Source organism: Atractosteus spatula, chromosome 8 (genome assembly GCF_055471065.1).
Source record: "Atractosteus spatula isolate fAtrSpa1 chromosome 8, fAtrSpa1.hap1, whole genome shotgun sequence".
Lineage (NCBI taxonomy): Eukaryota > Metazoa > Chordata > Actinopteri > Semionotiformes > Lepisosteidae > Atractosteus > Atractosteus spatula.
Window position 1 is genome coordinate 31,116,960 of NC_142713.1, and position 266,154 is coordinate 31,383,113.

Sequence of the window (266,154 nt, forward strand, 5' to 3'; positions counted from 1 at the left end):
GAAATAAAAATTTCAAAAGTACATAGGAAAAATATCAAGTTTCACCTCACTGTCCCAATACCTAAGCTTTTCACTGTATATTCTTTATGTACTGGTATGCTTTATTCATGCAATTTATCTCCAGAACATGTGTGAGTGTGTGTAAGGAATGATTACAAAAGGAAAGAGACCTAGCTTTTCTAAATACATTTTGACTTTGGGATCTAGTTTTTTATATAAGTGATCCTCTACTTTAGTTCTAATAATTGTTTGCATAAACGTACACACATTTAAATTCAGACCTATATTTACTTATGTATAATATTGTCATCAATATTGTTCATCAGGAGTCATCCTATGTATGTTCTCATGATAAACCAGATACAGAAACATTAAATGGGCAAGAAACCTGATGAAAGTTGAATTTTGACTGCTGGTGCACACTGCCACTGAATTAAATGTCAATGTCAATGAGCATTTTTTACAACAACCTTTGTTGGTTTTTTTCCCTGCTGCTGTTATAAAGACTTTTCAGAGCCTTGGCAGCAGATTCAAAAATGAAAGCATTACATTTGTGAAAGGGCAATGAAAATATAGGTTCACGCATTCTGCAGAAAAAAAAATTGGATCCATTAAACATTTATCATAGGAGCAGTGAGGACTGTTTTAAATCTTTTGCTTCAAGGACTTTTAAAATTTAACCCTTTCCTGAGAAGTGTGTTGCATACTCAGAGTAAATATTTGAGAATCACTCAGCTGAAGCTCTAGAAAACTCATATTTTGGGCACTACATGTAATCTCAGTACTTGACGGATTATTGATGTGATATACTGTAGATTAGTGATGTGCTACTCCATGTCACATCACTATCAAATATTATATTTAGTCTCCTTCTGCTGACATTAAGGATTAATGGTGCACTAAGGTGTTGTAAAAGGGTTAATAGTATCTGTGACATCAGAAGGTGTCCGTGAAAAAAACTAAAAGCAATGGGTTGTAAGTTTTAATTAAGATGGTAACCACTCACCAGATGGCTGAGCATGGCCAGTGTAATCATGGGAGTTACAACATGACAAACAGCAAGTTGTGTTGTTTGTGCTGTTTTGCTTATACTTCCTTACACAAAGGACTGTGAGTATCTCAGACAAATTATCCACCATGTTGTTAAAGTGGATACCCTGAGATCCTTCTAGAAGTACGATCAGTAGACAAGATACTCAGTACAATCAGCTGCTGTCAAACAAAGGCATGAGATGGGCTGAATGTCCTCTTCTAACCTTTCTTGTATTCTTATGTTCAGTGATGTACTTCTGTTTATTTGGATAAATGTGTGGGAAGTATGGGGCTTTTTGGCAATTAGGGACACAGCAGAAGTTTCTGAATGCAAAACACAGATGTACAAAACAGCAGTGCCAAACAAAATCACCAGGAAGGACATTATTAATTAATCAATACTGCCACTGATTCCCCTGATAAAAAACAAACACTTTTATACAGTATATATCTCTGTGCCATAAAGTCTGTTCAAGACTGAATATCCTCCCAAAGACGAGTGAAGCAGTGACGTGTGGACTGGAGGGAGCAGAGTCTTTCTTACATGCAGTATGGGTTCTATATGACAAACACCCTTAGTGTCACATCTAAAGATAAGATACCTACTAACGAGAAAAGAAAAACACATCAGGGGTTTTATTAAACTGCACAAAAAAGGCATGGTAATTGTGCTCCATTGGCTGTCACAGTCTGTCCAATCTGATCAAAAACCCTCAGCGCCATGTCATCTGTTGGGTGTTGAAACAGTGCTTTCCCCTCTGACTTGAGTACCAATGTAGAATATAAATTTAGTACTCTGATTTTTTACAGTGGTTGGACAAAATAACGGAAACACTTGAAAAACATGACTCCTATTTTAACGAAACTAAATCACAATTAAAAAGGATTCTACACAAGTCTCGCCCACCCATCCATTTTCTAACTGTTTCTTCCAACTCAGGGTTGCAGGGGAGCTGGAGCCTATCCTGGCAAGCAACGGGCACAAGGCAGGGTACACCTAGGGCGGGACACCAGTCCATCACAGGGCAGACAGGCAGATGCTCATGAAATAAGGCCAATTTACCCAGAAGCCAATTAACCTACCAGTATGTTTTTAGACTGTAGGAGGAAAGCACAGCACCTGGAGTAACAACATGCAAACTCCACACAGATAGCACCCCAGGACTAGAATTGAACTCATGGCCCCAGTTTCTTTCTTGCTGAAGGCAAATGGTAGTCTAACTCCTTATAAAAAATATAAATAAATATTCATATATTGCTTGGTGTTTCCATTATTTTGTCCACCCCCCTGTATATGCACACATATTATACGTATATGCTATATACCCTAAAAACACACTTTTTAAAATTACTGTACACTGATTGCTTCTTTACTATATACCTAAATGTAATTGTCATTCCCAGGTCTCAGAAAATTGATCTCCCAATGTTTTCATTCAGAGTGCTTTTGCATTTTGTCTTCAGTGATGTTCCCCATACAGCAGAGAGAATTTTAAAACTGCAGGGATGACCTCTTCTTCACCCTGTTATATTGCTCTCTGTTTGCCAGTTTATTTTCTGCCTGTACACATGCTCGAACAGCTACTCTTGATTTCTCAACTTGAGACATGACTTGCAACAAAGCCTTCAAAATACCCCTCAGTGCCATTGTGTGGGTATTGTCTTGCTGTCACCCACTTGTGTCACCAGTTGTGTGAAAGCTCATAAGGGAAAACACATTTTGTATGATTGTTCTTCGATTGCTTTGGTTGTGAATGGGTTTTAAAGAGTGAGGTCGCCGTGTCTCAGAAAATAAGAGAAGGTTATAAGATATTTAAAGATTACCATGAAACATCTTCTATAGAATGGCTTTAGTAATTGGTTCTCTACATCTATAGTTTCCTCTTGTCTGAAACCATACTAAGCCTAAAACACTGACTGTTCATAGTGTCATGAACTGTCGATGATGGGGTTTTGAAGAACTCAGTTATTGTCACGGTTCTCTTATTTTATCTGAGGTTAATTTATTTATTTGTGTCCCTGTGCGATACAAATTCCAAACAATATAATTGTCTCATTCAAGTCCCGTGTCGTCTTTTGCCTAATGTTCTGAACACATCGGAAGAGCGTCCAAACCACAACACCTGTGTTATATTACCTTTCTTTCTTCAGCTCTTCAGAACCGACAGTGAGATATTTTCACCGAGGGTACATTATTACAACCATCCGCTTTTACGTGGAATTTATATTGCTTTTGCCTGCATTATACTGTGCTGAGAAAATATGAATCACCAATATAATTATTGGAATTACAATTTCTTACTATGATAGGCTTGTTTATTCAAAAGTGGTCTTTTCTTAAATTACTTAAAGGACTTATGTTTACAAATTCAATGTTTTTCAGATGCTATGGTGTATTAGGTAGAAAAAGTATTATGAATCAGTGTATGTGAAATAAGTAAGCCACTTGTTTGTTTAACAATTAAGAGGATATTTACTGACACATACTTGTGTCTCTTTACATCCAAATTTCATTTTTTTCTAGGTGTATAATATAATTACTCTAAATTGTTCATACTTTTCTCCTGGAGTGAACTTCAGTATATACACTTTTCTTTCATGACATTATTACTTACAGTACTGTATATACTGTATCTACTTATACATCAATATTATAGTTCAAATGACTGTTGTCATTGACTTAGTTTCTTTGAGCACCCGAATATCGTCGATGACAAAACACTTTGGCATGAATGCTTATTCAAGTCGAACGACTGTTATGTTTTGAATATAAATTAATGATGAATTCAGATGAATTCAGATTTCTACAAAACACTGTAAAACGAACTACAGACACCTTTTAAAATTTAAATTAAACTCTCTTTGAATAGCAAATTCAGTTTGGAAATGAATGAATTTCACTTGGTCTTTTTCACAAGCAAAACCTGCATTGCTAAATAGTAGTTAAGAGAAGGTGTTCTCTTGAACAAATAAAAGCACGAGCTTCACAAAATGTCTCGAGGCGGTTCAGCATCAGATGGCTTCCTAGGTTCTTGAAATATTTAGTTTAAAAAATTGAGTTCTGAAATATTTAGTGTAGTCATACAGAAGCAAGGTTTCAACATACAAGAAATTTCTACTTTCTTCTAATAGAGTAAGGTTTACTCTTGTTTTAGGAATTGGGCAGGAGGGGAGTGCAAAATATACTTATGCAGAACATAAGGACTGAAAATTGAAAAAATACTAAAGCCAAAGGAACAGTTTTACTAACCTGCCTCCCTACCTGATACAAGAAAAGAATTATACCATAGACATGGGTAGTATAGAGGGTAGAACTCCCTTCTGTTCTTTCATGAAAAAGAGTTTGTGAACACTAACTGATCCTTGAAGGAGACCCCTTCTTTGAACTGAAAAGCATTGTTTCACATTATAGTTGAAATAAGTAAACATGTCGATGACCAGATTTAAAAAAAAAAAATCTATCCCTGTGCTAAACCTACTGATTCAGAATTTTCATTTTATAGTGCAATGTTTGACTCTGATGAATGAAACCTTGAAATGGCTTTATTTAATTTCACATTTTCAGAATTTTAAGTCCTCCATTATCTGCCATCTGCTAAAACTAAAATTAATTAAATCCTATCAATCTGTGGCCTTCAGCCACTGAATAGGTGTAGTAGTCCTGTTATGAACTTCGCTTGTTTCTTATTACATCTAACTAGTTACCTGCACAGTTCCAGGGACCTGCAAATTAATCTTGAATATTCACACCCAGTTCATTGTATCACACGCCGTAGTACGTTTCTCAATTTGTTGAGAACCTTATTCACCATGCTCCTGACTTTGTTCCGGGCTTAATTTCTTATTGTTTGCACCGATGCAGTCTGCTTAGAAATGACCAGTTTATGGGTTGTTTTGGTGAAAACAGTTGTGCGCTGGTCACTTAAAAGACTTCACGATTTGTTTTGCTACAGCAAACCGGTCATGCCGTATGTCGCAGCAGACTAAAGCGGAGTCAAGTTTTTTTTTAGGGTTTTTTAATCCACACCCAATGGCACTCCAGGAAAATTGTGTAATACCATCGTGACCCCTGTCAAATCGGGAATTTTCCTCCTTCTTTATTATTTGTGTAGCATTCTAATATACACTTGGGCTGTTCTAGAAACCATTCTAGTATTATTGTTCCATTCTGTAACTGTAGTGGACCTCATAAAGCCTCGTGACCTCTAACACCTGCAGGTTTTGTTGACTAGGAGATTTTTTCAGTTGATTTAGATAGATGAGGTTTTAGACTAAGATGTGCCTATAAAACGTCTGTTAAAGATATAACATGACAAAGGGGCACTTTTAGAGTGAGCACTATCAGGGTAGTACGGTACCCATAATAATAAATTATATTATTAATATGTTTACTCGGAATGCTTTGCAGTTTCACAGTAATGGCTAAAAACCATCATAATTAATTACTGAACTATGAATGATTGCGATTGGCTAATAGCTATTTTTAATTAATGCAATCTATTAATAGCAACAGATTAATACAGCTATTAGTCTATTGTATGATTTACAATTCAGCTGTTTCAAAATACAGCTGTTATTGCCTCCTTATCCCCAAGGTCTTGGCACATTTAATAGAAATTGCACAAGAACTCAAAATGACTGTATTAATCCTTTTATTAATTAATAGCATATACCTCTTAGAATGACGTTGAACTGAAAATAGGTGGCATATCTACTATTTCTGTATGCACAAACAGGAAAACATTTGTTAAGTCTTATTAAGAACACATTTTGTAATTTTTATTGTCCCCTTTTTGTTCTTCCTGAAGCAAATCAAAATAATGTATGTGCCCCCATACCCTGCATACAGCTACAGCTTTATTTCCATTCTTCTTCCATTCTCAGATTTCTACCATTCTCTACACAAATCAGAGATCAGAGGAACGAATAGAAACCCCGAAGGTTTACGCAAAATAATTAATAAGATATTAGGTTAGCGTTTCAATACCATCATTGGCCACTAGAAGGCATTCATTTGAGCCATGTTTCTTTAAAAGTGTCAGGAAAATATGCACTGTAGAGTATTTTAAACCTCCCAACGTTGTATATTTGTGTGTGTGTGTATACACTTCCCTTCTTTCTCTATAGCAGATCAACTAACTGTAAAACATTTATTTTCTTTATCATGTGTCATGAATCGAACCAATACAAAACAGCAAGTAGTAATATTTCTTTTCATACAAAGGACTCGTTTGAGAAATATAACAGCTTTCTGAAATAACAAAATCTTCAAGTTTACACGTTTGGCAGTGGAAAATAGCAGTGCATTTGGACATATCTTCCATGCTAGCAATAATATATGCAAAAGCTGATGGGATAGCATCTTGAAAGCCTGGTGAATTCTTAAACTTCCTTAATCACTACTCTGCAGTGCAGTAAATTGTTCTCTCCACAAGCCTGTTACAATATTTGAAGCTGATACCATTGCATAGCGTTTTGTGGTAACGTTACCAATTGATGAGCAATACAGAAATCTCACTCAAATTCGCTGCTCATGACTCAATGTAGTTTCCCTCAAAATCTGCTGACTGTTCCTGGTGGAAAAGAGTGTTCCTTTATAATGACAGTAGGGGAGGCTGGGGGAAATATCCAGATACGTGTCTGAATTTCTGGGGATTTTTGAAAAGGCATTTTACATGTAATTTACGTGTAATGTCAAATCAGGACAGCTATTTGAAAGGGGGGTTGATTTATTTTTAACAGTATGTATTTTGCCTGCTCAACTAAACATGAAAAATCTGGATTGGGTAAGGAATGTGCATTTATTATTTCATTACTATTTTCTTGTTAGGATGGGGTTCCGAGTCGTTTTGACTCAGTAAAGTGCTGAAAATCTGTTAAACCTCAGTAAAGGATTAATTGATTGATGCTAGCAAGACCATAGCTACAATATTCTTTTGGAGGATGGGCAAACTGGCACTTTTTCATTTGTAACTTTTTTTCATAACATTTGTATCATTTCTGTGCTCTCTGAACTGGCTTCATCACTCTGCTCTCCTCCCCAGTGAGAGCTGGTGTGTGGTGAGCATTTTGGCGCAATATGGCTGCCGTCGCATCATCCAGGTGGGGCTGCACATTGGTGGTGGAGGAGGGGAGTCCCCATTACCTGTAAAGCGCTTTGAGTGGAGTGTCCAGAAAAGCACTATATAAGTGTAAGCAATTGTTAATTATTATTATTTGTGTTGGATCAATATAGCTCCTGTTTCTAACTGAATGATTGGTAAGTAGAGCCGGCAGATGTTCCTAAGAAAACAGAAGCTACCATACGCAGGGCTGCAAAAATGGGTGCAAAACAAACCAGTACAGACAGATTGCTGATCTCAGCAGTGTTGGATGGATGTTATGTATTAAGGCTGGCGGCTGAAACCGCTTGTGGAGCTCAGCAGGAAGACAACAAGGACTCACACATCTCCTCCCATGACCCCGGTGTCGTCGGCCTCCTGTTGCTCACCAGGCATGGTGTATAATATACAGCAGCCTGACAGGGATTCGTTTGAACTGTGATCATCCAGCCCATCATTGACACAGAAAGATTGCATTAAGACTTGCTTAGGGCTGAAACCATTTTATATCTTTCACCTTGAGAAAGCAATTTGTGGTCCTGTGGGTCCTTAAACATTCTGTTATTTCCTCTCAGCCATGTTTCACAACAATATTGTAATTAACAACCTGATTTCTTGACGGGACTATGCTCCTGATTGGCAGGTTACATGTCTGTCTGCTATTAAATGCTTGCTACAAAGGTGAAAGTGCACAAATTTGCTTTTCTGCAGCCTGGTCTTCACTGACACATGCAGCCAGAGGAAATTAACATGATGTCTTTTCTAGGCATTCATATCCAGAAGAGCAAATGGTTTCCATCATTTTAGGAACTGTCTCTCTGTATGCTCACCTGCAGATTGTCACTGTTCGTGGCTGTCATGACATGAAATCCATGCATCTCCTTGTCAGGGTTTTGCTCACATTTTTTCATATATATATATTGATGGGGCGGAAATACTAGGTGATAAGTTGAAGTATTTTTAGATTTCTGTCAATTTATTTTATCCGGTGTGAGGTGAAAACAAAGCATAGGCAATAAATTGCATTGCAGAGCACACACGTCCCAAGCCCGTCATTTTAAAAAGCAATAGAAAACAATGTTCTTGTTTATTTGTTTTATCGGCCTTACTGGAAATTTTTGTCTTAATGACAAGTGAAAATAAATACTTTTAACTCCTTTGTTCGAGATAAAATCTAATATATAAATAAAATTATGCGTTTGAATTCAAGAGCGTTTATCTCAAAACAAAGTGTTAACTAATCCAGTGTTAGATTGACATGTTACAATGTCAGTTAACTGATCAGAAATTGCCACACTTCCTCAAAGCCTACAATGCATAGCAAGTACGACTTTTCTAACATTTTTTAATATGAGATGAACTCTGTGGCTTCTGGGAAGGGAAATATTGTGTGACAGGAGCATAGCAATTAAGTTTTAGCAAATGAAGCCTATTCTTGCTGACAGAGTGCAGGACAACTTCACATTTCACCCAACACCATATGTAAGACTCTGAAGTGTTACTGTTCATAATATAAAAGGTTCAGGAAGAAACTTCAAAACCTGATGTTGCCTGACTCAGCTTGAGTTTTCAACAGTATAAGTGAACCAGTATACATCACAAGAACAGGCCTGTTGCGAGTGCAGGAGTTAATGTTTCTTCAAGCGCAACAAGATGGAATGGGCACTAACCCTATGCTTCCCCCTTTTGTTTTTTCTTTCCTTTCCACAGCAAAGGTTTCCAAGCAGATGCAAATATGTATGGAGACATGGTAAGGAGTGCTACTCTGTCTCCAGCGTTATGCAAGTCAAGTTAGGCAGTCGGGAGCAATTATGTGGGAAGAAATCTTCTTCAACACATGAACGCCTTTGGTGCAGGCTGCCCTTACTACACACTGATGAAGCCCTTGAGCTAACAGCTTTCTCTTCCTGCTTGCCAAAACAGAAGAGTTGATTTTTCAACAGTACAAAAATAAAGTAAGAAGAACGACTGTGAGACCAACAGGAGGACAACCTTCACCAGCATGCAGCTACACAGGAGAAATGATGAAGCATCCCACAGGAGTGTCACTACGTAGGAAGGTCATGCTCAGTACTAAAATTGTAATATTTTTGTTTTGACGGTGTCACACATTTCTTACTACAAATTAGGAACTACAGTACCGGACCCCAAGTACACAAGCCGGACAGACCTAAAAGACTCCAAGTCCCATAGTGCCGACGTAGGCGGCTTCTGTCGGACTTGCGCAATGCTGCAGTAAGACGCGCGGTTATTCCGTTTTATAAAATGGCGGCTTGAAGAGGGGCGAGAGTGGGGTTGGTACAGGTGAAACGTGAAAGCCGGGAACTGAACTGCTGGGATTTTAAAAATAAACATTACGTTGAATTCTATTTGCTGTTTTTTTGAGTTGACGGAGAAAGGTATGTTGTCAGAAAGTTAAGTACAGTGTTAGTGATAATTACGGTTTTAGATGCAAGCGCGCTGGAAACCGGTAAATGTTTTAATCATGTGGTTATTTAAATTGTGTAAAACAGATAACGTTTTGATGTTCATTTTCACATATTTATATCAAATGTGACTGATCATTTTCATTTAAATCCGTAAATCCATTTTTAAACCAGTCCGATCTCCTAACTCGTATGGCTGTTGCTGTGCAGTAACTGCTTGGCCGACATAGAAATATCTGGAAATAAATACTTTAGCAGTTGAATACATGAAAAGTAAGAAACTTTTTTTTATTGTTTTGCGTGTGATTTTGACTGTTGTGTTTGCTGCAGACAGTAGCTAATCTACTTAATTGCATATGTGATTTCAATTTTACCTACCTAAATACCTGACTAATCGTATTAGTTTAATATCCATTTTCCGGCATCTCCCGGAATGTTGACTTCGTGGATTGTGAAACCGACATTTCTTCGTTACTTTGAACATATTATTTTGTAATGTGGCTAAATTTGCCTTCCAAATCAGTCTGACCTTTTTAACTCGATCTATACCTATTATTAAGCCACATTCTCAGTATGATCGGGGACAGGGTGCCAGCATCCAAGGTGTTTTCTTTCTCCTGTGGGTCAGGATTGTGTAACCGAGATTGTGCATTTACTCAGTCCAGAATTTACACACAGCCAGGCTTTCGTTAATGGAAAATTAGGCACAATGTTACACGACACGCTTCATATCTTCCCTGGTCAAGGAGTAGATGAGTAGGATTTTAAAGAGCTCTGTGGGAAGATGGATTTGCTGTAGAAACACTCCCAAAGGATTTTCTTGAAGAAACTGCCCCTAGTTTTGGTTTGGTACTACATTCTCAGGCTTGAGAGAATAGCCTGGATCTGTGAAAAGGAGTAAAGCCATGCAGTTATTACTGTATGGCAGAATCTATGGCCGGATCCTTTATTATTTAATCAATTAAGTTGAAAGTTCAATATGGCAATAAAGAAGATGCTTTGTGACCTCAAAGTTCAGCAAAGCAGTGTATTTGAGGAGCCATGAGATGAGTGTCCCTGTTTTATATTACACAATCGCCCTCATCACTGAATTATTTCGTAATATTTTTGGGGGGAAATTAATTTAGCAACTTTCGACAAAGTTTATAAAACTAAGGAAGGGAAACTTACTGCCTGGAAGGCAGGCACCTTGGATATTTTCCACCTTCTAGATCTTTTTTTTCTCTCCTTTGTGCTGGATGGTGTTTCTGATGCACAGTGTGTTCTGTGGACATTTGTTTTAAAGGGTTCAAAACCAACCAAAAATTGAAGTGAGCTTTAAAACTTCTACATCTGCAAACATACAGCACTGGCAAACATTCTTGACTTGTATTATGAGTAAGATGTTTATTAACCTTCTTGGAGGGAATCTAACATGTTAATCAAAGCGTGCAGAAGGCTGAAGAGCCTGAAATGAATGTGTTCTTCATTTTTTATATGAGTGGCGCCAACTTGGTTTTCTCCTTTGTTTTAATAAGAGGGGTCATTTAAAACATTTTGAAGTATGATTATCCTTCTGTGGAACATAATGTATATATGCATTCAAGAACTTGATTAATACAGTTCTGAACTATGTAGGAGAAATCGGCAGTTGTAACCAACAGCTAGGGATACTTCCAATGGCACCTGTGTTTGTGTAGGTTTTAATATGTAGGATTTTTACAGTTTTGTTAGGAAAAACAGGTTACAAACATTACAGTATATTAAAATTGTATTATCTTTTGATGAATGTCGGACAATGATTTAAAATTTAGCAACATCATTTTGGATTAGCTATGAATTCAACAATTTAATTTGCTACGCCATCCTTTGCAAGATTACCTCAAGATGTCCGAAATGAGGACCACTTTCATCCTGTCTAGCAGTTCTCAAAGTTGGCTTTGGGTAGCCACTTTTAGAAATTGAAATTTTAGCTATTATATTTCTAGAATTTGTAAGATGTTTAGAATGCTTCATGCAGATCAGTCATAATTAAATAATTGTTAAACATTAACCCTGTGAATTTCAACTATTGATTGTGTCCATTTAAGATTTACATTGCAAGAACAGATCAAATGATGTGTGTGAAACAAATTGTGTATGCTTCTCAGTTAATTTGTTGCTTTATTTTACTTTTTGTCGTGTTTGTAAACAGTTCTCAAAGCAGTAAAGAGCAGGGAAACGAATGGAACTTGGCTAAAGCAGCTGAATTATGTCCCAGGGCATAACCAACATGTTTAATGTCCAATTAGTAGCAGTGCTCCAAGAACATCCATAAACTACAATCTACTAATTGCACATTTTTGTTAGAGGTATTGTAAACTAATGATGCACTTAATATTGATTAAGAAAGAAACATCTGTGTTTTGCAGGTAAAGGTAAAAATGTAGCTGCAAACTGGAGTAAACTAATGCATTTTTCCCTTTCTGTGTTTCTTACCTTGGCTGTAGAGCTGTGATGGCAAAGAGGGTAGCGGACAAAGAACTGAATGACCGAAACTGGGATCAGGAGGATGAAGGAGAAGAGGTACGTTTGTACTGTATTTATAGTAGGTCACATCCAGCCCTCAGGGGATTGATTTTGTGGGTAGAATAGGTGTGCTACATTTCTTAAATCTAGTTTCTGAAATTTCCCTACAAGGGAGAAGATGCCAGTTTGTACTTGTATGTCAAGGTGAACTTCAGACAACTTGCCTTGCTCCGTCAAGATCTCTGTATCTCAAAATAGTTTTCTTTTTTCCCTTTTCCACTCTCGCCTTGCACTCCCTTTGATATACTGAGCTAGAAACACATTGTTCAGGGAGAAGAGCACATGGGAAGCAATTTGTGCAGCGAATCTGTCAGAACTTGTGTGACTAAAGGTTTCAGTTATTCCAAGGGGATTCATGACATTCCCAAATACACTTTTAAATCTTAAACTTTTAAAATGTCTTGGAACCTCAAAGAAAACTTAATACCTTTAAATATGGAAACATGCCTTTAATTTCTAAACGGGTATTTTTGTTTATAAAGTAGTACTGAGCTGTGCATAAATGAGAACAGATTAAAGAACACGGGTTTGCTGTGTATGTCATTGCTGTAGTCTAGCATGACTTCTACTGGTTGCAAATATATTCTGAACATAATTTTAACTGAATTTCTTAAAAGAAATGCTGTACATTCCTGTTTGTCTGAATAAATACATTATGTGAATCAATTTCAGCATAGATGTTTCTCTGGATAGCCTGTATCAAAGTATAGTATAGTTATTTGTATAAGCAGTAATTACCAGCTATAATCAGAGGCCTTCTAATTTCTTAATTGCAAATTTACATTTCCTCCTCACGTTAGAAAACGCTTTACCATCATGATTTGGTAACTCTGTAAAAAAACCTGTCTGCAGAAAATGGCTGATGCATGTGCACCATGTAGCTTGTCATTCTTTCTTCCTTTGGAATTGTCAGCCTTGTCGCTGGATGAACTTGTCCATGTTTCTCAGTGTGAAGAACAGGACACTAACTTTGCACAGTTGATACTGCAAGAATCACTGCATCCTCCTGATAAGCATTTATAGGAGATCTGAGGAACTTTGTCTCTATAAAAATATTTTTTCTTGTTTACAGGCTGGGACATTCTCTGTTGCAAGTCAAGACGTCCTGAAAAATAGGGCTATTAAAAAGGCCAAGCGCAGAAATGCAGCAGCAGAGGTGATTTCACAGATTGTCCTGTTTAATTAACATGCCAAAAAAATAAGGTTCCATCTTTGTGGTTCGTTTAATACAGATTTTTGCATTAATGATGGGGGTTGTGCTTCTACGGTTAACCCTCTGTTTAATGGACTGTTGTGAGGAAAGGTATGTCCAGTATTGTCAAGTGTACTTTTGATTTAAAGAACATACTATTAAACTAGAAATATATACAAACTATACGCTTTCTGGATCTTTTGACTTATTCGGTAAAAATGTAGGGACAAATGACAATTGGGTGTACATGTACCTTTCTAGGATCCTGGCTGGTCTTTAGGACCTTATCTCCTTGAAACAGTGTATTTTTGTGGGCATTGAAGTTATTTAGGTTATCTAAATTAAGATCGAACTTAGGGGTAGGTGGTATACCGGTAGAAATATGTGCCACAATATGGATTTGGCTATACCGCTTATACCGGTAGAGAATGGATTTTGATGTTTACATAGATTTGTATTGTCGCAAAAGGGAGTCAGGAAATTTTTACTATTGACCCATCATAGTTTAAAATTCTGCCGTATTTTAGCTCCAGTTATATAATTCTGAAAATGTTGATCTTGCTAATATTTCGAAATCTGGTTCAGAATTATTGATCTTCGGTGGTTCAGACGTCCGGTTTATGACGCATCTGAGGTCATTGCGGCCAGTAAAAAGTTGCGGGCCTCCTCTTCCCTTTTCCTTGAAAACCAACGCATGTGTTCGGTTTGCCCATCTGCAAACACAAATAACGCGGAGAACTGGAGAAAGGCAGCGTTGGCGAGACGGGAACAAGCGCCGAAGTTGTTGAAAAGAAGGGTGCTTCATCAGTTGTTTGGAAATGGTTAAGATGTAAAAAGTCAGACCACGAGCAGAAAACGGTTATCTGCAAACTGTCGGGCGCCGATTTTAGCCGGAGGCAGTAAAGCAAGCCACCCCTTCTATTACCTAAAGACGAAACATGTATGCGAGTATGAGGAAAGTACGAGAATGCGCTCCAAATCAAGCAGTTCTAGTGTTGGTGTGAATAAAAAAGCCACAACGCAGCCATTGCTGCCCGAGTCATTAACTAGTCGTTGTCCTCCCACTGCTGGCTTTTTTTTGTCTTAAGGACATTACACACGCCATAACCGTGTACCTGTGTAAGAACTTGGTGCCCATCCAAACCGTTGAGGGAGATGGCTTTAAGGCAACGGTGAAAAAACTGGATTCGCACTATGTAATACCAAACCGCAAATATTTTACTCAAACCGAAATCTCAAAGTTGTACAGCACTCATCGTGATGACGTGGAGCAAGATCTTGCCAGTATTACACACTTTTCTACTACAACTGGCCTGTGTTTGAGCCGCACTTCGCAGCCATACCCGAGTCTGCACTGGTGGCCACGTTGTGACCTGTCACAGATCTGTACTCAAGCCAGAGACTGTCGACAAGCTTGTCTTTCTGGCATGTCATCTGTAACCTAAAGTCCAACTTACTGTGTGTGCAGTGCACCCTCTTTTTCAAATGTTTACACTAAGCATCTGTTTGAATATTTGAGGAGTTATTACTTTAATGCTTGAATATTTTTGTAATTTTATTTTGTTTTATGAAGTATTGCATATTTAAGTTTATAAGAATTTTATTTGAAGTATTACATATTTACTTATTTAATTCATTTTCATAAGTCGATTATATTGTTTCAGTTCTGCAAAATAAAAATGTTCTTAAAATGTTCAACTTCTACTTCACTTCAATGTGAAACTTCAAACACACTAAAGGAACAACACAGTAACTAACCAACAGTTAATAATAACCTAATAGTTAACTCCAGGAAATAAATATTATCCAAGTATTAAAGCAAAAGTTAAAGCATGTTAGATTGAAATTATAAGAAAAAATTCTATGTCTTGAAATATATCGTTACTGTCCAAAATTAAAATTAAACCGTGCTATAAATTTTAAGCCGTATCGCCCAGCCCTAATCCTACTTTAGGGTCTCAACCAACTCCTGCTATTCTCATTTGCAGTCATAGTACTCATTTAGGTAATTGCGGATGCTGTCCAGGCTTCATTGTCTGTGCTGGTGGAGTGGAGTGACCTTGCGTGACAACATTGAATTCAGTGCCGTTTGTGCTCAAGTACAGTAGTTTTCCATAAAAACACCAAAAGCATCACAGACTTCATAATTGAAAAGAATTGTCTGGTGGATTTTTATGAAAGTCGAGACCTTTCCCAAGCTTTTGAGACATGGTTCTAAACTATGTAAAAGGACACAAGGTTTTCTGGTGTGCTTTCTGAAGTACTGCTTTCAGTAATACTTAAATTGTCTATGGTGTCTGCAATTCCAGGTTTTAATAAATGTATGGGTTACTTTTACTACATGTAATCTATTACCTCTTAAAACTGTGTATGGCTGTAAATATGATGTATAAATACATTGTACCTCATTTCTGTGTACTGGTTTAGGGAGAGAGTGGTGGGAACTTCAAGGGTTTTAAAGGCTTCACTCTGAGTGCGTCTGGGTCGGCAGGAGGCTTCGCAGGATTTGGAAATGGTTCTGCACTCAAACCTCTGTCTAGCCTCACCAATGGAAATGGGAGCTCATCCAGCACACCCTCCTTTTCAGGATTCAGCAGCACATCGGACTCAAAAGCCACGACTGGTAAGCGCGTTGGTCTCATAAAGCATGTGACATTAGACAAAAGCAATGGTTCTACTCTGATCTGAGCTCAAAGTTGTGCTCTTTAAAAAAGTATCCTGTACAGTTTTAGACAAATGCCTTTGTAGAGCGAGGCTGACATATGATAAAATCTCTTACTTGTGTAGCTGTGCATTTATGCCTTAGTCTTGACTTGTATACATACTTATTTCCCTAGCCTTTGATGTGAGATGCCTTATTCAATTTATGTAGGTGTGTATTCTGGAGATATCACATTTTATCCATTAGAGATGTTGGAATTTTCCCCAGTCCCCTGCTTTTTAGTACAGATTGATCCTCATAGTCTGGATACTCCAGGTTTGGACTGGTGATGTCGTTAGATGGCTGGGATTGGAATGCCCCTAAGCAGTAGTGCATAATAGATGTGTTGGCAGGGTTTGGTGTGCTTTGGCCAGCTTGCTAAAGAAACAGTGAACTTTGTGATTTACCATTTGTCTGCAGCATCACTCTGATGGTTGATGCCAACACTCCTCTAGGCAGTATTATACTTGCATTGATGATGCACAATCCTTGTCCTTCCTGTGCTAGTTTAAGGTGTGCAGAGCTGATCAATTTTACAAGGGGGGAAGGGGTTATAAAAAAATTAGACAATAAAAAAAAAATTTCATGTTGTTCAAATTGAGATCCTAAAGATGCACGTCTCATTTTGCAACCAGAACCTTTTTGCATAGAGAGCAGGGTTATACACCTATCACTCTGATCCAGAGTGAAATGAAAACTGGCCTACCACCCACCCTTTTTTACTGGAAGCTTTCGTCCTATTACAACAGCCTGGCTGTTGCGTTGCTGGTGTAGAAGAACTTCTGCTTTCTGGGTTTCTCTCTATCCTGCAGTTTCTGTTTGAATATGAGTGCTGTTTTAAGGCCCTCACTTCTGTAAAAAAAAAAAGTAGACCTAATATTTATACAATAGAATGAATTGCTTGGTTTTAAATGCACCTTGTTAATACGGTATGGTTTGTGCTGAGTACACTTTGGGTATATTAAAATGGATTTTAAAACCTTATTTGGTGAGTAGTGCTAATGTAAACAAGGAGGGTATATGTTGTATCAACAGTGAAAGTTTTCTTATTCTCAAATTTTACTTTTTATCATGTATTCTTAAGTAATGTAGGTTTTATAATTCTTTGTTCACATCTTAATAAAAAAACACTATTTCTAGGACTTTTCAAAGACCTACTGGTGAAAGATCTGCATTAATTATTACGATGCAAATTTCTCTTTGCTCACAGAAAGAAGCTGAAGTTAAATCATGCATTCCTAAGAGCTAGATTCTGAGACTGCTAGCTTAATCATTTAACTGTAGCTTACAGCGAGGCAGATGAGAAGCTGTCTTGGGAACTCATTTGAAATTCCTCAAGGCTCATTTGTGGTTATTTATAATTTAACCATATGTAAGATGTATGGTCTGTCTTGAGGATATGAGAAGACGGGGTGAAAGTCCAATTAAACACTGGATTGTCAGCGGTGCGTATAATTTCATTAGTATCCAGTCATCTTGTGGAGTTCTAGGCAATGTCTTTCTTTTTTTTGTCTTCTCTAATAGGGTCATTAACATTCAATGGTCCTGCCTCCTCCCAGCAACAGAGTAATGATGTCAGTAGACAGTCGAACGGCGTGACTCAGTCCAGCTCTGCCCCCTCGTCTCAGAGCTCCAGCCGTTGCAGCCGCGAGTACAACAGACAGCTCACTGCCTTGAACTGCTCCGTGCGGGACTGGATCACGAAGCACGTCAATGACAACCCCCTGTGCGATCTCAACCCCATCTTCAAGGATTACGAGAGGCATTTAGCCACCATCGAAGAGAAATACGGCGGGAGCTCTGACAGCGGCTCCGAGAGCGAGCCCGGCAGCAGGCAGGCAGAGGCGCAGCCGGGCTCTGTTCCCGGCTCCTCTGGCGCGCCTCAGCAGAAAGCCACCGCAGCTTTGTTCTCGTTCAGCAAGGAGGAGAAAGAGAGCAGCAGCGCTCCCGCCCCCAGTGCCCCCGCTCCTAATGTCACCTTCAATTTTGGGCAGAAGGTGGACAGCTCCGCCCTGGGTCCCCTGCCCGCCAGCAGCACACCCAGTTTCTCTTTCTCCAGCCAGGGCACCAGCTCTTTGTTCGCGAGCCAAGGCACGACTCCAGCCTCAACTTTCTCTTTCACCAGCGCTAAAACCAGCGTCCCCAGTGAAGAGAAAACAAAAGGTACCTTTTTATTTGTTTTAATCTGTGAAAATCTCAGCAGCACAACTTTTTTCTTTCTCCATTTTTCAGTTTTTTTTCTATCATCTCAGAAACAAATCGGTGAATTTCGCCATGCCTGGGACCATTCGCATTCCATTAGATTGTTTTTTGGGGGCAGAAAAATTAATTTGATAAAGAAATAAGTCTGCTCCTGAAGAGTTTAGATGTAATTATATTGTGGTAATGTGCATTTTACCTTGCTTGTCTAGGTGGCTGCATTAGTTTCAAGAAAAAGCTTGTAGTGTTACTTTTGCTTCTAAGACAGTGCCCTTAACTCTAATTGTCACTGAAGGTACAATTGCTTGAGCAGTTTTTGTTTATCGAGGTACTTCTCACATGGCAGCCAAGGAGAGTGTTATTTGATTTAGCCTGGTTATTGCTGCATGACTTGCAGAATAATTAATTCCATCAGTTTGTGGATACTAGCTTGATTGTATGTTAATTTTTACCTGATTAAAAATTAAAATTAGCCCTGCCTTTTCTTTTAGTCATTTTAATCTCTTTTAAGCTATATATACGTTTCCAGTAAAGCTAAGTGAAAGTGCTCTTGAATTTAGAACACCACGGCTACTTTCAAAGCTTTACGTGCCTTAAGATTTAGTCTGAAAAAAACCTATTCAGCGTAGTTTTAGTGTCTTAAGATATAATGCCTTATATAATGCCTTTTTTGTGTTGTACCTACTGGCTGGATGCCACTTCTTAAATATGGATGGACAACTTAATTTGGCTTTTTAAGATTCCCTTCTCTAGATGTGCTAAAGTTATATTTTCTAACAAGTGTACTAGGTTTGATACTATTTTGTCTAAAACCTATTTAGTGCAAATGGGGAATTTGCTGTATTGTCTTCAGTTGTCCTTTTAGCTCTCCTTTTTATCGCATTAATTGTGTTACACAAATTCCACAAATGCTGTAGTAATAGTGTTTATTAAATTGCTACTTGGGCAAATCCATTATTTGTAAAAATGATTAAGATTGTACTTATAAAAAAATGCATTTTATTTATAACAGGTTATCCTTTTTTGTGTTGTAACTTAAATTATCAATAACATGAATACCTGTTTTTATGGACTCATAGCTGTGCAGTACATTAGAATAAGCTTCATTACTTGTTTTGCACATTTGTTTTAGAACATGAACTGTTTGGGAAGAATGTGGTGGCATTTTACATCCAAGACTTTGGAGCTTGTCTTTGATCAGGTGTTTCAAGGAATAGTGTGGCATGGTAAAAAAACCTAAATGTTCACAAAGTCCAAGAAATAAAATTGTATCTTCAGGCCAGGGCAGTGTGGTTATCAGTCACAACTGTGATCGATCAACGTGTGCCACTGGCATTTCCAGGTTCGAATGGTGGCATAGTGCCACACGAAAAGTGGGACATCAAATGTAAATGCAAGACCAAGTTTACATTTGGACCAATTAAAAAATGTCCTGCTCTCATATCGTGCAAAGATTGAAACGATTATTGACAAGTAGTTATACTGTGTTTTAGTTGTTGCAGGAGTATGAGTATGAGGTGACATAATGCATTTGCTGCACTGTGTAGAAATTGCTTGAACTCCCAACCAGACTGCTTATATTCAACTTCACAAAGGTTTCTGAAAGTTAGATAGTACAGACATCACAAAATCTCTAAATACAACATTCTGCTGGCTCAGATTTTTGTAGCATTATGCACAATTTTTAAAAATATTACCGTTATTGTGTTGAAATGCATCTGTGATCGATGTTCCTACTTCAGTCAATCTTGAGGTGCAAACGGAGTGCTGTGAATCCTGAATAGATCGAAGATGCAACACCAGATTCAAATGAAAAGATCTTGCATCTGAAGCCGATAGATTTTTAAGCCCCACTTTTTAAAGCCCTATTGTTTTTTTTGTTTTAGGCCGTGGCGTACTGAAAACTGAGGTGCAGTGCCTAAATGCTTCCAGCGGTTTCTGACTAGATCTTTTTCTTCACAGATGAAAATGCAGGAGATGAGGAATCTGAGGAGCCCCCTAAGCCTGTTGTTAATGAAGTGAAGGAAGATGATGCCTTCTTCTCAAAAAAGTGAGAATGAATTCCCTTTTAATCATCCTTACTGTGACAATTGTTTGTGCATGTCTCACTGGAAAGTTTTTTCTTAACTTATGAAACATAACCAGTGTAGTAGTGGTCTTCCTAACCTGACCTTTTAAGGAAATGTAATGAACTGTTACTAGAGTTAGTGATTTAAGTCTGCCAGATCTTTTAAACTAATTTTATCTTACATTTTATGTAGTCATCCTTTAATATGAGGAGGGTGGCTGCTCTTGAGTGAGTCGGCAAGCTGCGTTATGAAAAAATAAACATTTAGAAGGCTTTCGTCTGTGGAAACAAAGGCTTTTGTGTTATTAGGTACTTTGTTTTGAATTCTCAGTTACGCCTGAGAACTGAACTGTAGTAAATGTATGGCTTAGATGTGACTAAAAATCCGTCCTGTGCGACTGGAACCTTTCTGAAGTGTTATGGCCCGCGCTGAAGTTCAGGTTTTTGTTTCAACAGAGTTTTATTTTTCATTAAATACCAAAAACTGTTGAGTAAAGGGGAATGAACCTGATCCAAATGTCAATGAATTTATATTCTGAAATGGCCATTCCTGTTTTCTGGGGGTTCTCTCCTCGATTACCTGTTTGGAATATTTTCTGTTTCAGGTGCAAACTGTTCTACAAAAAAGAGAATGAATTTAAAGAAAAAGGAGTTGGAACACTTCATCTGAAGCTTGTTGCAGACAAAAAGACCCAGCTTCTAGTGAGAGCAGACACCAATTTAGGTGAGTTAATTTTTTATAATATTGTGTCATGTCATGTTTGTTTTACGTTGTTTCAATAGCTAAATAATGGAGTTGTAGGTACTGTTTGAATTGCATTCTCTGTGATTCAATTTCAAGTATTGTTGCATAATTTAGCACAGGAGAGCACAGATTATTTGGAACTGTGGGGCTTTCCAAATTGGGTCCGCTTGCCATATTGAAGGAATTAGGAGGAATATCCTCACTTTGTTTCTTTTATACTGAGAGTAAGTCTTTTCACATGTATCGAGAGTTTCCCCATCACCCCACTCATCTGCAGTAGCTGTGCAGCTGTCGGGGGTTGCAGCTTAAAGTTATTGAAAGTTGAATGTGACACGTGAATAATCATGGCACGTCCCCTCCTTGTCATAACATGGTTGTGAGGGTCTGGTTCAGATGCAGTCCAGTGATACATAATATAAAAAGTTAACCAGCAACAGAACTGACAATGAAGGATTTTCTTTTATCCACATAATTCTAGTGCGTAGAAAGCTTTCAGTTCTTTATCACTTGACGTTCTTAGCAGCTGCCTTAATCTGCCCTGAAAATCCTTGGTTCTATTCCCGTGGTGTTTAAGGTGACAAACTTGAACAAACTTGAACTGCAAAGAAATAAAAAGATGGAGTTGCCATTACACGAATTTCAGAAACATTTATCTGGAAAGGTACAAAAGGAAGCAGCCTCCCAGTCCTTCTACATTATTATTCTATTGTGGAGATTTACCTTGTCATTAGAAACATTCACTTGTTAGCGTCTAAGACATTGTCCTGCCGAGCCATCTTAGCTCATGGTTTAGGAGGCCTGAATGCTTGTAATGGCCTCACCCCTTCAAACAAGCTGTATTTTTGTCTTCTGGGCAGCAGGATTTGACTGTTTCAGAAACAGGAAGCAAAAGGCTCTCTTTGACTTGCAGCAGCTTGACATTGGATATCTTACCCTGTTTGGTACCAAAATTCTTTATAGCTGATGCGTAGAAAAGTTCTCTTTCTGTGCCCTCCCCAGTCACCAGAACTTCTGCACAGCTTTTCTTGCTGCAGACCTTTCAGTCTTAAGTTTGAGTTTTAATCTTTTATTTTTATCCATTTTTCATTTGATTGTTTTAATGTGAGTAAATAGTGTCTCAGGCTGTTGCTGCCAGATAGTCAAATGGGATATTAAATTTCAGTGTTCTTAGGATTTTCTTGTTTTCCCAAACTGGAGTTTTCACTGTGCTTTTGTAGTGGTCAGATGCAATTTACACATCAACTTAAATATGTCTAGTAAAATCCTCAATTCATTTAGGAATGGACCGCTTAGTGTTCAGGTTTCACAGTCTGTGAAATTGCTATAATTTGTGGTTTGTATTTGTTTTGGTCTTTAGTATTCTTGTAATTCTTACTTGTTCTCTTGCATTAAAACTAAAATTATTTTTTTTCTTAGGTTAGACCTTGCTGTTCAATAGAGCTTGTAAAGCCTTACATTTTGAAAAAGAAACTGCAGTAACTACAGTGTCCTGTAATTGTATCTTTATAAAGTGCTGCTCTTTGGTAACATGATTGTATGAGCAGGTGAATTTTAGCATTTCACCTTTGATTTCTGGGCTGTTTCCTTCAGCTCTGTAAAACACTTCATTCGTGATAGCCTACAAACCTTAGTTTTATATAGTGTCCTGTAGTACTCCGTATTTTCTCCAGTGCCTTTACAGCTCAGCCAAATCCAGATGACATTAGTGTCTATTGTCTTGTGAACCCTTTTGTTTGAAAAAACACTAGCTTTCTAAAAGGGTTAAAATTTTGCAGCAATTAAGTATATCCATATTTGTACACTTCATTTTTTAAGAGGTGCTCAGCAGATTGAGAATAAAAAAATCATTTTTATATTCATAGTTCTATGGAATTAGTACAACACTCACTCCGTAGTGTTATTTTACTCTGATTTCACATTGGTTCTATTTGTGCCAGGCTTTTCCAAGATCAGGGTAATTTGTCTAAAACAAAAAGTTGAACACGGCAGAACATGACTCTTTTCTGTTCTATAGGAAACATCCTGCTGAATATTCTGTTGCAGTCCTCAATGCCATGTACAAGAATGGGAAAGAACAATGTCATGGTGGTCTGTGTCCCCAATCCTCCAGTGGATGAGAAAAATCCGACGGCACCTGTCCCCATCTTAATCAGAGTTAAAACAGCAGAGGATGCTGATGAACTACACAAACTCCTCATGGAAAAGAAAGCATAGCTTAGAGCCACACTGCACTATGATAATTGTCTGCTTTTTTCCTCTCTGGTTTTCCTTGATTCTGTCCAGTTTTAGTTGTCCAGTGGTATGGGATGCAATGAAATCTGCAATGTTATAGCACAGTTTATATTGCTGTGAAAAGTCAGATTTTTAAACATCTTGCTGTAATCTGATTTACAAGATTGAAAATAAAGGACTCCCCTGCTTTGTTGCATGCATATTTTAGAGTTTTATAGTTATAATACTGTGAAATTTAAATCCACGTTTAATTTGCCTCGAATCTGGGCTATTGGACATTGATTTGGCCGAACTCTTAGCTTGGTAACTTTAAAGATTTGTCATCTTTGAAACGTGAAAGGGATGGCTCCTTATGTACATCTGTTTTAATTCAAAAACAAACAGTATGACCTGCCTGGATTCAGTAACATTCCAGTGATTTTTTTTTCTTTTGCTGCTATCATTTAAGTAAATTGGAATCCATAACAGTTAATAAATTTTCTTGAGCAGTTTTAATTTAAAATGTCAGTGGTACTTCATTCTTTTTGACAATATTGTGCCAGAAAACCTGTAACTACCTGCAACTATGGGAATCATGGCTGAATATGACTATTGTACAGTTGAATATTTTATACTTCTGATAAAATGGAAGTCCGTTATTGACTTGTCTGAAAGTGAGAGACTTTTGGCGGAGTCTGAAGTGACCTGCGTGTCCTTTCCCCTTGGATGTTTGCAAACTTCTCCCGTTTATTATTGCACCATTTAGACACTGCCTTGCATTTTATGTCTTTTGTGACTTAGCCATTTAAAGTTCTTTTACTGAAGCAAGTGAGCTCATTATCAGATTGAAATGAAATACAGTTTAACTTTCAGGTTTTCACAGGTTTGTATTAATTGTTCATAGGATATCTGTAGTTATCAGGGTTTTGATTAGAACTTGAATTACCTAAATTTAAAGCGTAAAGCATTGATTCCTGTCTGTTAAAAAGGAGTTTAATTAAAATATTTATTATAGCAAATTATTAGTGTTTGACCACTTTGGTCTACGTATTTTATGTACAGGATACTGATAAACGTAGTTGGCCTATTCGGATAACGTTGACCATTAACCATGCACTCTGGAGCAGTGAAAATTGGGGTGTCCGCTAACATGCACAAAGACCACATATGCCACAGGGCACCAACTGTATCAGTGTCTGCCAGGCTTGCTGCTCAAAGAACACGCTGTGCATTCTGTTGTACAGCCAAAGTGATGTCCGTGCCCTCTCGGATGTCTTGACCATTGTAGCGTTTCATTGCTCCATGATTCACAAATTTAACGATGGTTCGAATAAGCGATCTAACTTCATAAGCATTCTGTATATTTGTTTTGAGAAAAATGTCAATAGAATTATTCTGTATTTCATAGCAATTTCTGTTCCACAAATTGTCTTAATTTTCTTGAGGTTTATTGCAGATGAAAGTCAGCAGTGTGTCAGATGTTTAGTTTATGGCAGTCAGTATTTCAGAATGGAACTCATTGATTTTGTTTTCAAAGTGACCTTTGTATTGCCTTTGTATAAGTACTGACCTTTATGCAGAGGTGCCCAATATGTTTGTAATAGCTGTTTACAAAGTGATTGGTGAATAAACCATATTACACTTTCTTGATGTTGCTTTCTGTTTAGATTTAAAATTCATATTAACTTTTTTTATCTTGTGATTGCACATAATCCTAAATTTTTAACGACTGTGAACATTTTTGTATCTAAACTGAATTTGATCTGTGCCCTTAACAGATTGTATGTATACCTACTGTATATAAAAACTGCCACGTGCAATCAGTCTCAAAAACTCAACTCTTACAATATAAGGAGGAGCTGTTCATGTCTTAAGTTTACGTTTTATTATGAACACTTACAACTTACAATAGCAGGAGGCCCAGGGACTAATCAGGTTTATGGGTATTCTGAAATGCCCACTTGTGATCTGATTACACATGATCTAGGTCACTCTGTGGTCTTCTGCGGTCCAGTGAAGGTGATTGATCTCTAAGTGCCCTTTTGACTATTTTAAGCAGGTATCATGTATACAAAAGAATTAAATTTTCTTCAACCATATCACACTTTAATTACAATTCATAATTGGAAGTGAAAATACGGGCAGAGTCTGCAGTATTTTATTCTCTATATTTTAAGCGGTTTATCATAGCATTTGCACACACTTGAAACGCCAAACATAAAGGTAAATATTGAAAGTGAAGAAACTGAAAATTCTACCAATATTAAGCTTCAGGGTAAGCACGAGAAGTTCTCAACCCTTTCAACTGTTGTTCAGTTACACTGACCTCTATAAACGTAAACTTTTGCAATTGTCTATGCGTCTAAGAAGACGCTCAGGTTCCACATTTCTAACATGATGAAACCATTCCTGTAAACATCTCTAAACCAGCAATCGGAACATTGTTTCTACTGTAGAGGTTCTCCATTGGGTTCCTGAGAGACCACCACGGCCTCCGGTTTTGACTATGGTGAAGTTCTTAACTGTGAGTTAAATTTTCATTTTTGGTGTGTTTTTAAATTAAAGTTTCATGGGATTTATAATTGCTTTCAATACTGTTATTGCTTTCAAAGCAGGGGAAAAGGATAGTGTTCAATGAGAAGTGGGATTGAATCTCAATGCAATAAAAAATTGATATACTAGCCTGCCACAAGGTGGCACTGTACAGTTAGCTGAGTGAAGTCCCTTGCTCAAGGATACGTCAGTAGTGCTCATACCCAGAATTTGAACTGGCAACCTCCCAGTTATACATATACACCAATTATCATTATTTTACAATACTGCTATATCACGGTTATCTTGACATCCAACACTTTTCATGCATGCAACACAGCCTTTGCTAATGTTTTGTAGCTGCTTTATCCAGTACTGGATCACAGGGGAACCGCAGCTTATCCTGGCATGAAATGGGTACTAGGCAGGATAAACCCTGGACAGGAAGCCAGTCCCTTGCAGGGCACATGCAGACAAAAACCAGGGCCAGTTTTTCCCAGAAGCCAATTACCCCACCAGTAAGTCTTTGGACTATGGGAGGAAACCTGCACATAGCACCCCAGTCCAGAATTGACTAACAATAACAGAATTTATGCTAATCACTGCGCCACCATGCCAGCTTCTTTGCTAATTACAGATTGCAAATACCTCTACTAAGGGAGTGAACTTGGGACACAACGTCAGCCAGTAAACATAATAAAAAAATTCCTCTAAAATTGACAGTAGGGGGAGCCATTGCTCTAGCACAAATCATTCTGTCATTCTGTTAGGATGACTAACAGGGCATTTTTCTTTTTTTTTTAATGAAAGCAGCTAGTGACAGCAAAGCCATGTAATAATAAGTCCTTGGTTTAATTAATTATCCTCAGCATAAGGGGAATTTTGTGTTCATTTGCTCTGTAGTTTCCAGTGAGTAGGTTGCTTCATCAGATGAGGATTATTGTTTTTGGAGCTTCTCATCTTTCTCATTTTGCTCCTTCTCTGGTTTACAAAAATGCTATATATTAGTGTGATAATGGTCATTAGTCTGCAGAAAACCTCACTTAACACCCTTTAATCACATCCACTGCAGTCAAGCAAAGCCTCAGCCAGATTCTCAAGTGGTATCTGACATCTAATTTAGTAAGGTGAGTGCCATGGATGCTTTGTTTTGAATTTTGTTAAAAGAATAGATTATTAATAAAAATAACTCATTACATTGTGATTTTGTAAACCATGTATTGTTGTGCGATATAGTGAAAATATTGTGCAGATTTTAATATTCAGTTTATTTTTTTCTCATTGTATTTCCTGTTTGGTGTCACATGTATCACAACAACCCCCCTGGCCTAATTTCATGCATCTGTAATTGCCGCTGAAGCTATCCGCTAAGGCAGCCTAACAATCATCACAGTGAGAAATGTCTTTTCCAGATTTCTTTCTTCTACTTTGTCCTGAAAGAAGACTGCTGAGCATTCGCCAGATCAAGACCAGGTACGTTTAATAATAATAATAAACTTTATTTTATATAGCGCCTTTAAAGGTTGCTTCTCAAAGTGCTTTACAGAATGAAAACAACAATAAATAAAAAGAATACACAAGATAAAACACAATTACAATACACAGAGGAGACTGTGGATGGTGGTACTAGGAAAAGCAGAGGGGTGAAGAATGGAACCAGTTAAGTAAAGGCTTTTCTGAAGAAGAGGGTTTTGAGTCTGGATTTGAAGGAGTTTAGAGAAGGTGACTCTCTGGTATCCTTGGGGAGAGAGTTCCAGAGCTTGGGGGCATAGCAGGAGAAGGCCCTGTCACCCATACAATGTAGACGGGCTTGGGGGACAGTTAGGAGACCAGAATTAGAAGAGCGAAGGTTGCGAGGTGGGGAGTAGGGCGATAATAGTTCAGACAGGTACTGAGGTGCCAAGCCATGCAGAGTCTTATAGGTGAGCATGAGGATTTTAAAATCCACACAAAAGGTGTTTTCAATTTAGACTGAAGCTCAAGTACAGAACCATCTACAGATAGGGTTACAGGATTGGCTTTACCAAGCTGATGGGGGGTGCCAATAAGCATGACTTCAGTCTTGTCACAGTTAAGATGACGGAAAATTTGAGTCATCCAGTTTTTTTGTGTCAGAGATGCAATTAGATAGAATAGAGACAGCCACATCAGTGTCAGGTTTGGTATGGATGTATATTTGAGTATCATCAGCGTTGAAATGATAGCTGAGGCCATGTGATCTTAAAAGCTGACCAAATGGAAACATGTAAATGCTGAAGAGCAAGGGGCCCAGTATTGAGCCCAGAGGTACACCAGGCTTAACAAGACCAATTTCAGACCTATATTAAGAGAGACAAAGTGACAGTGATCAGTGAGGTAAGACTTGAACCATTTGAGAACAGTGTCAGAAACTCCAAACACAGTCTCAAGACAATAAAGTAAGATGTCATGGTCAACAGTGTCAAAAGCAGCACTGAGATCAAGAAGGATGAGCATAGAAAGAGAATCAGAAGCTATTAGAAGATCGTTAGTGACTTTGATCAGAGCAGTTTCTGTGCTGTGAAGTTAACCCCTGGTGAGTGTGTGTACTCATCAGACCTGATGCACAAGCACACCGTGACTTAGTGCCAGTGTGTTTGAGCGCAGCCCAGTGTGCACATGAACTTTAGGCACTTGTTGGGATAGGGCCAGCCTTTATGGTTTGTCCTCAAGACAGCCCACAGAAAAATCCCTCTCAGAAAAAAAGACAGCAGCTAAGATATCGCTTCTTTATGAGATCAACAGAAGGAAGAGATAAATGCTTCCCCGTGATGGATATAAGTTTTACATGTCTGAATGTTTTCAGTTGTACCACAGTCAGGTGAATGTCTTTGGCTTTGTGGGCACCTACTTCATATTAGCAGCTTTATTTATATTCAAACTTCAAAAACATTCATATGACATGTGGAGGGCACTGTACAGTTATACAGTATGGGACATCCCCTTCAGACTACGGTTATATTATTATTATTATTAATATTATAATTATTATCAGATATGTTCTGTTTGAGCTTTAAGGAAACAAATTCTATGGGTATGTCTTTGTTTTTTGAAAAATGTTAGACCTCACCGGACTTTTATTTCTGTCTGATAAAAAAAAAAACCCTCTGTAAACTGAAAGCTTTAACCATGCCTTTTGAAACACAAAGAGTCTGTTTTAAAAGAACTTAAGTGGAAAGTGGAAACCCTTTCTTTATAAGCTTTATTGTTCATGAAGAAATCATCAGGCACATGACTTTAGTGTTGTATGTTATTATAAATTAACAGGCTATTTTGGCAGATTACATTTCTGTTTGAAGCTTGCACTTTACAAATATTTACACACTTATATGTTGTTTTTATGAAGTTCCTTCATGTTTAGTTCATTAAGGAAATACCTAAATTACACAATCAACACCTTTTCTGGTAATCTGTAATTTCATAAATGTAAGGCAAAGAAAGTATGGGTCTTGCATGCACATCAAAGTCTTGTTTGCTTTTAGCTGCACATAAAAGAAGTCTCTATCAAAGGAGAAAGCATGTGGAAATCTGCATTATAACAGAGCCCAGCTAAATCTTGAGTGGCCATAACTGATGTGCAATCACAGCAGCTGCTCCAGAAGATGAGGTGATCAGACTGAAAAAAACTAAATTATTGATTTTTTTATTCAGTAATTTTGAGTGCACAACGCAAAACATTTCAGGGTTGTTCAGCTTCCTGTTTAGTATTTTGGGTTGTGTGGCCTCAGTATATCATGATTCCCCAAGCACTCGGCAAGTGTGACCAACACACCTAATACACGTCACACTTCACAATGTAAAGATGGCAAACGTTCAAATCCTTGAACCTGAGGGCGTCTGCAGATTGTCTCTGGTTAGTAAATCCAACTAACCATCAAAAGTGATGTTATACTTTGTTTTTACTTTTCCAAGGGGCTTGTTAACAGACATTGAGATGCCCACCTTTAGAATAGCATAACTTGACAGAAGTCTAATCTTTTTAAAGCAGTGACAATAACCCCACTCAGTCGGTTCCAGTTGACCGGGAGAACACACTAACCACCCTACTTACCAGCGTCCCGACCTGGAAAGAGACTGAGGCTGCTACCAATGTCAACCAGTTATAACCTGTCATATGCTCAATTGGGACAGGTTATCAAAAAAAAAGATTTTCCTTAAAACTTGTCTTAGAATTCTTTTTGGTTCTTGATGCTCTTAACAACCGGGACGTTCTTGTAAAAGACAGTCTCCGACTGCTGCAGGCACTGCTTTTATAGAGATCTGGTGATTCCTGGTGCCACCATTTCAGCGATTTCCTCATGGGCATGTGAAGAATGGGTTTGAATGGTGTACCCGCCCCTGTCTCTAGCCTCTATATAACATCCTTAAAATGTTTGCACCACTTATTATTGCTGGGCCACTGCTGGATTAATCCTGCCTCTCTGTAGGCTTTGTGGTCCGATTTCAATTGCATTACTCTGCTACAAGGACAGAACCTTTATTCTTTTACCTATTTTCTGACTCATATGCATCAGCCTTTATTGTTAAATGAGTGAAACTGGTATTACATGAGCAGCCCAGTTTCCACCTCTGTCAAGTCAGGGTGAAATTCAAAGGAGAGCTGTTTTTTTTTAAATGGCTTGTTTATGTATACATATCTTTTTCATAGTTCTAACTCACCTTAATATATAGGAATCCATCCTGAGCCAGAATATTAATTAGCTCCTTCATTTAATCTCTGTATACTTGTTGCTTTTTTTAATTTGACGGCTCTGAGCTGCCAAAAGCTCCTTCTACCACAGACCCGTGTCCACTAGAAGTGAATGTGTGCTTGAGGCAGAACAACACAATGCATTTCTCTCGCGCAGCTCTGTGAGCCAGTAAGTCAATCGCCTTATGTGTATTACACAGTACTGTCACTAATGATGTGGTCTGGCCTTTTACTGAGCACAAGCGCTTGCAGAAAAGGAGTGGGGAGATTTATGTGAATTTCCCAATGTTTATCTGATCACTACCAGGAAGCCACTTTTTCCGACTTGAGAACCACTAAAACCCAGAGTCTAACTCGGAAGCACAGGGCACAAGACAGGATGCAGGGTCAGCACAGGGCACGGAAGCAAGCACGCACACACAGGAACACTTCAGACACCACTGAGCCTGCGCATGATGTCTTGGGAAGGTGGGAGGAAACTGAAGCAGCTAGAGAAATCCCACATGAATGCAGGAAGAGCAAGCAAGCACCATACCGAGGGCTTCCCAAGACGTGAGGCGTCTGCCCTGACCATCACACCACCCCACTGTCCCAATTATTCTCATGTCAGGGAACCATAGGCTACTGGAAAAGATATTGCCTTTCTCGTACTGTCTACAAGAGGGGTCTCCATCCCTGAGCCCCCGTCCAGCAGGTTGTTTTGTTGGCCATTATACTAACAGCTTATAATGACCTGGAACAACTGCACGGTGATCCATTCGCAGCTGTTTTTTTAAACAATGTAGTGTAAAGATCATGTGGAGCAAAATATCAGAGTACCTTTCAGCCCTCAGGCCCCAGACTTTCCCTAATTAAACAAATTGGTCAATGATTTCTGTGTGTCCCTAAGATTTAAAGATAATTCAGTGAGCCAAAAGACAGCCTGGACTGCAGCCTCCAGGACCAGGGTGGAATCTCCATAGATTACAGGTGTTTGAATGATTCTTTCCACTTTTGAAGCTCGGCGTTTTCACTATCCAGATGTTGGCAAATGACATGCAGCTAAAATAAATCGTGATCCTTTGGGATTTTGTCTTCAACAGAATTGCCTCCCCTTTGAAAAACTGTCAGAAGTTAGATGGCAAACAGGAAGATGGTACTGAACACTAAGCAAAAAGAATCCTGAAGGAGAAGACTTGCGCCGTTTGACAGGTAGGGAAGGAAATGCAGCTCACGTTTACGGAGGATGTGATCAATAAACTGACCTGCCTCTTCCCCCCTAACTTAACACTGTAAATTCCAAAATGAAATGTTGACGCAGTTTCACAGATTTTAATCATGTAAAAAAAAACTAATTCTTTGAGAACTAGAAAGGCGCCTCAAAGGGAGCTTAGTATAATGACAAATGAGCATGAAACCAATCTGATGGTGATACACAGCAAACACTGGGAAAAACTCTTCTCATAATCACTAATCCAAAGCTTTCATTTTTTTGCCTAAAATCTATAATGCAAAACATCTTTTCATACTTTCCATGCAAGAAATGATGCTGACATGACATGTTTTCACACTTGAAACACAAGACATTAAATGTTGCATTTTTGTTTTTACCACACACAGTGCTTTGGTGAAAACTCTGCAGCTCTCCCTTCTCCTCGCCAACAGCAAATTGAAGATGCACATACAGTAAAAGACGTCCTCTGACTGAAAGGCGTTTTATTTCTACTTTCCAAAGGCCATGCTAAGGATGTAAAGACCAAAATACAAACACTGATTTCAAACGCAAAGGCTCTTAAATCAATTCCCTTTTTACACACACTGAAACAGTTAAAACAGATAAAACATCGTACATTTAATTAAAAAAACAGCATTGTATAGACTGAAAGCAGAATCTTTAACAGGGTATGTCAATGATTTGTTGAACAATTTAACTATTTACAGGCAATAGACATTCTTTCTTTGCTTTCCTACTTCTTAGGAAATTCTGGATCGTATATAATTTGAGGAGTGCTGCTTCGTTTTAAATCCAGTAAACCTGACAGTGAGATGTTCATGAAGCTGTGGTTCTGATTTTTCAGGTGCTGCTTTACTCAAAGAAGCAAAACTAGAGAACCTGTCACTTCTGCTTTCCCTTTGTGAAAACAGGAGTCTGTCAGGAAGGACGGAAGAGGCACTTCTTGATTGGCTGGTTTTTTCACTTTGTTCCAAAGACTTTGCTTTTTTTTTTGGTTCTCTTTCCAGACACTAGGTGGTAGTGTTGTCCAATTCGCCCATCACACATAGGCACTTGGTAGACAGTATCCAAGGCAGTGTCTTGTCTCTGCTATGTCATGAGAATTGGCTTTTGTCGCACTTCAAGAATATCTGAGGATAAAGGATTAAGCATTAGAATGCAGGGATTAAATGCGTTTAGTCATCATTGTGTCACCTGCAAGCACAGGACACTTCACACACTGATCCTTCCTTGAATGCAATTTAAGTAAGATTTGTTAGTACCTGTAAATGCTATACAATGTTAAAACAAAAACATCACACAAATAAAAGGTGTATACAAAGTTCTAAGGTTATGTCCATTAGGTAAAATTGTTCAGACTATTACTGTCCACATTTTTAGTGTTCTGTCTCTAGTACTACTTAGTTTTAGTTAGTCTTATAATCTAGATCAATGGCTTTCAATCCTGTTTCAGCTCGGTCTTTAATCAGCAGTGCTATTTGCTGCATATAATTGATCTGCTTGCTAAAGTTTAGACTTTTCTGCTGTCCTTGGTGTCAAAAATACCCCAGTTAAAGTGCATTTACCACACCTTCAGCACTCAGAATGTTATGTTGTCACTCCTCAACTTGCTGATGAAGAATTTACTCCCTAATTTCAGACTAAACAGATCTTGATAGGTGATCAATTCATGATGAACAAATACTAGTGGGAAGGACACGGTATGGGACTCACTCCCACAGTGAGTCAGTGTTTTCCTTAAATGCAATCGGTTGTATTTCCGCTTACACTCCTCAATGAGAGCAGCCGAGAAACTCAATAATTGGCACAGGGGCTCATATCAATTACAAGATCCATTTAGTGTTTTAAAAGCCAAAAGCAAACTTACGAAAAGGACTCCAATAGCAAGTCGAAATAAATATAAATTAGCCAGTGATTAAGAACTCAGCTGGAGCACAATCCAGAAGAAACAGTGTTGACACAGGGCCAGGACTGATAACCATGGTACTGGGGTATTTTTTAAACCAAAGCCCCGAGTTCAGAAAAAACAAACTACACAAACACAAACAAGCAGATCTACACAAACAAGCAGATCTATTATCGGTAGCAAGCAGCACTGGCACGGCTGCACTTTGTACAACTTGTGTAAGTTGCACTTGTCCTTTGTGCCCCCACTCCCTCCAGAGAAAAGCTGGAATTCCCAGCTCCACACAGTGACGTCTGAGGAGCCCACCTGTGGTGATGCGGTACAGGGGCAGAGTGACATACGTCAGGTGGGAGTAGAGCAGGAAGTTCTCCTCACTTCTGTTCAGCTTCAGCCAGGACCCCACCAGGGACCGGCCTGTTCCTGACAGCGATCTGGACCTCAGGTTGGTGGTGTTGTGCAAGTCTGGGAGATACAGAGGACAGACTAAGAAGCGTCGTGTCAGATCTCCTCAGCAAAGATCCTGCAGCACTTTCATTCAAGATTTTGAAAGAACCTTTCTTGAGTATTCTTTAAAAACAGAAGTGAAACATTTTTAATGACTTTGTTCTTCAGAGTTGACAGAGGTAGAAAAATATATTAATATTTTCTTCATGTATATACATCTTGACAGGAACAGTCGCTCTTATTTATACGAGATTTACATATCATTTAATTGAACCGTAACAATGTCAACAGACTTCACTAATGGAAACCCCACATGTAAGTGTTTGGATGGGTAAATGAACAACACAAGCAGCACAGTGAGAGGAAGTTTTAGTTATGGACAACTGCAAACCACTCAAAACGTAATGGATGAAAGAGTGCTTCAGTGAAAGGGAGCAGACATAGCTGCAGGGTCATCACCTCCATTGTCCTCATTCTCCCGGAAGAACTCCTCGCTGTCGTTGGCCGAGTGGGATTTCTTCATCTCGGCGATCCTGTTCCGGGGCACCTTGCGCCTGAGCGACGGGGAGAAGAAGGAGGGCCGGTTATTCCTCTCCGGGGTCGGCGGGGTGCTGAAAGAGGTCACCTGTGAGGGCAGCAACACGGTTCAGCCCGCATTAAAGATACGCATCGAGCAGGGAGCTGCGTCGGCACGCGTAGGCTGCAAAGGCACAGCAAAAGGTCACGCGGAAAGGGAAAGAAAAGAAACAACGTTTTGGCTGTGGAGCCTTCTTCGTCTGAAGAACCTGAACCTTTTCCCCAGCGATGTGCTGCAAAGCACAGTCTATCTCGTGTCCTTGTACAAACACAAAGTTCCACCGTTTTGAAGCTAAAAAAAGTCTAGGCACATGCAGAGCTAGTTTAATTAATGTCAGTTTTAAACCTTAGTGTGACTCAGCCAAAATACATACATCGAATACATGCTGTACCTTTAAAGCTACAGTAAAACCTTGGTGTTTGTGAGGATTTGGAACTGGTCGGTTTCCACAAAAGGCAAATTTGTGAATGTGGGACTTATTGCCTTAAGGGGAAAATAGGGTATAGTTCTACAGCTCTTGAAACAAGCCTTTTGTTGTCAACCTTTTGTTATAATTGTTAATTATTTCAGAAAAAGTGTTAGTAATTATTAGTAGAAAGTATTTTTATGAAATTGAGTACTGGAAATTTTAAAAAGCAGTGTTTCTCCCTTATCATTTGAGTTATTGCGCCTGCAAACTGATAAATTTGATCACTGTATGATATTATAGCTTATTATATATTATAGCTTATTATTATTATAGCTGACATTATAGCTATAATAGATATTATAGCATTCACTTTACTTTCTACAACTTGTTTTTCTAAATTCCAAAACAAATTTGGAACGAATACTGGCGTTTTAGTGTGTAAATCTAGATCTATAATTCAGGTGGTATCTATGCTGAGACAAACTCACTACGATTGCTTCACATGCCTCCGTAAGCAATGAAAGCTCCTTTCTCTAAATGAATGGTAATAGGGAGGCCTGCCTCACTGCTTCTGAGTGTCTGAAGATGAAAATGAAGATCTCTTTCTCTCATAGGACTGACAGAATGTGGGGATAATGTGTCCAAAACCAACCCGCTCGTGGATGGGAGAGTCAGGGTTCGAGTCCTCTTCAGTCCCACAGGGGGAGGTGTCTCCGGTCGGAACTCGACTCACGGCCATTTCTGCATGACCCTTTCCCTGGGGCCCCTTCATCCTCACAAACTCCATGTTGTTGTATTTGTAGAAGCCAAAGGACATCCTCTGCGCCATCTTAGCTGCCACGCTGACCTGCGCAAAGACAGCAGAGAAGATATTTTCCCACATATCTGCATTGAAGGAAAAGCTGCAGTTCCAGGAGCTCTTCTGGAATACTGATATGATAATGAAAGTTAAAAGAATGTCAATCCTACATTCAAGATTCAAGTTCACTGGACAGTTCAACAGTGAAAAGATACTAAGGGGACACAAATGGAAAGTATGTGGAAGAGCCTCTAAAACTGAGAACAGGAGGCACTGTTTGACAGCAAGCACTGTGGGAGTCTGGGAACGAGCTGCCCACCCATACTGTCAAAGCTAAAAATATTTCTTTTTTCAATAAATGGCTGGATGAGATAATTTAGCAACTCAAACCCAAACAAGTTAGATTGGGCTATGTGGCTTCCTCTAACTGGCAAACGTTGAGTCCCTTGTGTCCTCCTTAGGCATAATTATTTCAGTCAATTATGTATTTGTTTTTTAAAAATCTGAATAATTGGATACATGAGGCATAACACCCCTGTATAAAATATTATAGAAAGGAAATTGGTTGGCATCTTTCACAGTTTGTATGATATCCATCTACAAAGACACAGCCTCGTTTTCATTGCACATTGTCACTCAATCTAACATTTTCCAAAAAATGAAAAATCACTTCTGAGCACAAATTTCTCACCCGGTTGTCATAGACCTTCTTGAGAGCTTCGTATCGTATTGAGCCTTGGAAAATGACTCCCTGGAAAGTGTTGCTTTTGTCACTGGCAACGAGTTCAACACAGACCATCTCCCCCTCTCCCACTGTCATATCACTGAAGACCTGTGAACACAAGACACCTCACACACTGATCCTTCTGCACTGATCTTCAGTGCTCTTCCTCAGATGGTCTAACCTTGTTTTGGTACTACAGCCTACAAATCCTCCAATGTCATCTTTTATAGCCTTTACCGCATTTCTGTGGAGGGGCTACCAACCCTTGGCAGGCATGATCTGAGGTCTCCAGCACATTTGTTGGCTCATTTGTTAGACTGTCAAAAACCAGTCTCACTCTGTCAACTTCAGGCTCCATTTAGCAAACATCTCTAGAGTTCTTCATCACCCTTGACCACCTCCGGTCCCATGAATGAGTACATCAAGAGTTACATTACCACACCTGCTACCTCCTGAAAGAGAATCCCACCCTCACACTCACGTAAGCTGGCTATTCTGACGAGATATGAGGCCTCGGACATCGAGAGAAGAGGGGGCTGTTACCTCTTCAAAGTTGTCAATCATGAAGAAGATGTTGGGATAGCTCATTTTGGATTCCTCGCCTTTGCTGTCCATGGGGTGTTTGCTGGGAGAGGCGAACACTTGCTGGAAACCAGAGAAGACGTGCTTGTCAGGGACTACCCAAAAAATAACCTTGCCGAAGTCACACATGCACGCACACAAATGTGACCCGACAGGTGAAAAAAATATCCCTCACAGAGACCATATCCCTGGTGTGCAGATGTCTTTGGAAAAAATGAAGAGATTGTATTGCTTTAACTACTCCATGGCAGAGTGAACTGCTTATCTGTTCAGGAAGCCAGGTTTTGGTGAGCTAAGAACAATGGCAAATGACCAGTGCAATCCCAAGGCTATTGGACAGTACATCCTCCATTTCAAATATTTTGAAATGTAAAGCTTATAACAGGGTTTCAAACTGTTATGCCGCCAAAACCAGAAAGTCCATACTTTGGCTTTAAAAAACAATGTTGGCTAGAAATGTTTGGAAAATAAATTCTGCAGGATGAAAGGGTAGAATCTTTTGTCTTTGTTTCTCTAATCTCTTTTTGTGTTCTGTATGCTCTTTTTTCATATTGTTGTAAAAAGATTGCTTGCCCATGCAAGAAAGACCCTTGTGATACCAATCAAGAATTAATTTACCATACAGTCGTCTTTTCAAAAGCAGAAACATGAATAAATGAATTTCAATATGTGATGATACACTTCTGGCAAAAAACCTGAATGAAAAATGTAAATTTCCTGTTAGCCTTATTAACACAGCATGCTGAATATGCATGACAAATGACACTCGTAAATATAAATACGTTTACAGTGCCTTCAGCCCGCTTTTTATCAACAGAGAGAATTTGTAATAATTTGAAAAATATAACACTTTCAATCCCTCAAGGCATAAACAAACAGAAACAACTTGGTTTCCTTTTCATGTTGAACAGCAGGCACCAATAGGATACTGCCACCCAAAAATAGGGAGAACAATGTCTTTGTGCTGTTGATAGACAGGTAAGGTGGGCCACACTGCATCTTCGTTCCCACTCTGTGGAGATCTAGGGTCTTCACAGCTCTTTCATTTCCTTACACACCCTTCTGGCCTGTGCCCCATCAAGAATATGACACACACCATTTTTTCGTCTCTCCTCGAAGGCAAAAAGTGGCTCCTTCTTGAGCTGCTTTGTTTGGGTGTGAATGAGGTTTGTATCATTTACATTTTAATTTTTTTTCATACCATTATTAAAAAAGTCTTTTCAGATATGCCATTTTACCTTTATGCCTTCCCCCACTATGCCTGTTATTACTACAAGGTGTATGAAAGAATCTTTCTTGAAACAGACCTGCAAAAACACCAAAATATTTTTCACATATCTGCAGGCTTTTCAGACCTTTACAGCTACACTTCTAGCTTCTTATCCAAGGTTTCATACATTTGTGGTGTCAGTCCATGCCTGGTCTGAGAGGCATTCTTGAAGCTTCTAGAAGATTCTCAGTCCCAAAGCTTCTCACATCGTCTCTGAGGCTCAATTCAAGATTCACAGACACGTTTTCTTCCTGGTTACAATTGCACCTCTCCTTGTTCCCAGAACCCTGCACGTCTTCCCAGTCTTTGTTGCCTTTTGTTGGCATGTTCGGTGTTAAAATCCTTTTGTCCACACCAGAACAATAATCAGAAAAGGCAGGGAAAAGGACTGACGTTCACCAGGACAGGCCAGAATTCTCCAGTCACCACCACCGACAAATTATCAAGCACATTCATTTGCCTAGTGTAGTCTCATCACATCACCCTGAAGATTGCTGCACTTAGTAACTATAAAGGTACATGCTTTGTACCTTTTTATCACAGAAAATTTGCAGACTGTATTTATTTATTGTATTTATTTTCTCTCATTTTTCTCTTTTGTCTCTTTTGCAAGCTTATGTTTGATTGCAGTGTATAAGGACATAGAGTATAAGCTCTCCAGTGTATGGTATTGGAGAGCTTCTTCCCAGCACACATTTTTCTATTCATGGACAGTTCAGGAATGTATATCCCATGGATAAGGAAGGCTACATGCAGTCTAATCTGTACTCACCAACCGAAATTGAGTTTTATAATTTTAATGACTTTATATGACTTTCATGCAAATGCAAGTCGTCTGCTCCTTTTTCTATAATCCAATGCCCCTTGAAATCTTCACATTCTCACGGTAGCTCATCCCCTAACTCCGCTGCAGAAGCCATGTTACATAAGTCTCCACAAGAGACCTCCAATTTTCTACTCCAAGAACAGAACAAACTTTGATTTCACCAGGTCAGGTCACCGTGAGCTTACACATCAAAAACCATAACAGGTAAATGAAAGAAAGGTCTTAAGAAACAGGCTCATCCTGCTTCCAAATACTTCTGTTCGCAGATTTTACAAGCTGTGTACTTACACTCTCCCCCAATACACTGTTATCAGAGTGATCAGTTAGGGACCTTTGCTCTCTAACGATCTCTTCAGTAACAGTGCTTCCAGGGAAACAATTCAACAAATCAAATAAAAAATATACACAAGGTGATAAAAGACTCTCAAATTATTTTTGGTCTGTTTATATTTAAAAGAATATGCCGTCTTAGTGTATAAAAAAGCTACTTCCATTGTGCAAAATTCCCACAACCTGTTTTTCTGGAGTTACTTACATTTGTAGGGAAATTTTCTCGGCTTTCGCCATCACATTGACAGCATTAAACAATACACACACACAAACACCAAGGACGAGCACACATGAATGTAAAGAGTCCAACCTCTGACCTGTGACTTCTTCTTGTGGACATGAATGTCCCCTCCATCTGAACGTGTACAGACGGCGCAGGTGACTACATAGTCCAGCTGGGAAAGAGAATGACAGCACTGAAAAACTGGAACTACATGCAAAACTCCTACAGCTGCCATACAAAAAGCTTTATATTCTACATGCGGCATGTTTGCCATTTCTCCATGGGTTAAGTAAAGATCTGGTGTCTTAGTGATGATTTGAGAGTGCTCTGTATGGTCATTGTTTTCTCATTCCATATGCTTGGAAATATGCAATGAGAAATTTCCTATAAGGAAATGCATCAAATATCAAACATTTTCAAAATGTTCTCCCTTCATTTCCCAAACTTCAAAGATTGGAAACCTTCATCTTCAGGTTGCAGGACTTTGATAAGATTTTCTTAAAAAAATAAATATCAGCAGTATTCACTGCTGTGAAACTGGTAAAATGTGGTCATGAATTTATTCTTCTAATGGCATCTGTTTCAAACTACAGTTACAGACTCAGAGTATTTATACATTTATACTACATCCTTTGTTTAAAACTAAATTGTATTCAAACAATAGAACAGTTTCACTGTGGAAAGCACACCAGTTCTGACCAAGATCATCCACCTTACCTTCTGTAAAATGAGATTCAAGTAGACACTCTCCTCCCAGTCTATGTCTGGGTCTCCCAATCCTGGCAGCTTTTTGGAATCTCTCCGATAAACTTCCACCTCAACCTGCCGGGTATAGAAATACAACTTCACTGAGATTAAAATAACTCACTTTTAACTATTTCAAACTTCATGGATGGTATTTTTGTGTCTCTATGTTGGCCCACCAGGTAGATACATCTGTTCTGACCAAACTATCCTATTCTCCTCCCCACATGTCTGGATGGCGCCCGGGCTGGGCACCATCTGAGTTGGATGTTGCATCACTGCCATGGATCCAAGAGGGACATCATGGATATAGCTATCGTTTAGGAGGAATTTACTGGTCTATAGAGCTACTGTATGCATGGAGTACTAACACACAGAAGACATGATGGATGTATGGATTAATACACTCATCGTTTCCTTTTTAAAATTATATAATGTTAGCATGCCCAAAGGGGTTGGGCAGCCAGTTGACCTTGGACCCCTAGAGGTTTTTTCTCTCCTTACTAAGGTGTTTTTGGTTCCTCTCCTCCGTTGTCTTATGGTCTTCTGTTCTGTATTGACAAAATGTATCGTCAATTGTATTGTTAAGTGCCTTGGGGCAACCTTGTTGAGAAAGGCGCTATATAAAAATGAATTGAATTGAATTGAATTTTTCAACGACATTTGTCACCAGTTGCCCTGTGACTGACTGGCGTCCCATCCAGGGTGTGCCCTGCCTTATGCCCATTGCCTTCTGGGAAGAGCTCCCTCTCCCCAGTGACCCTGAATTGGAAGAAGCGCTTAGAAAATGGATAGATGGATCTTTCACCAGTTTGTCATAGATGGCCTTTACATACTGCATGCGGCACATGTTAAAAAAGCCAGTTTACCTTCACAGTGATACTGAGGGTACCATGCTCAGCATCACAGATGTTGGAGCATATACAGTATACAAGAGGGGAAAACTGACTTGAATTATCTTGTCTCATTCTAACAAAGTGTCTTTCTCCAGGATTGACTTCACATGACACAATTACCCACAGATTAAACACAAGAGATAGATTAATTGTCTCAAACAAGAAGATCAGAGGCTCTAATTACATTATTTGCACTTAATCACCTTCTCACAAAAGTGGACAGAAGCAAAGCAGGAAATAGATCAAGATCTGGGCCAAGCTATAAGAAATAAAAGGGGAAAATGGATTCAAATGCTAGTGAAAGGCAAAGAGCAAGGATTCCTGTCTTTGTCTAACAGCAGCTTTTGTGTCTCCCCTTTAAGATGCTCCCTGCTCAGATGCCTACTGCAGAGATGATGTAATCTTTCATTGAACCTGTCCTCTGGCCCCATGTTAAACTACAGACAAAATCTTTACTGCTTCTGTCTGGAATGCAGATCGCCACCAAGGAGAGACTAGAACGCCTCCCTCTAGCTACTAAATAACTTTCTCAAGGCTTTCAGTTTGTTACGAAATGCTGTGTAAAACAATCTTGTTTTTAAAAAATACATTTACAAGCATCTGAAAAAAACATAAGAAGTAAATGAAATACAGTATGCTTATTGACTTAATCACAGACAGAGCCTGTCTATTGTGACTGGGGGGAGCATCACCTCCGGCACACTGTTGTCTCATTAAAGATGTTGGTATTTCTTAGATCAGTACACAGTTATGAATCAGGCGGTGATATTTCATGAAGTGCTTTTCTGGGAATGTTATTTGCTTTAAAAAGTTCGTTTCACCACTATTATCACAAAAAATAAATGTATGTAATGCAACAAAAGTGAACAAACCAAAAGATAAAGGTAGCATCAGTATGCAAGTCCTAGACATTTTAACAGAAGAAATTAAGAAGCTTCTTTATATGATTAAAGCACAAGCCACTTATTTTTTTTTTACTTAAAGTGACACAACTCAGAGATGATGCTTATTAATTAATAATTTTCCTTTTCCCAAAACCTGCCCTCAAGGTAGACCAATCTTATATTGAAGGATCACACTTTCCATTTACTGTTAATGAGAAATATGACTACCTATGGAAGTCTCACACAAAATGACAGAAACAGAAAATAATTCTTTCACAATTGGATGTTTTGGATTTGATGATGTAGCTCCCTGAGAGACTGATCAAAACTGTGCAACAGAAGACCTAATGTAGTTGTTTCAGCCACTTCTGTAGGCCTTGAAATATATATGTTATATATATATAAAGAGGCTTTGATGACGTAACGACTCTTTCCCCTGTAGGAATTGGGTCAAAGCTAGATAGAAACAGGGGGGAAAAGGTGGGTTTTCAGAGGAAGTACAATAAATTGACAACAGGCAGCAAACGTAGGCTTCTGCTAAACATTGGAGCCCTGAATAAAAATATACCTTTGAAAAAGGAACAATTACAAGTTTATTCAATGCTAAAAAAAGAAAATATTTTATAGTCATTGGAATACAAAATTTAAAAACCCAGAAATGTTGAATTTGAAAGAAGAGTGTAAGAATACTAACTTCCAAAGATAATAATAATGAACATACAAGTTTACTTTCATTGTTACACTGACATCCTGAACTCCTTAACTTCCACACAATTCAAGGCATTAAAAAGTGATGCTTAGCTGCCAACAATAATCACAAGATGTTATTTCTTATTTTCAAGACGAATGAAAGAATGAATTAGCAATAACTCGTGAGGTGCATGTATAAGATCTAGCTCATTTCACACATCAGACTGAACACTTTTAAGGCAGTCCAGCAACAAATGCAAACCCGGCTAAAATTCCAAGTAACCATAGTAACAAGGGAACAAGTATGTTGACTTTGAATTGCTGGTTTTTGACAATTTGTCAAAGAGGTCTTTCAGAGAGCAACATTTTCATACCAGTCATGTAACAAGGAAGAGCTACAGAACTTGTGCCCAGAGCAAAATATTTGGTTACATAAAGTACTTGTATAGAGATTTAGCTGTTTGTATCACAGTGTAATGTTGAGTATCCCATTTCTTGTTTTGCTACAGTATGTGAAGAGAAACCCAATATAACAACACTTAAAAGACACGAAACAGATTTTCACTCTCAGGAATGAATTTAGCAACATTAATCAATTATTCTGTTTTCCAATGACGGTATGAGAGGCTGTGGTAATGTCACGCCTCCATCAACATTTTGCTGATGATAGATCAGTAGTATAGAGGGTAATTTTCCAACTTTAAGACCCAGCTTGTTTTTGTCAATAGCAGTCTCTCCGCAAATTGTTTTCTGGTTTTTATTGTAAAACTACTGTGAGAGGCCAGAAGGTTCAGACAAAATGGAGACCCTTGACTGGACCATATTCCCCAGAAAGCTGTGGGAGGAGAAAGAACAAGGATCAAATGACTGACCAAGGAATTGTGGAACTTCACTCACTGAAGTGTGATTAAAATAACTCACTTTTAAAGTGTTTCCAAGTTAACCGAAGGTATTTTTCAATTACATTTGTCACCAGTTGCCCTGTGATGGATACACTGCCTTGCGCTCCACAACCGACTGACCAAGGAACTGTGGAACTAGTTAGGGACTAGATAACTAGATATTGCTAGTTAGGGACTAGACGTTTTTGTTTGATTTGTTTTCCCTTTACACTGTATGGGTTTCAAAATGGCCAGATTTTTTTTTATAGATCTATTTACTACATTTTGTAAAGATGCAAGACAGTTATACAATGTTGTGCATTTCACTTACTGTACATATTGTATTTTAGTTGTTAGTAAATGTCAGGGCATAAAAGAAGAGGAAGGCAATTATTTTGTTTTAACATAAGCCTCAAACTGGTTATTCCAGCATAATGAAATGCTTTGTCTGTTTTTTTACATGATTTTCATACATTCTTGCTTTCAGTACTGATGTTTTGCATGCATGATGTGCAGTTCAATCCTGATCACTTCTAAAGAAAAGCAGATATTTCTCATATCCAGAAGATGAGCTAAATTTACACAAAAAATTTACACAAAAAGAAAACTTTTAAAAAACTACATAATCCCTTTAAACCTGACACATTTAGAAAATTTAATTTGCTGGTGACCACTGCATTAAACAAACACAAGCATGGCTGCATTAAATTTTACTTTGTCTAGGGATGTTCGAATTTTCACTGGTCACCTGATACAATGTTACTATTATGCACAATTTACAAAGGAACACACTGAGATCTAATTGAAAAGGGCCTAGCTGTCAGACTACACTCTGAATTTTACTCAGGCACGCTGTCAACAGGTTTTGAAACAGTTGCCCTTTATTTTTCACAAGCTGAGGAGTTCAAAGTCCCAGTCTGACATTGAACCTGAGGGCTGTGGAAATGCCAGTGGGCAGGGCTGTGAGATTGATGCTCTTAGTCTTAGTTTTGCGTTTCTCAGAAATTCAGTGTGCACCACTATACTCCTGCGTAAAGAAAACAGGCCTTCATAACTTTCATTATATACCCATTTGTATGAGATATACAGTAGTTATAATTTGAGAAAGTAATAGACTTTTCTAAAGGGACATATTTTTAAAGATCTCATGTTATACAAAAGCAAAAGAGCAAAATGTTGTTTTGTATTAAAAGTCACCTTGTATTTTATGGATTTAATAACCTGCCTTGCAGATGTTTTTGTAATGCAAAATGTCTTCAAGAATTGTGCTGTGAGTAGAACTTTAATATGTCAGACCTGCTCAACAGGAGAAGGCAATATCCAGAAGAGCGTGAGTGTACGATCCATCAACACTCATATTTCATTTTTTATACCTCTACAGAAAAATGCAGAGCAAAAAAAACAAACAAAGATACAGCAGGTAAGTTCTAAAATAACCTGTTTTTCCCAGGTACAGTGCAAAAAAAATCAGGGTAGTACTACCCTGTTTTAAAAAAAAAAATAGGACAGTTTTTATGAGATTTAAGGATCACACTTACACTAATATATAAGCACTAAAAAAGTATTTTTATATTTTTACGGGAGTATGTGTGTTAATGTAATGTGATCTAAGTAAAAATCCCATTATACAGTCAACACGTCTATAGAAAACGTCTTGGCAAGTGACAAACTTATCCCTGAAGAGAGGTTTTAGAATGTGACTTTCTAAAAATACTTTTCCATTTTCCTCACGGCTCACTATTGCCCGAGTTTATACACCAAACACCTTTTTGTGGCTGCATAGGCAATATAAGCAGAATGAAAACTGGCAGTGATTGAAAGAGGATAGAAAAGTCAATACACCCTCTTTGATTTATCAAACTCCTCTCCAGACAGGAAGAGGAGTCCTCACAATAGACGTTCCATCAAAACGTTAAACTGCATCTCTTTGAAATAAAACATTGTCGGGAACTGGAAAAAATGGGACATCATAAAACAGGTTAGAAAATTCTGACACAAATCACCGTGCAGGCAATAAAACTAGGGATGAAGAGCCTAGAGCAAGAAAAGGTTTCGACACACAAATGAAGGAAGATTTCCACAAATGGCCAAACCACAGGAAAAAACAAACATAGGGTTTATTTGTTTGTTTCATAACCACAGGGAAGTGAAAACGCTGGCTTGAATTAAACCATTAGACATTTGCTTTCTGTAGTACAAACTGGAAAAATAAGTATACAAGAGGAGACTAGAAAGACCACCTTATTAATAGCGCTTCATGTGTGACATTTCATTAAAAATTGGTTTCATAAAACATCTTAAAAACGAGTAACCATATCCCATTAACGCAGGCTTGATTTTTGTTATGATGATGTTTTTTTTAATTCAACACTTACTAAATCAATACCCAGTCAGCTCAAAGGTATGTTTAACTCAAGTAACATCAAAGCACATAGAAAATGCAGAAAAAAAGTAATCAATGTAGGATTTGACTGAAAGATATTGTAAAGTAATCCATCCTAAACAGGCTTCTAGAAACTTGTTTAAATTTTGCTGAGAGAGTCTGTGTGTATGAATTCATGTGTCGGTTACCTGGACAGAGAATTCAGACATACTGGGGAAATGACATCACTGAGATCTAAATGTCTTTGACTTTCAGCTGGAGAGAGAATCAATACACGGTTGGAAAATACATTACCTTTTAATGTCAGGGCCTGAGAGAATGGCAGAAAAAACATTCTAGAAATGCTGGTGGCGTGACAAAAAGTTAAAGGGGTCCTAGATAAGCCCTTCCATTTCTCTGCTGAATTAATTACCTAAGCAAAGTGCCCCAGATACTGCAAATTAAACCTAGCCTTACTGTAGCGCACCTACAAGCACTGTTTAAAGCGGGAAATGTTTGTCACCAGTTAACAGAACAGCAATTAACTTCTTTTACCCCAGGAAACATTTCAGACTTGCCACACACCAGCAGGACAGCACAGCACTGCCATCCATTTCAGGTGCTATAAACTACATGTCCTTAGAACAGGCTGGCTCTTTCATGATTATTCATATTTACTGCCTTATCTTCAATTAATTTTGGAGTACCAGACTACAAAGCTAACGTAAGATCAAATACAAGGACTTTCTGCTTTATAAGGACAATTTCAACAGTCTTCAACTTCAACTTCAAACCTGGACTAAAAGCTTATGCAATACATGTGACTTTGCATAAAGGCCCACTTGTCTGAATAAATCAAGTCAAGAATAACTTTTAATGAAGCTCTTAAAATGGGCTCATTTGCAGACTGCTGCAGAGGAAAGGGAGTATATATTTATCCACGCGAAAGAGCGAGCCAAAAGAATTAACTTTTGTACCTAAAACCTAGGTCATGACAACTATTACCTCATCTCTGGACTTGTTTAGATCTTAGAAGGTAGTATTAGTATTTGGATGGCAGACTTCAAATGAAAAACTACCAGCTAGGAGAATCAGTGTTTGTGTACCAGTAGGTGGAACTCTTCCCTCAAATGAAAATCCAAAATCAGTATGGTAATGGGGGGGGGGGTAGTGGCATAGGAGGTTGCCTTCAGATGTTAAAATAGCATCCTGGGATGCGAGTCAGGGTGTCCTGGACAACACACTATTGAAGCTTCTACTAGACCTCCCGACACTTCCCCTTGAGGCTTTTAATGCTTTCCTGTCTGCCATCATACTCAAAGAGTGGATGATGTAGGTGTCCAGCTACCTCTTGTGGGGCTGAAAAAAAAACACTACACCCAATACATGATATGCAATATAATAACAGTCTAAAGAAATATAAAAAAGAATAATAATACAGCGCATGCTGATTTGTCCTGTTAATATGGATGCATGAAAAACACCAAAATATGCAACTCTGTCTATAATACAGTAGCACATCTTAAGAAGATACTCAGGAGCTGCTTGATTCTAACTCTAAATGCAGACAACCTTTTGCTTTGTTCCTTCTGCATCAAAGAAACATAAGAAGAAGTAGAAACAGGCAGTGGTGCTTCTGGAATAAAACACAAGTTCCTTAATTGAATTTATCGGCTAGGCTGCCTGACTGATTTGGTGACAGCCACACTGTACTGTGTACTGTAGGTTTTACTGGCCATGTCTGAGATTTGTAAGCTGTGGACTTTCCCCAGCGCCACAGCTATCACCAGGCGTCAAGGCAGTGGTGTGGAGCGGTTCTGGACCTTTAACGGGAAGATTGTGGGTTCAAAGCCCAGGCAAGACACTGCTGCTAAAGCCTTAGGTAACATATGTCATCTGTATTGCTCCACTAAAACAACCAGTTGTCCAAATAAGTGCAAATGCTATTACAGCCACATTATCTGCAAAGAGCAGTAAGTGGTACTCTGCCACTTGGAGAATCTTAAATCACAAATGTTTATAGTCCAGGCTCAGACTGGTAATATCTGAACTACACTCACTCACTCCAGAGCTTCCTACAACTATTTTTATGAAGCAGCTTCTACTCCTGTGCTTACATCGTCATAGGTATGCACTTACTTCCTTTTCAGTCCTCTGATCTTGGTTTCTGTCTGGCATTTCAAGGCAAGGTTTGTCATCATGCAAACATCCCTAAAGTATAGTAGGTAAAACTGGAGCTGCTAAATAGGAATGTAGTTCTATATATTCCCTTTATTCATTTATCTATGTCTACATGCAAGATTAATTCTGTTTGTTATTCAGAGAAGTTCAAAATGGACAGGAAATGATATTTTTTCCCCTTCCGAAGCCTGAAGACGCAGGGGAGGTCCGCGTTTGTCTTTAAGCTCATGTATCCTGACTTTCTGATTTAAAATCAGAAAGTATTTTTTGTTGAGCACGGAATTTGGTATCTGAAGGAGGGTTGCACGGTAACCGGAGAGGAGGAGGAAAGAAACAGGGTGGCAACAAGAGTAAAAGGTGACTTTGAAAGAGGCTATGTGGTGGTTTTGATTTTGTGTTTCATGATCAGCAAAAGTGCAAATGTTTTTCAAAGCCTTGCTATCCATACAATTACTAAAACATGGATGGCTGGCGATAACTACCTTGGTTCAAAGGAATATTGTAAGCCTCAACAGAACGACAATAAAATATAAAAAGGAAGACTTCTTGTAAACTCACTATGGTACATTACCCCATGCTGGCTAGTGCGGTTTTGTCATGGTTCTGAAGAAGCAGTCTAGATGTAACGGTTAAACCTCCTTGGCCACCAGACAGGTTCGGTCACTTGTTGTCTGCTGTTTATCTTTTTATTAACTAAAAGATTACAACCCAGAGGAGGAGTGTACTGGGGGAGAGGAGATCAATACTATCCAAGATAAAACATAATGCTGAATAAGTATTGACCATCACTCCTCTCATAGCAGCTCCAAACGCCTTTAAATCAGTTTCTTCTCAACTCAGCTACTCACTGTACAATAAAACTGAGCATTTCTGTGCTTTGCTTTGGCTCTGCTTATCTAAGGTGCTTGAAATGGTTAATAAACTGGTTTCTTTGCACTGTTAACAACAGTAAAGAAAACCTTGGGAGTGGCAAAAACACAGACCAGGTTCACTGTGCTCAAACCTACAGAAAACACTTGACAGCAGTGTAAAACAAGTCAAGAAATGTACAGGTCCATGTCAATCGTGGATTACCAGTTTGCTGCTTACAGCCTGCAGAGTAGTACAATTACCTTTATTGACCGCACATTGATTGCTGCAGTGAAGAAGGGTTTCTGTAAACTGTGAAAAGACATCCCTCTGAAATCAACTCACAATGGGAGACCTAAAAAGGCTATGTTAATGTCTTATGTTTTAATAGAAGTTTAATACTGTACACCTTTTTTCTGAACATGCAGCAGTATTCATTAATGCAAACCAAAACTATATCCAGTGTGTTTTATAATGTTGTTTCTTTTCTTCTTTGCTACAGTTCTTTACATAAATAAAGCACTTCAATTAAATTGGTAGTAGCATTTTTGTTCCTTGAAAACAACTGAATCCATTTTCCAAAGCATAAAACCAACAATAACCTGTTGGTCTTCAAATCAAACAAGGGCAATCCAAAGGACATTAAATATTGGGAAGGAAACGCTTCCATGTACATTTTATGACTATGAGACCTCGTTCGACAATGAGAAGCATCTGTCAAATTATCCTCCTTCTAACAGACTGAGGTACCGAAATACTAAATCTGTTATCTAGAGGAACTTTGAAAAACTGAAACACAATAGATAAATGATAACAGGAACTTTATAGAATATTTGTAACAGGAAGGATGATTTTCTATAAACACTTAAATTATGTACCAATGAAAGCTGCAACTCTTAATTAAATATGAAATGACAACTGTTTCTTCACATGAATATCAGAGAGAATGATAACCCTTCAGTGTAGCTACATTAGGAACAGACTTGAAGTCAATGTTCCGTGCTCTAGGACTAAAGCTGGCTAATACTCCATCAAATAGGGACGTTTTATTTCAAGCCAAAATGAGGATTTGAGAAGGTGCTAGCAGTTCCATGGTTACTCAATAAAAATTCAGGTTTTGACAGCAGCATTTGGTAAATCCCTGCTTTCCACTGCATTTTCTTTTTCGCCCACATTAATTCACTTAATTAAACAGACTAGTTGAGTAGCGTCAATTATTTTTGAGAGTGAAAAGTTTTACTTCTTTGGTAAATTAGAAAACTTACATTCACACTATATAGAACTGTTTCTGTTTAAACACTACTACGCAGCATATACATTTTAAAACTAAAATTAAGCTTCATTTAAACACCTTCACACAATAAAAACCTGACGTTTTTTTCCCAGCATCTTATTTTAATGACGGTATTTAGATTTTCCATTTAAAAAAGTAAAGATTATTATTTAGATGCATCATATCCATGTTAACGATAGCTATTGTAGCGCTCTCGGGTTCACGTGGGTATGCGCCCTCGCTGCTGCCGCCTCAGGTCGGCCCCCCCTCCGCTGGGGACTCGAACCCGGGCCTCCGGCGTCACTCAACAGGGACCCAGCCACTTGAGCTAAAGGGAAAAATCTCCCCTCAGCCCAACGGCTGAGGTCCCTGCTATTCACAGGGAAGGGCGGTGACGTCACCGCGCTGGTAAGCCGGCTCTCACAACCTCTAATGTGGGACGTATGCATTACACTATTAATTTTAGTTAACATACTATATTATACCTACTAAAAATTTGAAATCATTGTTCCCATGAAGAATAATTCAGCCATTATTTTGTGAATTTGTTGTTTTTAATGGTTTTTCAATCATCCACATTCTAAACTAAGACTTTACTTTACATACTGCTGCAATGTCTGAAACCTAATCAAAGGAGATTGGCTCCTTCTCGGCCAATATGCCAAAACAGCATGGTCCTTGTTTCGAGACTCAGGTTAATTTCCCCAGGGGTCGACATCATCAAATGTCTTTCACTTTTTGATATCCGCTGCCAACTGAGAAAGACTCAAAGGACTGATGAATTAGGCCAGCCCACATTCAAACCCGCCCTACTTCTCTTGCTAAATAAAGAATCATCCGGTTTTTAGGAACATCAGGCATGCTAATATCTAGCAAAGAACAGTCTCTACATACTGTAGTTGTGTTTGGTAAGTTTGGGAGAGAAGGCACAATTATTCAGGAATGTATGCCTTGTGGCAAAGCCTAAAGGGACACATCAAAACATTGTTTCTGTTGCTGTGTTTGAAAGACAGATGATTAACAAAATTACAGGAGAACAAGGGAACACTACAATACACTGTTTGTAACACACTCATGCACAAACCATATACAACATCCTGTACCATTATAAGAAAATACCTCAATAATACCAAAGGTTTTCCATGAAATTATAGTCAATAATAAAATATGACTTTTCTATAAAGAATCCACACTAATCAGTGACACCGATTCTGAAGCTTGTTTCTTTACTACATGAGCAGCAGTTTTAAAATGATTAAATTTTACATTACATCACCAGATCCACCAAGCCAGAATTATCAAGATTAAATAAAAATTGATTGAAGATGATTGAATATGTAGCTGTATCATAGGCTGCAAAGGAACAGGTAAAAGTTTTATTCCATGCAAAAACAATTAAAGGTGCAAACACTGAAGTGGACTTGCTGGAATTGTTCAAGTCTGAACTCGCAGAGATCAAAACCAGGGGCTTCTATCACTGGTTCTCAGGATTCAGAATCCAACAGGATTTCCATCTTCTTAAATAAGCAGGTTTTCACCTTTTTAAAATGATGTTCAGCCAATTAAGGTTTAAAGAAACCTGCTGGGAACCCCCTAGTCTACACTGTGAGGAGGCACAGAGGAACATTAGGAAATTTACGCAAATCCTTAATTATATTTTTTGTCGGAATGAACAGTGATACACAACCAGAGGACACAAATGGAAACTATTAGGAAGTGCATTTAAAACTGAGAACAGGAGGCACTACTTTACCCAGAAATTTTGTGGGAGTATGAAAAAGGCACCCAGCCACATTGTTGACTTGTATCCTGGTTTCTTTCAAGAAACTGCTGAATGGGCCGAATGCCTCTTCACGTTTGTAAATGTCTATATTCTGACATCATGAATTTAAAATATACTGAGTGATGCTGCTTTTGAACTGACAAATAAAACCCCATGGTACAGCCAAGTATACTGTCTGTTGTGGTCAACAGTAGTCAAAATGGTCTCAACCTGTAGGCCAGAAGAGAAACAGAAACAGAAGCCCACAGGTGCCTGGTTAACATCAGGAGTTTCTGCTGTGCAGACAAACACTGCCAGACAATTCTAAAAGTATTTAGCCAGTGTATCACAGCTGATGATAACATCTCTTGGCCCTGGATTTGAAGTGGCCTTTTCACACAACAATTATGGGTGGTAATTTTCATAGGATGACCTATTTAGTAGTCTACAAGGGATAACTTCTTTGTTGTTAAGCACTGAAATTGACCTTTGGAAAAAGAGTATCTGAGAAAGGAACGATTTCTAATGAACATGAAGCAAACTTCTCAATCACAGAAACTGACACAGATAAACACTTAACCACTGCACAATAAAAGTGTTCTGTAAAACATGGCTTATTTAATTGCCAGGAAGGAAGAGTCTATGTCAATCATTCACATTGTGGTAATTAATGGCTTGCCATAAAATAAAAAAATGGTTTACTTTGTAAAACTACTAAGCAATGAAATTGTTAGAACTTGTCAAAGAGGTAATTGTTGAAAGTTTTTTTCATTTTTCCCCCCGTTTCTGACAACATATTTCATACATGAAGCAGGGGCTCTTGGTGATGTTAGTGTTTTGTCTCCCATACACAGGCTCCCCTTGGCTCCCTATCGTTATCCAGTCACAGTGTCCCTATTTTGACTGGGTCATGTCTTTACACAAGAACAGTGTGAAAAGGATTGACACTGCAAGACCTGTACACACTTGCTCCAAGCAGCCAAATCCTGGAGCAGCCTCAGTGATTGAGCCACCATTCGTCTCAAGGAAACTGTGTTTTTTCATATCTGATGAGATTTCTGATGGTAAAAGGGTCTTGTTATTATGTTATCAAAGAAAACAAAAAATCCAAATAATTCAAAAGAAGTTCAAGAGAATTTGAGAAATGTCAACTTCTATGCAGAAGTAAATTGAAAGCCGACATGCTAGTTTTATACAGGCAGCTGTTGCCAAAGAGCAATAGCAATAGTTGTAGGAGTGAATTTTTTATGTTTTTGTTGCTGATATTGTGCAAATAGTGTTACACATTTCCAATTTTTTTTCACAAAACATCTCTTTAACCCTGCCTTCTGCAGATTCTGTTTACCAGTTAAAAACACTAAAATTCTGCTAATTAAATAACAAGGCGAGCTGCTACCCACCTCTCCTCACAGATGCCTAGTTTACCGATTAAAATTAAATTCCCATTACTTTACAAAGCTTTTTAAAAGCTTATAACTCCTCCATGAGGTCTAGAAAACTGCTGAATATTGCTTAATTCCCTTAGAAATACTAAAGAATCACTGCGGTTTATTTTAGATTTAAGCTCATTTTTATTTTGTATAACCAATGTTTTCTTATTTTCATATCATATTTTTATTCTTGATTGTTTCATTCTTTGGTATATATTTCCGAGCCTTTCTCAGATACATGACAACGGATTGGAAAGAATTTGAACTAAATGACCAATAACTTGAACAATGTAGTCTTTCCACTGATCAGCCATGCTTTGTTGAGCTAATGCCCAATGCTTTGCTGGCCCTCAAAACCTCCGAGTACACTGCAAAGGCAGTTTCTGTCAGTTTTCATTGGTCTTCTTTGTCACTCTTTCGCATATATTTAAAATACATTTTACATTGAAAGAAAAATCAAAACTACTTGCCACCTCTGGCTCATTTTCAGAAACACAGAGGTCAGTTATAAAAGGAGATGCACTGTACTGCACTGTATCAGGGCACTGCAGCTTTTAGACAAGGTGCCAGATTATTGTTGTTCTCTTCATACAGATCAGTAATTATAAAAGCTTACAAAAAACCCAAACTGGTATCCCACAGCAACATTTTATACCGTTTTTTTCTATTGCAGCAGCCAGCCACTCTCCAATTTATAATTAGACTTAATGGCTGGCAAAGTGGAAGCACACATTATTATACATTATTATACAGTGAGCAGAATCTATCCAAGTACCTACCTTCTTCCCATCCGTATTGTCAGCACTGACATAGGACAGCTTTCTCCGCACATAGAACAGCATGTCGTCCTGTCTGGGGGCCCATTTCTCCATGAAATAGTTAGAAAACATCCAGGTCCAAAACACGATCCTGTCATCCTTAAGACATCCTGAAAAACAAAAACGAGGAAGGCGGTTAGGGAGAAAACCCCAACAGAATGTATGATTGAAGCTCCAGAAATTCTGCTGTCTGGATCGAGACAGTGTTGTGGAAGGTGAATGATGGGAAGTGTTTGACACAAGAGATACTTGAGGAAATGTTTTGGTGCTTGATCTAAAGGCTTAGGAAACCAAAGAGAAAAGTAAGAGGCAAACTACCCGATTTTTATATGGTGCACAAGAGTCTCCTAAGGAGTGAAAACAACACCATCACTATTGAGAGGACAGGGAAGAGACATTTGTCATGTAATTACTGCAATTACACGATCCCAGGCTAATAAACCCCCTAAACAAAAAAGGTGAATAACAGAAAATACCACAATGGTGTTCACTTTGCATCAGGAAGACCTCTGAAGCTGTACCCGCGTTTACTCTCAATTCGGGAACAATTCGTGGATATTAAAAAAGCTTGTGTCACTGAGGATGCTTAGTGAACCTGGGAGACTTTTTTTTGGTAAACAGAACCACAGCGCAGCTGGGACAGCTGAGGATGCCTTCACTTCCTGTCACTCGTCTCCGGGCCGCTGCCTGGAGCAGTCACGCGACGATCACCGAGCCTCCCGAGGAGAACAAATTGTCAGCTCTTGACTGAAAATGCAACCGGACAGCTGGCAAAGTTTCCCTGACTGGAATAACAGCCCAGTGCTCACAGGGTTTACACATGACTCTGCCCAAGGCCTGGATACTAATGAACTAGCCGCAGTGATGCTACACTCATTAGACTGCAGATCATTTACACTGCAAAGTTGCTTCATTGCCATGCTATTTTAATTACACCGAGATCCAGTACTCCAGTTGCATCAAATCTACCAGAGCCAGTGAATAATCACATCAAGCTTTTACTTTATGACATGAGAAGCAGCAGCCACTGAAAGTTGTGGGACTTATCAGTGCCCTTGCAATGCAGTATGCACTGCCTACCCATCTATATTTGATTTTATAAATATTCGCACTGTAACTCAACCTATTTCTGACACTATCGCCAGCCATAACCATAGATTCATCATAGATGCACAGGTACATAGTGTTGCTGACAACACCACACGGACCACTTACAGTTCAACAACAAAGGTCTGTTCCAGACTTATCTGTTGAAAAAGAAAAGTGTATAACTAGCATTATTTATCAAATGACCAGAGCTATTGTACTTTCATCCAGAAATTGAGAATAGGAGATGCTTTGTTTTGGCGCCATGAAGAATTGTGCTCTTTAACCTGACAAAAAATATGAAATAAGTAGGTGTCTAATCCTACTTTTGTCCAGCACACGTGCTATAGGCATATCCAGGAGCTCGTGGGGAAAAAAGCAAAGTTTTTCAAAAAACATCCATAGTTTATTCTGTCGGTGAGTATCTGCACATGTGAATTTTGCATTCAGCTAATGATACCAAGTTTAACTCACAAAGTTCACAAAGAATGCAGTTCAAATATTGTACAGAAAAAAATCGAATTCCTCGATCACAAGATACTTTGCAAATACACAGATACTGGACTAATACAGAAAAAAATTGGAAGCTATGCAGAAGCACATTCAATTATATCATACAGAATCTATGTGCATTATGTTTCTCTTCTTTTTGCTTACAGTACAAATAAAGGTGATCACTTAAGTCGGATTCTAAACAAACCTGGGTTGAGCAATAACATTTTACCATGAAGGATTTCTATGTACTTCAAACAGAACACTATAGTACCTGCTTTCAACAGTTCTGTGGTGAATTTCTTGTTTTATTGAAACATATGCCTCAGCTCTCATGTGCACTGAAATAATAAATTGTCCAACACATTGAATCTTTAACTTGTTCTGAAAAAGATATTGACTATTCTGGTACAGAAATAAAATGGATATTTCACAAGGAATGCATCTATTTTGGTTAACACAGCCACCAAATGACTTTGGCGTTAAAAATGACATTAGATTATATGGATAATTTATTAACACCCCAGCCTAAAATATGTTGAGAAGCATGAGTGCATTTATCAAAGTTGTGTGTGTGGTGAGGTAATTCTAAGGCAGTAGTGCTATTCCACCATTAACAGTACATCACACAGATCTTGTGCATGGAACCAAAAAGCTTCAATTGACATCCTTTACTCCTGTACTGATGTACTATATTGGATATATATGTCTATATTTTTTATAAATGATTGTCTTTTCTTAGTTTTTTAGACATACTTCCCATTCAACACAGCATTCCATAGATAGTCTAGTTACTTAATTATCACACACAGGAGAGAACCCAGCAGAACCTGAAATAATTTCCAGGAAACCTATTCATAAAAATGCTAATCACCATGTATAGTGAAAATAATTTTTTCCCCAATTATAAAATAACACTCTAGTTGACATGCCAATTCAAAAAAATCTTAAAGATACCAACATAAACAGTGCATTTGTCAGCATCCTAAAATTTTAGCCCACCACAATGTCATCACCCTGGTTGCTAGGTAACTATTTATGAGTTGTTTGGAGCCGGGCCTCTTGCTGTAGGGCCTGCTGTTTAAGGACTACGATACTGCAGCTACATCGCCACTCTGGAGAAGGAGTCTGTATTTTGGACAGAGATGGAAATAAAAAAAATCCCTTTGCTGCTTGGTTCAAATTTTGAAATGGGTTCTTAAGATCTGTAGCTGTAAAACGCAGTTCCTGCGACAGTGCACTCAGAAAGCCTAGTTATTAAATACAGGATTTTTCTAAACTGAGGTCTCCGAGTGCACATTCTGCAGTGCTTCAGACATGAGAAGATTCTTGTGAACTATCATAGAAGAAATCATGTCAAAGGGCAGATCCAAGGGAACCATATGTAACAGGTCTCATGAAGTATAGGATGTTCTGAACTGAATTGTCGGAGCCCTTTTCTTTCAGAGAAATTAAGGGTCGGTGTAACTGGATTGTTGTAGCTGCTGGTGGTGACATTCTGAATAACTATACAGAAAAAGCTGTCTCATGAATAATTTAGTTGGAGACTGAAGTGAGCAGCTGAGCTATTAACATGTATGTGGTAAAATTCTGTGCTTGTGGGTTGATCCTCAAAGTGATGCAGTAAAAATGCAAAACCACACATTTTAAATGCTTCTCCAGCTAATTCAAATAAATGTTATTCCAAGGCAGACATTTCCAAAATCACACATCAATCCAATAAGAAAATTCAATCGCACAGCAAACCTAAATGTAAATGTGTGATAAAAGTGCAACAGCAATGCTCTATTTCATTGTTCTGAAAAATGTTCATATTACATTAGAGAAGACATTCAGAATCCTAAATAAGGGTCATCAACTATAAGAACTAAACAGTCACTACAGTCACTGGTTGTATGTTTTTTGCCTTAATTATTTTAAATAAGAAAACAAAAAATGTACCACCTCAACCACTACAGGGCTAAAAATAATTTTTTAAATGTAAAGAAAAAAATCATTTTCAAATCTTTAGTTTCAGCACATTTTCTATGGTTTCCTGAGCAGATTAAGTAATATTACTAAACCTTAAGGGAAGTACTAAAATGAAAATACATAGTCAAACCCTTACATTCACAAAAAAATTAAACTTTTAAAAATTAATTCAAATAATCAACAGTAGACAAGAAGGTGCAATAATTGAGTGAACAATGCAAATTATGTTCACATTCTTGTTAGCTTTCTATTTTGAAAACAAGACACGACTCAAGACAACTAACAGGTCTCTGGACCATAGTACCGCACTATGAAAATGACTTGGGCCTGGAATCAAAAATATACCTCAGTAGTTCATTATTTCAAAAGTATTCCCAAAAGATTTCTGTGAACCATTTCCCCCCCACCCACACAGTGCTCTTGAAATAAATCCAGATGTCAAGTCTTAACCATGTTAATGATGACACTGCTACAGAAGGTCATTCCTATACAGTAACTGGGTCTGATCCAGGCCCAGGTTGAGGTGAACAGCTGATATTCTTTCCAGGACAGCTTATTGTTTGATATCTGTGGTTTCTGCCTGTGGATTTGTTTCAGTAGTAGAGGAAGATCATATTTTGTGAAGAGATTTGCCTTTGTTAAGGTTAAGGAGCCTCAACTTTTTTTTATTTTATTCCACTTATTTGAAATATACTACTTGAGATACTATTCCAAAACAAAACTTTATTTGAGCATCTGAAGATGACCGTATTTCACGGTGCTTAATTACGTGACACGTGTCAGCTCTCTCAGCATACAGTCACTGAAGATGATCCACAACCAGCCCACACTTTGGTACAGAGCAGTCTGAGGTCTTGCAATGACTGCTCTGCCAGAAATATTTGATCCTGCGTCATAAACAAACAAAACAACACCGAATGAAACAGAATACAATCAGTTAAAGGAATTTTAATATATTTCCACACAATTCTAACAGAAAGATAAAGAAAATGAACAAACATAACAAGTGCACAGAATATGAAGAAGGTACTGTATTACATACATTTTATTCTGTGGTTTTGAAGCGGCAAAATGAAGATGGTGGAATGGAGATTATTAATCACTTCCAGGAACCTCATTATCTCAATTTCTCCACACAAGAGCTGGATTTCTTTTAAAGCAGTAGCCATTCCTGTATAACAACTTTTAAGTGGTCAGACTACAACTAACTCTAAAGTCTAAAATTATGGCAGCATGCTTTAAACATACCATGAATACATACTGCCCAGGTAATATGGTAGTACGGAATACACAAACCCAACACCAATATATTAAAAGCAATTAATCTTACAACAGGCTTTTACGGTTTTACTTGTCCTTTTTCTGTTCACCATGAGAAGACATCTTTCTTTTATCATAATAATCACTGTGCTCTCAGTTGTACTTACTTACAATTCTTTTATGGTCAGAATTAAATAGCCTAAACATCTGTAAAGTAAATAACTTCAAAATCAACCTAAGGAGAAAATATGGAGATGCTTCCTCATGAACAACAAATATCTTTTCTGTTCCAGGAAGGAAAACTGAATGGCTGACAGTTATATTTCTCTTCCACAACCTGCAAGGGTGAAGGCTGATTAATTGAACACTGTAATCAAGTGATAAAAAAGGTAGCAAATAACACAACATTATTCTTAGATATTCCACTTGATAACAACTCAACTGTGAAATAAAGATTTTCTTAATCGAATCCCACTGAAGTGTGTTGTGTTAGAGGTCATTTCAATGCCAGAAACATTTTTGGATGCAAAAAATAATTTGCTTGAGCTGGATTGAGCTGGCAAAATAAGAATTAAAATTTGTCTCCCTGTCTCTTGTACTGAATAAATGTTTTCTTCAGTTTCAATCATTAATTCAACAAACAACTGGCAAGAGACATAATACTGTGACAAGTAGGTATTACATATTAGATTATGCTAAATCTCTTTTATCCATTATATACAAACAGTATAAATGTGTATACAATTTGTGTGTTAATATAGAAGCAGAGGGTTATTGCACACTAAAAGGTAAAAAGAAAAAGATTTCAGCTGTAGAGCATTCTTCATGTGATTAACATTTATATACGTTTCAATATCCCTCTATTTATTTTTGCATCTAATAATACTTAGTTATGTATTATTATTCATTACATTGTACATGTTGTACATTATTTTATGTGACTAGTTACATTGCATATAGGACCCAGAAATTTGAAAGATTCAAGTGTTACATTTAAAATAGTGATGTCTCAGAAACTATTAATTATTTGTACTCTTCTATTGAATTTCCCATTTTAAAATCTACATAAAATTAGTCTAGGTAAAAAATATTAGTACAATGGTTAGAGGAAGTTCAAATGTCAAAAGTCACTAAAATGCATCGAGAATAAAAAGGATATTGGAAAGGCCAAGAGAGAGCTGGAATATCACAATAATGGCTAAAATAGATAAATGTTTTGTTTTTCAGTAATTCAATAATAGTAAAAAGAATAATAGCAAAAGATTAAGTAAAATGTTTCTAGTTCAATAACTGGAAACATCTAGACCGAATGAGAACTGCCATACTAAACGAATATTTCATTCAGGTGATTAAGGAAACAATTAGCCTGTCTCAGGCTGAGGAAAAAAACATTCTAGTGTATATTAAAGCATTAACACAGAAGAGGGAGAAGTGTTATAGTTGCTGTAAGCACTTAAATATAGAATTCCCAGGGCAAACTGGTATTCTAATAAATTTACTGAAGGAAACAAGAGATTTGATTCAGAAGGCATTAGTTAAACTCCAAAGAAGACTTCCAACAGCAAAAACAAACTACAGATGCAAAATGGGAAAAGCAGAATCTGAAGAAGCTGTTTATGGAAAAAAAAGATTAAAGCCTTCATGTTACCACATGATTTACATCTTCTAGACAATGTGGGGAAGCAATACAAATGGCAAACCATGTGAGGATATACGGTTACAAATATATCATTTCCATAAATTGATGTAAAACTGTAACATTATACAGTGTTAGGATACCTTGTACAATAGATAACCTAAACCATACTAAGGGACTTAGTATTGTTTCCATTTTTTGTCCACTACCTGTAACTGTTCACTGCTATGGAACGAAATGAGCCTCCAGCATTCATACTGTTCAAGCACATAAATAACATCTTCTCATCTCAAGCTGCAAATTTCAGCCTGCCAGTGCTAAGGATTCTTTATACAGAAGCCATGCCATTTGCTGATTAGCTAACCACCGATTACCATGTGAGATGCTTCAACAGTTATCCATTACACTGGACTCTGAAAATGAAGTGTTGCTGTGGAAGGAGATTCAAAGGGGAAATACTGGTTTCTGATCAGTACGTAAAATGTGGAAGTGGAGTGGAAAAAGGAAAAAAAAATACCTGTTTAATTGACATGGCAGAAGACAGAAGTGCAGCAGTCCTATTAGATTTTTTAAAGGTCAAAAAGGGAACTCGCCGTTTTTGACCTTACTGCTTGCAATCCCTTCATTCCTTGACGCGTGTGCAATAGAATGTGCCTTTTGGGTTGGGTTTTTTTTTTTTTGCAATTTGGCTCAAGTTCCGGAAAATTGTTAAGTAGCTGAAGTTAGCGTTTTGAAATAATCCTGGATCACTTTGAATACTTTTTGATGTGAAAAAAAGGTATAGAATGTTTTGGGGAGAGGATGATATTCTGCAGTGTTCTGTTTATGATTGTATAAACTTTGCAGAACAGCTAATCCACCAATTTCACTTTTAGGATCACAGGTTAATAATGTCAAGAGAGCATTTCACATAACTAATTCCCAGAAGAACAATCCTGTAGCTGTAAGCAAAATGACAAGACATTACCGTGCCTCTTCTTCCAATAATCTTATTAGCCAACAAAAGAGTGAACTGAACTGATGGTGAAAAGACACTTTACAACATTCATCAGGATTCATCAAGGCATGTTTCTCACTAATTTAAAGGACAGGATTGAATATCTTTCTTGCTCAAATTTTCTTGTCATTTGGAAACCTTTGCTTCTTATAAATTAACAAGGAGACTCTTTGTGTACAGAAACTACAGTATCGGATTCAAAATGTTTTTTTTCTGCTTTGGATGCTCAAAGGGAACACACATGCAGGTTTAATTGAAAAGGGGAATCTCGCACACATGATAGATATCTCACACTTGATCACAGAATGCTTCCCTCAGCACCTCTAAAACTGCCTGTCAGGTTACAAGTGCCACCATGCCTTTGTTAGCTGCTATATCATAAACACAGCCTATCTACTCATTCAAGAGAAAGTCATTTGAAATATTTAAAAACTGTATTGAAATTGGAATATATTTTTCTGACATCTTACAAAAGTGACAGTATGCTAGTTTTAGAATAACTGCTTTCCAAGGTTTGAGAAACAAGAAGAAAAGAACTCTGGGTCTTCCCATCCATTACTCCCAACATTGATTGGAATTTTCTTACTTCCAGTTTTTTTTAAACAGTGTCCAATTTTACTTTCCATTTTCCCCCCCCACAATACCTACCTCTCTCCGCATTTTAAGGAAGTAGCTATGTAGAATGAAAAGACTAAACTCCTGCTGCACATGCCTAGCACTTACAAATATTCCAAAATCACCTTCACTGCAATTCATATTGTCACCACAAACAAGTAACCATAATAAATGCAAACTATTAATTTGTGCTCTCAAACTCACAAAAAAAAGTTTTCCCTATGCAACTCAGACATTCATGAAAAAGACTCAAACCTTTAGAAATCAAAGGTTATACAGAATATGACAAAAGTCCAGGAAAAGTGAACATGAAAATGAAAATGTGATATAATACTTGGTGAAGAGACTATCAGGACTAACAAAGAGGATTAATCATTTTACGCACTTGGATATACAGTATGTAGCCCTTATAAATCAACCAATATTCCAGTAGAAAATGGCGATTCTTCAACCTTCAAACTAAGAAAGCAATAGACTTCCGGAAAACTAAGCAGTAAAACAGACAGGAAAACAACCATCTTTTAAGAAGTTAGGTTGTGAAAGACAGACTATGTGACAGTTTAACAGCACTCAACAACAGAAAGTAGTGTGAACACAGATCTTGCACCCTTAAATTTTTTGCATTGCAGAAAAGTCTAAAAATAAAACTCAGTTACGCAACATCATACTAACAGAACAGAAATTTCTTAAATCTACAAGCAAAAACTGCTCATTTTGAACATGGCAGAGTAACTAGAATAATACACGCATTAAAGATTTCAGGTTGTACTTTTCTAGAAGGGTCTAATACTATAGTACAATTAAGATATTCATTCATATGAATGTTGATTTTGCACTGACTTCTTGGTTGCTTAAGTTTTGTCTGTCTGTTATGTTGGAAATGTGCTATAAAATAAATTTCCCCAAGAGGGACAATAAAGCTTTTATTGAATGTGATACTAAACAAACTTTTAAAACATCCTTTAGAAATGAAAGCTGAAATCACATTAAGAAATGCTCCAGTCTAATAAATGGTATATGTCAAGTACATATTCAGGCAATTGTGATAAGATTTTTTAACATTCAGTTAAGAGCATTATGAACTTACTATTGTAAATTCTAGAAAATGGGATACTAAATATTATTAAGATGTAAATTCTCAATGAATTCACATCAAAAATGCTCAAATAGCATAAATTTGTTCCTTGCTTGCACAAAGCTCTACACATGGAGCAGGTTAAGCACAGAAACAAGCCAATAAAATTGCACTTCAGGAAAGGACAGTTTAAAAAGACATTTTCAGTTATAAAAGCTGAGGGGAGAGCTTTCAACAGTTATGGGGAAGCAGAAGGCCTAATGTCCTTTATTATTCTCCTCATAAAAACCTTTACCTACACTAGGACATCAATTACTCTATCTTAGTGGTCTGGGTAATTGCTGTATTATTTAGAATAAGTCAGAAAGCCATGAAAAGTATTTCTACAAAAGTACGTCTTGTGTGAAAAAGTTACAGCACGTGTGGTGTTAAAATGGTGTTTTTAACCTTGTATGCCAAAAACAGGGTATTACACTGCATTATCTTTCAAAGCACAATCGGAACTGAAATGTAAACAACATGTTTTTTTAGATACTACGGATTAAAATCTTGCTCACAATAAGGAGGTTTAAAAATACCTATAAGCTTTTCCTTTTTGTTTCTTCTGCAGAAAATGTATCTTAAGTCTGGCCACACTCCAGACACTTTCAGCACCAGTGACCTTGTCTCAAGTACACAGTATGTCTGACAGTTTCCCTGGCACGCTGGTAAAATAAATAAAATGCTTTGTAAAAATTACACATTAGCAAGCTTTTATTTACCAGGCTCCTGTCTACAGTCATTCTGATGGTGCATATCAGAGCATTTGAGAGTGAATGCAACTGTTCATTTTCGTATACTCAGTGAAAAGAGAATGATGACTTGTAAGTCTATTCCCAGCGTGGTGAGACACGGGCAGGGATCGGGGAAACCTCAGAGGAGTCAACTGCTTATCTGGCACATTGAGAGCTGTGACAGTTCAACCCCTGTATGCTGCCTGGGGACATGCCGAGACATCAGATTTAACTGGGAAGCCCTGGAGCTTTAACTTCTGAAATACATAGATGGAAGTTCTGTGTCTGTGCCAGACCATACAGTATGAGCTGTATATAGTCACATGCGTCCTTGTCGGACACAATGAGCAGCGATGACCCACCGTGATTACGAGTCTGGAGTTCACTCCAGTTTTCATCGAGAAGAGAAACGTGTTTCAACATGGCAGGTCTGAGGCCACCCCTTGAAGATTGCGATCTTGAACGCACAAATGAATACGGTTTCTTTCTGGTGAATCCATTCCTGACACACCAGTACCTTAAAACATATGTCATTAAAAGGAAGCTCCAAATACTCGCATGAAAGACCTGGGACAGAAAACAAGCAACCACAAAGAACAGAAATTCCTTCATTTTACTGCAAAATGGGCAACATAGGTTCAGGAACAACAAATAAGACATCGGTTGGTGTGGAGCTTTGGTGGAATATTTACCGTACTCCGGCTCACTCTCAGCTTGCCACAATTCCAAGCTTTCTGTGGAACTGGAAAAGGAGAGAGCTGTGCAGGGAGCAGTGAACTTTCTCCCAAAGCCCTTCTGAAACAAGGTGGACAAGAGCTCACAGAGAGGAAGGCAAGCCTGGTCCTCACGTGCTGCTTCCAGCAGGTTAATCAGGCACCTTCCAACTGGCGCCCGGCTGTGACCCGGACAGCAGCTGCGCTGACCCCTCGTCCACTTTAGGGGTTCAAGTACGTCATTAAAGCCTCACCCATACATCTATCAACAATTTGCACTGTGAGAAGTTGAAATATTGAGGCTATTCCATCATTTCAGGCAACAGTAAAGGGCAAAATTGGAATATCATCTTAAACTGGGGTGGAAAGATCTTGTTGTTTGCCGTCAAAAACCTTCTACCAAAAAGTCTGAAAGGGAATGAACAGTATTTACTTTGGTCAGGCTCGATTACTTTGATCGCTGCACACCAGTCTTCTTTTCCACAAATAAAAAGGGCACAAATGTCCCTCTAAGGGAAGACGTCTGCATCACCAATCTTCCACGCAATTTGAAGTCAGCACCACGGGCAGGGTCTGGGACGAAATGGAAGAAAGCTCACATCTGAAGGCTGAACAGCCAAAATATTTTTTTCTTGCTGCCTTTCACAGCGGAATTAACCTCTATTTGTTTCTTTCAAGCTTTCACACCAGCATAGCTACCCACTCAGAGCTCTTCAGTGTTTAATTTAGTGATTTATACACCAACTCAAATGACCATGGGATGTGTTCCTTGCCTCGCAGAAGCACGAAGCTATTTTCCAGTGCTGTTATTATATTCTGTATAATTCTATAGATCCGGCAACCGGCCCCTGCACTGCAAGGGACAGTGATTGGGAATGAAAGGGGATTAGAAAGGGTGTGAATGAGGAAAGGGGTGACTGCAGCCAGGCTAAGCCTTCTACTCTGCGTTGAGACAAAACAGAGAACATCATCCCCACATCTGAGAGAGGTGATCTTTTACCGTCCTTTTTATTAAGATGACTAGTAACACACATGTTAAGGGGCCTGTAACACTTAAATTAATCCACCCCCATGAGGGAACAAATACTGTAAGTAGCATTGTTTAGTTCTAGAAAAGTAGTTTGCAGGAGCCATGTCAAAAACACGAAGACTGTTTTGATATATCGTGGAGATTAAAACCAGAATAAAAAAAATGGGTAACATGCCTGAAAGGAACGTTGAGGAGGTTTTTACATTTATAAGGATGAATTTGATGGCATTGAGACTTTAAGATATTCCCTTTCTCTCTTGGGTTGGATATTTTCCTGTTTTGTTATCGTCCCGTCTACTCCTGTCTTAATTTTTTTTCATTTCAAGCTGCCCTGTGATTCTGAGCCCACAGAAGCTACTGATTCCTACAGGAACAAGGAACTGAACCAGCCTAACGAGCTGTCAGAAAGCCAATGACTTCTCTTTTTCTTCGGAGTCGTCAAACAGTACAGTCCAGAGGTGCTGTTGCTGCATAGCAGACAGCAGGAACAGTCACGACACAAGACAAATCACACTTAGTCACTTTTGAAATCATTCTCAGATCATATAAGCCGAGTTCTAAACAGCATTGTTGAGAATTTGGAATGCTGCTGTCTTACGCAAACACTTGATGAAACACATGAAATTCAAACTTCTATGATATCGATTTAGTAATTTCACTAAATACAGCTGTGATATAAAAACAAAGTTTTGCAATGAAACTAATTCATAGGATTACCTAGACAAGTGGTTTCACACACAGCCTGCCTCTCTGCCCACAACACCTCCTCTCACAGTTGGTTGGGGAGCAATAACCTTACCTCATACTCAACATTCACAGGATCTGTCTTTTTTTATGGGGAGCATCAAAAAACACCTTTTTTCCACAAAAAAATCTTCACATGTACCTGTGTATCAGCTATAAGAACCTCTGCTCACAGGTTTAGTATCAGAAATCAGTGCTACACAATGCAGGTTTTATGTCACATTTTTTTTCTCAACAAAGCTTTTCAACACTTTCAACATAATTCTCAAAACCCTAATGCCACATACGTTAATAAGCATATACAGACAGACAGCTGTGGAACAGACCCCTTGCACATCCATGTCAAATAATGGCTTGCTTGCTTTTGAAAGGGAACCAGCCACTGCAGCGTTTTGAGGCGCAGATTTAATGGCAACATTTAGACAAATTAGTTCCCTGTGCAAAGCTGCTTCGGTGTGTGTTAGCTGCAAAAGAACAAGGAGAGGTTAAATCCTTGCTGAAATGCTCGAAAAAAGAAATGTTTTGGCTGTTGAGCCTTTTTCAGTTTTGAAAAAGGCTCACAGCATCAAGCATAAAGAAGCCTCAACAGCCAAAACATTCTTAATTGTTTCTGCTTTTCAGTAGAAAAATCAAATTAATCTTTAGGTGCATAATTGGTTCTAAGAAACAAGTTAAGGCGAATTGGTTCATTCATGTAACATTCCCCATTTTGAGTTAGAGCTCTACACCCAGCACCAGGTGATCAAGACGCCATTACTGGCAAAAAGCACATTTTAATTCTGCAGTAATACTGTTTTGGAGAACAGCTAGACAAACCTCCTCCAGGCAGACAGGTGGCAGAAGTCAGTCTCTAGTAAGAAGGTGGTTTAATTTCAGACATTCAATATAGGCACAATTTCACAATGTTTCTATTTTAGATTTTTTAAGATATCTCTTAATAGATCTACAGTATTTCTCAATTCCACAATTCAGAGGGTAGCTGATGAATCCCAGTGTTCTTCAACTTGGACTCTACTGCAATAGAAACCACCTTGCAATATGCACCGGTCCCAGAAATGTCCACGGTGTCCGTAAACCAAATAAAAAGCAAGATGTTTCTGCATCTAATATGTGAGGCGATTGTACACTGACTCTGCCTTGGTCTGGAAGGGTTGCTACTGCCCAGAATAAATATGTCTGGTGTAAAACTGAACTGACTTTGACTCGCTTGGACTGAGGAAGTTGCATCTCATCTCACACCGATCTTTATTTATAAAGACATCTCTGAAGGACATTCGAAAAATCAATGCCAGCAACTAAACACATTAGATATTTTATGACACATTTAAAAGCAAATCTTTGCAGATGATGAAACTGTACTGCCATCAAAGAAGGCAAAGCTTGGGGGCAAAGCACAGCACGAGCAGAAGATGGAAGAATGAGGCAGTGGTTACTGGCTTTAGAGAGTACATGAGAAAAGAGTAAATGAGAACAGGACATGCATCTTGCTCATCTGCTGGTTGAGCAGCTACAAAAAGCAAATCTAAAATTCCAGCCAATTGATTCTTACAGGTGCCCAGAGTCTGGGCCTGGAAATGCCTGTTCTAGACACCAACTACTCTTTGAGTAAAGAACTGTTTCCTATTCTTTCTCCTTAAGTAATTCCCCTTAAGTTTCCAATTGTGACCCCGTGTCCTTGTTTCACTAATGAGTGTGGAAACAGTCCCCTGAGTTCAACCTGTCGCTACCTCTCAGGATCAAATTCCCTCTCAGCTGCCTCTGTCCTAGAAGAAATAGCTTTATCTTGCTCGACCTGTCCACATTAAAAAGCTTCCAAACCATTCAGCCCATCTGGTAGTGAGTAGTTACTTGACCCAAGGATCTCATCCAGCCTGTTCTTGAAGGAAGCCAGGGTACTGGCTTCAACAACATGGCTGAGTAGCTTGTTCTGCACTCCCACCATCCTTTGGGAAAAGGGTAAAGTGGTTCCTGTTCTCACTTTTAAATGCACTTCCAAAAATAACAGTTTTTATTTTTCTGCCCCAATACTTTTGGAGAGCACAGTGTGTTACATGTTACAACAGCAGCATACCACTCAGGATTTGAACCCATGACCCTTTGCTCCAGGGCCATAGCCAGTACTCTACACTTCTGCCATGTGTCTGTCATGGCTTTTTTTATATATATATATTTTACATCCATAAAAAAAAACATCAAATCAAAGGAAACCAGTTCACAGATAATAGACAAATTTAAGCAATCAACACCTTGTGAAAATCTTATGCATACAAACATGCAGTTAGATAGTCTGCCTGTTTCTAGTTCTAAACAACGCAGAACAAAAGAAAATATTATTCAGACTCTTATCTGTACTGATAGGACAGTGTTGCTGTACCGATTTTAGCTACTTAAATGTCATTCATTTGTTAGGCACCTGTCAGTACAAACAGCAGCTGTCCTTGGCATTGTACTGTCTGGACCTCTGGGAACTCAAGACCACGTCTGAATGCAAACACAGAGCGTCATAGCATCGGGTCACTAAAAGATTAGAAAATACACTTCAAACTCTGTCAAAATACACTTTCAAACTCTAGGGCTGGTCTTCATCTTGTGAGCTATAGATCTGTCCATCGCCCCCTCTAATCAGCTGGCAGGTATGAGACACCAATTCCCCTCTTCAACCTCACACAACCGCAATCCAAGCGGTGAACACCTGCAGTTCTGCCTGCCGTCCTCTCCTCCCGCACTTGTACCGTCCTGCCAATGTCCTTCATCTGCTGCAAAGATCCAGTCTTTCAACCTCCTCTTATAATCCTTCCCCCACCAGCTTATCGTCACTGTGGAGACACTCCCAGATATCACCTCATCTCTTTGTCAGTTCTGTTCGCTTGTGGACTACCGAGACAGACTGCTGTTGGATTCCCATTGTATTGGATTACGAATCCCCTGCTGGTGCAAAAGTACTCCAAACATGTTACCCCTCATCTGCTGCCAGTCTGAGCACCACTTCTCCCGATGCTCTCTATACTGGGCCAGTCCTATTCTTCCAGGGTGCAGGAACCTGTCTGCTCACGGGGAGCTACTGTACTCCCCGGTCGGCAGCTCCTAACCTTTACCTCTCTCAGCTAAATTGAAAATGAAGTCACGTTTGCTCTCCCTGGCTTTCCATTAAAGTACCTGCTGTACCATCACATTACTTGATCTCATTATCTGCCTCCTCCTAACCGAGGCCTCTTTATTTTTTTTGTCACTTCAGACAATGTAGCTTATGCGTATGGTGAACCTTGTATCTTGGTCTAACTTCATGTAACCCAATGTGTTTTATTTTTAGACGTGATGCATACTCATTGTACACTCAAAACACCCCTGTGTTTTCATTTTAGAGTCTTACATCTTCTTTTTGAAATCCATATACCCAGTGAGGTGCAGCTACGATACGGGGAACGTACATGACTCAGTTTGCTACATTGCCCACTTTGCCACGAAAAAAACACAAATTATGGAAGAATTCCCACACTAACCTTGACAGTCTTTTTTTCTGCAACAGAGGAAAATATGAACAATGTAGTCACAGAACTAGCTCCTGACTGAAGCATGAGCTATCTTGTGACACAGCAGACATGGCCTTTGACGCCAGGGTTATGTTAACAGCAGTTTCTCTTAAATTTTCTCTTAAAAATGTGTTGGGGGTAGTTGGGGGTAGGGACGAATTTGACCAGTTCTCATTTATTTAGGCATTAGTATGAACATGCATAGAGACCTCCCAAGTGGCCAAAGGTGCTCGCCTGAGTGAAGGCTGAGCTCCATGGTTCCTTGTTCGAAAAGTTGACCTTTGCGACCTCCAGGGTGCTCACAGGGATACGGTAATGTCAATGAGGCACACACCGTTCCTCAGATCAGCACCAAAATCGCCATGTGCAGGGCGTGGCCTGTTGACATGTTGTTAGACGAGCGGCTCGAAGTTGGGGCAGGTTGAAAGAGTCTGCCCACAGTTTGTCATTCTTTCCCGTGTGCGGTCAGGGGTTCAAATGTTCAATTGAAATATACTAGTATATAGCTAACTTATTTTACTCCAGTCATAATTTGGCATTCAGCTTCTTCCATCCTTCCTTTTATTGCATACGTCTGGATTTTTTCTAATTGCAGCCAAAGTCTAAGTCTACAGTATAGTACACTGCAGTTTATAGTCTACAGTTTACAGTAAAGACATATTCTTTGTACATCAACAGCACCACTTCACTATGTCAGCAAAAGTTTTTCACAGACTTTTTTGTCCTTCTAAAGACTGGACTCTAGATGACCAAGAGATCCATGCTGTATGATTTAACAAAGCCTTTTGATTCAATTAATCAATTCATAGCCAGCTACCACACAAAGCCTTCTACTACTTCCATTGTTTAAGTTCTGTTTGTCAGAAAACAGCTAGACATTTAACAGTAGCGCCCAAAAAGACCAGTCTCACACACGTAGAGAACACAAGGCAAGTATTCTTCCACATTTACATGCATAGCAAAATGGCAAAAAAACCTTATGTAAGACATGTTACATTAAACAAGCCTGAAAAAAAGGAATCCAATTTATCCCATGACCTTTGCTAAGGAAAAGTGGACTGCGTGTCTCTTTAAATGTGCAGTGAAAACAGATGGAGGTTACATCACACAAGCTGAAGGACTCCGTGTGAGGGGGGACTCAGCAGGACCGAACTGACCGAGGCACAGACAAAAACCACAAATCCTTGCCCCTTCTGCCATCGAGGAGGAAAGATCCCAGGCCTGAGACACTTGACAGAGATGTCTTCCACTCAAAGTGGAGCTGAATTCCATTTCAGTGCTTCTTTCCAAACTCTAAATTCCTGGGGCTCTTTCTTTCCCTCTCAAGCTTTGATTCCACGTCCAATGCTTCATGCATTAGCCTCACTGTATCGCTGGGATTCATGAAATTAATTTACACTAAATCCTCTGTGGTTAAGTGACAAAAAATTCTCCTATGCTGTCGAATCCTCAGATTACATTGTTACTTCTACACAATGGGGATCTAGAGTGAGTAAGCAAGCTGTCAAATGTAAGACGATAAAAACATCAGGGAAAAAATGTTTGCAAACATTTTGTTAGTGCAAGATTCATGAAAATAACAGAGATGGCAATATTATTATGATACACTATTAATGTAAGATAAGAGAAGATCACTTTATTGGCCATACACAATTTCTTGCATCAGGAATTTGTCTTTTCGCATACCCCAGCTTGCTATCCGTGAGACACACAGGCACACAGACAGGGAGAGAAGCATGGGGTCAGAGCGCAGGGTCAGCCATTTATACGGCACCCCTATAGCAGCTGGGGTTAAGGGCCTTGCTCAGGGGTTCAATGGAGTAGGATTCCTCTGCCGGCTGAGGGATTTGAACCGGCAACCTTCCAGCCACAGGCGCAGATCCTTAGCCACAGAGCCACCGCTCCGCCCTGCTCATGTACTGCTGTACTGCTCCTTCCCTTCCAATCCCGGTTCAGAAAAAGAGCACAAAGTCTAACTCGACTCCACCTGGGAGGATGAACTACCAGTTGTATAAATATCTAATTTTTCCCTATATAGTAATGAAGGAAAATAAGGAACGCAGAAAATGCACACAAAAAATGACAAGAACCAACAAGGAAAGAGAAAAATTGTGGCAATGGAATTAAGGAGCACACTATGGCAAAAGATGTGGTACTCATTAAGCTTTGTGAGTGTCAGCTGTAATCTGCTGAGACTAAAGAGATTCCAGTTTGACAACAGAGCTAATAACTAAGCCCCTCTGTGAAATTTCTTATCTGTTATCTGTGTTGTTCTTCTGAAGTGGCTGTAAGGATTGGAAACTGGATTCCATATCAAGTGAGTCTACATCACAACTTTATTCTACTGGGTAAATTCTAGTTCCACACAACAGATTTAACACTTAAAACCTTAATTGTATTCCCAGTGTGCACCAGGATTTACACATACTTAATTTCAATGGTTGTGCATTCTTCACATTTCTGTCTCTTTTTTAGATCCACATGGATATTGATCTTCTCTTGGACAGCAGTTTCAAGAACGTCAGTTGTTACACCTTTCAGTACATAAATATCATCCAAACAATTTAAAGTCCAGGCCTATATCCTGACATAATTCTTTCACTTATTTAGGAAAGAATGAAGTACCCATAAAAGAAGTCTGAAGACCTTTGCATCTCATATCCACGTTAGTCTTGAATGAAGCAACATCTGACAACCATTTCATTAACTTTGCATAACTTACATGTATTGTTCAGTGCCACTGCAAGGTAACCCAACTAAGAAAACAGTTCACTTCTATCGATGGATCATTAATTTTTTCAGGGATTCCTTGTGTACAATCTTCTAAAAAGCTAAAGACACAAAATTGTAAGAAAATGTGTAGCTAAAAAGGGAAGAAGAGATGTCAGTTGTGACCTATAGTTCACATGATGTGTGTCTCTCATTATGGATTCCAAGAATTCTGTTGTTAATCACTTCCTAAGGCAAGATGACTTCTGTTTTTCTATCACGCCAAAAACTGAAATTAAAGAGAAATCTTAAAATAAAACAATAAGAGAGGAAGAGAACTCCAAAGGCTTTACAGGGATTACATTTCTTAATGCACCAAACTGGTTGGTTCACTTGAAGAATTCTATGGCACGAAATAAAACAGGGAGAAAGTCTAGTTTTTAATACATACATGCAAGAGATTTCTGCAGCACTTATTACTTGCAGCACCGAAAAATGAAATTGCTATTCCTTTCCATCTGTGCAAAAAAGAAATCAATTTTAAATACCAAGCTTTTTACACATTGAAATATCAATACCTTTTTATAAAAAAATATTTAACCACATAACTCACTTGAGAACTAATTCTCATTTAACTGTTTCCAGGTCTTGTACTTTTTAGTCTTAAGCAAAAAAGACTAAGAGGGGACCTGATCCAAGAGGCCTTTCAAGAAATGACTTGATGAGACCCTTGGCTCAATTAACTGCTACTAACTAGCAAAGAGGCTACACTGTAACTGTTCTTGTGTTCTAAGGTTTTAGGAAGGTACCTAGATACAACATTGCAGATTGTGCATTAAACTAGCTAGTGCCATTTAAGCGCTCAAGACATCAGTAACAGACACGGGACTTTCCTTCAGAAAGACATCATTAACTCACGTAAAAAAAACAAACTGAATTGTCTGCTTACAAAATTACAGAATACGATTTCTCCACATCTGAGAACCTCCTTTGCTCCACATCCGAGAACCCTTTTCTCAATAAGTTTCCGTTTCAGTTTGTGAATAAGCCTCACAGCACTCACTGTACAAGGCAATTTACTGTATATACACAGACTGAGAATGAATACGTCTTCTAAAGACGTTTTTTTTTTTTCCTCTGAAGGGAACTCAAGGGCAGCATATCCTAACGTGGAAGTCAAGGAGCAGTCATGCATCTTGTCAAGACAATGACCATGACTGAGAATTTGAAAAGAATCGTTAGGAATACGATATCCACAGGGACTTATAGCATGCCCGCATTTTTATTTTCCGTTTTGTTCTTGAAAATAAAACTACAATACAGGCTTCACAGAGCACATAAAGTGTAAAACGACATGAATTACATTATATTCTGGCTGGCGGAGCACGGATAAATAATGTGACATATAAATTATCTATGCTAAATAACATTAACATGACGGTAAAATTGTTCTTCATCCGACTCCGTGACCAAATCGAAGCTCCCTCTTTTTCAGCAACAGTAACCTCTTGAGAGCTTCAGAGCAAGGTGGTAAATGTGTCTGGGTGTCCTACGGACAGTCTACAGACGTATTTTACACCCCGCCACCAGCTAATATGATGAGAACATCTGCTCACGTTTTTCTTGCAGGGACTGGGATACGAGTGTGAAAAGCCTGGACAATATACACCCTCTTTTACCCTCAGTCAGTCTTTCAGTCGAGCTGCATTGGCGTAAAAATCGTAAAATGATTCAGTTATTGTTTAAAAAAACTACATATAAACTGTCTGAGGATCAATTTTCTGTACAAGCCGGTAATTCCCCAGATAGTTATTTTTGTTTCGTACTGTACCTGTGTGGGAACGAGCTCTTAAAAACTAAACCGATCGATTCTTTAGAACAATAGATTAGCTAATGGTGTTTTCAGTATTGCTAATAATTAATGATCGTAACAGTTAAAGCTCTACCATATATCACGAGACATTGCATTCCAGTGTCCAATGCCAAAGACAAAACATTGCAGCAAATATAAAAGACAGTTCCCTGTCGATTCCTTTTAAAAATAAAAAAAAAAAAGTCAAACTCACCGAGTCCGCTGATCTCTTGTCTGATGTTAAGCCTGTATCTTTCGTCGGCGATAGCTTTCAGCATCTGCTGCAGAGACTGGTCCAGCTCCCCATTCTCTTCCTCGGGCTCTGTCTTGCAATAACTCTTAAAGGATGCCATCCCCAGACTAAGCTCATGTCAGTCCTCCTTTAGAGAAATCACCAAGGTGGTGGAGACAGAGGCAGCAAGGGGTGGTGGAAGGAGGGTAACGGGAAGGGGACTGGAGATCCGACGGCTAAAGGATAATCCCCTATTAGAGTGCTTTTTTTCTCTGGACGTCCCTTCCTTTTGTAATCCTAAACTAAACGTCCTGCTGTCATTCTGCTGAAACGGGATGACAGTCCCATTTTAAAGGCTAGACGAAACGCGCATCCACACGTCTCACTTCCGTCTGGCTTGTTACAAGATCAGCTGGATTGTGACGGGAACACCCCTCACACTTCCTGCAACACAAGACAGCAGGAGTCGCTTAAAGGGCCCGGCACCGCTCAGTTTGTCTGGGCCAACAAACACAGTCGCGGTCTGGAAATCCCTGTAGTGACTGAGCCAGTTGATCATTTTTATAGCTCAGTTGTGAAAACATTTATTTTTATATCAGCGGGAAAATCCCAGAATATTCTGTTCTACAGCATTCAACAGTTTCGTTATCCGTCGCGTAATCGTTTTACCGCAAAAACAAGAACAACCGGTGTTTCCCCCCGGCTTTGATACGGCATTCCCCAAAAACACAAATGGTTAGGATTCTGTCACGGACAAGTTGACCCCTAAATTCGGGAACTACTTTAGCTTTGTAGAAGACTACCCCACCTATTATAAAGGGTGCTAGGACCCTTCTTCCTTTGCCACAAGTTTTCTTATCTCCCCGAATTACCAGTGCAGGCACAGACCAGCCACAGACACTAGCATTGTTTAAGTGCCATTTTTATTTTGTAGTGATTGCAACAGTTAACACTGTCTGCCCAACACCGGACACAATATACAAAACCAGCTCCAAAGCACTCACATTCCAGGCCAGCACAAGTGCCCAAGTGCCCAAACCCAAATGTCACAGAGGAAAGGTCCAGCAGCAGTATTCTCTAGAACCAGCTCCAGTCGGCAATCTCCTTATCCCACAGTGGGAAAAAAATTATATTTCAGGCATCTTGAATAATGTGTCCCTAGTGTTCCCCCCTCTACCCTGTTTGCGTCCAACTCCAGATATGGTTAGTGGGGGAGACGATTCTGGGGTCTGCCATTGCTGCTCCCAGTCCCTGGTGTCCCAGTCAAGTCCTCCTGGGTCCAGCTCTCTTGCAATCCTTCCTTCCCCAAAAGTCACCCATTCTCTGCAGACTGAGAGACTGAGAATGTCCAAGAGGACAAAAAACGACAGCTGGATAAAATTCAAAGGTTCCCCTTTAGACAGATATAAAATGACTTAATTTTTCCTTTACTGGTTTTACAGGTTTAATAAAAGATTTCATTTTCATTTTTGGCATGGGCTATTATTATTATTATTATTATCATTAGATCCTGCAGGATTAGTAATAAACAGGGTCTAGGAAAGTCATTTTAAGAATTTGGCAAGTGATACAAAGTAGTTTTTTTTACTGATGTTGTTGCTATCACATATAATTTGGTTTTGCAGAAGAAATTAGGCCACCTTTCAACAGATTATTACTCTTCATCTTCCTTTTTAGACCTTCCTGATTCATTTGTTCTGTGCATTTGCCTCAGGCAATCTATTCCTGGCATCCAATACTCAAATACTCGTACACATTCCTGCCAGAAAGTGCACTGTGCCTTCAGTTCACCACCCCGGGGGGGGGGGATGTTCACTTGTGGCAGATAAGGAGTTGTCAGCACTCCCTTTTGTTGCTACTGCCTTATTCCCAAAATTTAGATTAAACAGCTGATATAGGTTGATAGTCAATACTTCAGGCAATGTTTTAGTAAGCACAACGTTTGTTTAAGGCGATGTTTGTTTAAGCCAAACAGTCAAAGTATTTTAATTTACTTGAGGCACCCAAACAGTGGCAGAAATGCAAGCTGGCATTAATCATGTTTGTCTTGATTTCCAATGTCCTTCTAACAGGAAAACTGTAGTGATGGGATAAATTCAAGGACCACAGAGGTGGAAAGACAAATAGCTCAGTAAAAACTGATGCATCTGCGTGGGGTTTTTAAATTCAGAAGAGGTGACATAGATCCCATTAACATAGACAATGGTACATGGCCTTATCTTCTGTACAGTACTTGCTTATTTTAGGAAATGTGCATTGCATGCAGTGTGTAATGCACAGACATTAGTCCTGTGCCTTGGTAAAGGACAAAATAAGAAATATCAGTTTGCAGTTTCCAAAGAGCCACTCAACCAAGACAGTTTGCTATTCAACCTACTCTTCATCCTCTATTCCTTATTAGACTTAGGGAACTGAAACTAAACATCGCTTTGCAGAAGTCATGTGCTATCAGAACAAGTTTGATATCTGTATGCTAAACACTTTATCCAGTACAGGTTGCAGGAGAGCCGGAGCCTATCCCTGCAAGCATCAGGCACAAGGCATGTGACTGGACTGGACACCAGTCCATCACAGGGCATACACAGACACACCCACACAAACACTCACACCAGGGGCCAATATTCCTAGAAACCAGTCCCCCCAGCAGTATAGTTGTGGACTGTGGGAGCCCCTGGTGGAAACCCACATTTCTCCCACGTGAACACGGGGAGAACATGAAAATTCACATCTTTATTATTCTTTGCAAACACTCATTAGGTTCCAAGGTTCCAATGTAATACTGGACCAAACATGGGAATATCCTGTATTGGATCTTGTTACCCTTAGGAGTGACTGCAGCAAACCAAGAAAAGGATTTTCCCACCAGATCTGTCTAAGGGAGTACTGGTTAAAGTCAGAAAATAGTAGGCAGTCTGCACTGGTATCTGTGCCTGGTGATAGGTCTCCTCAAGGTGACATCCTGGGGGTTCCCACACCAAAACAGAACCTATGCAAAGAGTTCCCAAAAAGTGTGCCAAGCTGATGGGTAATTCTGTGCTGAAAAGAGTCATGTTGAAATCGCATCGCAATACTCCCCATTTTTCATGTAAGATTCAGTGTTTATGACATCTGACATTTTGCGGCACTGTTATTTTGAACATTCATTTAAGCAGTTTGCCTTAAAAGATGCCAAGAACCAGGTTTCTAGTTTCCTTTCTGTTCTCAGTCAGAAAAATGATTTGCATATAGGTGACAGAAGCCATCTAAACTGAGTACAGTAGAGTGAAGCTGCTACAGGGATTCTACGCATTTCTGATGTGTACCAGCACCACACTAGTGATACATCTAGCAATTCACTGTCACTGGTGGACACCCAGTCACATCAGGAGACAGCAATCCCCAAGTGGATGGAAGTATTCAACTCTCCAGGCTCGTGCACCTGAAGTTTTAAATCTATGTACATAAACAATGTTAATTTTTTTAAGAGAAGACATATCAAAAGATAAAAACAGTATATTCTTATTTTTACGTAGAGTGGATTTCCTTAGTTTAAAAAGTATTTTTGACGCTCTTCAATATTTAGGCGTACTTGTTTGCGGTGGTTTAACTGTTAATTGGGAATTTTAACTAATAATTATCAATTTGCTCTATTAACAAAAAATCTGCAGTAAAAACTAACACAAAGAACACACTGTAATTGGACATCATAAAATTAAAAAGTCTAAGGTCAATTAGTGTTGAGTGAGGTTGCTGGCTATGATTTTTTAATATAATATCAGGACCTTATGCTTGCTAAAATATCCACCACAATACTTTGTTTCTCTATTCAGACTATAAAATGCCTTAAAATGACCTGATGTTTTGCAATGGTGCAATGTTTTAGGGCTGGTGTCTCACATTTCACTCTCTGGCTTCTGTATCGATACCAAAGCTGAGAGAGAAAGATCTTATGCTAATAGCTGTGGGTTGAGATGATAGATTAGGAAGCAGCGTGGGACAATGTTTGTTAGTACATTTAAGAATCAAACCAAGCAGCCTGACCAGCTGAGATCCCTGTTATGCACAGGGGAGTATTCGTTACACTTGCTGGGATAGGCTCTGGCTCCCCTGTGATCCAGAATTAAATGGAGATACTAGAAACTGAATGGATGAAATACATGCTGAGCAAACACATCATAAACTTCATGTTCTTATTTAATGATATCAAACCACTCGCTTTCTTTAAACTCCGCTTCTGCAGGTATCATGGTGGATTTCTGTCCAGTGAAAAACTGATCACGTTTTCTACTTGAATAATGACCTTTTTCTTTTTTTCAGCAAACTAAATTCCCTCCTCTTGAGAGGAAACGCAAACTGTGGTTAGCAAATACCATCGCCACAAAGAAATGATTGTTGAATGCTGGCTTCCTCCTCATCTGCATTGTAAACAACAGAGGCTGCTGTTATTCTTAGACATTATTCTAATGGAAATGATTTCGGCCAGAATCAGAGCTGCCAATACCCCCACTGTGGAAACATTCAGCCCAAGCAAACAAGGATTTCATATTTTCCTGAGTTGTATCTCCTTTGTTCAGGGAGGAACGAAGAGCAGACAGAGAAAAGGGGTGTTCTGGTGGAATTGGATGGAATATGACTAAAATAGATGTGGGGAATTACTTTCTGTATGGGATTTTATATAGTGTAATATAATGCAATACAATGAGGTTCTTTATTTTATGTAGCACCTTTCATATGCTAGTGGAATAGGTAAACCTCTAGACTGCACTGAAGGGCTAGGTTTTCAATAAAGTTAAGGCATCGATTAGCATCGGAGATTTAGAGCTCAGCTGGAATAAAAAGTAAAACTGATCAGCTAACAAGAGCTGTTTGTCAGATCTAATGACAAGTGGAGATTTGAGGAGAGGCAGCATAACACTCTGTATACTCAAGTCACTGAAAACTGTTCCCTTGAAATTGCGTATTTTTTGACACTCGGAGACCAAAGAAACAAGTTAAGTAAAAATCGAAACAAGCAAGCAGATCAGTTCAGTTGTCAATTAGCACTAGGGATCTCAAGCTCAAGTGGAATCTAAACCAGTGGAGTTGGGAATCTCTGCCCTCGTATGTTTGGATTTTCCCTGGGAGCAGGAGGAAATAAGGACTTATAACTATGAATTGCTAATAATAACAACATAATAACTATTGAGCACGTACTTAAGGCCAGCAAAGTGGCAAACACAAAGACATGGTCATATGTAAAAAGTATACCTGGATCCGCTAATAATAAAATGAAGTAATTTCATGAGAATGTAGGGGGTTCAGCACAGGTTTCTATGTATGTAAGGGAGAGGCAGCCTCACAGAGGAAAGTAATATTTAAAGTACTTTTATTGGCTGTAAAGCTGGTTGAAGCCTCACTGCTTGTGTAAAGTGTAAATTTATCAGATGGAGACCTTCTATGATTTTGTTTTTAACAGCTAGAACTTAGGTTTTAGTACAGGTCTTATTGCTGTATTCATCAGTAAACCATTTCCTACCCTGGCAAAGCTCTAAAACCAGATGGCAAAGGTTCATAAAGGTGTACTATAACTACTATAAAGATTTTATTCCATCTAAGTTCCAGATTCTGCCCCAATGATTTAATAAAACTTAACTGCCTGTGACTTTGTACATTGTTTCTTGTTTTTCAATATTTAGTTCCAAAAAAAATGAGCTCATCAGAAACCACCAAAAAGTTAGTTTTGTTTTAGACGTGTCACAGACATATAGTAGTAAGTGACTATCTCCCACAACCACCAGCACAAGACAGTCATCCTACACACCTGTCCTTTTCATTCCACTGGCAATTCTAATGTATATAGTATCACTATCTACTCAAAGAAAGAACAAGAGAAATGAAAAGATCCATAAGGAACACACACACACACACACACACACACACACACACACACACACACAGGCTAATAAACACCATGGTCCCAACCCATGTCCCAAAAAAAGAATTCCAGCAGCACCACTCTCCTCAATCAGCTGTGTCTTGTACTCTTGTGTACCTCTTCTGCATCAAAAATAGAGCTGGAACTCTGCACTGCGTTCTCTCCAGACTCTAGTCCCAAGCAATATGATCCGTTATGCTTCCTCCTATGCTGTCTCTCCAAATGTAACAAACACAGGGTAGGGGTGTAGAAGATGCCTGAGCTTTCCTCTGCTGCTCCCTGTCGAGTCCCTCTGTCTCCAGTCCTCCAGCAGCCCCCCTGGAGCAGGCTTCTACATCTCCGTCCTCACAGCTCCTGAACTGGAATAAGGGGTGAAGGGCTTCTAGTGAGGAATAGGCAGACGTAATGAGTGGGGGCTAATTAATGAACTGGTGTATAAGGTTGATGAGGCAATATGGTGCATTGTCCTTTCCTCTTGTGTGTGTTGTGGTTGGTCTCTGTCTCCCTGTTTCTGATTCGGTTCAGCCTGTCCAGCAACCCCATTTCTCACTGACTTTGTGGTAACTGAGCGGCGTCTGGGCAAGCAGTGTGCTGCTCAATCCCTGTGTTCCGTTTTTCCGTTTTAATCTGGGGAGTTTCACTTCACATTTTGTTTATGCGGCTAATGTATTGTAGTCATTTAGCAAGATTTTGAAGGCAAGATTAGTGATGGATAATGAACACTTGTGTGCACAGAACTTACATCATGCATCAATTTATTTGCTTTTTTGTCAAAGAGGCACCTACAGTTAATGTAAGTAGTGAAAGTACAAATATGTAGTGTCTCTACAATGATTTCAAATTAGGAAATGTAAATACACAGCTGTTTATAGCGCAAATGTGGAAAATAATGTGAACAATTTTTCACTTTTCATTTTCACTTTGAATTAATTTAATTGTAAGTGGAAGCCTACAATAGAGGTGTAGCCAAACTCAGTACCTGGATTCCACACCATTGTACTGTAAGTCTGTGCTCCAGCTAATCCTAAATTAATGAAACAATCTGCAGCACATGGGGGTTTATTAAACAATTAAGGATCAATTCAGTACCCGTTGTAACATTCTAAGTCCTCTGATGGGCTTTACCACACTCAGGGCTCTTTGGAATTTAAATTCAAAAACCACTTTGATTTAGATTTTTTTAGAATCCACAAATTTACAGAGCGGGGAAAGTTAATGGTGTGAGTGTGTGTCAGAGTACAACGTTACTCTATGAAGTTTATGGCAACATCTAGTGTCAATTACTGGCATTGCATTAATCACCTTATTAAAAAAGGTCACTGAAAAGTTCTTATTTAATTGTTAAATAACAGTGTCATTTGTTTAATTATTGGGTTTCGCTCTTCTTCATACATACTTACAGATCAATTAAAAACAGCTTTGTATTAACCGAAACTTGTAATTAACGGCAGCTGTTGGAATTTTTAAAAAGTTGCAGCTGGAGCTTTTGGTTTTTATAGGGTATTCCCTCTTAATGGCCTTAAGTGCCGTCGTTTAAACGAAAACAGCTTTCTTCTTTTTCTAATTTAGGTTGACATTTAAATCTTTGCGTCGTCTCGTATTTTTTATGTCATTTTTAATTATTCAGTCATGAAGACCTGGTGGATTTTAGTGTTTTTTCGCCTGGTGCCTACTACGTGTGCAAGTTAGTAATGCACACTTTTAATTTCGTTTTGACTGCAATGTGCGACACGGCTCTGACGAAACATTTTAACATGGTGAAAATAAAACATTTATATGGTGAAATATAAAAAACTATATATAGGTGCTAACAACTTGGAACGCAAAGTTGCCTAGACAGAAGATGGGAGTCGCGGAGGCTGTCGTCACCTCATGTCCTGTGATGGTGACTTTAAAAATACCTCGCGTGTTGAATAGGTGGACAAGGAAAATGTATATCGCACATTTACTTGTGAATATTGCGGCTTATTCTGTTCATAATCAGAGGCACTAGTATTGCCAGCGACTTAAATTAAATTCCAGGAGACTAGCCAGATCATAACCACCATTCAAAACATACAGTACTAAATTGGACCGCAACACTTAAAAAAAATCCCGGCCACATACCTTAAGAACATATTTCTTAACTGACCGAGTTTGTGAGATCTGTTACTTGTGAATGGTTAGGGAGTCATCGGCTACTGCCGTTCACTTTTGCTTAAGGCTCATGCTAAGCTTGCACCTGCAGCAAAGACTCTGAAGGTGAAGCCCGAGGCGGTGTCTCCCAGGCTGCTGCGGTTTAACCCGACACAGAGCACGGTGTCCCTCGCGAAGCCGCTTTGCGTTTTCGACAGCGTGAAGCCAACGAATGAAATGATGGTAGATGTATACGTTGTCCACAGCCTCTCGGGTACGTATTCTCTGAAGTAAAGGTCAACTAACTATAAATTGTTGCTGTTCTTTTTATGGAAAGAAAAATATGGAAGGACTCTCATTGGACCAAACTGCACGTAAGTTTTCTATGTGGGTGGCTGTCTGAAGACGCCTTCTCGTCAGATTAGGGATAATATTCCAAAACTCCAGTTTTTGTTGTCCATGTCCCTGTGGGTTTATGCTCCTTGTAAAGCCTGTGATAGAATTAACCCAGTGAATTTATTAACTTGAACTTGGGCTGTAAGTAAGACCCCAGTTGGGGTGAAACAAGAAGTCTTTGGACTCCTTGAGGATTGAAGACCATCGCTGATTTAAGCGATTTGTATTGTGCTGTTATTTTTTCAAGCAGTAGTAACTGCACTAGAATATACCACATCTTTAAATCAGTCTGTTTCGGTTGAGCCTGCTGTAGCCTAGTGAGATGGCCACATTCCTTGAGGGGAAAACTGCACTTGGTAAAAGGGGGGTTAGTGTGAGTCCCTAAACCTGTCCACTTGTGTTGTAGCCACTCTGACCTTTGAGACTGGGAAAACGTACAAGGAGACGAATGGAGGGACAGAGACTCCTTATAAGGCTACATCCTTCGGGATCCCAAACTGCACCTCTCCACCAAACCCTGCAGACCTGTCTGTTCCCCAGAGAATCGATAAGACTTTAGATGAGTACTTGGTCCGTATTGGCAGCAACCCGACATGCGTGGGGGAACCGGAGGCTGAAGCCCTTTGTAATGCGCCGCTCTCCGATGGCACTTCGTACAGGTGAGCTCTGTGTGTAGAGTCTGCTCAGTGGATATAGGAGTTTGTGACCATGACGATAAATCTTTCCAGGACCTGGTTAAACCTTTTCTTCAAAGCTTGATTTAGTCTAACATTCAGCTTTTGCAGCCTGCCTTTTGCAGGTTCTGTAGAGTGGATTATTGTAATAAAAGCGTGATCACATTTTCATTTTCAGTCTGAATGTCTTTACAGGTTTAAATATTTGCTTGTAAATGGGACTACAACTATAGCAGAAACTGAATGGTCGGAGTCAATCCTAACAAGAAAGGGTAGGTTGTTTAATTGTATTCAAAATTGAATAGATTCATAGCTAAAGTACAACAGAGTACTGAAACAAACGGAGAATTTGTACTGTGAAATGGAAACATTACATCATGGCTATTCAATCTACAACCCTTCCAATGTGTGCCATTACAGAGTTGTGCTGCATTGGCTCCTTTTAAATGATTAAGAGGATCAATACAACAATAAAGGAGGTGGTAAAATTCAAATGCTGCACTGAAGGCGATTGGAAGGGATGTAAATTGGGTGTCCCTTCTTTATACTCTGGCAGTTGTTTCAATCCAAAAGCCAAAGTTGCTGTAAATTGCTTTCCTCCCCTGAAATTGAATAAAACATTTTCAAGAGCATCTTAAACCTGTTCAGTTATAGGATAAGAGGGAGTGAGAGTGGTTCTGTTAACAGAACCAGCACCCGGTATTCTGATTTCTGTCTTGGATTTTACTTTGCTATTTTACCTGGGCATAACATCATCTAGGTCAGATTATACACAAACCCAGAAACTGTGCACTATGTTTAAAATCTGATCGATCTTGAACAGGATTGGATCCATTTTTTGCTTTCCTTCTGACAAATCATGTCTACACCTTTCTGAGGTATTTAATAGTGCAATAAGGTTAGAGTATGGTTTTTACCACTGGGTCAGGTCTTCATCAGGATTATAAACAATTGTCTATGTGCCTGAAAGCAGATCTTTATAAAATTTTCTACTCAGCTCTGAGCCCTGATGAAATTGACACCTGGATTGGGAAGAGAAGTGGAGGCGGGATAGTTGTCACTGTCATCCTGAGTCTCCTGCTGTTTCTGCTGCTTGGGGCTGCCATCTTCATGGGAGTACTGGATGTGATGTAAGTTGTACATGTGGTGTGTGCTCAGGGAAGAATAGTAAGGATCTTGCTTAGTTCTACAGCCTGTAAACACCCTTGCCCTGACCATCACACCTGGACTACCCCATTGATTGGTCTGTTTTGCACAACAATTAGTCTCTTTCTACATATTACTGCTACATTTGTTGATGTCTATCAGGATGGAATGATGACATTTTTTCTTTGCTGAAGCTGTTAGTGGGTCAACCTGAGATGCTCCTCTGTGATCCAGATGATCCAGGTGATATAATTATAATTAATAATTGCTTACACTTATAGAGTGCTTTTCTGGACACTCCACTCAAAGTGCTTTACAGGTAATGGCGACTCCCCTCCACCACCACCAATGTGCAGCATCCACCTGTATGATGCGACGGCAGCTATAGTGCGCCAGAACGGCTCAACACACACCAGCAATCAGTGGGGAGGAAAGCAGAGTAATGAAGATGGGGATTATTAGGAGGCCATGATTGATAAGGGTCACTGGGAAATTTGGCCAGGACGCCAGGGTTACACCCCTACTCTTTTTGAGAAACACCCTGGGATTTTTAATGACCACAGAGAGTTGGGATCTCATCCAAAGGACGGTGCCTGTTTACAGTATAGTGTCCCGGTCACTATAGTGGGGCATTAGGACCGACATAGACCACATGGTGAGCGCCCCCTGCTGGCCCCACTAACACCTTTTCCAGCAGCAACCTTAGTTTTTCCTAGGATGTCTCCCATCCAGGTACTGACCAGGCTCACACCTGCTTAGTTTCAGTGGGTTGCCAGTTGTGAGTGGCAGAGTGATATGGCTGATGGCTGATATGAAGCCATTGCTTTCTTGATCAAGGGGGCTTCTGTTTTTTTTTTCTTGATCACCTATTTGTCATCAGGTTAAATGTCATTATCACCTGTGACCAATCATTAGTGGGAAGAGCCAAGTTAATTTAGTACTGACCCAGCACACTTGGGTCAGAATTGGTCATGAGAGATCATATAAGCAAAATTAAACCACAATATTTAATGTATATTCAAGATATGTTTACTTAAAAAAAACATCCAAGTATAAGTAATTGATTCTGATGCTCTGTATTATTCAGTTGTGTATTTAAATTGATTAAATGGGATCTGGGTTTTGTTCAGACCAATACGTATTTTCAGTTTGACTGCATCAGCATATGACTCTTATAGGATTGCCTTTGAAGTGTGTGTAACACACAACTGATACTTTAAAAGAGGTCAATATAAAAAGCATATTTGTATTTCATATGGTAGAGACTTCCCATTCTTAACGTTTTTATTCCATGATCCAGTTAAAACTGAAAAAGATTCTCTTATAGATGTAACTGATATGTCCATTTGGTTTATGAACTACAATGTAAATGTTAAATAAACTATACTACTATAAAGCACACTTCATTATTTTATTACTTCCTTGACATTGACCTAGTATGTAGGTCAGTCTTGTCAGATCTTGGAAGCTGAGCAAGGCTGAACCTTTTAATTTCTTGCTTCTCCACCTGATGTGTTGTGGATGCTGGCTCATCTCTGCTGTTTGCCACCCTGCTGAGCTCTGTGCTTCAGTGGCAGTTGAAAGGGTTTCCCAGCCTTATATGAAATGCTTGGGGATCCTTTGAGATGAAAAACCCGTAGAAAGGGAATGTTTTCATAGGCTTATCTATTTGATTGCAGAACAATCACTGTGGTTCTTTAGGGTCTGCTAGCTGCTGAAACTGATGCCTCTCTGAAACATGCCAAATCTAATGGTGTTACATGCTGTATATCTTGCTATCTTAGTAATGTTTGTAAAGATTTAATACGCTCTTGTGCTGGAAGTAATGTAAAACTGGCAGTTTTTTTTTTCCCAATTCACTGCTCTCAATTGGTCTTCGAGAATGTAATGAATATGTTCATCCTTCTGAAATCTTAAAAGTTAAAAGCAGCCTTTCAGTCTTGAATGCAATGTCTCCAAGTTACAGTCTCGGGTGAGCGGCTCAGTAATCGCAGGTGAAGTTGAAGATCATGATGACTTCCATGGTGCACACCTTGCATCTTGATCTGCTACGTGAGCTGACTAGTGAAGATATAAGAAGGATTTTTTTTTCTCCCTCCCCCACATCTAATCTATTAAAGCCATCATGTGAAGGGCAGAGGGTCCCAGGATGTGACTATGAGATCACACACCTGTTACTCAACTGTAAACAAGCGCATGTCCATGGGTGAGGTTAACATTCAAACATAAAGGAGGGAGAGGTAAGTCTTTGTTTTCACCAATGCTGGTGGTCGTTTCCTGAACATGTAGCAAGGTAACTGTAAGCCAACTATCTTTATACTGTATGTGCTACTTTTTTTTGAATGAGTTGAAGAATGCTTCAGTTAGGCACAAAAATAGTTAACCAATTATGCAAAAACCTTTCTGGGTACTATGTCTAGACATATAATACCTATTTTAGTGTTTTTAAGACCTTGGATATGGGTGATAAGCTGGAGTGAAAGGAGCAATTACTGTAGGTAAAGCTGAGGATTATTCTTTGTCACTAGAATTTAATGGTGCTGGCTTGCAGTTTGTAAGGCTCACCACCACAGGTGGAACGGGTGCTTTAAGCAAGGATTATATTCTTTAATTGTTTTAATGGACTTCTACATCTACAAAGTTTATACCGAACCCCCTGACACAGCTGAAGTGAATGTGCTGTACCAAGTTTTCCAACAATATCACAGTTTGATCTACATATACACTTTGTTATAATAAGTGACTGCGATCCGCACTGGGGAAAAAAGGGTTAATATAAAGTGTACGTATACCCTATATTTACTGAGGCAAATTCAGTTTTTTTACTGATGCATAGATGCAACACTCCTCATAAAAGGATCATAGCCTTTGTTCCTGCTTGGGAGTCACAGAGTGGTATGAAGTTATGAAATTAGTTTAATTGTGATGAAAACGGCCATTTCTGGAGAACACTGAAGGAGACACACATAAGGTGCCCACATTGCCCCAAATTACAGCAGTGTTACAAAGGATTTTATAGTGCATGTTCAGCCATGGTCACTCTGCGTTACAAACTGAATGGTGTTTGAGTGATCATTACCAAAATACTACTGCTTATGGCCCAGTGGCTATTTTTGATAATGGTATCCCTGTCTTTTAGCTATTTCTGAGATTATACAACAGCAGGTATCCGACTGAAACTCACTTAAGGCAGGTCAGGAGTAATGACTCTGTCAAAGTCCAATTTCTATATGTATATTTGCTATGGCTATCAGATTTGTAATTGCAGTTTTGTATTTTGTTAATGAAGGAATTTATGTATTTTTACTGGAGTTTTGATTTTCACTTTTTTTTCCTTCATATACTTGCAGATGATGACTCGTCTTCAAACAGGGCTGTCTACTATCTTGGGTACTGACGTATCAAGGCAGAAATGTAGATAACCCATTGATTATTAAGAATTCAGAAGACTTCACAGGTTCTATAAATGTTTTGGTGTTTTACTATTACATTTATTTTCTGTTTTATCACAATTATTCTTGACCATTTTGGTAATCGCTGCAGGCTGTTTTGAATAAAATTTGTTACTTCAGGATTACTACAGTTGAAATAAGATCTATATGCTTCATGCACAATTCAGAAAATATAAAGGCTAAATGCTAAATACATATTCTTCTCCCAGCGGCCAGAAATCAGCCTAAGGGGACTGCTCAAAATTAAACTTCTACTGTATGTAATTTCAAGCTTCTTGATCATTAAGGGTTCATTTCAGAATTGAGCTATGCAAACTGAAACCTTTCACAAGGTTTTATGCACTGTCCCAGGAATGTTTCGTGTTGCAAATCTTAGTAATTACTGCACACACCCCTGCTAGCCCATGTAATATAGCAAACGGCCATGTGCTATTCTGCATGTAAGCCACGCCGTCTTGGGTCACTGGTGTAAATGTAAACATTCCAATTAGAATGCTGTCAGGTAACAGCTGCTTAGAGTTCTGTGGGGAATTTTTCAGTTCTGGTGTGGTTCTCATGCCATCCATCGTTATTTTAGTTACTCCATTAATGAATTGAAGTTTCGAGCTACAGAATAGTGCATTATTTTTAGATTTCTGATGTACCCAGGCAAGGTTTAGAAGCATAACTTGAGACATCTTGATACATCTAAAATAAAGAACAGAAAGGTTCTGACTCATTCTAATAATATGTGATCAATAAGGTTTTATTTAATGCTTTCATCTGTAAAAGCACTTCCTTTCACAACTTCATAAACACACTGCCACCTTCAGTAGTAGGGCATGAACCTGTAACTGAAACCAAGAAACTCTTAATACTTCCACACTATAAGAGAAGAGAGTCCCAAATGTGCAGGAAGGGAAAGATTGCTTGGTGAGGGTCACAGCTTTACACTACTGTCCCACAACCAGCTCAGCATTTATCCTTTTACTTCTGCTTCTTCCTGCTTATATGCTGCTGCTGCTGCTGCTGCTGCAAAACCTGCTACTACCAATAAACAAAATGGCTGCAAATAGATTATTTTGTCATCATCAAACTAAACACAAAAGCTTTCATTGTTGGTCCTGGCAATTCAGCTTGTCTTAAGCAAGGAAACCAGAGAAAACATTTAAATAAAGCCTCGGCGGATGTCTGAAGACCGGGCGCTTGAGGGCCTTAAAGAGCGTTGGCCAATAGGGTGGCCGATCCCTGGGCCTTGCCCTGGATGTGGGCCAATGGGATCAAAGCGTGGGCGGGGCACGGTGGAGAAGGGCAGTCCTGGCCTCTGGTCATACTCTCCTCCGATGATCCCGGGGGGAAATGGTGGCGTGGGTCCGAAGGGGAAGGGATGAAAGGGCATAGGTGGGTATGGGAATGGCTGAGGAGGCACCGGAGGGAACATCATAGTGCGGCGTACACGAGCTGCTTCTTTCCTCTGTAGATATCTCTTTTTGTAGAGCTGCAGGAAACAAAGCAAGTAAAACCATTCTGAAATAAATCACAGTTCCAAGATTTTTCAGTATAGTACTGATAAATGCTTTAGCGTGGAGCAACAGACGGGGACTAGGGTGTTTGAAAGCCAGGGCAAGGGCAGCAGAATGTGTCTTGAAAATCTGCCCGCAGTTTCAGAAAAGCCATGCTTAAAAAAATGAGACTTCAGTAAGAGAGACGCTACTGCTCACACTATGTGGTAGATAATTCCAAGATTTGGAATTATAATTGTAAAAGATATTTCGACTATAAATGCTTAAATTTATTCAGCTTAGCACAGCAAAGGACTTCAGCTTTTTTAACACTGGAGTAATATCTTAACTTGTACTGAGACAAATACATGAAGAAAGATGCTAATTATAGAAAGTTGTATGAGGCTGTTTCAAAATGTTTAAAAGACGAGATCCTTCCATTACTTCAAACTGTGAATAATTCAGTGGCACAAACATATGAAGCTGTTATATTCATACATATCTGATATGTGTGGCCAACACAAAATAAAAAAACAAACAGACGAAGCATTGTGAGACTGTCATTTTAAAAAATTAATTTTAAATTGAGATGCATCTTGGATTTGTGTTGCTTTAAAAATAACACTGATTATGCTGGCGCTACTGACTACATATTTTTACATTATTTGCGAAAGCCCATCGTAACACCATGAAACTTGATTTTGGACTCACTTATTTTGATATTTAACTGTGATTCTTATTATACTCCTAAGAATAACAAGATAAAATATTAACTAGGTTTCAGTATCCATTTATATACCATTAAAAACAAATGTGAGTACTATTTGTTTCACTCAAGCTTCTTTATTATTTAACTGGATATCTGAGTTGTCAGCTACATCAGTAACTGAATAAATGTCATCTTGTATCAGCTGAGAAATATAGAAAATATTATTTTAGAAAGAGAAAATATAATCATCCCAAATATTTAAATATTCTTTTAAGTTACTTACTTCTTTCCAGTTGGTGTCTCTAGGTCTGCTGACTGAATCTAGAATTTAAGAAAAGTGCTTAATAGCATAAGAAACATTTCAGATGTGTTTTTTATTCAAATAATAGTTTGCTATTTCATTAAAAAAATAGTGGCATACATCTTCAATTATACTCAAGTGCAATGTAGCTGTGCATATACATTTCAACAGTAATGTTAATACTTTTACATAACACAAGCCAAATGGATGATATAGTAAAGGAGACACTGAGAACCAGTGGTATGCATACCAAATATATAGAAAATTTAAAAACCTGCGCTGTCTCAGCATGCTTCCTAAAATATGGAGTTAGATGAAAACCATGAGTCTCACACAACATAGCACCAGGAATTAAAACTGGTTTTACAGTGATTCCAGTGGTAGTAAAGCAGTAAACGAAAACACTTATCAGTCAAACTGGATTTATATACAGTGCCATGCAAAGAAAACAGCCTTCGTAAAGTGCTGTAGATTGAATGCACATTCTTTTGGTTTTGAAATCTCAGCTCCCCGTCTATGACGTCTATGGCACCCCCTTGGAAACCACTGAATTAGCTCTGCAATGGCAGCCTTACTCCCCCCTCTGGAATCCAGTGGGACTCGTACCTCTGAAATCCCGGTGGTACAGGAACCTCCACAGAGACGGGTCGGCTGTGGCCAAGCTCAGGTCCCTGCTCACCGCCGAGAGGGCCACCAGCGTCCCCACGTCTAGGAGCCGCAGCACGCGAAGCAGGAGCTCGGGAGGGAGCGCCGTCAAGCCAAATACCGCCGGCAGGTTCATGGCTGAAAACACCCGGGAAGAGGAGACGTCAGCCATGGCCTCCGCCATCGAACTTGTCACGGCTCTGAACGCCCTGTAACAACTAAAACTGAATATCCCTTTCAGGCAAGCAAACAGGACCCAGTAACCGAAAAAGACAATTTTTCAGTTCATTTGGAAAAAAATCATTTATTGTGCTCAGCCTATGTTTTTTTATTATTTCAAGTATGCAATATTATTTAAGAAATGACGCAGGGAGTAAGGTCTAAAGTACTGAAGAAATGATCAGAAGAAGGAATGGTGGGAAGTGAAAGAGTCACCAGACATGTCTGATTACAGAGTGAATTATAGAGTGAATTGAATGGCGCCTTCCCTGTCGGCGCCATTCAATCTGCCATATCAATCTGTATTCGGACTGTTACTGGCTACATCAGTAAATGCACTGAAGACGTGGTTCCCAGGATTACTGTTCGCACATATCCAAATCAGAAACAGTGGGTAAATGGCGAGATACGTGCCAAACTTAAAGCTAGGACAGCTGCTTTCAGTTCTGGTGATATGGATAAATACAAAAAATCCAGATACGACCTCAGGAAAGCTATCAAAATAGCTAAATACAACTACAGAGTAAAATTAGTGTCATATTATCACGGCTGCAACACATGGACCATGTGGAGTGGTATACGCACCATTACAGACTACAAAGCGCAACCCAGCTATGTTGCACAACAGTCTGCCTCTCTTCCTGATGAGCTAAATTCATTCTATACTTGGTTTGAGGTCAGTAACGCAGATCCAGTCAGGAAGATTCCAGAAATCCAAGACGGAAACCCACTGATCATATCCAGAGCGGATGTGTGTAAAGTTTTTAAAAAGACCAATCCACGCAAGGCTCCTGGCCCTGATGCTATCCCTGGCCGTGTTCTGAAGGCATGTGCAGACCAGCTGGCAGATGTCTTCTCGGACATATTCAATCTCTCTCTAGCTCAGTCTATAGTTCCTTCCTGCTTTAAGAAAACCACCATTGTCCCTCTTCCTAAGAAACCCAGAGTCAGCTGCCTGAATGACTACCCCCCTTTTGCACTCACATCAGTTATCATTAAGTGCTTCGAGAGGTTGGTCAAAGCATACATCACCTCCTCACTGCCTGACACCCTAGACCCACTACAATTTGCGTATCGCCAGAACAGGTCAACAGAGGATGCTATTGCCACTGCCCTCCATACTGCCCTCTCACACCTGGATAAGAAAGGAACATATGTGAGAATGCTGTTTGTTGATTACAGCTCAGCATTCAATACCATAGTGCCCTCAAAGCTTGTCATCAAGCTCCAGGACCTGGGACTGAACACATCCCTCTGTAATTGGATCCTGGACTCCTTGACAGAACGTCCGCAGGTGGTGAGGGTGGGCACCAACATATCCTCTACCCTGACTCTAAACACTTGAGCCCCCCAAGGCTGTGTGCTTAGCCCTGTCCTCTACTCCTTATTTACCCATGATTGTGTCGCAAGGTCGCCAATCAAACTCCATCATCAAGTTTGTGGACGATACAACAGTCATCAGCCTGATCACAGATGGTGAAGAGTCTGCATACAGGGAGGAGGTTGAAACCCTGGCAGCATGGTGCCAGGAGAACAACCTCTCTCTGAACATCAGTAAGACTAAGGAGATGATTGTGGATTATAGGAAACACCAGGGAGGAGATCACACACCTATCTACATCAATGGGACTGCAGTGGAAAGGGTCAGCAGTTTTAAGTTCCTGGGAGTTAACATCTTAGAGGACTTAACCTGGACCCACCACACCAACATCGTGGTCAAAACAGCACGGCAGTGCCTATTCTTTCTCCACAGGCTAAAGAAGTTCGGCATGCCATCACATATCCAGGCCAACTTCTACAGGTGCACTATTAAGAGCATCCTGACTGGTTGCATCACTGCCTGGTATGGGAACTGCTCCGCCCAGGATTGCAAAGTACTGCAGAAGGTGGTGAAGTCAGCGCAGCTCATTACCGGCTGTGAGCGACCAAACATCCAGGGTATCTACTCAGCTAGATGTCTTAAGAAGGCCAGGTCCATTCTCAAGGACCCCAGTCATCCCAGTCACAAACTGTTTTCCCTCCTACTGTCTGGTAAACGATACTGAAGCATTTGGTCCAAGTCCAACAGATTACGGAACAGCTTCTACCTCCAGGCAATAAGACTGCTAAATAGCCAACCTGCAGCTCCTTTAGCAAACCACCTGTAATGGCTACATGGACACACAGTTTTCATTGTATTCAGCATACCGCACTACTTGTATATACTGCATACACCATGGACACATAGCAGCTCTATTCATATTGAGTTTTATTCAACTTCTATTACATCTATTATTATGTAACCTTTTTTTCGTAACCTTAATTTTGTGATTTTTGTGATCCTTGTGATTTTTGTGAGCTCGCAGAAAAGACATTTCATTGCCAGCAAGTACTGCTGCACGCTGTATTGTTGTGCATTTGATAAATAAACTTTGATTTGATTTGATTTGAATAAAGAATAGAAGAACAAAGCGGAGGAGGCCATTTGGCCCCTCTAACTCATCTGCTGGCTAGTACGTACAGTAATTGATCCAAGCTGTTTCTTGAAGGAAAGCCGAGACACATTAGCTGAATGGTTTGTTCCTGACTACTGCAACCTTTTATGTAAAGACTTGCCTCCTGATCAGTCTTAAAAAGTGTCCCCCTGTCATAATTAAAACACTGTTATATGTTGGGCATGTTTTAAATGTACTAGTCGATTATTTTCTTTTGTCCTCTTTGCACTGGATTTATCTAAACTGTCAGCTTGATGAGGATAAGTTGTTGACAGCGTCTTTACAGATTGGGATATCCCGTCAAATAAGCAAACCCCCTTTGAGTTGACAGACCAGACGATTCTTAAACACTGAATTCCTCATCGAGGAACCAAATTCTATCCGGCATTATGTACTGAAGGGACTCAGAAAAAAGAGCTGTGACTTTTTCATATTCAAGGAAACATTACTTTTCCTTTTACATGTTAAAACAGTTTCCAATTTTGTCTGTGTGGATGAATTTCTGTATGGGGACAGTGGTCTTCATGTAGCATTAGTACAGATTGTGGACCATTATTTATGTCACAAAAAATCTATCATTCCCCATTTACAATTTTGTCCCCCTAAGTGCATTAGTATTGGTCAATATTTGTAACTGAGTGAGTAAACTTCGATGTAGTGTTTTGACCTCTGGAACTCATTACAACTGTACTCTTCAGTTTTTAAATCGTTTTTTGATTCTGGTCTGTCAGTTTTGTTTTAATAAATCATTTTCTTTTAAACTAATTAAACTAAACTAATATTTGCTTTTTATTGTGTATTTCGTAATCACTAAATTGTCCAATTAAAAATCCTTCTCAGTATTTCCTTGGCCTATGGGTAAGATATTTTACTTTTTCTCAACTTGCATGTAACCAAGCTGGTCTCTAAACTAATATTTAACTTCTGAAATTTTTTAATCATTATTAACACATAACGATCTGTAACAAATAAAAATAAACTGCACATCAATAAACAACAGGTATTATAATATTAGGTAATATCTTAGTATCAAATTATTTTTTGTCTTCCCCGAATACAAATGTAGCGGCGAGGCTTAATAATAAGGCAGAATTAAGTGTTTCTGAGCTTCCCAAATGAGGCCCCATTTCTCTGTTCGTCTCTGTGGTGCAGCCACAGAGAAACTATTCATGCAAGATGATTTAAGGTTTCCTAGGACAGCTCCCAAAGGGGGATGCACTTAGCTAAGTCTGGCTATCATGATCAATGGTCATCCACTGGCGCCTATCAGTCTAGGGAGTGCCGGATGGACATCTGGACTGCATTACTAAGTGTCAGGACTAAGTGACTCATATCTCACCTTGATCAACCAATCAGGGACTGGTAGGGCTGAGTAACCCACGTGGGACTCTGATGCCCATGGAACTTTCAGCCAATGAATGAGCTGAAGTTCCTCCAGGTAAAAACAGGCAACACAGGCCTGGAGATTCAGATTCAACAAGATTCAGATTCAACAAGATTCAGATTCGGGAGATTCAGTAAGATTCTGGAGAGGATTCTGTGGACTGTTCTAAAGGGAATTCAAAGGAGAATTCCAGGGCAGGACGGCCCAGGAGCAGAAGGCTCCCAAGGGCAGGACATTCTCGCAGCGCGCCTCCTGACCATCCCGAGACTCAGCCCGGACAACCACGGAACGGCCAGTGTGTCCGAGTGCCAGAACTTTCCTTTGTTCTAAGAGTCTAGAGTGGAGGTTGCCAGAGAGTAACCAGCAGCAGGCCTCGTGAACAGGTCAGAACTGTGGACAGCTGAATCACCATTCAGAACTAGCTCTTCATCAGGAACGAACCAGTCCTCTTCCTGACTTGCTGGGACCCACAGTCATCTTTTCTCCTGTGCACAAACTTTGCTAGTTAAAGCCAACACTAACTAGCCGGTCAGTGAGCATCTGCAGCGCACCGTCGCAAGCCGCACAGCACAGCCTGGCACCGAGCCAGACAGCGCGGATTGGACAGCAACAGCCTGCAACTGTTTCTTTGTGCCCGCAGGAGATCTGAATCCCCAGAAATTGGATGAGTATTCAACTTCAATGCATTACAGCTCGAGGATTCAATTGTTATCCCAACCAGTTGATATCAATTTAATTCCTAAGAGTTATGTACTTGTTTTGAGTATCTAATGTAGAAGTTGTAACCAAGTTCACTTTACGAAACGGTCTTAATGAATGATATACTGAACGTATGTCCTCTTGATGTGTAACACTTCGTAACTGATTGAATATATATCTTTTGTATTCTGATAACCCTCTCGATAAGATCTGTTAGGTTTAAGGCATATTCTATGTATTAATAAATTTATCCTCGTGTATTAGTACCTGTGTGTGCGCGTTGTTTGAGTTATGTCGCGTGGTTGGATTCTAAAGCCATCAAAAGAATCAACTTTGTGATTTACTGCTACAATTGAAAATTGTCTCAGTAAATGCCCAAACCCTACAGAACTGGTGCCTTCAGAGAGCCACTATGATTACATATTTGGCGTCCCTGAACGGCTATGAAACACTACATTTATGGCGTCCCTGGATCGGCGTGGCAAGACTGAAATGAATCAACCAAGCGGAATAATTCATATAAAACGCCGCGGGTTTCATACACGATAATACAGTGTGCTGAAAGCCGAAAGAAAAAGTTCCCCTTGCTCTTTAAGCAGTGCTTGATTGTTTTGTGATCTTTTGCAATCTACAGGGTTGATTGCATACTTGATCTTGTGGTTTTCTGTGGTAAAACTGTGATTTCGTACTTAAAAGTAATACTCTTTAAGTTTAACGATGGTTGCTAAAAGGTCTGAATTCGAGTCGCTATTAAGCACTCTCTCTAGCAGCGACAAGTCTGACCACGATCTCCGTCATATCTCCGTCAGCGGAGAAGCTAGAAGAATAAATCTCCATTCTCTGAGAGAGCTAGCGAAGGACATAGAGAGATTTGACCCCGCAGTGTCAGAGAATAATATCGAGAGTTATATTCAAGACCTCAGGTATAACCTGCAGTTCCTGCCAAACGCCACAGAACAGGAGAAAGTGTTTCTGGTCAGGAAAACTACCAGCAGAGCTGTACATGAGTGGATGGCTAGGCAGATGAAAGAAGTCTGTAATGACTTTGAGCAGCTATGTCAAGCACTTATCGAAGAATACAGTGCGTTTATTGACCCGACTGCCGCGATAGCCGCCGCCCTTAACATTAAGCACGAGAGAGCAGAGTCCCCTCGCGAATATTACGAGAGACTTAGACGAACTTATTTTGCAGGGCGAAATTATGAGGGTTGCGAAGAGAACACACATTTCAAGGGTTTATTCATTGCGAATCTCCACCCGTCAGTCAGAAAGATGATCTTAATGCATACAGATGCACAGACCATGAAAATGACTGATATTAAGAGATTCGCGCAGAAAGCCTGGGAGTATGATGTCCAAAGTCGCTCTGAGCAAAAAGCTGCTAAAGCGACTGTGTTCGCCGTCAGAGCCAGCAGGGTTAATTCCCCCCTGCTCGAAGGAGCACAGGCTCCTGAGCTGGCTAAGCCCCGTTCCAAAGCACTCACACAGGACCGCACCCAGCGTCCTAAGTGCCATGAGAACACCGGGGAAGGGAAAGGGCTAGAAAAGGCTGAACAAAAGGATTCAGTAGCCGCCCGCCTGGCCAGGCTTGAACAAGCTTTATTAGGACAGGGACAACCGCTCCCCAAGGCTGCCGGAAGCGTGAATGAGCTGATACTCTCCACTGGAGGAGGCGGAGACCCGCCCCCTCTCCCTCCCTCAGTCTATCTGATTGAGCGGAAGGGTTCCTGCCTGGATGAGGTCAGCCACTCCCAAGCGAGTGCTGACTCCACCCCTGAAGTCACAGAGCAGGCAGTAAAACACAGAGGAAAAGCACGAAGCTTTTACCTCAAGGCTGCCATGGGAGATGTCTTACCCAGTGAGACACTGATTGACACTGAGGTTGAAAGGTGTTTGATGTCACACGGCAAGCTCAAACGGGTAGAAAAAGAAAAGGGTATGCGACTCAGAGTGGAACCTTTGGTGGATCACCAGAAAGGCAAAGTGTGGAAACAGGTCAAGGCTCCTAAGCCTTCTGTACAGAAGGAAAGGGGGGCCAAGAGGCAGACTGTGCTTACACAGTGCCCACCGAACACAGAAGCCTATGCGGAGATTCCTTCTGTTCCCTCTGGACAAGAAATAAAAATATTTTCTTGTTCCCCGGATGTACAGGGAAGTCGTGTCCCGGCTGAGGTCACAACAGCCTCCCTGCCACAGGAGCGGTGCTCCAAGCAGCCGCCTGATCCACCAGGTAAAGCACACACCTTTTACATCCCTAAAGAGGAGCAGATCTCCCCACCTGGCGATGAAAAGGAGCTTTCCCTGTGCACCCTGGCACCCAAGAGGGGTCAGGAACACTACCCTGCAGTGGTGGAAGGGATCCAGATGGCAGGAGAGCAGGTTGGTGATGTAGCCCTCACCCTTAGCCCTGACAGGTCCTCTATTAGTGAGGATCTGCTTGAGCAGCTGTCACAGGGCCACCACCAGGTGCCCCTGGTGCAACATTCACAGGTTAGACAGGAGGTCCAGCTGGACGCTGAGACTACTGCGCTGTGGACACACCTGATCCCAGATGCCGATTCCCTCTGCTGTGACCCAGGGAACCTGCAGTCAGGTAACATTATTTCTCACAACTACCAGGTAGTGAGTGAGACTGACCTGATTGTTCCTGCCTCAACGGCAGGGTTTCCAACACACCCAGTCCCCCAGAAGGGACAGGGAATGAAAGCCGAGCCGGTTTTCTTACAGCCACCAGCTCAGTCTGTCAGTCTGAGTCTGACCAACAGTGGTTCACCCAGACTGGAGCTGGATGGTCAAGTCACCCGCCTGCCAGTGCAGGACATCGCAAAGAGGGGTGTCAGAATCCCCGCCTGCACTGACATGGGCCTGGTGGGTGATAGTAAGTTCAAAGACAATGAACTAGCTATCCCAGTGCTGGGGCAGCTCCCTGAACCCCTAGCGAGGGAAGGGGGGAGCGAGCAGGTGTCCTACACCTACCCCCAGCGAACGATTGTAAACATGCCGATAGAGGGATTCCTCAATCAGGAAGTGTGCAGGGTGGACCTGAACAGTGAGAATGGGGTAACAATCCCAGATCACTCAGGTGCTCCAGATGACCACTCAGCCGAGGGTCAGGCATGCTCCACTGCTGCACCGCCCCCTGCAGGGTTCCTAGAGCACAGGCATGAACAAATCGAAAAAGCAGATGCCCTGGAAAAGGAGGAGCAGCATCAGCCGCTGCGTCAGATCTCCCCAGATTTCCAGGATGTTGGTCCCCAGGATGCCACATGGCATACTGAGAAAGACACCATGTACAAGCTGCGCCAGCTTAGAAAGGCAACAGTCACTCAGAAGGAGATGACTGGGATCAGCCACCCTAAAAGACTTTTGGGAGGACTGATTGCTGCCACCACTGTTGTGCATTTGCTCTTTTTGGTAGGTTTGTGTGCTACTGGCACTCTCACCCTGACTGCCCCAAGAAGGCAGGTGTCAGAGATACCAGAGGGTAGTGACAGACTGTATCGACAGCAGCAAAAGTTGGAAAGCTTAGGGAAAACCCTACAGGCAACTTCCTATGCAACAGGGTTAAACCTTATTCCCCAACCAGTGGACATGATTGTTGGTGTTATACAGTGGGTTTATGCTTGTGTGCAACAGGCCAGAATGTTGACACAAGACCTGTTAAGGGAGTTTAGTGCCACTGCAGCCAGTCTAACCACGGCACAATTCCCAACCCACTTGATTCCACTCTTCTCAGTAGAGGAGTGTGTGACATTAACCCCATCGTTCATAGCTCACCCAGAAGGCAAACCAAGATTGAATTCGGTTCCAAATCTTGAGATGGGTATGGCTACCAAAGCTATCCATTGGCTGTGTCTAAACGATTCACCAATGAAGGGTGTAAAGCTACTAACGAGCAGAGGAAGGTTAATGAACCCCATGAAGAGCAGGTGGGAAGTAAGTGGCTGGTCAGCACACCACGTTTAACTGACACTGTGACTTGTGACAGGCATGATGCAGCTACCTAATAAAACAGTTCCTTTAAGTTCCTGAGGAGGCCATAGTACAGCATGGTAACTTAACACTGTACGGTCTAGAACCAGACAACATAAGACCAAACTTGAGGTCATGGATGCCTTCAGGTGCCACACTAAGGAATTGGATAGAAATCCAAGAAACAGTAAGCCCTGAAGAGGTACAGGTAGTTAGTTTGCTTTAATGGAACAAACCTCCAAACCACCCTAGCAGATACCCAACACAGGTGTTGTGGTTTATCGGGGGGCTGGGAACAGGAACTGGTGTTATTGTAACACTGCTGCCGGGTAGCTGGATCATGACTGACAGTGTACTCTGAATGATGTACTCTTACATCAAGATGTACTCCGGGTAGCATGAATGAGTCAAAGGTAGCATGCCAAAAGAAAGGAAGTGACTTCTCCCCAAATATCTACCACAGAGGTATCAGATATTGACAGTGAACTTCCTGATGTGTAATTCCTAGACTTAGATAATGTCTCCTACCGTGTTTATACATACTCCAGATGTTATTCATCCTGTTTGTATCCAATGCTGGTTCCGGTATGAATTCTCGAGGAGTAATGTAGACATTTAAGATTAATGTTCTAATGGCAAGGGACATCACTTAACTCTGTTTTGTTTTGAAGGCAACAACGCCTCAGGACCTCGTGACCTTCAAAAAGGGGGGATATGTAGCGGCGAGGCTTAATAATAAGGCAGAATTAAGTGTTTCTGAGCTTCCCAAATGAGGCCCCATTTCTCTGTTCGTCTCTGTGGTGCAGCCACAGAGAAACTATTCATGCAAGATGATTTAAGGTTTCCTAGGACAGCTCCCAAAGGGGGATGCACTTAGCTAAGTCTGGCTATCATGATCAATGGTCATCCACTGGCGCCTATCAGTCTAGGGAGTGCCGGATGGACATCTGGACTGCATTACTAAGTGTCAGGACTAAGTGACTCATATCTCACCTTGATCAACCAATCAGGGACTGGTAGGGCTGAGTAACCCACGTGGGACTCTGATGCCCATGGAACTTTCAGCCAATGAATGAGCTGAAGTTCCTCCAGGTAAAAACAGGCAACACAGGCCTGGAGATTCAGATTCAACAAGATTCAGATTCAACAAGATTCAGATTCGGGAGATTCAGTAAGATTCTGGAGAGGATTCTGTGGACTGTTCTAAAGGGAATTCAAAGGAGAATTCCAGGGCAGGACGGCCCAGGAGCAGAAGGCTCCCAAGGGCAGGACATTCTCGCAGCGCGCCTCCTGACCATCCCGAGACTCAGCCCGGACAACCACGGAACGGCCAGTGTGTCCGAGTGCCAGAACTTTCCTTTGTTCTAAGAGTCTAGAGTGGAGGTTGCCAGAGAGTAACCAGCAGCAGGCCTCGTGAACAGGTCAGAACTGTGGACAGCTGAATCACCATTCAGAACTAGCTCTTCATCAGGAACGAACCAGTCCTCTTCCTGACTTGCTGGGACCCACAGTCATCTTTTCTCCTGTGCACAAACTTTGCTAGTTAAAGCCAACACTAACTAGCCGGTCAGTGAGCATCTGCAGCGCACCGTCGCAAGCCGCACAGCACAGCCTGGCACCGAGCCAGACAGCGCGGATTGGACAGCAACAGCCTGCAACTGTTTCTTTGTGCCCGCAGGAGATCTGAATCCCCAGAAATTGGATGAGTATTCAACTTCAATGCATTACAGCTCGAGGATTCAATTGTTATCCCAACCAGTTGATATCAATTTAATTCCTAAGAGTTATGTACTTGTTTTGAGTATCTAATGTAGAAGTTGTAACCAAGTTCACTTTACGAAACGGTCTTAATGAATGATATACTGAACGTATGTCCTCTTGATGTGTAACACTTCGTAACTGATTGAATATATATCTTTTGTATTCTGATAACCCTCTCGATAAGATCTGTTAGGTTTAAGGCATATTCTATGTATTAATAAATTTATCCTCGTGTATTAGTACCTGTGTGTGCGCGTTGTTTGAGTTATGTCGCGTGGTTGGATTCTAAAGCCATCAAAAGAATCAACTTTGTGATTTACTGCTACAATTGAAAATTGTCTCAGTAAATGCCCAAACCCTACAGAACTGGTGCCTTCAGAGAGCCACTATGATTACATATTTGGCGTCCCTGAACGGCTATGAAACACTACACAAATATAGTGTAATATGCATCATTATTAAAAATCTGTTAATACAGCTCAAAAAAGATGCTGCTGTAAGGCCTCAGTTTTATTCACAGTAATTTCATGCTGAAATGCTTACCTTGTCTGGCCGAGGCTATCCAGGGATATACAACTTGATCTTTAAAAATACGGGATAACTTCTTAAGGTCTTTATAAGCACCAGCAGCGCTTTCCCCTAGGATAAAAACATTTTAAAAAAAGGGTAATTGTTAAGCCAGCATGATCATTTATCTTCTTCTCAACACTTTCATTGTCAAAATGCGATTTAGCTGATGCAACACATTTTATCCTTAAAAACTCAGCTGTAAAAGCATAAACATTTGGATGATTGATTATTTACATGCTACAAAGGCTAAAACACTTCCTTTTTTAAAAAAGGAAGCACTATACAATCGCTGACAATCTTGATTCAAAGCCTGCTTGCCAATACTGTAAATCATATGCTCGGAACCGGTGATTGAGCAGCATTTCTGTCCACAATATCTGCAATCCTCCAAAACTCTAGAAAACAGTAAACTGCTTCTGATTTGTTTGCAGGACATTTATCATGTGTTACTAAGAAGACTTTACCGTTCCATAAATCCGTCACATAGGAAGAAGGGTTTAACTGGATTTTCCTCACGTTGTCAACTGTTTCATTCATCTTCAGAGTAGCTGAGAAAGAGACATCAAGAACCGCACAAACAAAGGTCACACTGACGTGCTGGAGCATACAAAGCCTTCAAAGAGTTGCAGCATGCTGTGATTTCCAATAGTTCTGCTTAATAAAAGTTTGCTTTAGAAACATTAAGGCATCCAGACCCTGAAAGTCTACAAGGATGTATTTTTTTCATTTATTTTTAGTCTTTTAATAAAGAGTGAAAGTATCTGAATTGTTCTACTGGACTTTAGTCCCAAACACAGCAGTAGATTAAGCTCTACGATCACTGGTACAGTCTGGTACTTCAGTTCTTCGTATGCATCTGCTATGGAAGTGTGGAGTGCACAGATGTTTCTTGAAACCACCAAATACTTATGCATCCATGTATTAAACAGAAATTGAAGTACTAGTAGTTCTCAAGTTATGCAGCAGATGTATTCTTGGAAAATTCATTAATTAAGAATGCATTTTCTGTAAGAATGTGTGAGGGGATGAATTCAAAACAATTACATACATTCATTTATGTTTATGTTGTACTGCAAGTCATTTTTAAACTAAATATTTGTCGATCTGTGCAGGGAAGACTTGAGTATGGAAAATGTATGAATCATGAGCCCAGAGGTGCATCTGGACTACACAACTGTCTTCAGTCCTTTTACTCTCAGTGAGCCATTTATTAATTCCAGACAGTTGTATTGAAATTTAAGTTTGATGATTTTGTTCTACAAAAAGACTTCAAATAAATATTTTACAAATTGTTTGCACCAATTTCATGTTTAAGATTTTTTTCACAGGAGCTTACTCTGTTTTAGTGCTTTATTGGTTTTATTGTGGAACTTATACCCTATATACAATAAAGAAAAGTTACAGATTTATTTAGTGAGACAATTGAGACAAAGATCATTGGGCTGTCTGTGTGCCAACCAAGCCACACTATTCAACATAAATACAACATAAATAGTTAACTAAAGACTGATTTTGTGATGCTTTTGGGACTACTGTGTCATCTGATCACAAACTAGGTCTCTACGATGCGTTTTCAATGGGACTCGAAATAAGCAGGGTGTTAATCACATTTACAATTAGTGCACATTTAATCAGGTGACTGTGAACTGTGAGTTAGAGAATATACACAGTACACGCAGTATATATGGTCTCACACAATACGTCAAGTTTCATTTTGCTGGCTCAACCCCAAGCATGTTAAAGTGAGACCTAACAGCATCTTCAATTAAAAAGTGGTATATATTTTTGAAGTGTGTCACACCAGAAACTCGCAAATTAAGGTCATGTCAATTGGGAACTACCTGTAGCTGACAGTTCAGAACACATAGTTAATAATAAAAAAAAATTACCGTTGATAACCAGCATGTTTCCCATAGGAACACCAACCACCATAGCAATGCTGTTCTCACAGAGGGGGTGTGTGTATTGCAGTCTGTAAACACCCCCAACAGCCTTCCAACCTGCAGGCATCTCCCCGGGCCTCACTTCCGGGCCCTGTCAAAACACAGCCGACAAGCTGCTCAGGGAGGAAGCTGGCATCCCCCCCTCTCTTAATACACCCGGGCTAGAGCAAAGTATACCTTGAGTGGAGGCAAAAGCTAGATTTGAGGCCTTAGTCCAGTAAATGTCCAATTAGTCAAAATGTTTTTTTTTACCAGTCCAATTATGTTCCACCTCATATATATTAAAAGGTAAGATATGGGAGATTTAACAGTACTATCTGCACAGTGGAGGTTGGTTTTCATACCTCTGCCTATTATTCAATATGAAGTAATACAATCGAAAAGGAAAATTCAGTACAGATATTCGAACTTGAAAAGGTTTATTCCATCCTGAAAGGAAGAGAAAAGACACACGAAGGCTCTACAGCAGACATGCTCTGTCTCTTTTCTTTTCCCTTCAGCATGGAATAAACCTTCACCTGTTCCTTTGCAGCCTGTGCATGCTGACACAGCTCCCTACTTAAACTTCTCCATTACAGATATTGTGTATACAAACAGGACTAGGAACATATTACACTTAAAGAAAAGAAAGAAGAAAGGGAAAAAAGTAAAGATCTTATTTATGGTAAAAAAATGATGAGCCAAAACACAAAAGAATTCCTAAAATGTGGATTGTAGTACACACAGCTGAAACTAAGGCCCTCAAGAAAGAACATGACCTCCATTTCTGCCTAGACTGTATTTACTAGCCTCTGCTGCGACACAAAATAAACTGCAATGTAATAGGTTGAAATGTATTTAGTTTTTCTGAATTAGTCCTCGAATGTCTATATTTACCTGCAATACGAATCCAGTCTCCAGCATAAGAAGATGAACTGCGACCACCAGTGTATCGCAGGCGCTGCGGTTTTCAACCCCATGGAACAGCATCTCGAGAGAATGAGGCACCTTTCCATCCTCGGCCTCGCTGCATATCATGGGCTCGGGAGTGAAGACATCCTCCATCTCATGATCTGCCTCTTCCTCGGCCCTCAAATCTTCTTCCTCGGCACAGACCTAAACAACACGCCAATCTTTAACAAAGCTAAAGTCAGAAGCAGACGGATATACAGGAGACCACGGGGAAAGGTGATACAGTACCTAGATTATCAAACACAAAATTGTCTCACTTTTATGTTTTAATTTGTAAAGACTCTTGGCAGGTCTTTTACACAATGACAGGTATTTTACACAATGACACAAGACGCTACTTTTAGTTTCTCTTCCTGAAATTCAATGCTGCCTCAGCTTGGATTGCTATCATATTAATCTGCTGATTTTCTGGGTGTAAGTACACAGGTTTACCGGAACAGGTAGGACAGCCTGTGGTAGGGGATGTTAAGCAGCCTATTTTAATCTATCCTTTTGCTTTCAATATATAGAAAACACCAGTGCATAAGGAACGCAATGTTCTCACTACATATTGACTAGTGCCAGATGATGTTTCAGAGCACGGTCCGATAAAGACTCTTGTTTGAGCTCTCTGCTTGTGGGTTTGAGCCTGGTCATGTCACTAGCACATTGTAACTGGGACTGCTCCTGTGGGGCGCACACCCCACTAACTGAGGGCTGCCAAGGGCAGGGTGGGATTAGTTGGCTCTCAGTGTCACAGTGACTTCTACAGCTGCCCAGGCTCTTGCAGGATTGCTGAGGGACATGTCTCTCGTCGAATTGGTCCTGAAATTCTATTACGAGGCTGTGTAACCTGCAAGGGATTAATAAAGCCATTCCTTTAAGGATCCAAATGAAATGACACCCACAAAACAGTTTGCTCACGAAGACCCAAATCTCAGCGGGCAGATTTTTCACAGCATGCCCTAGTACTTGCCAGAGACAGACAAAGGAGTAGGAGGACAGTGTCCCTTGTTGTAACCTCACTTCATGATGGAAGGAGATAATGATGTCATAGTCAGGCCAATTCCAATCTGATTAAAACCATATCCACACGCGAGCAATAAGCTGTGTAAGAATGTTTCAGGAAACTTACTGCTTATATTTGGACACTCCTACAACGAGCTGCTTAGAGACAGTATTCATTTTCAAACAACTTCCAAAGTAACTTATAATGACATGTAATCACATGCTCTTTTCCAGACCATGACTGTTAGAATCCCCATACTACTGCTTTCACTAGTGAGGAAGCAGAATGCTTTCTAGTTATATCACTTTCAAAATACAGATGAGAAAACAAAAGCAGTCAACCCTCTGCCTACAATTGAAGAAAGAAAAGAAATATCAGGCAATGCTGTAGAGGTAGATGAAAAATGCTGTAGAGTCAAAAATAGTTTCATACTGTAAGTATGGGGAAAGCAGTCACAAGAAATTAAGCTGCATGTCTTCCAGAGTGATTCAACTATATAGCTAACTGCTTACAGATGAATAAAACTTTAAACTTGACTCCCATGCAAGTGTAGACTAGGCTTCGATTAATTTCACGTGAACAGTAAAAAATACAGATGTGAAACAGCTATTGATAATAATTCCTTACACTTATGTAGCTCTTTTCTGGACACTCCACTCAAAGAGCTTTACAGGTAATGGGGACTCCCCTCCACCACCAATGTGTAGCCTCATCTGGATGATGTGGTGGCAGCCAAACAGAGTGATGAAGCCAATTCATAGATGGGGATTGTTAGGAGGCCAGGATTGACAAATGCCGGGGTGGAAATTTGGCCAGAACACCAGAGTAACACCTCTACTCTTTTTGAGAAACGCCCTGAGATTTTTAATGACTGCTGAGAGTCAGGACCTCGGTTTTACATCTCATCCGAAGGACAGCGCCTTTTTTTACAGTATAGGGTCCCTGTGACTATATTGGAGCATTAGGGCCCACACAGACCACAAGGTGGGCACTCCCTACTGCTCCCATTAACACCAGTTTTAAGTTTAATCCTGAATTAGCTAGGCACTAAAGGATCTAAAGCCAGGCTGTTAAACAAGCACATAGTCCTTAAATCTGGTCCGACTGCTGTGCAGAGTGCAGTACTCACAGAGGGCGTCTGTAGAGCTCCAGAGCGCTCATCCTGGAGGGAAGCAGAGCTGCTCGCCTCATCCGTCTTTTTTACTGGGGGGGTGCTGACACTGTGGAGTGCAGAGGGGCTGGGAGCAGGACTGGCCTGTGACAGGACTACACAGATCAGATCTCCAGATACAATCCCACAAGATGCAAGGCTCTGCCCTGACTCTGGGAGGGGCTCGCTGCTGTTCAGAGAAAGGGTGAATTCTGTGTCCGGACTGTGAATGACAAGAGAAAAGAAATCAGAGCCAGTAATCAGGCCTCACTCCCTGAGTCGATTCTGATGATACTGGGAAGACGACCTCATTTTGATACCCCAAAGGGAAGAAACATTGGAAGACCTCAATTGTACACATAAAGAATCAAGCTGAATGAAAAACCCAGAAATTAACAAAAAATAAAACATTTCAAGTATCATTTAATACATATGTAAGTCTGAATACTTTGCTTCTTTTTTCCCCTTAAGACAACAAGGTGTCTTGCGATCTGTAACTGCTCATTTTCTCTATCTCGGAGTCTCAGGAGCCTCCATAAACTATGTCGCATAAACATTTTCCCATTTCCATATCAGATTTAATATATCTTATATTATGGCAGTCTATGACCTCTATGCTGAAAGTGCAGTAACTGAGGAACCAATGGTTTAGATAGATAGTTTACAGACTGAACCAACAGCAGAGACTCCAGGGTGAAGGCAATAACAACTGAGAGATCTGCATTTCAAACGCTTAGGTTCTTCAATTCTCACAGCTTCCAAAGTGTTAAATGTGTTTCATTTCAAATGTGGGCCCAGGTGTTTTGAATATGGGGCCCAGTTGAACAGTAATAAGAGCACTCAACCTGTAGCCACAAGAGGGCAGTATTATTTCCTTAATTTGGATGCTCAGCTCCTCCAGTGTAGGCTCATCTCCCTCCAGCTCCAAACGGCAAGTCTGTTTGTTCACACGGACTCGCAGCTTCATGCTTCTTAAATTATTGCTAAAAACAGCTGTAGAAACAAGGCCAAGGCCAATGATATCAATTACGGCAATGGATGGACTACTTTTCAAGACTCTTCAAAAATGTCCTGTATGAGTCAGTTTGTTGAAGAGACATAGCCTAACATGTTGAAAGAAAAGACAGAAAGCAGGGGATTCTGATCAGAAGTATAATTAATATAAATATTGTTAAAGCAGGATCATAACACATGTAAAACACAGATGTGGAACAATATACGTTTTCAATGCATTGTTGCAACATGTAAATCAACTGATGCGGTATAAATCTAAAATTCAAACCATTTTGGCATGATAATGCAGAGACCGTGATCCGCATTGATAAGGCAAACAAATGACATGACGCTTTTCTCAAGCACTACTCTGAAACAGCACTGGCTAAGCTTCATTTTAACATAGATTCTCTGTAGGCTTTATATTCTGGCAGAAGCACAGAGTACTGTTAGATGCTCTTGCATACTCGGACATACAGTGCTTTCCAAAAGTATTGGGGCAGCAAAAGCAAAAGTCATTTCTGCTTTATAGTCAAGCAATGTCTGTTTGTGATCATGGGATTAAAATGAATGATAAGTGCAATATACAATTTATTCTTCTATTGAAGGTAGGTATCTGGAACTCACAGACCAGTAAATCACTTCACTGTGTAACTGTTTGTAGTGCTGTACGTTTGAAAAGGTGTGGGATTTACTGTCAATAAATATTTGTCTACGTTTGGACTTGTTTATTACTCTATCATCAAGCACTGCCAGAGAATAAAGAACACATGTGGTATGTAATGCTTATAATCCATGACTTTAGGGGGTATAATCTTAATTATTTGCTTTCATAGCAAGCTGGTGTCAGGACCTGATTTTTTATAGTGCTTTCGTAACCACATCCCTTATAACTTCCACACCTCAAGATTCGTAAAAATATATATGTGAATATCTCCCAGTAAGTGTGGTCACTTGAAATCATTGGGTTGAACACAAAGTATGTCTTTGCTCTATTATCAAACGTTTGATTGGAATTAACTAAAAATAAAACATATCTTATTGGATGTGAATATGTCCCGGTACGTATGGTTATTTGAAATCACTGGGATGAATACAGCGTATGTAATACTTATCACTCATATCGATCTCATCATCATAAACACAAACAGCCTGACTGTGAAGAAAAAACGTTTTGACTTTGCTGTCCCAATATCCTATCCTATCCTTACTGGTAACCTTTGTAGAATTAATATGATCCTGGACAACAGTTTAAAGAAAAACAACAATGCAGACTCGGGCAAAGCACACGAACAGAACAAGCCGCATGTCAGAAGATAACAAGGAACCTGTCGAATGTCGAATAACGCAATCAGGTCAGGAAATTGCAGACAATGACCAATTCACTCAGAAGTGTTTCATCATGTGGAGGCACCCTTGTCCTGTACCCAATAAGCACAGGACAAGTCCGTCATTATGGGCTTATTCGTATTTATTGTACTTCACATTCTATGTCAGTTAGTATGCGGAGTGGACACAAATTGACATAGTATGCGTTCAACACCCTGACAAGGGCACAGCACAAGATGGACAATGTCCGGCTACACACCACGGACAACAAATATGAAATGCTTGAAAAATAAAGGCACTACGGCTAAAACTTTCAATTTCGTTTCATAGGCCTCCGTACATTTGCGAAATACATAATATTGAAACATAAACATAAATGTTTAATCTAAATGTTAAAACGCAATCGCCCACATGATTTAAATGTTACAATCCAATGGTAATTATTATATGACTATATAACAGTAATTCTGAAAAGGATAAAAAACTTTCATTATAACTGATAAACGTATTCTGTAACAAAACTGTGATACAACAAAATATACTTTTACAAACGATAGTTCTACTTACATTGGTTGGGTCGGTCTTAATAATTCTATGTTTCATTCTTTGAAACAAAGCAGTTTGAAAGTGTTTACTTTGTATTAGATATTCAAACTCCCACAAAGAATATCGCGAGTGCCTATACAACAGTCAACAGATCTGCAGTATGAAAGCCATGTCCTGATGACAACTTTCTTTTTAACATCTACAGGAAGAGACGAGGCGCATTACAGTTCTGACAAAAATAAAAGAGCTACTTTTCCATGGCTACCATTAGGAAATGAAAGTAATGATTAAATTAGTACAAAATAACAATAACACACTCAATCAATATACAAAACATCTTTACGGAAAGTTAAAGATGTATCATGGACTCTAGACTACCGTAATGCAATTCGAAAAAGGTAATAAAATAACGCGTTTCTGATCGGGATTCGCATATTTTGAGCTCTCTGAAGACCCGTAGTTTGCAGGGTTTTACGTCACTGTGCTGTGGCATATAATATATACTTCAGCTTTAAAGAAGACACGCGTTTTGTGAAATACCAAAAGATAAAATGAGTCGGAGCTACAATGATGAGCTACAGTATTTGGATAAAATCAGCAAGAATTGCTGGCGGATCCGAAAAGGATTTGTACCCAACATGCAGGTAAAGTTGAACTACCTATTGAATCGGACTAATGTGACAAAAATGTGGACGGTAGACAGTTCATTAAAAATAACAAAAACCTACTTTTGTTTTTTAAACCCATTAGGTTTTAGTTTTTCATGATATCCTATTAGTGTATACAAAATCCTGCCTTAGTTGTACTTCATTACGTGTCGGTTTTTTAAATAACATTTAAGCTTTGTAAAACGGACACGTACTTGAATAACTTCTGTATATTTTCGGTGCCATAGAATATTCAACTACTTTTTTTCATAATCCGAACGATTCAAGTAATGTGCTTTACGAGGCAAATTCCTAAAGGCCTTTTGAAGGCCAGGATTGCTACAGTATTGAATCATAACCTGTTTAAAAGGGTACACCAAAGAAAACATTTCTTATCAGGGTAGAAGAGATACATTTATAAAGTTTATTTTAAATCACGCATGAATTAATCTGAGGCATTAAAGAAATCGCGATTAATTGGTATCTGGAAATATTAATATAATAATAGTGACAGTCGTTAGTTAACCTGTTTGTTAAATGTGGTAACTTTATTGGCGAGACTGAAACAAAGCTGTTCTCTGCTGTGTCTTGGTACAGGTGGAAGGTGTTTTCTATTATTTCTGTATATCTTTGGTGCCATAGAATATTCAGCTATTTTGTTTCATAATCCTAAAGATGCAAGTAATGTGTTTTGCGAGGCATTTTTCTAAAGGCCTCTTGAAGACCAGGATTGCAACAGCAATGAATCATAACTTGTTTAAGCCCACACCAAAGAAAACATTTCTTATCAGGGTGGAGGAGATAACGTACAAAGTTTATTTGAAATCACGCATGAGTTAATCTGAGACGTTAAAGAAACCGCCATTAATTGGTATCTGGAAATATTGATATAATAATATTGACAATCGTTAATTAACCTGTTTGTTAAATGTGGTAACTTTAATGGCGAGACTGAAACAAAGCTGTTCTCTGCTGTGTCTTGGTACAGGTGGAAGGTGTTTTCTATTATTTCTGTATATCTTTGGTGCCATAGAATATTCAGCTATTTTGTTTCATAATCCTAAAGATGCAAGTAATGTGTTTTGCGAGGCATTTTTCTAAAGGCCTCTTGAAGACCAGGATTGCAACAGCAATGAATCATAACTTGTTTAAGCCCACACCAAAGAAAACATTTCTTATCAGGGTGGAGGAGATAACGTACAAAGTTTATTTGAAATCACGCATGAGTTAATCTGAGACGTTAAAGAAACCGCCATTAATTGGTATCTGGAAATATTGATATAATAATATTGACAATCGTTAATTAACCTGTTTGTTAAATGTGGTAACTTTAATGGCGAGACTGAAACAAAGCTGTTCTCTGCTGTGTCTTGGTACAGGTGGAAGGTGTTTTCTATGTGAACGATCCTTTGGAGAAGCTGATGTTTGAGGAGCTCCGAAATGCCTGTCGAGGGGGAGGTAGGAGCCTATAATACAAAATCTGTTTTAAAGGGTTAATGTTAAATTCAGTTTTGGTCCGAAGAAGGCAAAACAAGTAGCGCGGAAGAAATGTTTTTCTTGGCTGTTTGTCCTGGTCAGTTATTAATGAGGAGGGTCTTGCTCAAGTAACAACATTCTCGGATTTTCTGCACTAACTGTTTTACTTCAATCAGTAATTTGTGCAACCTTTAAAACCTTGATGCAATTCTTGGATCATTTAACTACTAACAGTCAAAATAGTGGAGAAAAGTAAATGACCTTTTGTAACCTGGGGCGGAGCGGTGGCTCTGTGGCTAAGGATCTGCATCTGTGGCTGGAAGGTTGCCGGTTCAAATCCCGCAGCCGGCAGAGGAATCCTACTCTGTTGGGCCCCTGAGCAAGGCCCTTAAGCCCAACTGCTCCAGGGGCGCCGTACAATGGCAGACCCTGCGCTCTGACCCCAGGCTCTCTCCCTGTCTGTGTGTCTCATGGAGAGCAAGCTGGGGTATGCGAAAAGATAATTCCTAATGCGAGAAAATTGTAAAGGGTTAATAAAGTGATGTTATTATTATTATTATTACCCTGTGTTCAAAGTCTTATAATTGAACATAAGACATGTTAAAAAGGTTATTTGTGCCTTTTACATTGAATGTGTTAAGTATGAGAAGTGTGAAAGAATTCGACCAAACCAATGTGCCAATATTTGCTGAATTTTTTTCAGGCTTCGGTGGATTTCTTCCAGCAATGAAGCAGATTGGCAATGTTGCTGCACTGCCAGGAATTGTACACGTGAGTGCCTGAAACAAGTCGGAGCTCTTTCTTCAGAAGCCGTGCTCATTTCTCTCCGGGCTCTAGGTGCTACACCTCATCCCAGCTCATGCCACAGATGTTCGAGCTCAAATAAGGCGAGCTGGACATCCAAAAGTCACCTTTTCACCTCCAGAGAAAGTCACTATCACACAAGCTTAAGAAGGGTGATGTGCACATGGCCTTGAGGGCTCGATTCCTCTGCTGGCTGGCCGGCCAGAGGTGTTGCTCACACATTATTCCTTCGCTTGAATGAAAATTGGTGAGCCCTTGCGGTCATCTGGCTTGCAAGCAATGACTGTTCCCTCACGGTTTATCTGTGGACTGTAGCAACCTGGCATTTCGTAGGCAGTGGAACTGGCAGTGTGAAAACATTGGCATCTTGTAAGGATCTTTTGTGATCTCCAGGTCATGACCTGTCGTTGTTAGACGTTGTTGGGCTCTTCTTGCCAGGTTAGGAAATTGCTGGCTGTGAACCCCCCAGATCATGAATGATATATTGAGCATAAATCAAGTAAAGTCAAGTTAAAAATATACAATACGCTAGTTGGAACACGCGTGGAATACTGTGTTGAGTTTACGTGACAAGAAAGATCTTGCTACTTTAGAGACAGTACCAAGGAAAGCAGTTGGACTTATTTTCATAATCTGAAGGGAAAGTTAGAATAAAGGAACTGAATCATTCACCCCTGTAACAGACAAGGCTATGTAGGTAGTTGATACAATTATTCAAAAACTTTAACAAAGCTAGTTGAAGCAGAATCCATGGTATCCTTTAAGAACAGGCTAAAGTGCTTCCACTAGTCCTGCAAAATTTCACTGCTGGGGTTTTGTTGAATAGCTTGGAGGTGGTTCTAATGATGACAGAGGGATTTTGCAGGGGGGAGGAAAGGTTTTTTTTTTATTTCTGTTTAAATTAAATTTAACAAAAGTTCTGATCGAACCTTTTCTGTCTTTCAGCGATCTATTGGCCTCCCCGATGTCCACTCTGGATATGGCTTTGCAATTGGCAATATGGCAGCGTTTGATATGAGTGACCCCTGCGCTGTAGTTTCCCCAGGTAATGCATACAGACTCTTAAAACCTTTTACTGCCAACAGCACAGGGAATTATGTATGACTTTGTAGTGTTTCATAGCCGTTCAGGGACGCCAAATATGTAATCATAGTGGCTCTCTGAAGGCACCAGTTCTGTAGGGTTTGGGCATTTACTGAGACAATTTTCAATTGTAGCAGTAAATCACAAAGTTGATTCTTTTGATGGCTTTAGAATCCAACCACGCGACATAACTCAAACAACGCGCACACACAGGTACTAATACACGAGGATAAATTTATTAATACATAGAATATGCATGTAAACCTAACAGATCTTATCGAGAGGGTTATCAGAATACAAAAGGTATATATTCAATCAGTTACGAAGTGTTACACATCAAGAGGACATACGTTCAGTATATCATTCATTAAGACCGTTTCGTAAATGAACTTGGTTATAACTTCTACATTAGATACTCAAAACAAGTACATAACTCTTAGGAATTAAATTGATATCAACTGGTTGGGATAACAATTGAATTCTCGAGCTGTAATGCATTGAAGTTGAATACTCATCCAATTTCTGGGGATTCAGATCTCCTGCAGGCACAAACAATCAGCTGCAGGCTTGTTGCTGTCCAATCCGCGCTCTCTGGCTCCGTGCCAGGCTGTGCTGTGCGGCTTGCGACGGTGCGCTGCTGATGCTCACTGACCGGCTAGTTAGTGTTGGCTTTAACTAGCAAAGTTTGTGCACAGGAGAAAAGATGACTGTGGATCCCAGCAAGTCAGGAAGAGGACTGGTTCGTTCCTGATGAAGAGCTAGTTCTGAATGGTGATTCAGCTGTCCACAGTTCTGACCTGTTCACGAGGCCTGCTGCTGGTTACTCTCTGGCAACCTCCACTCTAGACTCTTAGAACAAAGGAAAGTTCTGGCACTCGGACACACTGGCCGTTCCGTGGTTGTCCGGGCTGAGTCTCGGGATGGTCAGGAGGCGCGCTGCGAGAATGTCCTGCCCTTGGGAGCCTTCTGCTCCTGGGCCGTCCTGCCCTGGAATTCTCCTTTGAATTCCCTTTAGAACAGTCCACAGAATCCTCTCCAGAATCTTACTGAATCTCCCGAATCTGAATCTTGTTGAATCTGAATCTCCAGGCCTGTGTTGCCTGTTTTTACCTGGAGGAACTTCAGCTCGTTGATTGGCTGAAAGTTCCATGGGCATCAGAGTCCCACGTGGGTTACTCAGCCCTACCAGTCCCTGATTGGTTGATCAAGGTGAGATATGAGTCACTTAGTCCTGACACTTAGTAATGCAGTCCAGATGTCCATCCGGCACTCCCTAGACTGATAGGCGCCAATGGATGACCATTGATCATGATAGCCAGGCTTAGCTAAGTGCACCCCCCTTTGGGAGCTGTCCTAGGAAACCTTAAATCACCCTAATGGTCTCTCTGTGGCTGCACCACAGAGATGAACAGAGAAATGGGGCCTCATTTGGGAAGCTCAGAAACACTTAATTCTGCCTTATTATTAAGCCTCGCCGCTACATATCCCCCCTTTCTGAAGGTCACGAGGTCCTGAGGCGTTGTTGCCTTCAAAACAAAAACAGAGTTAAGTGATGTCCCTTGCCATTAGAACATTAATCTTAAATGTCCACATTACTCCTCGAGAATTCATACCGGAACCAGCATTGGATACAAACAGGATGAATAACATCTGGAGTATGTATAAACACGGTAGGAGACATTATCTAAGTCTAGGAATTACACATCAGGAAGTTCACTGTCAATATCTGATACCTCTGTGGTAGATATTTGGGGAGAAGTCACTTCCTTTCTTTTGGCATGCTACCTTTGACTCATTCATGCTACCCGGAGTACATCTTGATGTAAGAGTACATCATTCAGAGTACACTGTCAGTCATGATCCAGCTACCCGGCAGCAGTGTTACAATAACACCAGTTCCTGTTCCCAGCCCCCCGATAAACCAGAACACCTGTGTTGGGTATCTGCTAGGGTGGTTTGGAGGTTTGTTCCATTAAAGCAAACTAACTACCTGTACCTCTTCAGGGCTTACTGTTTCTTGGATTTCTATCCAATTCCTTAGTGTGGCACCTGAAGGCATCCATGACCTCAAGTTTGGTCTTATGTTGTCTGGTTCTAGACCGTACAGTGTTAAGTTACCATGCTGTACTATGGCCTCCTCAGGAACTTAAAGGAACTGTTTTATTAGGTAGCTGCATCATGCCTGTCACAAGTCACAGTGTCAGTTAAATGTGGTGTGCTGACCAGCCATTTACTTCCCACCTGCTCTTCATGGGGTTCATTAACCTTCCTCTGCTCGTTAGTAGCTTTACACCCTTCATTGGTGAATCGTTTAGACACAGCCAATGGATAGCTTTGGTAGCCATACCCATCTCAAGATTTGGAACCGAATTCAATCTTGGTTTGCCTTCTGGGTGAGCTATGAACGATGGGGTTAATGTCACACACTCCTCTACTGAGAAGAGTGGAATCAAGTGGGTTGGGAATTGTGCCGTGGTTAGACTGGCTACAGTGGCACTAAGCTCCCTTAACAGGTCTTGTGTCAACATTCTGGCCTGTTGCACACAAGCATAAACCCACTGTATAACACCAACAATCATGTCCACTGGTTGGGGAATAAGGTTTAACCCTGTTGCATAGGAAGTTGCCTGTAGGATTTTCCCTAAGCTTTCCAACTTTTGCTGCTGTCGATACAGTCTGTCACTACCCTCTGGCCTCTCTGACACCTGCCTTCTTGGGGCAGTCAGGGTGAGAGTGCCAGTAGCACACAAACCTACCAAAAAGAGCAAATGCACAACAGTGGTGGCAGCAATCAGTCCTCCCAAAAGTCTTTTAGGGTGGCTGATCCCAGTCATCTCCTTCTGAGTGACTGTTGCCTTTCTAAGCTGGCGCAGCGTGTACATGGTGTCTTTCTCAGTATGCCATGTGGCATCTTGGGCACCAACATCCTGGAAATCTGGGGAGATCTGACACAGCTGCTGATGCTGCTCCTCCATTTCCAGGGCATCTGCTTTTTCGATTTGTTCATGCCTGTGCTCTAGGAACCCTGCAGGGGGCGGTGCAGCGGTGGAGCATGCCTGACCCTCGGCTGAGTGGTCATCTGGAGCACCTGAGTGATCTGGGATTGTTACCCCATTCTCACTGTTCAGGTCCACCCTGCACACTTCCTGATTGAGGAATCCCTCTATCGGCATGTTTACAATCGTTCGCTGGGCGTGGGTGTAGGACACCTGCTCGCTCCCCCCTTCCCTCGCTAGGGGTTCAGGGAGCTGCCCCAGCACTGGGATAGCTAGTTCACTGTCTTTGAACTCGCTATCACCCACCAGGCCCATGTCAGTGCAGGCGGGGATTCTGACACCCCTCTTTGCGATGTCCTGCACTGGCAGGCGGGTGACTTGACCATCCAGCTCCAGTCTGGCTGAACCACTGTTGGTCAGACTCAGACTGACAGACTGAGCTGGTGGCTGTAAGAAAACCGGCTCGGCTTTCATTCCCTGTCCCTTCTGGGGGACTGGGTGTGTTGGCAACCCTGCCGTTGAGGCAGGAACAATCAGGTCAGTCTCACTCACTACCTGGTAGTTGTGAGAAATAATGTTACCTGACTGCAGGTTCCCTGGGTCACAGCAGAGGGAATTGGCATCTGGGATCAGGTGTGTCCACAGCGCAGTAGTCTCAGCGTCCAGCTGGACCTCCTGTCTAACCTGTGAATGTTGCACCAGGGGCACCTGGCGGTGGCCCTGTGACAGCTGCTCAAGCCGATCCTCACTAATAGAGGACCTCTCAGGGCTAAGGGTGAGGGCTACATCACCAACCTGCTCTCCTGCCATCTGGATCCCTTCCACCACTGCAGGGTGGTGGTCCTGACCCCTCTTGGGTGCCAGGGTGCACAGGGAAAGCTCCTTTTCATCGCCAGGTGGGGAGATCTGCTCCTCTTTAGGGATGTAAAAGGTGTGTGCTTTACCTGGTGGATCAGGCGGCTGCTTGGAGCACCGCTCCTGTGGCATGGAGGCTGTTGTGACCTCAGCCGGGACACGACTTCCCTGTATATCCGGGGAACAAGAAAATATTTTTATTTCTTGTCCAGAGGGAACAGAAGGAATCCCCACATAGGCTTCTGTGTTCGGTGGGCACTGTGTGAGCACAGTCTGCCTCTTGGCCCCCCTTTCCTTCTGTACAGAAGGCTTAGGAGCCTTGACCTGTTTCCACACTTTGCCTTTCTGGTGATCCACCAAAGGTTCCACTCTGAGTCGCATGCCCTTTTCTTTTTCAACCCGTTTGAGCTTGCCGTGTGACATCAAACACCTTTCAACCTCAGTGTCAATCAGTGTCTCACTGGGTAAGACATCTCCCATGGCAGCCTTGAGGTAAAAGCTTCCTGCTTTTCCTCTGTGTTTTACTGTCTGCTCTGTGACTTCAGGGGTGGAGTCAGCACTCGCTTGGGAGTGGCTGACCTCATCCAGGCAGGAACCCTTCCGCTCAATCAGATAGACTGAGGGAGTGGGAGGGGGCGGGTCTCCGCCTCCTCCAGTGGAGAGTATCAGCTCATTCACGCTTCCGGCAGCCTTGGGGAGCGGTTGTTCCTGTCCTAATAAAGCTTGTTCAAGCCTGGCCAGGCGGGTGGCTACTGAATCCTTTTGTTCAGCTTTATCTAGCCCTTTTCCTCCCCCGGTGTTCTCATGGCACTTAGGACGCTGGGTGCGGTCCTGTGTGCATGCTTTGGAACGGGGCTTAGCCAGCTCAGGAGCCTGTGCTCCTTCGAGCAGGAGGGAATTAACCCTGCTGGCTCTGACGGCGAACACGGTCGCTTTAGCAGCTTTTTGCTCAGAGCGACTTTGGACATCATACTCCCAGGCTTTCTGCACGAATCTCTTAATATCAGTCATTTTCATGGTCTGTGCATCTGTATGCATTAAGATCATCTTTCTGACTGATGGGTGGAGATTCGCAATGAATAAACCCTTGAAATGTATGTTCTCTTCGCAACCCTCATCATTTCGCCCTGCAAAATAAGTTCGTCTAAGTCTCTCGTAATATTCGCGAGGGGACTCTGCTCTCTCGTGCTTAATGTTAAGGGCGGCGGCTATCGCGGCAGTCGGGTCAATAAACGCACTGTATTCTTCGATAAGTGCTTGACATAGCTGCTCAAAGTCATTACAGACTTCTTTCATCTGCCTAGCCATCCACTCATGTACAGCTCTGCTGGTAGTTTTCCTGACCAGAAACACTTTCTCCTGTTCTGTGGCGTTTGGCAGGAACTGCAGGTTATACCTGAGGTCTTGAATATAACTCTCGATATTATTCTCTGACACTGCGGGGTCAAATCTCTCTATGTCCTTCGCTAGCTCTCTCAATGAATGGAGATTTATTCTTCTAGCTTCTCCGCTGACGGAGATATGGAAGAGATCGTGGTCAGACTTGTCGCTGCTAGAGAGAGTGCTTAATAGCGACTCGAATTCAGACCTTTTAGCAACCATCGTTAAACTTAAAGAGTATTACTTTTAAGTACGAAATCACAGTTTTACCACAGAAAACCACAAGATCAAGTATGCAATCAACCCGGTAGATTGCAAAAGATCACAAAACAATCAAGCACTGCTTAAAGAGCAAGGGGAACTTTTTTTTTTCTTTCGGCTTTCAGCACACTGTATTATCGTGTATGAAACCCGCGGCGTTTTATATGAATTATTCCGCTTGGTTGATTCATTTCAGTCTTGCCACGCCCACCCAGGGACGCCATAAATGTAGTGTTTCATAGCCGTTCAGGGACGCCAAATATGTAATCATAGTGGCTCTCTGAAGGCACCAGTTCTGTAGGGTTTGGGCATTTACTGAGACAATTTTCAATTGTAGCAGTAAATCACAAAGTTGATTCTTTTGATGGCTTTAGAATCCAACCACGCGACATAACTCAAACAACGCGCACACACAGGTACTAATACACGAGGATAAATTTATTAATACATAGAATATGCATGTAAACCTAACAGATCTTATCGAGAGGGTTATCAGAATACAAAAGGTATATATTCAATCAGTTACGAAGTGTTACACATCAAGAGGACATACGTTCAGTATATCATTCATTAAGACCGTTTCGTAAATGAACTTGGTTATAACTTCTACATTAGATACTCAAAACAAGTACATAACTCTTAGGAATTAAATTGATATCAACTGGTTGGGATAACAATTGAATTCTCGAGCTGTAATGCATTGAAGTTGAATACTCATCCAATTTCTGGGGATTCAGATCTCCTGCAGGCACAAACAATCAGCTGCAGGCTTGTTGCTGTCCAATCCGCGCTCTCTGGCTCCGTGCCAGGCTGTGCTGTGCGGCTTGCGACGGTGCGCTGCTGATGCTCACTGACCGGCTAGTTAGTGTTGGCTTTAACTAGCAAAGTTTGTGCACAGGAGAAAAGATGACTGTGGATCCCAGCAAGTCAGGAAGAGGACTGGTTCGTTCCTGATGAAGAGCTAGTTCTGAATGGTGATTCAGCTGTCCACAGTTCTGACCTGTTCACGAGGCCTGCTGCTGGTTACTCTCTGGCAACCTCCACTCTAGACTCTTAGAACAAAGGAAAGTTCTGGCACTCGGACACACTGGCCGTTCCGTGGTTGTCCGGGCTGAGTCTCGGGATGGTCAGGAGGCGCGCTGCGAGAATGTCCTGCCCTTGGGAGCCTTCTGCTCCTGGGCCGTCCTGCCCTGGAATTCTCCTTTGAATTCCCTTTAGAACAGTCCACAGAATCCTCTCCAGAATCTTACTGAATCTCCCGAATCTGAATCTTGTTGAATCTGAATCTCCAGGCCTGTGTTGCCTGTTTTTACCTGGAGGAACTTCAGCTCGTTGATTGGCTGAAAGTTCCATGGGCATCAGAGTCCCACGTGGGTTACTCAGCCCTACCAGTCCCTGATTGGTTGATCAAGGTGAGATATGAGTCACTTAGTCCTGACACTTAGTAATGCAGTCCAGATGTCCATCCGGCACTCCCTAGACTGATAGGCGCCAATGGATGACCATTGATCATGATAGCCAGGCTTAGCTAAGTGCACCCCCCTTTGGGAGCTGTCCTAGGAAACCTTAAATCACCCTAATGGTCTCTCTGTGGCTGCACCACAGAGATGAACAGAGAAATGGGGCCTCATTTGGGAAGCTCAGAAACACTTAATTCTGCCTTATTATTAAGCCTCGCCGCTACAACTTTATTACTTTTTTAGGTGAGTGCTGTAATCCCGTGTGCTGTTTGAATATCGCCCTGTGCTTCTGATAACTAAAATAGTAGCAGTTTAGCAACAATTCTTAAGATATTGGAGAGGGCTACAAGTTGCTAATGAGTACACATTGAAGTCTATATCCCTGACATACTGTTACCGTCAGGACTTCAGGTTTGGTCCCCCTTGACTTTTTCTTGGCTGGGGTTGTCCTGGAAGTGTGAAAACAATCTAGAATCATAACTAGCATTTCTTCTAGAAGTTTGATTTTGGGCCCAAACTAAGCAACAGGATGAGCTGAATAACTGTACCGGTATATATCCATCGCTCTGCCCAGGTTATAAAAGGACATGGATGTATATGAACTACTGTACCAGAGAAGTATTCCATATGCTGTTTTGTATGTTCAGTCTAAATCCCTGCTGTAACAGTTTTTGTTTTAGCTTTATTAATGTCAACTATTGTGGTTCCTTTATTGAAAATGTGTCTCATTTAAGTAGTTATTAGTAGAAAACAGAGGTATAGAGGTAGGTACAATTGTTTATTGCCATATGTACATTGGAATTCTTATTTGCGATTGTCTCTCAGGACAGTCACAGTACGACAGACAACACAATGTTCGCAGTACATCACAAACAATAAATAATAACCAGAACAATAAATACGTGGTAGTGTGAAAAAAAATAGTAGACGACATTTTTTTTTCCCCAAAAATCATCCTTATGAGTTTGTTGTTAAGGTAATGTTAAGATCTTGTGTCTGTAGAATATAGTTACAAAAAGAAATGTAACCCAGACTCCCTTTCATTCCCCTTCACTGCTGGGATATAGTTTTAATTCTGAAGTGAAAATCGAGAAGTTGAAGAGCAGATGTATGCGTCTGGGAGGTCTGGGCAGTCGGAAATGCGCTGTGCTCTGTCTGGACCAGGTGGCGTGGGCTTCGACATTAACTGCGGGGTCCGGCTGCTGCGCACCAACCTGGACGAGGGGGATGTGCAGCCGGTGAAGGAGCAGCTCGCACAAGCCATGTTCGACCACATACCTGTAGGCGTGGGCTCGAAGGGAGTCATCCCCATGGGCGCAAAGTAAGGACAGCGCGCCGTTCCCTCACCCCCCCCCCCCGAGCTGGCGTCACTGCCCCAGGCCAGAGTGTGCGCTGGAGCCCAGAGAGACCTCTAGGAATACTGGGCGGATGGACCAGGAGTACCTTATTTTCATTACTTTTATTATAGATATAGTTCATATCTCATATTTCTTTATGGCATTTCCTTTCATCCATTCTCGTGTGATATTGGGGGTATATTCACCCCAGGTTTTGTTCCATTCGGTCGCTTCATCAGCTCCACAAGCAGAGCAGAATGTGTTTCTGTCCAGATTGTGGTGAAAACAGAAACTGATTTGCTGTCAGCATGGGGTGGAAGTGATAAAATGCAGTGATTTATATTTTGAAGTTGAAGCGATGAATGCGCGTGCTGGCCTTCTGATGTTCAGGAAGATGATGACGAAAGGTTTGCTATAGGTGTGCTGACAATTGCAAACAGGAATTTAGGTGTCCGACTAGGTGACCAAAAGCGTGCTGTAAAGTTCGCAAGGTCTCTCTTGTTGGCAAACAGTTGTCTTTAAGCCGTTGTGGTGCTGTAGGGACCTAGAGGAAGCGCTGGAGATGGGGGTGGACTGGTCCCTGCGGGAGGGCTACGCCTGGGCAGAAGATAAGGAGCACTGTGAGGAGTACGGCAGGATGCTGCAGGCTGATCCAACCAAGGTCTCCTCCAAGGCCAAGAAGAGAGGCCTTCCGCAGGTACAGAGACATACTGAGGCGGCCTCTCTGCACAGCAGGGGACCCTCAAGCAGCTTGTAACAGCTATTGGAAACTGGTCTGGAGCGTGTTTTTGATTTTGTTAAGACTTTAACCCTTATTTTTCTCTTAATAATAACCATTGGGTGGTGCAGTGGTTAGCATTGCTGCCTTGTAGCGCTAGGGCCCTGGGTTCAATTCTTGACTTGGGGTGCTATCTGCATGGCGTTTGTATGTTCTTCCAATCTTTGCATTGGTTTCCAGTTGCCTCCTTATCCAAACAGATCCTGGTATGTCAATTAGCCTCTGGTATGAGTGGCTCTAGATGTAGGTTTGTCTGTTTCTGTGTGCCCTGCAATGAACTAGCGTCCCATCCAGGGTGTACCCAGCTTTGTACCCATTACTTGCTGGGATAGACTTCAGCTCCCCCATGACCCAAAATTGGATGATAGATGAAGTAGTTAGAAAACATATAATAAACATGTAATTTTCTTGTAAAGCCTGATCTGCACTGCTTCCAACTGCATGCATAGCATTTTTTATACAGATCTTACACGGTTTGCGTCTCAGAACGGAGCACTCTGTTCTGAAATTCCAGACTCAGAGTACAATGACTGGACTAAATAGGAGGATCTTTTTTTATCTTTCAGCTGGGAACCCTTGGTGCTGGGAACCACTATGCAGAGATCCAGGTGGTGGATGAAATTTACAATGATTATGCAGCCAAGAAAATGGGCATTGATCACAAAGGACAGGTGTGCGTCATGATCCACAGTGGGAGCAGAGGCCTTGGGCATCAGGTAGCAACAGGTACCGAGATCACTGCTGTTCATCTTTTAGTAGTCTGTAGAGAAATAACTTTTTTTTCTTTCCCAGAGAAACAGTTTATTTTAAAAACACAGAACATTTTACACTATAAAGTAAAAAAAACTTCAATGGCATCTTAATCCTTAAGCCTCGTTTCTGGGCTGTAATACTTATTTGCCCGGAGGTCCAAAGAGTAGAGGACCAGTATTGATGGAGAATGGTTGATCGCTCTCTGTCGTTAGATGCCCTGGTGGCGATGGAGAAGGCGATGAAGAGGGACAAGATTACCGTGAATGACCGCCAGCTGGCCTGTGCCCGGATCACGTCTGAGGAAGGCCAGGACTACCTGAAGGGAATGGCGGCAGCAGGAAATTACGCCTGGGTCAACCGCTCGTCCATGACCTTCCTAACCAGACAGGTAGGCGGGAGTCCTGTGCTGCCCTACCTGAGCCAGCCAGCCAGCCAGCCAGAGCCTGCAGTCACCTGGCATGTATATGTTAACCAAAATGGCAGAAATTTAACTTTATTCCAGAGCTGACGGAGGGTGAGTGTGTGTGTGTTTTCAATACGAAATTTCATTAGTGTGTATTTGAGTGCAGTGAAGTAAATTTGTAGTTCAGAACTTCAGAAGCTTCTTAATATCAGATTAAATTTAACCCTAACTGGAGATGCAATTGAATATAATTTATATAGTTGAGTGTTTTGTCTGGAGGTTGTGCAACAAGTGACAACAAGTATGATGTTAAGGTGGTGCCAGTCTGAACATGTGCTGCTTCTGAAATCCTTTTTTTTTCTTGGTTGTGGCTCAGGCTTTTTCGAAGGTGTTCACCACCACCCCCGATGACCTGGACATGCACGTGATCTACGACGTCTCTCACAACATCGCTAAGGTGGAGGAGCACATGGTGGACGGGAAGCAGAAGACGCTGCTGGTGCACAGGAAGGGGTCCACCAGAGCCTTCCCTCCACACCACCCCTTGATCGCTGTCGATTACCAGGTGGGGCCACAGTGTCCCTCATTCTCCAACCTGACTGGCAGATCTCCTCTTTTTACCAAAATGTCAATTTTCTTTTTGTACAGATTTATATTTAGGCACGAGTCTGTGTAATCACCAGTAAGGCTGTTGCTTTTATACAAAGTACATCGATTACATTTATATCCATTTCTACTGCTTGCCATTTTACTGGTGCAGTCTTACTCAAGGGTGCACCAGCAGTGCTGCACCTGGAATTTGAAACTGCCAGCATCCAGTTACAAGTACCGAGCTCTGAGCCCTGCTGCACACAGCTGCCAGTTGAACAGCTCTTCCATGTTCATTTTATTCTCCTACAGTTGACCGGACAGCCAGTTCTCATCGGTGGCACCATGGGAACCTGCAGCTATGTTCTGACAGGAACTGAGCAGGGCATGACGGAGACTTTTGGCACCACCTGCCATGGAGCTGTAAGGCTTTATTAAAATTATTTTTATTTCTGAAAACAATGTTTCTTCTTTGATTCAGAGCACAGTTGTGTGGAACAATTTTAAATTGGATTTTTCAAGCACAATTAAAACGTGGTTTTACAGGGAGCCCAGAGAGACAAAAGACCATCCCCAGTGTTACATAGACTCGAAACATATACTAGCACTTAGACACTTAACATAGTCATTACTATACATTTTTTTTAGTCATTTTTATAAAAATCAATATTAAGAGTAGCTGTTTCTTATACGTGTATGCATGCTTTACTGTAGTTCTCCTATAGTAAAGGAGGATGCAGGAAGTGCTCTTTTTGGCAGTCTTGGATAGCAAACCTTGAGACGTCACAGAGATGAGAGGTTATGGTACTGAATTACATAACACCAGGTTTGAAACAACTGATTCAAGAAAAAGGACCGTTTAGCTTTTAGTTTTGTTTTTGTGATTTTCAAATACCCAGAATACACATCCCCTCTTGTCTATTTGGGCTTCTAATATGATGAATGCCAACTAGTGTGTTGCATGCCAGTACTGTGTTGTGAGGGAAAAGGATTATTTCTGCAAGGAACCCAATTTTTTAAAATGTTTCCTATATTATTGTGAGCGTGGGGATAGCTGGAAAGTGCTGAGACTTACTGCCTTACTCACGTGAGCTTAAGCCATTCCTCTGTTTTATTATCTTTTTTTCCCACCTCAGAAATATCGCTAGACTACGCCCTATGCCATCACTGTGGCTGAAAAGCTGATCAACACATTTGTGTTCTCTAGAATTAACTACTATAATGCTCTACTCGCTGGGGTATCTAAATCTACTTTGAACAAACTGCAGTATGTCCAAAATTCAGCAGCCAGAATCCTGACCTGGTCTAGTGCATTACTCCTATCCTGGAGCCCTTGCACTGGCTTCCGGTCAAATTCTGTGTAGACTTTAAAATCCTCATGCTCACCTATAAGGCTCTGCATGGCTTGGCACCTCAGTACCTATCTGATCTATTATTGCCCTACTCCCAACCTCGCAATCTTTGCTCTTCTAATTCTGCTCTCCTTTCTGTCCTCCAAGCCCGTCTACATTGTATGGGTGACAGGGCCTTCTCCTGTTATGCCCCCAAGCTCTGGAACCCTCTGCCCAAGGATATCAGAGAGTCACCTTCTCTAAACTCCTTCAAATCCAGACTCAAAACCCTCTTCTTCAGAAAAGCCTTTACTTAACTGGTTCCATTCTTCACCCCTCTGCCTTTCTTAGTACCACCATCCACAGTCTCCTCTGTATATTGTAATTGTGTTTTATCTTGTGTATTTTTTTTATTTATTGTTGTCATTCTGTAAAGCGCTTTGAGAAGCCACTTTTAAAGGCGCTATATAAAATAGTTTTTTTTAATTATTATTATCAGCTGTCAGAAGATGTTCTGCTGTGATTAAAATGTCAGAATAATTGCTGCTCTTGTTCACGTGTCCTCCTTTTTCTGATGACGTTTTAGGGCCGAGCTCTTTCTCGTGCGAAATCACGTCGTAACCTGGATTTCCAAGATGTTCTGGACAAACTGGCAGACAAGGGCATCGCCATAAGAGTTGCCTCGCCTAAGCTTGTCATGGAGGAAGTAAGTACATAACACGAAGCCTTGGGGACTTTTTCTTTTTTTCTGAGAAGTATTCTAGCTGGATCTCTTTGGAGGCTGGTTTCTGGATTGGGAGACATAAGGAAAATCAGGTCGCTGTTGCAGGGGGTAACAGTGCTCCAGTAGGTGTCACTCTCATCTCCTGACCTGGATTTCCAAATCTCTGCCCTGGTATAGTGACGGGGGACAGTGTGCTGTAAGGACTGCTGTCCTTTAGACGAGATGTAAACCCAAGTCGAGGTCCTGACTTCTTGGTCATTAAAGATGCCATGGCTTGTTTGCAAGAATAATAATTTAACCCTGGTGTTCTGGCTGTGTTCGACTCTGGGCTTGTAAAATCTAGCCTTAACTCAACTCAAGAAGCACTTTCATCTACAGTGCTGTGCTGGTGCATCATGACTGCAGTGCCTCACCTAGGTGGGTGCAAAACTTCAGTACTGGATAAAGCGGGTCTCCTCCTCCATTTGAAGAGCCTTAGAACGGCAATATTCACAGCAGAAAATTCTTCCTTGAGAAGTGATTTGGTTACTGCTGTGAGTTTCCTGTGTTGCCAGTGTTAATCACAACTATATTAGGAAGCAGACTCTCTGAGTTCAGATAATGGCTTCCTCCTACTATTGTGGGAAGGCTGGAGCCCACCTCATTTCACTACGTTGCCAGTTTTGGGTCAAACAATGAAGAGCTGTTGTGCCTTGAAGCATCAGAAACAGAGCAAGCTTTTAGAATTACACTGAAGCAGTCACTAATGTTAACTTAATTTCTTATGTGTCTAATATCTTTGAAATTGTGTAGCAGTTTGGAAAGCTAACAAAATTAGTCATTTGCTATCAGTTAAGTTTTCTTCTTGAATGGAATAGGCAATATTGCCTTCAAATGAATTGCAGATTAACTTCCTATTTATTTATCACAGTCCTATATGCTTCCCTATTAGACTTTCTTACAAGGAGCCCAAGGAGTAGTTTCAGTAATGTAAAAATTCCTTTCTCTTTTCCAGGCACCGGAATCATACAAAAACGTGACGGATGTTGTGAACACTTGCCACGATGCTGGAATTAGCCAAAAAGCCATCAAACTGAGGCCCATTGCTGTTATCAAGGGATAAACACTTGAACGGTGCTGAATTTATTGAAAGGTTTGGGACTGAATTGCTTCATGCGGAAGTTACCAGGGAGGCTGTATGATTTTGAATTGGTGGAAAATAGAAAAGTCTATGAGATTTTTAAAATGAAATTTAATGTTGGATAAAGATAATTGACTTCTTTAAAGCCCCAATGCGCAGTTTTGTTTGAAATGCCTGTTGCGGAGAATTTGTGTTTGGCAAAATACACAGAAATGAAATTTGAAGTTTTCAGAGTGGAATTTTGCAATATATGTTCTTATAAATTAGACTAAAACCAGAGTAAACGGATACCTGATTATGTTGATTAAACTTTAAGATGAATATTTTTTTCCCTTGTTAAAATTGTGGTTGCAAAATTGGACCACTGTATTTCATGGCATAACCAGAAGTATGCTATAACTTGTTAATTTAAATCTTCATATCTGAAAATCTTGATTACTTAAAAGGGTGGTGTTTATGAAGTGCTTCAGAACGTCTTGCTCCTTTGGTGCATGAATTATTTTTCCAGGAGTGGGCTACACTCCCCATGTCTTCCTCTTGTAGCCCATCTTGTGTTCTACATGATGCCTGCTCCTTTGTTTGCAGTCTGTAGTCATGGATTTTCAGACGTGGAACTGTACTGCAAAAGTGAATGAGTTCTGTTAAGCTTTAGAACAGTTTAAAATCACCAAAACATCATATACTGTAATATGTTCTGTTGTCAGCTTCTTTACCAGAAATATAACAAGAGTTGATAGTAACATGGGCAGAGGGTGCCCCCACATCCACCTTAAAAATGAAAAATGTGATTTTTTTTTTCTCTGAATTGAGAGGCTGTGACCCTGGTGAATGTTTCTGTTCAGAGTTTACAGCATAGGCTGGGTCAACAGTAAAAATGGTGTGGGCTTAAAATAAAACCAATTGAGTAGCAAAGTGTGTGTTGTATGCTTTATTTAGTCAAAAACCAGGATCCCATTTTTTTCCCCCAGCTTGTATTTCTGTTGGTGTCTATCCAACTTCTATTATCCCACCGGTCTGTACCTCATGTCTCCTTCTCGGCCCTCTGACTTCCACAGAATTCCAGACCTGCTTTCTAACTGTGATGTGTAGCCATCCCCCTACTCACCGAAGTTTTATATTTGTGACAAGGGTGTCCAGTTCTTCTTCAAGCTGCACACTAAAGTACATTTTCCCTCTTTGCCTACTTTTTGTTTCTGCCTACTTATTTACCATTTTATTTTCATTAACTTAAGTGGAAGTTAGCCTTTTTCGTGGCTTGCAAAGCTATAGTCTGATGCAAAGTGTCTTGATCTGCCATATGCATTAATACCAGATGTGCACAGCTCCATATAGTACATTCAATATCACAAGTGCAAGTAATTTAACAAGTTAAGGCTGCTGAATAGTGGTCAAAAAGAGCCTGCTGAGAGGTGGTTACTTTGAAACGAAAGAAAATAGACTTGCAGTTTATTGGTGATATAAACAGTTTTAAATGAGCAGGTTGTAAACAGTTTTGACATTCTGATCTTCCAGCTTGAGGTGTTCATTTCAGGTTTAAGAGCTGAAAATGAAATGTGGCAGAAATATGTGGAAATAGTAGATGTTTTCAATGCACGTAATAACCGGATAACATTTGACGATGCTTACCAATTGTTCTGAATTTCTGACATCTTTAGGGAGTACCTATTCCACTTCTGAGTGAAATGCAACACATTCAAGACTCATGCATTCTTGACATCTTGGACAAAACAAGATTTTTTTTCTTAATTTAGATTTTTTGGTTTAAGCAAAATGTATTAAATGTTTTGACTAGGATCTTAGCCATCAGACTTTATAAAGGAACAACCTCCTGTTTGAAATAGTTTTTCTTAAAATTTCTTTTTTGCAGTTGACCACTGAATGTTTTGTCGACTCCATCAGACACAGTAAAAAGCATAGTATTTTAAAATGGTTTCTTCTAAAGAGAATGAAGCCCTTAAGTGTAACAAAATGTAAACTTTTTATCAAATATTGTCATAATATTTGTAAAGGTTTATTTTAGAAAAAATCAGCAAGAAATCATTCCGTGCCAATTATTTTCTAGTACAGACTTTGATTTTGAGAAAAATTAATGTAGACATGCTTGAAATATAAAAAAAAAACACTTCAGTTGTGAAAGACAAGTGTTTCATCAAAATAAACAGTTATATTGCAGTGGTAAATGTCATTTTCTAGAAAATATTGGAAAAAGACCTCTGACGGAGGTGATTATTTGATGGAGTTGACCAGTAAGTGATGAAGTTGAGAATACATTTCAAAAATTGTTTTACTTCTTAGAACATCAAAAACTGTCTAGACTAATTTGCTTGAACTGACAATTTCTAACTAAAACATAAACCATTTAAGTTTCAGAATGCATCTGAATGTTCATTGCCAGGAAATATAAGGTTTAACTTTTATTCACTGGGTCATAGGTGACTAACCATGTCTGTTCCATGTTCTGTGGATTCTTCCACTCTTCCCCATTACCTGTAAAGCGCTTTGAGTGGAGTGTCCAGAAAATTGTGCTATATTAGTGTAAGCAATTATTATTAATTATTATTATTATTTTCCATTGCTTCCACTGGATGTGCATTTTTTCATACTCGAGGATAAGATATGTTTCCTTGTTTAGACAAGAAGAGTGCTAAGAAGAAATGCTTCAGTTACTGGGGAGCAGCACACTAGCTGGAAGCTATCATGTTAACCCTGATGCTTTTAAAACATCAAGCATTAAGACTGTATTTTCATGCTGTTGACACCAACACATTATCTCATCTCACGGTTTTGCGGCTGTAATATAGAAGGGTCTCAGAGCAAATGATGAGTAAATGAGGTTTAGAGTGGCATTACTTGTAGTGAATTCCTTATGGAGGTTCATCATTGAATCTGTGAGAATCACTCTTTGATGCTTTCTTTTGTTTCTTGTTATCGAGTCATTTTTTTCTGTTGTCATGCGTGCAGTTGTGAAAGAATTCTTGTACTTCTTTGGTGAGCAGTTGAAGGAAAGTTGTTGTTTTTTTGGTCTGTTTTGATTTGTCTTTGACATTGTCTTATAAGTTATTCCAAATTCTTTGACCTTTTGAAAGAGGTGGTATTTTTTTTAGAACCGTGCCTGATGCAGTTAGAGCTCGACTCCTTGCTTCAGATTTGTGTTTGTTCAGGCTAAATTCCCAAAGTTTCCACAAAGTATTGTGGAAAAGCAGAGTTCTCTTGATTGAGGGATTTCTCAGTGCACTTCCCCTTAACATTTTCTCAGTCATGGTTTTGGGAGACTCAACTACTTTGCTGGAGTAGTACTTTACCTGCCTAGCTCGCTCTCCTTGCTTCTTATACTTCTGTCTCTATTAATTTTCTTTAGTCTCTCTTTGAAGTCCTTCAGCTCTCTTGCATTGCTTTTCCTGGATCTTCTCCTTGCGTTCTCTCCTTCAACATACTGTCTGCTGCAGCCAGGTTCATTAGAGCTCTGATCCAGTGGCCTGTCAGGGGGTGTCAGCTAACTGTAGTAGTTTCTTGTGCTAAGCTCTCTCTGTGACCGTCTCCACACCTTTCTTTTTTGTCTCACTTAAGTCTCCTATTTGTGTTATTTTTCCTTCAGACACTCTTCTCCATCTTTCTCTCGTTTTCTAATTCTTGAGCCTTTACTGTCTGGTTGACTGTTAATTCTCTCCCTTCTCTTCCTTCGGTGTTCCCTGTCTAGCCCTGTGTGCCTAAAATATAAAAGCAGGACTAAATAATCTTATGTGTTTATTCATCCACAACAATGTTGTAAAAAAAAAGCTCAAGATTCTTAGCTGATTTTAATTGCATATTACAATTATAGTTGATAAAATTGTGCATAATCAACTCCGTCAGCCTTGATGTCAACACCGTACGACGAAATATCTGAAGGATTTGACATTGAACGGAGATGACAAAATTACGTTCGTTTTCCTCACCCGTTCTCTACAGAGCCTATTTATAAAAAGGTCTTTTCGAACTACTGAAATACAAACATTTTGACATTTATTTTTTTTTAATCTAAAAGACAATGGAGTTAACGGCTTAGGGTTGTGACATGGCCATTTGAAAAATTGTTAAATTTATAATAAAATAAAAAACCTACCAGACCATGAGGAGATGTCATACACAACGAAACCAGGAAGTCCAAAGGGGGCCCTTGGTTATCTGCCCATTTTTATTCCTGATTTTATAACACTTTTGTAAAAATCTGATGATGTTGACACTAAAGTTGGGCCACAATTTTTGAGATAGCATTTACAGAAAAAACATTTTTATCAAATATGGCTAAATATGAACATTTCCATGTCACTTCTATCAGTCGGTGTAGGTATTTCATTGTTTCAAGAGATTTTTATAGATTTTTTGCCATTTTGCAATTGTGAACCGTGGTCTAGGACAGGTCATTTTAGCTTCTCCCTGATTATGAAATAAAAAAAAATACCCCATAAAGTAAGACAAAGGAACATAGATGCATACAAAAGCGTATAAATATTAATTTAAAACAGTTTATAACATTTATTTTTCAGCCATTTTAGTAGACTTTATTGGTAGTTCAGGTGGGTAGCTGTGTCAGCATGTGTAGGCTGCAAAGGACCCAATAATAGGTTTATTCCATGCTGAAAAAAAAGAAAGAAAACACAACATTTCGGCCGTGGGGCCTTCTTCAGGTGTGAGAAAGACAGGGCAGTAAGCAAAGGTAATGTAGCAGGAGGACAAAGGCTGGGAGAGAGGAGGAGTGAGAGGCGGGAGCAGGGGACAGAAAGAGAGGCCAATCAAGAGGTGTGAAGTCAGAATAGGTGTGGAGAGGTGTGAAATGAAACCTCCAATGTATGGAGAAAATTCAGAAGAAAGTGAGTCTGTCGTCAAGAGAAAGGGGAAGAAGTGATTCTAGCTGCATGATAATTTTTGGTTTCTGTAGTTTTTCTGATGTATGAGTTCGGAAAACCGTCTTTGAGAACACAGACGGAGAGATTAGTGTGGTCATGGCCGTCAGACTTTATTGGTAGGACATGTTTTGCCCAAATTCTCAAGAATGCCTGGAATAACCTCATTCACATTTCATTGGACTTAAATGATTTGTTAAATGATCTATATTTATACACCTGTGTCACAGAAAGAGGCATTCTTTCTGAGAGCTTAAAAAATGACCAGGGAAGAGCAAATGAGAAATCCCTTTGTTTCAAATGGTCCTATGAATGCAACTGAAGAAAAAACACTATATAAAAATCCACCATGAGTATATTCACCCTACAACTGTGTATTTTTAAAATAATTTTACACCTAATGAAGCAATGATAATTCTGAAGCCTGCAGGGACTACACAAGTACACCAATCCATTTTGAGGCAGTTAATCACAATTTTCATAAATTTTAACTCCACTCACTCGGAAAACTGACCAAATATTCACTCAGCATTTCCTGTTTTTTTACTTCAGTGTCAACCGTTCACTGCGTGTTATTACTGATCTTGCTACATTATGGTCGCCTATAAAGAGTCTAGCAAGTCCAAAGGAAAACTGTTTGGATACACATGGATATAATACAAGCTCTTAAAACTGCAGAACAAGTAACAACATGGTAGGTGAATGTGTAGTTTCCTAACTGGGTGACACAGCAAACTGAAATATCCATTTACACAAGTCTGATGCAGTTTTTTCTGTACAGCAATCATGATACTTTATTTGCAAAATCTTTTTTCCCCAAAGACGTTTATTAAGTAGATTGTTTTCTTTATGATTGTGATGAACCACCAGAGGAAAACGTCAGCCACACACGATGCCCGCTTGAAGTGCAAAACGGCATTTAATTTACCATAATACTTCAATCCAGTGTTACAAATATGTAGACGGGTTTTGGGAGGATCATAAAATAGGGCATATATTTACATCTATACAATTGTTCTTGTTTAGTGGTTGTTTAGAGCTCTACTACGTTCTATCTTCTGGAATCTCAGGAATTGAGAGAAAATCCATTTAAACAAAATAAATTAGCCTATCGGCTGCATGTTTGTCTTCATCAATACCAGCGCAAAACTGCTCATTACATCCATCGTACCTCAGTAATCCACCAGCAGAGATGCAGGCTGCCTTCAATGAGCCACAGAAGACTTCGTGGGCAGATATTGTCCACTGCTGTGTCTAAGCCTAAGAACTTTAATCTGCACATCACATTCAGACAAATTTCTCATCTGTCCTTTATCACAGAAAGTCACCACATTTGGTGTAGCTCATGCAAAAAACAGCAGCTGTTTGTCAGTCTTTTCTGCCAGACTGCCTTATGCCCTGTGATTAATACTTTCAGGCTTACCCAAACTTCAAAAAATGGCCTGCTTAGGAATTATCCAATGTAGTTGAAATTCCCATTTCTGCAGCTGCCACAATATCTCCTAAGTGATCCTTCTATACCTGCAGATACCTCACTCTCTGACAATTCAATAATAGCACCAAATAATGATCATTAAATATCTCACAACATGGCATTTTATGCATTGCAGCTCCGAACTCTGACCAGTTCCTCTGCACGTTGGCTTTGTGAAAAGATGCACTGTTAGAAGTGTCGATTACATGTTGGTGCTTTTTCATTCTGTACAGAGGAAAACATCACAGGGGCAATTTCTACATACAGTTGGGAACCCAAAGTGGAATCTCGGTAGAATACATTTCATTATCCTTACACCGTGAAGATATATAACAGCATACATAATGCCACAGACAAGTCTCTATTGGTTTATTCAGCCAAAATAAATTCAGATAATTTACCAGTAATTACCTAAGGTTTCAGAAAAGTATAAGTTCATTCCACAGTGTCACCTGACAAATATGCACTGTGATCAGGACATGCATGTTACTGGGCGGACAACACAACAGTTACACATGTAAGGCAACACACAAAAAGCCACAGCTATAAGCAGTTATAGCTTAATTTATCATTACTAAACTTTTAACAAAAAGTGTCCATTTCAGTACATAAAATCAAGTTATCTTATAAAAAAAAATAAAGTAGACCTCTTTCTTCTTCCCTTATAATGTACACATCTGCAAAACAATTTCGAGAGGTCTAAAGTCGTAGCTTAAGCCAATCTATTAATTTCATTTAATATTCATCATTCTTAAACATAAAATGAACCTTTAAATGTTCAAATGTTCTTTTTACATGTATATGCTTTGATTTGGATTAAGTTCCTTGACTTAACCATTGGATGTTTTTTTCTTTTTTTAGTATCGTTAATAGTTTTTACAGTTCCATTCTCAAGAGGTAAATGGAATTTAATACCAAGCCTGTCGACCCTGTCCCTGTGACAGTGGGGGGGTCAGGGAGGCCTTGGCCTATAAGGGACAGCAGCCTGCCCAATGCAGTCTTGCCTTGTCTGCACCAGTTGCACTTCAGACAGAAAGGCTGGGTTTAATTATGCAAACGTTTAAGTGCAGAAGCAGCTCCTATGCTAAGACTCCGGTTTTTAACATGGCACCGTTAACCCATTCTTTCTCTCCCTTCAGCGATTCTCTGGGTCTCACTCTGTAGGCCTCCACTTTAAAGTCTGGCCCGTTGAAAGAACACCTGTGAATGAGGAAAGAGAATTGAAAGACATTAGTCCTTCTGTCTCCTGCAGCTCCACCTCCTCTGCACGTTGCTGGTCATTGATGTATTATAGATGCCTTTTCATGGTGCAATGTCAAAATGCTTAATAAAGTAAGGTTAAAATAAAATGTTGGTATCTAGCAATAAAATGCGCCATGATTCTTTTAAAATGTTGGTACAATATGGTAAGGATATGGAACATTATCAATATATTATTTGGCATTGTTTCTGCTTCTGAGTTCAGAACAAGAATTAGAATTATTCATGAATTATTGACAATAAATACAAGCGTTTCTATATTGTTTTTCATTATTTTCTGGGCGGATCTCCAAGAAACCTTCCACAAAGAATATATTACACGTGGTGCAAACATTTTACCAAACAAGGCCTGATTGTGCTCTTCCAAAAACACACCCATCATGGACAATTCTGTTGTCTTATCAGAAGCACCAAGGTCTAACAGAAAGCACTAAAGGAGAAAGAACCAGAATATTTAGCTTTACTACTTCAACAGCTGTGGACTCAATCTCAGGGCATCTGTCTGAATTGTACGCTAGAGAATTAACTCTGAAGAGCACATCACTCACAGTGGATTTATTTTGTCCATTTTCCTAAAACAAATGGGGTAATTACCTTTACATAATTCTTAAACACTTTCGAATCTGGCTGTTGAAGCACTTGACAAAATTCCTAGAAGGAAAGAATAAGGTATTAGAGCTGCAGACATCTTAATGCGTAAGAAAAAGAATGCAATTTGAAAGAAGCAAAAATCCTTATTTCCTGTAATTGTATCACTAGTATTGTATTTGCTACACGCTTCATGCTCAAAAATGAATGTACATTAATTTAAAGATATTCTGTAGGACAGTGTGAAAAGGTTGTCTAGACTGGGAAGTTCCAGTTTTGGAAACGTAGATAATTCTTGTAGACTAGCAGAAAGCAAGCCAGAGGTGGGAGATTTTAATCATGCACTCCCTAACGCGCTGTTTGAAACATTCAGGTGATGAGCAGTGCAGGCTAACAGCTCCAAGGTTTCGAGTTCAACTCCACGCTTGGAATTCTAGTCAAAATGTGTCCTCTTGTGGAGTTTTTCCATGTGCTCTTGTATCCTCCCAATTTCCAACAACATGCCTTTAGCTGGCTCTTTGACACTGTTGTTTTCCCACAGTGCTCTGTGACAGACTGGCCTCAGATGAATCGGGTGTGCATTCTGGGATTCTGGGAGAATCATCCACTCCCTCACATGGATAAACCACTACTGTTCGTGAATAGCTGAACGTGGATAGCTTGCTCTTCCTGTTTACACTACAGGCTTGCTTAGTTCACAAAACACACATGACCATGGACGCAAGTCCTGCATTCGTTTTATATCGTGGACTAAGCTTGTGTGACAAGATGTTTAACCACATCTGCAAACTGCCTGCTGACAACAGTGAACAATAACTGCTGATACACTCACTGGGTGTAACTACGATTTTGTTTTTAATTAAACAAAATGTGATGCTTATTTCACATTCATTAGTACATAGAAAACGTATATGAAAAAGTACCATTTTCAACAAGATCATTACCTGTATGATCTCAGGGGCTACTTGTAGTGAAGGGAGATATTCTTGCTGTAGATACTGAATAAATTCTGGTCCCTGTAAATTAATAATAATAAAGTTTGTACAGCACTTTACTTGCCAAAGCCACAAAGCACTTCACATGTAAAAGAGAACCCACTTCATCCACCACTGAAGTGTGGCCCACCTGGATGACACATGGCTGCAGCGTCTCTACAGCAGGGGTGGAGAAGTGAGAGACTGTTTCACCAATTAAGTTAAGAGGGAAATTTTAAAAAGCCAAACTGTACAAAAGAATTTAGCCAGACAGTTAGGGTTAACACCCCTATTTTTATGAACAGTGAAATGAGATCTTTATACTAATAATCATCCAGAAGAAGGGACCTCAAAAATCCCACTATTCTCTATACTGGAGCATTGGTTTAGAAATTGCGATCCAGAAGGAAGAGCAGCACATAGCGTTCCATCTACACCACTTATAGGAGCAGCCCAGAGGTCTCCTGTCCCTGTACTGAGCAGGCCCAGCCTTGATAAGCTTCTCTAATGTGACTGAATCAAGCTGAAAGCTGGTAATGCTGGTATTTCATTTGTTTAAATAAAATATATAAACAAATAGCTTCTTTCATTAAAGGCCTGAGTTGAAGATTATGTCCAATTCCATAGGGGAAACAAGTCACTTGACAATTCCTTGACAAAATTTTAAACAATTCCAAGTCTCCACCTAAACTCACAGCAAATGAATCTTACCCTTTTGAGATGAATCATTTTCAGTGTCAAAGCACATTCTGACAAAGCCTGAAAGCAAATATAACATGTTAAGGTTCACATTTCAGTAGATTTTTTATAATCTCTGTTCAATTGCTTATGTCACTATAAATGTTGTGTTTAGCAGAGAGATGCTCTTAAAAATGCATTTAGAAGATGAAGATTGCTATACACCATATATAACAGTATTTCTGACGAGGCTTCGCCCTGCTTTCCCACTGCTCTGAAATGTCACCTACTCTGCAAACAGTTACCAGCCAGAAAACTGCCTTGTTTAATCAACATTCTGGTTGATAACATTTGAGTTTCAAACGAGGCAGAAGCTGGCACACAGGGATGAGTGGCCGAGAGAACTACTGAACATACCAAAACGGTTTGCGCGTCGGACAGATCGAAGGTTGGCTTCATCGGTGCCAGGAAGCACGCAGGAACGATGTGCTTGTAGATGAAATCCACGAATCCCACCAACCCATCCTTCCCTCCTGTCGATGACAAAAGCAAAAATCAAATTGGCATTATTAGTTGCACTTTTTAACTCGGGTAACAGCAGGGTTACTCTTCTGCAGCTTCAAATTATTATACCTGTTTTAACTTCCAAAACCTATCACGCTTAAAGCAGAATAGATTACGAATCTCTCATTTAAAATAGACTTAAGCTGTTTTTTTCCCCCTCAGAATCTCTTACAGATGCCATATAAATAACACTGTCCCATAATGGTATGGTAACTACACATCTGATGCAAAAACAATGGTTTCTATAGGGATGTCACAGTCATGCAGGCCATATACTACTAAGAGCTTAAAAAGGAACTGTTACTAAAAAAAACTAATTTATGTACAAGAGATTGGTTCTGTTCTAACAGCGGTAATTAAAGAGAGCTTTGTGATCCTTCCTATTTTTTTGCACTGTTGACCCTTTTTTTTCCCCAAATGTAAAATTCAACTAAATATCCCAGCCTGAAAAAGCACAACTTGCCCCAGAGCTCCACCAGCTTTGACAAGATGACGAAGCAGGTTTTCTGCGCAACGGGGTCCGGGAAGTCCACTGCTCCTTGAATGATGGTGAACAGAACGCGCTCGATGTTTTCAGCTCCTGTGAAGAAACGGAGTGCTGAGCTTTCGAGAAGCATGCTGTGCAGGAGGGAGTGGAAAGCCAGACAAACCCAAACCTTCAATATGGCAAAATCATTTAGGGCAAAATTTTATGCAACACTCTCATAAAATATCGCTATTTGTCTGAAGGTCTGGGAACAATAACAATAGGTGGGACAGATATTCTGTCACACATTCAAGGTGACAGTGTGTTTAATTGTGCTGTGGAATGTGTGGAATAATAACTGGGATATATTATTTATGCAGCTCTGCATCAGTCTTTGAAATGGGCCAAAAAGTCTGTTAAAGTACATAAGTAGGAACTAACTTTGTAAAAAACTTGCTCCTCACAAGGTTGGTAGAGAAGAAGGGAGCAACTTCAAAAAACAGAATGAAAACCACCTGAGCCTGAAACAAGCCCACCTGTCACGTACATCATGAGGCTATGGCTTATAAAAAGGGATAGAAAACTGCAGCTTTTCTGGGGGCAGGCCCAGCGCTCCGCTGAATATATCTGAATGCTCGCATGTGAACGTGCGCCGAGATGAATGTATGTGAATGTGTGCAGCTCTGTCTCCTGCTCCTCAGTTGAAGGAGGAGCAGCTTCAGCGTCTCAAGATTCCAGTTTGGAAGAGCCACGTGCAGCTCACAGAGACATCGCCGTTCTTCTCCTTACCCTGGTTCCCCATGACCTCGTTCATCCCGCAGCTGGCAATCGTCTGTATGAAGGCGAAGTAGCTCCTCCTCAGCATCTGCTTCTCCATAGCGGCCGTCTGGTCGTTCTCCTCGGCCGGCCGAGCCAGCACCTCGAATATCGCCTGGACGAGGGGCATGAACACCTGCTGCAGGAACGGGGAAACCTGCGCCTGGAAGAAGAACGAGCGTGGGTTTCACTATGAAACCCAGGCTGCAGCTTCACTGAGGCAAGAACATTTTCTTTGAGAAAACAATGCTTCTCCATGGAGAGGCTTTAAAAATATTTTAAAGATACGAGTGGCCAGCCAGCCGAAGTGACATAAGCGGCGAAAAAGATTCACCTCCCCAAATCCGCTAATCACCACCAGAGGGCCCCCCAGATGAGAAACTCCGCTCTGCTGCTCTTCCCTGACAGCTCTCATCATTAACACCTGCTCTTTTAATTGGGAGCACTATATCAAAGTCGCATGCGGCTCCTCGGGCGTTCGTGCCAGAACCACGCCACGAGTCGTCAGCTCAGCCACACCCATTTAATCCTTTGCAGAGCCCCAACGCTTGCCCTAAAAACCTTCAAAAACACCAGATATGGAGAAAGTTCATGTCGACTCTCTATCTCTGCCCGTTAGACCTGAAGCCGGTGAAAAGCGCAGCCTAAACCCAAGCCCTGTCACTCCGAGTGCCTGGAGTGCAATTTCACAAGACGTGGTATTTGCTGTGCCAAACGCAAGACGTGCATTTAACCCATTTGATGTGGTAGTTGGAGATACAGTTTTGCTCGTGTTTTGACCGCACTTCAATTCCTTTGCTTTCTAGCTGATCTAAGTTGAGACGCCCTGTGTCCTTCATTTCTTGTCATCAGTTGAACCACGTCTAATCGATGCATTTTTTTCTATAATTGGAATGCTCCCATCTCTTTCCATCTCTCCATTAACAACAGAGAAAGGAACGGTAGTGCCTAAAGTGATACGGACCACAGTTTCTGCGACTGGGTCCATGTTGAGCTGTGAACCGCGAGTGGGTCGTTAGCGGCAGCACCAGCTGCATTGTGCCGGGACACGGCCCGTACCTTGAACTTGGCGGTGATCTGGTTGATGAGCGGGATGAACTCCTGGAGGTCCTTGGCCTCGCAGTCTTTGAGCATGTGCTCGGAGGCCGTGGGGATGAAAGGCAGCACCTCCTCCTCCAGGCAGATGATCATCCTGTGCAGGAAGGTGCGGACCCCGCCGCGCAGCACCTCTTTCTGCACGGGGCAGCTGAGCGCCGGCACGAAGGTCTGCAGACACTCGCGGTACACCTCCGAGCAGCCACACTGCTTCACCGTCTGCTTGTTGCTGAAGGCCTTGCTGGTCCGGCTGCAACGGCGGGTTTACAAAGCTGGGGTTTTCTTCCACTTGGAATCGCCAGATCTTTCAAGTGGTACCCTGCCCCCCACAAACTCCCACACCTTTTATTAGTTTATCTCACTGTTATTTATTTGCTTACTGGTGTGTGTTTAGGATGGTGTGCGAATGTGTGGGTTTGATTCTATTACCCGCATTTTTTATATTTGTACTGTATGATTGAATAAACTCAGTGAACCAAATTCCATGGAACTAGTTATGGCAACAAGGTACTGGAGGGTCTTTATTAAAAGGGCACCTGAGGAGCACAGGGACATACGGCAGGTTTGTCTCAAAGCTTGTGAAGTTTACCTAAAAGAAAATTGGTTTTGTTTTTTTTAAACTGTCTCACTTCTTACGCTTCCCCACTATGAGGTAACCACAGACAACACTCACAGTATACATATATACACACAGTACACTGCACAGTAAATGGCAATTTTCACTGTGTGCTACATTTGCCAAATGTTTTAAGGCTTCTCTCCAGCACCAACTCCGGTATCCATATGGAGAGTAAGAGAAACTGCAGTCAGGCTTCTTCTACATGCGTATATTTTGACACACAGCAACCTCCACAACAGTGCCTGACTGGACAGTTATCGGGACTGGAGGAGCACGGCATCTCTCTTTGACCTCACTGCTGGCCTGCAGGTGCCCTGCAGCAGTCGCCGTTACATTGAGAGACTCTTGGCTGGCTAACACCTACCCTTTCCCTGCACTGGTCTAGCAGCTGTGATCTGCCACCACAGGAGTTCAGGTCCCCGGTGGCCAACTGCATGACTGCAGTCTGGGCCACAAAGATCAATCTGTACCATGAGTGTTGGTTAACTAGTCAGAGGCCCTCCCAAAAAAAGGGTTATTTTTATGTGAACACAGGAACTTCTACTCTATGTGAACCTTTGATTTTGCAAAAATTGCAGCAACTTATTCGCTCTACTTGGAATATTTCTCTCCTTGGGATAAAGGCAGTTTTACGAACAAGTGACGAAATATTCAACAGATAATCTGGATGTTAAATGAATATCCGGAAACAAAAACTCCATATTTGTGCCCGCAGTAGTATTCAACGGCACGGTGTCCTTACCTGGCGAAACCCACTGCATGGTTCAGACAGTCTGCCAGGGCTGCTTGCCTCTCCTCATTCTCTTGCTCCATCAGCAGCTTCTCCAACAGGATTTTGAATTTCTCCATCAGTGGGGTCAACAGGTTCTTCATCAACACCTGCTTGCGCTCAGCTGGGTATTCGCTGTTCACAATCAGCACCCCTGCTGCCTCAAAGGTGAACAGCTGGTCATCGCTGGTCAGTAGTGCCTGGAAGCCATTCTCCTGGAAAAACAAAAATGGTCGATTGCTGAAATCAGTCTTCAGAATATGTCAGGAGACTCATCTGAGAGTATCGCCATCTGCCTAATAATTATTTAATAGGATGTCCATCCTTTTTAGCAGAATGACCACTGAGGAAATTGCTTTCCTCTCACACTTTATTTTCTGAGTTTTCTTTCCTCCTTTCTTGAGATTGATTAGCAGAAAATGAGCTCATACAGTGTGCAAATGTGGCACCTCTGTATGTGTATTGTACGTAATACTAGTTCTCACAAAAATAATACATCAAGTTATCCTGACTTGATGAAAACTGACAAGATTAACTTATTGGCGTATCTTAAAACGTGCATTTTCAGGAAAATTAAGCAACACCCGCAGAGGCATTGTAGGCTAGTGGGCAAAGAGGTGTTCAGACCAGACCAGCTTTACAGATCCTTTGCTGTTTGTGCATCCAGCAAATGCAGATACACCCTGCCCTTTGGAACTAAGCTCAAAACAAGTTCTTTGCTGAAATGCCCAAAACGAAGTCACTCATTTTGCCTGATCAACTACAGGCAACACAGCAAGAAAAGGGCAAATACTTACAGGGGGAGAGAGTTCCAGGAGGTCTTGCATCCTATTTAAGATGTCTTCAATAAAGGCATTCATATGTTTGCTAAAGGAAGATATTTAACCATGTTAGTCCTTTAATGAGAGGTGAAAGTATGCACATTCTGAAACTGAATGCCAAAGCAAAATGTCATGTTTTGAGGGATTTTACCATTTATTTCCTTTTCAGCAGTGAGAAGAAAATTAACTAACTTCAGAAAAAACAGTAGAAGAATTAAATGTGCATCAGTTTTGGTTTGTTGTTTATACAGTTATTAAACTCGGAGGTTTAAGTGCTGAGGACATTGTGTTCTATGTTTTAAGCAATTTTGTTTATAAATATGACGGATATTACGCTGACAGGCCCAAAACTGCTTTCTTTCATTGCCTTCTGTCAACACTGTTACTTGGACTGTCAGCCTGTGTCTTGGCATGTCAGTTCTTGAGGACTGCGCACTACACGTACTTCAGAGACTTCACATATCTGGAGAAGAGATAGGACACCCTGCTTCTCACTTTGGGGCTGCTGTGCCTCAAGCCTCGATGGTCTAAAAATGCCATCTGAGAGGAAAGAGCAAGAAAAAGCAAGTCAACCTTTTATCATTGGTAGGGAAAAGTGTGTACCTTGTCAGAATAAAAAAAAACAGTTTTCATCTTCAAGAGAATGAACTGCTTACTGCAGGATATTGCAACTCAAGATAAATCTAAACTGTTTACTTGCTCCTCTGCAATTCATTCTCTGAAGAGAGAGACTGTTTAACACTCGATATCTCAGAGGTGATTTACAACATTGTAGCTGCTCCTGCTTTCTTCACAATCCCTTTTCAGGGAAACAAAATTATCTAAGGTATGAAACCACACACCATTACAATGTACTTCTAACAGATTTACACCATTTTGTTCTTGAGAGGGCTTAACGGATTCTCGTTCTTCAATGTGGCAATGTGGTAAACTGAAAAACAAACCTTCAGTGGATGCGACAAGAGCTACTCACCAATACGTTTGGAATGTGCTGGGGTTCCACAGTGAAAAACTTGTCATAGCGAACCACCGTTTCAAAGAATTCCAGCGTCACAGAAGTGTGCTGGTATTCACTTACTCCACACGTGACAAGCTAGAACAAAGCAGGACAGAACAAGCAGTGACAGTGGGAAATGGTAAATGGGAAAATTCAGCAGGATTTTAATCCAAACCAGCAAATACACAAAGCAAAAGCCGTTTAGTTCTAAAGAAAAAATTTCACACCGCCCCTGCCTGTGCACTGCCCTGCCAGTCTTCCGGCTAGGTGTGAGCTTGTGAACGAATATAGCGGTTAAAAGACTTTCTGTTGCTGGAACGGGAGAGTGTGTCCGGCACCGAGGCCAGCCAGCTCTTGGTGTGAAGTGCTGCCGGTGGAGGCTTACCGTTCTCATCATGTCCTGCAATGCACTGGCTTTCGCAACGTCGCCGGAGAAGTGTGCACCATGGGAGGCGGGCAGGGCCTCCCCCAACATATACAGCAGCCGTATGGCCACCTCCACTTCCATGAAAGGGGTGCCTTGCCAGCTCCTGAGAGACGACACCGAACACTATGCTGGGTCAGGGCATTCAGGATTCGGAATAGTGACCGCCAGATTACAGTAACTGCTGTGTTATCTGGCTATTACAATCCCTTCTTCAATAACCGGTGGACACCCCTGGATATGTCTGGTAATTTTCGATATCTCTAAATCCTTGTAGTTTTGGATTCGCTGAGTGGCGGCTCTCTAGCCAGATGCACTGTGGTTTCTGAGTAGCTTTATTACTGCTACAAAACATATCCATTCACTCAAAAAGACAAAGAAGGGAGGAAATGTACCGTATTCAATCAAAGCAATAAAATGAATGTAACAAGCGGAAAGCAGAGGAGTGATAGTATGACAAATATTCTGGGATTAGGTAAACATTCTTCCCCAAATTTACAAATCTAATCCCAGAATTCCCACACCTGCCAGAATCAAACAACTCCCAGTCGTACTGGGAAAGGGGGGAGGGAACTCGGTTGAACTGGCAGCCCAGTATAAAGAACAGTGAGGTTGTCTCTCAATAATGCTCCATATGTTTGTATGTAATTGTATAATGATGTGTCTATACTGTAAATGTCAGCAGATCTTATGTTAATTGTATAAGCTTTAGCAACACTAATTTATTCATTGGTCATGCCAATAAAGCTTCTTGAATTGAAAGTAAGAGAATTCAGTGTGGGAACTTTGACCTTTTTTAACGCACAGAAGGCCGAGTTGTGGAAACTTGCTATGGCTTTAGACACCAGTGAGTCAGCTGAGAAAAATTACAAAGGACAAAATTAGAACTGGGAACTGGATAAAGTGTGGTGTGAGTAGTTTTCACAAAAACATTCCAAAGGGGCTACATTTTGGAGCAAAGCCGAATTAAAGTATTGTACTGGATAAGTTTTCCATGAATGGGTGTACACCTTGACTTGACTAAGCATCCCATTTCAGTGATCGTACAGAACGTACTGCATCGTAGTGTTGAAGACTCGCCGGACAGCCTCTAGAAGCAGCTCAGGCGACACCTGGGCCAGTCTGTCCAGCAGCAGTTTCAGCTGCTTCCTGTACTCCACAAACATTGCCTCGTCTTCCCCCTGAAGGCCCACAGAGAGAGGGACAGCACAACATCAGCTCCACCTTTAACAGGAAAGTATCCACAGGGGCAAGGAACAGAGCCTATCACAAACTCTTAAAAGGAACTAAGAAGCAGTATATTACGTATAATATGTTAATGGAACTTCATGTTTTAACATCTCAGAGATTAAACATTGAATTCATATCACTACTTCTCTGCTAAAGTCAAAATAAATTCGCACTTTCAAAGCACAACCTACATTTTTCAAAATATTTTCCTAAAAAACATCCAAACACCCTGGAGCTCTTTAAACCCAACACAATTATCCCTATCTCAGCACTGTGTTATTTAAAATCAAAATAAAAGTAGGAATACAATTTTTAAAAACAAAATTAAACAGGCCTTTCAACAGTTCGGCACCCAGGGAACTCATTAACCAGTAATAAACCCACCATTAGTATATTCAACTGACCTCGGCCCCCCTTTCCTACACTAAGAGTAGGAGTGTGTCACCACAGGACAGAAGACTATGAAGCAATGTCTGAGCCCATCCCCACCCTCCACACAACATAATCACACAGTCAAGTGACAGTGTTCTAAATCTAGCACAAGCTCCGGCATTGGTGTAAAGTGTAAATTTACTGAGAAAGGAGAATCAGTGACATACAGCTCTGATGTCACTATGCACTACTCTGATAGGAAGGAATCATTTGACAGCCTACTACTGTGCTAATTACAATGTTTGCTAACTCACTTGGGACTTTGTAGAGTTCTAAGAATTTTATTCAAATATATAATTCGCAAGCAGAATTGTATGCTTTCATATGTTAAGCAGATCCCAATTCATCTGCCATGCCCCCCCCCCCCCATTAAGTTCGTAAGAGTAACCTGCAATGACCAGCTTTCAGCCTCTGCTGAAACAGGTACTGGACAACATTTCTCCAAGTTCATTAAAGCAAGGCTCTTGTTGGATCATCTGAAGTGTCTCGTGTTTCTGACCTGGTCAGGTTCACAAGGTGGAGTTTGTTTTGAAGAGCACCGGGGCAACAGTCCATAAAGGAAAATATTTAGAGTACAAATAGAAAACACTCAAATTTAAAAACAGGGCTAAATAGGTTACCTCATTTTCAAAATTATATTCATCATCATAGGTCAGTTTCTTCATGACAGCAAGCATGATGGCCTGTTGAAATAATTATACTTGTGAAAAATGCATCCAAAAGATTTAAACTGCTAAAACACAATACTCGACATGTTAGAAATCCCTAACAAGCAAACCTCAAAGAGAATCATTTAGTATTTTCTAGCTTACACCTATTTTATTCAGTCCAATTTCAAAAACACTTAATATTCTAATTTTACAGCTATGCTTTAGAATACAGAGGTTTGAAAGTAAGAAATATGTTGAAGTGCAGACAATGTATTAACAATGCAGTACAGTACAATGAATTCCCTCTATAATTAGACACACCTTACCTCAACACTGGCTTTCTGCTGGTCTGTCAGAAGTGGTAGCTACATCAAGAAGAAAAGAAATTAATAGAAGTCCTCAAATTTAGGTCACAAAACAGTGTTGGTTCAATTACTGCTCATGGTTCAGTTATACAAATGTTACTGAAAACATGAATCTAAGAAGAAAATGCGCTAAATGTTTAATATGCAGATAATTACAGATAACACTAATCATCTTTTTATTTTTAATTAAACGTTTTAGATCAAATTATACTGAAGGGAATACTTCACAAGAAGGTTTTCATGTATTTACAAAATTCACAGTCTAGAAAATTTTGCTCATAGACAGCTCTTCTATTACTATTATTTCTGACATTTTTAGCCAAAGCGACTCCACTGTGAAAATGTATAATGAATCCACAGGAAGGTGTAATTATTACTTGCATGAAAAAGTCATCTAAGCACACCCTTTTTCATTCTTATGAAATAAAGAATTTCCATCAAAAGTGTTAGAAATATGGCATGCAAGTACTTAGTAACATAACTAATAGTTTTGTAAACTTTTTTTGCCAAATGAAATCAAATGAATGGAAAAGATAAGATTTTTATTGTCCTCTGAGGGAAATTTTTTTTATGGCCACACAAAGGTCAAATCTCTCCCCTGTAATCACCCTCATCAATACCATCTTAAAAACAGTCCATTTGCTGAATAAACTGTGAGAAAATTAGATCGAATTTTGATGTTTGCTCTGTCAGTTGCATTAATGTAACTGTAACCCAGAGGTTCTAGAAGGGCCCACCTGTTTCAAAATGTGCAGGTAGTCGTAACAGAAGCCCACAATGTTGGAGGAGATGTCATCGTCTTCGTGAATGAGTAACTGCAGCATCAGGGGAAACTTGGCCTCCAAGGCTTGGAGGGTGTCCTGGGCGTTCTTTATGTCTCCGGTTTTCACAAGCTTCGTCCAGCTAACAATAAGTGACTGCCCCATTCCATTGACCAGTTTGGAGAATTTGGCCAAAAAGTCCACGTCTTCCTCCTGCAAAAGGTCAAACTCTAAAGAGCTGCGTTTTTGACCTCTGTTTTTATTTCACTCCAGCGTGGTTCACATGTGGCACAGCCAAAGATGTTACTTCTCTGCAAAAAAAGCTGTCAGCGACGCAGTGACCACTTGCGTGGCCCACAGATGAACATCTCACCGACTCACTTTTTTCCTGCCAAAACAAGTGCAGGTTAACATCCCTAGCGGTACCCCAGAGGCCAGCTCGGGAGTGAAAGTCTTGTGTAAAACAATATCTTGAATAGAGCACCAGTCGCAAATGCGAACCTTGGTCGGTGGTAACTATAAGTTACATTGTAATATGATCGCAATACAAAATCTTGAATCACACAAACACTGATCACTCTTTATCAGTAAAGTGCCATTTACACCAAACTGCTAAAGAACTTAAATGTTCAATTGTATGTTTTAAATTAATCACTGTACAGTCAAGCTGACGACTAGCAGATTTAGTGGGGCCAAACAAATTATCCCCAATTTAGCAGACAAGTCAGGCTGCAACTTTAAACACAAAATATTTTTTTTTGCTACACTTCATCAAAAATGAGCGTATGCTGAGAAAACGTTTGACATGTTAATTGAACAGTCTTGATTAGCTTTTTAGTCACATTACTTGGTCCTTCCCACTTAGGTTCAATATGATCAATTATTAAAACTGCCTCTAAGGGTACAATGATGAAGTCCTGGTTTGCCTGGCTCCTTTTGAGTCCCAGCATGACAAAAAAAAAAAAGTTTTACACTTGGAACCAAACTCAACATTAACTCCCAAGACCATCATTTCTTTCCTGTGTAGAATTAAAACACAAAGGGCAGGGCAGTCACTGACTGCATTATGAAAAGAACGACCTCGTACTTGTTCAATATTGAAGAAGCCAGCTGACTGAAGAACTTGACAGAGAGATTCCACCAGCTTGGTCTTGTCAACAGGGTCCATGCCCTTATTGACTATCTCAAACAGACAGTCGCAGGCCTCCTCTCGAAGCACCTCCACTGACATATGGCCCAGCAGCATGTTCACAAACCTGCAATTCAAAGACACAGGCTTCAGGAGGCCTTCCTGGACATGGTCTCATAATCAGATTCTGAAGAGGCATACAGCAATACCTCGCTTAGCGCTGGGGATGTATTGCGAAGAAAGGAGTAGAGTGGGAATAGGCTGTAATAGAGGCAATTCTAGCACAGGCTCAATGAAGATGTATCCCAAGGAGCACTACTGCTTACATATAAGCGATTTTTCAGGGCTTCATTGTTGTATTGGAAACAGTATTGCTGATATTGCTATAATGGTGACCTGCATCACTGTCACTGCTCAACAGCAACAGAAACCCAGGACATATCCAGTTCTTCAGGTGATGTGATTAAACAAGAAAATACACAAGGAATCTCCTGGTGTCACTCTTGATGGGAAAAAATTAGGTAGGCCTTGTCAGGCCTTTGCACAGCAAGCGACAAAAATGTTCGCAAAAAGCATACAAACGCAGGAAGGAGTGGCATTCATACCTGTCATTGGCAATGAGGCTGAGGTCTATCCATGAAACATAAGCACCAACTACTTCCAGGCACTGGCAGGTCAGCTCGGAGTTAGTGTGCTGATATGTCTGCAGGATCTGGAACCATGACTCCACCAGGTTGGGAATGCACTGCTCCCTCATGGTGTCTTTAATAAGAGTGTTTCTGCGGGTCTCCTGCAAAGAACTCAGAATAAACTCATCTTCCCCAAAGAACTGTTCTTCAGAGAATTATCCAAAGTGTTCACTACACTTATTAGTCAAGGCAAATATGCTGAAATCCTCCATTCAATTTCACTAAGAGTGTTATAAATCAGAATTAAAGAGTTGTCTAGAGTAATTCCATATCCATAAATGATCTGAGGAATAAACTGAAGTCCTACGTGGGAAATGGGATGCAGACATTAACCAGCACGAAAGGGAAAAGAACCCCAGGCAGGGTTTCAGAATAAATAACTGCATGACCTTGCAAGGCCTTTAAAATGTTACCTCGGGAGTATGAGCAATATCTCTGTCCACTACTTCCTCGTCGATCGCCATTAGCATCCTCAGGTACAAGTCCAGCCCCCGAGGGTTCAGGCCCACAACCGTGAGGATGTCAAAGAAGAACTTGGGCCACTTGGTGAGATACTCCGTCACAAACATCAGGGCAAACACCTGGGCGGCCTTGTTGCGGATGAAGACCTTCTCAGGCTGGGCGTTTATTAGCTAGAAAAAAAGTTTCCAGAGCAGACAGGAGTTTATGATGGATTACCAACACTAGGAAGTAAACGCACGGCGCTTCAGGAGAGACTGAATAGTCAACAACTCACAAGGTTTGGTTAGAAAAAAACCCAAAATCGACAGTCTTCAGTTTGAACACATGCTGTTGAACAAACAAAGGGAAAGACCCTTGAAACGTACGGCAGGGAGCCTTAGCGATCCCGTGGGACACTGCCAGCCGCCATGGCTGGGGACATGAGTGCACAAACAGGGTCTGTGGAGCTCCCTGGGGCTGAGGAATACACCAGGCTTCATTTCTCCACAACAACCCAGTTAGCAGCACCTCCTGAGGCCCAGGGAGTTGACTCTGGCCTCCCAGGTATTACAGAGCTTTATCTCAGCCAACCCCCCATTAGAGTAATTTTTGAATTTTGCGAGCACAAAAACATTTTTGTACTTTTTACCACACAAAAGGGTTGCAGATTCCTTCACTTATAAGGAAAAGGTATTTAAGCTCTAGCAACAGATAATGTTTTAACCACTTTGCTTATATTTTTCTTATTTGGTATAGAAAAATATATTTATAAGTTAGGTATTTATCAGTCACTATGCCCTGGCAAAGTTTTCCTAAAAATCAAAGCTTCCTGTTCTTTGTAACAGAGAAAAACAAATGGGAAAATAAAGAGTAATCATTATTTCACATTATCAAAATTTCAATCTACCACAGATCTGTGCAAAGACACAAGACAACTTACCTGGGACTGTAGCCATTTCACTAGGGTTTCTCTAATAAGCTGATGCTGTGCAGCGCTAAGGACAGCATATCTAGAAATAAAAAACAACAACCTTTCATTGACAGTCCTTTATTTCATAAAATCACTTTCATACGATCATGAAAATGTTTAAGAAAAGGCATTATCAAACAAATAACTTCAGAAACCTTTATCAGAAATGGAATAAGAATTGACTTATTTACAAAACACTGATTTATGCATCACATTCAAAGCTTTGAGACATATCTAATGCTAAAAAGGTGGCTCACAAATGTAGCTGAAGTTTTTTCACAAAATCTTAATGACTTGACATATATCAATAGCAAGTAACAAAGATGACAAAGAAGCAGTCTAAAATTTTTCACGTGAAAACTAAGCACAATGTGTACATAAAATGGATTTTCACACTTGCTTAATGTCACTTAAAGGTATACAGATAGAGCTCAGAACTCTGTGTAAATATGGAAAACGGAACAGTCAGAAGCACAGCATACTGGAAAAAACAGGATTAGGGAAACAGACCTCAAAACACAAAGAAATCAACATCCTGCATTGTGTGCATTATTGCACTGATAAAACCAGGCTTCTGACAACCTTAAAATTAACGTGTCACCTTCGCAACAAAACACTGAAAATTTACTAAATAAAGTGATGTTTATTTCATTGCCTGCTGTCTGTGGTCTATAAAAACTGTAAATAAAATTAAGACGGCTCAAGCTGTGTTATGATAGCATCTTTAAAAACTGGCAGCCTGATTTCATCAGATCTCAGAAGCTAAGCAGGGCTGAGCCTGGCCAGTACTGGGTTGGGAGGCCTGCCTGCAAGGAAAACCAGGTTGCTGCTGTAAATGGGGTTGGTGGACCAGTAGGTGGCACTCTTGCTTCGAGACCAGGATTTGCAAACCAATGCCCCATTATGGTGACCAGGGATACTATTCTGCAAGAGGTGCTCTCCTTCAGATGAGATGTTAAACCAAAATCATGACTGACATCACAACGATATACTTGGTCTTTAAAAGAGTCTGTAGAGCAGTGTGTAAGACTAGGGGTGTTAATCCCAGCACCCTGGATCAATTTCAGCCTGGACTTGCACAATCTCATCTCAGTTGTCCACCTTAATTCAACTGGTGAAGCGTTTTCTCACTCTTCCACCAGGATGCTGGAGCATAAGGCAGGAGCTTCGCTTCAGTCAGATGAAGTTGGATCCCACTTATATTTGTTGGGGAGCTGGAGCCTATTCAGGCAGGAACAGGCGCAAGGCAGGATACACCCTGGATAGGATACCAGTCCACCACAGGCCAGAGAGGCACAGACAGAGACCAGCAGGCACTCACAATGGGGCCATTTAACCCACCAGTATGCTTTTGGACTGTGGAAGGAAGCCAGAGCACGTGAAGGAAACTCACGTGAAGATGGGGAGACCTTACAAAGTCCATACAGATGGCACCCCAGGTCTGGAACTGAACCCAAGGCTGCAGTATTGTAATGCTAACCACTGCATCACCATGCCCCCCCCCACTTGAAATCAATTTGGATGAAAAGTGCCACATAAACCAACTAAATGTTCTTATATCCACTACACTGAAGTGATACCAGCAACATGCTTAATTAGCCTTGTTTTTTCCTCAACCAGAATCTAAGAAGGAAAATGTGCAAGATGTTTGAATAATGTTTTTGTATAAACATTTGTCCACTTTTCTCCATTGATGTGAAACAAATTATATTTAATGTCCCGTTAACACAAACATTTCTTAAAACCATAGAACTGCACCACCAAGAAAAAAAAACAGGTCCAATTTTGTGATCCTACCTGAACTTGATTTGATGTTCCAGCACTTGAAAACAGAAGAACTTCACGTGGTCATCGCTGAGGAAAAAAAAAAAGAACAGTGCATTAAAGTAGGATTTGGTACAATGGAAAAACATGTCTCACTCTTACAAGAACTTCCACACAGTTGAAACTACAAGAAAGGCATCAAAGTTCAAAAAGAAGGAGGATGACATGAAAGCAAAGGCATGAAAAACTTAATTTCAGTTGAAGGAAAGGATCAAGTCCTATATAATTTGATACATTTTTAAGCCAAACACATAGAAGACAATTCCATACAAAAGAAAGAAACAAGGGTAATGCCTGAGAAGACAGTGGAGGCAGGAGGACAGGCAACACTGCGGAGTAAAGATTAGGGCTCTGGACTCAGAATTCGCAGGCCGTGGGTTCAAATCCTGGGCACTGCTGTAGTATGCTTGACCAAGACACTTCATTCATATGTATGAAATATAGCTGCAGTGAAATGCCCAGTTGTGCAAAGCAAGGAAAACCTAAGCATGTCATCACAAAAATTAATAATAAGGATTTAGGGATTGGAGGCCCCACAAAATAACCAAAGCCCCAATTCATCACTGAAAATGTGTGTACTATAGCGGCTCTGCAACTCTCATCCACAACTCACAACCATCAACTCCAACAAGAGTTATGCTGATTATGTATCGCACGGAACAAAAGGAATTGAAATTCCTTTGAAAATTCCTTGCAATTGAAAGCGCTGGACAGCTGTCAGCATGTTTTGGATTAATTCGTCACTTAGCAATTAGAAAAATTACAATCTGCTGTTAACTCTGTACAAAAGGGCAGAGCAGTTTATCTCATAACGTACCTGTAAATCCCTTTGGCTAAGGCCTCGGCACACACCTGCCAAGCATCTTGAGACTGTTTCAGCTGTTCAAAATAAGCCGAGGCCTGGAAGAGAGTCAGTCAATCACCAAACTGTGTGGAGCGGCTGGTTCAGCTCTCATCTATGTACATTACCTGTGTTAACAACTATCACCTTACAAGAGCCTAGGTGCCTTTTCAAAGGTTTCGATTCTTCCTTCCTATTTATGAGTCACAAGCTCATGTGACTTCACATTCTTGGAAATCTTTACCGTGAACAAGGTATCACAAAAAACCACAGGGTAATCACACTGCTTACACACATTCACACAACATGAAAAACAATTAGTAATGACTATTCTTTTAAAAATAAACGTCAAGATTAGTAAAGCAAAGACAAGAGTCAAAGGCTGTGTCCACTACAACACACTGGCCCTGCAATTGCAGCCTAATCAAGAACAGTGCTTGAGAAAAGATGTCTTTAGTTTTTATTTTTAAAAAAAACTTTCATTACCCAAGCAAAAAGCTAGAGTTTAAAGGGGATCATGCAGTCCTGAATGAATATTATCTGGCAGTCTGTGTTACTGAATATTCAGCTAATTAGGACAAAAATCAGCCTAGCCTGGAGTTCACTGTATGAAATTAAATTTGTACCATGTCACTTAGAGTGCAGATCAGAGTCATTACGTTCTTTCACTCCATTAGTTTTAAACCAATGATTTGCAGCTCTGATACTGGGCAACTGTGTGGCCTTGGTATTTGTTCCAACTAAACTCTTTATTTAAGACTAATTGGCTTCTTTACTTTTAACGGCTTGCTTGACTGGGGCTTTTCCACACAATTCTGCTGCTGACTTCATGGCTTCGGTTGGGGAAATCCATCTTTATTTGCTGAACCACTTCAGAAGCCACCACTATTAAAATTGATTTTATTCGGACACTGCAGGAATTGGGGTATCACTGAAGCACTCTAAATTAAGATTTAGATTGAAATTCTGAAGCCACTGAGAAATTCTGCAGACTGTAGATAATGGAAAATGGAGAGAAGGCCCAAATGTTGCTGCTGTTAACAGGTGCAACAAGAAAAAACAACATGGCCATTAACATGCAATCACACCTGCTTATTTTATACAAACAAAAACAAATATTTGATTTTAATCATTTAATTTTTCTGTATACTGTCAGCTCCTAATGAATTATTTTGTGTTATGGAATGCAAAGTTATCTTCCTTTACTCACATTCTAAAAACCATGCTTTGCCAATACAATGAACACTAACTTTTTTGCAGAATCATAGTACACAAGTATTCTAGCCTGGGTACTTTCCTTACCCTCTGTCTATAGCTGGCATCTGCATTTGCGTTCAGCCCCAAAAGAGCTTGCTCATCCATTATAGCGACAGGTCTACTGGGTACCTATTTTCCACTTTAGGTTTGCTCCCTTCTCCCAGCATGTGGGACACACACATCTGCGAACAAAAGGCACACAAGCATGAAATATGGTATTTGCATGAACAATGACACAGCTTACCTCAGCAGAAACGCACAGTGACAAGAAGGGTAGTGGACACACTGCAAGAGCTACCAGCTTTAAAATATTAAAGGTTTTCTCTCCAAACCACACAGGGACCTGTGTATCTGATCGCTTAACCTTAATATAACAAATTCATTATAAATGCAGCAAATCTTCACAATTAAGCTATTAGTCCAAAATATTCAGCATTTAAATTCACACTTTATAAAATACTGTTCAAGCCCACAGAGATCTCTGCTACATACCATGGAATAGTAAAAACATTGGGATTGACAACGTTGTGTCAGATTAGAAATGACATATTTTGCATGCTGAACTACCTGATAACATGGTTTAATACTTATATATGTTACTGCATGTATGTTACAAATAAAACAGCAAGATAATTGAATGTTAATGCTGCTTGTTTTAAGTGTTATTTAAAATACAAGAGCATCCAGACGTTCTATGTATTCAGCCTCATACAGTGGCTTTCAAGCAGGGTGCCGGGAATGTATGGGTCTTCAAAGACTGTTCTTGGGGTCCTCAGAAAAAGATGTGAGGTTTTCACCATATTTCAATTGTGAAAATTAAACCATCTTGCCACGCAATGTAACTGGCTATGATCTACTCTCCGGAAGTTTTTAAACTAACATTTTACAATACAATTCATCAACGTATTATTTCAAACAATTACAAACTTCTATCTAATTCTGGCTAAACTGGATGCCTTTTTTAAAAAGGTATTTCTGAAAATGGCTGAAAAGTCCTAGTTCAATAAAAAAGCAAACTTTCTGCTTCTCTGCAGTAATCCATGGTTCTACAAACACGTTTCCGAGCATATTAACATGTGATACACATTGCTAACCTAGTTAAAAATCAAGCTCTTTCAGACCTAAGCTATCATGAAACAAACAATTCGATTACATATGTTTCACAGGCAATCACAAATAGATCCTGGTGGCACACAGGTTCTTTGTTGCTTGTTTAACTAACAATCTCTTCGGTATTTTACCAAATACAAGTATCGCCACTCCTCGCAACTTTTCATATGATGAGGTTGTGATGTAAACGACTCTTAAAAGCAATTTAGATGAACATGTCGCATGCGCTCTTAGTTTTTTTTAAACAAAATGTTAGATCCCATGATGAAACTACACATTTTATTTAACAACGTGAACTGCGAACTGTCTCATCCAGCACAGCCCAGTCCGATCGGCTCTGGTCCCCCGCACGCCAAGTACATCAGCACGCCTATCCTGTGCCAGTGCAGGAAAGGGGTAAAAAACACTGAAGCAAAGTTTTAAAGGCGGCCTTACGCTCCTAGAACGGGTACAAATGAATCAAAACGGAAACCATAAATTACCTTTCTGATGGTTTTATTTCATCGTCCCTTTTTATTGACTCAAAGCAAACTGAATCCGTAACAATCTGGGATTTACACGGTGAGCACTGCGAACGCCGTTGAATGGTTTTGTGCTGCGTGTCGGCTCAATGCGGACGGAAATCAGAGACGCAACCCTTGCTCTGGGTCACGACCGCAGGAAGAGATTCCTTCTCGCTGCTGGCGCATGTTGTTGAAAGGCAGGCGCAATACCGGCGACTAGAGCCCCGAGACGCTGAAAGCGTTTTTTTGCGGATCACTTGTCTCTTCCTACAAATGTATTTTTAAACAGCCCCGTTATTGGTTGAGACACACTGTATTGAACGGCACAGCTAAATGCGCTTCTACATTTATGTCTGTCTGGGGGGAAAAATAATATTAAACTATCGAAGTGCAGTATATGATTTATCACTACATTTTAAAATGTTAACCGATCAAAAATAAAATCCCCTGAGTAGATAAAACTCCTGGTTTCATTATGAATTATTATCAAGAGCATTGGGTGCAAGTAGATTAAAAGTCACAACATTACTGTAATCAGTTTCTTAAATGTCAATAAAGGTTATATTGGGGGATTTTCTGATTCTAGCCTAAGGGGTATCTGTTTGGAGTTCGCAGGTTTGTCACTGTAATAGTGTGAGGTTATGAATGGCTCACTGGTTTCCTCCCTTAGGAACCACCACACGCTGATAAGGCCTGACTATAATAGTATAAGCAGGAACTTTTCCAGTGACTCTGATGGACTGCTGTCTCACTGGATGTTGGAGCAGTTGTGTTTTGCACTATATACTTGCAGTATAGGCTAAGGGATAAGTGCTTTGTTGAAAATAGATGTTTAACTAACCCCTAACTGAACCAACTAACGAGGTGCTTCGTCGGAACTTTTGCAGGTGTGTGTTTTCTACTTGAAGTTTGGATATCTTCAGTTATGAAGCACAAAAGCAAGTTCTCATTTAGGAACTCAAAACAAAGCGTTAACAATTAAACCTATTATTTAGATTATTTGCGTTCAAGCATTTGAGTGCTCAGGTGGAACAAAAACCAGCAGGGGAGTAGGTGAGTATATTAAGGGGGAGTTATAGGTTATTGTGTGTAGGATAGCAGTGTGGAGTAGCACTTAGTCTCCAGATTAGAAGGTTATGGGTTTATTCCAGGTGACACACTGTTGTTGTACCCTCGAGTAAGATAATCCACTCAAATGTGTATCAATGGGTGCTCTCCAGGTTGTCACTGTAAATTAATTTTGTTTGCAATTGCTCTGTCTTGTTAAATAAAAGCTTTTAAAACGATTGTCACAATGATACTAATATGACTCAGCATGTTTGTATCAGATAACAGACTATAATAAAAAAACAGAATCATTAAATATCAGAAAAGACAAGAGATAACATATGGTTTAATTTAAGCAGCATTGAACAGAATGTCCACCAGACAGGGAAGAGATGTTTCCAGCCTGCTGGCACAAGTGCATCTTATTTCCAATGCAGTTTTGATCTGGGGTTTCAAAGAATCCCAGAGCCTTTAGAATACTTGGAAGGAGTATAGAAGTTTCAAAAACATCTACTAGGTACATGTATAGTCAAAACTAAACTAAGATCAGTTTTATATTTCATGTCACCAATGTGGAGAATATAAAACTGGACTAAAGCTATACAATTATATATAGTGGCAATCAAACGTATTCACCCCTATGGGGGTTTTATACATTTTACTTTCAGTGTGCACAAGATGTCTCGCATGATAATCTCTTAAATATACTTCAAATGTATTACGTAGACATGCTATATCTACAATTAACTCATGGTTGTTTCATACGAAAAAAGGGAATAATGATGTCATTGGATTCTCTACAGTTTAGGGTCGCAGCACAGGTCCCAGGGGGAACTACAGTCTTACACTTCACAGGCTTTACAGATCCCTCCTGACTCTGTGTGTCAACACTTTCAAGTTTCATTTTCCCACATAAGGAGGTGCTTACTTCAGTTAAGGGGGTCAGAGATAATTTAGAATAAAGACCAGCCTACTTTATCTCTCAATGATCACTACTGATCATTCCTGAAATGTTGCCACGTTTTGAAGACCTGATCATTTCTGGATGGCCTATAAGATCCTGCTGAACTCGGGTTGGCCAGCCTTGCTAAAGCTGTTATCTGTGCCCCAGCTAATAAAGTGAACTATCATGATTGGTTTGGGACCAAAACTGTCATGACTAACAACTTCTAAAACGTATGGTTGCTATAATAAATATTAGGTATGTGTATGTAGACCTTTCATGGGTCATTGTCTTATAATGAATTATAATGAAAATATCCTGTGCATTTTTTAGGCTGTTATGATTAATCGGGGCAGCATAATGTAGTGGGTAACTCTCTGGAGTCATGACTGGTGGGTTGTGGGTACAATTCCCTGCTGTGGACACTGCTGGTATACAGTACCTTGATTCAGGTACAACATAAATTCCCATATAAATGAGAACCAGCATGGCTGGAGGTTGGTTCTGCAATGGACAGGTGTCCCATCCAGGGGGGAGTCGTGTGCTCGCTGATCACTTAACACCTCAGAAACCAGGATGGGTTCTGGTACAATGAGTCATTATGTCTGATTTGAATAGAATTACAGACCTACCTGGAGCAGTCAATACACCTATACTGTAGATACAGTATACATCCCAAAATGAACAGCAATATTAATGTTTTTTTCACACATACCCCATATAAATGCTTATACTCAAGTCCCATTCAAATCAAAGTTTATTTATCAAATGCACAACAATACAGCGTGCAGCAGTAGTTGCTGGCAATGAAATCAATTGTCAGAAAAAAAAGTTGCTATGCAGGAGATTAATAACTAATTACTATTAATATAATGATAGAAAAAGTAATTATAATAGCCAATATCATGTTATTAATAATGCAATTGATAACTATATTAGTACAATATGCACTGCATTGCGTTCGTTAATTATATCCGTTTGATATTTTACTATCTAATTTACTGATTTAAATTGGTGGTGGTGGAGGGGAGTCCCCATTACCTGTAAAGCGCTTTGAGTGGAGTGTCCAGAAAAGCGCTATATAAGTGTAAGCAATTATTATTAAATCTGTTACTTTCGCCCTGTTCTCTGGGGTTAGAGCAATTAATTGCACAACAATAGTTGTGCTATTATTAAAACAATACTAAACTGTTCAGAACCCATATACTGGTGCCTACTATAGCAACCGTCTATTTCGCTTGTGAAAAAATCAGGACCGCTGAAACACCCATGACTTAACACAAATCACTATCGCAGCCACTCTCGGGAGGGGACCCGAGACGGAGTCGAACACGTAATTGCGCGCGCTCGCTTCATTCCCAGTCCAAGCACTCTGATTGGTCGCAGAGGTGCAGAGCAACGCGCGCTTTGATTGGGGCTTCAACCCCCCCTCTTGTAAACTGCGCGTTCAAAGATCACGTGTTTCTGGCGGCCAATCATACTCCGCCATGTTATTTCCATTTACCCCTTTCCGCAGCAAGCAGATACAATGAATTTTTAAATACTGAAACGAGTCCACAACTCTAATGACAGTACTTCAGAAATACTCGGCAGTTTCTGATTCCTCTTTATACTTAATTCACACCATTTCGAAGTAGTACTGCCACATGCAATGAAGGAACACGAAGTACTAATTATCCAATTTTCTTATATATGTATTATGCGGATGAAATACATGAAGGAATTTCCAAAATAATCATTACTGTCCAGAGCCTCACTGATAAATCTTTCGCCTATTTGATACAAAAGAGGTATAATTTCCCTGTTGTGGTCATAGACAGATAAGACTTTATTGATCCCGAAGGGAAATTGAGGTATTACAGCAGCCCAGCCCAAGACAAGCAAAACCAGACATCGGAATAGACGAAAAATTAAAATAAGTACAGCAATACAAAATAAATATATATACTTAATGCAGTGTAGCAGAATATGGGCTACTGATTCCGTTTTACCATACAGACCACAAAAAACCGACGAACGCGCTTCCCAGTCAGTTAAAAAACACTACTTTAACATAGTAAAATCATCTCACCCTATCTTCACCTTTCCGAGTACCTAATCATTTTTAAAAATTGACGTACTTTAGATTAGTGCTTAGATTTGCTTTTATGATGTTTAAATCCATATTTTTCATGGAGTTTTTACGTTTTGCATCATTAATCACATTTGTCATTTATTTTATCACAAAATATATTTATTTATTTATCGCTACAAGCGCCGATATCTACATAAAACCCACCAAAATACCAAGGTGTTGTACACACCATTATTAAGGCTGAAGTGCTTCAAGTAAATCAGCAGGATGGGCCGAATTGTCACCTCCAGTTTGTAATCAATCTTGAGTTGCAATATGTCCCAAACCAAATCTTGTCTTGAATTAGCAAACGTTTGATATAACTCCAGGTATCTGGACAACCTAAGCGGCCCTCACAGCTGCAGTCCGCTTATTTCCTCAAGTCTCCCTCTGCTGCAGGAGAAGAAGGTGGGCGCATCTGAAACGCGATTGGTCGGTGGCGACTCTGTCGTGGAGCTCTGTGCACTGGGATTGGTCATATCAGAGTTCAGCGTCCAATCCACTCTTGGCAATCTGGCCTTTGGACCCACCCTATCCGCCTCGAGGTTTGACGTAGGCAATACCAGCGGAAGACGTTCTCTTTTACGGTTGCCGTCTGCGAGGGACATCATGAAGGCGTCCGGCACTGTATGTAAAACGGAAAAATAACCCTTGATTAGTCGTTATATACAAAGTCCTTGTCGGTCTGTCATGTATTTATCTTTATAAAACACATTCAAAGTTGAAAATGTTGCAGTTGTATCATTATTACTGGTGTACTACATTTTCATTAGTTGTTCGAGTTGCGCTGCAACATGGCGCTGAGGCTGATGTGCTGTGGGGAGCCATGTGGTGTAAATGCGATTCTTGCAGGCATATTTAAAACCATATGAATTAGGTATCCAGTCTGTTTTTTAATCGTTTCGCCGTTGTCTGGAACTTAAACTTTTTTAAGGCGGCAACATTTTTGAAGATGTTGGTGTTGAATTGGCTTTTAGGGATACGGGTTGAAATGTCCCCTTTGGACAAATCAAGGCCGGTAACGGCATCCGTGGTGGTTTTATGTGGGATCGGCGATAGAAATAGATAATCGGCAGGTGTTGAAATCTGATTGATCCCATCCAAAAAGCGTAAACTCAATAAACATGTATTCCGTTGGGTTTTGTTGAAGAATATAGCCCAATCGAGGTAAGTGCAAAAGTGCTTCAAATCGCAACTATGGAGAGACTGTTTAGACCAATGCTTATTAATATGAGTACTTCAGGCAGTGGGTGATCTGCCTTTGAAACCTATTTATTTCGGGTAAAATAACACCTAACTCCTAAATGCAGTGTGTAGAAATATGTGTCTTATTTGAAACCGCAACTGAATTAGATGTTAACAGATAACGGTGGAGTGTGCTGGACAATAGCATTTAGAAGAATATCACACTTTGAAGGGATCTTGGAGATCCACTATAAACGCGCTTCTTTGATCCGTATTTACCACATATTCTCTTTACTGAGTGTGTTTTTGTAACACATGCCTTTAGTACGCCCGTGTGCTGTGGTATATTGACTTTCCTCCTTATTGTAGGGCGAGACACTCGTGAAATGTTTAACTCGTTTGAGAAACGTATATTTCGATAAATGTCCTCTGTTAAAATTCAAGAATACAAAATATCACCAGTAAATGAACCGATTCTGGAGTCACTAGTTTCGTGTTTATATTAAATGATAAAACTTTGTTCATTTAGGTGACTGAAATTGCCCTTGCGTTTTCTAAAGCAGCACGAAACGGGCAACAACACCTGGGCTGTTAAGACTGAGTGCACACCAGTGAAGTGTAATCTAGTCAGTTAAGATATTAAAAATGCTGTATCTATGGATAGATGTTCATCTCAATTGCTAGAAAGGAATGATGTGTCAGTCTGTTGCAGTATATGGGGTTTTCTTGTATTGACTTGCTTGTTAGAATGAAGTAGCCACTTTCACTGCTCTGGTACACACAGCAGCAGGTCCACTGCAACCTATAAGTATATAAGTGTAAGTATATAAGTATAATGCATCCTTAAGTGTGAAATTGTAAGAGGGGGGTGGTTTGCTATAGGCTAGGTGAGAATACATGCTCATTTTAAGTTAAGCCCACTTACCATTTACTATGGTTTATAATAATATACATGTTTTTAAATGAAATCCATTTGTCATCCTTTGCTCAAGGAAATCTTGTTAACGCTAGTGTTCCTTTACCAGTGGTAAAGTTCCAGACATGTCACCAGAAAGTTAGAGACTGGCTTACCACAATACAAAAGCATACAACGGTCCTGCAAGTTTCCAGAGTATCTTTTAATTGCTCATTTAAAGACTTGGGATTGTGTAGTAGCTTTGAATGTGTGGGAGCTACTGTTTTCCTTGTTCATGTAAGCATTCCGTTTTATATTTCTATACTTTAGTCTGGAAATCTTGGAGTTGACATTTGATCACAAAAAAACGGTTGTCAGTACAAGTTCTGGCTGCACTTTTAATGTTTCAGAATTTTTCTGTGACGGTAAAATTAAACTTTTGACTTCATTTGCTCTTTTCTTAAATGTAATTTTGTTTCTTTTCAGCTGAGGGAATATAAGGTTATTGGCCGCCTGCTCCCCTCTGCCAAGAATCCCACCCCGCCTCTCTACCGCATGAGAATCTTTGCACCCAACCATGTGGTGGCCAAGTCCCGCTTCTGGTATTTCGTCTCCCAGCTGAGGAAGATGAAGAAGGCTTCTGGAGAAATTGTGTACTGTGGACAGGTACTGCAGCCGTTTTTTTTTGTGTGTTGCGCTACTCAGCCACATTGCTTTTAGAGAAAAGCTGTTGTGGGCCGTGATTCATCATTCATATGCGTCATTGGCGATTGTTTCATATTCCCAGATTCATTCAGAGTGTAATTATGGGTCTTAAACACAACAAGACACTCCGGCATTTTCACATTATCGTCGAAAGCGAATCCGTGCAAGTCTACATTGGCAATTGAGGCTGTATAAACGGAAGAGTATTATATATCCCTGTTTTATTTCCAAGTGAAAGAGCCCCGCGAGATGTTGTTAAGGTTAATAATGATACAGGATGAAGTCGTACTCGAAAGGCAGGATAAGAAAGGGATGTCATTCTTTCACAGGTCTTTGAGAAGTCTCCCCTGAAGGTGAAAAATTTTGGCATTTGGCTGCGGTACGACTCTCGAAGTGGCACCCACAACATGTACAGGGAGTACCGCGACCTGACTACAGCCGGAGCTGTCACTCAGTGCTGTAAGTACCTGTTCAGTCCGGCCAGAGTCTGGATTTCATATTAAACTCCAGCCAAGTCAAGTGCCTCTCGTTTCCACATCACTTCGGGGAAAAAAAAAACACCACACATAATAGAGTATTTTGGATGAATTCCTGTATTCTAATTGTTAAATCACTGGAAATGTGAATTTATAAATTCAGCATTCAGCTGCAGTCTTCCCTTTCAACAAATTAAACTAATGCTGGGAAGCTTTATTCGTTTTTTAGTGAATTTTGCCAATTTTGTACTGTACCTTTTTTAAACCTGGAGAGCAGTGGTGCTCTGCAAGATGCTGTGCTTATTAACGGTCACACTGTTAATCCAACCCTGTGCATTTCAACAGATGTTAATGCCTGTGGCACATATCATTATTTCCGAAAGTAACACCTTCGTGCAGAGAACAGTTCAAATCAATCAACTGGTCAACTGGTTTGATTATTTTAACTAGGACCTGAATTACAGCAGGAAAACTCCAGGTGCTCCAGGATGGGCAGTACCCACCCAGGGGTTAATGCACACAAACCCCAAGGTCATTATAGAAATGTGTAATGCTCTTGCTATGTGTGCAGAAAGGAAGAGCACCTTGTCGCCTTTCGTGGGCTGCTGTGCTTATGAAAGTGAATTCAGGGTGCCACACTACTCAAAGGTGCTTGCTGTGCCTTTCATTTGAAAATTTTAATCTTGATAGCCAATATTTTTATACCTGGCTTTGGAGTGATGTATGAATTTAACTACAATATAAATATAATAAAAACATCCCTGCAAAATGTGGTAAAACAGTGCTATGCTTAGTATTTTTAGATTGGCATAGAAGAAGGAGCTCATGATGAGATAGCATGCTTATGTAATTTAGCATGTAATTTTCTAAGGACTTTAATTTTCACTGTAGAGAATAAATTGTGATAGAATTGTTTTATGGCGAGTCCTGCAAACTAGTATCTTCCATAGTCATACTAGAGATAATGTAAAATCTAAATACTGCTACCAGGCTAGTTTCAAACTATGGTTGTATCAGTCCTGCACTGGCAATCTATAATATATAATTTATTTCTTCAACTGTTTGCTCAACAATAAGCAAAAAGGTTAGCATAAAATATTTTTAAGTTAGAAATGTGCTATTATTATTTTAATTACAATACTGTTATAGTTTTGTATTCTGTAATGATGTTTAGATTCTCTGCACAAATATATATAGTAACTACCTTAGGATGCCAGTTATGTTTAACATTCCCAGTTACATATTTTAGAATGATACATTGTCCTTGAAGATTCTGAAGTCAGATACAAGTAACACCCTGAATTCTTAAGTATTTTCTCTGTTGACTTTCTAACAGCTCTGCAGTGTATAAGCATAATGAAGCCAAACAGCTTGCTTACAGTTCCATAATCTGTATGGATTTAGTTAATTTTAATTGAAGGGTTAGCTTTCTGAATCTGACGTAATGTGTTGTCATTTTTGTAAGACCAAGATCTAATTTAGGTTTTTGAGTTTTCTGTTCTCTGTCTCCCTGCTTTAGTTATGACATGTATCCCTAAGGTACTGAATTGAACCTAAGTGACCTTCACACTCCTTAACACCTCACCTGTTCATCAGTGGCAGCTGTTGTATTTCTTTCTTGTTACGGTTGAGCAGGTTATGAAGCGTGCCTGGCACTTCTGCTGTCAGTCTCCTGCTGTTGATTGTGAAATAGCTGAAACATTTATTTGGATCCTTCAGCCTGGTGAAAACTAGAGAAATGATTTTTTTTCTGTTCACGGTGTTTTATTTGACTTACGGGACTGTTGTAATTTGTCATGAATTTTTCAGACCGGGATATGGGGGCTCGCCATCGTGCTCGTGCCCATTCCATCCAGATCATGAAGGTGGAGGAGATCCCTGCTAGCAAGTGTCGTAGACCTGCTATCAAGCAGTTCCATGTAAGTCTGAACATATACAAGACCTGTTGCGCCTCGTTATCTGTGGTGAATTTTATACCTAACAGGTGTTTCCTGTCAAACGCTGTCCACAGAAATCATACACTATAATCATTAAAAGATGGAAATCTGGTTATTCTGAACATCTTGATTCTTATAATGGACTCCTTCAGATTAAACTTAACTTCTTAACCCTCTTATCACAAAGATTCACATAAACCTGAGAAAAAAACGTAATGTGTCAAAAGGGGGGTTTCATTACTACACTATTCAGTTTATAAATCGAATAATTTTATCACATATCTAGAGACGGATCTTTACTGTTAGGTACAGTCAAATCTTCTATCTGCTTCTTTTAAAATAAATGCACGTTCTAATGTTGTTAGTGCCTCCCACTTCTCCCAGCCTGGGCCTTTTTAAGTGTTTCACAATCTCCACTTTGATTCCTTGCAGTTCTGTTTTGCCTGTTTACTAGTAGTTCTAACTTGACTTCATCCTTTACAGTAGTTCCTTTCATTTTGTATCCTTTTTGCCTTCCATCTTTTTATTATTAGTCTTTTGGCAAATAGGGGAAACTGTTTTTGTCTTCTTTCCCCATTCATTCATTCTGCATGTTTCTGTACAAAAAGATTTTTTTTTTTACTTAATGGCTTGAGAGCTACAAAGCCTCGGTTATACAGGGCTTTGGAAGTACTCTAAACATATACTGTTTTGGCCAGAGGAATGATGCAGTAGCCTGTGCAGTGAGGGGATAAAAAATATAACATGAAACGGTTAAAAAGAATGGGAATTTCTTGGGTTACATATGTGGCTATGATACAAAAATGCACACAAACCCTAAGGACATTATTGTAATGTATAATGTTCTAGCTGTGTGTGCAAACAGTAATAGCACCTTGTCGCCTTTCACCTGCTGTTGTGCTAATGGAAGTGAAATCAAGGTGTAACAGCACTTCTCAGTGCTATAATAGATTGTCAGAAAACATACAATTGTTGATTGATAAAACATGTAACTGGAGAGATTTTTCAGACTCACATAGCAGCATCTAATTTAATGTCATTTTACAGTTAAAATTGTAATAAGTAAGTACCCCACAGCCAAACTACCACTGTAATCTGTAGTTTCCCAATCTTTTGTATTGTTGAAGGAGGTCACTGGTGTTTGAGGGTGCTTTGCGACATCCCCCTTTGCGCCTTTTCCTCCTCATCCCATCGCATTTCCTGCAGCTTCCTGTCTCCCCCCCTCAAGAAGAGAAAACAGTAACTGTGTCCAAGATCTCTGACTCAAGGTTTTGCAGCTCAGGCTCGTCGCATGTAGATTAAAACTCAGTCTTTTTGGTGCTGGAGGAGATCATTTCATTTAACACAGACAAAAGACCAACACTGTGACCATTAAGACAGATGAAGCCCATTTCCTAATTACACGGATCGAACGCAAAAGCTTTTAGATGCATTCCATATCTTTGTTTAAAGGAAGCAGGGGCTCTTTGGAGTTAAATTCTTCCGGATATTTCTTTGCTGACAATAGTTTTTCTTCTGTCTAGGACTCCAAGATCAAGTTCCCTCTGCCACACAGAGTTCTTCGTCGCCAGCACAAGCCACGCTTCACCACGAAGAGACCAAACACTTTCTTCTGAATGAAATTCAACAACCTTGGACTCTGTATTTGAATAAAAAAACAAGGGTTCATTTTGTGTTGATCTCTGCATTCCTTTACTTTAAAGGTTTTTCTGTAACTTGACCCTGGTTTGATAGGTGTCCTTGTTATTTGTGTTCATGTATTCCCATAATTACATTTTTTAGAAAATCATTAATTTTATTGGCAGAAATTTTCAGACTCCAAAAACATGAAAAACCTATCTTTTTGAAGTTTTCTCTGAGATATACTAAAACTGTTTTATCATATCACTGCCGTTCCATGTTGAAAATTTGTTAGGAGTACTAAAACCAGTATTGCTGTACTGTCCAGTTGCATTCCTCTGGGCTTGAGTTTAAGTGGCTGGCAATCACAAATTCATTATTTTTTATTTTTTTAACAGCATTTTGGGGCAGTGAATTGATTGTTGATTGGAAAATTGTTAATGTAGGTATTAATATATTAATGTAGAATAGCTAGATCTAGGTGTACTATTTTGTTGTAGGTCAGGAGGATGCAGACGTGTAAGGTTCTCTTTGTAAAATCAACTACAGTCTGAGGATACTAGGGGTGTAGTGGGAAATTTCCTAAATTCTAATGTGAATTTTGTTTTTATTAATCGGTTAAAATCCATCCATTTTCTAACCACCTCCTCCAATTCAGGGATTTAACATGTAGTGATAAATAACAGGATTTATGCACTCAGCATTATGTACTCAAAATTAGCAAACATTTCCTGAAATGCTACCATTGCATTTCCTGTCGTAGTTTAGTCACCACCACCATTGTACAGCAGGATGATGCAACGGCGGTTATAGTGCGCCAGTACGCTCACCACGCACCAGCTATCAGTGGGGAGGAGATTGGAGTGATGATGCCAATTCATAGACAGCGATTATTAGGAGGACAGGATTGGTAAAGGATGGGAAACTTGGCCAGGATGCCAGGGTAACACCCCTACTCTTTTACATCTCATCCGAAGGACAGTGCCTTTTCACAGTATGGTGTGCCCGTCACTATACTGGGCCATTAGGACTCACAGACTGGAGGATTAGCGCCCCCTACTGGTACTACTAACACCACTTTAAGCAGTGACTTAGTTCTTCCCAGGAGGTCTCCCATCTAGGTACTGACCAGGGTTACCTGCTTAGCTTCAGTGGGTTGCCAGTTGTGAATTGCAGGGTGATATGGCTCCTGCATCCTTGTTTGCTAATGGGCAATTCAGTTTTTTTATAGAAAACTAATAAAACGAGTACATAAAAAGCGTTGCAAAATAATTATCCAGTTCTTATGTCTTGCTCTATATTCTGAAATGCACAGTACTGCAGCAGTTCAATGTGTATTTTAAAATTCATAAATAGGACTAACGACGATATTGACAAATGTTGGTACACTCAGGTGCGAGGTTGTTTTCACGTTTTTTTTCTATTAGATAGTCGACAAAGAGTTTTGAGTTTATACGTGAGTAATATAACTGGATCATTCCAATGGTATGGTACATGTACTAGTCAATGCTTTTTATATGTAAAATAATAGCATTAACGTTACAATACCTTATTGTCTTAGTGTCTTACGAACGTGTCTGTTACATATAATTGTCGTTTATTTTCATATTCAAGTCATAAAGAGAATGCATTTTATAAACTGTAATGAAAAGGTTGAACTACGTGCAAAGTTTATGATTTTTATCACTCAGAAAGATAGTCAAATGCCACCTTCTTAACCATACGCATAGGCAGAACAATGGGGCTGTGACAGTTTCATAATATTTTTGCAATTTATTAAATGCAGCCCCTTAAAAAACCTAATCTAATTCAAGTCTAGTTTGCTTGCATCTTCGCACGTTTAGGAGCACAAGCTCTAACACTTAATTGCGGAACTTCCTCTTTCTTTCTTGCCCTTCTGCATTTTCTTACTTTTTGCTGTACAGCTCAAACGGTTAAGTGTTCATTACGGCGATCATTTTAGCAGCCATAAAACGCTGTGTTTTCGGTAGTGAATGCACAAAATACATACTGTACAAAGCTGTTTGGGTTACTGTTAGACATGAAGGCAGTAATATGATGTGTAAGGTAAAATATTATCCCTCCATCAGAGTATATGTGGAAAATAAATTCTACGTAGTGTAAATAAAATAATACGTTGATATTTCAGTCTGGTCACCATTACACAATCTAGACCGATTTACCGCGGAGTACACAAATAATTAGTATTACCATGGTAACCATATAGACACTTCTTGACTAGGTCCGACAAGGTCAGAAGAAGCAACAGTAAAAAAAGGCTTTTACATTTCTGCATCAAGTGGCCACTGACTATAGAGAGTCTCTGGGAGGGCTAAATTGGAGGAATTAAATTATTTCTCCCCTCTCGTCTACGCAGTGTTTGAACGTGTAACCGAGCTGGATGGCAGGTTTAGGGTGGAGTGCAACAGACAAGGCACTGGCTCCTGATAAGTGCGAGGTAAGCTTGCAGAACTCCAGGCTCCTCCGTACTTTGAAAACCTGCAAAATGTTTGACAATATTACATTCTATATTAGTCTTCACAGGGCCAGTGAAAAAAAACAAGTTATTTATTTTTGACATGAATAACCACAGAAAGCAGTTTGGTTTCACTAAAATATAAGATTTGGGATTTTTCCCCTCAAATGTTTTGCGTTTTCCCAGATTTCTAACGCAGGACCACATGGGTTTGACCCGATCTTGCGCACTTTCTCTCCTTTACTCCTGATTTTGTTTCCAGTGGTTTACTTTCGCATGTGACTTGAAAAGCGGTCCTGATGTAATAAAGAAGCAGTTGGAGGTGATCTCTTCATTGAAGGTTATCTCGATATTTAACAGCATCAACATGCGTAACAGTAGTCACCAGATGATTTTACTGATACGATTCGGAATATTGGAAACCTGATACTAGCGTCCCTAGAGTGCTTTGCTTTTTGCACAGTTACCTGCAGCAATATTTCGGTTCAGCTTTTTCCTATGGCTGCGATGTCTTCTCACATTCTGTAATGTTTTGTTATTCTTATTATAATTATTACTAGTATACAGTGGTGTGAAAAAGTGTTTGCCCCCTTCCTGATTTCTTATTTTTTTGCATGTTTGTCACACTGAAATGTTTCAGATCATCAAACAAATTAAAATATTAGACAAAGATAACACAAGTAAACATAAAATGCAGTTTTTAAATGAAGGTTTTTATTATTAAGGGAAAAAAATCCAAACCTACATGGCCCTGTGTGAAAAAGTGATTGCCCCCTAAACCTAATAACTGGTTGGGCCACCCTTAGCAGCAACAACTGCAATCAAGCATTTGCGATAACTGGCAATGAGTCTTTTACAGCGCTGTGGAGGAATTTTGGCCCACTCATCTTTGCAGAAGTGTTGTAATTCAGCCACATTGGAGGGTTTTCGAGCCTTAACTGCTTTTTTAAGGTCATGCCACAACATCTCAATTGGATTCAGGTCAGGACTTTGACTAGGCCACTCCAAAGTCTTCATTTTGTTTTTCTTAAGCCATTCAGAGGTGGACTTGCTGGTGCGTTTTGGATCATTGTCCTGCTGCAGAACCCAAGTGCGCTTCAGCTTGAGGTCGCGAACAGATGGCCGGACATTCTCCTTCAGGATTTTTTGGTAGACAGCAGAATTCATGGTTCCATTTACCACAGCAAGTCTTCCAGGTCCTGAAGCAGCAAAACAGCCCCAGACCATCACACTACCACCACCATATTTTACTGTTGGTATGATGTTCCTTTTCTGAAATGCTGTGTTACTTTTACGCCAGATGTAATGGGACACACACCTTCCAAAAAGTTCAACTTTTGTCTCGTCAGTCCACAGAGTATTTTCCCAAAAGTCTTGGGGATCATCAAGATGCTTTCTGGCAAAACTGAGATGAGCCTTTATGTTCTTTTTGCTCAGCAGTGGTTTTCGTCTTGGAACTCTGCCATGCAGGCCATTTTTGCCCAGTCTCTTTCTTATGGTGGAGTCATGAACACTGACCTTAACTGAGGCAAGTGAAGCCTGCAGTTCTTTGGATGTTGTTGTGGGCTTTTTTGTGACCTCTTGGATGAGTCGTCGCTGCGCTCTTGGGGTAATTTTGGTCGGCTGGCCACTCACTCACCACTGTTCCATGTTTTCGCCATTTGTGGATAATGGCTCTCACTGTGGTTCGCTGGAGTCCCAAAGCTTTAGAAATGGCTTTATAACCTTTTCCAGACTTGATAAATCGCAATTACTCTGTTTCTCGTTTGTTCCTGAATTTGTCTGGATCGCAGCATGATGTCTAGCTTTTGAGGATCTTTTGGTCTACTTCACTTTGTCAGGCAGGTCCTATTTAAGTGATTTCTTGATTGAGAACAGGTGTGGCAGTAATCAGGCCTGGGTGTGGCTAGAGAAATTGAACTCAGCTTTCCAAAGATGTGATAAACCACAGTTGATTTATGTTTTAACAGGGGGGGCAATCACTTTTTCACACAGGGCCATGTAGGTTTGGATTTTTTTTCCCCTTCATAATAAAAACCTTCATTTAAAAACTGCATTTTGTGTTTACTTGTGTTATCTTTGTCTAATATTTCAATTTGTTTGATGATCTGAAACATTTCAGTGTGACAAACATGCAAAAAAATAAGAAATCAGGAAGGGGGCAAACACTTTTTCACACCACTGTATATTATCAATCATCATAAATCCACAGTGATAATTTTAAACCGAAACAAGCATACGCCATTTTACTATTTGAGGTTTGGTTAACTAGTGTTTAGACTAGGTTTGAGGTAATCTTGAAATTATATCGATTAAAAGATCATTTCGTACAAAGGTACACTGCAGTGCAGGTTAATCAAAGAGATTTTAATCAGTTAAGTCGTGTTAACAACACAAAACCATTTTCTTTTTCAGTCATTTGTATGTTGCTTTTTAACCTACTTTAGAAACTCAGTATTAGAAGTTGTGATAGTTCTGTACTGCATTGGGTATGGGCTACATGAGTATACAATAAATAATCTGTGCAAAATATGTAATTTAATTAAATGAAAGGATAGATTGGTGTCTCAAATATTGTATACCTTGTTAGTTTAGTTCCAAGAAAATGCGCTTTTTGAGTAGTTATTAAATTTAAATAATTTATTTTTAAATTATTACTGTAGATTATGATATACATTATGATTAATAATAATTTAGAGTGGTTCAACATTTTAATTTAAATGTAAAATCTTTTTATACATGAATTAAGGACCTTAAATTCTGCCTATTGCATATTCATTGGTTATTGGCTGAGACTAATCTAGTCCACTGTGTTCAATGGGGCTACATTTATTTTTAGAGGTAGAATGTAATATTGGCAGCAAAGTAGTTTTTTACTGTTATGACTAAAGACAGACCTTTTTATAAGGTTATGAGGACTCTAGGGGAAATGTCAAGGAAAATCACTAGAAGCCAAATCTTCTGCATTTGTAGTATTAAACTGCTCAGGGATATCTCCACAATTGTGTGTAATCTGGTAACTGTTCTGTTTTATTTAAATGAATTTCCCTCTCAAAGACATTAGGGTGAACTCTTGGACAAAATATGTAGCTTACTTATCTGTAACAATTCTTCAGTCAGAGATACAGTATGCACCATATAGCCATATATGTATTTTCTAACCATGCACCTGCTTTTGAGAAACAAGCTTTATGGATTTTTATTTCAGGAATTGGTTCTGAGACATCATCTGCCTCACTGTGGGCATTGCAAAGGTAAGTCTGTTCCTAATATTTTTGTGAAAATATGCACAGAGCAAATTAGTCGCACTATGAGATATGAGATACGATTGATGCGTAACTTGAAAACACTTTTTTAGTATTGTGGTTGTTTTGGGACTTGTTGAGTGTCAAACAATATTAACGTTACTTTAGTTCAAATTAAATCATATTAGGAACATTAGAGGAGCATTTAAAAATAATCTAACAATTTAAGATGTGTTTTGAATGCCTGTGCTTTGATTTTATAACAAAACTATAACAAAACAGTTTTTACTGTTCTTACTTTTGGATCTTTTTTCATTTCCTTTGCTCACTTCAATGAGAAAATGAAAAGAAAGAAAATTATACAAAGAATAAAAAACATAAGTAGATTTAATTCACAAAAATGCAAGATTCTGACTACTGAAACTAACCCGTTGAGCTTACATTACAGGGGGGTGAATGAGTTTTTATTTCAATTCACTTTATTTCTGTCACGCCCTCTGCAGCCTGAGGGCGCTCTTACTCTGTCCTGTCCCTAGTTTCCTGCCTGCTGCCCTTCCGGTCCCTCTCTTTCCCTTGGGCTATATATTTCCGGGTCTTGCACTCTGCCCTCGCTCAGCATTGACGTTCGGATGTCCTGAGATCCGCCTAGCACCAGGTCGTCCCACGTCCGCTACCTGAGGGCATAGGTTTCTATACGGCACTCCTGAACTCTTTGCACTAACGAGCCCGGGCCTTTTTCCCGTTCCGCCACTACGCAGATGGGTCTTTATCCGCTCTCCTGCTCTCCACGGTTAGTCCCTTTGGACGTCCGTGACAGAATGCTGAGCCACTGTTGACCCCGCGAGCAGCACTTTTTGTCTTGCCGCAGTTTTTTTCTTTTGCTCTGGGCTAAATTTTTTTTTATTATTAGTCAGTTCCTCTATTCTAATCACTGGATATCACTCCGATCTTCCGTGCCTGTAAGCGGGTCCTGCACCTGGCTTTCCTCGGGTAGATCACTCCGATATCAGTGATTGAATGTTGAGCTGGCTCTCCCATTCTGATTGTTCGATATCACTCCGGGCATCCGTGTCTGTGAGCGGACTGCGGTCTGGCTTTCCTCGGGTTGTCCACTCCGATATCAGCGTCAGCTTGGTGAGTTCTGCCGTTCCTCCATTCTTTTCGCTGGATATCACTCCGGGCATCTGTGTCTGTGAGCGGACTATGGTCTGGCTTTCCTCAGGTTGTCCACTCCGATATCAGCGTTAGAATGTGAACGTGCCTATTGCCCAGTCTGCAGTATTTTTCCCCCGGGTTTTTTTGTTTTTTAATCTTGTTTTTTGCCTTTTGTTTTGATTTTTCTTCCTGGTTTCCCCTCCTATTTCATCCCCCCCTGCTTCCTGTGTCTTGGAACTTTGGTTCCTACCTATTCTTTGTGGTTTGTCTCCCTGGTCTCCCAGGTTTTTGTCTGTTGTGTTTGTGTTTGAGTACTTTTTTGTTTTTAGTCTCCGGAGCCCTACTTGACCCCCCCCCCCTTCCTCCACCCAATAAAGGTTTATACCCCGGAGGAGGGGGTAGCTCGCAGCCGTGGACTCCCGGAGGTTTCCTTGCAGTTAAATGAGGTTTTTCCTTCCCCCAGTGCTGTGCAGCTTATTTATTTGTATGGGCGTCAGGAGCTGCCCATGAGGGGGGGGGGGGGTACTGTCATGCCCTCTGCAGCCTGAGGGCGCTCTTACTCTGTCCTGTCCCTAGTTTCCTGCCTGCTGCCCTTCCGGTCCCTCTCTTTCCCTTGGGCTATATATTTCTGGGTCTTGCACTCTGCCCTCACTCAGCATTGACGTTCGGATGTCCTGTGACCCGCATAGCACCAGGTCGCCCCACATCTGCTACCTGAGGGCATAGGTTTCTATACGGCAGTCCTGAACTCTTTGCACTAACGAGCCCGGGCCCTTTTCCCGTTCCGCCGCTACGCAGATGGGTCTTTATCCGCTCTCCTGCTCTCCACGGTTAGTCCCTTTGGATGTCCGTGACAATTTCACATTCAATCTTGAGGTGATGTGATCTGGGGTTTCACAGAATGAAGAAAAACATCTTACCATTAAATCAGAGTTACAGTTCCTGATGTTTCGCACCCCTTTCTCAAGGTCCTGAACTATTGTTGTTGTTTGGCTTAAATAAGAACAGCATATCAGTACAATACACTTATTGAATGCATATATTGAAAATAGTAGTTAATATAATCTTCATTTTCATGTCTGTACTTTTTGCATATCATCCTTTTAATGTTGTGTTTAGGTTTGAATTTTTGTATAATTCAATATTAAAATCATTGCACACTGCCTGTTCTACCACAGCTACCTGTATCTTAAAAGGTCCGGCAAGCCTAGCAAAACCCAAAGCCTCAAAACAGGGCTCTGGCGACAACACGTAGAGTTGCACAAGGTCCAGACCTCCAGTCTTGTAACAGGAGCCAGTCCAGGCTCCCATGAAGCGTAGTTCTGGACCCTATGCAGACGGTATAATCCAGAAGAAAGTGGAAAAGGACAACGGGGAGGAGACGACGAGGATCGGGGGGGGGGTTGACAGACAGGGGGGCGTGACGATGGTGATCTGGTGCTCGGGGGGGCGTAGCCAGGGTGAACAAGTCCAAGGAGTCCAGGGGGGAAACCCGGGGCGAAGTCCAAAAGTCCAAAACCAGGTGATCCAATCGAGACAGGACAAAACAGAGTTAAAACCGGAATGGGATCCGGTACAGAGACAGGGAATAAAAACGGGATGGCGAGGCAAGGCGCTCTGAGCCCCGCACTCAGCTGGGTCAGGATGCCGATAGGAGGCCTATGCCCTCAAGCTGCAGCCGTAGGGCGACTTGATGGTAGGCGGGCCTCCGGGCATCCTTCTTCCAATGCAGAGCCCTGAGCTTCAGAGGCACGAGGTTTATTTAATATACGAGGAACAAGGGGCAGGTGAACGTGATAATGAAACTAAAATACAAAAAGGATTGGAGCGCCCTCTAGAGGAGGGATGACGATCGTGACAATGTCTCTGGACTGTGCGAGGAAAACCATACAAACACAAGGAAACCATCCAAACTCCATGCATATAGCATGCCAGGAACTGGGCCCAGGGCCCAAGCACTGCCAGTCTGAATGCTAATCACTGTGTCATCGTGCCACAAGCCTACCTACATTTTAGGTAACCTTAATTCAGTTATTGAAGCAATTTCGTACTCCTCCTTTGTTTTCTATTAATTGTTCATGAAATGTTTTTTTTTGTTCATTGTGTTCAATAAAAAATGTTAATTGATGATATTTCCCAGAATAAATAAATACCACAAAATAAAATTGATCTTTCAGGGACTAATGTTAATTTAGATTATGCCAAAACTCTTCAAGCATGTTATCTGTACAGGGTGATCAATGTTTTATTTTAAAAGTGCATTTTTTCTTGTATCAAGCAGTAGATTTGGCCAGTGAAAACAAGAAAGGAGGTGCGAAATTATTGAAGACACATTTCTCCTTCTACTCTTCATCCTCCGAAGATGAGGATGAAGATCTTGTGACAGAGCAAACAAGTGAGAAGGAAGAATATGTAGAGGAATGGCCTTCATTACGCAAGAATGAAGGTAAGGAAATGTCTTTTATTTGATTAAAAAAAGCTTATCAAGTAATATAAGTTGTCATTTTGTTTGTCTGCTGCAGTTGTTAGCTGAAATGTTAGCTTTATTTATCACAAATCAAAAATAAAAATAAGCACCCAATACTATATTAAAAAATGAATTCAAGTCCAAAAAAAGCATTTTGGTAAAACATTTTCAGGAAAAATGGCTTTAAAAAAGCCTAGATCTAGACTTCCATTTGCTTGAATACATCAAAATAGAGTTAGTTAAAGTTATGTCCGTCATTCAGTATAACACAAATATAAGAGAGAGAAGCTTAAAAAAAGGCAGGAAAAGTGATTCAGAAATATAAACTTTATCTTGTCTGAAGAGAATCTGTAAACCCATAGTGAAATATTATATTCAAATTACGAAGGGTATTGTGGTAGAACACAAGGAACTACTGGGAAAGCAAGGCACTATTTATAGAAATGGTTGACAGGTCTTTAAATTACGATTTCAGTACATGTCTTGCAAATAAATTGTTTATGATGAATTTTAATGTAGGAAGGCTCTGCTTGGCCTTTGTAAAAAATGCTGTCTTCATGGGATAACTGATCTTAAGCTTCAGACCAGTCTAAACCACGATTCTCTCTTCATAAATATGTACAGTGTGATTATTCATAGTCAAATACTTTTTTCAGTTTTCTCCTCATTTATGTTTTTTTTTTATTTTCTTGCAGTCAAATAGGTTGTTTGTATGTCTTTTAAGTTATTTTTTAAGTTTGGATTGCAGCAGTGTTGCATATCAGGGTCGATGCTAAAAAGTGAAAACTGAAAAATAGCACTGTGTGCAGGTGTTATTGTAGAATTCATTTGACCATGACCATTTAAGGCAGCTGTTCTGGTATGGTGTTGGTTCACTGGCTGTGGTTTTCCATATGTGTGATTGTTTCAGGTAATTGCTACTTTTATCTCTGTCTTACTGACTTTATTAATCTACATGTCAGTGTTATCACCTCACCTGAACAGCCATAAAGCTTTTCTCTTCCAGCCTCCTCCAGTGCTGTACGCCTGCCTAGAACAACGCAGGTGGTGTTTGACTTTCAGTCTGGGAAAGTCATACCTCGGCTCCGAGAGCCGCGCCATCTTTATGGGGTGACCGGGCCAGGACCTCATTCTCTCTCCCGCTGGCCTCAGGAATGTGAGGTCATTCCAGAGGAAATACATCACATCGGTGAGCCGCCGTGTGAACATCTTTTAGCCTCTTCTTGTCCTGAAAAAGCGTCTCGCAAGGAAAGCAAGGCTGGGCCTGGTCAGTACTGGGGTGGGAGACCAACTGGGAAATTAAGGTTCTTGCTGCAGGTGAGGTTTGTGAGCCAGCAGATGACACTCTTCCCCTGGACCAGAATTTACAAACCAGTGTCCAGTCTGGTGACCTGAGACACTGTGCTGTAGGAGGTACCGCCCTGCAGATGAGACGTTAAGCCTAGATCATTATATATTCTGTGGCACTTTTATGAAACAGTAGCTGTTTTCCACTTTGTAAATTCCACTCTGGGCCTGTACAATCTTTTATTTACTGAATTTACTTCGTAATTTACTTGGTGAACACGTTTTCTCTTCTTGGTTGCAACATTTTCCTGAAAACTTTGTTTTTTGTTAATTTTGCTCCATATTGCTGTGCAGTATAATGGGCCTGCAGGTGCATAATCGGTGCAGCACCTCAATGGTGGATGAGGTTGGTGTCCTGTATGCGAACCACTTTGGAATCCTTTGGGATGAAAAATGCTATATTAGTATAAAGAATAGTAGTAGCAGTAGCAGTAGCAGTAGCAATAGTAGTGGTTGATGCTGTATAAACACTTCTATAACCTCATTACCTGTCTCAGAGTGGGCGCCACCATTCCCTGAACCCTTATGTGTACCAGGAAATCCAAAGGAAGTGGTGCAAATGGCCGAGGAAGAGGGCACACTGGTATATACAGCAGATGAAGGTATTTATTTTATTACTTAACTGATTCAGGCATGGCTATGTCAACTGAAATCAGAATTGTCAGATTGGCAGCAGATGAGAAAATGCCTGTCGGGTTTCATTTAGTCACATGACCAGTACTAGTTAACTGAGGAGAACCCCCCCACTCCCTCTTGTATCATGTTGGCCATAGGAGATCTCAGTTAGCTAAACTAGGGGAGTAAGACAGACCTGACTGTGTGATTACCATTATTATGTGATAGGATACAAAATAAAACATCACTTCTGATGGAAACCTGCAATGACTTTGAAACCCTTATTGTTAAACTCCCGTGAAATCCTCGAGTTTAAGGTCAGTTGTTTCTGTTTCCACAGCAAGCAAGGAGCCTTATTTTTCACGATCCCGGGCTGGCGGTAGCCGTACTCCTTTGAAGGTGGCTGCTGTGATTCTCTCAGGGCCGGCTGACACTACCTTGGTGTTTGAGGCTCGCTTTGAGAGTGGCAACCTGCTGAGGGCTGTCAAAGTGTGAGTGCGGCCTTACTTTGAATGACCACCTGAGCACCAGCTTTCACATCATGCAGCTCTACAAAGCACACTAGGGCCCACTTTCCACAATTCCTACAATATAAACACATGTGTGAAAATGGCTTGCCAAGAGTTCATTCCACATTTTTTCCTTGCTACATTGGATTACCAAGTTTGATATACAGTACTGTATTTCCCCATTAATTACAGACTGTGTGATTGACATGGACTTAGTACTCATGGTTAATCCTCTTGTCAGGCTATCCATTGATCTTTTCCCCTTTATAAACATAATTTCAGAAAGTTGCCAGAGTGTATAAAATCTGAAAGTCAATCTCAGCATCCATGTCTGACAGCAGTGAACTGTATTGTAGCATGTTAAACCACTTATCAATGCTAAATCAATAATACCTGAATTAATATTGGTATCATTTTGCCAATTAGCCAATATCAGTAACTAGTACAATATCAGTAAATAATTTAGGTAACAACTGGGAAATGTTAATTTATTGGAAAAAGAATGTTTAAGAACAACCTCTGTTCTTAAACATTAGCCAGCAAATGTGTTGTGGAAAGTGTCTTACCTGTCTTTTAAAACACAATTAAAAAGGACCTGATCAAAGCTTGAGTGGGTCTGGTTACGGTAATGGTGAGTACACTGTAATTGCATTGAGAAGAAAAGTCATATGTAAAGCCATAACGTACAAATTTACATTTACTTCTCCTTACTGTTTCCTCTAGTGTTATAGATCTTTGAGCATTTCTGTAACATTTTCACAACATATGTGTAAGTAATTAACATATACATCATTTTCTTTTTTTCTAGAGGCGAATGTGATTATGAACTCACCCTCAGAACTGACCTTTATACTGAGAAGCATACACAGTGGTTCTACTTCCGAGTCAGTAATACAATGGCAGGTGTCCGTTATCGGTTCACAATTACTAATCTCCTGAAGGCTACCAGTCTGTACAAAAAAGGACAGCGCCCCCTGCTATACTCCGAGAAAGAAGCACAGAAGCAAAGGGTGGGCTGGCACCGTATTGGAGAAGAGGTGTCCTACTACCGCAATGGGAGACAGCAATCACGTCATCCCTGCTACTCACTGAGCTGGACTTTCTCGTTCCCCCATGATAGAGATACTTGTTACTTTGCGCACTGCTACCCTTACACCTACTCCAACCTACGAACATATCTCTCCGAGATTGAGCAGGATCCTGTGCGTTCCCAGTTCTGTAAGATAAGGATGCTGTGTCGCTCACTGGCTGGTAACCTGGTCCCAGTGCTTACTGTAACAAATCCATCCACAAGGGAACAGGAAGGAGTTAGGAAGCCAGCAATAGTGGTGACTGCTCGCATTCATCCTGGAGAGACCAATAGTTCCTGGGTGATGAAGGGCATCCTTGATTTTCTTCTGGGGAACTCTGAAGATGCTGCACTTCTGAGAGACACTTTTGTCTTTAAACTGGTGCCGATGTTAAACCCTGATGGGGTTATTGTTGGTAACTACCGATGCTCCTTGACAGGCCGGGACTTGAATCGCAACTACAGGTCCATCTTGAGAGATTTCTTCCCCACAGTATGGGCTATCAAGAACATGATACAGCGGTAAATACAATGACTCCATTTCCTTTTTGAAGTATTCAAGACAGTAAGAGGATTATAAAACGGTAACTTAACTAATATATTTTCATCCCTGAACTAGATACCATCAGTGTCACTGGACATTGATAAGAAATTTCTCTGAGTTTGAACATATCCCTGTGTGTCCACCTGTAACTGTACAGCATGCGAGGGTGTGTATGTTTGAACTCAAAAGGCATTTTGAGTTTTAAATTATGGATAGCAAGAGAGCTTCATTTCAGTGTTGCTGAAGCTATGTCATTTGTTTGCAGTGCCCTGCAAAAGTAGTCACATGCTACATTTTTTGTTAATCTGCTCGATATGAAGACCTCTAAAAATATGATACTGTATATTACAGTAAATGCCAGCAAAAAAATAATCAAAAAATAGTTTGACTGTATAAGTATTCAGACCAATGATCACAATATTTGGTTGAATCACTTTTGGCAGCAAGTTTATTTTGGGTAAGCCAACTTTGCAGGCTGGCTGGGTGCAAATTTTGTCTATTTCTCTTGGCACATTTACTCAAGCTCTCTCATATTGTTTTGGGACTGGATCACTTATGGACAGGAATTTTGAAGTCTTTCCATCAATTCTCATTAAAATTCATAAGACCATAAGAAAGGTTACAAAGAGGAGGTCATTCTACCCATTGGTGGTTAGCAGATGATTGATCCACTAACTCCTGTCCCTTTCTTGTAAGAAGACAGAGTGTTGGTTTCAACAGCATGACTGGGTTGCTGAAACCCTTTGGGTAAAGCAACGGGTGCAAGGCAAAACAACACCCTGGAAGCACACACAGACACAAACACATTTTCTCAGAAACCAGAGCAACTGGAGGAAATCCCTGTAAACACAGGAAGAACATACAAACCCCACACAGATAGCACCCCAGGAATTGAACCTATGAACCTAGTGCTGAGAGACAGCAATCACTTGCTTATTCCTAAACTACTCCAGTGCAGATGTGGGTTCTTGTCCTGCTGAAAGGTGCACTTCTGCCTCAGTTTTAGGGTGAGGCAGATTTTCTTCTAAGATTTTGCATTACTTTTCCTGATGAAAAGCAGAAGTATAACATAATATAGCCACCGCCATGCTAGACAGTTGGTTTGGTGTTGGCTGTGTGCTGCACTTTGTTGGGTGTCATGATGAAGTTCCAATTTTGTGATTTGAGAAGGTTTTGTTTCATACAAGCCCCCTTTGTGGAGTGACTAAGATATTGTTGACCTATGGATTTTTTCTTCCATCTCAGCCACTAAACACTTTCAAATTCGCCATGCCCCTCGTGTGACATGTGTATCTTCCTGTACCAGCTGCTCAGTTTGGGGGAATAGCTTGATCTTGGTAGTGTCTGGGTACCATCCACTTCTTGATAATGGACCTCACCAAGCTCAAAGGAATATTAAGGGTCTTTGAAATGGACCCCTTAGTTGTTTTGAAAGTTTCTTGATTTTCAAGATTGAATCTACAGGTATGCTTGAAATACAGTACCTGACTGACTGTTTCTTTGCTGTTAATGTGTGGAGCTGGTTGTGTATATGACAAATCTTAAATATACCACAACGGCAAGCTTTAAAGCACCAAAATATGAAAACTACAAGGTTGCCTTTTGCAAGGCACTTAACATTTAAAACTTGGAGACCTGTTTATAAAATCATTCTGGTGAAGTGCTCTTTAAGAAAAGTTTCCCTTTGAAAAGGTTTTCTTGTATAAACAGGTTTTTACATTGGAATTATTATTGAATTGAGGAACAAAGCCAAAAAACTGTGTTGCTTAAGATTGTGTTTTATTATGTGAAACAATTTTAGTGGGCTATATAAGCTTGCAATTCCAAGTGTAATGTAATGAGTTTCATTACTTTTGTCACATGAGCAAACCCTTTGCAAAAAATTAAACTACTGTAGGTTTAATTCACTAACCAATTTCTCCATCAAGACAGACATAACACAACATGTACTCTTCATCCTGCTCCTTACGTACGATATTAGTGTATATCAGGTACTGCATACACAAGCAGAAAGGGTATGCCAAATGCTCTGTAATTGTAGGCACCAGCACGCTTAACTACAAAACAAATAAAGTTATACACAATTCTATAATTTAAAACCAATTTTCAAATTGTTTATGAAATGAAAGTGTCATTTCTGCTATCTCTGTTGTCTCGCCACTGCAGTCACAAAGGAAAATGAGAGTCAATTTTATCAGTAATAGTCTGGATGCAATTTTTTAAGGATATTTCAAGAAACTGAAATATATGGATCTGGTTAATACTAGTCTTATTGAGATTAATCAGATGGCATCTAGATGAGCACCATGAGCTAAAAGATCCTGAGATGTTCTTTTCTGGTTCTTGTCTGCTTCCCATTCTCTTCCAGGCTTTGTGAGGAGCGCAAGGTGCTGCTGTACTGTGATCTACACGGGCACAGCCGCAAACACAATGCCTTCATCTATGGCTGTGAGAGAACACGCTTCCCCGAGAAACAACGACATGAGCGACTCTTCCCTCTCATGCTGAGCAAGAATTGTCCCAACATGGTACCTGTAATTCAAACAGAACATCTGTAAAGCACTGATTAGACAAACACTTTCTAATTTAAAAAACTAATTCTGTTTAACCCATCTTAAAAGACGCAACAATGACGATTGCATAGAAACGATTCTGTTCCCCGTGAAGTAGTGACAAGGAATGAAATATATTACAAAGTCATTTGCTTTCTCACTGATTTAATTTTTATACTGTCTGAATAATTTATCAGGTTGGGTGGCACAGGGGTCAAGCCTTTGGCTTCATGAGTGACAGGTTGTGGGTTCAGGTCCCTGCTGCAGACACTGCTGTTTAATGCTTGAGCAGGATACTGTACCCTTGCTTCAGTCCACGACCTGTATCAGTGAGGACCAATGTTGCTGAGTGATAATGCCAGAAAGACTAGTGACTAATCTGGTGGAGAGTCGTATACTCTCTATTTCACTTAACACTACAGAACCAGGATGAGCTCTGGTCCTGTGAGCTTCTGGTATGGACTTTATGTTTTTAGTATAGTTTAGTATTTTTAGTACCGGAAGCATATGTAAATGTGACCAGGAAATCTGATTCTCAGTATCTTTCTTGCAGGACGGTAATATAACAAAACATTCAGGACTAGTCATTCACCTTCTTCTTTTGTTCATTAACACTAAATAAAGCGGGAAGATATTAAATGTAGTTAATTTATTAATTCTAAATGTTAATATCAACCCTTTAATGACATTCCATTTCATTCAGGTGACAAAATTCTTTCCACTTTTTTAACTACAATGTAATGAACTTCCTTTAAATGCATACCAAGATTACACAGTCCTTAGAATTATTCATTTTGAAAGAACCTATATGTTTTGTTAATTGATAGACACTCATTTTATCAATTAGGTCTAAAATCATCTTGTACTTTGAATGTAGGTTGTAGGAGCTATTTTACTCTATGCTTTAGCTACAGTATGTGTTGGAATAACAGCCTCTGGAGGCAATGAAGGATGAATATATCTTACTTGCAAAGATATATACTGTATATAATTTAAAATTTCAAACTGAAAATGGATCATTTTGTGCGGTACAATTTGCTGTTCCACAGTGACATTCAAGGATTAGATTCTGTTTAAACAGGCTTAAAGGAGTAGTCAGACCATATTCAAGGACAATTGACACAAACAGCACTGACTTTTTAAGGTCAGAATTCCTCTGTTCTCTCAGAAACTATTGAAAAAAGCTGTATATTATTTTTAATTTAAAAAAAAAGATGCTTTTTCAAGTTTGGACCCTTAACATTACAATTAAAAAACTTTACGGAGAAGCTCAGGAAGAAAGAAATAATATTAATTTGTATTTCACTGTCATCCCTGTATGCTGCTGAATAGGTCTTGGATGAAAGAGTATATTCCTGTCTTTTGGTTATTTACAATAAATGGTAAAATAATAGGCTGTGCTGAATTTATGTTTGGATTGTAATGTAATAATACTGTTAAACGTGTGCGTAGTGTTTCATTGTAATTCCTTTGCTTGAGGCAGGTCCTCGTGTCTTAGTTCTCCTTTCAGAGCTGCAAGTTCAAAGTGCAGCGCAATAAGGAAGGAACAGGGCGCGTGGCCCTGTGGAGAATGGGGGTCCCTAACAGCTTCACCTTGGAGACCTCCTTCTGTGGTTCTGACATGGGTAGGGGATGCAGAGGAGACTTCATGGAATTAACCTTAAGTTGACTTTGTTAAATAACATAGAAGTTGTATCCAGTATCTGTAGTATTTATAAAGCATAGGTTGATAGGTAGGTGCCACTTGTACATACGGTAACACTGAATGTACATACTGTACATAAAGCATTTATAGCTGGACGTTCAACTCACCTTGAGTTTTAATATTAGTACTTGAACTTGTGTAGAAATGTAAACCTGCAATCAACATAATGGCAGTTTAGTGAAAATGAGTGATATTCCTTTAGCTGTTTTATAATTTTTAGATGTTTTAGAACTGTAATATTTGAGTTAAAAAAATCCTAAGACTGTAAATATTTAAATTTAATGCATTTGTCATATTGTGTAAAAAGTCTGCTTTATTTCTGATTTATTGCTTTTATTCTTGTGACATTAACAGTTGCACTGCATGTGCTTTACCCCCTTAGTTTATTTGTAATCTAAGGTCTGAGAATGATTTGCATGAAAAATGTATCTTAACCAACTTAAACAGCATTAGTAGGTCTACAAGCAGTTATTGTTACCCTTTTGTGCATGATGCATTAAAAAAACAGCAGTATTTTCTATTGAATCTTTTATCTTTTTTTACATAGTAGAGCTTAATAAATGCGTATTGGAGAAGACAGAGTGATGCCATGGTCATCAATAATTTAAAATGTTCACAGTGTTCCACTAATTCCTATTGGTAGCTATAATGATCCGTCCATTAGGATTTCAGACATTTCGGGAAATTGGATTGTGAATCGCAACTATTATTTGATTTATAAATATTTAATTTAAATAATCTGAATTATAGTACTTTGGATTACAAGAGAGTTTAAGATGACACAACAGCTGTTAATTGTGCAATTTAAATGTTTAATCCTTCTTAAATTTCTAAAAGATTTGATCCATGAAACAATTTGGAAACGTCTGGATTAAAGGAAATCCTAAATGACCACCACTGAATGAAATAGGTGATGACATTATTTAGTGTCTATTGGGATACCTAAATGAAAGAAAATTATATGATTCCAAGGAGTAGTCTTTATTTAGCAGAAATGTGCTACATTTTTATCTGTTCCCTGGAGAGAAAGTGTTAGCTAACTTGGTTTGTGAATTTCAGGTGACAGGAAGGGAACCCATTTCAGCATATCTGACCTGGAGGCACTTGGGTTTCAATTCTGTGACACACTGCTGGATTACTATGATCCTGACAGGACCAAGGTATGAGGGCACAGTCTGCTACCTCGTGTAAACATGATCTTGCTCTCTGGATTCTTTCTTGCACATGTGAGCATGATATTTAAATTTTAAAAACAATAACCCATTGGATTTACACTGTTTACATATGGGATATATTGATGGAAATGCTTAATGTTTTTATGTTGCAGAGTTATACCTGGAGAGATAAAAGTATTGGTATATACAGTACATGGACAGACAAAAAAAATGTTAATATGGAGACATTTGCTGCAGATGAGAATAATTTAATCAAATTCTTAAATCTTAGAATGTCAATGTCTGTCTTTTTCTTATGTTTGGTGCATAGAACTCTTGTCATACTCTGTGAATAATTTTAATATAAACAACAATTTCAGTAATACTACTATCTGTGATGTGTTTGGCTAATCATTTTTGTCTATTCTGCTGTTTTTGGAGCAGTATTTTGTTCAATTGTACTTTAGTGATTGTTCTAATTTACAGATAATAAGATATTCACTCATTACTCAAATGTGAAACACTGTCCATCTGTCATTAACATGTTTAACACCAGTAAATGTGAAACCCACTGTATTTAATTAACATGTCAATGAACAGCGTAAGAAACAGAACACACAAAGATATAAAGCAAGTCTGGAGCTTAAGGAAAATGTAGATAAAATTACTATTTAATTAGACCAACTATGTATTCTCAGATGTACTGGTATACAGAGATACACATATCTAAGTAGAGACATGTTGAATTTCCTAGAGATTAATGGACTGTAGTTCTAAAACACTAAGAGCCTTCTCTCCTTCTGCAGTACATGCTTTGCCTCAGAGAGCTACAGGACATGATGAAAGTTGAAGCCTCACTGCTTGTTGACATGCTGAACAGGCATGGAGAGTCAAAGATCTCTCTCAGTGACCATGAAGGCAGGTAAGCCTGATGTGTTAGATATATTAATCACAAAACAACCATGTAAGTGACAGTTTTATTATGTCTTACAAATGTATAATACAAAATATAATATATATATATTCTTCTGAATTCTTTCAAAACATGCAGTGTGAAAATTGATTTCACATTAATTCACATTAAGAAATCCTTTGTAGTTGATTATTAAGATTGTTGACATTTTTTAAATTTAAAGATGTTTTTAATCTGTTTAGTTTTAGTTATGTTTAGCCACAAAGCATTTAGCATATAGTACTGACTTCCACTTTGCTTGATCATGTGTGTTCCTAATTTTATTTTATATTGAAGTGGCATAATGTACTGGATTTAAAGCCTTCCTAATCAGAATGTGTATAAATATGAAGATGACAAAATAAAACTTTTCATAAAGCTGTACCTGTACTGCAGTTTCTGAGATGAGAAGGAGTAATTCCATTTTTTCTTGTATTCATTCAGTATTAGTGGCTCAAACAGTTCAGATTCTGATGAACCACCTGCTAACCTCCATGACTTTGCCAGCAAGGTAGGAGACCTCCTGCCTTGCACTTCAGTGAGATTTCTGTAACATGAACTTGATAGGATGCTTGCTTGTACAGTAGAACTTAAAAGTGCTATTGTGGCTTCTACTTTGCATGGAAACGCTCTCTTGCTTTTCAGCACAATGAGGCCGCATTAACACTTTAGCACTCCCTGAACTGCACTCTCAGTGGTCAGCTCAGTCTCTCCACACTGCTGGCAGACATATGCTAGAACCCTGGGCTTCACACACAGGGCATGTACAGAGCAGTGGCACGGAAGCACTTGCTGACTGCACAGCAACAGATGTAACAATTCTGTCACGACAGTCCCTGATGCCTTTATGCACACACTGTACAGTCCCAATTGTGTTGTCATAGTTCCAAAAAGTCTTATGATGTCTTTGTGGCTGCCGGAATACAAAACATGATGAAAGGATGCAGGTATATCCTTGAGTTCCCTGTCCAATAAGCTGCATTTCAGCAAGGCTTGGCTGGCAAATCTGCCTTCTACATTTCTCCCCTGTTTACTCAGGTGCAGATGTGTTGCCACCATATCTAGAAGGATGTTGATAATAACATAGTGCAGTATTTCATGTTACAAAACATCAGTTGAAGCCCCTTTTAAGTTTTTACAGGAGGGAGAAATGATCTGTTCCACTGAGGAGTTTGATTAAACACTTGAAAGAAAATCTCAACACTGGAGATAATAAAAAGTAAAGCAGAAGTTATACAGAAGGATATATTGTATATCTAAGATTATGGTTTTGTGTATATTAACAGTGTTAACCTGTGTTAATAATATATAACAAAATCTCTATTTTTTTAGATTAGAATTTCTGTGTATTTTTTCAGGCATTTTTGTTCACTTGTGAGCACCCTTTTCTGTTTCCTTACAGCTTAAGCCATGTAAAAAGTACTTGAAGTCAAAGAAAGAGAGGAATAAATCTAGCCTTTTCAGATTCAAAGATGAAAACTTAAAAAGAGCTGCAAGAGAACCTAAAGAGGTGAGAGAACCATATCACCTGCTCTTTACATCCTCTCTATTTCAGACAGATACAGTACAGACATTGACATCCATATTGGCACATGCTTTCATGTGGTATCTTGTGGCCAGATGCTTTTAGATACTTGTCTGATGGTAGACATTTGAAGGTATTTGTGTTCTGTCTGTCTGGAGTCTGCATGGTGTTCCTGTGTTTTCATCGGTTCTTCCCAGGTGCTCTAAACTCTTCCTGCTTCTCAAAGACATGCAGGTTAGGTTTGATCTACTACTCTACATGGTTCCTGTGGGGTTTATCAACTTGGGGAAGATGGTAGTTACTAACCAATCATAAGTGAAGTGGCTTTGGTGCCAGTATCCACTATGGCCAGCTTTGTGTGTCATGGGACCATTCAAACAAGTTTTTTTTATTTTTATAGGTGACAACTAAATTCCATCCGTTTTCAATAGCCGCATATTGCAATATATGGACACAGTGAACTAGAGCAAGCAGACAGTGGGAGCAAGGCAAGATACACCATTAATGGGAAGCCAGTCAGGGATACATACCTGGGGGACAATGTCAGATGCCAAGTAACTTTACCTGCATGTTCCAGGATGTCACAGGAACCCAAAGCACCCAAACGGAACCCTAGCCTAGAAGGAACGCCTGACAAAAATCAGGCCTTGATCTGATTCTTGAGACAAGAGCTGTGAAGCAGCAGTGCTAACCACCACCATCAACATACAGTAAAAGAAAGTATCCAATTGCTAGTTCAAACTCCAACATGAAAACATCTCTTATTCTTTTAGATGGAGAATATCAGAGAGGTTCTTGAGAAAAACGAGTCTGGATTCAAACCTGTGAGTGTAACCTCTTGTAACCTCTGTCTTATAAAGTTTTTTTTCTAGAAGAATGGTAGAGATCAGTGTAACTTAACGTTGCACCTTTGGGTTCAGTGATAGTACACAGTCTATAGCAGGGATTATGTGGGGGGAAAATATATCTGTGAAACTGATGGAAACACATTGATTAGCAAACCCAACATTCTAAACCAAAAAAATGAAACTTGCCTCAGTGGGCAACGTGATTTTTTAGAAAGCTACATTTGACTGATTTTGCTTATAGCTTATAGTGACGCCAGCTGTACCCAGAAGAGAGTTAAGCAAGTGGAGAAATGGGCAACTGAACGTGTCTGAACACAACTCCCCAAACAAAAAGGTAATCGCTTAAATCTCACCCTTTCCTGTCTGCTTCCTTCTCTTAGAAGACTTAGCAGTGGTGACATGAAGGTCTAGGTTTGAATGAAGTTTTGGATATGAGCTCAGAAAACATGATGATCTCAGCTGTAAATCTATTTATTGTACATAACACTTAGTCACATTGAATTTAATGTAGAACATTACAAATCTAATATATTATGATGATTATTAGTCAGGTTATACCACAGTGCATATGAGTCATACTTACTGCATGATTTTCATATGATTCCTTAGAAGGCATGAATGTGTGAAATACTGATACTGATTTTATTATTCTTGTATTCAAAATTCTTTGCTGTATTAATCTTAACAGTGGCTTGTTCAAGCAAAAAAACAAAACAAGAAAGGGAAAGCAGTTCCTTCATTTATCAATTAGTAAATGGTAGTGCTTGCAGCTGTGTATTTTTTAGCCGAGTTTCATTATACGTGTTCATCAGTAAGATTTTTCACAGCCACTGTTTTCTACCAGGTTCTTTTACAATTATTTTGATCCTTCCTGTAATGTTTGATTCACATTAGTCAGTTGACCCCATCTTGTGGATAGTGGTTGTATTGCATCTCAAGGTACTGTGTATTTCTGTTTTGAATGTGTTCAGAATTGCTACCGACTGTTCTGTTCATAGCCCAGTCATAGCGTGTATGTAAATACCTGTGCATATACGATTGTTAAGCAGACTGGTTTCTTGATTGGTTTTCTTGTTTTAACAACCTATATTTTATGGATTTTATGTTCATGTTTTCACTGTCATGCACTTTTATTTTTAAATACAATTTTATATCTGCTTTGTTTATATTTGTCTATACCCTTCTCGACTGATGAAGAAGATTGTCACCATATAAAGAATATATAGATTTGATGATATATTCAATGGATTATTTCCTTGTTAATTCTAAACTGGATTCCATTGCTTCCTCCCTTCATGGACTGGAATGACTATCCCTCTTTCCCGGCATGAAGATGTCTGTCCTTTACCTCGTGTTTGACTCTAAAAGGAGTGTCATCACTTCAAAGGTATTACCTGCTTACATTGCACAGCAGATCAAAGCTGCTGTTTCTTTCAGGCTTCATGCAGAACACTTTGTCTCAAATGTTTTACATTATTTGGACTTGCGCCCTTATACGCCTGTGGTGTAAAATCCTTATAAATGTGACTGGCAACAGCTTTACATTTTTTAAATATAAATGTTCTCACACAAATAGCAATCCCTGTCAAACCCAGGGGTCAAACCCTCTTTTTTATCTATACATATCTATACAATCTCTATGTTCATGATAAATGTGATATAATAATATGAAAAAGTCTGCAAGCAAGAAAATGTTATTGGGCCCTGTCTAACCCAATATTTGGTTTTTAGTGGCTTAACAATATCAGGATCCAGGTGTCTCCTGAAAGAAACAATATTATCTACTTGAACAACACAACAGTATTGCTTACTATAGACTCCCTCAACCATCTGTGTAAAATAGAGCCTCTTGTTTCTGTTTTAAATATACTTTCCCCTAGTTTCCATTTCTCTCCTCTGGTTTGTGTTTCATTGTGTGTTGATTAAGAAGAAATCCATTGGGTTGGCCTTGTCACAATCTTTGAGGATTTTGAGTAGTTGAATCAGGTCCCTCGTAGTCTTCTCTCTTCATGACTAAAAAAGATTTGAGTTATTTTAATTCACGTAAATTAATACAGATTACTGCAGTACTCTGCCAATTACATCACCCTGGTCTGACAATTCATCCCTCTTTTTGTTTTCAAAAAATGTTTTCACACATTAATCGATTCTAAATCCAAATGCTTATTTTAAGCCCTCTGAAAATACGATAATCAAGCAGTGTCTGTTTAGCCAGATATTTCAGGATAATCTGAAATATTTATGAATATAGGCATGGATACCATTGGTTGGGCACTTCATACACTTAGGAATTATTTCAAATTGTAATTCAAATTATTATTATTAACTACACATGATTTTATAACTGCTCTCCAATTTTTGCAATTGCCACACAATGAAGATTCTAGGAATATTATTCAGGTTAGAGTATAAAGTTTATTTTGCTATTTATTATTACTAATAAGACATCTGTTTTGTCTTACATTAAAAAAGGTCTTTCTTATTTGCAGTCAGAATACTTGCAAAATTTGATGGCAGAATTCCTGCGCAGCAGGATGCTGCTGGGCTTCAAACACTCCTCCACAGGTAGGACCTATTTTCTATGCCATACTCATCAATTTTCTGTTCGCTTATCCAGTACAGGGTCAAGCAACAAACGCAAGGCGATATTCATGCCATTTCCTTTTCTCAAATACCATCAAGACTAAAACAATTACCATGCCTTGATAATTGCAACAGAAGGGCAGAAGCCTTTCTTCCAGTTTTTAAACCAACACGTCTTATTTCTAAAGGTAAAACAGTGGCAGGAGCTACTACTTTACTGTCATCTGGAGAAAGCAGGTGGATCACTCCAAGTGGTTAGCACTGCTGCGTCACATCTCAAAGTGTACAAAAGGCTGGTCACAGAAATTCATGAAGAACGTTTGAAGTTCTGAAGTGTATGTCCAGGCCCTAAAGCTCGGGGGCGGGGGACTGTGATGAAAAGCAAATTTCCCAACTCTGTCTTGTGCCTCAAGTGAGGCGCTATCAGATGTTGTTTTTAATCCACTTGTGTTCTGTGTTACAGTATCTCTCAGTCTTTTCTCGATGCACTCCCAAAATAAGTTTTTCAGTTTTAACCAGGACTTAAGACCCATGATTTGCTTTTTTAGGGTTTATACAATATTCTTGACTATGTGTAGATGATCCACTTTTGGAGATCAAATGTTATCCTGTACTATTTAATACAAATACTTGAAGATGTTGCAACAATTGTGTCCAACAGTGTATGTACTAACATGGTAAAATTTTTAACTCGAATCTGTAACATTTTTAAAAAAACAAATTTGTTATCGGACTGTGTTATTTTAACATGCATGTGTTTATTTACTTTCATATAGTCCCTACAATGGTAATATAAGTGACTCAACATGTATGTATAATAATAAAAAATATTACATTCTCACACATATGATTAAAATAAACCCATCTATTCAGAACTACAGCAAAATGAGAGGTTGCCTTCATAACAACATATGCTTGATTGCTTGCTTGCTGAGCATCAATATTTTATTTCTCTTTTAGTTTGAAGGTTCTGTTGGCTACATCTGGTGTTCCACAGGGCTCCATACTGGGCCCTCTGCTATTTGTATTCATTTGCTTTCTCTTGGTCAGTTACTAAAATTATGTGTGATCTGAATTATCATCTCTTCTGTGGTGATACTCAAATCTTTGTCCACGCTAAGCTTGATACTGAACTGTTTCAGTAGCCTCTAATTGCATTCTTGACACAAAAGTTTGAATGACAAAAGATTTGTATTATTATAAAGAATAAAAGTCATATGAAGGTGATTGATTTTGTGCATAATACCATTATTATAAAATACAGTATCTCTCATTTTAATCTATCAAACCTAATCGCCACCTTCAGTCTCTCACATTAATCCAGCATATATATAGCCTATATATCAAAACCCTTTCTGGACCAATAGAATGTTTATATATATGTGATTTAATCTCCATTCTTGACAATTCTTGCATTTCTCCATTTCTTTAAACACAGTGATACAGGGTGGAAAGGAAACATATATAATTTAGAAAAAATCTAAGACATACAGTATACACACCACATTTTGGTGTGTTTTGCTGCCTCAAGAAAATGACTGTTTATTTGCATTAGAAACAGTTTTTTTCTTTCACAGAAAACAGTGTCAATGAATATTTTTTTCTGTTTCGCAGCACATGACCTCTACACTCAAGCCCCCCAGTTGCCTCTGTTCTCTCCTCATGGAAGTTCTGTTCTGCTGCCGCGTGTGCACAGTTCACAGAAAGAACACACTGTGAAACAAAGGCAACTACCAGCCATCACCGGCTTAGCAGCAGGGGATAAGGGGGCTGATAGCTCCCCTCCTGTTCCCTGTGAGCAAAGAAAACCTTTTAATGGTTGTAGATAAGTGGCAAAATGAGCCATCTCTTTTTCTGCTTTATGTAACAATATGGTTCCCTGCTGGAAGATCATTAGGATTCAAAACACAGGGAACATCTGTAACTTGTATGGTGGATTTGTCACAACAAAAATGTTTTTTTGTTCTATTGTTTTTTATACTGCTGTTACTAATAATTTTAATCTTTCATTTCCAATCTGCACGATCGTAATAAATCTAATGCTGAACCTGGAGCACAGCCTCTCATGGGGCTGGGTGGTTTGTATTCAGGCCCACTACATCAAAGTCTATTAGAAGTTTCAGGAGACTCCATGAACAGGGTGGCAAACCAGTATTAACGTTATCCGTTTAGTTGTTTGCATTGCAACCAGGTTAAAATATAGTGGATTTGTAATGGCTTTTATAGTTCTAAAGAGAAAATATAACACATTTAGTGTCCAGAAATTAATTGCAGCAGAATCCAGGAATATATCTATTGAAATATGGGATTAAATACATGTCCACGGGATAAGTGTTCTATGTACTGTAGTTCAAATATATAGCTTGTGTTCCTTTTCTTAGAAGTTGGATAAATGCTGGTATGAAACTTGAAAGTAAATGTTTACTTGCTACATTAATATCACTCATTTGTAGCATACAAATATGTAGTCATGTAGAATAGAATGAAAGTGATTTTTAAAAACGTAGTGACTTTCATATTTAATAAACAAGCTTTTTTTACAGGGAGAGTTCCAAAATCCTACACAGCACCCGCAAGTGTGACAGGGAAGTCAAACAGGTACTTTTTATGCTCACACAAAAGAACAGTGTGAGTTTATCTTGAATATTTCTCAAAAGAGTTAGCAGCCTTTAATCACAGTGCTTGTTTCTTTTGATTTCACATGAATATTCCAAAAATCTGTAAGTAAATTGGATGAATGTTTTGTGTTAATTAATCTACTGCTTTGAAACAGAAGTAAACTTAAGTTGTTGAATTTATTATTAAAAAAAAGTCTTGTAAAAGAACCCATATATGGAGTAACTATTTTAATGATGACTTTCTCACACATTACAATTTGCAATATTTCTCATTTCTATTATATTTTCCAAATCTTAAAACATTGATATAAACACAGAATTCAGTGAAATATTGGGTCTATTGTTAATAAAACAGAATATGTTAAAAGTACTTAAATGAGGATATTAGCACGGTCAGGGTATTTTTCTAACAGACAGCATCAGCTATTCTTGTTATATCCGCCCACACTGCGGAGCAGCAGGGCAAGCGAGGTTCGATGCGGCAGCCGGACCACCTGCAGACTTGGTGTCCGACCATGCCCGCCCCAGGAGTTTTTCAAGATAAATACTGAGATCTGACAGAGTACCCTGCGCGGATCCAACCTGTGTGCTCTGCCTGCTCAGCCTGGTCTCCGGTGTGCACAGCACAGCTCTGCGCAGTTCCCTGCCTGCTGCCTGCCGGCTCTCCCCCAGCACTTGGGCTCTCTTTACGCCTCAAGATCGTGTTACTAGTCCCGTCCCAGAAGTGCAACATTACAATCTTAAGCTTATCATATCACTTTTGGCTGTCTCTATTTCCCCTAAGAGAGTCTTAGTGTGCCTTCGTTTAACTTGCTGGGTAAATGTAAGGGCTCAGTGCAGGACTTTTTTCTTGATATCCAGAATCATTTGTCACAACACCATGTCACAGTCAACCAACAACTGTTCAGCTGTTTTTGTGAATTCTAGTTTCTCTCAGTTCAATAGGCCTAAATGCAATAGCTTAATGTTTTGTACAGTGCCTCCACTAATTACTCTTGGAAGATTTTTCAACTGTCTGACGGGATGGGAAATATTCTTGGAGCTTTGCACATGAAGTTCTAACAGATGGTTTGTGGTTTTATCTTTTTCTCCCAAACCAGAAAAAAATAAAGTAAAGGTCCTTGTATGGGCACATATTTTTCTGAACTTTTGTTTACAGTAAAGCAGATTACATTAAGTAGTAAGTAATAAAACAGACGAAATTGTGATGGCAAAAAAAAAATGAAATTCTAACAAAAACCTAAAAGTTAGACAGACAGTGGATCCTATTTTCTAAATATATATGTTCTCAGAAGATAATCTCCTCCAACAATAGCAAAATCATAACTGTTGATTTTGATTAGTCAAGCAATTTCTATTTCTGATCTTGAGAGTAACATGAATAAGAGTACAATATAATATGGAGTTTATATTATAATATATTGTTCAACCCAATGTTTTTTTCAAGTGACCATAAGGATTGGGACACAGTCACTTTTTAATAAACTTTGGAGTGTAGGCGTCAGTGTTTGATTGCACATTCCCCTGTTGTCTGTGTCAGACTCTTTGCAAAATGACTTGATGGAAAAATACCAGTAATGGCTTTGTAGTCTCAAGAATTTTGGAGTACACTGTTTACTGCGTATGTTTAAATGGAATTAGTGCTGTGGTGAATTATAGGGGATGCTTAATAAATAAATGGTGCTGTTTGTTGTCTAACAATTATATTCTATGTTTCTGTAGTGAGGGAAAATGGGAGTCAGAAAGAGTCCATCACCACCAGAAACCATCTGTGCAAAGGTGAAGAAAGTGGAGCAATACAGGCATTAAAGCACACACGTGACAGGAGTCATTAATTAGTGTGTTCATCTTCAAGTTTTATTGCCAATAAAATATCTAATAAAAATGTATTTTGTACTTTATATGTTTCACTATACTGTACTTGCTCACTTGAACTGAACTGTGTCATTTCACAGACAGCAAAAATCAAAACTAAAACAAACTTGTATCAACTTAAAAAAAAATCAGGAACATTGTAAACATTCTTGTATGCAAAGGAACAAGTAATAGGTTTATTCCATGCTGAAAAAAAGAAGAAAGGAAACACAACGTTTCGGATGTGGAGCCTTCTGAGGCACCTGAACACAAGGAGAACACACAAGCTCCCTGCAAAGAGCACCCCAGGTCCAAAATTGAACCCAGGGCCCCAGCACTGCAAGACACCAATGCTAACCACTGCACCACTATGCCACCTGTATGGAAACATAAGCACAGAAATTGCAAAGACGCTCCGCTTGGATTAAAGCAGTATTTTAATCTACTGTAGGTTTCTAAACTACAAGCTATTGACATGAAAGAGATACCATCCAGACCAAAATGCTCTCGGGGAAGTAGATCTACTCTGCAGCCACATATAGTCCATCTACTTGGGACACCTCTTTATTCTAATAACGATATTGATTCTAAGAATCCATATTAAACAATCTACAGTATACATATAGGTACTATAGGACAATATACTTATACAGTAGATACTATAGGATGGTTTATGTATTCTCATTCATAAATGGCTGGAGATATCGGTACTTAATGTTTGCCTCTTGGCAGTAAACCTTGTGTTTCACTATTGGTTGTGGAAAAGTAAATGTATTCATTTTTAGAACTTTGACACATTCTTAGTGGGAGGGGCAGACCCAGATTAGGATGTAAAAGGCTGAATTTAGAGCTAGTCAGTCTTTCTTAGCACTCAGTTGAGTGAATACACTATATACTGCTGTTAAGGCAACCTTTGGAAAACTGAGAAAAGACACATTTTTGTTTATTTTCTTGGTCATTTATCCATTTGAACTTACTATCTTCAGTTTCAACATTTATCGTTTTTATTTGCTTACCTTGCTTTTTGATTGCTTTATCTTCAAATCTCCTTTTTCACTACTGGTTAGTATGATTTGTTCAGTTCCCGCTGTGATTTATATACCTACTACACAAGCACATTTTCACAGATTGCTACTTGCTTAATGATCCAAGACTTCCATCAAGCTGTTTCTTGGATCTCAACTAAGGATTCCACTTCAGTGAACTTCAGTCATGTGTTCAGGACATTTGTTCCAGATTTCCACAATCCTCCATGAAACAAAGTCTCTCCTGCTCCTCCTAAACTTGATTCCCTGCCATGTTCCCCAGGTTCTTGTATTGGTGCTCATATTGAGGAAGTCATATGAGTTGAAACCTCTTCCATGGTACTTAATATCTTAATCTTAAATTCTGCTTGTTTGCCAAGAGGCAAACATTAAGTACCGATATCTCCATGGCTTAATTATGAATCATTATGAATGAGAATACATAAACCATCCTATAATTCTGTTCTCTTAATCTGTGTGCATATGACATTACCTTCATACCAGGTATTACAATGATTGCTCTCCTTTCTACTTACCTCCAGATCAGACTCTATATTTACTGTAGTATTTTTACAACTGAGCACAATATGCCAAGTGAGTTCTAACTACTCTGTTGTACCTCATTACATCTTTTGCATAATTGTTTTGACTTGATGAAGACTGTACCAGCTGCTTTGGAAAGCAGCAGAGATCAGGCGTATATTCTATTGTTTTGAGATTTTTCCAGACCAGTAAAGATTTCTCTGTCTTTGTAATTGTTTGCAGGTTTATCATGTCAGCTAATTACTAAAGGACTAAGCTGGGCTCTTCCTCTGCCTTGGATTTTACATCTATTCCTAAAAAGGAATTTGGAAAGGGCTTTTCTCAATTGTGCCATCCACTCATGAAGGCGCTATTTCCTTTTTATTCTCTCATTCTTCATATGAATAATTTATTTATTTCAGCAGAGTGTCTGCCAGAGAGAAGAAATGGAAAAAAACAGCAGATGAAACCCAGACTCTGGAATCGAGAACGCCTCTCACTTCCAAAGCCACAAAGAAAGAAAATCTGAGGTCCCAAAACCTTTTTTTATTCTTAATGTGAAACAATGTACAAATTTCCTGTCTCTAAAAACATTTTATGCTTCATGGATAAGTTCATATATACTGAAGCATACATGTGGGTTACATTTCATCCTTAACGAAGCAACAAGATTTTTCCTTTCTGAGTGCATGTTACACAATTTTAGAAGATGTTTGCACTCACATGCTCATTTTGTACTCCTCATTACCCCTGAGTATGAAATTATGAGAGTATGACATCACTTGGGTTGTTAAAGCGCATGGTTGTGAATTTTTGTGTATTAAGGTGTTCAACTGGTTTTAATCACAGTTACTCACTGAAACAATCCTCAGAATGCTGCTGGCTGGAATATCACAGAGTGAGGTTTCTAGGCCAACTGGGGCCCATCAATCTACCATCATTAGTCCAAGCAGTACCACTGTCCTACTTGAAGTGCCTGTGATTGACACAGACCAGATCAAATGCATGGAAAGAAACGCAAGGGAGAGCAATTTCCTCTGTACACAGACATCTACAATGGCTTCAGATGTCAGGTGCTATGTCTGGTGCACAACCACGATTATACAGTAAGTATCTTTCATGAGGAAGATCATTAAAAAGTTGCAGATATGACAGAGGCAATTTCACCCACCTTATTTACTGTTAAGCACTGTACATTAAGCAAATGATGTAGATAGTGCTTACTTTACATGAGCTAAAGTCTGTACTGATTAAACACAGGCAAGTCTAGTTTCTGGTTTCATGTAGACAAGACTAATCAGCCTCAGCTGAACAAAAAAGATTTACTGAAATCTGAGATATGTATTTTTCATGACCATGTTTTGGGCTAAAAAAACCTAGAAAAATTCTGTGTGCAGGGATGGTCAAAAATCCCAGTCAGAATTGGTAGAACCCCCTAACATACCACAGGAGGAGTCATGTCAGTATACCCCATGGCAAGGGAGGATTTACAAAACTGGAGTGGGAGTAAATTTGGCCCTTGAGATTTCTGGAATTCATTTAATTATTTAGATCAAATTTGACAAATACTCTATACAAGAGTATTACGATCACACTATATTAAGTTTTTAGTGTCAACCATTTTTAATTAAAAAGATTTCTTTTAACGAACAATAGAGCTGTCAATTACTAACGTACAGTTGGGAGCCATATCACTCTGCAAGTCACAACTTGCAACACACTAAACCTAAGCAAGTGTGAGCCTGGCCAGTACCTGGATGACAGACCTCCTGGGAAAGATAAAGAAGAGATGTTAATTGGACCAGTATGAAGTGCTCACCCTGTGGTCTATGTAGGTCCGTATGCCCCAGTATGATGGGGACACTATACTGTAAAAAACGTATAACCGAGGTCCTTACTCTTTAGGGTCATTAAAAATTCCAGGACATTGTTAACCCTGTGTCCTGAACAAATTTCTCCCCAGCCTTTACCAGTCATTGCCTTCTTAATAATCCCCAACTTTAAATTGGCTTCATCACTCTATTCTCCTCCCCACTGCTAGCTGGTCTGTGGTGAGCGTTCTGGCGCACTATGGCTGCCGTTGCATCATCCAGGTGGGGCTGCACATTGGTGGTGGTGGAGGAGAGTCCCCATTACCTGTAAAGTGCTTTGAGTGGAGCATCCAGAAAAGCGCTTTATAAGTAGAAGTTATTATTAATAAATTTGCTTAAATGTAACACCTGTTGATTTTTCTTATCTTCTTTCTCTCATATTGCAACATGATTCCCTGCCCTGTCACCCCTAGATGTTTAGCTCTGTAAGCATTTGGCCCCATGCAATGTTTTACATATGGTGATTTATTTATGTCAGTAAGTGTAAATTACTTGGTCGCATTTTAATATTTCACATACATCCAAGTGCAGGAGGCTCTCTGGCCAGCAGAGGTCTCCATAAGTACACAGTCTTTCAAAAATGGACAAGTAAAGCTTTATTCCATGCTGAAAAGAGAAGAAAAAAAACCCACAATGTTTCGGCTGTGGAGCCTTCTTCGGGTGTCAAAATCTTTGACCCATCTTGGACCCTTCTTTCAGAAATCTCACTTTAGCTTCTGAATCTTTGTCTATTGAGATCAAACAAAACAAAACTAGCTATCACCCCCTGATTTTGAAAAAAAAACCCATAAAAAATCAATCTATCCATTTTAAGAAAGGATATAGTATACATGGTGAAGGTAGTCATTACTTGTTTGTTGATATGTACTTTAGGTTTGTCAACCTTTACGTCTTTCAATACGTAACATGGGACTAAGTTGTCAGACAGACTGTTACCCAGTGGACACTTTTCCATACTGAACACATGTATTTAAATAGTCTGTAAAGACTATTTATGTCATTTATACAATTGCTCTAGGCACCTTATGTTGTCAGAATTAAAATGTTTTTATGTTTTAGAGATTATTTGAATAAACAAAGAATATGAGGTGAGCACACTATATCAAAGTAAAGTATGCTGTACTTTCAATGTTGCAGATGAATGGGAAATTATTTTGAAAACATCACTGGATGACTGCGTCTTTTTGAGTGAATCACAAGCTCACTTTGCCCGTGAACTTTAGGAAGAACTTTCTGTTACGCTTATAATCTGAGGATGCACTTTGGTTCTGTGACAGTTGAAAATCCATCCAACTCTTCTGTGTCGATACCTCTTGGACAAAAGGACATAGAGCACAGGATTGACACAAGGATGGAGATACTGCAGCACTGTACACACAAAGTAGAACATTTCCCAGGACTGACCGTGGCGGTAGAGCCCCAGGTAGACACACAGTTCCAGCACATAACCTGGAAGCCAACACACGGAAAAGGTAGCAGCAGCAAGAAAGACCATGATGGAGGCTCGCCGGGTGTTTCTGGCGCTGGCCATGGACATCATGGGGCTCTTGTGAAGAAAGAGGGCCAGCCGGATGTAGTTGAAGGCAATCACCAGCATGGGAATGAAGTAGTAAAGGACAAACTGGCCCAAGACCACCTGGTAGTGGTGCTCATGAATTGTGGGCAGACAGAAGGTGAAGTTTTTTACGGTCCCCGTTTCCTTTGTGGCAAAGATTCGCAGAGGGAAACTGATGAAAAAGCTGAGGGCCCAGACCATGATGAACATGAAGATGACCAGGTCCATCTCCGGGGGCCGGTGAGGATTGGTGATGATCATGGCCCTTGTTATAGAGACGGCACAGAGGGAGTAGGTGCTGGCCGCAAGGGAGAAGGCCAAGGAAAACTGGTAGATCTTGCAGAAGGTATCACTCAAGGGCCAGTCGTGACGCACTGCAGAGTGGAGAGTGAAGGGGATGAGGAGAAGGGTCAGAAAATCAGCCAGAGCCATGCTCAGCAGCAGGAGGTCCAGGCGGTTCTTGCGTAAGGTGTTGTACTTGGCAAAGAGTGAGAACACTAGCAGGTTTGCACAGAAGCCAATCCCCAAGATCACACCACATGTGCAGGCAAATATCAGTCCATAGTTGTTGGGAATAGTCTCCATGGTGATGAGAGCCAAGTTCTGCTGCCACACAGCTATTTTCTAAAAGATGGTACTCAAAGACATGTACAGCAGTTATCAGTAGGTTTTCTAGCTTTCATGTTTCTAGACATGGCTATCATCAACCCTTTCCTCCCAGTTTTATAGAACGCAAAATCCAATAACAAGCTAGGGTTACTTTCTTTCAAAGCTTCTGGTCATACTCACTTAATAATCCAACAGCATGAAGATGAAGGCATTTGACACCTTCCAAAAAAACGCTTTCCTCAAACAAAATAGTTCCTTCTTCTGAAATCTCAGATAACCGGTTTCAACGTTGGAGTCCCTTTATCATGGATTTTTTTCTCATTTTCCCCCATATAATTGACAGTTAATCTTTTGGGAGCAGAGAGCAGAATTAAAAAATGGCAGTCAGTAAAAAAATGTTCTTGTCGGTTGTAGACAATATCCTCACCCAATTCCAGATTTCTACAAAATATCATTCAAGTGCAAATGGAGAGAACCCTTTGTGTGCTGACAGAGCCATGGTCTCTGAGTATGAGGTGATCTGTGTTGTGCAGGAGCTGGTGTGAGTTGGCCCTGAAATAGCACCCAGGTGTGTGAGCAAGAAAAGCAAACAATATATCAATCCAGTTTATTTCCAGGTGACCAAATTTAAAAAGCCAGTATGCCTCATCCTTCTGGAGAGACAAACTGATTTCAAGGGGAAAAAAAATAAAAAGTAGTTTTTACACAGAAAAACGTTCCACGTAAAACAGGACAATAAACATGTAATTGATGTTCTTGCATTTAATACATTCATGCTCTTTTAATGTAAACGTGATTTTTTTTCTAGAGCCGAAAGCATTATCTTTCGTTTCAGTTTGAATTGAGTCACGTCATCACAACATCAGGATACCATTAACCAGTATGTGAAACAAATGTTTCACTTCAGATCACATCCCTCTCTGTTTCAGCGATGCAACTGGTGCAGGTGGGGAGCTGTACATCAAAAACAGTACTTAGACACGAGGAATAGAGGTTAGAATTCCTCTAACCTAGAGGAATCAAAGGACTCATGATGCTGACTCCTAATCCAGACTCTTAATATAACTCAACATTGTATAATGGAAATTATATACAATATGTGCAAAGGAACAAGTGTTCTTTATGAGACTTCAATTTTCCTCACAAACACTGAGAAAACCCAATGGGAATGTCAGCAGCAGAACGTGAATAAGTTTGTCAGGGCATCTACTGAATGTCTGACATTGAACAGGCATGTCTGCATTGATCTACTCTTTTCAAATAATACAGGTTGAGGCAAACAGAAGTGAGAGAATCATTAGATAAATGCAATCTTGATTTGGTGTTCCTTGAAACCATGCAGTCCAGTCTAAACATTCCCAATTTCAGGGAAGTAGAATTTGAATGAAGGAGATAGTTGTGATGAGGATTCTAGTGGGATGGGGTGGATATACAGTAGAATAAGCAGACAGTATAAGGCAACAGTTTAAAGAGACTCTGAATGAACCACAGAACACATTTATTCCAAAGGCTAGCATTATAAATCAATAAAGAAAAATATAAGGAAAACTGACAGGAGATAAAGATAGGAAAACACAGAAAGTTACATTTTGATGGAGTCTAAAATTAATAATGGAATGGTTCTTTCAGGATTACAACCAAGAAAAGCAAAAGAGTAGTGAAGAATAATAAAGGGTAAGTTATAGACTATACTTCACTCAGGTTTTTACCAAAGAAGAAATCAACAACATGGAGAGCAGCAGATGTAACACCAATTTATAAAAGAGGGAATGAACTGAACCAAGAAAGTACTCTAATCAGTTTTAATAATCCTGTAGCAGGTAAAGTTTTGGAAATTGTAGATGGAGATAAAATGAAAAGAAATCCCATATACCCAGAAAGGAATGGCATTTTAGGAGAGAGTCAGGATGGATTTGGAAAGGGAAGATCTTGTTTACTTTACTTGCAAGAACTCTATAAAAGTACTGCAGATAAAACTAAAGCATCCAACACGTTATAACTAAACTTCTAGAAAGCATTTTAAAAGGTGCTGCTTTAAAGGTTCATTTACAAATTAAAAGTCATAGGAATCCAAGGTTAATGTGCATGGACAATGAACTGGTAAACAGATGTAAACAGGAACCTGTTTTGGTCTTTTCTGAATTATGTCAATTATTGATCAGAGTTCTGATATATAATAATCTTTCTAGAATTTCTAGACATGCTTTACTGAACCCATTCTGAGTTGGGTCACAGACATCATGCCTTTATTGCCTCACAAGGGCAACCAAAAACTCTCTGAAAGCTACTTAAAATGCGTGTGTTCCAATACTAGAAATCAGTGCAGTGTTTTGCTGTTTGATTGTAATGCATTCTTGTTGGTATCGATTTGGTTATTGTGTGTCTGTCAGGGTGTCTGACTGTTAATTGAAAGAACCTGTTGTATGAGACACAGCTGCTCTGGATGAGTAATTATTCATCAGATGGAGTGGAATTCCATGTGAGGGAAATGAGCTGGTAGAATAGGCTCAGTGTGGAATCGTTCACTCCCATGGGCTAATTAAGAGGCTTTTAAGAACAGCTAGGAGCAAAATAATTTCAGACTGTATCTAGATGCCAAGCTGTTTGGTGAGAGGAGTGTGGAGAATTAGCCATGTTGCAGGGGATGAAGTGAGCTGTCTCGCAGGCCTGTGAGACTTAAGTCTGTACAGAGGGTTAGCACAGGTGATGAACAGAGAGCTTTTGGGTAGATCGTTTGTCAGGCTCAATGAGAATGAAGTGGGCATTATTTGTCAATGTAGCCACATACTTTATTTTCCTGCATGAGAGAAAGAGGAGTCTAGATGGCACTGGTGAACTCCTGAGTATTGAGTGCCTTAATCGGCAAATGGATAGATGTGTGATGAGAGAAAAGAGCAAGCTGGCTCCTACTCTGACAGGGAGGTGAGTTTTAAAGAGCAGTGTCACTGACCAAGTAGGATCAGCCAGGTGAGTTTGTGATAAACTAGTGATTGCTGTTGTTATAGTCTTCCTTAATGTGAAGATGGAGAACTGGGTGTTAAGGGTTAGAGGAGTTCACTGCACCTGTGCCTTTGAGTTAAACTGATGATATTGGTGGATGTTGCAAGTGGGCAACCTGGTGTTAAGAGATGAATTCTCCAGTGCCTGAGGGTTTACGAGGCAGACTATTGATGAGTATAAGAAGCTGGGTGTCATGACGCAAATATAAATGCTGTAGTGTCTGTTGATTTGAAAATTGAGGAGCTGAAGAGAAGACGTAGTAACCTGTGTAAAGAGCAACTGAATAGGAAGAGGACTATGCAGTCTTCCCTGAGAAGGACCCAGTGTGTAAACCTTGGACTCCGGAGGGGGTTTGAAAGATGAGGACAGACCACTTAAAATCTAAAAAAATCAAACGTGACTTCCTGGCAGTGTTGGTTATATTTTGTGCAGGGTTTGATACGGCATTCAGAATTGACGTGAGCTTTGAAAGCAGAGTGTTTAGAATTGGCTGTGATAAAGCAGCAGCTGGAATGTCCTGCAATTGATTCCATCCTATGTCAATGAAATGGTATGAAACCGTTTCCTTTCACAAACGGATGTTCACAAATGATGCTGCTTTGATTTTATCTGAACGTCTAAATTGTATGTACCTTTCTGCTAAATTGGCTTTTATTAGCTTTTTGTAAAGTAAATGTTCCCAGCTCTGTGCTGAGACAGGCCCAATTACCTGCTTTCAAGGCAGGAACAGGAAGTGAGCATGATGTAGGCTTTCCCACATCTTGTCTATACTAATTTTTTGGTGGATGCATTATTCCATTGTGGTTTATTGCCTTCTTTATCTAGAAATTGACTTTAAATCAATTAATGTGTTGATGACTTCTTGTATTGCAAAAACTCCCCAGCAACATAGACAAACGGGTTTTAGCTTCAAGATGAGGTTTATGTGCTCAATGGGAGAAAAGGTCTAAAAGAAAACTGCTGTATACAGCAGGCTTTTCACAGAAGTAGTGTTAAATTAATGATAAATGACTGTGTTTGGTTTCTCGGGTAGTACTACAGTGTACAGGAAAAACCGCCGTGCAAAGCTCTTTTCAGGAATTTCAGGCTTTGTGCAACAAGTATAAGACACTCCAAAAGAGGAAAAGGGATTCCTCCCTCATGTGTAAGGAGAGGGCACATCTCCTATATTTGGTAAATCGATATTCATCATTTATCATCCAATTTGTCCATTTACAAACCTTTAAGATCTAAACCGGAAGGAGAGTCTGAAGGTTCATAGAATTGAATACTTAACTGGTTCAAGCTGAAGGGAATCGACGTTTACATATCAGTGACTTCATTATTGAGCACTTTACCTAGAAAACGTCCTTATTCGCCTTCTAGCCGTTTATATCAGCTAAATGGACTTTTAATTGTTTCTCCCTATGCTTTGTACTAGAAAGATTTCAATAATCAGAAGGTTCATAAGAATGTGAGAGGAAGGCTACAAGTAGAAATATGCTATTTGGCTCATTAGTTTGTTTGGTTGCTGGTAGTCAAGTGGTCCGAGACTCTAATCCACCTTCGTTTTGAATCAAGCCAGGGTGTCACCTTGTTTAGGTCTACACAACAGCTGTGTAAAAAAAAAAAAAGCCTCCTTTTCTTTTTTTTTTGTGAACCCTTCTCTACGTTCTTCGCTTTTAATTTTGTCAGTTTTACTAGTAATTCTGAAGTCCAGTGAGTTGACTTTGTCTACATCTTTGAGGATTTTGAATGCTTGAATCAGGTTTCCTTCTTTTCCTCCTCTGTTCGAGACTAAAATCAGTCTTTGTAGTCTAATCGGCGTATTCTCTGCCCCACGTCTGGCAATTCTTTTGAATCGGATTCCAGAGACGCAGCACGTTCACTATAACAAAGTGACCAAAAATGTACACAATATTTTAAAATAGGCCTCACTAAAGTATTGCACAATTTTCACATAAAATCCTAAGTCCTTTTCAAAGATTCTTAAAGCTCTGCTTCTGCTTATTGCTTTCCATCATGCATCTAGTTTGTTTCTGCTTGTAATACTCTGCACTTGTCTAAATATCTACCATTCCTCAGTTTTGAATTTTGTCTAAACCTTCTTCTTATTGCAGTTTCAGCAGAGTTTAATATTCAGATATGACTTTTCTGAAAAAACTCTGAATATTTTATTTTCAGATGTGACTAGTTTATTAACTATACCAGAATCTAGAGATCATTGATCTAAATCGGAAAGAACAGTGGCCCTTGTGGAGATCCCTGCAGTACTCCAACTACAGCATTTACACCTTACCTGCACACTCTGATTTTTAGCCATTAACCAGTTCTTAATCCAAAGACCATTACCTTGAATCCCATAATAGCAAGAACTAGTGAACACATTTTTATTTGGAACTAGAAAGCCTTCTGAAATAAAATATAATGTACCATTTTTTTGGTGCATTGGTATTCTTCATTCAGTTTTGTCACACTTTTAATGAATGTATTGGATTAGTATTTTTTCCAGCCAATAAACTTTTCTTTAGTCTTGAGGGACTGTGGGAAGAGCTCTGTTAATGGTCCATTAATAACCTTTCTTGTTTACATTAGTACACCTGGTAGAATCATGTCATGACTGGGGGGGGGGGTTTATCTTAAGTCTTTCCAGTACCAGTAACAGTTCTGGAATACAGCTCTGCCTCCAGCTGTGTTAACATCTCATTTTGAATTTTGGCTGACGCATGGAGTAGATTTCTTCTTTGGTACACACTTGGGTGAAATATTCCTTAATTAGCTGTTGTTCTTATGTTGTCTAAAGGATTCCTGTTACTATCTCTAGCTCCCTCTATGTACTTAATCCAGTACTATTTGCTTTGGGGGGAGGGAAAAAGATGGCAATCTTTATTTTAGCTTCCATTGCGATACTGTTTTCCATTTTCTCTGGAAGGATTACTTTTAAATTCAAAAAAGCCTTTGCTATGATCTTATCTGGCAATCTTAGCCAACAGCTATGAACTCCACGACTGCTTAGAGGGGAGAATGAGGGTGTTTAAGCAGACTTTTCCAACTTGTTCAAGTTAAGCTGGCACAGGTAACATTCCCATACAAGAGATTCAGTGCCCAATGGAGGAGGTGTAGGTTCCTGGGGCTTCTCATCAAAAGCACTGCATACGTGCCTGGGTTTGGGAGGCTGCAGGGATTGCTATGTGGCTGAGAGCCAAGGAATGGCTGGTCCACTAATCCCATCATACCCAGCACTGTTGGCTGAGAACCCCCACTTGAGAAATCCTGCCGGGACCTGCGCCCAACCCTGCAATCACAGAGCTCATGTTTGCTCCTTCAGCCGCTTGGGAGCCCCCAGTTTTTAAGTGTTAATCTCTCTGATTGGTGGGAACCTTTATGCTTCTACAACATGGATGCTATGGCCCCATTGACAAACCCATGACTCATCCGTCACAGTCAAATAGGAGTGAAAGTCATCTGGAACCTTCAAGGGTGATCTGTCCCTGATTTCTTCCTCATCGATCGCAATCTTGAGCATGGGGATGGTATGGCAGCCATCGTGGATAGATCTTGGACTTTCTAAATGTTTGAGTGATTGCTGGAAACATTTCCGTGGGGAGTAGCAGTCCGAGCTGCTATCTCACTTCTCTCAATCCAACAGTTAGCAGTTGACTGAGGAGGTCATGTAATGGTATCACTAGTGCTCTTGAAGTTCAGATGATCAAAGGAATAATAACATGCTTGTACTCAACTGTCCAATTTTGCTACTGGTGTTCCTTCACCACGCTATACACACCCACCTGTCACTATTGGATTTGGGTGAGATTTGCCCCTTGCTTGACCAGAAATTTCAGGCTAACCAACAGGTTATGTCTGTAGGCTCAGGTTCATGTTTTATTCAAGTAGCCTTGCCCTAGGTTTTCTGATCCAAGAGAAACCCTAAACAGAATCAGGGAGTACATAACCTTCACCCTCATAAGAACATGCTTTATATAGTATACTGTGTAAGTTCAAAAAAGACACTGGAAAATAAACATTTGCTTATACAAATTGGTTTTTTTCCCATGGTCATAGAAAATACACATATTGTTTTCCCAGGCCTTCATGCAGTAAAAATATATCATGAAAAGGGTGACCATCTTTTTCTGACAGCACTTTGAGGGGGAAAAAAAAAGCAATGAACTCATTACTGTACTGTTAAATATTTAATCATTTCAAAACGCTGTATTCTTTCAGTGCAAGTCCTAAGTGACTTTGAGTCAATCGCATAATGTTGTTAAATAATAAAGTACGTTCCCTGGTTTGCAAAGGTGCACAGATAAGTCCGGATACATGTTGGACATAAGGATAAAAATAAGAGAACAGAAAGTCAATGTGTAAATAAGAGAAGGCTGAGCTATGAAGTACAAAGTGATTGTTCCAACCAAGGCAAGAAGCACAGGAATGAACCTTCGAAGCAAATGATTGATCGACTATATTTAACATCTATATTCGAGAACAGGCATTAGATGAAGCCATGTTAACAGCATGCTAACACAATGTTCCAAATCTCTCAGTGAATAAAACGAGAACATATTTTTTTCTTCATCAAAACCAACCACAAAAAGAGAACACTTTATTAGGTCAATTAACAAAATTACTTGATATATATATCTAAAGTGCATTATGTTACAAAAATATAGAAAGTCAGCAGCACCATTATACATTTACAAAATAAATACACCATTCAAACAAAATAAATTATGGCAAATCTGACAATTATAATCAGCTTAGTCCTACCAAAAAAAAAAGGAAATATTCACAATGAACAAAATCTGCAGCTCCATGGAGCACTGAATAACTTTTTTAATTATCATCACTAATCTGGTGCGTTTCAACTATTTACAAAAAATAAATATTTTTTTCTCTATTTCTGAACAATCACTATAACAGAATACTGCAACATGAGTCTTTAGGTGCCCCATTATAAATCCGTGGGGTACCTGCAAAACAAAGAGAAAAAAAAATGTTTTATTTTTGGAGTACATTTCACAACAGCATAAGCAGTATATTTCCCCCTTTTTAAACATCAATTGGCAAGCAGGGATCAAACCACAGAGTCTGGAAAAGTCACTTTCTTAACGCACCCTTTTGATAATGTACTTAAATCCTGCAAGGCCACTGAGAGATAAGAGAGTCCCGAGCGATTTATCCCACCCTACCCTTTACAATCCAGTCTACTGTGGAACGCTAACAGGCTGAAGAAGCTGAGCTGTTTTAATCTTGAACAGAGAAGATTACGAGAGGACCTGATACAAGCATTTAAAACTGTCAAAGGCACTGAGAAAGTCCACCCAGCATATTTCTTCAGAATGAACACTGAAAGGGGAACCAGAGGGCACAAGTGTGAACTACGTGGAAGGACATTTAAAACTGAAAACAGGAAGCACTTCTTTACCCAGAGAGTTGTGGGAGTGTGGAACAAGCTACCCAGCCATGTTTTGAAGCCAATACCCTGGTTTCTTTCAAGAAATGCCTGCAGGAGATCATTGGATCAATTAGCTACGAACTACCATATGGGTCAGATGGCAGCTTGTGAAATCCTGACCACAGTCAGCTTAGTCACCCTGCACAGTCGAACCCCTGAGCCTGAGTTAGACAAAAGCCTTAATTAGCAAAGCCCTCCAGGAGGCATTTTCTCTCATGTAGTGTGGACAATTCTGCTCCACGTGGATTAATTCAGGAAGTCTAACAGGTGGAGTACATGATTCTTTGCATAACACTTATTACTGCAAATGAAATTAACCTCATTTAATGAAGGGAAGACAGTCATAAAAGGTAGGAAATGTTGCTTCAGTTTAAATGCTCTTACAAAAAGATTTGCATAATTAGATTAAACCTCTTTGGTCCTTATTGTTTTTTTTAACCTTTGCCTGAAAGTGGATCTAACGAAATATAAAACGTAATTATCAATATGAGAGTCCAAAATGATACACACAGGATAAATCATTCTAAAACTCAAAAAGGCAGAATACAGATAATATCATTTTTATGAGACAATACATAATATTGTGAGACCATACATAATAACATGGGTCTACAAAAGAGAGATTTAAAGGCACTTGTAGATAAAGGTTACGTTCATTTCACTTGTTAATGTTGTTATATATGTACATAAGCACATTAACATAAATCTATAAAACTATTTTTATTCTAACATTGTTTCTCCTACACATAATTTGATGCAGTTCACTCTTAGCATGTTTAACTATACAAGCAGAAGGAATCTAAATAATTACAGTCAATAAAAAGGAAACCATGGTTTTATAGAACTGTAATTTACCAATGAAGTCATCAAGCATTTAATCAATTAAAATCTGTCAGATGTAATTTGAACACTGCCCATAGATTACAATTTAATTCTGAATTATGTAGATTCTTTTTTTGTACAGCTTTGTTTTTTAGCTACTATGTTCTACCCAGTTTGAATCTACCTTTGTGTTTAAATAAGGGTCAAATGTGAGCCAAAGTTAAAAATCTGTTTTAAATTACGAATCTGGGCAACCACTGCCAAGTAGCTAGATTCCCTTGTGCTGTAAAGAAGCCTTTTTGGCCATAGGACAGAGTGGCCCATCTCCCTTCTGAACATGAGGGTTCAATGCACATGTTCGCAATTAAGCAAAGGGGGCACCTTCCACTACATAAACATTGCCTTACTTAAAATGTCAAAGGCCTGACTCAATAAGACAGTACAGAACAGCAACTCAGTAAAAAATGTTAAATGGAATTCAGGAAACAGTTCACTTTTAAAGCTCAAGCACTTCAAAACGTAGATGTGTGGTTTCTTAATTGCACAGGAACTCAATTCCCACATTGTCCTACAATTCCTACAACATTGTTCATAGGATGTTCAGGGAGAAACATTGGGCAGCCATACACATATTTCTGATAAGACTAGGGGCAGTGCAATAGTGGTTCTGGAAAATCTGTGTTCTGTAAACAATAAAAAAGTTGTCACTAGACAGGCCAGACGGTTTGAATACAGTACTGGAGTGTACAGGTGTACTGAGGTACAAGCAGAATTATTACTGCTCTGAATTGAGCAAATCTCAGAAGCTATGCAAGTCAGGGCCTGCCTGTGAAGGCAAGCCTTCAAGGAAGACCAGGTCACTGCTGCATGTGGTAGTGGCGGGCCAGCAGGTGGTACTATGACCAAGGACAAAGTGCTGTCCTTTGGATGGGACATTAATCTGAGGGCTTTTTTACTTTGTCTCTAAACATCAATTGGTAATTTTTAAAATAGATTATGGCTGAATTCTACGCTGGTCCTGCACAATCTGGCCTAGACACAGGGAGAACATGCAGACTGCTCGCAGAAAGTACACAATCACGCCATTGCGTCTCCCCCATATTGAATACACTTTACATAAGAACTGATAGCAGACTGACACACAGTAAACCAAAGTATGTCTTATGGAGAAATAATGAAATACATCAGTTCTTTGATAAAAATATTTTTTCTTTTGGGATTTTTCTCCATGATTATGATGTTCATCAGGATTAAGGCGTACGTTTTGAAAGGTGACAGAAACATAGTTTCTTTTTTTAGTCTCAACGTCTTGTATTTAAATACTCGTCAATCAGTGGGAGCCCTCTTCCAGACCTTTTTCATAAATTAGAGAACTAAAACACCACAATAGCAATGTAATTTCTGAAAGTGGGACGCTTGACTTTTGCTAGTAGCCATTTGTTCAACAGCTCCAGTTAACAGCTGTCCAAGATGGCGGCGCGCATGGACGCAGCGGCTTCATTAGCTCTCAAACAATGTTGAATTGAAAAAGTTGAATTGAATAAAACTATAACGCAATACCAACTGTTTAATAATGGATCATTATTGCTTGCATTTGTACACTGCTTTCCATCTCAAATTATCCCAAAATGTTTAACATGAAGGTAGGACCACTGAAGAACAGCAGCTGGGTGACGTACAGCAGCCATCATATGCAATAAGCCCTACTATACAAGATTAAGTGGAAAAGTTATCAAATGATCAATGATCAAATGAATGAGGGAGACGTCTAGGTAGACAAAAGTGAATTTAGCCAGAGCACTGGGGTTAACACTAGTCTTGCAGAACAGTGCTGTGATATTTTTGACCAAGTAGTCAGGACCTTGGATTAATGTCCCATCCAGAGGACAGAACCTCCTACAATGCAGTGTCCCCTATCACCATTCTGGTATTCTGGGACACAGGTTTGGACATTCTAGTCCAGAGGCAATAGTGCCACCTACTGCTCCAATAACACCAACCTGATTTACCTTAGAGGTTTTTCACAATAGACTTTGAATGAATGCATTGAATTTCTGTATTCGGCGAATTCGGATCTGTGGTCAGTGATACCACTGAGTACTAAAGAGCAGTTACACAGCCTTGATTTGTGTTGCAAACAAAAAAAATACTTATGAAACCAAGACGCATTACTATGCTTATTTTATTCAATTACGACAATTATTCACCTGCTGTTTTCCATTATTTATTAATTGTTTAATTCTTATGTTAGTCCAAGAGGATGCCTCCTCACAGTGATGCTAGGAGCAGATGACCCCAACTGACCAATCCAACATTACTCTCTGGGGCAGTCTCCCGTTTGAACCTGTGACACCCAATCAGAGAAATCAGCCTGCGCTCAGAGCAGTGCCTTTATTGGTAGGGGCTCTCCTGTGCCCTAACAACTCTGCTTCTGTTGAAATCAGTCCAAATCAAGTTAAAGAAGGCACAAATGGGTCCTATAGTTCTGTTTACAACATGGGACCTTGTTATTTCACCTTTTGTTCCACTCACAGACCAAAACCTTCGTAGAGTGAGAAGCAGCCACCTTGGCTGATCAGAGATGTACTGTAGTCACTAGTGTAAACGCTAACGGCAGCACCGGGGGGAAAGAGCAATCAATAGAAGAGTTTACCTTAGTCCGAATGTGACTGGGTCCTAGTGCAGGAGCTGCAAGAGGCTGAAGTACGGGCTCCACTCCAGACCATATCCACTGCCCTGCTCCTGCACGCCGACGGAGCGCGCCCTCCTTTTCTTCTTCTCACTGTCCCGCCGCTTCCCAGACCTCCCTTTCTTCTTCTTCTTGCTGGTGATTTTGAGGGGCTGGTCCTTGTAGGTCTGGGACTTGTTCGTCTCCTGCGGGAGGTTGGTGCCCTCTTCCTCCACCCGAAAGCCCATGGGGTAGTTCTTGGTGCTGCCTGCTGGCTTGGGGTTGGTGGTGCGGCTGGGCAGCTCCCTGATCTCGGCCGTGTGGACCTCATCCAGGAGTTCCTGCAGCCACATGCGTCTCTTGAAGTCTTGCAAAGTCTTCCCCTTGTCGTGCATCAGCTGCGCATGCGTCACTGACCGCTTGCTGCCATGGGAACAGGGAGAGAATGAAAACAAAAGCTTGGACTAGGAAAAACATCCATGTATTGCAATTGTTAGCACTAAGTTAGGCCTCATTTTAGAATGTTGTAGGAATTACTGTTCTGGGAACTGAACCTTTTTTGGTTTTGAACAAAAAAGATTACAAGAGGACTGAATACAAGTATTTAAAGTCCCCAAAGGCACATATAAAGGGAACTCAGAGGATTTCTTCAGAATGAAGAGTGAAGCAGAAGCCAGAGGACACATGTGGAAAATTTGCAGAAGTGCATTTAAAACAGAGGCACTTCTTTACCCAGAGGGTTGTGGGAGGGTGAGACAAGCTACCCAGCTGTGTGGTTGAAGACAATAATGTGGCTTCCTTCAGGAAATGGCATAATTAAATCCTTATATTGATAAGCTACCAACTACTAAAAAAAAACTTTGAATTGCTTCACTTAATAATATGATTCAGAAAAGTATAGAACTTGTTGGGTTCAATTTTATTCCATTACTAACGAGAACGCAAACAATTTGTGTCATCATTATTGTTAAGAGCTTCAGTATTTGAATTGTCTGTGGCAGTCAACTACTTTGGAGATTAGTCCTCTAACATGCTTTATATCCACACAGCGTCACCATCGAAATACTAAGCACATACTGTATTTAAAATGGTCTCCCACATGTCCCTTCTCAAATACAGGGATTATTTTTTTTCATCAAACATTTCGGTTTGATGAAAACAGAAGAGATCCTTGCCAGTCGCCATTTTTTTATATTATTAAAGAATAAATAACATATCGCCGCTGCCTTTAAAACCTCTGTCATCGCCTAATACAGAGCAGACTACATAATATAATGCTTTGAATTTTGGAGCAGGCTTATGCCGCCTGACAGAGGCATTAACTGTTCCTATAAGGACAGGCCATGGAAATTTTGATGTGTATGTTTTAGTTTGTTATGCATGCTAGTGTTTCAAAGTGCCGAGCATTGCAATATTCTCACAACCACGGCCAAGGTTAATTAAAAGAAGCACTGGACACATTCTTTTACAAACTTTCAGCAAAGCCTAATATTTTGTTTACCCTTTTTTTTTATCCGCCTTGATTTGTTAGTTTACTGGTAAGTCTGACCGTCAAGTGTGACCGCAATGTGGTATTGATACAAGTTGGTTGGACGCCGTTTCCCTTCAGTCACAGTACGACCCTCCCCTCTTGGCTTCCTTACGGCTTGCTCCCAGATAATTATTATACGTCCTCCTGCGTTTTGCCTCCTTACGAAACTGACAGATAACTGCCCAATTTCACGGAGTTACCTTGATTCAATCTGTTTTTACTTAAGTAATCAAGGCTTCTAAAAACCTGGTAGACCTCCAGGGACTATTTGATGTTGTATTTACCTTAAGTCCACAAAATTCCAGATCCTCACACCTAACTAAAATAAATCAGAAACGATTCTTAACACTTTCACTGCAAGAGCTGGCACGTATTGGGGCAAACTCCTGCCCCTCTTGCCAGAATGGCCACTGAACTCACAAAAAGGCTTACAAAAGTCTTTAGATTCCTTCTATATGTTTATATGTGAATGTACAGGAAAATATTTTGATGTATTGTCCCTATGAAGGAGTCAAGTCCAGTAAAAAAATAACTTGATAAGTAAATATGTACTAATTTAGATTTAAACACTGGCAATGTTAAATAAAAACACATACTTTACCAATGCAACCGACAATATATTAGTTTACACTGTTTTTTAAAATGGTGAAATGCTTAACATGCATATAAGAAGCCACATTTTTCCATTTATGATGGCGCTTTTCGTGTCTCAACCAGTAGATGGCACTATTAAGAAAGAAATGTGCATTTAATTGTGTGGGTTATACATGCTATTTTTCTGAACAAGTTTTGAAAACGTTTGGAATATAGCTTGAACCCAAGACAGCACAGAAAGAGAAAAGCAAAATGAAGTCATTAATGAGAATTGCAGTCCAAAAATATGGAAACATATGTAATGTAATATGGGAAATACTATAAATATGCACGTGCTACGTGACAACGCGACATAATCTAAATGTTACGCACACAAGAATGTAGCTTGACTGCTGTGCAATCACTTATTTTATACAAAGTTTATTATTGTTAAATTGTAATAGTACCTTTGTCTGTGGAAATGTTTGTCTTATTTAAGGCTTTTATGATACCTATATGGATTAAGGTTTGACTGAAAATAAAACTTGACTCTCTTCACTTAATCATTACCCCATGAGAACAATGTCATGGGTAACCACAGTCACAGGAGAGACTTTCAGAAACTATGAGACTATTTCTTATTTGAAGCATACTGTGCGGTTCTGTTGAATGAACAGCAAGAAAGATTCGCTGGGGCTCCAGTGACAGACGGCACATCGTCTGATGTGAAAGACGATGCCTAGTTCAACTCCTGGTTCCACCAAGATCACCACCGTGCTCGATTTGGCAAGGGACCTAGAGCAGATGCAATAAAGCATCTGTTTTTCCTCTGATATGAAAAGGTGATTCCTTTTACAGGCACCCAGAGAGGGCAGATAGGCTGACAGGGTCAAGTTCTGTTTTCCAGGTTTTTAACAGCTCATTCACATCTGCTGTGCAGACTCATCAAGCACAAAGAGAATCTGTCCGGATATTACAAGTCCCTAACTTTTCAACATACTTCCAGTGTCAAGGTGCAATGTGAAGTGGAGCATTCCATAATTGTCAAGAGAAGTGATTTCAAATTAGATTTAAAATAAATGACCAGCTTTCAAATTTAAGGGGTTCATGAGCAGCTGAATGAGATACAAAGTCCAGTGCTAGATCTGCAGTCCAGAAAGTGCTGAATTTGTCATTATCTGACCGCAACTGGGAGCTCTCAAGTGGAGACATGCAAGTGTCTAAGCACCACCAGGTGCTGGTGAGCTTCATCAGGCCAGGGTATTCCTGACTTCTGAAGAGCATGTGAGCTTGCAGTATTATCGATCAGAGCTCAACTAACCTCCATCAGATGTTGCTTCTCTGTCGGTGGTGAGGTACGTTTAGAATGATAAGAGGTGTCTAATGGCCTGACAAGTCAAATTAGGAAGGACACTTCTACAGCCTACAATGCCGAAGTGAAATTACAGATTGAGGGCAATAAAATGAAAGGACAAATAAGGATTTTCATTAAGAAGAAACATTTTAATTGCATTCTCAAAATAGCACATATTTGTACTAATTTTCTTTTTGATTGTTACCAAGGATGGCATCTATCAAAATCCAACCAAAAGAAAGGTGACACTCTTCAAGAATTGCTTTCTGCAATATTTAGTTATGTTTGCATTTTGTTCCAAGTAAAATAATAAAGACAGAATATTGCACTTTTCCCAGCACTGTTAAAGAATAAATATAGGTCTTCCAGCCAAGGATTGTAAGCTAACAGTTTTTCATTCTGAGGAAAATAAATTTTGCCTCTTAAGAGGATGCTTTAGAAGAGATTCAACAATTCCCTAACATTTATGGTGAACATGAAAAGAAGTCTCTTCTGCCTAATGGTGGAAGTGCAGTGGTTTTATTACACAATAGTCTCACTACACAACGTCAGAATGTGATTTTATCCTGCCTCCAGGAAGTTTGTTCTTACCATTTACCTGAGATTTTTTTGTAGGCAAAAAAGAAAAAGGTGAAACAACTTAAATATTTTTGACCCACTGTACCTTACAAATGATAATATAATTTTCAACCTTTGTTCTACAATGACATGTCTTTATAAAAAAAGAACTAGAAGAAAAGTTTTCTTCTCTTTGTTATTGGTATGAGAAAGGTGGCTTAACATGTACCAGACATGAAACACCTATGTTTCTGTTACTCATTAATTAAGAACATTAAATCCAATGCTTTTTTTTTTTTACTGGTGTGCCATCCCTAAACTGGAATGTTTCTAACATAGCAGAATGCCGTGTGAGGACAGCACAGTGAAAACTACCTATATGTAAAAAAGCATACATTAAATACAAGTGTAGAGCTGAGACGCTCTGTTGACATACTGTATGAGAGGTGTCATAAGAGGCAAAGCAAGTGAGAATCATTGCTGCCAGGATTCACAAGTGGTACATATCCTCTTTTTTCATCACCACCCAAAGAAAAGAAAATCAAACTGACTCAGTGCCAGTATTTATAGCCCTTAAAGGGGAACATTATACTATGTAAATTTTCACAATGTCTATTTTCTTACCAGTTTCTCTGTGCAGCTCATGATTATTAGTCACTTTCACTCTTTTCTTTTGGTTGGTCTCTTATTTCCCTGACGTCTTAGAAAAGTACAAAAATGTAAAACATCAGTTGGCCTTCATTGGCTGACCTCTTAGTAAAATAGCTCGTCCTGAAGGTACTTCGGTTAAAAATCTCTGTTGCGGGTACTTTTTTCGAAATAGAAATACAAATACCACGGTTCTCGCTTTTGCTTTTGAGAATCATGGGGTGTCTTTAGGAGAAATCGGTCTACTCACCAAGAAAAAAAGAAAAACAAAAAAGCCAATGAAAAATAAATTATTAGATGTGTGAAACTTAAATGAAAATGTGAAAAATCAGTAGTAAAAGTTCTAAAACATATAGGTGATTAGTGGTTCACCTGCAGGTGAAATATGGTTTTGGTTATGCTTATACTGTATGGTTTAAAATGTGATGTATAGTATCAGGGGACTGTGCGCTGGAGAGCTACTGTATTTCACCAGAAAGCTATATTTTCTACAGTCACTGTGCAGGAAAAAAACACTCAATTATTTTTAACCTGGTAAGAGTCACAACAGAAATGGCCACAGATTTTTAAACCACTGTGCCATGAGAAGAGCCTCTCTTCATTGACAGGCAATGACACTCCAGGTTTAAATGCAGTGGGAGATACTCTGTCTTGCTTATTTTGTCAATGAAACACGTGGAGTTTTGGCTTTGTGCATGAAATGAAACACTTTATTCAGCATTAGAAATGTGCTTACATATGTGTACATTTACACTTATGTACACATATGTATAAAAAACAATAAAGTTCATTTTTAAATAGTAAAATGTTTTTGTTCTTCAAATTAATCTGTCAATAGAGAATTTAACATATTGGATAATTAAAAGAATTTCTCTTGTAGGACAGCAAAAATTTGTGTTTATATGCACACAAACATTTTCCCATTTTGCAAACATTAATGGTGAATTTGACTTATTTGAAGAGTGATATAACACCTTTAACCTTTTAATAAGCTTTCTTCAAACATTCCCTGCAGTGAAGGTACAAAAAAGAATGAGAAAAAAAATCTTAAAACATCCTGGAATGGCAAAACTCCAACAGAAATCTCTATTTGGCCTACCTGAAGTTAATTGTTTCTCTGTACTTGGAAAAATGCTTTCTACATTTAAGCTAACCACAATACATGTAATTTCAGCCAACTTCCAAGACCATTTATTTTAACTTCTTTTACAAACTTGGCAGAGAGTCAACCAAAACGTTTGTGTGACTTAAATGCTCCAAGGCAGAATGCCAAAAGGATTGATTATTCTGTGTCTGTTTTATTTTGCTGTGTTGTTTTTGTAGTTGGTATCTCTAAACAAATCTTTTAAAGGCTTGTATTTATTGATACTGTGTTAAAATCGGAATTAGGGTGGTTTTTATTCTGCTTGTTACACTACCGTTATCAGTCATAATTTTAATTCTAATAGAGTATACATGTTAATGTAAATTCAAATATGAAATTGTCATATTTAAAAGCTGTCAGATCTGTTTCAAAAAAAGATATTCTGTTGACTTATGACACATTCACTTAGTGACACTTTTAATTAAAATTTTTATGGGGGAAATGTTGAAACATTAGTTGCAGAAATGTAAATTATTCTAATTTTTATCCCAAAACGCATAAACTATTTATGTTTTCTTTTTAAGATTGTTTAAATTAAGTATTATTTCCATTTATTTGAATTTACTGATTCTGATTCTATATACAGACATAATTGATTTTCTTTGTAGCTTTATTAAATATGTTATACCTTCTTTTCAAAGATGAAATAAAGCTTAAAATTAATTTACATGGATGTATTTTGCTGAGAATTAATGTTAAGTGGAAATGTGACTTTGATTAATGATTATTATTTTTAATTTCTTAATCAAGTTTTACATACAGTATGGCATAGTAAAGCAATATTTGAAGCCTTACAGTATAAAAAACTAAAATGAGTGACTCTTCGCTACTTTTAATGACATAGTTTATCTTTTAATTAAGAATTATTTTTACAATATAAGAATTTTGTAGTATTTTCTGTCACAAAACCACCTTCCCAATTTGAATATTATTCTTATGATGACAAGGTTTTCTAAACGACATCAGTTTTTTCTTCTTTTCAACAAGTCAGGCAATGAATATTTCCTATTTTTATACAGAACATTCTGACAATGCATGTGGGTCAGAGAAACGCATAATTTTAGATACATTGTGTATTTTGTTATGTCTTTCCTACATGGTACTCTATATGCATATGTGATATTCTGCAAGTTGGGATCTGAAAATGTTTATCTTCAACCACATCAGCAGGAAAAGCAACAAAATGTATTTCTAATTTGAGTGCACAGAAATAAGAAAAATCTTATTTCTCTAATGAAGGCTGACCTCTTGAACTAATAATGTTCAGCATCTAAAAATAGAAATAATGATTATAAATCTGTAAATGTCGAAGCCTAACAGGTGCGTAAATCTTCATGTCTTGGTCAATGTGGATCAAAACTTTTCTGACCTATTCTTTACTAATTTAACTGGAGTGACATCTATCTTACATGCTGTAAGACAACAATTAACTTTGTAGTAACATCATAAAATGAAGTAAACCACTTATAACTGGGCTTAGATTTCTGAAAGGAAAAAACGAAACTTTAATGATTTTAAATTTCCAAGCACACTTTTTTAACCAGCTGCTTAATTTAAGGTCGAGCTTTGCTTGGTCCAAATACATCAGTATTATTTTCAATGTATTTGAGACCCTTCTATATACAAACATAGGAAATTGGCCAGAGCCAGCGCATACATGCACAACAAAGTGCAGTTCTGGTCACAGGGGCATAAATAAATAAGGCCATTTCTGTTTCTAGCAGACAGTCCAAAAACCCCAGCCTACCAACTGAGGACGGGCTGAGGTAATAACCTAAAACATCCTGACTGAAGTTCCAAACAAGCACGCACTGAAGGATAATATGTCAAACTTAAACAGAAAAAGAAATTCACCGTCTGCTTTTTCCAGAGTGCTGGACTAAGTCTCGTAGTACTTTCTGAACATAAACATCCTGACAAATCTATAGAAACAACCCTGAAAGCTGTACAAAGCCCGTTAAAAAGATACAGTAGATTGAGGATGAAGTGTACTACTGCTTTACGTTCAATATGTATGATTCCCATTGACCGAATTGAACCTGAAAGTTCTGCACTAAAATTATGTACACCAAAAAAATTGGTTTTGATTTTTGTACTTCAATACTGCATTACAGCCTGCCTTAATATTGCATTAAAGGTACACAACACAAAATTAAAATTCATCTGGAAAGTTACCGTACTAATATCTATGAAAGTTGGAACATCATGTTGAAAAATTAGAATGAGAAACAGTTTAACAATAAACAAGTGCATCCTAAAACGTGCAATTTGTACTCTTAAAAAACACCAGTAAGGTAGCCATCACGAATGGAAAGTCGATTGTAACTCTGACTTACACTCTGTTGCTCAGAGCATCAAGAGGTCTCCCATAGTGTGGGACAGGAGAGCACAACAAAAAGACAGCAAAACTCCACTGCTGAAATAATCTCCTTGAACAAAGCATTCTGGGAAAAAGAAAGAGAGAGAGTTAGCTTTCTTTATTTAAAGTATTCTGAATGCATTCAGTGGTTCATTTTCAAAAGACCCTCTTCCCGAGCATGCAAAAGTAAAGTGAAAATGTATCTGTTTTCTATAAATTAATTTGTTCATAAATTACTCTCTTTGGCTCCATTTAGGCTTCCACTTTGATTAAGTAATAAAATATCGAAAAACCCTTGGTGGACTTTGTGAACACATGTATCCCATTTTATTTTATATACAGTAATTTATATGTGCATGCAATAAAAGAGCCCACCCTTGATTATGGTTCTATTTTAATTACTGTTGCTCTTATACTATTCCTAAATAAAGACAAGCTGCTAATACTGAATATTTTAATGCATGCATTGTGTTTCAGCAAACTTTATTTGCTCCAACTGAGGATGCACTCCTTATTGGATCTGTTGCAATACAGAATGCTATTAAAACATAAAAAACAAACTCACTCAAATAACCACAACAATTTAAACTGATTGTCAACTTGGAAGAAAATAAAAACTTACTTTCCCAAGGAACAGCTTTACAAAGCCACGTTCTGTCTTCAGCCTCCAAAAAGAAAGAAATCTTCAAGGAGTAGCCAGTCTGAAATAAAATAAAGCATGTTGAAGATCAATCCCCGCAGTAATTAAGTTCCTGTAGAAATAAATCAGAATTATATTATGGAGACTCAGACATTACAAGAACCAATAAAGACAAAAAATTCCTCTCTTGAAATATATTGGGCTGTTCACTTACTTGTTATTTAAAATTAAAGAAGCAAAAAGAAATGAAGACAATATATCGACAACGCTCCTCCTCTGAAGTGCGGTTCTTTGCACTAGTTGCTGTGCTGATTAGAGCTGAACAGTTTCTTGTAGTAGTAGCACAGCCGCAGCAGGAGTGATGAGAAAGTTTGGAGCATGCTGCCTGTGCAGGTTTGTGCAGGGCTCTTATTGGAATGAGTTAGCCTGTGCCCTGGCTTTGTCTCCCCCTGCCTGGGAGTTCATTGGAAAGCATGCTGGTGGATCAGTGGCAAGGAGGTGGCGCCCAAGGAACACACAGACAAGAACAAAAGACCCTAAGTGACAGTGTGTGCCTGGAAGCAGCTGTTGCTGGAGACGTTAATGCATGTTGTACAGGGAAAGGATCCCCTGTGCCTTTAACCCCCAAACTGTGCTGCAGACCCCCAGGAAACACTAAAGGAAATTCATAACATTCCTTCCTCTAAAGGGCCAAATCTGTGAAAAGTGAGAAACCCCTTTTCAATTTAAACATCTTGAAGACTGAAATATGGAATTCAGAGGCTCTGAATCATTACTGCATTTGAACCAAACAACAGAGAAGTGACTGCGCTCACAGTTTAAGTCAAGTTTCATCTATTTCTGTTATGATTTAGATGTTTTGCTGAATGCATTTAAGCGTACAGGGTTTCACTTTTTCTTGATTCTGATTTGTTTCACTCTCGTTCTTTTTATTTTTTGGGGGGTCTGTGCTTATTAAAACTACAGTTGACGGCTTCTGAATTTGTTATTTAAGACCTAGCTATAAAAAGCGTGCATATTACTTCCAATCACTTTGACAGAAATGAAAAGAAGACTAGCATGCATTTCATTTCATCTTAGTGGTTTCTAAGTACTTTGGTGCTCTAAGTTTTAAGAGAAATAACTTAGGGTCTCTGCTTTGACTAAAACCTGACAAAAATATACTGTATATGACATAGACACTTCAATCAAATTTTAACAGGTGTGCAAAATTGAAAACATGAAGGTTTGCTTCTCTACAAAGAATACTATCTTCATGATTAGCTGCCTCTGTCAAATGGCTTGTACAGGTAAAATTACCCTGTAGCTGCTGTAAATGTTTAAACAACAGAATGACATGCATTATGTTCCATGTGCTGGAAGGATTGTGATTATCTAGTTGTTGTACATGATTGTTTAATGATTATAGTCACAACGTTTCCACACAGATATTTTGTGGGATAAATTATCATCCCTTCAAAGTCAGGGGACATAGACGTATTGTTCAGAAAACAGATTTCAGTAAAGCATATCTGTGCATTTCAAACTTTGAATGCATGAGGCTGGAATTGTGAGTTACAAGAATGTTAAAATTGACATATATCTTACATATCAATATCTATACATGTATAGACTTTAAAATGGAGATAATATAATGAACAGGTTGAATGGAATACAGTAATTTACCAATACACTTGGTGACACACATACAATGATATGCAGAAATATATTGTTATTACTTTTTGTCTTGATATATATATTGTCTTGACTTCTTTTATTAAATGAAGTGGTAAATGAAAATATTATTTATCTCTATATTTCTGTTGACTTAGAAAAAATTACAAAATAAGAGACAATTATTCTTTTTCAGATAAATAACACAATCATTGTTGTATTAAAACATGAATATATTTAGCTACAAATGAAAAGTGTTATTACTTCTTTCAAACTTGATTAGAAATGCAATCTTTCCAAAAATGTCAGTCAATCTGTGTCATATATTTAAGAATATTAATCATTTAATTTAAGAAAGGTTGTTCAGCAGAGAAGTGTCATTATTCAATGTTGTTTTGTTACTTTTACTCAATCTTAATTTGTTTGCAGTGCAAACTGATAACTCATAATCTTAGTACCTTGATAATTAATAACCCTGTAATGTTTTGTTTGTAGTATTAACCAGTCTCCCATCATCTAGTGTTTATTTATTGGTATCTCAAACTGAATGCTAAGTAGTAGCATTAGTTTGTGATCATCATGTTTAACCCACAATATGAAGGAACATTAGTCTGTCAATTTTTTATTCCTCAAAGTGTTCACTTCTTTAACTTTTTCAAACATTTAAGGAAAACTGCAACCTTTGAAAAGGAAACTTGAAGATTTATATGAAATACGGTATGTTCTTCCCTTTGTTGAGATTTAAATTGTTTCTAAAAGCTTCCTAACAAAACATTTTAACACTTCTTGCCTCAAAACTGACAAATTGAAGGAAAATGACAAATTTTACTCTTGCTTTTCTGGATAGCAAAGAGCAAACAAATTAAGATTTTGCCATTAAATAAGTGCTTTTGAAATTTAACAAGTTTTCCAGGAAAGCTTATAAAAGACACAGTGGAAGCAGTTCCTTTAAAAGAACTGTTACCATAGCAGTTCCACTTTAAAAGACGATGTTTTTGGCTGACGCCTGTTTTATCGGTATCACTTCCTTGAAAAAGAATGTGGACTACAGCACTTGGCGTCGTATTCCTCCAATCTTGTACACATGCCTTGGATAAAGAGTGTCTGATCAAATTGTCAGTTTTGAGTTTTACATTATTTCATTTTCATTTACATTTATTTCATTTTCTTTAGCTTTTGCATTTCACGAGCTGTAACCCAGTTATGAAGGAATGGAAAGCCCAGATGGAGAACCCTGATGAAATCTACTTATTAGTGGATATATTACATGCACATTGCTGTACTGTACTGGAGGGAGGGGCTGCCTTGAGTGTCTCTGCTCATGTGTCTTCACAGGAGGGGCAGGTGAGAAGACAAGAGCACAAATATGAAATGCAAAAGGGCCACTGATTCGTTTATAGCAAAGAGTGTGCTTCTGTTTGGAGTTCTAGTAAAATAAAATGTTTTTGGTTAAGGTACTGTATCTTTTTAAATAAAGGATTGAATTAATCAAAAAAGCTTAGGACAGGGGGTTTGTAATCCCACCTCCTGTTGCTTTGTACTCTCTGACACTGGAAAGTCACAGACAAACTGAGTGTAAATCATTGCGATCAGGCCCTGTTATACTAGAATATAGAAACATACAGTACTGCAGTACAATGAAATGATGAACATGATGAACATACTGCAGTACAATGAAAAAATACATAAGCAGTAGTGATTTCTTTCCAAGACATTTCTGGGGAATGTCGAATGACAGCCATGCTTAGTTAAGGGAGGATAGGAAAGAATCATGGGAGGTTCTTCATGCCTGCCATTGCAATGTTTCATGTGTCTGTCAATGCAGCTTTTGAAAGTAGCTCAGTGCCGGAGCAGTGACCCAAGGCCATCGCTGGCCTTTGCCTGCCACTGCTCTCTTTCAACACCGGTGTCACTTCCTCTTCTAGTTTGGCAGGACTAAGTCAGAAATGTCAGTCAATGGCTATATTCTAAGATGGGCATCCTGATTTCATACTGATTGACAGCCATCACTCAGGTAGACCAAACTGCAGTACGACATAAGAATGGCACATGATGCTCCGCCACCTATTTGCTTTTAGACCTGTGGTGGGAGCCAAGAGCAGGCGTGAGTGACTGCTCCGACACTGACAGTGTACCTTGTTTCCTCAGGCAGTGGTTCAAGAGCTCGGGAGTCTGATGAATGACAGGAAAGTTTAAAGAATGCCTTCTGTTAATTTTACACACTGTCTTTAAATCCTTTAGAGTCAGCTACGTGGGGTCAACACCAAGTGTTGACTGTCACTTCTATTGATGAATATATTGGAAGAAATGCTAGCATAAACTTGCATTTCCGTGATTACCTGATAAAGGTTCCTGCAATATGTTGTATATTTTTTGTCTATTACCAATTAATAAAGAACTAGCCTGAAATATTTGACCTAAGCTTTATGTTATAATGTTCGTTTGTTGCAGTTTATCCTGTGTCAAGGGGCTGATCTTATGACACAGCAGGTTTGTCACAAGTACTGATTGGCTTGGGATATAACTGTTGCACGAGAAAGAAACCATTTCAAACTTCATCATTTATTCTGCATTATGAGGCCTGAATTTTATGTATGTTCCATTATACCTTCACTTCTGTTTCTGATGAAAAATAAGGTAACATACTGCACTTTATGTAAGACCTTAGTGATGGTGCTTTTATGTTGAGCTCTGTGCAAGATCCAACATAAAAGCAAAGATAAAAAAACTCTTAGTAATACAAACCCCACTCACTGATGCTGTAAGTAAACACATTACTTCTTCAAAACAGGATATATTCATCCTTTAGTTCTACTGTGTGATTTTGACACACTGCTCTTCCCAGTAGAGGCCACTCTAACAACATTATCACTTTTGCTGGATCGTTCATATGGGGTATCCTGGACTGACGCAACCACCAACCTGCTATAGAATCAACACACATACTGCCATTAAATCAAGTAGCACACAAGGTTCTGTATACTTGAACTGGTCAAGCAGTAAAACAAACGGAGAGGTGTTGAGTAAGCCTTCATAGAGTAAAGACTTACAAAATATGGCGCATGTATTTGAGGCTAAAGGAATTTATTACAAGTTTTATTCCTGTCAAAAACATTCTTATCCCTTATGCTCAGAATAAAGCCTTAAAAGATTTCTGATGAGGCTTTGGCAGAAGATCAGTGTTTCTTACTTTGCAAACGTTCTTCTAGTATTCCAGGCTTTTCATGATTGAGTGTTTGATGTTACTGATGAAATGCTATTTGCCAGACCTGTTCTAACCTCTCTGTATATGTCTGGAGTGTATTTCTGATTTTGGAGCTCATTTCAGTAAAGAAATCAACATACATTTCGCTTCAGTCTCTGTCCCATTTCAGTTTTTGTCTCGCCCTTCTGTTTTCCTTGCAGGGCTACATGATTGTTATGTTCGTAGATAACTTGTTATATGAAACCAAGTAACATCATGCCATAAGTACAGTGATGTGACCTTCAAATGGCCAGAAAAAGCACACTGTACAGCACCCATTGGAAGAACAAATGAAATTTTTCCTAGATTCTTTTCTTTTTTTATAGGAACATAATCTGACATTCTACTCATAAGCTCTGCCTTTGAAATGATCTAAAGCAGACTGAAAAGAACACAAAGGGCAAAGCAAAATTTTGACAGCCTTCACAAATGTTTAACATTACGAATCATTCCCAACATTCCACAAGCACCACACTTCCAAACTGTGTTAAATTCACAAGTGAAAATATAGCTATTTGCCTGTTGAAGAAAGCCGTTTTGTACAATGGGTGAGAGTTTTCTCCTGTGTACAAGTGTAATTTTAGAAGGAAATCTCATTAAAACCAAGCATGGATGATCTATGTTCTGAATCATTTACACATATGGATCCTTGAACATTATAGAAACCATTCACTCTAGTACTTCTAATGTTAAACAGATTTGAAAATTGTTTTAATAAAGATTTGTTCCATGATTATATTTTCTTTAAACTTTGACTTAAATCTTAAGTCAACACAAAAACATAAATTTATAAACACTTTTTATATTAGTCTAAATTTTCAGACTTAGAGGCGGGGAGTCTGAGCGTTTTCCAAATGTTATTGTAAGAAAGCAATTCAAAATTTAAATTTGAAGCCAATAAAATTCAGATTGCTTGCTTCAGAAACAGCAGACCATTTGCCACTATGTGGATGTGTAGAGGAAGGGAAGACAATCCATTTGTAACATTTCTGTAAAACAATCAACCCCAAACATGTCAATATTGTTAACTTAATATTCACCTTTCTCATAGGTTGTAACTTGTGCTTTATCAAATCTCCCCATTAGAAATAATGGTACCATATGTGAATTACTGAATAGTGAGCCTCAATAAAAGAGTTCAATGGTCCTTATTTCACCCACTTAGATAATGAAAATGAAAAATATGCACTGTATCAAGCATAATGTTTTCTGTATTGTAATACAGTGCAAAAACCACTTTGTCTTTCAGTTTTATTACAGTTGAGTACTAGTTGAACAGTTTATGTTAAAAGGAAGTACACATAGGAAGTTGGATAATATTTCCTTGAAACGTTTTATCAGTTATACAGTGTATCCACAAGTAGTCCATTACCGCAGTTACTAAATTACTGGCTAGCCTTGCAGATAAATCTTTTGATGATTTTTGATGATTTGACAGTTTGTAATGATTTGTAATGAAATGTCAAAGAATATCTGAGGGATTGGATAAATTGTTCATGAATTCAGTTATTATACTGTTCACGATAAACTCAGAATCTGAGTGGTCAGTTTCATGTTTCATGTGTTTTTTGCAGATTAGTGTGCTACTTGCTAACTATAGCTAATTACATTTCAGCGGAAAACATCATTTTATCAGTGCACACCGGAGACAGAAATAAAACAGTGTATTTTGCAAATGATGGACTATAGCCTCTGAACATCAAACTGTATTGTTATTCTCTTAAGAAGTGAAAAATGTTAATCTGTAAAAAAATTAGAAAGTTTTTATTCATTTGCATTTTTGTTTATTTATAAGTTTTGGGAGCAGCATGGTGGCATGGCTGCCTCACTGCCTCTGTGTCCTGGGCTCAACTCCAGCCCTGGGCACCTGTCTGTGTGTGGTTTGCCTGCTCTCCCTGTGTTTGCGTGGGTTTCTGCTGGGTGCTCTGGTTTCCTCCCACCTCTTACAGGCATACTGGCCGGGTTTGTTTTGTGACTCTAAATTGCCCCTTTCTCTATGGCCATCAAAAGGCTTCCCAGGGGAAGAGCAGTCTGATTCTCTCTGTCCCTCCTTGCCCTCCTCAGGCTTCAGTCTGCCACAGCTTTCATCAGAAGACGTAGTGCTGTGACAGTGGGTGGCTGGAGGTCTACATTATGTCTATACAGGGGGAAATAAACATGGTCCATTTCTCTTCAAACTTCACGCTTGCTCAATGAGCACATGGGTAAGACAGCTGTCAGTCTGTTGATACTTTTTAACCTTTTCTGCTGAAGAATACCAACCTTTGCCTGAAGAGTTAGCGATAACCTAAAATGTGTTAATACTAGGAATTGACAGTAACATAAAACGTGTTTAGGTGATAAAGCTGATTCTCTATTGGTCTACGTGATTCACCTCATTGTCTTAGCAGTTTATAATTAACTAAATGTTAGTTTTATATGTATATAAATGTCCTCTTAGCTCATTAGTGGTGTCTTAAAGCCTGTTGCTTTATGTGTATAAAAGGAACTTTGGTTTATGAATAAAATATATGAGAAAAACTTGAGGGTATTCACCTCCTGGGTGGCAAATTAGTTCCTAAATTGCTTCTTATTTTACAGGCTCCTTGGTTTGCAATGGTTTTAATTTGATGAGGAGTCTTAAAGTGCTTTAAATTAAGACAACTACTGTGTATAGCGACCCCTCCCCCCTCTTAAAAGTCTGCTTGTTGCAATTTCCAGCTGGTCGGCTCCCACCTAATATAACGTTTTCACATTCAGTAGGAAAAAAAGACCTCATATGATTCCATTCTGCAAAGTCTACTTTACCTGCACATAAACAGGTAAAAAAACAACTTTCCTGGCAGAGAAACCCATGTGGAGTACATGCCAGGAAAGCTGTTTTTGATTCATAGTAAATTGCTGCTTTTTGGCAGAGTGTGGCATACACAAAAAATGTTAGCTTTTAATCTTAATACTTTTTTCATTTTTCCCCTTTCAAAAACAATCTTTCTCACAAAGGCACGTACTGTTGTGCCTCATTTTTTCGTTTTTATCCCTGCTTGTAGTCATTGGGTGGCTAGCATGGAGGGCAGCTAGAAAGAGTCTAGAAATACAGTAGTACTCTACAGAGCTCGGAATGCATATTGGAAGCTGTACTTAAATCGGTTTGGACAATGTTTTTGGCACAAGCTGGTCTTCTTGAGCAGTGAGCTACTGAAGAGGCTAGGTAGATCACGCTCTCTAAGGAGGTTATCAAGGCCAGAGAAAAAATAATGAGAGATTGAGCGACCACACACATTAATCACTAATATGTGATTAATTATTCATTTAAAACAGGGTCCTAGCTTACTGGTTACACAGGTATTTTACAGTAGTAGAGTGGACACTCACTGCAGTTACCTGTCCTTTATCCTAGGCTCCTTGTCTATTGGGATTTGCTCCACTTTGGCAGAAGAAAGTGTGTGTTCTAAGGAGAAGAAAGACAAGGTGACTGTTTTGTATCTGTTTTTGCTTTCTGCTTGGGTAGGTTAAGCCTACATGCTACCTGTTCTAATCTAAGTGGTGATTACATTTTAAAAGGAAACTATAGCATTGCTCTGCAGCACGTACAGTACTGTAGTACAACAGCAGGCTCACAGTGCTGCATGTGCTGTGGGTGAAAAACTGCTGCAGTGCGTAGTCATTTTTAATTGTCCTTTAGCTCTTCCTAGATCCTCTGGCCTTCAATGTACAGAATGGAGAATGGCTAACCTGTGCCTGTGGTATGTTCTAGACAAAAAGAGTGAAAATGGAATACTGCATTGCAGTCTGCCTGTTCTACAACTGCAACATTTCCTGATAAAGTAGATTGAGATGCCAACTTTATTATTTTAATTAAATTATTTTAATCATTGAAGAAGATGGGATTTTTAAATCAAAGACATTTGGTGTCAGCCAAAAAATATAAATAAATATATTTATAGTATTCTGATTTTAAATTCAGCTTGATTTAAATCAGTTTTTCAGCATTACAATGCTTAATAAAAGGGAACCACTCCTTTAAATGTGCAAGATTTTTTCATTTTTCCTGGACTGATGTAATTTAAGTAGAAAGTTAGCAATCAAGTTTAATTTTCTTTCCTTGTCCTGAATCCATATATATATATTTCCATACAGACTTAGAGTCTTGCTAGGGTAAACCACAGTACTTGCACCATCGCACATACTGTACTGCACATTGTGTTCACTGAGATTATTTTTTGCTTTTCTTTGATGAAGCTCTCATAGTCATGTTAACCATTCTGGAAAGGAATATAAGCGAGTGCTTGCACTGTTTGCATAAAGGTACGAATTCCTTTGTATTTCTCAAAAAAGTCAATGCCCGTGCAGATTTTTCAATGAGGGATTCAGATACGCTGATAGTCACATGGAAATGCATATGCTTTTCCAGCATTATTGAGAATTAGTGGTAATTTTCTTCCCTTTTCAAGAATCATAGTAGATATATTTGGTTTTTTATGCATTCTCCACCTTTGTTTTTCATTCTTTTAATTAAAAAAAAAACTTGTAAGGGGTGTTTTTTTTAAATGCTTCTGGAATGCCGATATTTAGACATTTAGTTATTTAGATGATGTCTGTATGAGGCATGGAAAAACAAAGGAAAATACATATTTCATATTGTCTATTTGTATGCAATTTAGTGCTGCCTTTCAATAGATTTTCTGCTAATTATTTTATTACAGCTCTGTTTAATGTTTCGCTGTGAACGTTCAAACCTTACTGAATAAGATGAAGGCACATTTCATTCTGTCATTATTATCATTAAAAAGCAGTAATGCCCAGAAGTTCACTGTGAGAAACATTTTTGGCAGCGTTTTTCTTTCATCCCATATTACTCACAATCAAAAGCCACAACACAGTCTCTGACGAATCTGGTTTACTGCAGGTACAGCGATCTGCACCTGGGAGGAAACCAGAGCCTCTGGAGAACAAAACCAATGAATGTGGACTGTAGTTTGAAGAAAATAACACAGTGAAAGTCCACAGAATACCTGTGTGAGAACAAACAAGTAAATGGTAAATACTATCAGATTGTCTGTCATTCTGATGACCTTATTGGTATTGTTTTTCCTCTGTTCCTTTCACAACTAGAAGTTTAAACATGTTCATGTGAGTAAGTCAAAACTATTAGTTAAAATGCATGTCAATTTAGTGACCTTGGTTTTTATTGTACAGTCAGTGGTTAAATATTTTGCCAGTTTTCACACTTATAAACAGCAGGTTTTATTGGCTTAAAGAACCCCACTTAAGAATTAGTTTTGCTGCAGTTTAACTTTCCCCAGGAGATCTTTGCAGTAGGCATTTCTTGACATTTTCCTCAATGCTTTTTTATTTTATGTTTTGTTTTACAATGGTTATATCATCCATTACGTTTCATTAAAAATAAAGTAAAATAAACATGAGAAAAGCTAGCATGAAATGTGTATTTGACAGAACACAGAATAACTATAAAAGATTCATTTATAAACCACAGATACACACAGATGCAAACACACACCCACACTCACACAAAGAAAGCACAGCTGAGAGAAACTCTCACAACCGCATTCCATAGGATTTAAAACTACAGAACAGAAGACAGCAAATACAGCATCAGAGTAACTACTAGCTTTGGTAACGTTTTACTCCTCTATTGAATTTGTGACAAATTGTTTAACTCTTTAGCTCATATACTTACCCTTTGTTGAGATATATATGTAAAACACATTATTTGTTGTCTAACTTTATTGTTTAATATAACTTAACCAAATGTCTTCCAAATAGCAAAATCAGTATAAAGTACATTGTTAGGTTAAATATATATGACTTTACATATTTAGAAGAAAATATGAAAATAAAGAGACTTACAGATACAGGAACTATAAAAATTAATGTTAACTTCAGGAAACTGGAGTCTTCTTTGCAGTTAACAACTTCTTTCCTCTTTGTGATTAACAATCCAGAGGGGATCTTTCCAAAACTAAAGTTGGCTGGGAAAAAAAGGCATGCTTTTATCTTCTTTTTACTCTTTCCTGTCAGTTCCAAATATTTTTGACAGGTCTGTGAAATAAAAAAAAAACTAACTGATTCAAATAGGCTGAAAATTAAGGGGAAAAGTATAGATGTAATATTTTTTGTATATAATGGTATTAAGAATTTATCTTGAGCCTCTGTTGCCTTCTCAGTTCAATTGTAAAGAAAGTTGGTTTTTCAAAATTTATACAAGGTTGAACCCTATTGCTGACATCATTTGCTAGTCATCAGTGCCTCATGGTAACAGAAGACATACTGAATATGTATTCATGCACATGCACTTACTCACACACACAAACACAAATCATTAGGATATAATTTATAGCCCAAGGCTATGACATTCTGCCAATGGAGCTTGTATTATGTTTTCTTTGAAATCAGAAAATCACATGTTATGTACTAAGTGTGGATTTGGGGCAGAGGAGGTGTGCATGTTTCATACTGCAAGGGAAGGATTGATTTGTTCAAAGTTTCCAAGGAAAAAAACCAATTATGTGTATATATTTTTAAAGATTGAAATTAAGAGTTCGAGATGAGAAATACAATAGCCATTGTTTTCTTTTTCTTTCTGTGGCTAAAGCAATAACTTAACTCTGATATAAGAAAAAAAGGTCTTACAAAAAAGTGTAGATGACTGGGGTGGAACTGAAAACCCAATACAAGAGTATTCTTTAAAAAAAAATACAAATCTATTTGGTCTTATTTTCTTCTTTCATTCCTAATGCCTTTTTGAATGAAGAAACCCCTCCAATGCTCTTCTGAAGCATCCTGTTGAATGGGTTTCAAAATGTAGCTTGTTGTGTACACCCACCCTTTGTATACTCAGTTTTTCTTTTGGTCTAGATTTCTATGTTTAGATTAAAATAGTGGTCTGGATATCCCCTGAACTACAGGCTACTCATTTGTTTGTTTTGTTTAGATGGGCAGCACTTCTAAACAGCCAGGAAAAGCAGCCAGGCACTCCTGTAAAAATATAATTTCTTCAAGTCTCAGCTTTGGAAATGACATTTTTCCTCATTTTTTTCATAATTTCTATTGTTTGTGCAGATATTAATGAGAATAGACTCTGAAAATAAAATATTTCCACTTAATCCTGTTAAACCAATGGTGACCAAGAAATGCAATGATACAAAATCAGATTTAAATATCACTCTGTGATCTAGTTTTAATTTTTATCCTTCTTAAAGTGATGTTCTACATATTCACAAACATACGGTATGAATAAATTAATGCATATTAAGGAGCAAGTCATCTGAATTTGTGGTCGGTATTATGTAATATGTCCACAAAGGCAATTACAATTTCCACTCGGTAAGCTGGGTAAACTGTTTATACATGTTATTTAAAATAACATCTTTTAGGGATTAGCTAATTATGCATGACCAATGTTTTTATTTATGTCTTCTGAAAGATTTTCAGTTTTGCGGAATCTAGTAATAGTCTGCTAGTTTTTCATCAAGAAAACTATCTTGTATCAAATCCAGTTAAGATTATATAGTATTCCAATGTATCATTCCCATGATTTCCGGACAAAGCAGATAATGATATTACAATGCTCTACCAATTCAAACTCTTGGGGGTAACTTGTGTTGTTTGGTATTTACTAGAAATGTGTATTTTAATTTCTATATACAGTATACAGTATAGACATTTATATTGCAATCACAGTAAAACTCGCATTACTGCACATGTGCATGAATCTAAAAAACAAAAAAGCCGCTGCTTTTTTAATGCCCCCCTGCATAAGGAAATATTAAATTATGCGGAATGTTTCTCTTCTTTGGCTCTTCAGATCTTCTTGATTAAGTCACAAGGGTGCGCTTGGGTTTCTAAGTAAAAATTTAGCTTCAACGTAGGTGTGCAGATGCATATTATGTACAAAGGAAACACAACACAGTGTGTAATTGATTTAATCAAAGATTGTAAACATATACTGTGTCAAACAAAATCACACAAAAAAATGTGAATAAAACTAAATATCAGAGAGTCACCATAAGTAAGAAATTTTCAGTAAGAAATCTGAGACACTATGAAGATGAAAACACTGCAAAGACAGTGTTGTGTATGGTGTACCTGAGAATTCACACAGTCCTGGCAGCAGGACATACAGTAGATACATAGACCTTATCAGACTGTGGATCGTTTCTTCAGAGTTACTGTGCTGCTGCAAGCATCTGGTAGATTTTAGTGGCAGTTGCTTTCTTAGTTGGTCTCACTGACGTTTTATTGGGGAGGAAGCTGACAAAAGTGAGCAAGACCTCAGCATTGTTTTCTTGAAGTCATGTCAGTGTAATATTAGCATTGTTTTTACTTGCATCGTCTTGCTCAAATATAGACATTTTAGGAGTGGACTGCAAACAGAAAAATTGTTAGCACATTGGATTCAGTGAGGCTGCCTTAAATCTGCATGAAACGCATTTTTGTGTTAAAGGAGATTTCTCTCCATTTCAATCACCAGCATTCAGCATTACTCTGGCAGGGCATTAACTCTCTATAACTCTCTGCCACCACTTCAGGTGTTCTCTGGCTCACAGAATATAGTGAATTCAGCTGTTAATGTGTTGCCCAGTCTCTAAAGACACAGCTGATGCATGGAGTATTTTTTCCTGGAACTTCTCATGATCATGTAGGACAGGAATGAGTTTATTAGTGGGGTACAACAGAGATCAGTTCTAGCACTACAACTATTCTTGTACTATAAAAATAATTTAGGGTCTTGAATAGTGGGTCAACTTGTCAAGTATTTATCTTATCTGATACAAAAATTGGTCATTTTGGAAAAAAGTGCAACAACAACAACACCAGAGGACTGAAGAGGACCTTTAATAAAATTCATGGCTGAACTCTGAATTGCTCAAATGGCTGGTACTAAAGCAGAAGATTATATGATAAAGGTCTGGGGTTCATGTGGACTCTTCACCTTCTTCTATCACATGATCCAGTGAACCAAAAAAGAACACCCTGAGTAGGTTTTAAGGTAGTGCCAGAAAGTGTCAAAAGTGTGCTCTCATATTTCGCTTGTTGTGTCTTAAGACTTAAAATTATAATAGCCACAAGAAAATCTTTCCATTCTGAGTCTCCGGTAAAACGAAATTCTTTCTAGGTCCCGTTCTGGTTTATTTAAAGTTGTTCTAATTGTAGCTGTGTTGCATTCAGGTAAAAACCCAAGGCACTGTGTAAGGTTCTTGGATGTCCATTGACTTTGACCCGGCTACCCACTTCAGAGTACAGTATCTTTATCCAGCAGCTATTCTTACTCTGAATCCTGAACCCCACCCTCAGCTCTTTCCCACACAGGCCAGCCCATAGATGACTGGAGTCCAGTTTACGCGGGGCTGGTGGTTCTGCTGCCGACAGGGTTGCTAACACCAACCCAGCAAGGAGTCTAAATGGGGAGATCAGCTACAGGGAAGAAACCACCACACAAAAGAAACATACAGTAAGTGTGTAGAGCAACAATTAGTCCTTTCTCAGCAGCGCCTCTGGGGCATAGGCTGCATAATTAATGTCCCATCACTGCTTGCAGGAGCACCCCAAGGCCACCCCAATATGTTGTGTAACCTTCTGTGGAGTTCAGGGTCACCAGGGTGGTAATGCGGGAGACTACACCACACAACACCTGGGTCAAATGTCCTCTGAAAAGCAGAGCTTCTCTACTGGGTGCCTGAAGGACATTACCGGTACAGTCGAAACATTTTGAGCACAGCTGAGCACAGTCTTAACTTTGACCTCTCTCATACTCTCTGACTATGTTGTGAGTTTTTCAAGGGTGCTTTCTCATACCAATGGTGCCTCAGTCACCTTGACTGACTATGTTGAAAATGTATGCCAGCTTCCTAGAAGGCTGAGAACAGGAATATCATGATAGAAAGGTGACAATCTTATGGTATGAAAAGTTACTTATTTAGTTTCCTCACACAAACACCCCCACTTCAGGACAGAAAGGCATTATCGCAGATTTGTCAAATAAAAAAATGTATTTTTCCAATAGGAAGATATATTTATGCATAAAACAGAATAATTATGTTATTAATTATATAAGTGCTAAGAAAGTGATAGATTAGCATTGGACCATAAATCATCTGATACTAGTGCATCAAATATTTCAGCGCTGTAGGAAGTTCCATTTGTAGGAACTGTTTTCAATGGTTCCTATGGTTCCGTTTTTTATAGTCTGCTTTTACACCTTCTTTTCAATTTTATATGAATTTAAAACATCCAATTTAATATTTCTCATTTCAACAGTTGAATCCCACCACAGATGAAAGGAACAAGACATGAAAAAACACATTTACCTTTGCTTGGGAAAGGTTGGACAGGTCAGGCAAGATGAGCCAATTTCACTCTCTTCCTGTTGTACTTTGGCAAAAAGCTGTGAGGTCCTTCACTCAAAGTTACTGTGACCAGGACATGAACCAATGAGCACATGACATAAACGCTTAGCCTTGCACACCATATAACTTGTAGTTTAAGCCAGGGCAAAAAGTGAAGGACCACCTCAGACAAGCTTCTGAAAAATATCGCGGCAGTTAATCCTGGCATCCGGTCTTAGTCCCACAAGAGTTCAATAAGAACTGTGCCTAGTTTCAGTTTCCTCAGTGCAGATTTATTGTTTGAAAGGGCTACATAGGATTTTACCGACATGATGCATGAAGACTGGAGAGCATCCATTTCTACTGGCAAAAGCTGAAAAAATGGAGAAAGCTATGAAATATATAACAAAAACAAATAACAACAATAGCAAAATCGTAGTAGTCTTAGTTTTATCGAGGGCAAGTTGTGACTGATTTTGTTGATTGTGTTTGGCCTTCAGGAAATTTGTTTTCAAATACTTTTTGCAAAGATGACCTTAAAGATTGAACTTTTCCTGTTTTGGCAAACTATCTTGATCATCTGAGGACATGATGACAGAGATTTGGCTTTTTCAAGTGTAACAGAATCAACTGAGTGGAAGACAAATGTGAAGAACACTTACCATCATTACTATAAAGAGCATCACGGTTTTATGAAGCTTATTTAAACCCACATAAGAAGTTAATTTGAAATACATGAGTACTTGTTTCCTCCTATTACTACTTTTAAAGAATTTAAAACTAGCAGTAAAATAAAAAAATATGAATAATGATGTTGGTGTCATTAGTTATTAATTATTTGCAAATACATATGAAGGAATACCTGTGTGCACAACTGACAAATACTATTATTATCGATATTATTGGCAAATTGTAAAAAAATATCCATCAAAGTTTTTATTTTACACAAAGACCCAATTTCACATTAATGTTTTGTTAAGGGTTCACCACATCAAGTTGCCTTTTCTTTGCATAAAACGTATCTTTAACATCTAAATTGTGTTTTGATTTAGTCAGATAGTGGAATACTGTCCATTATTGTTCACAATGCTATTGAATGTTGAATGTTGTTGTTATTAGCAAACCATGCGGGTAACAGCAAGCGTAACTTTAGTGATTTTCAGTTCAACAGGTGTTTTCTTGTGTTCAACTGTGTTACATGTACTGTATACAGAGTTGAGTGGAGTAAAGTTTGGCTTCAGCTAAAATTGGACTAAAAATTAAATAAATGTGAATATAAAAGTAAGCATATTGCAATATTAAACATTAGAATTTGTACTATTAAAATTGTATTTTTATATGTTTATTAGTTTATTAGTTCTAATAGTGTCTCTAAAAATATAAAATGGTTTGCAAATAAGAGGAGGCCACTCAACCCATCTACAGGTAGCTCATTTGGTTACTGGCAGCTAAATGAAGTAACTGACTTCTGTTCTCAGATTGAACTGCATGTCTAGATGAGATCTTACTCATCTAGTGTATTAATCAGTGTTTTACATCATATCCTTTTGTTTAAAATTCTATACTTTTAACTGCACATCCAAACATTGTTTGCCTTTCTTATTGCTTCCTAATATTGTCTAGAAGATATTAACGACTTCCATGTGTGTTTTTCATTTTATATCCATGGTTTGCTTTTACAACCTGCTTGTAATTTTCTTCACTTGTTCAATCTCATCTGCCAGGTGTTTGTCCAATCTTGAATCTTTTTGAATGTCCTTTGCAGCAGTTATTACTATACTCAATAGTGACAATGTTTCAAAATTGCTGAAAGCAGATTGCAGGCCTTTTTTTCCTCCCAGGGAAAAGAACAGAAAGGGCACGATGTACTCCATGTCACGCATTCCGCACATGTCTCTGAGCAGTCTTGCATTCCCAGGCGCACTGTGTTTAACAGCTTGTGTACCTATCACTCCCATCACTAGTTCGGTTCCCCTCCTTTCTCACTTCCCCGCACACTATTGCGGATTCTCATCGAGCTCCCTAGTGCTCATTTTTTTTCTCTTGCTGTCTAAACTGTAATCAGACCTTCTTGCTTGTCCTCCCATTTGCACCTCTGATGATCATGACCACTCTAATCTCTCTGTCTGTGTTCTCAAAGACAGTTTTCCGAACTCATACATCAGAAAGACTACAGAAACCAAAATTATCCTGCAGCTAGGATCACACCTTCCCTCTTCTCTTAAAGACAGACTACTTTTCTTCTAAATGTTCTCCATTCATTGGAGGTTTCATTTCACACCTCTCCACACCTATTCTGACTTCACACCTCTTGATTGGCCTCTCTTTCTGTCCCCTGCTCCCTCCTCTCGCTCTTCCTCTCTCTCAGCTTTTGTTCTCCCGCTACATTACCTTTGCTTACTGCCCTGTCTTTCTCACACCTGAAGAAGGCCCCACGGCCGAAATGTTGTGTTTTCTTTCTTCTTTTTTTCAGAATGGAATAAACCTATTACTTGTTCCTTTGCAGCCTACGCACTCTTCCTCACCTGCAGAGCAGACGGGGTGGTTGACTCCCAAACCACTTTACTTGTTTTCTTGCACTTTCAATTTTTTTACACTGATTTAAAAAAATATGGGAGATGTAAGATTTTCTTTTGTGAAAGCTGCCCTGAGAGTGATTAAGGTTATAATATAGATCCATGAATTAGTCCTGTAATTTAACCAGTTATGTCTATGCAGAACAAATTGTGATTTGCAATAACAGTTTGGAGAGTAGCCGTTTATCTGGCACAGCATTTTGACTGTAGCAATCAGAATGATTGGTTGGTATTCCACTTAAGATTTGAACTCACAACCTACCAGTTACAAATCTAGATCCATAGCCAATACTCCCCAATACTCCCCAGCACCAGTGCTGCCCCTAGTGGCCCAATAAGAAAGAGTGATGTGGTTAGGAGGGCTCTTCAGTATGTGTACATACAGCAGGCCACACACTTTCACCCACCTGCAAGCTAGACAGCAATTATCTGGTGGTGGCTTTTTCTTTGCCAGGGATGTATTCCTTGTACTGGGAGAAGCACTGGACTTGTAATTTGCTATTGGAATGAGGGTTTATGTTTGTGATTTAATCCGGGTGATGCACCTGGCTAGCAAGTGTATTACTTTATTCAAACATATAGTATTTTAGTGCTATTAATAAAAAAACAACTTTGCATTCATTATTTGGACTCTCTTGAAAACAGTTCAGGATCCTGCACTTTTTGAAAAGAGAATGAGGTGCCATTACTTTGCTCATAATGCCTTCTGTTTAAAGTGTCCATAAAGGAATCATAAAGTACAAAAAACAAATGCAAAAACAGCAAGAGCAACCCTTAGGTGACAGTTGTATTTTGCAACAAAATCGTCTGGTTTTGATTTTTGTTGAACTCGGTAAAGAATTCAATTCAGTGCTGAAATGAAGTGCTAACTTGTTTGTTTCATAAGTACTGTAACATGTATTTGTAATTCTGCTGCACAGATGTTTTCCTTATGACAAGGTCACATCCAGCACTTAGCATTTACAAGTACTTAAAAACAGTTGTTCCTGAGAAGTTTTTGTACTTGAAACTCATTCTGTGGAAATCCAAACAGCTCTTCCAAGGTCTTGTTTCAGGTTTCTAAGAACCTAGCAGACACAGAAAAAAATGCTGATCTCAATACATGGCAGAGAAACTGTAATTAATTTATAGTACTTGTCCCTACTATTAATAGTTCTGTGATGTGTCTGATTTCCTTTGTATGGCAGAGTAGACTGTGGAATATGAATACTGTCCAGGCTTTTTTTACTGAAGCCAGACAGACGACTCCAGTATGTAAGTATTATAAATTTCACTGGCCTGAGTTCTGGATTCATACTGTAGTCCCTGTCCATGGTGTTTCACAGGGTTAGCTGGATCATTTGTTATATTTGACATGAGGTCTTGATTGGACAAAGAATGAGTTTATGGCTCTGGGTTTAATTTCAGTCTTCAACAATGTGGACCAGCCAGTTCTGCTTGGTGGAACAATAAAGATGAAGAACTTCATGAATGGAGACCTAATTCCTGCTTTTTCAATGGAAAAACTCCATTCTTTACTGGCGCCTTCCTTCTTAGGCAAGCTTGCACTGTGCTGTCCCCAAACACAGCTTAGATGGTTGGGCGGTAGAATAAAGTGGTATAAATTACAGAAGGTTCCTCCCAGCATTTGCTTACCCTAATCCCAAAGGACACCTTTGTGAATGGAAATGGCTATAAACCCACCACAAGAAAAACACATTACATAATGACAGTGAGGATGTCTGGATGAATGTTAAACTACAATATTTGCACATTAATTTCTCTGTAATATTAGTCTTTGAAAAAAAATGTGGCTTGCGTTTATCAAAACATATCCCATTTTTTACAAACTTGTACAGTACAAAACTGCACAGTATTAAATATTACACACACAGGAAAGCTGGTTCTTTCCACAATATATCAATCCTAAAAAAATGCATTTGACAAAAAATTACCTTTAATTCAATTCGGTTACTGTACTTTAGAATGATTCGCATCTTGAGAATGATTGTTTTGACACTGAGATAGTTCTACAGGGGAATTAAGTTTCTATTTATACCTTCTCAAAATAAAAAAAAAACAAACCATAAAAACTTAACATGCTATGTGTACCTTTGACACACCTGAAGAAGGCTCCACGGCCGAAACGTTGTGTTTTCTTTCTTCTTTTTTTCAGCATGGAATAAACCTATTACTTGTTCCTTTGCAGCCTATGCATGCTGACGCAGCTACCCACCTGAACTACTATACAGTATGTGTAGCTTTGATGCAGCTACTAGAAAAAAAGTACTCAATGGGAAATCAATGTGAAGTTTTCTGAAGGACACTTGCATATTCACTGGTGGTCACAATTCTGTCAGTTCTACTGAAATTCACATGAGAGAGGATACTTTATGCAAAAACATTTTCTATCACATAGGAAAATGCAGATGCATTTTATGAATATTAAACTATTTCACTTTGTGCAGAGCCAGTATTATCTTAGAAGGCTGAAGTCATTGAGACAGAAGTGTGTGGAGAAAAGGGTGAAGGAGAGTTTTGTTCCGTTTGTGTCCTCTTGATTTGTTTTGGCCATTAATGACACTTATTAATGAAGGCCATTAAAGATGGAAACTTTAGGTAGGCCAGGTTTTACAGGTGCTGAGTGGAATTTAGGGGTAACCTTCCTTGCTAGCTTATGCTTATGTAAGGGTTCCAGCAGTAATTTCTTACAAGCATATCTAGAATTACACATTAGCATTGTCTTCTATACAAAAATGTGTTCATAAGAATTACTGATAAAATGCATTGTTTTCATAAGCATTCTTTAATCTGTGCTTTTTGGAAGTTTTTTTAACAGTAAAGAGTTCTGAAGGGTGTCAAGGTTATTCTTAAATCCCAGGTAGGTTATGTTTCCAGTGTACAATAGGGCTTCCCAAATACAGGAAGTAGATCAATTTCAGACACATTTTGAACATACGCTTCCTGTGCGTCAGTTAATGCAGGTTTAGGGTTATAAAAGCAACCACTGTGCTTCGTCTCATTAATTCAACATTGAGCGAATTTTTGCTCATTTGATATATAATGATCAGTGATAGGTACTAAATAAGAACTCAAAAACCTACTCTCACATACAACAGTGAACATTTTATGTTTTATTAGCTGTGGCAGTGAGCAATACACAGTGTGCTAAAGAGGTATTTCTGAAACAATTATATATTGTTAAGCTATGGCGAGAGTGCAGGTATATTACGTAGTTGTTAATAAACTTATAATCTCTAGAGGAAAGTCACAGGCAAAAAAATATATGTTTTTTAACAAAGTTAAGCAGTGAGAGCATGAAGAGAAACACAGTGGAGTGTTTGTGCTGAAACCTACAAGTCCCAGTCTCTGAAACCCGTCTAGTCCGTGAGAACCGATTTGGCTGACATTTTGTTCCAGTGGATTCCAGAATCTGTTTTAAATTATGAAGCATTTCTAGCTTCCAAATAAAAACTGTAAGGTATCTGATGGAAATTCTTCTCTTCCTATGACAGACTTATTGGGAAATAATGCCAGGGAGGTTAGTAGGTAAGCAGTTACAGTCAGAAGGTCATAAATGGGACAGTGTGGAATGATGCAGCTGATAGGGCCAGGTTATTATTACACTGTCCTTTTACCACTTTTGTATGACTTCACTTCTGAAGGTCTTTGGTGAGAAACTCAGAGGGGGATATTGCTGATGGAGGGAAGAGGGGGGTTTTGTAGGGTGAGTAGAATGTCTTTATTTTGGATTCAAGTCATGCTCGGAAAATTAAAACTAATAAAAATGTGTTCACACCAAACCAAGCAAAAAGGTAGTATTTATGGCAAAACCCTGTAGAAAAAAAGGTAATGACTCCGTAACACTGCACGAGGTGAATGTGCTCTGAAATGTGAGCCTCACAGCCTTGATGGGTAACAGGTCTGAGTAAATAGATTCATCTAATGATGATATTTTAAACTTCAAATTAAAGGCATCAGCAAAACAATTGAAATCTGTTACAGAGGACAGCAAAACATCTGTTCAACACTATTCAAAACAGTGCTCTGATTGTTATTTACCATTTGACACTAACCTGAAACCCATATGAGTCTTTAGCCCTTTGGATTCCTGTATGATGGACTTCAGTGATAAGAACTGCAGAGTAATTAAGAGCTCCTACATTTCGTAATAATAATGTTAATAATATCAGGATAGAAACGGCAGAAGTGTTTCAGTTCAGATTAACAAAATTCCAGGGAATGGTGGTATTCTACCCATTGCACTTAAGGAGATATTCTTAATCCATTAACATAACAGTTTTGGCAGTAACCCACAACAAGACTTAAACCAAATGACTGGAAAATTGATATTGTAGAGCCCATCTATTAAAAGGACGATAAAACCTAAGTAAATAACCATAGAATACTTCTTACTTCGGTTACATGCAAGATATTGGAAACAATAACGGAACTTAAAGATTTGTATAGAAATCTGATTCTTGTTAGATCACTTGTTGGAGATCTTTGAACAAGGAACAGCAATAATGGATGGAAGAAAACAGGGCATGTGACTCGGCATCTTCAGATTTTCAGAAGGCTTTTGGTAAATAAACATAAATGATTAACACCTGATTCCACACCTGAAGAAGGCTCCACGGCCGAAACGTTGTGTTCTCTTTCTTCTTTTTTTCAGCATAAATGATTAATACAAGTATGTGGATTATTAATTGGTTAGTAGACAAGCAACCAAAGGCACAGATAATGTGTAAGTGCTCAAGCTGGAAAGATGCAAGTAGTTGAGCACCTCAAATATCTGTATTCAAATCGCTCTTCCAAATTTATATCAAAGATACTGTTTCATTAGACAAATTGTCCAACTCACAGATAATACCACACTAGGAGGAATAGCAAACACTCTAAAAATGCAAAAGAAAATCCTAAAGTATTATACTAAAGGACTGTGTAAACACCCAGCACATGACATTTTGTATGGACAACCGCAGGGTGTTGCATGGAGGTAGAAATACATAAACTACAGTACATATATAAAATGAGAAGCACTGAGCTTGAAGAAGCTGCTTATGAGACAGGCATTTGTTTAGGTTGACACATCATTTCCATCTTCTAAACATTACTGAGGAATCAATTAAAAGGCAAACAAAATGTTAGGATATGAAAACATGGAATTCAAATCAAGGGATGTTTTGTTAAAATTATAGATTATGCTAGTAAAACCGAATCCACAATCATGTTTAAGGTTTTGATCATCAGGATGTAAAAACACATCTGGAACCATTCCAGAAAAGAGCAACAAGATACAGCCTCAGTCTTAAAGGACCATCCTACACTGCCAGGCTACAAGACATGAACCTACAGAATATAGACTTATAGTACAGTATATAAACTTGAACTGAGAAGACTGTATTTGTAGTTGTAAGTATCTGAAGTCCTCAAAGGCTTTGGCAAAGTCAATCCCATGGACTTCTTCACAATAATCAGTGAAACATGAACCAGAGGCCACCAGTGAAAACCATAGGAAGTGCATTTAAAACCTAGAGCATGGAACTGGAACTCATCTATGTTGTCCAAGAAAATGCCATTGTTTCTTGGAAAGGGTTATACAGTATGTGATCTTTGGATTAGCAACCTGTTAAAAAACTGAATGGCACATTGTTATTTATAACTGTTCTTACTGTAATGTTCTGTTGTTATGTGGTACAATACTGGCTTAAACAGCAACTCAACAGCTTGCACCAGGATGGTTTGATGAGACTTAGTGCAACACATGCATTGCAAAACAGGGCAACTAACTACAGAGGCAATACAGTCCATTGAATGATACTTGGCCCCTTAGTTGTTTTCTTTATGAATTGCCTTTGTTTTTTGAAACACCCCTGTCAAATGTGAGAAATATATAAATAACTGGGAACAACTTTGCTGTTATCTTTCAACTGCACATTTGTCATTTTTAATTTAAAAACTTTTTAAACAAAGAGATGGAAAAAAGAGCCTACTTTTACAACAGTCTTTATGACAAGGGTATAAAAACCTAGTCTGTTTTTTTTCTCTCTCAGTGCAGAACTAACATAAACATCTCTATAAAGATAAATGTTGAAGATAATTACAGCCACAATTAAAGATATGCAACTATTGGTAGACTTTCTTGTATTAAATTATACAGATGGTGTTTGTTCATCTTAATAAACGTGCTTTTGTTATACTTATTTCTTAACTACTAAGAGCACTATACCAGAACAAACCTTATGAGGACTGAAATGGAACAGATCAAAATCTGATTTTAGATGTTATTATTACTAGTATTACACAACACAGCAATGCAGTGAAGAATGATTATTTGAATATTAATATGTGTACAATAATATGAACTCTAGATTATTCTTAATTGAAAGTTAAAATATAGTTATGCAAAAGTCTAATTATTTAATAAGTAGTATTTCCATGAGCACTTGTAACTAAAATGTAAAAGCCTGGCTTAGAAATCAAGTCTGAAACTTTGGAATTTCACTCCATAAAAACCCAACGTTGCACTTGTGCCACAATCAGGTTTACTAACAGATAAACACATTTTACCATCCGTAACCTTTGATGTTCAGTTCACAAAGATAATGGCATCACATCAGACATTCTGAGGGAGAGGTAGGGCCTTCAATACACAAAGTATCAAGAAGAAAACTCGACTCACAAATAGCCCTTTGAAGATTTTACCACTGGAATGAAATTCAAGATTGTTTTTGAAGATTCACTTTAAGAACAACTCCTCTTTGCAGTGATTATGCTTCCAAAAACAAACTACTAACAGAAATGATATATCCCAAAGTATTGGGGGCATTTCTAGCTTGGTAAAGTTAGCAGAGCAAAAGTTCTATATGTTCCCTGTGTCATCCATAAAAGCATGCAAAGATCAAGTATTCGGGGGGAAATAATTTGTCTGAAAACACACCACAGTTATTCCTTGTATACTTTGATTTTGTGTCTGATGAAGTCAATCATTGGATCTTTCTCTTTCTAATTTAACATTAATAATAACAATTGATAATAATTGTATAGCTCTTCTCAGAGCAAAGACTCCCAATATGCGCCACATAAGTGGAAGGAAGGGAAGTGCGTGGAGTGGCAGTCGTTATACTGTATACCAGCTGCCCCACTATGCCATAGATCAGGTGAGAAGTGAGAAACTACTTCTACAGTTGAATTTAAATAAATTGAGGAGGATTTTTCAAGCCCAAAGATGAATATTGCCAGAGCTACTGTGGTTAGCAGCCTTAATTTTACAAAGAGAGGTGTTCAATGACCTCACGATCATTACCTCAGTTTAACTAGCTTAGTTTCTGTGATCGAACAAGACTAGTCTACAAGGCGGTAATGGTGGTGTCACCTTTGTTGTCCAGTTTGGCTGGCTTACAGGAATATACAAAACCTACCTTCTAAACACATGCTTTTATCAAAGTGTTGAAGAGGGAGCTCCAATAATAAAACCATATACAGGTTGAGTGAAATGCCAATACACTCAGCCACGCCATAGCTGCTTTTATTAATAATGTTATGGCTAGGTCTATCAATCTCCATGACTCTCTGTGGGTCCACTTGCTTCACTGGTATGGTTTCTAGGCTTAGGGCCATAATGTCTGATTCGCATTGCAGCCAGTCCCCAGCCCTGCTACTGTCTCTCTGCTGTACATTTAGTGCCAGCTCTCACCCTACAACACCACAAACACACGCAACGCAAAATGTTTTTCTTGAATTCTGGCTTAATGACCAAAAATCTTTGAATGACTTTCCCACGGTGAATAATGACAAACAGCATAAATCATGGTCTACAATTTGATCCGCCCCAGCACAGAGAGGCAGGGAAGACAGGTACAACACAAAATTAATTTGGGCAGAAGTGAAACGCCGAGATTCACAGATTCCATTTCATTTCAAATATTTCCAAATTAATGATGATGTCAGGCAAGCTTGTTATTGTCTGTCTGTGAATCTAACTCGGGAAGCCACAGTTTCAGACTGCGGTGTTCAGAACTCTGATAGAGATCTGTTAAGTTTGGAAAAGCTTATGTGTGGGACAGTGTCACCACTCTGGAAAACCTCATATACTAGCAGAGGAGAATGTTGTCTGATCTCGTAATTATAGGCCTATATTCTTAGCTTTACGTTCTCCACCTTCTTTATGTAATGCAGCTGTTCGCTTATTGACACCATTCTGAAGTTCGCAGTCCTACACCAGATAACGACAGGTAGTGAAAATATAAAAGGAGAAATATAGCCATTTATGGACAACCGCTTGTACACAATTTGGAATTTTAAACATTTAAAAGTTGCGACAATCATTCTGAGTTTACTTAATGAAATAATGTATCTGCTTCAGTCGGGGCTGTAATTCTTATTTTCTCTTTATCCTTTACAGAGAATGAGAAAGCGTAAAAGGTAAAACTACATATTACCCCACCCTACATATTACCCTACCCTCAACTACATATATTTATATATATTAAAAATAGTCAGTTAAATAAAAATTGCATAACTGTTTGGGGAAATAGAAAATAAGACTGTAAGCGTTTCTGAATTATTGATTTAGAAACTGACTCATTTTGCACAATGCTACGATAAGGCCAAAGGTCCCCATTCTGTCTGATATACAGTAGGTTTCTATAATACGGCTCACTGTTAAAGACATTTACACAGAAGAAGCTATTTCAGCAAAGAATCTTTCAAAGTTTTTGGTTTTCATTATTAAGAAAATGTTTTAATGTTTTTGTTTACTTCCATTAGGTTTATTTCAATTAATATTAAATAATGAGATATACTGTATATACTGTATAAGGATGGCACTGGAGCCCTGGATTCAATTCCTGCTATCTGCATGGAGTTTGTACGTGCTCCCAGTGTTAACATGGGTTTCTCCTCATGTTCTTGTTTTCTCCCACTGTCAAAAGACATGCTGGTAGGCTAATTGGCTTCTGGGAAAACTGGACCTGGTGTCTACTTGCGTTAGTGTGATGTACTGGTGTCTTGTCCAGTGTGTATCCTGCCTTGCACCTGTAGCTTGCCGAGAGAGACTCCAGCTCCCTCCTTGATTCTGTATTGGATACCATGGTAAGAAAATGGATGGCTGGAGATATATATGGCTCATACAGTACATTGATGAATTACTGATGAACTTGAAAGTGTTGTCTCTTTTAAATAGCATCTTATTTCTTCCTGAAAATCTTGTTCTTATGTTGTAGCATGACAATGAATTATTGCAGCACACATTTAATTATTTTCTTTTAATCAGAACAATAAAACGTGTCTTTATGGATGTTAAAAAAATGCCTTAAATGTACCAGTTAAAGTAAGACGAAAGAAACTTGGCACTTCAGGGTCTTTGCAACTGACATTTGACAGCAACTAAGCTATTTAAAGTGACGGTAGGCGTTTTCAAAGCTACAGTATGTTGTGGGGAAAGTCTGTGGTGTCAGTCTGAGGCCACAGAATTTTCTTGTTATGAAATGAAGGTGGGGAAAAATGATGCTGACATCAGTAAATTTAGATCTGGCACAGCATTTTTAATGTTACCAGTATGTGCCACTGTAACACTGAGACTGTTACAAGATGATGTAATCCTTTAAGAAACCAGATAACGTTATTTTCTCTCCCTCCACCAGGCCTGGCCCTCTGGTATACTATAATTCCCTGTTGTTTACCCGAAGCACTGTTTAAGTCAGGGCTGGAAGGTGCCTTAGAGATCATGTTTGAATGCCATCAGGGAATGAGCCGAACTCTCAGCACTTGCATTGGTAGGATTACCTGCTAGGATCTGACTGGTTTCCACTGTGTAAATATGGTATTCTGCATGCAAGGATAGGATGAAATGAAACACTGAAAACCAAGAGAAAATACGTTACATATTGAAAATTACAAAATGGAAAACCTATTACAGGTGTCCAAAACTATGGAAACACCAAACCTTTTTACTTTTGGGAAGAATAAATGTTAAGTATAATAAAAAACCAAGGGATATTTGCCAAATATTTGCATTACTTGATAAACTGTGGTGTTTGTAAATTAAATTAGGTATTCAATAAAATAAAATGTTGATTGTTCAGCTGACTGTATAAATGTTTTTCCAGACCCCTCTATAGCATGGTGTTGGAGAATCTGTCTATCTAGCTGAACAACTTTGTATTTGACAGGTATTCATTAATTTGTGCTAAAACATGGGTTCTGTGCCAAATAAGGTGGTGTTCCAACCCACAGATTCAAAATCAAATTGTACATATTCTTGTTATGAATGCTGAAATGAAACTTTTTTTCAAATTTAAAGCTCTTGTCAAAAACTGTCAAAATACCAAGCTTCATAGGTGAAATACTAGTACAAACTGGATGAAACGAAAGGAGAAAAGCATTTTCTGAAGCATTTCTTCAGGGTCATGGGTATGCAGCCCATTACACAAACTTTTGTTGTCTAACAATCTTTTACACAATGAACTCCAAACACGGTTATTATTCTAGAGAACACCTTTCGCATCTGACTTACTGTCGTTATACAGTACCAGCATGAACATGTACAGTATATACCTAGATAGGTGCATGACTGCTGTTCAGTTAAAACATTTAAAACTGCCTTTTTCTTGGGAACTACAGTACTGATTGAATTTAAATTTAAATTTAAATTATAATGTTACGGTTATCGGAAGCGATTATTGAAATATCTTAAGACTCTAGAGACAATAATTAACACCTGGATAGTGTCAACATTTACAGTTCTCGGGAAGCTTCAAAGCAAGAAAGGAACTGAGGTGTTTACTGAGTTGTATTGGGTCTGAGACTCACTGATCAAAGGAATCTCTGGTTGATCTTGGTTAATTACGTTCTGAGTAAATGATTAAGTGTCGTCAACCGTCCAGGAACAGAGCCTAAAAAAGGCAGGTAGATAGAGGGAGAACACACAGAGGGCGAGAGAAGTGCAGAAGGGGAGAGGCGAGCGTGAGAGTGCAAGGACAGAGAGAAAGAAAGGAGCGGGAAGCTCCTTGTTCCAATCAGCCTTTACCATCCAGATTGAAGTTTAATATTAGAACCTTGTTGAGACAGCTTGTCATTCTGTTGTTTTTAGGAATTCCTAGGTTAAACATGGACAGTCTGGTCAGTGGAGTCGTTTTTTAGAATAGGGAGAGGCAGAAGGTTCCCATTCACTTTGAAACATATGGATAGAGAGAGATTTAACTACTGTAGGTGTTATTCTGTTTAGTTCAGACGGCAGCTTTACCTCCTCTGTTGGCTTTTGCAGGTGTTATATAGGATTTGAATACAAGGTAATATTCTGGGGTGTTCAGGCTGGTCGGGATGTAGGCCTTTGAGATGCCTTGTTTGTTAGTTTGTCAATAGTATCACTTGTATGTTTATGTTGTGTTTTTCAGTGTGTGTATTGTCATTATTAGTAAATGATTGTTTAGCCAAGCCTGATTTATTACTCTTTTCCTCAAATCTGTGCCAGAGAACAAAGAACTCAGGCTTCTCCAAATGTTTGATGGTTATGCTTATTTACTTCTTGACTAACCCACTCAGTCATTTTCTGGCATTCCCTGTTTTTGTAACCCCTATTTGTAACAATATAATACCATATGTCCGGCCAAATCCAGCCAGATTAACCAATGATCCTTTTGATTTACATTTCACAAACTGCTGTGATAATTATTCCACCAGAATCAACTGCTTAAAAACAGTGGCCTCTTATGCTAACTGTTTCTGTTCTGACTGTTAACCAAATAGCTCCAACTTGATACTGTAGTTATAATTCTTGTGACAATCAAGTTAATTCAGGCCAAAATGGCTAGATCACACCCAGACAATGCTTTGGATATCCACGTCACAGTACCTTATACCAGTTCATTACCTGCTGGGGGGAATTTTCTCCATAACACTGGCTGCTCTTCCTCAAAAGCTTACCATTTAACTCCATTCTTGGAAGGTATTATTCTAATGTAAATGAAGTTACAATACACTGAAACAGGGTTCCTGCATAACCTAGGATGGTCACCTGATGCACCCTATACAGCAAGCTGCTTCTGAACAAAAACTAATTGGCCAATTAATTTCAATCTGGAAAGTATCATTTTAACCCACCATATGTAATCACTGCCGTTAAAGAAGTGGGCAAGGAAAGCCTGGAAATTTTCAAAACTGTTTGCAGTTTTCTCATCTATAATTGCTACTGATTTCAATGATTTGTTTCTACTTATGAATTCTAATAAATAATTTAATGCTCAATCAATTTACAGCAGATGTTCATTATTATCTGTCTTGATACAATTATTAATACAAAGCCACATATATTTTGATCTATGAATACATAGATAATACATGTTTGTACTATTTTACTATATACAGTATTATGGAATCAGGTTTTTATTGATGGTTGTTAATTAGTTTCCCACAAAATTATTTATTTCTCTTTGAACAGTACTGTTTGTAGGTTTTGGCAGTGATTACATTACGGTGATACATATTAAAAACTTTTCTTTTCAAGTGTGCTTGTTTACCATTAAAAGGATTTGAACTTTTAGTTCATTTTTATTTCATTCCTTGGTGCCTGAAACAGTTTAAATGCTCTGGCACCCAAGATGTGAGGCATCTTACACTGATTTCAAACATGGTTTACTGGGTCAAACATGATGCCCTCAAACTTTTATTCCCAATTTATTGACGTAAGGAATGCAGAGAAACTTCCCATTCCGGTGTGTGAAGAATATGTCACAACTTACAAGTTGTGAAAAAAATGATCTATTTTTTTTCCACTGTCAAAAGCATCAATCATTGCTCAAACTTTCTGAACTAAATCATTAAAAACAATTCCAATACCAAACTAGTTTCGTTGCATATCTGTGAACTTGTAACTCATTCTCGTGATTCACACAACTTGCGTCTTGTTGTACAGGTTCGTCAAATGAAAACAAGTTGTGTGCCATTATACGTTTGAGAATGCTTTCTCATTACAGAGCTCTGCAAATTGCAAACATATTCCCCTAGAGGAAAGGTTGCTGAATTGTATTAAATGTAAAACCCCAAAGACATTACAGTATGGCATTACGGTGGTTTTGGCTAATTCCTGATAAGTTTTTCCACTGAAACATTATGATGCTTGTAATGCCAGCCACAAAGATTCCCATTACTATTTTGAACATTTTTTCTTGGCCTTAGAGGTTGTATTGTATGCGAGAGGCTGCCACATTATGTTATCTTTGGTGTGGATTAATGTAAAGAAAAATCCTGTAATGCGGTGATAGCGCCTCACAATACAATACCATGTGTTTTCTATAATTTTTACGTTTACAATTAATAATAATGAAATACAAAGATAGGTATCATTAAAAAAAATCAAGAAAATACCACAACAATACTATTGTTCTAGAAAACACTCCATTTAAATGTGAGATTAGAATTCTCTCCACACTGTGTAAAATGTGTGTATCACTGGAATTTGTCAATTAATTTCATCAATGAAATGCAAAAGATCTCTTAGCAAATTATGACTTCCAAAGGCTTCCCGTCTACAGTATAGCAAATGTAATCATGTCTCAAAAAGGAAAGGTTGTAACTTGAGAATACTTCATAATCAATTTTCCTTATCTACAAAAATGCTTTGAAGATTTTTTTTTCTTTTTTTGAGGCAAATTTGTATTCCTGAACAGATGTTCTCTCTCATGATACTGAACAAAGAATTTCAGAGGCAAAGGTGCAGAGATGACAATCTTCATTCAGGGCTTCAACAACCAAAATTTAGAAACTTCAAGTCTTCTTAATACTTTATAAAGAAGCCTTTAAAACTAAAAGTACTTCTGTACTTAAATATTCAATTATGAAGTTATTATAAATACGTTATTCAGCTCATGTTTGGTGTAGTTTGTCACTCTTATTGAAAGTAAGTAAAGAGAAAGAGGTATTCTTAGAGATGCTGGATCCTACAAAGATGTTATGACAAACAACTACCACTGAAAATGCAATGTTGTGTCGATGTTAAATATCAAATTTCTGAAAAAATAAGAACAGCAATCAGTCAACTTCATTCAAAAATGTACTTCATAATAGGATATGCTTCTATTATGAAATTATAAACCCTTTATATGATGTAATATATCTTCAGAACTACAAATCAATTACTTCTAATTCTAGAGTTCCTTTGAAAGTAAATAAGATAAATCATAATTTGTAGCTTTCTTCATCTTTGAAATAGATAGCTAAATACACACAAAATCCGAGACATGTTAGTAAAATCTGGCCAAAACCCAGTGGGAAACTATCATATAAGAAAAGTCTCTGTCAAATGTAACCGTATCACAGAAGTGTTACCTTTGTAAAGTGGTTCTTGCAGTATTCAAAACAGATGCATGGAAACATTGACAGTTTCGTTATAAAACAATAATTATGTATGACCATTTTTGTTAAGACCATCTGCTGAGTGGAGTTTGCAAAGATCAGTTTTTCTTGAACTACAGAAAATGAATGGCTTAAATTCTCCTCTGTCTTGATGCCAGTTGCGTTCTGTTCTTCTACAACTCTGAATCACCATTAATAAAGAGGTGGCGTGTGTCACGCCCTCTGTAGCCAGAGGGCGCTCCTTCTCTGTCCTGTCCCTAGTTTCTGGTCTGCTGTCCTTCTGGTCTCGCTCTTTCCCTTGGGCTATATATTTCCGGGTCTTGCACTCTGCCAGGGCTCAGCATTGACGTTCGGATGTCCTGAGACCCGCCTAGCACCAGGTCGCCCCACGTCCGCTACCTGAGGGCATAGGTTTCTATACGGCATTCCTGAACTCTTTGCACTACGAGCCCGGGCCTTTTTCCTGTCTCGCCGCTACGCATATGGGTCTTTTTCCGCTCTCCTGCTGCCCACAGGGTAGTCCCTTTGGACATCCGTGACAGCGTGGGTGAGAAGGGGCGGGGAGCAGGTGACAATGTGTGTCTAGAGAGAACAGGAGGAGAGGTGTGGAAAGGCGAAATCTGTAAATGAATGGAGAGGGCTTAGAAGGAGATGAATCTGTCACTGAGTGAAGGGGGGAATGTGTGATCCAAGTTCAAGAATCATTTTGGTTGTGGAGGCCCAAGACTGTGTTGTGTGAGGACGCAGACGGCAAGATCAGTTAGAGGTGAAATGGGGAACTCTCGGCTTGGAGAGCTCTTTGATCCTCACAGCTTGTTCCCTGAACGGGTCTGCCAGTCTTCTTCTGTCTTACCAGTATAAACTGCTGGGGGGTTTCTGCATAAGATGCAATGCAAGAGGTTGCTGAAAATACATAATGTTCTCTGGCAGAGTCAGAATTGTCCAGAGGGGTGTTGTATTGGATATATACAGTATTTGCAGGTAATTTAGTAGGTTCTGTTGGAGGAGAAAGGGCCTGGTATAGATGGTTACTGTGGGTGGTTAAGTGAGCTGTGAACAAGAGTGATGTGCACATTAGGTGGTCAGTGAAATGAAATGATTGGGCAGCCAGGGCTGAGAGTTCTAGTGGAAGGGTCATCTTGTAAAATGAGGAAGTTGTCATTGATGGTTTTGGGAATAGAAGGGATGTTAGGGTGGTAGGGAAGCACCAATGGAATGTTATTGTGAGTCTAGTCCTACTTGTGTTGATGATCCAAGGGCTATTTTTGGCTCAGGGAGGGCCCTGTCAATACATTTTGCTGGGTATCCCCTGTCAGTGAAGGAAGAGAGCATTTTGAGGGCTTGGTTGTGCATTTCCAGGTCATGACTACATAGTCATTGGAGTCTGACTGTGAAAAAGGGAGAGAATTTTTAATATGTTTGGGGTGGAAGGAGCTGTACAGGTTATAGCTGTAAGAGTAGTAAGTTTCTAATAGGCAATGTTGAGAGACATGGATGGTTAATGGAGAGGTTTATTCCCAAAAAACGGAAGAGTCGTGGAAGATATGTTAACTGTAAACACAGCCAAAACGCTGTGTTTCCTTTCTTCTCTTTTCAGCATGGAATAAACCTTTACTTGTTCCCTTGCAGGCTACGCATGCTGACGCAGCTACCTACTTGAACTACTTTGGAAAAGATAAGTCTTGCTTAACTAATCTGATACAATTCTTTGAATAAGTGACAACAGGTCACACACAGAGGATGCAATGGGGTGTACCTAGATTAAATGCATAGGCACAAAAAATGTTAGGCATTCAGGGCAATGTGTTTTTGGATTGAGAAATGGTTATAAAGGGTAGAAAAGAGTTCAAAAAAGGGGGGAATGTTCCAAATGGGGTAATATAAGGTGTTGCAAGGTTTTTAGGACTATGGAATGAAATAAACATATTAGTTAAATCAATACCTTGGCTTCCTTCAAGAATCTGTTAATATTCAAAGAGACATTAAGGGTCTTAGAAACATTTTTATTCCCTTATCTTTATCTGTGCCTTAATAGATCATTATCCCTGACTTGTTTTGAAAGCTCCTTGGTCTTTATGGTTGAACCTTTGCTTGAAATTCACGATAATAATAATAATTATAATAATTGCTTACACTTATATAGCGCTTTTCTGGACACTCCACTCAAAGCGCTTTACAGGTAATGGGGACTCCCCTCCACCACCACCAATGTGCAGCCCCACCTGGATGATGCGACGGCAGCCATAGTGCGCCAGAACGCTCACCACACATCAGCTATCAGTGGGGAGGAGAGCAGAGTAATGAAGACAATTCATAGATGGGGATTATTAGGAGGCCATGATTGGTAAGGGCCAATGGGAAATTTGGCCAGGATGCTGGGGTTACACCCCTACTCTTTTCCAGAAATGCCCTAGGATTTTTAATGACCACAGAAAGTCAGGATCTCGGTCTTACATCTCATCCGAAGGATGGCTCCTGTTTACAGTATAGTGTCCCCGTCACTATACTGGGGCATTAGGACCCACATGGATCGCAGGGTGAGTGCCCCCTGCTGGCCCCACTAACACCTCTTCCAGCAGCAACCTGAATGAGGCAGGTGTATTTATACTGAAATCTTATTAACCATTGTTAGTGTATATACCAATATATAGGTGTCAAGACTGCAAGTGGGTGGCACAGTGGTTCAGTGGCTAGCATTGCTGTTTTACAGCACTGGGGCCCTTGAAACAGTTGATCAGTTGTGAGCCTGGGTTGTTATCTGCATAAACTTTGTGTTCTCCCTGAGTTTGCATGGGCTTCCTCCCACAGTCTAGAGACACACTGGTAGGTTAACTGGCTTCCAGGAAACGTGGCTCTGGTTTGAGTGTTTGTCTGTGTGTGCCCTGTGATGGAAGGGATTCCCATCCAGGGTGTGTCCTGTCTTGCGCCCGTTACTAGAAGGGACAGGCTCTGGCTCCTCCGCAACCCTGAGTTGGATGAATCATTTTAGAAAATGGATGGATGGAAGACTGCAAACCTTAAAGTAACAAAATGTGAAAACTGTGCAAGGCCTAAATATTTAACAAGGTACTGAACATGAAAACATTCCTGATGCAGCAGGAAAACGTCTACAGGAATCTGAAAAAAAGCAACTACATTAACTACATGAATTGACCAAAAACAGTTCACTGCCATGTTATTTGATTGTTCAGGTGAAATTTACAGAGATGAGCCCAGTTCTGGAAACTGTCAGTTTATTTTTCTAGATCTGGCACCCACTCTAACTGCAGATGCATTCCTTTTGACTTTGCTACCAAAGATATAATTGTAACTATCAGATATCAAGCATGTTTTATAAAATAAAAACTTATTTCCTTGCGAATGCAGATTGATGTTAAATCTTTCATCTCCCAGGAATGTGAGCTATCTATAATTACACATTGAGGGCACAGATAAATGGTTTAACTACTGTTTGGGCCTCCATTTTTTTATTGCTAAACTTTGCTTGTGTAAAACAACTTATTCCAAATTCTTTGTCGTTGAGGTTAATTATATGGTGGGCAGATAAGAGGAAATAAAGAGCAGTACAGGTGGATTGTGTTTGATCCAGTGTAATTGCCAAAGGCACAGGACCCTCTCTGTGTGTCTTATCTCAGCTCAATCATCAGTTTTCTGGTTTGTGTTACATAATTATTATCTAAGGAAACCAAAACCAAACATATTAATAATTCTTTTTCATCAGCGACTTACATTCCTTCAAATTAAAACCTAAGCTGCTTAATCTTTAGTAATCTAAAATGTTTTTGTCTAATGTGATCATAATTATAATTGTGACATATAGTTATTTTTTCTGTGGTACAATATCACTTTTGCATTTTTTTTCCCCTTTATGAACAGAGCCTTGCTAAAAAGATGACCCTTTAACTACGCTCAGTGCTGTAATTTGAAAAGTTTAGACTCCTTATTTTGAGGGTTTTTAATAATAATCTTCAAGCCAGTGGTCTGACATGGTTCCTGCTTTAACATACTGTACACAGACATCTTTAAGTAAAAGGACCTCAAAGGGCACTGTGCCTAATATTTTTGAACCACATATATATAAATATTTATACATTGTATAAATGATATATCATGTACTATACAAATTAGATTTGACAGTAAGAATTACAGTCCTGGAAGTTCTCATGACAAAAAAAATGCCTGACTTCAATTGTTTAACAGTTTGCAACTGTTGAAGCATTGTCTTAACAGTCTTTTATCACATGTTTGTGCCAAGAATTGTTCCTTACATCTAATTAAATTATTGCCAAATTGAATCCATAACTCCACGCCACAGAAATCATGCAATTCCAATTCATGTCATAGCTTAAACATAATTATAATATGGGAGTGGAATCATAAGGTCCTCCATAATATTGTACTAAATATTAGCTTGACCTTCAGTACATTTAAACTGCTGATAAGTCTGAAATCCATCAAGGTCACTGGAATGTCTGAAGCCACCATCCAGTATTAAAATGGCTTATATGGGACTTAACATAAGTTGTTTCAGTTATGAAATACTTTCACTGAAAGTGAAATACCATTTTTTATGTTAATTTGTTTTTTATGTACATCTCAGTGACATAAGTGTTAGAGTTACAAAGGCTTACATGTTTTTATTTTGTCAGCTTACCTTTTAATGAAATATATTGTGCATTACAAAAATTGTCCGATAGAGACTGATTCAGTGTTAGCATGTTTTATTGTCCTAACACCTATTTTTTTCATTAAAGTTGAAATAGCATCCCATATAGACTATTCAGCCAAACTAGCCCATTTTGTAGTTGTGTTTAAAACTGAGAATGGGAAATGCTTCTTTACACAAAGGGTTGTAGGAGTCTGGAAGAAGAAGCTCATGTTGTTGAAGCTGATATCCTGGTTTCTTTCAAGAAATGGCTGAATGAGACTCTTGGGTCACTTATGTACTAACTACTAGGGGGGCTAGATGGGCCAAGTGGATGCTTGTTTGTAACCATTCTAATGTTCTTATGAAACAATTCAGGAAATTCAAGATCATATGTTTAAAGAAAATGTGTACTTGGTTACTGCACATACCAGAAAATTAATATCATCTGAGAGTATGGAAACACGCTGAAGTCTTGCAACATTCCACTGGACTAAAAACACAGGTATGCCAAGTATGGTGAAAGTGAATTTCTCTCGCCACTACAGACAAATAAAAACTGCTACTCAGTAGTCCTCAGCACTCATGGGTAGACTCCTGCTGGTATGTGTGGTCAGACTGAGAGGAAGCACATGCTTGGAAGTGACAAGGCTTGTATTCTTGTGGGATTTTCTTCAAATCCTCTCTCAAAGCAGTCCCAGCTGATAAGTGGAGGAAGTTATTATGATGCAATATGCATTTAACAAGCATCCCAGACATGTGCATTAATTTTGCAGATCAATTCTGGAAAAAAAAACATTTTCTCTGTAAATGCAAAGCTCTATACTAATTCATCAGCTCTTGTTTAGTTTGTCTTGTTTGCTGTATTCATAAGTGCAATAGTGTCAAAGGATGCCACTTTTGACTAAATATATTTAGTAAATATAATAAGAAGGGAATACTGAAAGACAAATAAAGGTAAATTAAACAGGAACTAATCAACTTTGGATATCTGATTAAATAAAGCTCTTTCTTTCCTCATGATTTTTAATAGCTGTGTATTTTTAAGAGATTGGGATAACTAACTACTTGGTAAAATGTCACATTCTATTAAAACTGCTTTGATCATTTTCGATTTGATAATGGTTTCCAGATTTTTGGAAAAATCTCAAGGCTGCCGTTCAATTTGAAAGTGAAAACTAAATAAGTGCTAATTGCAGTGCGTGCAAGTTTTCTCTGCTCTGACTATACAAAGATTCCAGAAATGGAGAACAATACATTATTGTAGTCCTCTTGTTTAATCTGAAATTGCTACTCTTAAAAACAGCCCAAAAGCATATTTGTTTTCCTTTTTCAATGGTTCTAGCTTTCAGAATGATGCAGATTTGATTTTCCTCCAAACTTCTCTCTCCTCTCTTTTCATAGAATTTAGCCAGGAGATCATCAATCTGTTTGATAAAGCCCTGCGGCCTTCAGGCTGTTCTTGAGATGAATGTGAGAAATGCTTTAATGCTAATCGTTTTCTTTTAATCTTCCAAGTTCATCAGTTTACCTCCCACCACATGATCGTTTGTTCGGCATTAAACTTCATTTAAAGTTTTCACAATGAAAGTGGGACCTTATATAGTCATTATTTTCCAACAATCATATCAAACTCAATAACCTCTCTTAAATGTACTGTACTTGATTGTTTTTGGGGTTGTCTTTAACATTCATGTCCATATTTCAGGGGGTGCACAGCTGCAGCACGGTGATTTCTGTTCATCACAAATCAGTGGCTTTAACTCGCTTGATACATGCTTCCTGGAATACAAGTATGTTCAGTTTCATCCTTCTCTAGAGTTTCTCACCTAGAGAAAACCAAACCTGTCTCAAGGCACGGAGGTCAGAGTCAAACGCCTCTAAAATAGTTTTCAGAGATGGCATTTTTTAGCGCTCTCAGTCCAAAAAGACAAAAAAAATTTCATGACCACAACCCATGGTACCTGGGGATAAGGTCCCCAGAGCGGGTCCAGTGTTTATTTTAACATGAAGGATATTAATGCCAGGGAGCAAAAGGAAGTCTTGTCAGGAGATATGGTCATCAATGTGATGACATGTGGTGTGCTTTTGTAGCATGGCGCACCGCAAGCAGGTTGTCACCCCTTCCCCCTCTTTGTCATCAGCTAGGAAGACAGCAAGCAACTTCCCCAACAAGCCTCTTGTGATTCATCACGGTCTCCACTCCCCAATCTTTTGATCCATCTTTTAACTTAGGCAGACCTTCCAGGAAGCACCATGCACAAAATGTACCAAAGCTACAGAGGTATTGGTGAAATAGACCCCTCCAAGCCCTGTGAGCTATCGTCGATTTGTCAGCAAGAGGAAGTGTGGCCCTGTGGATGACAAACACTCAAGGTGTTCAGAAAAAGAACTCTACAAAGTCCTAAAATGCTGACAACCATCTTCCCACTTTTTTGCCCCACTCTGTGGAGGGGCTGAGTGATGTATTGCATAAATGAATGATGTAAAAGTGGCTAGTATTTCTGGTTTATTACCAGAGTTCCTGAAGCATCTGGGCTCACGAGCAAGGAAATGTCTTGCTATTCTCTTCACCAACATCCATTCCTCAGGGAGAGTACTCAAAAAAATAGAATACATCAAACAAGATACTGTATGCATCTTCAAACCAAGTAAGGAGACAAGAAAAGTGAAAAGCTTGTCAAGTATATTGATGCTTAGCAGCAGTTATAAGCTATTAGATGGGTTTCTGCTTTGCAGTATGAAGCCACAACTGAGTTATCTGGTCTTGGAAAAGCAAGTTCGATATAGTTCGAACTGAATCTGTTGTGATCCTTTCCACATCCTTGCCTTGACAAGGTACTGTACATAGAAGCTGACAACCAATACCAAGTAAAACAGGATCCATTCTAGCCCCAGCATTGACATGCCCACAATTTCCATAAACATCTGCCTACAAGTTCATGTATATACAGTAGATATCATCAAAATAGATATTCACAATACCCTCACTTGAAGATTGTTTTCTAGAAATGTATCTAAAAATATGACAAACCTAGCCAAATGCCTTGAAAACAGTTGTCTCAGCTGCCTTGTTCGATTGCTCTCAGTACAAGAATAAAAAAAAAGATCATAATACATGATACCTGGGAATAAACCTGGACTGTTAGTGTTGCCCTATATAAATCAAAAGGAAAATGAAAGCCATTGTTATCATCACTCATCAGAAGTCTGTAGTCAACACACTCCAAATATCAACAATATCAGTGGAGCACACCACAGTGGAATACTGTGCCCTGGTTTGGCCCACATACCAGCTTAGAAGACACTAAAATTAATACAATAGCATTGAAGAGAAAAGCTAGAATTCCCAGATCCACACAGTGAAGTCTGAGGGGCCCACCAGTCTCCTCACTTCTCTTTCAGCATCAGCCAGGACCCCACCAGGGACCAGCCTGTTCCTGACAGCGATCTGGACCTCAGTTGGTGGTGTTGTGCAAGTCTGGGAGATACAGAGGATAGATTAAGAAATGTCTTGTCAAATCACCTCAGCAAAGAAACCGATGTGTTGATCCTGCTGCACTTTCATTCGAGATTTTGAAAGAACCTTTCTTGAGTATTCTTTAAAACAGAAATGAAACATTGTAAAGGTCCTTAATGACTTTGTTCCTCAGAGTTCACAGAGGTAGAAAAATATATTCATATTTTCTTCATATATGCTGTACATCTCCACAGAACATTCTCTCTCATTTGCAGTATTCAGATTTACCATAACAATGTCAACAGACTTCACTAATGGAAAACCCACGTGTTAAGTGTATGGATGGATAAATGAACAACACAAACAGCACAGTGAGAGGAAGTTTTAATTATGGACAACTGAAAATCAGTCAAATCTTAACAGATGAAAGACTGCTTCTCTACTGCTTGTTCCAAGGGGAGCAGGATCATTACCTTCATAGTCTTCATTCTCCCATGTTTTATTTGGTTTAAAAGGTAATTTCTGTAAGAGCTGCAGTTAGTAATTTTGAGACTGCTGGTACACTTTGCAATCAAAGGAAGTGAAAATCTGGAAGGTAGAAACAGAAGAAACATTGAAGGTATTACAGTATACATTTCTGTATGCAAATTAAAAAATGCTAGGAAAATCAAATGATTAACTGTTTCCCATAACAGCTCATTTTAACCTCACTGTAACAGGCTACAGTGGGTTACAGTGAGTCTTAGTTTAACCCAGCAGGCACTGAAAGTAAGTCCATATTCCCTGGATGGGGCACCAGTCCACTGCAGAGCACACACATCTAGTCACTCATATCCATACAGGGGGCAAGTCTGTGACACCAGTTAACTTGGATGGGATGTCCTTAGACTGCATAAGGAAACCAGAGCAGTCAAGAGGTAGCCCAAATGGACACAGACTGAACATGAAAACTACACAAGGAAGGTGATATATTTTCAGTTCCCTGTCAAGCGTAAAAAGGTGGCAAAACTGATCATTCTTAATTCCAAATTCCTCTTAGGAATAATTCCAGTTATCCTGTTATCTATATAACTGCTATCATTAGCAAATCAAAGTAAGAAGGTATCAACATCTCTGCGAGGAAACCTGGTGTGGAATGAATATCAGATGTGCAGAAATGAGTGTTCTTTGAGGCAACAAGATAATACGTGCCTATATGCAAAGCATTGGCTAAAAGCAGCCAATAGCACCCTGAGGGAATTAAGAGAGCGTCAAAATAGAGACGATAAAAGTAATGCGTTTATCCACGTATTTTAACTATATTTCAAACAATCCATATTTGCATAGCTGATTCACTCAAATGAAAGTTATTATACTGGTGCTTTCAGAGATCTTGGAACAGACAGATAAAGACGTCAATGACATTTCAAGAACATCATATTGTAAAATAGGAAACAGAGCCTTATCAGCGGCAGCCCCGCTTCTTGGAAATACTCTTCCTGACCATATTAAAAACACTCCATCTGCTTACTTTTTTCAGAATCCTTCAATTTATTATCTTTCTTTTAATTGCACACAGATACATGGTTTTAGCGTATTTTTGTGTACTGTACTTTTTTATATGTATAATTATCCTCAGAGCCCGGAGAATGGTCTGGATGGAAAGGCGCTATATACGATTAAAACTGATTAAATTCTAAGAAGAATTCTAAAATGCTGGATGCATACAATACCACCTGTGTAACCTAATTAACTCACATGGCCACGATCCTCACAATGAGAAACGTACCGAGAACGGTGGATAGGCGAATTGATTATT

General features: G+C 39.2%; 10 protein-coding genes and 2 non-coding genes across 14 annotated transcripts; 7 read left to right on the top strand and 5 right to left on the bottom strand.

Annotated features, from left to right (window-relative positions):
- Positions 1–9,383: 9,383 nt before the first annotated feature.
- nup50 (nucleoporin 50) lies at positions 9,384–24,867 on the top strand. Of its 2 annotated transcripts, XM_088923368.1 has the most exons (8): positions 9,384–9,532; positions 12,028–12,103; positions 13,179–13,262; positions 15,726–15,921; positions 17,524–18,162; positions 20,161–20,248; positions 20,872–20,990; positions 23,026–24,867. In XM_088923368.1, the coding sequence occupies exons 2-8, from the start codon at positions 12,035–12,037 to the stop codon at positions 23,223–23,225; spliced, it is 1,395 nt and encodes a 464-aa protein (XP_088779494.1). In that variant the 5' UTR covers positions 9,384–9,532; positions 12,028–12,034; the 3' UTR covers positions 23,226–24,867. The 2 variants fall into 2 exon arrangements, with proteins under 2 accessions (XP_088779494.1, XP_088779495.1); XM_088923369.1 differs by lacking the exon at positions 13,179–13,262 and having other exon boundaries at positions 9,389–9,532.
- A 7,278-nt stretch (positions 24,868–32,145) lies between these two features.
- Positions 32,146–75,671, bottom strand: kiaa0930. The gene is made up of 10 exons (XM_088922867.1): positions 75,233–75,671; positions 54,497–54,645; positions 40,483–40,587; positions 39,860–39,937; positions 37,078–37,179; positions 36,502–36,642; positions 35,664–35,858; positions 34,485–34,650; positions 33,888–34,043; positions 32,146–32,805 (listed from the first exon to the last, which is right to left on the bottom strand). Exons 1-10 carry the CDS (start codon positions 75,369–75,371, stop codon positions 32,765–32,767), a joined length of 1,272 nt encoding a protein of 423 aa, XP_088778993.1. The 5' UTR covers positions 75,372–75,671; the 3' UTR covers positions 32,146–32,764.
- A 7,101-nt stretch (positions 75,672–82,772) lies between these two features.
- LOC148829407 (uroplakin-3a-like) lies at positions 82,773–87,703 on the top strand. Its single transcript, XM_088922946.1, has 6 exons — positions 82,773–82,827; positions 83,371–83,532; positions 84,061–84,313; positions 84,524–84,600; positions 85,326–85,458; positions 87,595–87,703. The coding sequence occupies exons 1-6, from the start codon at positions 82,773–82,775 to the stop codon at positions 87,701–87,703; spliced, it is 789 nt and encodes a 262-aa protein (XP_088779072.1).
- Positions 87,704–89,653: 1,950 nt separating this feature from the next.
- fbxo7 (F-box protein 7) lies at positions 89,654–111,427 on the bottom strand. Its single transcript, XM_088924081.1, has 10 exons — positions 111,063–111,427; positions 109,019–109,166; positions 108,153–108,396; positions 105,961–106,179; positions 105,031–105,175; positions 103,606–103,689; positions 103,115–103,210; positions 92,024–92,200; positions 91,400–91,437; positions 89,654–90,403 (listed from the first exon to the last, which is right to left on the bottom strand). Exons 2-10 carry the CDS (start codon positions 109,138–109,140, stop codon positions 90,074–90,076), a joined length of 1,455 nt encoding a protein of 484 aa, XP_088780207.1. The 5' UTR covers positions 109,141–109,166; positions 111,063–111,427; the 3' UTR covers positions 89,654–90,073.
- Positions 111,428–111,497: 70 nt separating this feature from the next.
- rtcb (RNA 2',3'-cyclic phosphate and 5'-OH ligase) lies at positions 111,498–129,949 on the top strand. Its single transcript, XM_088922868.1, has 12 exons — positions 111,498–111,685; positions 113,068–113,146; positions 113,868–113,935; positions 114,914–115,013; positions 123,168–123,324; positions 123,881–124,037; positions 124,685–124,844; positions 125,084–125,259; positions 125,651–125,839; positions 126,175–126,285; positions 127,780–127,899; positions 128,912–129,949. The coding sequence occupies exons 1-12, from the start codon at positions 111,593–111,595 to the stop codon at positions 129,017–129,019; spliced, it is 1,518 nt and encodes a 505-aa protein (XP_088778994.1). The 5' UTR covers positions 111,498–111,592; the 3' UTR covers positions 129,020–129,949.
- Positions 129,950–135,748: 5,799 nt separating this feature from the next.
- xpot (exportin, tRNA (nuclear export receptor for tRNAs)) lies at positions 135,749–157,809 on the bottom strand. Its single transcript, XM_088923503.1, has 25 exons — positions 157,647–157,809; positions 156,100–156,236; positions 154,774–154,856; positions 153,930–153,986; positions 152,103–152,172; positions 151,135–151,353; positions 150,638–150,822; positions 149,991–150,159; positions 148,880–149,116; positions 148,104–148,142; positions 147,748–147,810; positions 146,522–146,646; positions 145,427–145,571; positions 145,018–145,137; positions 144,490–144,584; positions 144,021–144,090; positions 143,197–143,438; positions 141,800–142,085; positions 140,714–140,903; positions 139,922–140,038; positions 139,312–139,427; positions 138,928–138,975; positions 138,187–138,258; positions 137,249–137,305; positions 135,749–136,594 (listed from the first exon to the last, which is right to left on the bottom strand). The coding sequence occupies exons 2-25, from the start codon at positions 156,157–156,159 to the stop codon at positions 136,568–136,570; spliced, it is 2,892 nt and encodes a 963-aa protein (XP_088779629.1). The 5' UTR covers positions 156,160–156,236; positions 157,647–157,809; the 3' UTR covers positions 135,749–136,567.
- Positions 157,810–162,273: 4,464 nt separating this feature from the next.
- Positions 162,274–168,641, top strand: rpl18a (ribosomal protein L18a). The gene is made up of 5 exons (XM_088923504.1): positions 162,274–162,397; positions 164,337–164,516; positions 164,885–165,014; positions 166,841–166,950; positions 168,492–168,641. Exons 1-5 carry the CDS (start codon positions 162,380–162,382, stop codon positions 168,582–168,584), a joined length of 531 nt encoding a protein of 176 aa, XP_088779630.1. The 5' UTR covers positions 162,274–162,379; the 3' UTR covers positions 168,585–168,641.
- On the top strand, positions 165,544–165,672 carry LOC148829412 (small nucleolar RNA SNORA68). Its single transcript, XR_016091515.1, has one exon. It is a non-coding gene; the product is annotated as a small nucleolar RNA SNORA68 (small nucleolar RNA).
- On the top strand, positions 167,771–167,899 carry LOC148829413 (small nucleolar RNA SNORA68). The gene has a single exon (XR_016091516.1). It is a non-coding gene; the product is annotated as a small nucleolar RNA SNORA68 (small nucleolar RNA).
- An 8,249-nt stretch (positions 168,642–176,890) lies between the features above and the next one.
- LOC148829414 (cytosolic carboxypeptidase 3-like) lies at positions 176,891–190,109 on the top strand. The gene is made up of 13 exons (XM_088922596.1): positions 176,891–176,924; positions 177,827–177,910; positions 178,938–179,120; positions 179,776–179,880; positions 180,234–180,384; positions 181,211–181,993; positions 184,384–184,543; positions 186,066–186,192; positions 187,332–187,432; positions 188,233–188,348; positions 188,823–188,889; positions 189,781–189,888; positions 190,101–190,109. The coding sequence occupies exons 1-13, from the start codon at positions 176,891–176,893 to the stop codon at positions 190,107–190,109; spliced, it is 2,028 nt and encodes a 675-aa protein (XP_088778722.1).
- A 2,618-nt stretch (positions 190,110–192,727) lies between these two features.
- pthlha (parathyroid hormone-like hormone a) lies at positions 192,728–224,411 on the bottom strand. 2 transcript variants are annotated; one of them, XM_088923506.1, is made up of 5 exons: positions 224,334–224,411; positions 224,102–224,180; positions 223,457–223,564; positions 215,298–215,735; positions 192,728–192,764 (listed from the first exon to the last, which is right to left on the bottom strand). In XM_088923506.1, the coding sequence occupies exons 3-4, from the start codon at positions 223,561–223,563 to the stop codon at positions 215,321–215,323; spliced, it is 522 nt and encodes a 173-aa protein (XP_088779632.1). In that variant the 5' UTR covers position 223,564; positions 224,102–224,180; positions 224,334–224,411; the 3' UTR covers positions 192,728–192,764; positions 215,298–215,320. The 2 variants fall into 2 exon arrangements, with proteins under 2 accessions (XP_088779632.1, XP_088779631.1); XM_088923505.1 differs by lacking the exon at positions 192,728–192,764 and adding an exon at positions 211,269–211,337.
- On the bottom strand, positions 202,444–203,454 carry LOC148829416 (galanin receptor 2b). The gene has a single exon (XM_088922597.1). The coding sequence runs from the start codon at positions 203,362–203,364 to the stop codon at positions 202,444–202,446; it is 921 nt and encodes a 306-aa protein (XP_088778723.1). The 5' UTR covers positions 203,365–203,454.
- Positions 224,412–266,154: the final 41,743 nt, after the last annotated feature.

Coding starts and splice junctions, on each gene's coding strand:
- nup50 (XM_088923368.1), top strand. CDS start 12,035: ATGGCAAAGAGGGTAGCGGACAAAGAACTGAATGACCGAAACTGGGAT. Junction 12,104..13,178: donor AGGAGGATGAAGGAGAAGAG/GTACGTTTGTAC, acceptor TCTTGTTTACAG/GCTGGGACATTCTCTGTTGC. Junction 18,163..20,160: donor CAGTGAAGAGAAAACAAAAG/GTACCTTTTTAT, acceptor TTTTCTTCACAG/ATGAAAATGCAGGAGATGAG.
- kiaa0930 (XM_088922867.1), bottom strand. CDS start 75,371: ATGGCATCCTTTAAGAGTTATTGCAAGACAGAGCCCGAGGAAGAGAAT. Junction 40,588..54,496: donor ACAATACGGATGGGAAGAAG/GTAGGTACTTGG, acceptor TATACCCGGCAG/GTTGAGGTGGAAGTTTATCG. Junction 34,044..34,484: donor GGAGAATGAGGACAATGGAG/GTGATGACCCTG, acceptor TGTATCTCCCAG/ACTTGCACAACACCACCAAC.
- LOC148829407 (XM_088922946.1), top strand. CDS start 82,773: ATGAAGACCTGGTGGATTTTAGTGTTTTTTCGCCTGGTGCCTACTACG. Junction 84,314..84,523: donor TCCGATGGCACTTCGTACAG/GTGAGCTCTGTG, acceptor ATGTCTTTACAG/GTTTAAATATTTGCTTGTAA. Junction 84,601..85,325: donor GTCAATCCTAACAAGAAAGG/GTAGGTTGTTTA, acceptor TTTTCTACTCAG/CTCTGAGCCCTGATGAAATT.
- fbxo7 (XM_088924081.1), bottom strand. CDS start 109,140: ATGAAGCTGCGAGTCCGTGTGAACAAACAGACTTGCCGTTTGGAGCTG. Junction 106,180..108,152: donor GAGCTCTACAGACGCCCTCT/GTGAGTACTGCA, acceptor CGTGTTGTTTAG/GTCTGTGCCGAGGAAGAAGA. Junction 90,404..91,399: donor GAGACACCAACTGGAAAGAA/GTAAGTAACTTA, acceptor TGTTTCCTGCAG/CTCTACAAAAAGAGATATCT.
- rtcb (XM_088922868.1), top strand. CDS start 111,593: ATGAGTCGGAGCTACAATGATGAGCTACAGTATTTGGATAAAATCAGC. Junction 111,686..113,067: donor GATTTGTACCCAACATGCAG/GTAAAGTTGAAC, acceptor GTCTTGGTACAG/GTGGAAGGTGTTTTCTATGT. Junction 113,936..114,913: donor CACTGCCAGGAATTGTACAC/GTGAGTGCCTGA, acceptor TCTGTCTTTCAG/CGATCTATTGGCCTCCCCGA.
- xpot (XM_088923503.1), bottom strand. CDS start 156,159: ATGGATGAGCAAGCTCTTTTGGGGCTGAACGCAAATGCAGATGCCAGC. Junction 140,039..140,713: donor CGAGGTCATGGGGAACCAGG/GTAAGGAGAAGA, acceptor GTTTCTTCACAG/GAGCTGAAAACATCGAGCGC. Junction 138,259..138,927: donor AAATGATTCATCTCAAAAGG/GTAAGATTCATT, acceptor ATTAATTTACAG/GGACCAGAATTTATTCAGTA.
- rpl18a (XM_088923504.1), top strand. Junction 164,517..164,884: donor AAATTGTGTACTGTGGACAG/GTACTGCAGCCG, acceptor ATTCTTTCACAG/GTCTTTGAGAAGTCTCCCCT. Junction 165,015..166,840: donor CGGAGCTGTCACTCAGTGCT/GTAAGTACCTGT, acceptor TGAATTTTTCAG/ACCGGGATATGGGGGCTCGC.
- LOC148829414 (XM_088922596.1), top strand. CDS start 176,891: ATGGTGATCTGGTGCTCGGGGGGGCGTAGCCAGG. Junction 177,911..178,937: donor TTCATTACGCAAGAATGAAG/GTAAGGAAATGT, acceptor TTTCTCTTCCAG/CCTCCTCCAGTGCTGTACGC. Junction 181,994..184,383: donor ATCAAGAACATGATACAGCG/GTAAATACAATG, acceptor ATTCTCTTCCAG/GCTTTGTGAGGAGCGCAAGG.
- LOC148829416 (XM_088922597.1), bottom strand. CDS start 203,364: ATGGAGACTATTCCCAACAACTATGGACTGATATTTGCCTGCACATGT.
- pthlha (XM_088923506.1), bottom strand. CDS start 223,563: ATGCTTTGTTCAAGGAGATTATTTCAGCAGTGGAGTTTTGCTGTCTTT. Junction 215,736..223,456: donor GATGCTCTGAGCAACAGAGT/GTAAGTCAGAGT, acceptor TTCCCATGGCAG/CAAGCGGTCAGTGACGCATG.